We start from the raw sequence: 288358 nt of genomic DNA, 5'->3' as shown, positions 1-288358 counted from the left end.
GTATCTGTGACCATTACATGGAGAAAAATATGAGAACAGAACTGTCCCAGAATTTCTAGGATGTTTTTATAGGCTATCAGACGACATTACAGGGAGTAAGAATAAGGAAAGCACTACGACTCCTAGTATTTGACAACTTAGAGCAGGGGTGCACAACCATTTTTGGTCTGGGGGCCGCATTGTAACATCGCTCTATTTTAAGGGGCCGCAAATAAAAAAATGTTGATTGGCGCTCATCTGCCTATTACACAAGCCAGTGCAAAGTGACTGGGGAGGAGTGATCGCTGCCACAGTCGTGCTGCAGATAATCGAACATCTTTCATCCTGATAAAATATGCAAATCAGCCAACAAATGAGCAATTCCTTGTTCCCAGTAATTGTCCCAAATATCGTGCTGCAGCATAACCCCTGAAACCGAAGAGTTATACTTACTTGCTCCCCGCCTCTCTGGTTCTCCGCTGTTTGCAACTGGCAGTGCATGGACATGGTCATACACCACTCCAGACAATGACTGGCTTAGGCGGTGATGTGGACACAAGCAGCGTGTCACTGCTGAAGCCAGTCATTGACTGGAGCCGTGCAAGTGACCATGGCCATGCACTGACAGGTGTAAACAGAGCAGGAACCGGAAGATGGAGGCAGCGGGGGCAGTGCAGAGGACCAGAGCGGAGTGGAGCAGGTAATTATGAATTTTCGATTTCAGAGGCCATGCTGCTGGAACTTGTTAAAAATCATTTTTTACCAGAAAAGTGGCGACATTTCCTTCCATCCTGCCTCCGATTTATGAATCAGCATTTTCCTTCACTGCAGAGGACGGAGCTTACTGGTTACTACCATCTCCTGCCAATCCAGTTATAGGCGTCCTGCAGTAACCAGTAAGCACATTACCTTGCTAGTGGGGAAGGTGCCTATTGGTTAACGCTTGAATGACCAGGCCTGAAAAGGCCTTAATGACCAGACACTTTTTTGTGATTTAGCGCACGTGGTGGTTCATATGGTTGTAACTATCTTACTTGTTGGACTACCAAAATAATTTTTGCAACAATTTTTATTTGGGTGAAACTGTACAAAACGTTTTTAAATATTTTTTTTTTTAAATATAGCTCCTTATTCTTTAAATATGCAAACTGACACCAAAATAAATTATTATAATTAGTTCTCTATTTTGTGAAGGCCGTTTTGCTATATAATATGAAAAGTTTCACGTGAATGGGGGGGGTAATGGTGACGGTTTTGATTGGTGTGGGTGTTTTTTCTTTTATGTATCTTTTTTTTCTGTTACATAATATGTCCCACAAGAGGTCATAAAAAGACTTTGGGGCACACTGTCCCTTTTTTAAATTTTCCACTTTTTCAAAAAAAGACTGTGGTGGGACAGTGAACACTCTTTTATTAAGCACTTTTTCCTTTTTATTAAATTTTTTAATTTATTTAGTTTTCACATTTTTTTAATCATTTTTAACTTTTTTTAAATATATTTTTACCACATAATTTGTCCCCAAGAGGTCAATGAAAGACCTTTGGGAGACAATAAGTGAATTTTTTTTTGTACTATTACCACTATAACTGGAGCATCCAAAGGAGCCCCAGTTACAGGGAAACCAGCCTGCTGCAGAGGCTTTGTACCAGGGCAGCGCTGCTCTGTTCCCGAGACACCCAGCGATCACATGATCGCTGGGTCCACACTGCAGAGTGCTCAAGGAGGAGAAGGCAGAAGCGCTAATAAAGCGCTTCTGTCTTCTCCTCGGCTTCCCCGCTCTCACTTATAGCCGGGGACCCTTTCTGCTCCTGCTACAGTGCAGGAGCAAAACCTGTGATCCATCTGTGCGGCACTCTGTGCAGAAGCACAGCTGATTGCAGGATCAGCTTTGTTTCTGCCCAGCAGGCCGGGGGCCGCAAACCATGGCTCTGGGGGCCGCATGCGGCCCCCGGGCCGCAGGTTGTGCACCCCTGACTTAGAGGGAAACACTGACCTCTCACAGACACACAGCAGAGGAGCACTACCCACGTTGTGATGTCATACAGGTCCTTGACTGCTTCTCTGCACTGCTGAGCTCTTTCTCATTGGGTAAATGGGTGAAATGAAATTGGCTGGAGTGGTATAAGTAAGTTGAAAAGGCAGAAGTTTTTAAAGTGTGGGAGATAGAGTGTCTGTGGGGTACAAGGTCAGGGACCCCTAGGCAGGCAGGTCGATCTGTGGGCATTTCAATGTGGCTGGTTAAGCCTTGCCCCCCCCCCCCCCCCCCCTCATGAACTTCCTGTTCAGTGTGTGTGTGTCACGTCGGGGACGTTAATCTAGTCGTTCTGTAGTCGGGGGGAGGACTAGGGGAAAGATAAAGGGGGAGATTTATCAAACTGGTGTAAAGTAGAACTGGCTTAGTTGCCCATAGCAACCAATCTGATTCCACCTTTCAGTTTTCACAGCCAATTCTACTTTACACCAGTAAAAAAATTACTTTTATATATAACATATAAATATATATTTTATATATTTTTTTTTTTAGGGTTTAGTTACCCCTTAATGACTTACCCTAGAGATCAAAATTATATTGGTTTGACTCTTGGTATCTCCACCAATAAGCTGGCTGAATGAGGCCAACTACCTGCATGCTATCTTCTCAGTAACAGTGATGCCGGATGTTGTAGTTAATCCAGTTCAAGGAACATTAAATGTTTTACGGCCTCTTCAATGTCCCAAGCACAGTCCTCTGTACAGTATAGCGGCTGTGCTTGGTGCACTTCTAATTCACATGAATGAGACAACGGTTGTGACATTGCAGGCCAAAGAGGAGACTGCAGGGCTTGTATGAGCGCTACGACCTCTCAAACAGCTAATCAGCGGTTGCCAGGAGTCAGAAATGGACCTATCCTGAGACCCCCGGAAAATCCCTTTAAATCAGGCATGTCCAAACTGCGGCCCTCCAGCTGTTGCAAAACTACATCTCCCAGCATGCCATAATAGCTGTAAGCTATCCACGCATGCTGTGAGTTGTAGTTTTGCAACAGCTGGAGGGCCGCAGTTTGGACATGGCTGCTTTAAATAAATAACCCTTTGAATTCAGTAGATAATGTTAGCAAAACCTTTGACTCTGGCTTGTATCCTTTACCAGATACTAATATTAGATAGCCCAGATATGTTGACCCTTTAATGAAGCTTTCTTTGGTAGTCATGCTGCATCATCATAGAATATTGTGGAATATCACTGGAATATTGTGGAAACTGCTAAAGCCGGCTTTTATAATGACATTCGTTATGTTATCTTGGAATATGTACCTAATCATTCTATGATATTCTCATATTGTTTCTTTTCCATAGGTGGGTTTGTCGCCAGATGCCCAAGATCAAATGAGGAAAATGCTGTGTCAGAAGGAGTCTAACTACATCCGACTTAAAAGGGCCAAAATGGATAAATCCATGTTTGTAAAAATCAAAACTTTGGGAATTGGTGCCTTTGGAGAAGTCTGCTTAGCCAGAAAGACAGATACCAATGCTTTGTATGCAATGAAAACTTTACGTAAGAAGGATGTGTTATTACGCAACCAAGTAGCCCATGTCAAGGCTGAGCGAGACATCTTGGCAGAGGCAGATAATGAGTGGGTCGTGCGACTCTACTATTCCTTCCAGGACAGAGACAACCTGTACTTTGTCATGGATTACATTCCAGGTGGGGATATGATGAGCCTCCTTATCCGCAAAGAGGTTTTCCCTGAAGATTTGGCTCGGTTTTACATAGCAGAGCTCACCTGCGCAGTAGAAAGTGTTCATAAAATGGGCTTCATTCACCGTGACATCAAACCTGACAATATCCTTATCGATCGCGATGGGCACATTAAACTCACCGATTTCGGCCTGTGTACGGGATTTCGATGGACGCATGACTCAAAGTACTATCAGAGTGGTAAGGATTAAGCATGGCCTGTTAAAATATACATTGATTTGGACATATGCACATATTTTATAGTGGTACAGGGATCCTCTCCAAAGAGTGTCTTACTGTTGGGGTCCATGCACATTTGGTTATTACATAAACACCATAAATTTCAATGGACACAATGTAATGCTTCATGTCCCCCACAGGAAAGATGATTTAAAAGGCGGTGGTAATGGCTGATATGAGAAGGTGACCGCGAAAGGGACAACCACTTAAAAATATTCAGTAAAAATCGAAAAGGTGCAAAATTCATGGATATATGGCATAGAATGTGTACAGAGGGTGCACTATAGTGTAAAGATGTAATACGTTATCCTTTCATACCTATAAAGGAATTAGACCAGGTTTTGGAAATTTATGGCATATCTTGGCAACGTCTTGTGATTTTTATATGTTGACAGTCCTGATTATTGGTGGTTGGTTGTGTAATCTCTAATTCTACTTTTTATTCTTTGTTCTGGTATAGGTGAACACCTGCGACAAGACAGCATGGATTTTAGCAGTGAATGGGGTGACCCAGCAAATTGTAGATGCAGTGATAGGCCTAAGCCTCTTGAGTGGCGAGCAGCAAAACAACATCAGCGCTGCTTAGCGCACTCTCTGGTGGGCACCCCTAACTACATTGCACCAGAGGTCCTGTTGCGCACAGGTAAAGAGAGAGAGTCTCTCAAAGCCTAAAATGTAAAGCCTTTTCAAATGCACATTCATCCTTGTTAACACTTTGTCTGCCACCTTCTGGTACAGATAGTTGTGCAGATCCTTCCTATAAAATGTGGAGTTCTCACTTTTGAAAGTGAATTAATGCAGTAAAGTTTCACAGCCTCACGCATTCTTTTCTGTAGCCTTAGAGGCTATAGGCACTTATTTTTTTTATTTTTATAATTGTGTTCTAGTCATTTTGAGCAAACATTTTTTTTCATTGGTCTTTAGTAAAACTTTTCAACAATTCTATTCTATAGCTTTCTGTTTCAGTGCATTTGCAGACCAGCAGAATCTCTGCTTCACACTAAATTGGAGAACTGCTCTGTTGGCTGCATCTCAGGTTTACTTATCACCTGAGCGCTTGCGCGGTCTCCCATCTATGTGCTGCCATCTGCCTCATGGCAAGAACTGCACATGCGCCAGCTTTAAAAACTTAACTGGCACATGTGCAGTTCTTTCCATGAGGCTGATGCCAGTGAGTGCTCAGGCGGAGAAGCTAGGAGGGGACTTGAGAACGCAAATATAGACCAATTGAAAAAACATGTTTTAACCCAAAATGAGTAGAATGTAATAATAATTCCCAAAGGTGTCCGTGGTCTGTAAGATAAAGTTAATGGAGTTGTACAAAGTTATAACCTTTATACCCTATCACTAGGATACAGGATAAGTATCTGATCAGTAGGGGTCTAACTGCCTGGACCCCTCTTTGCGAGAATGGGGTCCTGTATTTCCATATGAATGGAGTGTCATTTCGAGCATGCATGCTGCCACTCCACTCATTCTCTTTGGGTCTGGTGGAATCCCATAGAGGATGACCCCTACCGATCAGATACTTATCACCTATCCTGTGTATGGATAGTATTGTGGGACAACCCCTTTTGAAGGGTTGTCACCTTTTAGATATTGATGACTTATTCTCTGGAACCCCCACCAATCAGATGAATGAGTGGTGAGATTCAGTAAGCCAGGACTGCTACACATTGGATGAAGCCTTCTGTTTTGGGTTCTGTCCACAGTTATTTTTCCGGTGCTGGAAGCTGCCGCCGATTTGGTGGGCATGATGGGTGTTGGACCCCACATATCTGATATTCAGGATCTTTCCGTACTGTAGTTCATCAATATCTAAAAGATGGAAAACCTCTTAAAGCTATCCATTTGGTAGAGTGGAACAAAATAATTGATCTGCTTCATGTACATTTAACCTCTGTCTGTCACATATAGTTGGTAGAGGTTCCAGAAGATCTTATAATGTCTAAGTCATAAATATTTATGGTGGGAAACACCTCTTTAACTTCTCAGTACAGCTGCATGTGGATCAGTGCTACAATGTTCTGAACATTACCAAAAGCGTTTCTTTTATACATTGTGCAAAATTATGGAGCCAAGTGGAATAATGTTTTTGGTTTTTTTTTTTCCCCAAAATGGTAGGATATACACAGCTTTGTGATTGGTGGAGTGTTGGAGTCATACTTTATGAAATGCTTGTTGGGAAAGCTCCTTTCCATGCAGGGTCACCACTGGAAACACAAATGAAGGTAAGATGAAAAAGAGTTATCATTGTAGATCTGAGTTGTAAGATGCTTCTATTACTTTAAAGGGGTATTTTGGTTATATCAAGTTCTTGATAGGGGATAACAGATTGGAGGTCTGACCTAAGGTTGGGCAATTGCGCTGCTCCATTAAGTTCTGCTGCTGGAAATGATAGTTCTATGCGGTTGGACCTCCCACCAATTCAGTAGTAGTGGATAGGGGAATTGCACTTGTGTGAATCAGGCCCTAGTAACATTCTGGAAAGCTGTACTTAAAGGGAACCTGTCACCTGGATTTTATGTATAGAGCTGAGGACATGGGTTGCTAGATGGCCGCTAGCACATCCGCAATACCCAGTCCCCATAGCTCTGTGTGCTTTTATTGTGTAAAAAACAAAACAATTTTATACATATGCAAATTAACCTGAGAAGAGTCCAGCGTGAAGGAGCCCAGCACCTCCCCACATACTCAGAATCTCCTCCTTGCTCCCCGGCATCAGAAAGCTAGAGCACCGTAATCTTGCAATACGCGAGCTAGAGCATACGCAGTGTCGTCATAGCGTTCCTTCCCTGTGCTGACATCGGCCTCGGGGAACGAACTGCGCATGCGCTAGCTCGCGCATCACAAGATTACGGCTCTCTAGCTTTCTGATGTCGGGGAGCAAGGAGGAGATTCGGAGGATGCGAGGCGGTGCTGGGCTCCTTCACGCTGGACTCCTCTCCGGTTAATTTGCATATGTATCAAATTTTTATTTCTATTTTTTACACAATAAAAGCACACAGAACTATGGGGACTGGGTATTGCGGATGTGCTAGCGGCCATCTAGAAATCCATGTCATCTGCCCTCTGCACAAAATCCTGGTGACAGGTTCCCTTTAAGATGTTTTTTTGCCCCCTGGAGCCCCCCAGCTGCGCACATTGATCTGTGAGAGGATGCAATCGATCTCTACTTAAACCAGATAAGTGATTAGATAGATTCTGGTCAAATATTCAATGTGGTCTTTATTTATAAGTTCAGTGTAGCCATCTCTATACTGTGGTGTCATAATAAGTGCCTTACCTGGTCACAGATTGTTGCAGGTCTGGGGCGCTCCAGTTATCTTTTTCGGTTATTGGCCATTTATCTTTTACTTTCTATTACCATACTAATACTGGTGGTCCCCTGATGAACCTTGTTTATTTAATAGGGGAAACGCGTTGGGACAATGTATGGTGTGTCAGATAAGTGATAGGGTGTTATAAGGACAGGCTAGCTGAGGCACGTGGACAGAGTGCATCTACCATCAAGGTGTATCTCTGGGCTGAGGATAGGGACAGGAAGTCTTGATTTTCACCTGTTTAATCCTTGTTTTCTGACAGCTGCTTTTTTTTTTTTTTTTTATTAAGCTAGATTGAAAGTCAAGTTTTAGGAAGTTGCCCTCAGTGACCATTATTTTTGATTTAGCAACTGCCTTGTTGTATACCTTTATTATTCAGTGACTAGAAAAGCTGCACTTAAGACATAGAAATGAATAAAGTGAACGATATTCAGCCCAAAATAAAGTGTGCCACAACAATGGTATACTGATGGGATGTCGGAATTGCCCAATTAGGTGCCAGATCAGATTTAATCCTGTAATATTGGCACATGTGTGCACCAAACTGTCCCCTTTGTTACTGTCAGTTCAGGTCATTAGATCCACAGTTATGCTGGGACTTGCGGCCATGAAATGCCCAAGTAAAACTGACCTTACTTGAAACTGTTTCTTTTGTTTTTAATAAATTGTGAGTGTTTTTCTGTAACAGAATAATCACAATTATTTTCGTTCATTTGTTTGCATAGATGTACTTTTTACACCCTGACCCAAAGACAGATATTGTTGTTAAAAATGTATTTACGCTCTTATTTATTCCTTTAAGGTAATAAAATGGCAAACAACGCTCCATATCCCTCCTCAAGCCAATCTCTCACCAGAAGCTTCAGATTTAATTGTGAAGCTCTGCCGAGGCCCTGAAGATCGCTTGGGCAAGAATGGCGTTGATGAGATTAAAGCGCACCCTTTCTTTAAGAGCATAGACTTCTCTAGTGACTTGCGTCAACAACCAGCCCTGTATATTCCCACAATTACTCATTCCACAGACACTTCCAACTTTGACCCTGTAGATCCAGACAAACTCTGGAACGATGAAGACAAAGATGGAAATAAAAATGACACCCTGAATGGGTGGTATAAAAATGGCAAACATCCTGAGCATGCATTTTATGAGTTCACTTTCCGGAGATTCTTTGACGATAATGGACACCCATACAACTATCCTAAGCCTTTTGAATATGACTGTGATGATACAGAGGGGGATGGCTACCAACAATCTGATGCAGAAGGCCGCGGTGGGAAGAGACCTCCAAACAGGCACTTGGTATATGTATAAATAAGCCACAAAGGGATTCGAGGAATCGCTCATATTATCTGTGGTTTGTTTCTAATGGTTTGAAGCGAAGCTTGGTTCCGCTACGTTGGAAACCTTAAAAACCTTGGAGGAGTGCGCTTATTGTGTGGCCTCTAGTGCTATAGCACTACTGGTCAAATTCTAATCTTAACCAGAGATTTATTTAAGCAGTTATTGCTGCTGCTCAATATTTTAGAGTGATGCTGGAATTCATCCCCGCTGAATTTTAAATATAAAAAGGACTTCTTTTTTTTTTCTTATCACAGCACCTTGTTTTTACACTTTTATGTGTTTTTCAGATTACCCTTTCTATGTTTTATTGGGCACACGCTATAGTTCTTCAGAATGGACTGGGAGGTTTAATTTAATTTTAAGCTGTAAAAGTACAAGTTTTGCAAGACAATGAGGGACATTTATATAAAAAAAAAGTTCATTAAAAGTCTCATAATGGTTATATATCAATTTATGTATTTATGTAATTTCAAGTATTTATAAAACCTCATAAAAAAGAATATTCAAATTGACGCGTGAGACCTCTGGATCCCGTGGAGAGCATTGGCGAGAAAGTATGGGTTAGATACATCATTTATGTTCAGAAATCTACCAAAAGCAGCCACTTGGGAATAGAAAGTATTAAAGGTTATGGAATATTTATTAACGATGGCTTGGTTCTGCCTTTGTCGCAAAATTTTGGTTGTACCTTGGGCTGTTTATTCTGAAATGCTTTCTTGACTTCATCTTGATGATTTGTTCTGCTCAAAACTTTTCCAGTAGTCAGAGATTATTCAATTTAAGAACGTTAAAATAAGGGCTCATGCACACTAACATATTTTCTTTCCGCTTCCGTTCAGTTTATTTTTTATTTTTTGGTGGACTGTATGCGGAACTATTGCCTTCACTGGGTCTGCATAAACAACGGAAGGTACTCTGTGTGCATTCCGTTTCCATTCCGCAAAAAAGTAGTGTATGTACTATTGTCCGCAAATCACGGTCCGAGGCCCCATTGATGTCAAAGGGTCCGCAAAAAATACAGAGCGGCACGCGGAACACGGAACACATCCATATGTCATCTGTATTTTGCGGATCCATACCGTAGAAATGTTTTGCCCAGCCTATATTGCTCATGTGTTTTGTGATTAATAAGTTACTTATTCCTTTTCCGATCCACAAAAAAAAGGATTAAATACGGAAACCATACGGATATGTTTTGTGCAATAATGGAACGGAATAGGACTTAAATGAAAAAATAAAATAAAAATAAAATATGGAACAACGGATCTGTGAAAAACGGACCGCAAAACAACAACGGTCGCGTACATAAGCTCTAAATGCAATGAAATGACAGGTGGACTTGAAGGGGTTCTCCACAGTAAATATATTAATGACCTATAATCTAGATGGGGCACATTCCTGTTTATTTTTTTTAAGCTCCCAGATGCCATAGTAACATTTGACCATGGCATCTGAGGGGTGAAATCTCTGTGATCTGTGTTAATGTCGACCACAGACATTAGCCCCGGTTGTCTGGCGTGAGCGAGCACCATCTTTAAAGACCCACCATGCACAGTAAATGCATGGCACTGGGCGGAAAAGGGTTAATCACTATGGGGATCATTTATTAAGACTGACGTTTTAGATGTCAGTCTTAATATACCCCTGTGCTGACTTGATCCTCCGGAGTTGTGAAGAGGAGCCGGCTTCCGCAAAACTTTGGCGGATCCACTTCTAAATGTAAGACCGCTTCCTTGCTGGCTTACATTTAGACCTTTTTCTATGCCCGCTCATGCCACGCCCTGAACGGAGAAAAGAAGCAGATTGCGACGCAACTAACAATTTTGCTGCGATCTACGCCTAAAATATGCCTAATATAAGCGTATTTAAGCTTCATAAATGACCCCTATATAAATTTAAAAAGTATACAACTTTCTACTTTGTACTTAAAATCCTTGTCATTTTCCAGATATTTGCTGTCAGTGAATGAGAACATATTCAGTAAGATATACTGAATTAAATTCTCCAGAATCGTAGTTTATTTTGCGAAAATAAAATGCTGTACATGCTTTACACCACATGTAGTGTTCAACACTTTTCGTGTCTTGCTAGAAAAGGGGCATTGTTGACAGAGTGGTTTAAAACATGCATCAGAATTGTGGTGCAAAAGTAAGCAAACCAGTAGGGGGTTTGAAGTTAGACAAAAGAAGGAATTTATCATGAATATTTGAAGTCTGTGTTGATGTACTTTGTGCCAGGTTTATCAATCATTGTATATTTATCAAAACTTTCCATTACGCCCCATGACAGCTTTTGTGAGAAATCCTCCCCCCTTCCGGACAAGAAACAGGAACTTCCCAGATGTTTAAAAGGATCCTCTTCTCTTCACTCCTCAGTTTTCTGGCCATAGGACAGGTGTATGGATCTTTCCCGGATCGATTATGCAGGCTGTAGGAAGGTTGAATTATATTCCTAGTGGAGGGTACCTGACGGCGTAAGACTCCACTAGGAGCCGCTTTCAAGCCCCGGTTGTCTCCTTTCAGTGCCGTGGGGGGATTCCTGTTTGCTTCATGTCCCTTCTGCCTGCTGCTGGGCGAGGTTCCAGGAGGGAGGGGAACCTCGCCCAGCAGCAGGCAGAAGGGACAAAGTCTCATATTCCACTAACTTGCGACAAAAAATAAAAAATTCTAGGAACTCGCCATGCCCCTCACAGAATACCTTGGGGTGTCTTCTTTCCAAAATGGGGTCACTTGTGGCGTAGTTATACTGCCCTGGCAATTTAGGGGCCCATATGTGTGAGAAGTACTTTGCAATCAAAATCTGTAAAAAATGACCGGTGAAATCCGAAAGGTGCACTTTGGAATATGTGCCCCTTTGCCCACCTTGGCATCAAAAAAGTGTCACACATCTGGTATCACCGTACTCAGGAGAAGTTGGGGAATGTGTTTTGGGGTGTCATTTTACATACACCCATGCTGGGTGAGAGAAATATCTTGGCAAAAGACAACTTTCCCATTTTTTTTATACAAAGTTGGCATTTGACCAAGATATTTATCTCACCCAGCATGGGTATATGTAAAATGACACCCCAAAACACATTCCCCAGCTTCTCCTGAGTACGGCGATACCACATGTGTGATACTTTTTTGCAGCCTAGATGCGCAAAGGTGCCCAAATTCCTTTTAGGAGGGCATTTTTAGACATTTGGATCCCAGACTTCTTCTCACGCTTTAGGGCCCCTAAAAAGCCAGGGCAGTATAAATACCCCACATGTGACCCCACTTTGGAAAGAAGACACCCCAAGGTATTCAATGAGGGGCATGGCGGAAATAGATTTTTTAAAATTTTTGTTTTTTCTCACTTTCCGCTAACTTAGGACAAAAATTTACATCTTTCATGGACTCAATATGCCCCTCAGCAAATACCTTGGGGTGTCTTCTTTCCAAAATGGGGTCAGTTGTGGGGTATTTGTACTGCCCTGGGATTTGAGGGTCTCCGCAATCATTACATGTATGGCCAGCATTAGGAGTTTCTGCTATTCTCCTTATATTGAGCATACAGGTAATGAGATATTTTTTTTTTCCGTTCAGCCTCTGGGCTGAAAGAAAAAAATTAACGGCACATATTTCTTCATTCGGATTGATCAATGTGGATGGAAAAATCTCTGCCAAAAAAAAAAAAGAGGGGAAAGGCGTCTGCCAGGACATAGGAGCTCCGCCCAACATCCATACCCACATAGCGCGTATGCCCTGGCAAACCAGATTTCTCCATTCACATCAATCGATGTGGATGAATAAATAATTGCCGGGATTTATAAAAAAACTTTTTATATACAAAGTGTTTGCCAAAGCATAGGAACGCCGCCTCCTCCTCAGCTCGTATGCCTTGGCAAACGTATCTTTTACTGCAGTGTAGAAATCTCGTCTTGCAGCGCCGCATACACCGACTTGCGTGTAATCTGACAGCAGCGCAATGCTTCTGTCAGAATGCACATCAGTGCTGCAGCTAGTCGATCGGTTGGTCCACCTGGAAGGTAAAAAAGAACAAACCTCTCCTTCCCCATGGGTCAATGTGCAAATCGCCCAAAGATGTGGCGAAGTGCGTTATGCACTTTGTCCCAGGTGAAAGGAGAGGTTTGCAGCAGCTGTATGTGAATGGGCCCTAATAGCCCTGTGTGCCTGTCCTGGTGAGATGATCCCTATGCTAGGTGTACCTGTGTGTGGTACTTCCGGAAACACTCTCCAAACCATAGGCCAGGATGGTCAGGACAGAAATAGCGGGTGTCACGCCTTATTCCACTCCTGCTACAGACACAACATTTTTTTCGGGGTGGTGGTTGGTTTGAGGTACCAGGAATGACATTAGGGAAATGTCGCTCCTGTAGACGGCTAACTACACTGGTGGATGGGGCCACGGAACCTCCTGGGTACAGGAGGTTCACGATGATCTCTTCCTGAAATTTGAGGAAGGATCCAGTTCTCCCAGCCTTACTGTAGAGAACAAAACTATTATACAGAGCCAATTGAATTAAATATACAGACACCTTCTTATACCAGCGTCTGGTTCTGTGGGACACTAAATACGGAGCCAACATCTGGTCATTGAAGTCCACCCCTCCCATGTGAAGGTTATAGTCGTGGACTGAGAGGGGCTTTTCAATGACACGGGTTGCTCACTCAATTTGGATTGTCGTGACTGGAGGAGAGCATGTAAACGTCACGCTTGTCTCTCCATTTCACCGCTAGCAGTTCTTCGTTACACAATGCGGCCCTCTGCCCCCTTGCAAGACGGGTGGTATCGAGCCGTTGGGGGAAGCCCGCGCAACTAGTTTGCGTGGTGCCACAGGTGCCAATCTGTTCTAGAAACAAATGCCTAAAGAGGGCTACACTTGTGTAAAAATTGTCCACATAAAGATGGTACCCCTTGCCGAATAATGGTGACACCAAGTCCTAGACTCTCTTCCCACTGCTCCCCAGGTAGTCAGGGCAACCGACCGGCTCCAGGGTCTGATCTTTTCCCTCATAGATCCGAAATTTGTGGGTATAGCCTGTGGCCCTTTCACAGAGCTTATACAATTTGACCCCATACCGGGCACCCGGTAAAATGTATAAGGGACTCGTCTACGCACATGTTTTGCTCAGGGGTATACAAATCTGCAAATTTCAGGTTGAAATGGTCTATGAGGGGCCGAATTTTGTGGAGCCGGTCAAAAGCTGGGTGGCCTCTGGGACGGGAGGTGGTGTTGTCGCTAAAGTGCAGGAAACGCAGGATGGTCTCAAATCGTGTCCTGGACATAGCAGCAGAAAACATGGGCATTGATGAATTGGGTTCGTGGACCAATATGACCGCAATTCATGCTTTTTAGTTAGACCCATGTTGAGGAGAAGGCCCAGAAAAGTTTTAATTTCAGAAACTTGGACTGGTTTCCACCGGAAAGACTGGGTATAAGAGCTTCCCGGGTTGGCGGATATAAATTGTGTGGCATACCGATTTGTTTCGGCCACGAGCTGTTCTTAACTGCGGTCAAGAACAGCTCAAAAAATCCCAGGGCCGAACCGATCTGAGCTGTCTCAACCCGAACTCCAGACTGGGCGGTGAAAGGGAAAACTACAGGTGCGGCAGAAGTTGGGGACTGCCAATCAGGGTTTGCCAGCACCTCAGGGAATCTAGGGGCTCTACGGGCATGTCTTTGCGGTGGCTGCGACGGGGTCACTACTGCACGTGCCACCGTACCAGCTTCAACTGCCCTTCTGGTGCTCGCCACTTCACCAGGTTGTACGGCAGTGCTGGTACTAGGTCCAGGAAGGGCTGCGCTGCTGGTGTATGCCTCACCACGTAATCCGACAGCACCAGCCCCACTCTGCTGCTCTTGAAACGGATCCTGCGCAACCTGTGGTCTAGCGACACGGGGCCGGGTACGCCTGGTGCTATCAGGGACCTCAGCCTCCTCGTCCGAACTTTGGGTCAGAGAGCCACTGCTTTCTACAGGTTCGTATTCTGACCCGCTAGATTCATCAGATGAGGGTTCCCATTCCTCATCCGACTGGGTCAGAAGCCTGTAGGCCTCTTCAGAAGAATACCCCCTGTTTGACATTTGGGCAACTAAATTTAAGGGTATTCCCTGAGACTACCCAAGAAAAAAAGCAAGCCTGTCTTACAAAGGGGAGGCTAGCGAAGTACCGGAGGCCGCAGCGGTTGATAAAAAATATCAAAACTGATTTTTTTTTTATTGCCGCAGCGTGTGTAAAGTGAATGTGCAGTGATCAAAAAAATATATTTTTTTTGTCACTGCGATGGGGCGGGCGTGGGTGAACGCACGTGTGGGCGACCGATCAGGCCTGATCGGGCAAACACTGCGTTTTGGGTGGAGGACGAACTAAAGTGACACTAATACTATTATAGATCTGACCGTGATCAGTTTTGATCACTTCCAGATACTATAAAAGTACAAATGCTGATTAGCGATACGCTAATCAGCGAATAAGGGACTGCGGTGGGGTGGGCTGGGCGCTAACCGATCGCTAAGACCTCTTCTCAGCTCACTTCTGAGCCCAGTATATAAAAGAATGGCCCAGAATCCAGACTAAAACCTGGTTTCCTGCAAAGAATAAACACACATTAGCTGGATAATAATAAATCTGGTCTCACATAAAGCCTGACTGTATGCAAAATCTGGTCTCACATGAAGCCTGACTGTATGTGAAATCTGGTCTCGCATAAAGCCTGACTGTATGCGAATCCCAACACCCGATCCTGCAAATAACCGATTTGTCAAGACCACACCTGTCTGCTTCGGTAGTCGCGCCAATTCTAAATTAATGAGACGAAATCTTAAAAGAACGAAGCCCCAGCACACTCAAATATTTCTTTAAAACTGACCCAAGCTGAAATCTAGTTAACGGTGAACAATCCGTATGTGATAAAAAAGGGCCTAACTTAGACGGACAAACTGCTAACCAGGACTTAGCCACAGACACTGAACACAGCACAGAACCCGACCATTGATTCAACATAATAACCCTCCCTCTCCCAAATTGGTCCGTCTTAGAATACCTCAAAAATATGTCCACCGATGACTACCTCACTGTCGCGTCCAAATACGCTAGCCCAGAACAAACCGACTTGCTTGCAGCTGCTAATTCCCCAATCCGCAATGCAGCAAAAAAGATGAAGGCCGTCCTAAATAAAAGCACCTCAAAATCATCAAAACAAACCTCCGATAAGACTCTGGTCAAATCCAACAGCAACTGAATCGAAATCGGTCTTCTAAAATCAATATTATAGAACCTTTTCTTATAACCCCTCAACATCTGCTTAATCTGAAAACAGGAAGAAAGAGGGAGACTGCGCTGCTTCTCCCAGTCCCTTCCCGCTCGCTTATACATCGCGGCCTGCGATCTAAAAATGTATGTGTGTGTGATATATATGTATATGGCACTCTCAGAAATCAAGGACCATGCAAAGATACAGGAAATATGTTTATTTATGCTAAAAATATGATCAGCAATCAATAATAAAATAGCAGCATAATAGATGTGTTCAAATACACCACTCCTATTATGCAGGTTGATTATTTTGCAGGTCGATTTACTTGTAGTTTGAAATTTTGAAACAGAAGAAAAGGAGCTCATAATACCAAAAGAGGAATACATAGCGGAGGACAGAAAAAGAAAAACGCCACACTGGGGAGGAAGCACACGGATCAAATAAATATAGTACAATGTATATATAAAACATGGGAATAAATGCTGGATAGATAGTCTAACCCATGTACAAATGGAAAAACAATTGAATACCAGGTGAGACACCCATCAGCACATATCACTCCTATGGGTGGTAAATGGTATACAAATAATGGGTAAGGATAGAAATATACTGCAGACCAATCAATTGGAGACCAAGTACAAATAAATGACAAGGTCAGGTAAGCTAAGGAGGGCCGCAGGAGGCAGGGGCTCACCTAGAATGAACCGTGTGCAAAGAGATCCAGGGTGGCTCCTTTTCTTCTGTTTAACTCTGGAGCTTTTACCGAGTCATACTTTTGGTGTGTCCTTCGGGGTTGTATTGGGCGGACACCGTCCTTTCGCCCTCCCCTGGGACACTTTTTTGTTTTTCTAGTTTGAACTTTTGCAGCTTACCCTATTTCTATATTATCGAGTTATTACTATTGACATTGTCCATATTCAATGATATTACTGCTACTTACCCATTCGATTGTATTTTGCTGCTATTTTTACTGCTTGTGTTCACAGTTTTATTCTGCTGGTATTTATTCACTGCCAACCAAGCAGGTGTTTTAGGAGTGGTGTAATTGAACACATCTATTATGCTGCTAATATTTTATTATTGATTGTTGATCATATTTTTAGCATAAATAAACATATTTCCTGTATCTTTGCATGGTCCTTGATTTCTGAGAGTGCCTTATCTATATATATATATATATATATATATATATATATATATATCTATACATAAGAATAGGAGTACCTCATTTTGGAGTTCCTGTTTCTTAGTGCGACATCCTATCCTGCAATACTGTGATGTAAAAATGTCAGCATTCGCCCCATAAGACGCAGGGGCATCCCCCCCCCCCCCCATTTTTTTGGGGGGGAAGTGCATCTTATGGGGCAAAAAATACGGTAATGTAAAATCCTACCAAAACAGCTCTGAGAATGCAAAACCCGATGAATAAAACAAGAAAACGCTTCAAAATAAAAACAAGACAACGCAAAACCCATCGGGATGCATTTATCAAAATAATAAAACCCATCAAATTGGAAACCTAGCGAGCTGAAACCAGACTGCTTTACGGAAGAAGACGGAAGGCTGATTTAATGTCGGCTTTGGCTAATAATGACCCTTTCCCATAGTACCTGAGAAACACTAAAGCATCATCAAATGAATAATTAACTGAAACAACTGATTTATCCACCATATGATTCAAGGAATTCTTCTCTGGGAATGACAGGTGATGTATCAGCCTAAATTCCCCGAGCTCTTTTTTTGGTACAATTCCTAACGGAGATAATTTAAAATTTACAAAAGGCGTATCTCTAAATGGGCCTGCTATCCTACCCAACTCCAACTCTTTCTGTAATTTCAACCTAACAACATCCCTATGGACAGAAACCGATTAAATTAAATTATTAACCCAACAACAGCCAGTGCCAAGGAACTCAGGAATCTCAAACCCTTCATTGAAACCATCAAAAATCAACTTAGCTTTCTGCCGCTCTGGGTAGAGTTCTAACCATGGGAGCATTGCGGACAATTTCACTGGACTCAATGCTCTTAAGTAACTGTTCCTTGGTACCAGGCTGCTGCTGACTTGACTGAGAGTTTCTTTTGAAGCAACGCACCATGGGGTGTGCGCCCCCACAAAAGGAGCACTTGTGCTTGTAACGACAATTATTTAACCATTTGCATGAGCTTTCATAAAATGCAAAAAAAAAACGCTCCTTTCTTATAGCAGGCTGAGCCGCATTCGCAGTTCTGACTGGGGCAGATTTCTGTGGTAGCATTATATTCACCCACAGACCAATGTTCTTAACACCCCATTTAAGTGCAGGGTGAACCACCAACTTCTGTCGAAAGGTTTTATCATAATAAAACCAGGCTCCATCTTGCTGGCAGAGTCAGTACAGAATTCCGGGTGCTTCTCACCCAAGATAGCTAAAAAAAATACAAAACGCCTGAATCCAATTGTTAAGTGATCTAGGCATAGTGCGCCTCCGTTCTTCATCAACTTTGTCATGCTTTTTATCCAGCCTAGCTACTTGCTCTTTAACAGACGGCAGTAATGACATAATGTCGATATATTCAGACCACCAAATCCTCTCCTTAATTCTGATACTTAAATGAAATCCAAACTTCACATGCCAGCGCCTCTTTAACACACGTTTCCCTGACTCCACTGCCTTTATCCAAAAGCGGAACATAAACATCAGCATTAAGAGGTTTGGAGCCTGAGCTCCATACATCCGCAGCAGCATTACCCGTTAACCTGCTCACTGCATTGACCCTCTGACTACCAGCCCCATCCATAACTAACTTAATAAAACCATTTAAAGCATCAGGGACATCAATCTTACCACAGTGCTGTACCTCCTGGAAGCTACCAGAGGTTGAGGCTACTACGTGGCTTGAAGCTCCGTGGGGGCCCAGAGCAGGCTCAACCCAAGGATTTTTGCCGCCCCCTCATGTCACTCACTCACAGACAGACAGACAGGCACTCAGACACTCACTGAATGACGTACACAAAAACTCACTGACAGACAGACATACACTCACTCACTGACAGACACACACCTACCCACTGAAACACACACACACAGTAATTCAATCACAGACACTCACTCACTGGCAGACAAACACACACATATACTCACTGACAAACATACACATACTCACTGACAAACACACAGACACTTACTGACCGACAGACATCCACACACATACACTCAATGACAGACACACATACATTTACTGACAGAAAGACAGACATACATACACTCACTCACTGACATAAATACACAGACACTCACTCAGTCAAACACTTAAACACTCACCTCTCTGGGGTCCAGTGTGGGTCAGCTTCTCAGTCCTCCAGCGCGCCGTTTAGTATGCCGGGGCCGGAATGACGTCATATTCCGGCATCACAGAGGGCGCGCGAGGGAGGAGTGGGGAGCTGCTAGAACAGCCTCCCTTGCCGCCCGCCTCCTCTCCTCCGGTAATTTACTGGCAGAGCAGGCACTTGCCATCAGGGTAAGCAGATGCCTGCTCTGCCATATTTAAGAAGGACCTCTACCTCCTGGCCCTCCTGTAACGGCGCTGGGGGTGGCTCAAGAGCCGCTCGCCCACGGCTGCAGCCCCAGTCAGGGGGAGCCCACCAGGGCGGCGCCCTAGGCGAACGCCTAGTTCGCCTATATGGTTGCACCGGCCCTGGCTCAACCACATACTGTGAGAGCCCCTCAACAGGCAACCCGAGCACCTCTTGTCTTATGAAAGCCTCCTGCGCATGATCGATGGTGCCTACAGCCTCCTGGCTCCGTTGTAAAAGGATCTCTCCCACGCTGCTGCCGGCTTCTCTCTTGTTCCGGCCCCTCTGTACCGCTCTCTCTATGGTGCTGGAGGACCACTGACTCTGCCAGCAAGATGGGGCCGAAATCTCGTGAGAACAGCCCCTCCTGCGGCCAACATCAGAGGTAGGGGTATAGGCAGCCCTGGCTTTACGAGCTCTCTTGACTGGGTGTGCCATTGACCCCCCCCCCCCTCCTTGCTCATACCCGACACAGGAACCACTGGAAGGACTGTACCCACACAGTAAGCTACACAACGTTCTCTCTCCCTCGATCCCGAAACTCCAGGCTGGGACAGCGGCGTTGAAGGAAGCAGAGGCGAAGGCATCTGACCAGGAGGAAGAAGCGAAGCAGGCAGCAGTGAGGAGAGCATCGATGGATCAGCCAGTGACGAATGAAGGGGTGAGTGAAGCACAGCAGGCGTCGGCACTTGACACGGTGGCATCTCCAGGCAGGCTCTCAACCATTCTTCCCCTCCGGCACCCTCCGCCTTCTCTATCAGGCGACGAAGTAAGGCCTCCTTCCTGCAGATCCAGCGATGCGACGATCTGGTCTTGAAAACTGGCCCAGAAGCGCCGCCGCACCTGCAATATAAAGGCCGGAAACTTTCCGCCACAGCGACAGCCACCAACCAGGGTCCCTGAATCCCCTCAGCAACAGCAGCGGCCAACCAGCCGAGGCCCCAGCTGTCACCACAGCTTACAGGTAATTCAAAACAAACCCAAGCCTGAGGTAACCTGTAAGGAAAAGCGGGAAAAAGAAGAAAGAGAAACCAGGAGGGGGGGGGGGGAAAGAAAGGGAAGCCATCCTAACAGTATATTATACATTTATAAGGTGCCATTGCCCCCATGTGTCCCCCAAGCACATTTGTGGTTAGGTCACTTAAGGTTTGGTTGGGGGAGTTAGAATTGCATATAGCTAGTAAAACCCTGAGAGAACAACTGCTGGAAGCAATCCCTACTATGCTGAAGGAAGTTGATTTTATTTCAGACACATTGGCTAATGTATTAAGACTGTCAGCCAGAGCAGCAGCTTGTCCAATTCTGCCAGAAGATCCCTATGGTTAAAGGGGTGGAAAGGGGGACATTGCATCAAAATCCAAATTATGCATCCTTCCTTGTCAGGGTAATTTTACCGCACTGGATGATATATTGGTCAAAGCCTCTGACAAGGAAAAGGGGATTCCAGTACCATCTTTTTCCAATCAAAGATAGCCGTTTCAATTTAGAGAGAAAAAGGAGGAGGCTAGGGACCAAAGGAAAAGCTCAGATTGTTGTTTAAAGGGATTCTCTCACCAGGATTTCACTTACTGAGCTGTTAACATGACCACATCAAATTGCTTTTATTAATATGCAAATTACCTAACTAAGGAGCCCAAGGGGCTGTCCCTCTGTCTGTTGGAGCCCAGCTGCACCCCTTCTCCTTGAGCCCAGCACCGCCCCACTCCTAATTTATTCACTGCTCGTTGCCGATCTCATATGCCTGGTGCGCCGTAATCTCACGCATGCGCCGTGAAAAGACCAGTCAGCGCATGCGCAATGTGTTCTGTGAAGCTGATGCCAGGACACCACGCGGGCGCTGACAGGTCTATCCACAGCGCATGCACAGATTACGGCGCACCAGGCGCCATATGAGGTCGGCCATAAGGAGTGAATAAATTAGCAGTGGGGCGGTGCTGGGCTCCAACAGACAGAGGGACAGCCCCCTGGGCTCCTTAGTTAGGTAATTTGCATATTAATAAAAGCAATTTTATAGACAAATTACAAGACACAGGGCAGTAATACTAGTATATTGTAATATAAATCGTAAAGACTGATGTGGTCATGTTAACAGCTCAGTAAGTGAAATCCTAGTGACAGAATCCCTTTAAGTCCAAACCTCAGTCTTGAAACGCATCTCTGCAATGACACCAGGCCTCAGGTGGGGGGGTCGCCTCTCCCAAGCTTAGCGGAAAAATTGCAGCAAATAAGTCCTCACCAAGTAGAGTAAAAATTACAGCTTTATGACAGCGTTCCCCGAAACAGGCAGCTTTATTAAGGCAAATAAAAGATCTAAGGGGCAAATCAGTCTTAATATTTGTGCCGGCAGAAGAAAGAGGGGAAGGATTTTATTCAACACTTTCTTGGGTCCCCAAACCAAACAGGTCCTATCGGACAATAACAAATCTGAAAGACCCGAGCTCGTGTCTGTCCTATCATAAATTCTGGATGGAATCGGTATCATTAACAATCCTTCATCTTGTAAATTTAAGTTTTATTAATTTTTTGAAGTGTAAAAGAGAAAATTGTTTTACAACATAGTAAATCAGGATAACAAAGGATAAGCAGGTCATCAAGTACAAAAAGTTATATAAAGATTCTCGATCAGTTAGGCTAGCACCCCCAAAAGAGGGAAAATTTTGTGTGAGAGATAAACATATAGGACTCTCAAAAATTAGTCTGATGATCAGACATAAATGTCGCCTAAGCCCTGTGTCTTAAGGTAGAAAGCTGGAGTACAGAGATAAATCAAAAGAGGCCTTAAAACCTAATCATAACACCAGTGGTGTTTCAAACAATTTGAGGAGCATTATAAAGTTTCAATAGGGGTTTCCCAATAGTAAGGGAACATCTGATTACTAGTCCAATAAGCGTCCTAGTTTAAATGGTTTCAGATGATCTCCCACTATGTGGGGTTGGTGAGATTAAACGGTGTGAAAGACGTCATAACCTTAAGGTGTAATGTAAGATCAAGGTCAGATGAAAGTAAAATGTAGCTGATGGACCTAATACTAGATACCTATTGTCTAATCCCCTTATTCTTCCATTTGTATATGGAATGACCAATAATACCTGCTAATCCAAGTCTATGGGGGAAGGGAAGGAGGGGGTGAAGGAGGGTTAGTTGTGGGTAAGGAAAGAGGAAAGGGAGTAAAGGGGAATGAACTAAAGCAAAAAACATATAACAGAACACATGTCACATGAATGATAGCCTTTCATTGCAAGAAATCCATACTGACGGGAACTCCGTCAGTCTAAATATGTGCTAATTTTCTCTGAAGAGATGAAGCTGTTCCATTTAGACCATATTTCCAGGTATTTTTTATAGTTACCGATGGAGGACCACTTAATTTTTTCAAAACTATTTGTCGGGTTGATTTCTGATAACCACTCCTTTATCGTCGGGGTATCAGTACTCATCCAATACCTCGGGATTAGTGACTTAAAAGTGGTGATGAGAAATGGGAACAATCTATCTTTCAAAAGGCGATTATCCTGTTTTGCCAGACCTAGCAGGATCAACTCTCTATCTAGTTTGATAGGATAACCATAAATCTCAGATATAATTAGGTTAAATTTTTCCCATAATGGTGTAATTTTGTCACAATATACCCAAATATGAGAGAGGGAACCCTCCCGACCATCACATCTCGGGTATATTACTGTTAATCCTGTTTAAAAGAACCGGTGTTCTATACCACCTAGATAGTAGTTTGTAGTGAGTCTCTTGCAATCTAACTGATGTGACCTTAGGAATTGATGAGGTTAAGATCATTTCCTTTTCCCTCTCATTAAAAGATTTACCTAACTCTTTAGCCTAGCTGTCAAGGTATGATGGTGGGGTTCCCCCTTCATTGAGAATCGAGTATATGGTGGATATACAGTGAGGGGAGGGGCACTTCTCCAGGATCATTCTGGTAATACCTTTGAAGTGTGACATCTGATTAACTTTAGTATTTAGAGAGGCTACATGTTTGTATAGTAATGAGTGTTCCTTTTCCGATAAATAGGGAATTAGAGTGGATCTCTTACATGCGTCCCAATCTATAAGATTCTCTCCACTTAAGACATCTTTCAGGGTGGTATCCCGCCCCAGTTTCCAATTCATGAATTTACTTCTAATGGACCTAAATTTTTGGGGTATTAAAGTGAGAAGTGATAGGTACCCAGGGTCAGGAGTAGCTATCTTGGCTTTTCTTTGTTTTTCTTGCCAGATTTTAATTTTTTGAATTGTGTATGGGGATTTTTTGATTTCTTTATATAGATCACTATTATATAAAGTCTTCCATGTGACCTGGTTGAGCGGGCAACATGCACAACTCTCCTCCAGGTCTACCCATGGTTTCCTTATTGGTTTGGTATTCCATTCTATGACTCTGGATATGGTCGCTGCGTCTCGGTATTTTACAAAGTCTGGCAGGCCAAGGCCTCCAGCGTTTTTGGGTTTTGTTAAGATGCTATAGGCAGATCTATGTTGGCCCTTTTTCCAAATAAACGCCAGGATAGCTCTCTTTAGAGTTAGGAAAAAACTTTTGGGGATGTTTATAGGGACACCTTGTAGCAAATATAAAACTTTAGGGAGAGAAACCATCTTGACTATGTTGACCCTGCCAATCCAGGAGATGTAATAGTCGTTCCAGTCTGATAAATCTTTTTTTATGCTGGCTAAGAGGGGTGGGAAGTTTAGATCAAAGATCTCATTCTGGGACGCAGCAATATTGACCCCCAAGTATTTAAAATGGGAAGTGGACGGGTTCAGTCGGCTAATGGTCTTTATTTTATCCCATGTGTGTTTATCAATGTTGGCATTAAATACTGTGGATTTATTTAAATTAATTTTAAAGTATGAGAGTTTCCCATAGATATCCAGTTCTGATAATATGTTAGGTATCGAAGTTAAGGGGTTAGTGACATAGAAAAGAATATCGTCTGCAAAGGCAGCTATTTTGTGGTGCATGCTAGGGGTTTTTAAGCCGGTGATATTCTCATTTTGTCTAATTTTGGCTAATTGGGGTTCTAATGAGAGAATAAAAAGGAGTGGTGAGAGGGGGCATCCCTCTCTAGTTCCATTTTGTATTGTAAATGATCTGGACCGTGTGCCAATGACGCTCACTGAAGCCGAAGGTTTAGAGTAAATGGCTCTGATCTTACTTATAAAAATCTCCGGGAGACCAAACCTAGTCAGAGAGGCCAAGAGAAATTTCCAGTTAAGGCGATTGAACGCTTTTTCCGCGTCAGTTGAGATCAATGCCAATGGGATAGAATTATTTTTGCTATATTCCATAGCCAGCAATGTTTTTAGAATGTTATCCTTGGCTTCTCTTCCTGGTGTGAAACCCACCTGATCATAATTAATGATGTCAGGAATGACTTTTTTGAGTCTATTTGCGAGGGCTTTCGTGAAAATCTTCAGATCGTTATTAAGGAGGGAGATAGGCCTATAATTTTGGCAGAGAGATGTATCTTTCTCTTCCTTCGGGATTACGGTTATATTTGCAGTGAGCGATTCAGGCCTAAAGCCCAGATCCTGTCCAATACAGTTGAAATATTTAGTTAGGTGCAGTGATAGGATTGATTTAAACTGTTTGTAATAAGCAATACTAAATCCATCTGGACCTGGACTTTTACCATTAGGAGTGGAGCTGATAATTTCCTCGATCTCCTCTTGATTCAGGGGTTCTGAGAGTATTGCTTTTTGAGCTTCATCTAGCTTGGGAAGTTTTATTTTGTCGAGATAGTCCTTAATTTCATGGGAAGATGGGATTGTGGAGTTAGGCTCTGTGTCTATATTATATAGTTTTTTGTAGTAAGCGTAAAATGTCTCAGCAATATTTTTGGGGATATACTCCAGATCACCTTTATCATTCCTAATTTTGTGAACGGAAGTTTTGTTTCTCTGTTTCTGGACTACTCTAGCTAGGTCTCTACCGCATTTATTGGCACTTAAAAAGTGTCTGTATTTGCTATAGAAGAGGTACCTTTCCGAGGCTTGGTTAATCGTATCTCTCAGTTCATTCCTCAGCATAATCAGTTCCTTTTCCTTCTCCCTGGAGCAAGAAACCTTATGTTCTTTCTCTAAAATTCTTATTTTGGCCATAATCTCTTCCACTTTAATGTTCCTTTCCCTTTTTTTCCTGGCCCCTAGTTGCATAAGATGTCCCCTAACAACCGCCTTATGTGCTTCCCATACTGTAGCCCGGCTAACTTCTGTAGGTGTGTTTTCCTCAAAAAATAAATTAATTTGTGAGGCTATAAAGTTCTGGTCCGTTTCTAATTTTAAAAGGGATTCGTTAAGCATCCAGGATGGTCCTATGTTGGATGTTGAGTTTATGTTAATTGTAGCAAGAAGAGGAGAATGGAAAATGTATCATACAGAGTTTTCCTAATTTTATCCAAATTGTTCTGACTGATATAAAGGTGATCTATTCTAGAGTACTGATTAAGAGTTGAAGAAAAATGCGAGTAATCTTTTTCACCTGGGTGTTCAAATCTCCAAATGTCTATAAGCTGTCTCTCGTGGAGAATATTTTTGACCGCTCTGAGTCTTTTAAAGGGCAGGTATGTCCTTCCTCTTGATGTATCAATAGAGGGGTCTAAAGAAATATTAAAATCTCCTCCAACTATTAGTATTCCCTCTTGAAATCTGTCCACAATGTCAAATACGTGCTTAAGGAACCCCACTTGATTTCTATTAGGTGCATATAGGTTCATAATTGTGTGGAGTATTCCATTGATATGACCTTTAAGCAAGATATATCTCCCATCCTCATCTATAATTTTGTCTATTTCAGTAAAATTAATGTTTTTGTGTATCAGGGTTGCTACGCCCTTTCTCTTCCTAAGAGGGGTGTTCGAATTATACCATCTTGTATATACTCCTTTTTTGGTGAGCGGGGTATAGGATTTTTTAAAATGACTCTCCTGTAAGAGAGCAATTCCTACCTTTTCCTTTTTAAGGTAACCTAGGATTTGGTTTCTTTTTCTTGGAACATTTAGCCCGTTGACATTATATGTCGCTATTATTAGGTCTTGCATACTAAAAGTGTGACATAAAGAAATCGTTTAGGCATGTGACATTCAAACAATGAGATAACTAAAAAAAGTAAACATTTAAAACCAGAGTAACACAATGGTAAGTGGGTGCTGTACATCTCGTATGGAACGAGCTTGAAGTACAGCCCTAGAACCGTACAAAGTAAGTCGCCAGCAACTCTTGAGCCAGCCCTTAAGGCTCAGTGGGTGCTGGGTTAACACTTGACTAATGGAGAGGGAACTTCCTGGGGGGGAAGGACCGTTCCCTCTATCGTTGGTCGGCCTTCGCCTCCGCCACGACACAAGGACGTTGACAGGAAGGCCAAGGACCACCAACTAAATTTAAGTAAGGGAGAGAGGACCGGTAAGTCCCCGGCGTCTAAGTTGGTGACTATGCCACAATTAATAAGAGAATAAGACGATGTGGCAAATTCCAATAAACATAAAGGGGTTAACCTTAAATCTTGGTTCTTTTCAAGAACCCAACAATCAGGTATAGACAGTGTCCCCAAAGAGAATAACATATAGAGAAAAGAAAAAAGAAAATATGCATTTATGAAGAAGTGAATGTTCAACCATCACCCTCGATCGGTCTCTGGCTTTTTGCAGGAGTCTTGGGATATCCTTTTTCTAGTGATCTGTGTCTTTTATGGCTGGGTGGGAGTCACGGAGTTCCATGGTTCCACCTTTGGCAGGGTGGGGAATGAGAGCTCCTCTTCATTTAGTATTGTCCAGTCGTTAATTTGTAAGTCCGCTAATTCCAGTTTTTGAAGCACCGGATTTAAGTCTTCGGGTGTCCTGACTGTGTAGGATCTACCTTGTATCGTGGTGAGTAAACCCACAGGGAATAACCATCTATACTCGATGTTCCTATCCCTCAATTCTCTTGTCAAAGGAAGGAGTCTACTTCTGAACTGGAGAGTGAATCTTGAGATGTCTTGATATAATGTTATTTCACTATCTTCCCATTCAATTCTTTTAGCGGCCCTGGCCTTTTGGATAATGTTCTCTTTTGTCCTGAAGCTCTGCAAGTAGCATAATACGTCCCTTGGAAAGTCTGTCTTGACGTGTTTTGGCCTATAAACTCTGTGTGCTCTCTCTATGAACAGTTCCGTTTTTTCGTCCTGTTGTAAGAGCTCATTAAAGAGTTGTGTAAGGACCTGATGAATGTCTTTATCTTGGACTGTTTCCGGTAGGCCTTTAATTCTGATATTATTCCTGCGTGACCTGTTTTCCAGGTCATCCAGGTGGATACGCATGTTGTATAATTCTCTCTTTTGATTGAGTATTGACCTTTCAGATGTATCCGCATGGTTAATCAGCGTGGAGGTCGTTTCTTCTATGGCCGTTGTTCTAGTGTAGATCTGGCGAATGTCGGCCTTAATCTCAGTAAGTTCTTCTTTGATAGAGGAAGAGAAGTCCTTTAGGAGCTCTTTGAAAAAGTCCTTGGAGGGAAGGGCTTTGATGTAGTTTTTCACCTCCGTAAGTCAGCTAGGAGTACTGTCATCTTCACTCTCTGAACCACTTGAGTTAGTTTCTGTAATCTTGCTGTTTAACTGTTTGGAGACCTCTGAGGATTTTTTGAAGTGTTTTGAGGCCTTAGGGGTAGCTTCAGCTGAACTTTTATTTTTGCCCATCTTGTGTGTTGTAAGACGCCGGGAACATGCAGGTGCAAATTTATTTAGCTCATAGCAAAATTCCTCACTCTAGTTTGAGGAGGAGATTCTACAAGTATTCAGTTTGTCTTGTCTTTGACTACCTTAACTGGCAGTCATAGTCTCCGGAGTTGGCAGTAATAGAGACAGCTAAAATCGTGTATATTCATTCCAAGTATTGGAACAGGTAACAGTCCCCAGAAGGGGCGGAGACCTATCACGTCTCCTCATGAACAGGGAAGCCATGTGGATCCACCGCCTGCAAACACTGGAACCCAAGGGGCTTAACCGAGATTATGAAATAGGAAGTTTCATATAGCTCCGGCATTAACGAAAATCCCTCTCTTCTTCCCTTTCGTCAATGTTCACAAAATATTAGGTTATTTACCATAATCATATGAACACCACCGGCAGACGTTATGTTTAATATAATGCAAATTTTGTAAATTTTGCTATCAATTACTTTTAAATCATAAACGACGGTGACACCGGTGCCAACAGTCTTCAACTTAAATTCAACATGCAACATGTACATTTGATATACATATGACTGTATTAATGCAAATTAACCACATGAATGTACTAATGCAAACTAACCACATGCATTATCAACCACATGTATTATCTGCATAGAGCACTGTAAACCAGACCATTCCCCCTTATTGTATTTCTGTATATTTTGTATATATTGACCTTTGCAAATTTGGACCTTTGCTTTCAATGGATCTAGTACTAATGACACCTCTATTCCGATTTTAGAGCAGATACTGAACTTCATCCAAGTTCACTAACAAGAGATGACTAGATCATATCCTTTTAAGATTCATCCATCTGGTGGCCATCTATAGGTAACTATATCACAAAGTGCACCATGAACCCTCCCAACTCTCAGCCGCAGCGCCTCCCCCGCACAGACAGCTACTGACACTACATAGGGGCCCAGCGCATGCGCAGCTATAGAAGCAGCGGGCCGATCCAACACCCGGCGCATGCACAATGGTAGAAAAAGCAGGCCGCTCCACGTCCGCCCAGACACGGCAAGCACATGCGCAATCCCTCACTGAGAGCTCCGGACGTCATCTTGGCTTACCCGGAAGCACGCCAGCTAGCGTCCACCCCCTACCACTCAGCGTAGCCGAACCTCCTCATAAAGGGGAACGGAGACACAGCCAACACTATGGCTACCCGGTGTACAGGCCTCAGCCTCCCGGACCACGTGCCTAAGGGACATAGAGCCCAACCAAGAGCAGCGTATCCTGCCACCTACTGAGGGAATTCAACCCCACTCAGCTTTGCACACCTTGCGGCCACAATCCGGGTATGAACAGATGATTATTGCCACATCAACATTGCATGTACAAAATTGCCTCTCCACCTGTGTACCTGTTGCTATTCTGATATCCTGCATGACTATGTCTGTCAACAACTCATACGGAACTGAACTCTGCACTTGGCTGGAGTAGCTAGATGCAACAACATAAATTTTGACCCTAGAGCATACAGATTATATGCCCTTATCTGTATACGCTATGTCAGATTATGCATTGACATGTCTTGCTATGTCTCTGCTACACTCACTAATTGGTTGCTGCATGGGGCTAGACCAGCCAGATGCAGGAACAGAGCTTCAGTTCCGCAGTACACGTATTACAGGGATCCGCTTTTTTGCGCCATATCAGAACTTGCTTTTTGATTCCTTTATTCCACCAACTACTGCCTATTACCCCACTTTAAATTGGGTTGAACACGGAACGATTCACCACAGAACAAACCCACGACCAAAGCCACCTACCCACCACGGATTACCCCGATGGAGATGATCCCACAGGATCCCCAGATGACAGACGACGTTCTCTTGACATGCCATATCGATATGTTTTCCTCTTTTGTACACATTTTTATCGATATGTTATGTGCTGTCTGTCTATTCCGCACCTATTTGTAACACTATATACAGTGTACAAATTTTTTCTTAAACAAATCAAATATTGTATGCTTGTATACACATGTATTGTGATTACTGTACACGTATTTATTGTGATACTTTATATGCCTTTCCAGTTACACTGAAGAAGGCTATTCAGCCGAAAACGTTTTTTGACTGGAACCGCACTAAATAAAGCTTTATACTGAAACTCAAAGTGGAGTACAGGAGTCCTTCTATATTAAATATTTGCTGTTAACATCTCTGAAGGGAATTCACCATCTTTTTTGGCTCTGTTAAATGTTTCTGTTAAATGGAGAGTTAGTATGTCTGTGAATAGTTTGTAGTACTCCGCTGAAAACCCATCCGGACCTGGTGATTTTCCCGGCTGTAATGATTTTATGGTGAGTTCAATTTCTTTTTCTGAAAATGATGCTTCTAAGGCTGTATGTAAGTCTGGGTTAGTTTTAGGTAGATGGCTCTCAGCTAAGTATTGAGAATATTGTTCCTGGGTAGGTTGGGTGATGTGTCTTCTTTTAAGTTGTATAATTTTCTATAATAATCAGCTATTTTGTTTGCTATATCAGTGGGGTGAATTCTTTTTTCTTTTGTTATATTGTCTATCAGGTGGGTTATCATGTGTTTTACTCTTATCCCTTTGGCTTTGTTTGTGATCAGTTTAGTGGGTTTGTTAAATTCGCTATAATATTTTGCTTCTATTTTTTTGGACAATTTTAGTTGTTTTTTTTTAGCATCAGTTCATGTAATTTCAGTCTACTGTTTGTAAGGCTTTGTAATACATTGTGAGAGTTGTCTAGTTTGTGTTGTTTTTCCAGTGTCTAATTTTCCCAGTGTTTCCTCAATGTCTTTTTTATGTGATCTATTAAATCTAACTGTTTGTTGTATAATTATGCCTCTGGAGAAAGCTTTATGTGATCTCCACACTGTGTTGGGGTTGTCTACTGATGAGGCATTGATTTTGAAAACTTCTTCCAGGTTGTTTTATTATTTTGTGTGTTTCAGGATTAGTTAGAATAAAGGTGTTATGCCTGTTCTAACGTCTGGATAAGCTGTGTTTTTGAGTTCAAGAAGCACTGGTGCATGGTCTGACCATGATGTTTTTTTTATTTTGCAGGAAATTATTTCACTCATGGAGTAGGATTTCATTAAGGACATGTCAATTCTAGCATAGGAATTATGCCTTTGGGAAAAATGGGTATAATCTTTTTCTGATGAATTGCAACAACGCCACACATCATACAAGGTATTATCTTGTAGCCATTTATTTAGTACAATTCTGCCTTTGTTTTGTCTGCCAATAGTGTCTAAAGAAGGATTGTGGATGGAGTTTAGGTCACCTCTAGAGTTGAGCGAACACCTGGATGTTCGGGTTCGAGAAGTTCGGCCGAACTTCCCGGAAATGTTCGGGTTCGGGATCCGAACCCGATCCGAACTTCGTCCCGAACCCGAACCCCATTGAAGTCAATGGGGACCCGAACTTTTCGGCACTAAAACGGCTGTAAAACAGCCCAGGAAAGGGCTAGAGGGCTGCAAAAGGCAGCAACATGTAGGTAAATCCCCTGCAAACAAATGTGGGTAGGGAAATGAATTAAAATAAAAATTAAATAAATAAAAATTAACCAAAATCAATTGGAGAGAGGTCCCATAGCAGAGAATCTGGCTTCCCGTCACCCACCACTGGAACAGTCCATTCTCAGATATTTAGGCCCTGGCACCCAGGCAGAGGAGTGAGGTCCCGTAACAGAGAATCTGGCTTCATGTCAGCAGAGAATCAGTCTTCATATCATAGCAGAGAATCAGGCTTCACGTCACCCACCTCTGCAACAGTCCATTTTCATAAATTTAGGCCCAGCACCCAGGCAGAGGAGAGAGGTCCCGTAACAGAGGATCTGGCTTCATGTCAGCAGAGAATCAGTCTGCATGTCATAGCAGAGAATCAGGCTTCACGTCAGCCACCACTGCAACAGTCCATTGTCATAAATTTAGGCCCAGCACCCAGGCAGAGGAGAGAGGTCCCGTAACAGACAATCTGGCTTCATGTCAGCAGAGAATTAGTCTGCATGTCATAGCAGAGAATGAGGCTTCACGTCAGCCACCACTGCAACAGTCCATTGGCATATATTTAGGCCCAGCACCCAGGCAGAGGAGAGAGGTCCCGTAACAGACAATCTGGCTTCATGTCAGCAGAGAATCAGTCTTCATGTCATAGCAGAGAATCAGGCTTCACGTCACCCACCACTGTAAGAGTCCATTTTCATAAATTTAGGCCCAGCACCCAGGCAGAGGAGAGAGGTCCCGTAACAGACAATCTGGCTTCATGTCAGCAGAGAATTAGTCTGCATGTCATAGCAGAGAATGAGGCTTCACGTCAGCCACCACTGCAACAGTCCATTGACATATATTTAGGCCCAGCACCCAGGCAGAGGAGAGAGGTACCGTAACAGACAATCTGGCTTCATGTCAGCAGAGAATCAGTCTTCATGTCATAGCAGAGAATCAGGCTTCACGTCACCCACCACTGTAAGAGTCCATTTTCATAAATTTAGGCCCAGCACCCAGGCAGAGGAGAGAGGTCCCGTAACAGAGGATCTGGCTTCATGTCAGCAGAGAATCAGTCTGCATGTCATAGCAGAGAATCAGGCTTCACGTCACCCACCACTGCAACAGTCCATTGTCATAAATTTAGGCCCAGCACCCAGGCAGAGGAGAGAGGTCCCGTAACAGAGAATCTGGCTTCATGTCAGCAGAGAATTAGTCTGCATGTCATAGCAGAGAATGAGGCTTCACGTCAGCCACCACTGCAACAGTCCATTGGCATATATTTAGGCCCAGCACCCAGGCAGAGGAGAGAGGTCCCGTAACAGACAATCTGGCTTCATGTCAGCAGAGAATCAGTCTGCATGTCATAGCAGAGAATCAGGCTTCACGTCACCCACCACTGTAAGAGTCAATTTTCATAAATTTAGGCCCAGCACCCAGGCAGAGGAGAGAGGTCCCGTAACAGACAATCTGGCTTCATGTTAGCAGAGAATTAGTCTGCATGTCATAGCAGAGAATGAGGCTTCACGTCAGCCACCACTGCAACAGTCCATTGTCAGATATTTAGGCCCAGCACCCAGGCAGAGGAGAGAGGTCCCGTAACAGACAATCTGGCTTCATGTCAGCAGAGAATCAGTCTGCATGTCATAGCAGAGAATCAGGCTTCACGTCACCCACCACTGTAAGAGTCCATTTTCATAAATTTAGGCCCAGCACCCAGGCAGAGGAGAGAGGTCCCGTAACAGACAATCTGGCTTCATGTCAGCAGAGAATTAGTCTGCATGTCATAGCAGAGAATGAGGCTTCACGTCAGCCACCACTGCAACAGTCCATTGTCAGATATTTAGGCCCAGCACCCAGGCAGAGGAGAGAGGTCCCGTAACAGACAATCTGGCTTCATGTCAGCAGAGAATTAGTCTGCATGTCATAGCAGAGAATCAGGCTTCACGTCACCCAACATTGGAACAGTCCATTGGCATATATTTAGGCCCCGGCACCCAGACAGAGGAGAGGTTCATTCAACTTAGCCTCGCAATATAATGGTAAAATGAAAATAAAAATAGGATTGAATGAGGAAGTGCCCTGGAGTCCAATAATATATGGTTAAGGGGAGGTAGTTAATGTCTAATCTGGACAAGGGACGGACAGATCCTGTGGGATCCATGCCTGGTTCATTTTAATGAACGTCAGCTTGTCCACATTGGCTGTAGACAGGCGGCTGCGTTTGTCTGTAATGACGCCCCCTGCCGTGCTGAATACACGTTCAGACAAAACGCTGGCCGCCGGGCAGGCCAGCACCTCCAAGGCATAAAAGGCTAGCTCTGGCCACGTGGACAATTTAGAGACCCAGAAGTTGAATGGGGCCGAACCATCAGTCAGTACGTGGAGGGGTGTGCACACGTACTGTTCCACCATGTTAGTGAAATGTTGCCTCCTGCTAACACGTTGCGTATCAGGTGGTGGTGCAGTTAGCTGTGGCGTGTTGACAAAAGTTTTCCACATCTCTGCCATGCTAACCCTGCCCTCAGAGGAGCTGGCCGTGACACAGCTGCCTTGGCGACCTCTTGCTCCTCCTCTGCCTTGGCCTTGGGCTTCCACTTGTTCCCCTGTGACATTTGGGAATGCTCTCAGTAGCGCGTCTACCAACGTGCGCTTGTACTCGCGCATCTTCCTATCACGCTCCAGTGCAGGAAGTAAGGTGGGCACATTGTCTTTGTAGCGTGGATCCAGCAGGGTGGCAACCCAGTAGTCCGCACAGGTTAAAATGTGGGCAACTCTGCTGTCGTTGCGCAGGCACTGCAGCATGTAGTCGCTCATGTGTGCCAGGCTGCCCAGGGGTAAGGACAAGCTGTCCTCTGTGGGAGGCGTATCGTCATTGTCCTGCCTTTCCCCCCAGCCACGCACCAGTGATGGACCCGAGCTGCGTTGGGTGCCACCCCGCTGTGACCATGCTTCATCCTCATCCTCCTCCACCTCCTCCTCATCCTCGTCCTCCTCGTCCTCCAGTAGTGGGCCCTGTCTGGCCACATTTGTACCTGGCCTCTGCTGTTGCCAAAAACCTCCCTCTGAGTCACTTCGAAGAGACTGGCCTGAAAGTGCTAAAAATGACCCCTCTTCCTCCTCCTCCTCCTCCTCCTCCTGGGCCACCTCCTCTTCCATCATCGCCCTAAGTGTTTTCTCAAGGAGACATAGAAGTGGTATTGTAACGCTGATAACGGCGTCATCGCCACTGGCCATGTTGGTGGAGTACTCGAAACAGCGCAACAGGGCACACAGGTCTCGCATGGAGGCCCAGTCATTGGTGGTGAAGTGGTGCTGTTCTGTAGTGCGACTGACCCGTGCGTGCTGCAGCTGAAACTCCACTATGGCCTGCTGCTGCTCGCACAGTCTGTCCAGCATGTGCAAGGTGGAGTTCCACCTGGTGGGCACGTCGCATATGAGGCGGTGAGCGGGAAGGCCGAAGTTACGCTGTAGCGCAGACAGGCGAGCAGCAGCAGGATGTGAACGCCGGAAGCGCGAACAGACGGCCCGCACTTTATGCAGCAGCTCTGACATGTCGGGGTAGTTGTGAATGAACTTCTGCACCACCAAATTCAGCACATGCGCCAAGCAAGGGATGTGCGTCAAATTGGCTAGTCCCAGAGCTGCAACGAGATTTCGCCCATTATCACACACCACCAGGCCGGGCTTGAGGCTCACCGGCAGCAACCACTCGTCGGTCTGTTGTTCTATACCACGCCACAACTCCTGTGCGGTGTGGGGCCTGTCCCCCAAACATATGAGTTTCAGAATGGCCTGCTGACGTTTACCCCGGGCTGTGCTGAAGTTGGTGGTGAAGGTGTGTGGCTGACTGGATGAGCAGGTGGAAGAAGAGGAGGAGGAAGCCGAGAAGGAGGAGGTGGCAACAGGAGGCAAAGAATGTTGCCCTGCGATCCTTGGCGGCGGAAGGACGTGCGCTAAACAGCTCTCCGCCTGGGGCCCAGCTGCCACTACATTTACCCAGTGTGCAGTTAGGGAGATATAGCGTCCCTGGCCAAGCTTACTGGTCCACGTATCTGTGGTTAGGTGGACCTTGCTACAGATGGCGTTGCGCAGTGCACACTTGATTTTATCGGATACTTGGTTGTGCAGGGAAGGCACGGCTCTCTTGGAGAAGTAGTGGCGGCTGGGAACAACATACTGTGGGACAGCAAGCGACATGAGCTGTTTGAAGCTGTCTGTGTCCACCAGCCTAAATGACAGCATTTCATAGGCCAGTAGTTTAGAAATGCTGGCATTCAGGGCCAGGGATCGAGGGTGGCTAGGTGGGAATTTACGCTTTCTCTCAAATGTTTGTGAGATGGAGAGCTGAACGCTGCCGTGTGACATGGTTGAGACGCTTGGTGACGGAGGTGGTGGTGGTGGTGTTGGTGGTACATCCCCTGTTTGCTGGGCGGCAGGTGCCAACGTTCCTCCAGAGGCAGAGGAAGAGGCCGAGGCGGCAGCAGCAGAAGAGGTAGCAGGGGGAGCCTGAGTGACTTCCTTGGTTTTAAGGTGTTTACTCCACTGCAGTTCATGCTTTGCATGCAGGTGCCTGGTCATGCAGGTTGTGCTCAGGTTCAGAACCTTAATGCCTCGCTTCAGGCTCTGATGGCACAGCGTGCAAACCACTCGGGTCTTGTCGTCAGCACATTGTTTGAAGAAGTGCCATGCCAGGGAACTCCTTGAAGCTGCCTTTGGGGTGCTCGGTCCCAGATGGCGGCGGTCAGTAGCAGGCGGAGTCTCTTGGCGGCGGGTGTTCTGCTTTTGCCCACTGCTCCCTCTTTTGCTACGCAGTTGGCTCGGTCTCACCACTGCCTCCGAACTGTGAAAGTCAGTGGCACGACCTTCATTCCATGTGGGGTCTAGGACCTCATCGTCCCCTGCATCGTCTTCCACCTAGTCTTGATCCCTGACCTCCTGTTCAGTCTGCACACTGCAGAAAGACGCAGCAGTTGGCACCTGTGTTTCGTCATCATCAGAGACATGCTGAGGTGGTATTCCCATGTCCTCGTCATCAGGAAACATAAGTGGTTGTGCGTCAGTGCATTCTATGTCTTTCACCGCTGGGGAAGGGCTAGGTGGATGCCCTTGGGAAACCCTGCCAGCGGAGTCTTCAAACAGCATAAGAGACTGCTGCATAACTTGAGGCTGAGACAGTTTCCCTGGTATGCATGGGGGTGATGTGACAGACTGATGGGGTTGGTTTTCAGGCGCCATCTGTGCGCTTTCTGCAGAAGACTGGGTGGGAGATAATGTGAACGTGCTGGATCCACTGTCGGCCACCCAATTGACTAATGCCTGTACCTGCTCAGGCCTTACCATCCTTAGAACGGCATTGGGCCCCACCATATATCGCTGTAAATTCTGGCGGCTACTGGGACCTGAGGTAGTTGGTACACTAGGACGTGTGGATGTGGCAAAACGGCCACGTCCTCTCCCAGCACCAGAGGGTCCACTAACACCACCACGACCATGTCCACGTCCGCGTCCCTTACTAGATGTTTTCCTCATTGTTATGGTTCACCACAACAACAAAAATATTATTTGGCCCAATGTATTGTATTCAAATTCAGCTGAATATAAATTTGAGGCCTAGTATTTAGGCGCTGGGTGACCGGTATGGATTTACTAACAGAATTAGACTTGGAAATGCACAGTAGCGTGTGTGTGAAGTTATTCTGAATGACCCTATGTGCACCTTGAATATTATATACCCTTTTAGGGATAGATTTCAAATAGCTCTGATATAGCAGAAACCACAAAATTATGAAATTGCTAAATTGGGAATTGTATTTCAACCCAGAACAAAAAATGTGCTTTGACGGACACTAAATAACTTGCCCATCCACAACAGTACAGCGGTAACGACAGATTTATCGGGATATAAATTTGAGGCCTAGTATTTAGGCGCTGGGTGACCGGTATGGATTTAGTGACAGAATTAGACTTGGAAATGCACAGTAGCGTGTGTGTGAAGTTATTCTGAATGACCCTATGTGCACCTTGAATATTATATACCCTTTTAGGGATAGATTTCAAATAGCTCTGATATAGCAGAAACCACTAAATTATGAAATTGCTAAATTGGGAATTGTATTTCAACCCAGAACAAAAAATGTGCTTTGACGGACACTAAATAACTTGCCCATCCACAACAGTACAGCGGTAACGACAGATTTAGCGGGATATAAATTTGAGGCCTAGTATTTAGGCGCTGGGTGACCGGTATGGATTTAGTGACAGAATTAGACTTGGAAATGCACAGTAGCGTGTGTGTGAAGTTATTCTGAATGACCCTATGTGCACCTTGAATATTATATACCCTTTTAGGGATAGATTTCAAATAGCTCTGATATAGCAGAAACCACTAAATTATGAAATTGCTAAATTGGGAATTGTATTTCAACCCAGAACAAAAAATGTGCTTTGACGGACACTAAATAACTTGCCCATCCACAACAGGACAGCGGTAACGACAGATTTAGCGGGATATAAATTTGAGGCCTAGTATTTAGGCGCTGGGTGACCGGTATGGATTTAGTGACAGAATTAGACTTGGAAATGCACAGTAGCGTGTGTGTGAAGTTATTCTGAATGACCCTATGTGCACCTTGAATATTATATACCCTTTTAGGGATAGATTTCAAATAGCTCTGATATAGCAGAAACCACTAAATTATGAAATTGCTAAATTGGGAATTGTATTTCAACCCAGAACAAAAAATGTGCTTTGACGGACACTAAATAACTTGCCCATCCACAACAGGACAGCGGTAACGACAGATTTAGCGGGATATAAATTTGAGGCCTAGTATTTAGGCGCTGGGTGACCGGTATGGATTTAGTGACAGAATTAGACTTGGAAATGCACAGTAGCGTGTGTGTGAAGTTATTCTGAATGACCCTATGTGCACCTTGAATATTATATACCCTTTTAGGGATAGATTTCAAATAGCTCTGATATAGCAGAAACCACTAAATTATGAAATTGCTAAACTGGGAATTGTATTTCAACCCAGAACAAAAAATGTGCTTTGGCGGACACTAAATAACTTGCCCATCCACAACAGGACAGCGGTAACGACAGATTTAGTGGGATATAAATTTGAGGCCTAGTATTTAGGCGCTGGGTGACCGGTATGGATTTAGTGACAGAATTAGACTTGGAAATGCACAGTAGCGTGTGTGTGAAGTTATTCTGAATGACCCTATGTGCACCTTGAATATTATATACCCTTTTAGGGATAGATTTCAAATAGCTCTGATATAGCAGAAATCACTAAATTATGAAATTGCTAAATTGGGAATTGTATTTCAACCCAGAACAAAAAATGTGCTTTGACGGACACTAAATAACTTGCCCATCCACAACAGGACAGCGGTAACGACAGATTTAGCGGGATATAAATTTGAGGCCTAGTATTTAGGCGCTGGGTGACCGGTATGGATTTAGTGACAGAATTAGACTTGGAAATGCACAGTAGCGTGTGTGTGAAGTTATTCTGAATGACCCTATGTGCACCTTGAATATTATATACCCTTTTAGGGATAGATTTCAAATAGCTCTGATATAGCAGAAACCACTAAATTATGAAATTGCTAAATTGGGAATTGTATTTCAACCCAGAACAAAAAATGTGCTTTGGCGGACACTAAATAACTTGCCCATCCACAACAGGACAGCGGTAACGACAGATTTAGTGGGATATAAATTTGAGGCCTAGTATTTAGGCGCTGGGTGACCGGTATGGATTTAGTGACAGAATTAGACTTGGAAATGCACAGTAGCGTGTGTGTGAAGTTATTCTGAATGACCCTATGTGCACCTTGAATATTATATACCCTTTTAGGGATAGATTTCAAATAGCTCTGATATAGCAGAAATCACTAAATTATGAAATTGCTAAATTGGGAATTGTATTTCAACCCAGAACAAAAAATGTGCTTTGACGGACACTAAATAACTTGCCCATCCACAACAGGACAGCGGTAACGACAGATTTAGCGGGATATAAATTTGAGGCCTAGTATTTAGGCGCTGGGTGACCGGTATGGATTTAGTGACAGAATTAGACTTGGAAATGCACAGTAGCGTGTGTGTGAAGTTATTCTGAATGACCCTATGTGCACCTTGAATATTATATACCCTTTTAGGGATAGATTTCAAATAGCTCTGATATAGCAGAAACCACTAAATTATGAAATTGCTAAATTGGGAATTGTATTTCAACCCAGAACAAAAAATGTGCTTTGGCGGACACTAAATAACTTGCCCATCCACAACAGGACAGCGGTAACGACAGATTTAGCGGGATATAAATTTGAGGCCTAGTATTTAGGCGCTGGGTGACCGGTATGGATTTAGTGACAGAATTAGACTTGGAAATGCACAGTAGCGTGTGTGTGAAGTTATTCTGAATGACCCTATGTGCACCTTGAATATTATATACCCTTTTAGGGATAGATTTCAAATAGCTCTGATATAGCAGAAATCACTAAATTATGAAATTGCTAAATTGGGAATTGTATTTCAACCCAGAACAAAAAATGTGCTTTGACGGACACTAAATAACTTGCCCATCCACAACAGGACAGCGGTAACGACAGATTTAGCGGGATATAAATTTGAGGCCTAGTATTTAGGCGCTGGGTGACCGGTATGGATTTAGTGACAGAATTAGACTTGGAAATGCACAGTAGCGTGTGTGTGAAGTTATTCTGAATGACCCTATGTGCACCTTGAATATTATATACCCTTTTAGGGATAGATTTCAAATAGCTCTGATATAGCAGAAACCACTAAATTATGAAATTGCTAAATTGGGAATTGTATTTCAACCCAGAACAAAAAATGTGCTTTGGCGGACACTAAATAACTTGCCCATCCACAACAGGACAGCGGTAACGACAGATTTAGCGGGATATAAATTTGAGGCCTAGTATTTAGGCGCTGGGTGACCGGTATGGATTTAGTGACAGAATTAGACTTGGAAATGCACAGTAGCGTGTGTGTGAAGTTATTCTGAATGACCCTATGTGCACCTTGAATATTATATACCCTTTTAGGGATAGATTTCAAATAGCTCTGATATAGCAGAAACCACTAAATTATGAAATTGCTAAATTGGGAATTGTATTTCAACCCAGAACAAAAAATGTGCTTTGACGGACACTAAATAACTTGCCCATCCACAACAGGACAGCGGTAACGACAGATTTAGCGGGATATAAATTTGAGGCCTACTATTTAGGCTCTGGGTGACCGGTATGGATTTAGTGACAGAATTAGACTTGGAAATGCACAGTAGCGTGTGTGTGAAGTTATTCTGAATGACCCTATGTGCACCTTGAATATTATATACCCTTTTAGGGATAGATTTCAAATAGCTCTGATATAGCAGAAACCACTAAATTATGAAATTGCTAAATTGGGAATTGTATTTCAACCCAGAACAAAAAATGTGCCTTGACGGACACTAAATAACTTGCCCATCCACAACAGTACAGCGGTAACGACAGATTTAGTGGGATATAAATTTGAGGCCTAGTATTTAGGCGCTGGGTGACCGGTATGGATTTGGTGACAGAATTAGACTTGGAAATGCACAGTAGCGTGTGTGTGAAGTTATTCTGAATGACCCTATGTGCACCTTGAATATTATATACCCTTTTAGGGATAGATTTCAAATAGCTCTGATATAGCAGAAACCACTAAATTATGAAATTGCTAAATTGGGAATTGTATTTCAACCCTGAACAAAAAATGTGCTTTGACGGACACTAAATAACTTGCCCAGCCACAACAGTACAGCGGTAACGACAGATTTAGTGGGATATAAATTTGAGGCCTAGTATTTAGGCGCTGGGTGACCGGTATGGATTTAGTGACAGAATTAGACTGGGATATGGCCAAAAAATAACCACACTATTGCTGGTTAAATGCACTTTGTGTGACAGCATAACCAACCACACTACTGAGGGTTAAATGCACTTGGTGACGGGCGCAGCTTGCCCCTGATGTAGTATATATATGGCCAAAAAATGAACAGACTATTGCTGGTTAAATGCACTTGGTGTGACAGCTTCACCCTGATGTAGGCTTTAGCCAAAAAACAACCACACCATTGAGGGTTAAATGCACTTGGTGACAGGCGCAGCTTTCCCCTGATGTAGTATATGGCCAAAAAATGAACAGACTATTGCTGGTTAAATGCACTTGGTGTGACAGCTTGACCAACCACACTACTGAGGGTTAAATGCACTTGGTGACGGGCGCAGCTTGCCCCTGATGTAGTATATGGCCAAAAAATGAACAGACTATTGCTGGTTAAATGCACTTGGTGACGGGCGCAGCTTGCCCCTGATTTAGTATATGGCCAAAAAATGAACAGACTATTGCTGGTTAAATGCACTTGGTGTGATAGCTTGACCAACCACACTACTGAGGGTTAAATGCACTTGGTGACGGGCGCAGCTTGCCCCTGATGTAGTATATGGCCAAAAAATAAACAGACTATTGCTGGTTAAATGCACTTGGTGTGACAGCTTCACCCTGATGTAGGCTTTAGCCAAAAAACAACCACACCATTGAGGGTTAAATGCACTTGGTCGCAGCTTGGATGCACTTGGTCGCAGCACCGCACAAGACACAAAATGGCCGCCGATCACCCCAGAAAAAAGTGACTGACAAACGGTCTGGGCAGCCTAAAAACAGTGAGCAATTGAATTTCAGCAGCTCAATGATGCACAGCTGCAGATCGATCGATTAATCAAGTCCTTTGGAGGAGTTAATCTGCCTAATCTCGCCCTACTGTCGCAGCCGCAACCTCTCCCTACGCTAATCAGAGCAGAGTGACGGGCGGCGCTATGTGACTCCAGCTTAAATAGAGGCTGGGTCACATGGTGCTCTGGCCAATCACAGCCATGCCAATAGTAGGCATGGCTGTGACAGCCTCTTGGGGCAAGTAGTATGACGCTTGTTGATTGGCTGCTTTGCAGCCTTTCAAAAAGCGCCAAGAAAGCGTCACAAAAGCGCCAAGAAAGCGACGAACACCGAACCCGAACCCGGACTTTTACGAAAATGTCCGGGTTCAGGTCCGTGTCACGGACACCCCAAAATTCGGTACGAACCCGAACTATACAGTTCGAGTTCGCTCATCCCTAGTCACCTCCTATTTTTAAAGTCCCTTTTTGTACTGAGTTGATTTTTTTTGATCAACTTGTTTAAAAATCTAATTTGGCCAGAGTTAAGTGTATATGTGTTCCCTAGTGTATATAAGGTGTTATTTATATTACAAATGAGTATCAGGAATCTGCCCGATGGACTTTGGTGTTGCTCCAGTAACTGGATGTTCAAAGTGTCTTTTATGATTATCGCTACACCCGCTTCTTTGGCTTCAGGGTTGGCATAGTAGGATTTTGAAAATCCTTTGAGTAGAAGTTGGGGATGTTTGGTCCCCTTGAAATGTGTTTCCTGAATGAAAGAAATATCTGGATTAAGTCTTAAAATGTCTTGTCTAAGAAATGAACGTTTGTGTGGGCTGTTCAGGCCCCTTACATTGTAACTCAACAATGATAAAGTCATTCCAGTTGTTCTGGCGCGTCAATAGAGGAGACAGAACAGGTGCAATTTTTGTGTGTGTGTGTAATAATCTCTTACCCTTTCAACAGTTCCCAAAGCGTATTCAATATTGAGGTCTAGATGGAGGTCTTTGCAATATCTGCGCGAGTAAATATTCTACAACCAATCGTACAAATAGAAGTGTTATTTTATGTCAATGACATGGACTGGTCAGTTCTTGCTATGGAGAGGTGAGAACAGACAAAAGTAAATAAAACTTTATAAATTTCTAGTAAATTAAGAAACTAGATATAGTCAAGTAAAATGTTAATAAAAGAAAATAGAAGAACTCGGGTAGCTACCGCTACACAATTTGGGGATTATAAGACAGAAGAAAAGGAAAAGGACAAAGGTGCTTGGAAAGCTGGTGCCCTTTGGCTGAAACTGCACAAATGAGATTTACAGTACACATTAACGCTGGGTTCACACCTAGGCATACCTTACATCCGGAAGTCTATGTGCGGGAACGCGTGACATTACGCCCCAAAGAAGCTTCTGTACTTCTTGGGGCGTGGGGCGTTTTACAGCGCGTTCGTACGCGCTGTAAAACGCTCAGGTGAGAACCATGCCCATAGGGAATCATTGGTTCGTGCCTGTTGAGCGTTTTACAGCGCGTAGGAACGCGCTGTGAAACACTCAGGTGTGAACCCAGCCTAACATTTTAGTAGGTGAGAGAGTTCAATCATGGTAGGTTGTTATGGCGTATCCTTTCTCTCTTTTGAGCTCCTCCTGTGGAGTAGATGGGTTCCTTTACTGTAATGTCCCATTTATAAAATAGGTCCATTCCTTGCTCAATCGTAGAGACAACTCTTGTAGTTCCACCGTCTGGTATTAGTAGTTCAACAGGAAATCCCCATCTGTATAGGATATTGTGGCTTCTGAGAGTATTGGTGATGATCTGTAGTTTCTTTCTGTTTTGAACAGTGAATTGAGAGAGATCTGTGAATATTTGAATGTCTGAATTCTTCTGGTAAGGTTTTAACTTTTCTAAATTCTTGTAGAAAGCATTCCTTTACTCTAAAAAAAAATGTATCCTCACTTTTGTGTCACGAGGTATAGTTGGGTCAAGGTTTCTGGATCTCTGCAAGTGATGAGCCCGGTCAATTTCCAGGTCTTGAGGTGGGCTTTCCGGGAGTACCGTTGCAATTCATTTTTGTAGAAATTTAGTGAGTTCAGATGGGGTAATACTTTCTGGTATTCCTCTGAATTTTTTATTGTTCCTTCTATTGCGGTCTTCCAGGTCTGAAAGCTTCAGCTGTAATTTCTCTACTTCGTCAGATGGAGAAAGTAGCATCTGCAATTTCGTTGTGTGATTTGCATAGTTTCTCCATTATATTCTCAATATGTAAAACCCTTGCGTTCATTTTTTCTATTTTAATATTTGTAGTAGTGAGGGCATTGTTAATCTCTTTGGAGAAAGATTTGTGCGAAAGAAGCATAGTTTCTTTAATGAATGTTTCGGATGCTGTTTTGTCTGTAGCTGGAATGGCATTTAATTCTGCTTCAAATTCCTGTTCTGGTGGGTTTTTGTCTGGTTGTGGTAATAATGAGTATTCGTCTTTAGTAGAGCGTTCGGAGCTGTTGTCTCTTCTTGCCCTTTGTTTAACAGGGCTTGATGTTTCAGAAGAGTTATCCGAATGTATCTCATCTTCAATTTTGTCTTCTATTTCTAGTGTAGAAAACCTGTTGGGTGTGTTTTTAGACCCTTCATTTTTTGCCTATTTGGTCTTATTTTTCTGGGAGTAGTACACAGTTAAGGTAGGGGGGGGGGGGTCTGTGGATGCCACTGTTATGGGCTGGGGGGCTGTGGATGGCACAGTTATGGGGTGGGGGGTCTGTGGATGGCACATATATAACAGTGCCAGCCACAGATCCCCCCTGTAACAGTGCCATCCACAGATCCCCCCTGTAACAGTGTCCGTCATCCACAGATCCCCCCGTAACAGTGTCCGTCATCCACAGATCCCCCCGTAACAGTGGTAACAGTGTCCGTCATCCACAGATCCCCCCCGTAACAGTGTCCGTCATCCACAGATCCCCCCATAACAGTGTCCGTCATCCACAGATCCCCCCATAACAGTGTCCGTCATCCACAGATCCCCCCATAACAGTCTCCGTCATCCACAGATCCCCCCATAACAGTGTCCGTCATCCACAGATCCCCCATAACAGTGTCCGTCATCCACAGATCCCCCATAACAGTGTCCTTCACAGATCCCCAGTAGTGGTGCCACCCACAGACCACCATTAGTTCTAAACCCACCAAAAGCACACCTTTTGGTTAAAAATATTTTTTTTCTCATTTTCCTCCCCAAAAACCTAGGTGCGTCTTATAGGGTGAAAAATACGGTATGTTTATCTGCAGTTTAATGGTATTTTGCGAACAATTCCTTCAAATCATTCGCTAACAAATTTGCATCAGTGCGATAGTTGGTTATCTGCAGTCCAATGATATTGTGCGAGTAATTCAGTCAAGTATTTTGCTAAACGGTTCGCATCAATGCGATAGTTTATGTATAGTTCTTACCTCAGATTTTTATAGACAGGACTTTTGGATAGATCCTCTGCTTTGCGATTTGATAGAGCTTTGCTAGTAGTTGATCGCTGCTTGCTATTAGGTGAGTAGTTTAATCCACAGGTTGGAGGTCTTTTATGTAGCTCTGTGATATTCGAAAATTTTCTTTACTGCTCGCTTTCATGTAAAGTCCCTGTAAAGAGCTCCGGGGTGTTGTAGTTCAAGGCTGGAAGCGTTAGGCGCTTTATGATGTTAACTGTAGTAATGGCGTCTTCTTCTTGTGTGGAGCTTGCCGCCGCTGTGATTTTCGCGTCTTTTTGGGTGTTTAAGGTTCTCAAATTTCCTTTAATTTTTTTTCACTTCTTCTCTTTCTGTACAAAGTTTGGAGTCGATCAGAACAGTTCAAGTAGCTTAACTTTGTAGCTTTTGCAGCATGACAGCCGGAGCCTCTGTTAGCTGCTTCTTCTCAGCATGACCGCCAGTCACGGTAGATGTATTATTTTTCCTGTCTCGTCCATTTTCATATATATACTTGTCAGTTAGTTTTGAGTATTTATATACATCTGAGTTAAATAAAACATCCAAAGGACAATCTCTCATTAAGGCCTAGTTGGCTCACTGTTTTTAACCTATGAGTCCACTCTGCCTCTTTTTGCAATATTTTTCTATTAAGGTCACCGCCTCTGGGGGATGGACCTATCACTTCAATTACACAGAACTTCAATGACCTGGAATTTCCATCATGGAAGTTCTGTATATGTCTCGCGATAGGGGTGTCTCGCCTGTGTCTGACATCACCCAGATGGTCCCCAATCCTTCTCCTGAGCTCTCTTTTTGTCTTGCCCACATATTGAAGATTACAAGTACACGTACATAAGTATACCACCCCTGTGGTTTTACAGTTTGCGAAATCTCTAATGGTGTATGTTTTCTTAGTAGTGTTACTAGTGAAAGTTTTTGTTTGAGTAATATGTGGGCAAGCTATACAGGAGCCGCACTTGAAGGTGCCTAGGGGTTTTCTGTCCAGCCACGTTCCAGGTTTTTGGATAGGTGTGTAGTGGCTGTGTACAAATCTATCCCCCAGGGACTTTCCTCTGCGGTATGTGATTGCCGGATAGGGGGGAAGGATATCCTGAATGTCAGGGTCCATAAGCAACATGTCCCAGTATTTCTGAAGGATGTCCCTGACTTCTCTACTGCAATTGTCGAATGTGCCTATAATACGGAAAATAGAGTCTGTTTTGAATTTTGTTTTGATTGTTTGTATATATAACGGTGTGCAGCCATTTTTTTTTTTGTAATTTGTTGCCTGACTTCAAAAGGGAGTTTGTGGTACAGACCAATGCCTCTGAAGTAGGCCTCGGAGCTGTACTCTCTCAGGACATCAATGAGGAGGAAAACCCTGTTGTTTTCCTGAGCCGAAAGCTTACCCCAGTTCAGACTAGGTACAGTATAGTGGAGAGAGAGTGCCTGGCCATCAAATGGGCACTCGAGTCTCTCCGCTATTACCTGTTGGGGAGAAAGTTCCTTCTGGTGACCGACCACTCCCCTCTCAAGTGGATGAGCCCAGCCAAAGAGGAGAATGCTCGGGTCACCAGGTGTTTTTTGTCATTGCAAAACTAAAAAATTTCCGTAGAACATAGGGTAGGGAGGTAAAACGCAGATGCCCTGTCCCGGGTACATCATTGATGGAAGGTATGTGTCACCGAGATTCCTAGCCTCGGTGAGGTACGAGCCGGTAGTTTTAAGTGTCAGCGGCAGCTAGTGCTGACTGACACTGTTTGTTGTTAGTATGGTTGTAAAGCCGAGCCGGCTCTTACTGGGAGTAGCCAAAGTGCTGGGTGGGTGGCTTCTCCCCACGCTCCAGGCCGGGTCTTTTTTGGCCTATATAAAACTCAGCCAGCAATCTTAGCTGGGTGTGGTTTATCCTCCATGTGACAGAGAAGCTGGAGAAATGGGGAACAAAATGTGGGTGCATTTTGTCCTTTTGCCCTTTAGAAAAGTGAAAATTGTGGATGTAAATTAACTTTTTTGTGAAAAACATGCAATTTTTCATTTTCACTGCCAAGTGTTTCCTAATTCTAGGAAACACCTTTATGGTCAAAGTGCTCACTACACACCTTGAAATATTCCTTGAGTGGTGTAGTTTCCAAAATGGGGTCACTTTTTGGAGGTTTCCCCTGTAGGGCCACCTCAGGGGGTCTTCATATGCAAAATAGCTCCCAATTACCATTCCAGCTAAATCGGCCCTCCAAAAGCAATATGGTGCTCCTTCCACTCTGAAGCCTGCTGTGCGCTCATACATCATTTTTTGAGCCCATATGAGGTGTTGCCGTATTCTGGGGGAAATGGGGAACAAAATGTGGGTGCATTTTGTCCTGTATCCCTTTGGGAAAGTAAAAAAATGTATAGCAATAATGCATTACATTTTAAAAGCAATCAAAATACTGTATATTATAGTCCCCTTGTGGTACTATTAAGTAGTAAAAAAAATACACATTTATTAAATAAAAAAAATTCCATAAAATTAAAAAATATGCTTTTTTTTCCATTGAAAATACGCTTTTAAATGTATAAATTGCGAAAAAGAAAATATCCCCCATATGTTTGGTATTGCCGCGTCCGTAAGGACCCGGACTGCATAAATATTACATAAATTATCTACTATGGTGAACGCCGTAAAAATAAAAAAGACAGAATTTCTCATTTATTCTTAGTTTCCACCGAAAAAAACGTAATAACAAGCGATCAAAAAGGGGCATTTACTCCAAAATGATACCAATGAAAAATACAAGTCGTCCCTCAAAAATCAAGCCCTCACACAACTCCATACTGGTATGGGTCTTGTGAAGTGGCAATGCAAAATAATTTTTTGGGTTAATAAAAGGGGTTTTATTGCAAAAAAAGTTGTAAAACGTAAAAAAAATTATAAGTATTTAGTATCACTGTAATCGAACTAACCCAGAGAATAAAGATATTCAGTTATTTGTACCGAAAAATGAACGCCGTAAAATTTATAATGTAAAAACGCAGTTGCAGTATTGCTATTTTTCCCCATCTCCCTCCCAGAAAGAGTTAATAAAAGTTAATCAGAAAGTTATGTATACCCCAAAATGGCGCCATTAAAAACTACAACTTTTCCCGTAAAAAGCAAGCCCTCATAAAGCTATATAGACGAAAAAATAAAAAAGTTATAGCTCTTGGAACGAGACCATGAAAAAAGGAAGAAAAACGCTTGGTCATAAAGGCCCAAACAGGCTTGGTCACTAAGGGGTTAATAAATACAAATGGCAATCTAATGATTGCTTGTTATAGTCACCTAGGGTGACTTAAAAAAGTTTTTAAAAAAATTGAATAAAAATCAAAAAATGTAAACGTTCAAATCACACCCCCGTTCCTCAATTTTTTTTATTAAAAACATCAGTCCGAAAACACCTGTACTATTAAAATATAAAAATATTTATCCCTAATGGGGAAAAATTTATCCCTAACGGGGAAAAATTTAAAATGCCCAATTTGCCATTTTTTGTCACTTTAACTCCCCAATTGAATAGAAAGTCATCAAAAGTCATACACACCCCAAAATGATATCACTGAAAAATACATATTGCCCCACCAAAAATTAGCCCTCACATAGCTCCATAGACATAAATGTATTATTTGGAATTTTTTTTCCAGCTTCCCACTACAACATATGCATATTAAATGGTGCTATTAGAAAGTACAACTTGTCCTGCAAAATAAAAGCTATGTAAACGCCAAATATAAAAGTTATGGCTCGGGACGGCAGGGAGTAAAAAACGAAAATACAAAAATGAAAAATCCCAGGGTTTTGAAATAGTTAATGAAAGAGACAAGATTCATGGCCATGGTCAGGGGTGTAGCTAGGGATTTAGGGGTTACTTTTTATACTGCCATATTCTAGTGATATACCATCAATGTCCCAGGAAAACCCCTTTAAGAAATGTGGTGTGAAGCAGGTGCACCATATATTTGTGTGGAAACTGCCTCAGAATTCGGGCACATTTTGATTAGTAAATCTCAACGGGCTTACGGAGCTTAACTGCTCAGCAAGACGGATGCAAGTGTGTGAGATCCTCTCTATCCTGTAGACCAGTCTATTTCGCAACTTCCCTGACCACACCATGGTCAAAATTGGCAAAGACAAAGTCAAAGATAAAGCGGACCAGATGAAGCATGATCGAGGTCCCTCAGACATGGAAAAATACCTCCACAAGATAGCCGCGACACTCCCGGCCGGGACCAGCAAGATGGTGCCGCATGAACATGCTGAGGCACTTACAGACTTTGACACTGACAACTCCCTGGAGGCCAGCCTGGCTACACTCTCCAATAACCCAGCTCCAGTCTCCCGCCAATTACTACAGCAAGCCTTAACTCAAGCACTTGCCCCAGTAATGCAGGAGCTGGCAGAAATCAAGAGGGACATAAAGCATATTGGGCACAGGGTAGAGGCCATTGAGAATAATCAGGCCGCCATCCTCTCTTACAATCGAGCACTACTGCAACTGCAAGGCTCAGATGGACTCTCTTAATGTGGCCTTCGCCCTGACCGATGATCAAGAGAATCGTAGCAGGCGTAAAAATATTTGGATTCACGGCGTCCCAGAGGCCATATCCCACGAGAGCTTTGCTGACCTCCTAGGAGAGGAGCGGGCCTTGGAGATTACAATGAGATTACAGTCGAGCGTACTTATAGGTCCCTCTGGCCGAAACCCAAGGAGGGTGAGCTTCCAAGAGATGTGGTTTGTGTACTTTTAAGGGTACTTTCACACTTGCGTTTTTGTTTTCTGGCACAGAGTTCCGTCAAAAGTGCTCTATGCCGGAAAACGACTGATCAGGCATTTCCCCATGCATTCTGAATGGACAGTAATCCGTTCAGAATGCATCAGGATGTCTTCAGTTCAGTCATTTTGACTGATCAGGCAAAAGAGAAAACCGCAGCATGCTACGGTTTTCTCTCCGGCGAAAAATACTGAAGACTTGCCGGAATGACGGATCCGGCGTTTTACTCCATAGGAATGCATTAGAGCCGGATCCGTCGCAAAGGTTTCAGTTGTTTGCCTGATCGACGGATCCGGTTCTTCTTTCTGCGCCTGCGCAAACGAATAGGAGGAGCTGTGGGCGCCGTCAACTTCCTGTCACTCTTCGATCCTGCCTGCGAGGGAGAAGGGAGGACGCCATTGTAGGTGAGTAGAAACTTTTTTTTTTTTTCTTTCGTCTCCGATTTTTTTGGTTTAAAATCAATATAAGCAGCTCCTATGTAATTATACATGGGAGCTGTAGTAAATAGATCATGCTAGGGGTAGTAGTCCTGTTGACTACCACCCCTAGCATACAATATGTACTTCCACCTCATGCAGGGCCTATGTAGTTTTGCATAGGCAATGCATGTGGTGCAAGTACATAGTGGATGCTAGGGGTGGTAGTCCTGTTGATTACCACCCCTAGCATCCACTATGTACTTGCACCTCATGCAGGGCCTATGTAGTTTTGCATAGGCAATGCATGTGGTGCAAGTACATAGTGGATGCTAGGGGTGGTAGTCCTGTTGACTACCACCCCTAACATCCACTATGTACTTCCACCTCATGCAGGGCCTATGTAGTTTTGCATAGGCAATGCATGTGGTGCAAGTACATAGTGGATGCTAGGGGTGGTAGTCCTGTTGACTACCACCCCTAGCATCCACTATGTACTTCCACCTCATGCAGGGCCTATGTAGTTTTGCAGAGGCAATGCATGTGGTGCAAGTACATAGTGGATGCTAGGGGTAGTAGTCCTGTTGACTACCACCCCTAGCATCCACTATGTACTTCCACCACATGCAGGGCCTATGTAGTTTTGCATAGGCAATGCATGTGGTGCAAGTACATAGTGGATGCTAGGGGTGGTAGTCCTGTTGACTACCACCCCTAGCATCCACTATATGTACTTCCACCTCATGCAGGGCCTATGTAGTTTTGCAGAGGCAATGCATGTGGTGCAAGTACATAGTGGATGCTAGGGGTGGTAGTCCTGTTGACTACCACCCCTAGCATCCACTATATGTACTTACACCTCATGCAGGGCCTATGTAGTTTTGCATAGGCAATGCATGTGGTGCAAGTACATAGTGGATGCTAGGGGTGGTAGTCCTGTTGACTACCACCCCTAGCATCCACTATGTACTTCCACCTCATGCAGGGCCTATGTAGTTTTGCAGAGGCAATGCATGTGGTGCAAGTACATAGTGGATGCTAGGGGTAGTAGTCCTGTTGACTACCACCCCTAGCATCCACTATGTACTTCCACCTCATGCAGGGCCTATGTAGTTTTGCATAGGCAATGCATGTGGTGCAAGTACATAGTGGATGCTAGGGGTGGTAGTCCTGTTGACTACCACCCCTAGCATCCACTATATGTACTTCCACCTCATGCAGGGCCTATGTAGTTTTGCAGAGGCAATGCATGTGGTGCAAGTACATAGTGGATGCTAGGGGTGGTAGTCCTGTTGACTACCACCCCTAGCATCCACTATATGTACTTCCACCTCATGCAGGGCCTATGTAGTTTTGCATAGGCAATGCATGTGGTGCAAGTACATAGTGGATGCTAGGGGTGGTAGTCCTGTTGATTACCACCCCTAGCATCCACTATGTACTTCCACCTCATGCAGGGCCTATGTAGTTTTGCATAGGCAATGCATGTGGTGCAAGTACATAGTGGATGCTAGGGGTGGTAGTCCTGTTGACTACCACCCCTAGCATCCACTATATGTACTTCCACCTCATGCAGGGCCTATGTAGTTTTGCATAGGCAATGCATGTGGTGCAAGTACATAGTGGATGCTAGGGGTGGTAGTCCGAAAAAATGTTAAATTATTTTATTTTTTTCCCATGTAGTCCAAAATCGATTTTTTTGGGAAAAGAAATAAGAAATTTGAATAGAACTTTAAAGAATGTCAAGTAAGTATTATTAGTCTTGGTTTGTTGTTAATATTTAATAATAATAATAATAATCACAGTAATATTTTTTTTTCTACAGGCTCAACATCTTCAACTGATGCCGGGACCTCTCCTCCAAGACGTAGGCGGAGACATGATACGGTAACAATTTTTTTAAAGCATTCTGCATTTACATTATGAACGCATTTCTTAATTTTTTTATTGTTTATAATTCACAGTCATCATCTGCGGAGGAGAGGCCTCGCGGCCCAGAGACCGCTGGAGAGGAGGAAGCTGGTGGTGGAGGACATGAAGCGGTAAATATTTTTTTTTTATCTTTTTATTTTTTTAAACACAATATTATGATTTGTATATTAAATTTTTTTTTTGTTATTGGTATTTCTATTACAGGTCGCTCCTCCCGTTGGATCCAACAGAGGTCGTCAATCGAAAGCCAGAGGAAGTCGGGGAGCCCGCGGCGGTCGTGTTCGTGTGAGTATTTCCTAGAGGAATATTTTTAATTTTAAAACTGTTAAAAGGATTTCTGTCAACAGGTTTGGGCCTATAGAGATACGGACCTGCACGGCTAGATTGCCGCTAGCATGTTCGCAACATATGTGTCCTATAGGGCTGTGTGGTTTTAACTTATTTAAATTTTTTTTTTTATAGATATAAATGAGTGTTCAAGGGCTGCACTAACCTTCCTTGTGAGCAGTGCCTTTATATTGTTCCTTCCCTGTCCTGACATCAGCTTCATGCCGAGAACAGCGCATGAGCGACACATTCAACACTCATTTACATATCTATAAAATCCTTTCTCTTTATTTAATTAAAACCACACAGCCTTTTATTGGACACATATATTGAAAACATGCTAGCGGCGATCTAGCCGTGCAGGTCCTATCTCTATAGACCCAAACCTGCTTTAAACATGAGATTATAATTTTTTTTTTTTTTTTTTTAGGGTTCACGACGCTCCACCAGAACGGATGAGGAGGAATTTGGTAGTTGTATAATTGACAATGAACTCCTCATCCAGATGGTGGAGGATAGACCACCGCTCTGGGACCACACGGACCGCCGCCATGCTGACCATCATGGTACCCGGCTCCTCTGGCTTGAGATATGCGAAGTCTTGGTGCCTAATTGGGACGACCTCAATGAGAGTCAACGGGAGGAGTGCCGTAAGTATACTCTAGTATAATGCACATGTGTACTTTTCATTATAAATTGGTTTTGTGTCTGGTTGAAGTTGGTCACTCAATGCTACCTATAGTGAACATCAATAATTTTTTTATTGTTGTTGTAGCAGGTTCAAACAAATACTAAACCATTTCTGATGTCTGAAATAAATTATTATAATATTTATTTTATTTATTTTTTCTTGCGGACAGGGACTACAATCCTGGTGCGGTGGCGGTCAATGAGGGACCGCTATAAGAAGGACTACAACGAGGAGGTCAAGCGCCCGAGTGGTTCAGGAGGAAGCCAAAAGCGGCCGTACCGTTATGCGGCCGCATTAGGTTTTCTTAGGAGAACCCTACAGCTGCGAAGGTAAGCTGTAATGTTTATAATAATTATGAATACTAATCTCCAATCTATGTGTGTGGCCTAGACAGACTGTCATTTGACACTCTGTCTTGGACATTCACACATAGTTCCCTATTTGTCCATTAATATTTTTTTTTTCCTTTTACAGCACATCTAGCAGTACTCGGGCGCAACAAGCTCCTCGTGAAGTCCTTCCAGAGTCCGGAGCTCAAGAGGCGGTCCCCGAAGAGCCGCCCACCGCGGGTCCCTCACGTCCTACTCCAACAGCTGGTCGGGACCTCAATGTTCCCCTACCTGTGCCCTCTGGCGACGCAACAATGGCCACAATGGCACCACTTTTTGAGGCATTGATGCGTCGCCAGAGGACCGGTAGGAGCCGTCAGGCGGACTACGAGGATCTCACAAGGCTCGTTTACGAGTCCTTGATGGGATATACCAATAGGATTGCCGCTTTGGAGGAACAAGTGCGACGTCTGCAGGAGGGGGCGGTGCATACGTCGCAATTGGGTCCTGTGCATCACTATTGGTATTCGTTGCTCCCCGTGATGGAACGATTTACGCCCGACCAGTTGTTTGAGGCCCGAAGACAGGTGGACAGTGTCTTGTGGCAAGTTCAGCACCGCCCCACATCCTATCCCCCATCCATGCCCTATCCCCCATCCATGCCCTATCCCCCATCCATGCCCTATCCCCCATCCATGCCCTATCCCCCATCACAACCTCAACAACCCCCTACCCAAACTACCTACCCACCTTTCCTACCTCCTCATCCCCCATCCCAGCCTCCACATTCCACCGAGCACTTTTCTCACCACTTTTCTCCTTCTCCTCCTCAATATTTTCCAACTAGCAGTTTCAACACTCCTTCTACTCTGGCTCGGTCAACTCCTTCTCCCGCTCCCCCATCCAGATTGAATACTCCCTCTGTTGTGCTTGCCACAACACACACTTTTATGTCCACAGGGGCACAGGAACGAGGGGGACCAACCAGTGTTGAAACCTCCACCACCCAACCTTCTACTCCCACCACTCCCACCGGTCCTACTTACAGGCATTTGTAGCCTTTTTTTTATTTTTTTATTATTCTAAAAAGTTATTTATATTATTTAAAAAAATATATTTTTAAAATAAAATAGATATTGTTTATAAATTTTATTTGTTTTGTATTTATTTAATTTTTTGGTAAATAAAAGCGAACATCTCACATCGCTTTTGAAGTGAACTATACTTGGTTTGCTCCGACAGCGATGGGAGATTACTTTAGTGTATGTAGGAAAGGTCTTTAAGATTGTACGATCGCCAGCGAAGCGACACAAGTATGTGTCGCTCCGCTGGCGTTGCTCAGATTACTACACCATAACAGGCCTGATAAAATCTACCTTCGCCAGTGGAGCGACACAAGTATGTGTTGCTCCGCTGGCGTTGGTCAGATTACTACACCATAACAGGCCTGATAAAATGTACCTTCGCCAGTGGAGCGACACAAGTATGTGTCGCTCCGCTGGCGTTGGTCAGATTACTACACCATAACAGGCCTGATAAAATATACCTTCGCCAGTGGAGCAACACAAGTATGTGTCGCTCCTCTGGTGTCGGTCAGATACTACACCATAAAAGGACTGATGAAATCTACCTTCTCCAGTGGAGCAACACAAGTATGTGTCGCTCCGCTGGCGTTGGTCAGATTACTACAACATAACAGGCCTGATAAAATCTACCTTCGCCAGTGGAGCGACACAAGTATGTGTCGCTCCGCTGGCGTTGGTCAGATTACTACACCATAACAGGCCTGATAAAATCTACCTTCGCCAGTGGAGCGACACAAGTATGTGTCGCTCCTCTGGCGTCGGTCAGATACTACACCATAACAGGGCTGATGAAATCTACCTTCGCCAGTGGAGCAACACAAGTATGTGTTGCTCCGCTGGCGTTGGTCAGATTACTACACCATAACAGGCCTGATAAAATGTACCTTCGCCAGTGGAGCAACACAAGTATGTGTCGCTCCGCTGGCGTTGGTCAGATTACTACACCATAACAGGCCTGATAAAATATACCTTCACCAGTGGAGCAACACAAGTATGTGTCGCTCCTCTGGTGTCGGTCAGATTACTACAACATAACAGGCCTGATAAAATCTACCTTCGCCAGTGGAGCGACACAAGTATGTGTCGCTCCGCTGGCGTTGGTCAGATTACTACACCATAACAGGCCTGATAAAATCTACCTTCGCCAGTGTTGCTCCTCTGGCGTCGGTCAGATTACTACACCATAACTGGCCTGATAAAATCTACCTGCGCCAGCGAAGCTACACAAAGATGTGTCGCTCCTCTAGCGATATAGAAGATTGAAATTGAGTATCAACACAATAATATATCTGCAGTGTAGCAAATCACGAATGTATTTCTCTTATATCGTGCTAAAAATATATAATTAAAATTTCAAATACTTTGAAAAACTATATTTATTGAAACACAAATCCAATTGAAAACTAATACAAAAAACTGTAAACCACTAAAATAAACAGAAATTAACTGTAAATCTCAAAAAAAATGAAAATGTTTAAACAAATCGGTCCTGCCAGTCCACCCTTCCTGCCTCCGAGCAAAAATAATCTGCAAAACAGTCTCTCATCCGTGATACTGCAACACTTGACCGTGGTCCAAAACTTTCAATGCTTGGCATCTCGCTGTCCTCCTGTATCTGTTCCAAATTCAGTGGTTCCTTTTTAAGGAGGTAGTTGTGTAACACAACTGCACACTTTACAACCTCATCCACCGATTCCACCTTCATATGAATTGGTTTGGTAAAAATCCGCCATTTTGCAACCAAAATTCCAAATGTACATTCAACCATTCTTCGAGCCCTGGTCAAGCGGTAGTTGTATGTCCGTTTTGTTAAATTTAATCCGCGGCTTGAATAAGGTTTCAGAAGATTTCCACACATTTGGAAGGCCTCATCACCAACCAATACAAACGGCATGGGTGGGGCATCAGTACCTGGCAGTGGTTGAGGCTGCGGGAAATCAAATTCTCTATTATATAGACTCCTGCCCATATAAGAATTTTTAAAAACCATGGAATCGTTGGTGCGTCCATAGGCCCCCACGTCGACGGCAACAAATCGGTATTCTGCATCAGCGATAGCCATTAGAATTATTGAAAAATATTTCTTATAGTTGTAAAACTCAGATCCGGATCCTTGGGGCTTGATTATTCTTATATGTTTCCCGTCTACTGCACCTATGCAGTTGGGAAACTGACAAATGTCCCAATATTTTTCAGCAATTTCGGTCCAATGCTGTCTAGTTGGATGTGGAATAAATTCTTCATGAAGTTGATCCCACAAAACACGGCATGTCTCCTTCACAATCATGGAAACAGTCGATATGCCAAGGCGAAATTGGAAATGGAGTGAGCTAAAACTTTCTCCACTTGCAAGAAACCTATGGAAAAAAAAAGATTTTTATTTTAGAAAAAATTATAATATATATCATTCGAGATACAATTCTATGGGACGTTTTTTTATCAAGATTTTTTATGTAGACAATAATAATGTAAAAAAAAGGAGAAAGGTTTCTTCTCCATGGTGACCGATATTTATCACAGTTCATTTGACATTGTTTGACCATTATTTGGATTTAAGCATAATTAAAAATAATAATGCTGATCATCACTTGTGGCCTATACACTTTCTACAATGATCACAGGAAATAAAAATTTAAATTAATTTACTTTTACACTACCAATGAGCAGCTTTAAAAAATTAGAATTCGTACTATATATAATATTTATCTACTTTACCTTATGGTCAACAACAGGCGTTCTGCTGGGGAAACACAGCGGCGGAAAGTGGTGTCTTGCCTTTGAATGTGTGGTGACACCCGTTGTAAGAGATCGTCAAAACTTTCTACTGTCATCCGTAAGTAATTAACAAATTTGTCTGGATAATTCCTCAATTCGGGAAACAAAGTTTCAAAAACTCCCCTTCTTATTCTTGCAGATGTTATTGGATGCACCCAATAGCGACGCTTTCTACGCTGTCTGTCTCGAAGACGTCTTCTCCAGCGCGAAACCAGAATTAGAGCCTGGAATCCAAAACTAATATGGTCTGGCATCATCTTTACACTCTGCAGAAGGAACTTCTGAGTGGTAAGTGACCTTCGGTTTTCTTTTATAGCCACTTGTAGTATTTGCTTAACAGATTGCATCTTTTTATCTCTGAAATTTGAATAACGGATCCGTCCTTCCGTTTACAAACGGAAGGAAACGGAACAGACGGATCCGCTATTACGACGGATCCGGCAGACGGATCCGTCGAAAAGTGTATGTCGGATGCAACGGAATGACGGATCCGGCATAAAATACTATTGCCGGAACGACGGATCCGTTGCATGAAAAATATCCGTTAATGTTGATTTTGACGGATCCGGCAGGTAATTCCGGCGACGGAACTGCTTGCCGGATCACTCTGCCGCAAGTGTGAAAGTAGCCTAAATTATCTAGACACTGCAGCGCTCCTTAAAGCTGTCAGGGAGAAGACGGAGGTACGCTTTGAAGGTAAAAAAAATCCCCCTATTCCAGGACTTGGCGCCACCAAACTAAACAAAAAGCAGGAGCTGCGCCCCTTAACGAACCATCTAAAATCCAGCCAGATTGCTTTCAAATGGCTGTTTTCCTTTGGACTCACCTTTGTAACTAATGGCAAACGATGCACGGTCCGTACTCCTGGCGACCTCCCTGGAGCATGGTCGATATTGCGGATCCCTCCTATGGAAATTCTCTCTTGGATGCAGATGTCGACACTCAACACACCATTACCAGAGCTTCCAGATCCAGGCCGTTGGGTAAAATTCGGCCAGAAGAAAAAACCAAGCTCCAAGACTCTGCACAGTTTATTCCACATGGAGGGAATTACACGGGTGGGCTAAATGCTTATACACGCATATGAAGGCAGGGAGAGTCCCCACCAGAGGACTTTGATGGGCTCTGCCTCCATTCTGATGAGTGCCATCTGTGGACACTTTCAAAATGGGACACTAAGTTTGGAACTTACATTTGGCCTCAGCTGCCTGTTTTACTTCTTCAAAGGCTTTTTCTTTGCTAAAGTTTTGCTGTTCCTATGTTTGTACACCAAAAAGAATAAATGTCCCCCCACTAGTAAAGAATAATCAAATACCAAAAATCTATATCTTAAATTATGCAAATCGTGAACATATAAAAACAGTCACAACAGCAGCATACACGTGCAAGCAAAGAGGATACATTGGTACTGCAGTAAATGGTTATATATATTCAATGAGCTACATCCATCTCAATATAGTGTCCCACTCTATAGCACATCGAATTACATCACATACTAACAAGCCAGAATATAACTCGTAATAATCAAAAGCATACAGACCAAAGTGCCTCCAATCCCAATGTACGTTTCACTATACAGCTTTCTCAAGCTTCTAATTCTGCAAATGTACATCATAATATCTGCATACTCAAATAAGGAGTCTTGTACAATTTTGTTTCTAGTTTTGACCTATTTATATTGTTTATGTCAATATGATTTGACCTATTTATATGTTTATGTATATGTCCCCCTCCATCCCTCATTCTCTCCCCAGGTGGCACACATTACTCTAGCTTTGGACAAAGTGGAGTACCCACTTTATTATGATGGCTTCTATTAAGTATATTACATTTAATGTTCGTGGCTTAAAAGCCCCACAGAAAAGGTCTCAAATAGTTCACTCCTGAAGAAGGCAAGAGCTCTCCTCCAGGAGATACACTTCTAAGTAGGACGTGTGCCACGCTCTCACTTTCAGTCATGGTATCACAGTCCTTATGTAAAGGCATCTCGTGGGGTGGGGATTGCAGTCGCCAAGCATATACCTTTTACAAATATGCTCACCCAGGCAGATCCCGAAGGTCATTATATTTTCGTGAAGGGGAAAATAGGAGTAGACAAAGTAACCCTAGCCAGTCTGTATGGTCCCAATAGAGGACAACAACAATGGCTTAAGAGCACCTTAAAATGCCTTGATCAATTTGAGGTTGGTAGGAGGAGACCTTAATGTGGCACTGTCCCCTACCTTGGATACATCTGGAGGCACCTCAGTACACTCACAAGCCTCCCTGGGGCGCATTAATAAAACACTTTCTGGGGGGGGCGTGGCTAACTAGGCATGTGAGCGGTCGCACGCAGTGAGAGCTCCCGCATCTGCCCGGCTATTTATCCTGCAAATACCCTGAAAACGACCGAAATCTGCAAACCTTATTAGCTTAAACAGTTGGGAAGAAGTGTGGTGGAAGAATCGGAGGTGCTGGGGAATAGAAACAACCAGTATGTCCCGGAAAAGAGAAGGCAAAGGCGCGGACAGGGAATCCCAAGATGGCGCCGGGATCAGCACGCCGAGGAGGCGGGAAAGAGCCGCGGAGATGCAGAAAGAAGCGGCAGCGAAGCTGAGCCAATATATAAGGCCATCGCAAACAAAAAACAGCAAACAGAGAAGAGAGATCCAGGACACCGGTTCAATTGACCAGGAGGATGAATCGGAGCCTGAAGAACCGGAGAAGGCCATAAGTACGCTTCAGAGCACCAACAGGTATGAAGCCCTGAGGGGGAATAGTGCAGAACTGGAGCAGGAGACAGGCGAATCGGACCCTGGGGAACCCACTCTAAAGGATGTATTATATGCTATTACTAAATGTGGCAAGTCCTTGAGTGCACTCACAGTCCAGGTAGGCGCTATCAAAGAGGACATTTCTATTATTAGACATGACTTTAGAAAATTGGCGGAGCGCACTACTGCACTGGAAGATAGAGTGGGGGAGATGGAGGACGAAATACAGCCTTTAAAAAGAAATAATGCAGAACATGATAGAATGTTAAATGTTTTGGCGGCAAAACAAGACGACATGGAAAATCGCCTGCGCCGCAATAACGTACGCATTGTTGGTGTACCTGAAAGAGTGGAGGGGAGGAATCCCACAGAATATTTTGAAGCATGGCTGAAAGAACATGTGGGGCAAGATACTCTGACCCCACTATTTGCTGTGGAACGCGCCCATAGGGTGCCGACAAGGCCCTTACCTCCTGGAGCACCCCCGAGAATGGTCCTGGCTAAACTGCTACATTATAGAGACCGGGACATTCTTCTACGCAAGGCAAGAGAGCTGCAGGAACTAGCTATTGATGGGCATAAGATCTCGCTATTCCCGGACTATTCTATGGAGGTCCAGAAAAGGAGGGCTCGCTTTCTGGACATTAAGAAGAGGTTGAGAAGCCTGGATGTTCAATACTCTATGTTATATCCAGCTAGGCTACGTGTTGTGGCTTTAAATACCACCAGCTTCTTTGAGGATCCTAGAGAGGCGACAAGATGGCTGGACAGAAACGAGCGACAGATAAGAATGGATCATCAACCACCTCCTGCTTGAAGGGACTTTGCTTTTTTCATACAGAAGGCGGCACAAATGTTTTATATGCATATTGCCTTATATTGCAAGACATATATATGTTTATGAGGGAATGTTAAGGGGGTAGCGGAGGTGGAGAGTAACTGTGCTAAGATATAGGTTTGTTATAACGTATTGCATATACATGAATGTTGGTCCATCTAAGAAGCTGGGAAAAGATATTTTCAACTGTTTACAAAAAAGATATAGAACAGAATAATATGGGTGTTGCAGTGTAGTATCCTGTATCTCACTCAGGGTGGTACGAATATGCTTTAAAATATGATACACACTCTCGGGTGAGATGTGGGAAGCTAAACGGAGACTTTATATTTCTGATAGCGAGTTTGAAAGTCTCTAAGTTATTACTGAAAAGACAAGTAGTAAGTGAAGGGTACGTCCCCCCTGCTAAGATTATATATTAGCAGGGGAATTCTGCTGGACTTACCGATTGGTACGGTATAATCCCACGGGCCTAGTGTTGGGGCGTGGTGTGGGGCCAATTGGCTAGCCCAGTAAACTGTAGGTGGATATAGTGAGTTTTTTGCCGTTTAATGGCATGTTTAAAGTTTAGGGAAGTTTTGGAAATGGGTATGAGACAATGCAAAATGTGGTATGTGCGGAAGTGTGACAGAAAGAGTATGGAATGGATGTGGAAGTACCGTCCTCCAGAGCAAAAGAGTACAAGACTTAACGTAAAGATCGAGATCCTTAATGTGGGTAAAAGATTATACTATAGTACTAATGGCTAACTGTGTTAAAATCTTTAGCTGGAACGTGCGTGGGATTAAAGAAACTACTAAAAGGAAGGCGATTATGGACAGCGTCCGTCCGCTACATCCTCTCATATGCTGCCTACAGGAGACACACCTGTTGCCGGAACAGGTACACTTACTTGGATTGGCATGGGTGGGGGTGGGATATCACTCCACATATTCTACATACGCTAGAGGGGTCAGTATATTGATACATAAGGATATTCCGTTTTGTTGTCTGTCCAGCAAGGTAGACCCTGACGGATGTTATGTGTGTCTGTATGGTACGCTATATAATCAGCCTTGTGTGATGTGTGGAGTCTATATCCCGCCCCCATATTCCCCGCTTGTGATTAGGAAAGTTCTATCGTTTATGTCAGACTTTCCAGGGGTACCATCAATTATACTGGGGGACTTTAACAATGTGGTCTGCCCTGAAGTTGATAGAATAGGAACACAGACGAGAATATCGGGAGATTGCACTGCATTTGGGAGACTTTTACGGGAAGTATTCTTAGTGGATATTTGGAGGGAAAGGAATCCGCAGGTAAGACAGTACTCATGCTGCTCCAGTACATTTAATTCGCTGTCTAGAATTGATCTAGCATTAGTGAATACAGAAATGGGAAAAGTAATTCAGGAAATTAAGTACCTGCCTAGAAGGCTGACGGATCACTCCCCCCTTTTAGTCTCTGCTGCCATTAGGCCAGCAAGAATGGGTAAAGGTATGACATGGTCATTTAACCCTTTTTGGCTGCCTATTCTGCCAGAAATTGGTAACATCAAGGGACAGTTGGAGGAGTTTTTTAGGATCAATTTGCCTACGACCACAAGATTAATAGTATGGGACACTATGAAAGCTTTCTTACGAGGGCTACTTATAGCACAAGTTAATAAAAAGAAAAGTGAAACTAGAGCTAAAGTGCAGTCTTTAACGCAAGCACTAGAGATGGCGGAAGCTACTTACATAAAAGAACCAATAGATAGACACAGGGAATTATGGAAGGGGGCACAGAAAGAGCTGGACGATAGGTTATTAACTAATGCCAGGAACAAACAGTTCTTTCAAAAACAAAGGTATTATGAGGAAGGAGAGAAGACAGGGAGGATGCTAGCCCTGATTTCAAGAGCTCAACGTCCATCTAATTATATTGCAGCTCTCAGAGATTCTGCTGGTGATATATGCAATAGACAGGAACAAATCCTAGAGATTATGAAGAGATTTTACTCTGGGCTGTATGTATCTCGCTTATCCGCCCCTAATGAAGAAATAGACTCCTTCCTAGAGAGATTGCACATGCCTACGCTCACATCAGATCAGTGTGCCAAATTGGATTCCCCTATAACTATCACTGAGATGGAAATAGCTCTGGCGAGTATGTCCAACAATAAAGCCCCGGGAGGAGATGGCCTGCCGGTGGAGATTTACAGGCGTTTTGCTTCAGTTATGCTACCACAGTTGTTGGAGGTTTTTAAGGAAGCGATGACACAGAAAAAATTACCTGTTAGTATGACTGAGGCAACGATTGTGGTTTTACCGAAGCCGGGAAAAGATATTTTGGAGGCAGAAGCATATAGACCAATATCACTACTTCAGGTAGACATTAAAATACTAGCAAAGGTTCTAGCGAATCGCTTGAATTTGATTATCACTAATCTTATTCACTCTGATCAGGCTGGGTTCATGCCCAACATGTCTACGGCGGTCAACATCAGGCGCCTATATCTAAATATTCAAAGCCAGAGACAAGCTTCGGAGGCGGCGGTCGCATCCCTTGATGCGGCCAAAGCCTTCGATAGTGTAGAATGGAGATATCTGTGGAAGGTATTACAGAAGTTAGGGTTTGGACAGACCTTTATAGAGTGGATCCAACTTTTATATAACAAACCGTCAGCTAGGATCCGGGTTAATGGAGATGTATCTGACAGTTTCACACTTCATAGAGGAACACGACAGGGATGTCCTCTGTCACCTCTATTATTTGCAATAGCAATTGAGCCACTAGCGGAAGCAATTAGGGCTTCGGTAGAGATAAAGGGTTTTATATATGGTTCACTAGAGGAGAAAGTAGCGTTGTACGCCGATGATATGTTGCTATTTCTGGATAATTGGAGGGAATCTCTCCCGGTGGCAATGGAAGTAATTAATGGGTTTGGGAAGATGTCAGGCTTGTGCATTAACTGGGCTAAATCTGTACTGATGCCACTAAAGGGAAATGCCAATAACATCAACTCCTGTGTAGAAGGTTTGCAAGTTGTCCAATCTTTCAAATATTTAGGTATACAGGTATCAAACAATGAGCTAGACTTTGAGAGATTGAACATTACCCCACTGCTTCAAAAGTTTAGGCAGAAAGTTAACGCTTGGACAAAATTAACACTATCGATCATAGGCAGAACGAATCTGATAAAAATGATACTAATGCCACAACTACTCTATGTGCTACATAATTCTCCTGTATGGCTCCCTCTTAGGATCTTTTATGTAATCAATGCAATATTCAGGGAACTTATTTGGAAGAAAGGTGCGCCTCGTATTAAGTTGGAAACTTTATGCAGACCAAAAAATGGGGGAGGTTTGGGGGTCCCTGACCCAAGGGCGTATTATTTGGCGGCACAGTTGCAGCATATGAGGGGATGGGAGTCGACGGATGGCTTGGATACGGCCAGCAAAATAATTCAGACACTGGCGGGATGTCAAAACCTAAGATCTGCTCTGGAGGAGGGTACTTTTCAAGAGAAGGGTAAGATATATCGGACACTTAATGCTATTCATAATGTATGGTGGAAGGCCAGAGAAATAATAGGTATTCAAGGATACTCGGACATCACTCCTATTTGGCCGAATTTTATGTATACTGAAGTAAATAAGATTAGTGGGGTAAAAGTATGGAAAGCTTCGGGATTGAAATACATGGGCCAATTATTTGATAATAATACACTTAAGGAATTCTCAAGTCTACAGAGAGATTTTGGGTTGCAAAAGTCTCAATTTTATTTATATCTGCAACTTAGACACGCGATACGCGCTCAGGACCAGATAGTAGCAGTACACCCTGCAAAGAAGAATTCAGTAGTAGATCTAGTAAAATCTAGTGGAGGTACAAAAGGAGTGATATCCCTAAATTACACATGTATTATGGAAGCACAATTTAGGAAGCAACAATTCCAATTATATGATAAGTGGAAGAGAGATGCCCCTGACTTAACGGAGGAACAATGGGACACTGTCCTGGAGGACTTCACTCAGGTTGCAGTGAGTGAGGCTCAAAGAGTATCTCAGCTCTTGTTACTACATAGAGTATATAAAACTCCTGTTATGATGAAAAAAATGGGATATAGAAGTGATGATTGTTGCCCGAGGTGTGACGTTGCGAATGCAGACCTCATTCACTTGATGTGGAATTGCCCTAGATTAAGAAGATACTGGGAGGGGGTGAGTGAATTAGTAAAAACTGTTTTTGATGTTGAGCTCAGTATGACTGTATCGGTGTGCTTGTTAGGAGGAGTAGGTATGTCAAACTCAATGGCCGAAAAAAGATTAGCTATCATCAGGGTTCTATATCAGGCCAGGAAGGTAATAGCTTTCCATTGGATAGATAGGCAAGCGCCATCAGTGGAAGAATTGGAAAAAAAAATACACGGGCTGATTAGTCTTGAAAAATATGTTTATCAAAAAAGGAACTGCTTAAAAAAGTTTGAGACAATATGGTCGTTATGGATTCAACATTATAGTCTGCAATTGTAATAGACTGAGAGAGTGTGCAAGAGAATGTGTGTAGTATGGGAAGAAATAGAAGGGGGGGTGGAGAACATAAATAAGATAGATAGCTTTAAGGGTTTCGGAAATAAGGTGATAACAGGTACATCTATACATTTCTGGGTATTTAAGTAAAGCATGTCACATGGCACATAACTGCATGGGTCTGAATTAAGGTACTGAGACAACGTAAAACTAAGATAATGATATGTCAGATAAATTGATGCAATGTTTTCTACTCATAATTGTCTCATGGGGTATGTTGGGAGGAGGGAGGGAGGGGGAAAAGTGGGAGACAGGGCTCTGTCTTTTGTTAAAATGAAAAATCTTCAATAAAAACAATCTGATCTAAAAAAAAATAAAACACTTTCTGACTCCTGCTTAGTGGATGCTTGGCGGCTGCTTAAGCCGACCTCGCGGAACTATACTTTCTTTTCCATACCACGCAACTCTTTTCAGATATTAGATTATGTTTTTATATCTGACAAGCACATAGAAATGCTTCAGCATCTAACTATTGAACCTATCACAATGTCTGATCATGCTCCTGTCTCGACCTCAGTAAACTTTGCTAATCTACCATCCAGACAATAGATGTGGCGACTAAATGAAACAATGTTGGATAGAGAAGCCGATTTAAAGTCTCTCCAAAAGAGACTGCGGCTGTTCTTCCAGGAAAATGCCCCTGTAGACACATCAGTGGCAACTGTGTGGGAAGCCCATAAGGCAGTGATGAGGGACGAGCTCATTGTTCTCGGAAGTAGGATCATCTGCCCCCCACAGTATTAACTGTCCCCCACACTGCCCCCACAGTATTAATTGTCCCCCACACTGCCCCCATGTAGTAGTTTGCTCCCCATGTAGTAATTTGCCCCCAAATGTCCCTTCAGTCATTTCCTCCTGTGCCCCCCAGTAAGGTCCCCCAAAGTTGCCACACAAAAAAATATAAAAGCTAATACTTACCTATGTACCAAACTCATGGCGCTCACTCGTAGATGGCAGGCAGGCACGCATGTCACTGTGCTGCCCCCCGACACAGGTGCGCGGTGACGCCATCAACTCCGCCTGCGCTGGGATTTTACTACCGCGTAGGCTTCAGGCCTAGTAGACCTGAAGCCTATAGCGGTGATCGGCGGGGCAGGGAAGTTAACTATGCGCTCCCGTGCCCCGCCACAGTTTGTGGGTGTTTGGGTCAGCATTGGGCCCCCAGCGATGCCGGGCCTGGGGCTGCAGACCCAAATGCCCCAGCCCCAATTATAATCCACCACTGATTAGTACAGACATGGGGAATCAGCGGGGGGGGGCACGCGGGAGGCAAGGAATAACTTAAAGGGGCAATTGTCCCCACTTGCCCACCTGTAGCGACGCCGATGCACCTGATTCAGGCAGCAAAACCATTGAAATGGTTGAGTAAGGATCCACCCACCATAGAACAGTTTTGAGACAAAGTAGACCAGATGTACCGCCTAAAAGAGCTGGCGAGTTGGGAAGAGAGAAAACACGAGAAATTCCTAAAGATATGGAATCCCTGGAAGATCTTTAGGCTTTGCAAACCCCCTGATTTTAATACCTAGGAATTCATGAGTTCACAAAATGCAGGCAACACTCTGACAACCCAAACATTGACAACACCATGCGACTGCTGGTCACTTCCAGTATACTCACAGAAGGCTTATCTTCAAAATATGCGCTTTTTATGCGCACAGGCCCATGTGTATTTGAATACTTGGAGGACGATAGTGTGCCTACCTGGGGAGGGGATGAGGGATGAATTGTCCCTTTCCCCCTACTCTCCCCCCGCCCCTTTTTTTTTTATCCCAACTGCACCTGATACCTAATTGGTAATTTGCTGTTACGATCCATAATATGTTTGATAAATGGCTATGTCAACTCTGTATCTCAAGCCTTTGTACTATTTGTATGAGCCATGTATGTTTTACTTCTTCATTATTCAATAAAAAGAAATTTGAAAGTAAATCTCCCCATTGTATTGTTCTTACACTGCCTAACCAGATGAATACTAAAAGCTCACAATACTTCTATGCTTCAGTTGCCCTACATACTTTCATGTCTCCATTGCTTTGCTTTAAAAGTTCTGAGATGTGAAGAAAACAATTGATAAGCACTTTTTTGCTGCATTTCCTAACCTTGTCTAAATGTGCCAGTGGGCTCAGTTCCAAAATCAAATGTCCTTAATATCTCGGCTTCTATAAATAGATGGTGGAGACATGTGCCAAGCGAAAGTGAACAAAAGCCATCTTGTTCTACCGAAATTCAAAACAATATAACATGTCTCTCGATTACACCAAGCAACATAAATTACCATCTGCAAATCCATATCACTTTGGTCTTCATATTTCCTTTTTGAACTACTGTGAGGGTCATGTCAGATATTTGTGGCAACATGACAATAGATTGGGATCAGCGTTAATAGACGATATTGGAGTTTTACACAATTTTTTATTACTATGAAAAACTTTTTACTATTTACTATAGTTTGTCAATCGAGAGATGAGGTGGATTGTCATGATGGCCACAGCTCCTTGTTACTTTTATACTGACTGAAGACTACTGCAATGTATAAATTGTCATGGAACCATGAACCAGACGTACAACAAGAGATAAGTGGAAATAAGAAGGCTTTATTGAAAATCAAGCTGTAAGGCAAAAGTCCAAACGGATGGCTAAACCGAAGCAGGGTCTTGCGAAAGCCAGAGATCAGGAACCAGAAGGGTAGTCAGACGAAGCCTGGATCAGGAACCAGCAGGGTAGTCAGACGAAGCCTGGATCAGGAACCAGCAGGGTAGTCAGACGAAGCCAGGATCAGGAACCAGAAGCAGCAGCAGTCTTAGAAGCATGTGAACACAGGAGGACCAAGCAAGGAACTGAAGCCACAGACCTCCTATATATATGAGCTAGGCATCCAGCTCCTCCCAGTGGGAAGGAGAAGCCGCAGGGTGGGAGGCTACAAGAAACCCAGAAACCAAGATGGCCGCCAGCACATGTCAAACGAAGGAGAACAGCAAGAAGGTAAGACCATGACAGTACCTCCCCCTCAAGGGCCCCTCCTCCGCGGAGTAAAGAACGGTTTCTGAGGGAAGCGTGCGTGGAAGGCTCGGAGCAAGGCAGGAGCATGGACATCTGCGGAGGGAACCCAGGAACGCTCCTCTGGACCATAACCACGCCAATGGACCAAAAACTGCACCCGACCGCGGACCAGGCGTGAGTCCAGGATATTGCTCACCTCATACTCCTCACGATTGCCCACTTGGACCGGACGAGGCCGAGGAACCGAGGAAGTGAAACGATTACACACCAGTGGCTTCAACAGGGAGACATGAAACACGTTGGAGATCCGCATGCCAGGAGGAAGCGCAAGGGCATAGGCTACCGGGTTTACCCTGCAAAGCACTCGGAAGGGACCAACAAAGCGAGGCGCCAGCTTGGGAGTGGGCACTCGAAGGTTGAGGTTGCGGGTGGACAACCATACGCGGTCTCCGACCTGGTAGGAAGGAGCGGGCGCTCGTCTGCGATCAGCCTGGAGTCTCTGGCGCTGCGCAGAGACCTCAAGGGACCTCTGGATCTGTACCCAAGAAGCACGTAGGACGGAAAGGTGATCCTCCACAGCCGGAGTATCCTGGGGAGAGAATACCTCCGGTAACACGGCAGGTTGGAACCCATAATTGGCCATGAAGGGAGACGTCCCAGAGGAAGAGTTCACCGCCGTGTTCCTGGCAAACTCAGCCCAAGGCAGGAGGTCAACCCAATTGTCTTGGTGATCGGAGACATAGCAACGAAGGAATTGCTCCAAGGCCTGATTGGATCGTTCTGCGGCCCCATTGGACTGAGGGTGGTAGGCCGAGGAGAAAGAGAGATGAATCCCCAACTGGGAGCAAAAGGCGCGCCAGAACCTGGACACAAACTGACTCCCCCGATCCGACACAATCTCCTTGGGCAAACCGTGCAACCGGAAGACCTCCCTGGCAAAAATCGAGGCCAACTCTTGTGCAGAGGGTAACTTCTTGAGAGGAACACAGTGGCACATTTTGGAAAACCGATCCACAATCATGAGAATGACCGTATGGCCTCGGGATGCAGGGAGGTCCACAATGAAATCCATCCCCAGGTGTGACCATGGACGCTCCCCGGTGGCTATGGGTTGCAAAAGGCCCAACGGAAGGTGCCGAGGGGACTTACTCTGGGCACAAACGGAGCATGCCGCTACATATGCGGCGATGTCGGAACGTAGAGAAGGCCACCAGAACAGACGTGAAACAGCCCAGGACAGCTGATTCTTTCCAGGATGCCCCGCGGCCTTGGAGTTATGGTAGGTTCGCAACAACCGAGTGCGCAACTCCTCAGGCACAAAACATCTGCCGTTGGGTCTCCCAGAGGGAGCACCAGATTGAGCCACCAAAATCTGCTCACCCAGGGGAGAGGTCAGGCTGGTGCGAATGGCGGCCAGGATCTGATTCGGAGGTATGACCGAAGTCGGAATCGACTCCTCCCCGGACAGCTCGGAGTACTGCCGTGATAAGGCATCCGCTCTGATGTTCTTGGAACCGGGTAGGTAGGAGACCACGTAATTAAAACGTGACAAGAACAGAGCCCATCTGGCCTGACGTGGTGTCAATCTCTTGGCCTCAGAGAGGTAGGTCAGATTCTTGTGGTCCGTCAGGATGAGAACCGGAACCACTGAGCCCTCGAGCAAGTGCCTCCATTCTTTAAGGGCCTGCACGATGGCCAATAACTCCCTGTCACCAATCTGATAGTTGCACTCCGCGGAAGACAGTTTCCGGGAGTAAAACCCACAAGGAAGCAGAGGACCCTCTGGTGTTCTACGCTGAGACAGAAGGGCGCCTACTCCCGTCTCAGACGCGTCCACCTCGAGGACAAAAGGCAACCCAGGGTTGGGATGCGACAGAATCGGAGCCGACACAAAGGCGGACTTTAGAGCCTCAAAAGCTCGGATGGCCTCGAGCGGCCAGACCTGGGGATTACTGCCCTTCCTGGTCAGATCAGTGAGAGGCTTGGCTAGCATGGAAAAGTCCCTGATGAACTTCCGATAATAATTGGCGAAGCCCAAAAAGCGCTGCAGGGCACGAAGACCACTGGGCTGGGGCCACTGTAAGACAGCCGAAACCTTCTCAGGATCCATGGAGAACCCCTCAGCGGAAATGATGTAACCTAAGAAGGTTACCTGGGATCGGTGAAATTCGCATTTCTCAAGCTTACCGAACAGCTTGTTCTCTCGTAACCGTTGCAACACTCGTCTGACATCCAGAATGTGGGCCTCCATGGATTCAGAATATACCAAGATGTCATCCAAATAGACCACCACACACTGCTGCAACAGGTCACGGAAAACATCGTTGATGAATTCCTGGAAGACTGCGGGCGCATTGCACAACCCAAAGGGCATAACCAAGGATTCATAATGACCGGTCCTGGTGTTAAACGCGGTCTTCCACTCATCGCCCGCCTTGATCCTTACCAGGTTATATGCCGCCCTCAGGTCGAGTTTGGTAAAGACCGTGGCCCCTTTGAGGCGATCGAACAGCTCGGAAATCAAGGGTATCGGGTAAGCGTTCTTGATCGTGATGCGATTGAGACCCCTGTAATCGATGCAAGGCCTCAACTCACCTCCCTTCTTTTTCACAAAGAAAAATCCAGCCCCTGCCGGGGACGAGGATTTGCGAATGTGTCCGCGTGAAAGCGCCTCCCTCACGTACTCCTCCATGGCCTCATTCTCCGCTACCGACAGTGGATAGACTTTGCCACGAGGAGGAACGGCACCAGATTGTAACTCTATGGCACAATCGTATGGGCGGTGCGGAGGTAGGGCAACCGCACGCACCTTATCGAATACATCCCGGTACTCCTCGTATTCAGGAGGCAACAGAGAGTCCGAGGAAGTACACAGCAACTTGACAGGCCCATGGATGCAACTAGCCCCACACTGCGGTGACCACGAGAGGATCTCGGCCGATCTCCAATCGAAAGTCGGATTATGCTTCTGGAGCCAGGGGTACCCCAAGACCACCGAGTAGTGTGGAGACGAAATAACCTGGAGACAGACCGACTCTCTGTGAACGGCACCAATGGCCATCCCCACTGGAAGGGTCTCCTGAGTCACGTGTGGCGGCAGAAGGGGTCTGCCGTCTATCGCCTCAAGAGCCAGTGGGGAACCTCGAGGCTGCAGAGGAATGGAATTGGCGGCAGCGAACACACTATCAATGAACAAACCACCAGCACCAGAGTCCACCAACGCCTGGGTCGTCACCGAGCCCCCGACCCAGGAGAGGACAACAGTAATCAGTGGTTTGTCAACACGGGAAACCGGGGACGAGGAGACTCCACCCAAGATCTGCCCCCGACAGGATCTCAGGTGCGAGCGTTTCCCGGACGGTTCGGGCATGCCAACCGAAAATGCCCACCGAGACCACAGTACATGCATCGGCCCTCGCGTCTCCGGAGTACCCTCTCCCCCTCGGACAGGCGAGCAAACCCCAGCTGCATGGGTTCACCCCCAGACAAGTCATCCCCAGGAGGCGTGGGAGGAGAGGGAGGCACGGGTGGGACAGCAAACGTAGGCGCCAATCTGTTAGAAGACCTCCGCAGGCTCTCCTTAAAGGAAGGTCTCTCCCTGAGTCTGGTGTCAATCAAAATCAGGAAAGAAATAAGAGACTCGAGCTCCACTGGTAGGTCCTTAGCTGCAACCTCATCCTTCAAGGCATCCGAGAGACCATGAGAGAAAGCAGCGACCAGAGCCTCATTATTCCAGCCCACCTCTGCTGCCAGGGTACGAAACTCAATGGCGTATTCAGCTACGGATCGTGAACCCTGTCTGATGGACATAAGGAGCTTCGCAGCAGAGGCAGCACGAGCCGGCACATCGAATACCTTCCGAAGAGAAGCAACAAAACCGGAAAACTCGGCAACCACCGGATTGTTGTTCTCCCATAAAGGGCTGGCCCAGGCCAAGGCCTTGTCCGAGAGCAGCGAGATCAAGAAGCCCACCTTTGATCTCTCAGTAGGAAAGGCATGTGGCAGCAACTCGAAATAAATGCCCACCTGGTTAAGGAAACCTCGGCACTGAGTTGGCTCTCCCCCAAAGCGCTGTGGAAGGGGGGCAGAACCGGTCATACCCCGAAACACCGCAGGCGCAGCAACAGGTGTCGGGGTAGACTCTGGCGCAACAACCGGAGCGGCAGTAGGAGCGGGCCCAGGAGCGACAACCGACCCATCGGCAACGGAAGCTAAATGAGCCGTGCGTTCAAGCAGGGTTTGCAACGCCACAGCGAACCGACCCAACAGGTGATCCTGCTGATCAAGTCTGGCAACCAGCGTAGGTATCGAGGATGGCCCTGTACCGTCAGAATTCATGGCTTGGTCCTAATGTCATGGAACCATGAACCAGACGTACAACAAGAGATAAGTGGAAATAAGAAGGCTTTATTGAAAATCAAGCTGTAAGGCAAAAGTCCAAACGGATGGCTAAACCGAAGCAGGGTCTTGCGAAGCCAGAGATCAGGAACCAGAAGGGTAGTCAGACGAAGCCTGGATCAGGAACCAGCAGGGTAGTCAGACGAAGCCTGGATCAGGAACCAGCAGGGTAGTCAGACGAAGCCAGGATCAGGAACCAGAAGCAGCAGCAGTCTTAGAAGCATGTGAACACAGGAGGACCAAGCAAGGAACTGAAGCCACAGACCTCCTATATATATGAGCTAGGCATCCAGCTCCTCCCAGTGGGAAGGAGAAGCCGCAGGGTAGGAGGCTACAAGAAACCCAGAAACCAAGATGGCCGCCAGCACATGTCAAACGAAGGAGAACAGCAAGAAGGTAAGACCATGACATAAATACAATCTTGAGTATAGGATTAGCAAATCTCTTGTGGAATGCACAATATATTAAATACAACAGAGGAGGTATCATTTATCTATAGTGCGGTATCTGAAAATTTGTGGACTATATGCTCATGTATGATATTAGGAGCGACTTGTGGCATGACATATTAGGTGACAACAATCTAAAATTATAAGGGCACTGTGGCTTGTCCCATCTTACTGTTTCCATGGCGAGATAGGACTGAAACGTAATATATAAACTCATCATCAAGGGCATGAACCAATTTTTAAAGCTTAACTTTTAATAAGAATATTTTATAAAAAAGTCCTCAATGGGCTACCCATATGTACCCATACGTAATGCTGCTAGATAGAAAAGTATAAGATGGGCTCGATGGGACAAAACTACCTTACGCTGTGCCCAGAGGAACACCCCAATTGTGGCTGGTCTCTGTCCTCGTACCTACCGTATTTTTCGCCCTATAAAACGCACCTGCCCATAAGACGCACCTGGGTTTTTGAGGAGGAAAATAAGAAAAGAAAAAATTGAATCAAAAGGTGTACTTTTGGTGGGTTTTGAACTACTGTAATGGTGGTCTGTGGAAGATACCATTATGGGGGATCTGTGGATGGCACTGTTATGGGGGCATCTGTGGATGACACTGTTATGGGGCATCTGTGGATGGTACTGTTATGGGGGCATATGTGGATGGCACTGTTGTGGGGGATCATTGTGGGGCAGATGCCCCACAATGATCCCCCACAACAGTGCCATCCACATATGCCCCCATAACAGTGACACTGTTATGGGGGCATCTGTGGATGACACATATATAGCATCTTATGTGTCATCCACAGATCCTCCATAACAGTGTCCCTGTGTAGTGAATGGGGTCCGGCATCTGTTTCTCTAATGGCAGCGGGGCCCGGTGAAGTTACTGTATTCTACTACAGTGGGTCCCGCTCTCTGTAGTATACAGTAATCATATCTAACTTGTGGGTATTGTTTAAAGTATTCCAATCATCTTAAATATAGCACTGTACTACTTACAACTAACTTCTTGGCAGTCAGGAGGCCGGGCGGGCGCTCGTAGCGTAGCTCACTATGCTCACTGCGCCTGCGCCGTCTGCTTCATTCATAAAGTGGGTGGCGCAAGTGCAATGAGCGTAGTGAGCTACACTACGAGCGCCCACCTGCCCAGCCTCCTGACTGCCAAGAAGTTAGTTCTAAGTAGTACAGCACTAGATTTAAGATGATTGGAATACTTTAAACAATACCCACAAGTTAGATATGATTACCGTATACTACAGAGAGCGGGGCCCGGTGTAGTAGAATACAGTGACTGCACCGGGCCCCGCTGCCATTACAGAAACAGATGCCGGCCCTCAGCCCCTCCACCCTCTCAGCATAGCCACCGGACGGTCGCAGCATAGGCCCCCTCAAGACGCATTGCTATTTTTCCCCCACTTTTGGAAGGGGGGAAAGTGCGTCTTAAATACGTAATCCTGATACAGTCATGTGAAAAAATTAGGACACCCTTTGAAAGCATGTGGTTTTTTGTAACATTTTTAATAAAAGGTTATTTCATCTCCGTTTCAACAATACAGAGAGATTAAAGTAATCCAACTAAACAAAGAAAACTGAAGAAAAGTCTTTTCAAGATCTTCTGTAAATGTCATTCTACAAAAATGCCTATTCTAACTGAGGAAAAAGATAGGACACCCTCACATGTATTCCCTCTTAAATTGGCTCAGATCTCACACAGGTATATCACACCAGGTGCACATAATTAGTAGATCGTTACTCTGCATGTTGAATGAGGCTTGCCCTATTTAAACCTCAGACATTTAGTTTGGTGTGCTCCTGACTGTTGAAGTGAGAGTGAGCACCATGGTGAGAGCAAAAGAGCTGTCAGAGGACTTCAGAAAAAAGATTGTAGCAGCCTATGAGTCTGGGAAGGGATTTAAAAAGATCTCAAAAGATTTTGAAATCAGCCATTCCACTGTCCGGAAGATAGTCTACAAGTGGAGGGCTTTCAAAACAACTGCCAACATGCCCAGGACTGGTCGCCCCAGCAAGTTCACCCCAAGAGCAGACCGCAAGATGCTAAAAGAGGTCTCCAAAAACCCTAAAGTGTCATCTCGAGAACTACAGCAGGCTCTGGCTACTGTTGATGTAGAAGTACATGCCTCTACAATCAGAAAGAGACTGTACAAGTTTAACTTGCATGGGAGGTGTGCAAGGAGGAAACCTTTGCTTTCCAAGAGAAACATCGAGGCCAGACTGACATTTGCCAGAGATAAAGTTGACAAAGACCAGGACTTCTGGAATAATGTTCTTTGGACAGATGAGTCCAAAATTGAATTATTTGGACACAACAGCAGAGGACATGTTTGGCGTAAACCAAACACAGCATTCCAAGAAAAGAACCTCATACCAACTGTGAAGCATGGAGGTGGAAGTGTCATGGTTTGGGGCTGCTTTGCTGCAGCAGGACCTGGTCAGCTCACCATCATAGAATCCACGATGAATTCTACTGTGTATCAGAAGGTGCTTGAAGAACATGTGAGACCATCAGTTAGAAAATTAAAGCTGAAGCGGAACTGGACCATGCAACATGACAATGACCCAAAACATACTAGTAAATCAACCAAAGATTGGCTGAAAAAGAAGAAATGGAGAGTCCTGGAATGGCCAAGTCAAAGTCCAGATTTGAATCCCATTGAGATGCTGTGGGGTGACTTGAAAAGGGCTGTACGTGCAAGAAACCCCTCAAACATCTCACAGCTGAAAAAGTTCTGCATTGAGGAGTGGGGTAAAATTTCCTCAGACCGATGTCGAAGACTGGTAGATGGCTACAAGAACCGTCTCACTGCAGTTATTTCAGCCAAAGGAGGTAACACTCGCTATTAGGGGCAAGGGTGTCCTATCTTTTTCCTCAGTTAGAATAGGCATTTTTGTAGAATGACATTTACAGAAGATCTTGAAAAGACTTTTCTTCAGTTTTCTTTGTTTAGTTGGATTACTTTAATCTCTCTGTATTGTTGAAACGGAGATGAAATAACCTTTTATTAAAAATGTTACAAAAAACCACATGCTTTCAAAGGGTGTCCTAATTTTTTCACATGACTGTATGTCCCTAGAAGCCCTATAAAAAAATAAAGAAAAAAACACATAATCAATACCCTAGGTCCCGAAGCGTTTCCCCCATTACTTCAAAGGTTCATCAGGGGATTTGGCTTAGGGCAGTAAAATTACACAAAGCAAATAATTATAATAAACAAAATTAATATATAAAGCTGAGTGTATGTGTGTGTATGTCCGCTAAAGGAATTCACACCATCGCATTTACAATCACGAAATTTGGGCACACAGGTACATCAGGTATCCAGGAAGGTTTTAGACCAGGTCTCAGCTCTCTAGGACGTACCGTTCCTGAGATATTCTCCAAAAAATGCATTAGCCAATATAAGCTTGGTCACATGACCCTTATCAGGCAATAGAAGCTTGCAGGTCCTCCATCCTCCACATACAGCGTTTTACTCCAGGTTTCCATAACAACCCAGCCATTTATCTTCACTACTGTAGGAGAGCTTTAAAGGAAATCTGTCACAAGGATAATTTCTATTGAAGTAAAGCCATGGCCTAATAGCACTTAGTACCTTATTTCCAGATGTTCCTTTGTTCCAGCAATAGATGTTTTTATCTTCTGAAAATCCAGTTTATTTGGTATGCAAATGAGCCAGTAAGGTGCCCAGGGGGGCATCACTCTTGCAGGAAGGCGCCCTGGCACGCCCCTTGCCACAATGTGTCCCTCAAAAGACTTAAAACCCCTCCCCAGGTCCCGCTAAACTGCGCCCCTGATCTGGTTAGGCCACACTCCCTCCAACTCCTGAGCCAATAGGGATTTAAAAAAAAATGAGGGTAATAAAATCAACTTCTATCAGCTGCAGGGGTGGGAGGGAGGGTCACTTTCTCCCTGCAGCTTACACTCAGACAGCACAGTGCTGCTGTCTTAGAGTGAGCTGTTCAAAAGGACATGCCCCTGATCCAGTGAGGACACGCCCCCTCCCACTCCTCAGCCGAATGAGATTGAAAAAATGATGTTAAAAATAAACTTCTAGGTCCCGCTAAGCCATGCCCAGATCTGGTTGGGCCACACCCCCTCCCACTCCTGAGCTGACAGGGATTGATAAAAATGAAGGTAAAAATCTACTTCTGTCAGCTGCAGTGGTGGGAGGGAGGGTGACTTTCTCCCTGCAGCTCACACTCAGACAATACAGTGCAGCTGTCTTAAAGTAAGTTGTTCAAAAAAACACGCCCCCGATCCAGTAAAGGCCACTGTTAAGAGGGCGGGCCCCTGTGGAGGTCACTGTCAAGGGGGTGGTATGCTGTGAAAGTCACTGTTAAAGGGGGAAGGCTGCTGTAAAGTTTAAAGTTAAGGAGGTAGGCTGCTGTGGAGGTCCAATTTTAAGCGACGGGGCACTGTGGGGCGGGTCACTGTTTTGGGAGCAGGGTGCTGTAGATGTCACTGTTATAGTGGATAGTGTTGATATCTTTTAACGACACACACAAACATTAAATGAAATAGAATAAATATACCAGAGCGAAGCCGGGTCCTTCAGCTAGTTAATTGATATTAGAGACTGCAGAAATTTTAATATTCAGATCACATGACCGGAAGGTCATGCGTTCCACCGTGCGCTCCACGTATCGGAACAGACCAAAGTGGCTGCCGGAAGATAGATGAATGTGGAGCGCACATGACCATGTGAAACTACGATCACATGATCAAAATTCATAACTGTAAAGCAATACAAATACCTACAATATTTTTATAGGTTTAAAAAAGATAGCCCCTACCAAAAAGGCATAGTATTCACATAAACGTAATAGACAAATAAAAATTACTACAAACCGGATTCCCAAAAAGTTGGGACACTATACAAATCGTGAATAAAAACTGAATGCAATGATGTGGAGATGGCAAATGTCAATATTTTATTTGTAATAGAACGTAGATGACAGATCAAACGTTTAATCCGAGTAAATGTATCATTTTAAAGGAAAAATACATTGATTCAAAATTTCACGGTGTCAACAAATCCCCAAAAAGTTGGGACATGTAGCAATAAGAGACTGGAAAAAGTAAATTTGAGCATAACGAAGAGCTGGAAGACCAATTAACACTAATTAGGTCAATTGGCAACATTATTGGGTATAAAAAGAGCTTCTCAGAGTGGCAGTGTCTCTCAGAAGCCAAGATGGGTAGAGGATCACCAATTCCCACAATATTGCGTAGAAAGATAGTGGAGCAATATCATAAAGGTGTTACCCAGCGAAAAATTGCAAAGACTTTGCATCTTTCATCATCAACTGTGCATAACATCATCCGAAGTGTCAAGGCCGTAAAACCATACTGGATGCCCTTAAACTACACTGCACCACAAACAAGAATGCTACTGTAAAGGAAATCACAGAATGGGCTCAGGAATACTTCCAGAAACCATTGTCCGTGAACACAATCCACCATGCCATCCGCCGTTGCCAGCTGAAACTCTACAGTGCAAAGAAGAAGCCATTTCTAAGCAAGATCCACAAGCTCAGGCGTTGTCACTGGGCCAGGGATCATTTAAAATGGAGTGTGGCAAATGGAAGACTGTTCTGTGGTCAGACGAGTCACGATTCGAAGTTCTTTTTGGAAATCTGGGACGCCATGTCATCCGGACCAAAGAGAACAAGGACAACCCAAGTTGTTATCAACGCTCAGTTCAGAAGCCTGCATCTCTGATGGTATGGGGTTGCATGAGTGCGTGTGGCATGGGCAGCTTGCATGTCTGGAAAGGCACCATCAATGCAAAAAATATATATTCAGGTTCTAGAACAACATATGCTCCCATCCAGACGTCATCTCTTTCAGGGAAGACCCTGCATTTTTCAACAAGATAATGCCAGACCACATTTCTGCATCAATCACAACATCATGGCTGCGTAGGAGAAGGATACAGGTACTGAAATGGCCAGTCTGCAGTCCAGATCTTTAACCTATAGAAAACATTTGGCGCATCATAAAGAGGAAGGTGCAACAAAGAAGGCCCAAGACGATTGAACAGTTAGATGCCTGTATTAGACAAGAATGGGAGAGCATTCCTATTTCTAAACTTGAGAAACTGGTCTCCTCGGTCCCCAGACGTCTGTTGAGTGTTGTAAGAAGAAGGGGAGATGCCACACAGTGGTGAAAATGGCCTTGTCCCAACTTTTTGGGGATTTGTTGACACCATGAAATTCTGATTCAACATATTTTCCCCTTAAAATGGTTAATTTTCTCAGTTTAAACTTTTGTTCCGTGATTTATGTTCTATTCTGAATAAAATATTAGAAGTTGGCACCTCCACATCATTGCATTCAGTTTTTATTCACGATTTGTATAGTGTCCCAACTTTTTGGGAATCCGGTTTGTAGATACACAGATGATAGCCATCACTTATGGTGAAGATAATACACCAAGACTCAAATAATAATACATGATGCTTCACGTATCAATAAAATGCTGGTTTATTATCGGAGCTGAAGCAGACAAGAGAAAAACAAACCTGTCAGTTAAATACTGTAGCAAGAAAAGGTAAGTCTTTCATTAAGTCCCCCTGGAGACTGGGACCGAAAACGGTAAGTTTTTGTAGAGTGATTCCTTTTGTAGAATCTGACAGTCCCAGTCTTCCTTTCTCTGGGGCAAAGTGACCAATTCCAGTGCAGAAAGAGTAAGTGTCACTGCCAGCTCTGTGAAAAAGGTCTGCCAGACGTTCTTCTATACCTCTTGTATGATGTTCTTTGTTTTGGTTTTACTTTCTTATCTCCTCTCCTTCTGCCAGGTGTCACTTATTTCGACTAATCATCTTCCTTTATAATTCCTCCCATACTGCCTCACTTTGCGGTTTATACTACTTCCTGGATGAAGTGTTCACTGCTGGAGGTTGCTTCTGCTGTTTGATCAGATAAGTCTTTTACTTTATTGTGTTTCCTTGCTGGCTTGATTCTAGGTGACCCTGACTCCGTCCGTATTAAGTGCAGGGAGCCGGTGGTCGTGTCCCCTCACTATTATAGGGTTTTCAGGTGTCACACAGTATTAGGTACGCAGGCATGCAATCGTCTACCATACAGACCCTTGCATGTGCATAGCAGTCAGGGAGAGCTCTTAGGGTTTTATAGGGCTCACCTATAAGCTCCTTAGTTTGGGATCAAGCCAATCGCTCGTTTATTTATATGTTCCAGCTATCTGCTAACTTCATCCGTGACAGTAAGGACCTGGGGATTACTTCCATGAAATTCCACCACATGGTCGGCCACAGGGGTATGATTCTTCTTCCTAACATCATTAATATGTTCACATACCTGGCGTCTCCATTCTCTGTAGGTTTTCTCAATATTGTCCTTGGGACACGTGCATTGACATAAATAGATGACGCCTTTGCTTCTACAGTTAATCAAGTCTCGAACCGTGTACCTAAGACAAGTGACCGAGCATATGTTAACTTTTGTATTCCGCACAAAACTACATTAATGACAAAAGCCACATTTAAAGGTACCCACAGGTCTACGATCAAGCCATGTGCCAGGATGTTTCAGGCACATATAGTGGCTATGTACCAAATGGTCACCCAGTCTTCGTCCCCTTCTGTATGTATTACTGGGCCTGGGCAAAAGTGCTTCAGGTAAGTCAGGATCCAACATAACAATTGGCCAATATCTATTAAGGATCTCTCTAACATTTTTATTGGCAACATAATAAGTTGAAATTAGAACTAGATGTCTTCGGGACTATTAAGGTATTTCTGTTCTGTATTTCGGCATGCTGATATGCCTTTCTCAAAACTTGTGTTGGGTTTCTTCTTGTTTGAAATCTTCGATATAGGCCTCTGGACTCACTATAAAAGTTCTCTGGATAAGAGCAATATCTCCATATCCGGAGATACTGGCCCTTAGGGATTCCTCTTTTTAATGCAGTCGGATGATGACTTTCCCAAAGTAATAAATTATTTGTAGCGGTGCATTTTCTGTAGATCGTAGTGACAAAACTATCAGATTGTTTCACAATTTTGACGTCTAGAAATGTTAATGTATTCGGGTGGAATTCGAAAGTGAATGATAGTCCAATATCTTCATCATTCAGAGCACAAATAAAAGCCTCAAACTCAGACACATTCTATTCCACACCAGAAACACGTCATCAATGTATCGTGTCCAAAACACGATCCTCTCACCCCACCATTTGTCATCATCTGAAAAGACAAAATTGTCCTCCCACCAGCCCGGCAGGAGATTCGCATATGTGGGGGCACACGGGCTCCCGATGTCGGTCCACCTGAGCTGGTGAGAGAACCTAGAGTCAAATAAAAAATAATTTTGCGTGAGTGTAAACTTAAGTAGAGTTAACATGAAGTCATTATGTGCCTTAAAGTGTAACCCACGTGTTCTCAGAAAGTATGCAAACACAAATAGGCCTTAATATGTGGAATCGAACTATATAACGATTCAACATCAATACTAGCCAAGGAACATGATGGATCAACTGTAATGGATTCAATCTTACATAAAAAATCCACGGTATCACGCGTGTATGAGGGGAGTGCAGATACAAACTGCCTCAAGATTTTATCTATATATATTCCACAGTTCTGTGTCACCGAGTCCAACCCAGGCACAATAGGGCGTCCCTTAAGGGGGGAAAGTCCCTCATGGATCTTAGGGAGCCCATAGAATGGGTGCTATCTGGGGTGAACTCGGCAAGATAAACTGGTACTCTGCCTCACCTAATACCCTTTAGTTAGGATGTCATCCAAGATACATTTTAAGTCAGACACAAACAGGGGCGGATTACGTGCATAATGAGCTCGGGGCTGTCTACCCAACTTGGGCCCCTCCCTCAATTTTAGTTTAGTTTTCATTTCTATATGAAGAGGCTGTGGTGCTTCGTGAGCGCCACAGTCTCTTCCTAGGCCATATGACATCACATTCATCGTTCACGTGGCCTAGGTGCAGCTCAGCCCCATCTGAGTGATTGGGTCTGAGCTGCAATACTAAGCACAGTGCTATCAAATTGACAGAGCTATGCTACTGCTTTGTAATAAGCAAAGAGGCTGCAGGGTTCACTGGAACATCGCGGTCTCCTCAAACAGCTGATTGGCGAGGGTGCCAGGAGTCGGACCTCCACCAATCTCATATTTGTTTTTTTTTTAAATATAATCTTTATTAACTTTTATCAATTTTCATTACAAAAGCATGTCACAGAGTCATGAAAAATTGACAAGGTTTGACATAAAGATACAATATATCTGTCACATACTGCACAAATTTTTACATGAATAAAGCTAAACCCTAGCTGTCATTCTATTCACATTATTTATCTGCTGCTCGATCAAAGTTCTGATCCTTGAAGCTAGTCAACAGACCCCATACCAAGGGTAGCCCCTCATCCCTCCCCTCCCTCTCTACCCCCCCCCCCCCGAACTTTTTCCTCCAGCGTACCGGATCTTGATATAATTTGTACATTAATCAGACAGTAGTCTCCCTAATGTCCCAGCAATTTTTCGTTTCAGATACCATTCCGAGGATAGAAATGGTTCCATCAAGCTCTTCAACTCCAGATCTGAATATACTATTATCATAAAATCCTCCCATCGTTTGAATTTTTTTTCGATACCTTTACCCCTAATGGAATTCGCTTCTATTCTCTCCATATCAAAGCATTTTTTGACATGTTCTAGAACCTCATTCATTGAGGGTACCTGAGGTCTAAGCCAGTTATTTAATAAACACCGTTTAGCCGCCAGAATAATGATATGGACTAATGGTTGTATGTGCTTATGTTCTGGAGGAGCATGAAACAGAATGCACTCGGGAGTATCGGGGATGGCGACATTCAGATGTCTTTTAATTTGTTGTCTCACCAGGTGCCAGAATTTAGTCGAATTTGGGCATGACCAAATCCCGTGAAGCATATTTGATCCTTGTAGGTGACATTTTGGGCAGCATGTCAATCTATCACCAATCTCATATTAATGACCTATCCTGAGGATAGGCCATCGATATAAAAATCCCAGTGAACCCTATTACCTTATGTTATCTGTAGTGTTACATTGGACCGGAAAAATATCCCGGAGCCATTGGCTCCTAAACTGATATTTTGGTGCTCAAATTGCTGCTGCCACACGCGGAAGGCCATTTCATGGACTGCCATACGCAGGACCTGTACTGAAGTTCTACGGCTGACCTATACTTTGGAACTTATTGGTCAGCTAAGTAGTCTTGTTAAGTGATTAATCACCACTTTATATTGATCATAATATCACTGATTTCAACCTTGTAACATCATTTGGTATATTGGTCCCCTGATGATTTGGCGCAAGCCAAGGAAACGTGTTGGGACATCTTTGTTACAGCTGTTTATATTTTCCTCCTTTCCCTTTCCTGATATACCTTGATGAAGCTGGGCAATCACTGTCCTGTCTGGAGCAGAGAAAGATAGGGACATTAAGTGAGAGGGCTTTGAGGCTATTTATGTAGGGAGAGATAGGGTCATAGACCCAGTACCTTGTCTCTCAAATACCTCTTTTCTATTCTAATATACCCCGGTGGTCTCTAGTTGCATTCTTGCGACATATCCTATATTGTGATATTTTTGTCACAGTCGGCATCTCCCAAGTGTGCCTGGTTGACAGTAGGTTACATTTTGTGTGGGAAGGCTGAATCTTTTGTACTTTATTGACACTTTTAATCTTGGGCTCATACTTTTAGCAATTTATACATTAAATGTTTAGTTTTAATGTTGGTTAGCTACCCTATGTGAAGTGTCCTATCTTTTTTAAACCTATAAAGATATTTTAAGTATTTGTTTTGCTTTGTAGTTATGCATTTTGATCACGTGATCATACTTTCACATGGTCATGTGCTTCTTGTGCGCTCCACATTTATCTGTCTATTCTCCGGCAGCCACTTTGGTCTGTTCCGGTACGTGGATCGCTCGGTGGAACGCATGATCGGAATATTTCTGGATCGCGAGACCGTGTTGTTTTCTGCTCTCCCCAAACAGGTACTTAAGTTCACACGTATGCAGCCTCTTTGGTCTGTTCCGGTACGAGGACTGCACGATCGGAATATTTCTGGATTGTGAGACCGTTTTGTTTTCTGCCCCTCCCCAAACAGGTATTTAAGTTCACACGTGTGCTCTGTATGTTGGCTGCTATCTTGCTTTATGGAGACACTTACATCTATGGCATGAGGTGCACGTGAGTGGTCCTATTGGACCTGATCATGTTATATCTGTTTATCAGTTCAGGATACATGATTGCTGCCTATTTAGGTATTGTGGCACCTGTGTTATCTATATATATATTAGCCTTTCAGGGATTTATATATGTATCTGAAGGGTATTTATTGACATTTCTGCAGTCTCTAATATCAATTGATTATCAATGTTTATTGTAATTTTTTTGTGAAAAGGTGTTAATTGATGACTTTATTGCTGTTTGTAAGCTATGCACCCAATAGTGTGTGTAAGCCATGCCTATAACTATAGCGACTACCCATCTATACACAGGCAAACCTGCCTAGTCCCTTTTGTGCCCCCACACAGTAACTATTCCCCATTACTGCCCCTTCACAGTAGTTATGCCCCCTTAGTGCCTCCACACAGTAGAATGCCTCCTTACTGCCCCTTCACAGTAGTTATACCCCCTTAGTGCCTTCACACAGTAGAATGCCTCCTTACTGCCCCATTCACAGTAGTAATTTCCACTTAGTGACCCCACACAGTAGTTACGCCCCCTTTGTGTCTCCACACAGTAATTATGTCCCCTTAATGCCCCCACACAGTAGTTACTAGCCTCAGTAGTGCACTGAAGAGGTCAGTGATGTTGATGTGACATCACTGCGGCAGCGGGGAAAACAGAGCCCTGCGTGGAGAACCAGGGGCAGCGCGGGATCTGCCAGGCGACTAGTCATCTATTCGTTGTTACTGGTCGATCTCTTAAGTTTCCTCTTAAAATTGGACAATTCCTTTAAGCTGTGTTCATCCAGCAGTTCCTATTCCACCATAGTGCCCCAAACAGTAGAATGCCCCTTTGTGCCCCCAAGCGGTAAATTTCCCCATAGTGCCCCTGTATAGTACAATTATTTATTTCCATCTACAGGCAGCATTCTGGTGCACATGTGAGGACTGGGCTATATCAGCCAGTCTTAGGTGGGACTCAGAGCTCTCTCCCTCCTCCCATTGTAAGCATGGCTGCATGCTGGAGGTAACTGGGAGTTTGCTGTGAGTCGGACCTTGCGCGCCTGTAATTTGCCCACTGGCTCCTGGTATTGCCCATACGGCCCAGGTAGGTTTAATGTTAGGTCCCGAGCTACTTGAGAAACCTTGGCGTTGTGCTTGGGCTCAGACATGTCCTCCATAGTAGGATATGTTGGCTAATTTGTCAATTTTACATCAGTATGAGGGTTTAGCAAGACTGCAGAGTGCACCTGCCTTTGTCAAAGTTATTATTTTGTTTGATTGCTTATCAGATCCACACATTTGCTATCCTGTGTAGAATGTCTATTGTGGTACTTGTGGTCCGCTGTGGGCATCCTCTATTTTGCTGGGGATTGCCATTAGCAGCGGACCACAAGTGCAGGATCTGTCCCCCGGTATAGATGTGCCACTGCATATGGGGTTGAGCACTTCCTGATTTTCATTACCACGCCAATGTGTAGTTTATATACAGTAATTATGTCCCCTTAGTGCCCCCACACAGTAGTTACTAGCCTCAGTAGTGCACTGAAAAGGCCCTGCGTGGAGAACCAGGGGCAGCGCGGGATCTGCCAGGCGACTAGTCATCTATTCATTGTTACTAGTCGATCTCCTAAGTTGTCTGGTTTCCTCTTAAAATTGGACAATTCCTTTAAGCTGTGTTCATGCAGCAGTTTCTATTCCACCGTAGTGCCCCAAACAGTAGAATGCCCCCTTTGTGCCCCCACATAGTAAATTGCCCCATAGTGCCCCTGTATAGTAAAATGCTGAACACAAATGATCCCTTAGTGCCCCCCTTAGAAGAATGTGTTAATAAACTTAAAAGTTATATTCACCTAGCCCTGATCCCTTGATGAACAGAGCTCATCATTCTTTCCCCAACAATGTGGTGGCATTGCACTCAGAGGTGTAGCTAGGCTTTCTAGCTCCCAGGGCAAGGATTCAGCACTGCCCCGTAGAGATGGCCTTGCGAACCCCAGCGGTCGTTTCGTGGTAAACTTTGCTTGTTCGCGGGTTGCCGAACGGGCGAACATATGTTCGCCGGCGCCATATTCTTTTACATTGTGAAGAACTTTGACCCATTACACATGCATCAGGTGGTACAGGACAGCCAAGTGAGACGTTTCAGCACATGGACATACCCCCTACCTTATAAATAAACTCGATCTGGTCGCCATTTTATATTCAGTCTTTTGCCAGTGTAGGGAGAGGTTGCTGTGTGGAGCAGAGACAGACTGTTAGGGACACCAAACACTAGCTAATAGGGCCACAAAAGTCCTTTTAAGAACTGGTATAGGTGTGCTAGCGATAGGGGTGACTTACTGGGGGCTGTGATATACTTATAATATACTTTCTAACATAGAAAGCTTATTATAGTGCATTTGTATTGTGCAGCAGTTGTGTGTGTTTCTGCTGCGATACTGCAGCTATACAGAGGGGCAAACACTTGCAACAAATAATTTCAACTGGTGTGATATATCTGTTTCCCCCCAAAAAAATTGATTGAGGCAGGGGTGTTATATACCAATAATATACTTTCTATATAGTGCATTTGGGTAGTGCAGCATTTGTTTGCAGTTCTGCTGCGTTACCGCAGCTACACAGAGTGACAAACGCTATTAGAACAAATAATTTCTACTAATGTGATATACCAGTTGCCCCCCCAAAAAACTGAATAAAGCAGGGGTGTGATATACCAATAATATACTTTCTATATAGTGCATTTGGGTAGTGCAGCATTTGTTTGCGGTTTTGCTGCGTTACCGCAGCTACACAGAGTGACAAACACTATTGGAACAAATAATTTCAACTGGTGTGATATATGGGTTGCCCCCCCCAAAAAAAACTGATTAAAGCAGGGGTGTTATATACCAATAATATACTTTCTATATAGTGCATTTGGGTAGTGCAGCATTTGTTTGTGGTTTTGCTGCGTTACTGCAGCTACACAGAGTGACAAACACTATTGGAACAAATAATTTCTACTAGTGTGATATACCAGTTGCCCCCCCAAAAAAACTGATTAAAGCAGGGGTGTGATATACCAATAATATACTTTCTATATAGTGCATTTGGGTAGTGCAGCATTTGTTTGCGGTTTTGCTGCGTTACCACAGGTACACAGAGTGACAAACGCTATTGGAACAAATAATTTCTACTGGTGTGATATACCAGTTGCCCCCCCAAAAAACTGATTGAGGCAGTGGTGTGATATACCTTCTTCCACAAATACTGCTCTTCTATAGGGACTTTTGTCACAGGGTCATCTTGAAAATGACAGGCAGAGGAAGAGGCAAGTCATTCCGCAGGGGATGTAGGGGTCGGGCAGGTGCACCAGGCCGGAGCCTAAGTGGGAAGTTACAGAAGGTGAGTGCGATTACGTCAAAGGACGCAACAGAGTTGGTTGAGTGGCTCATTCAGCCTTCCGCTTCTACACCCCCCTCATCCTCTCTAGCTGCACCCTCTTCACTCTCTACTGTGTGCACCCCCAAAGACACCACCACCATATCCCCTCCGCTCGAGTCAGAGGAATTATTTTCCCATCCATTCCAAGACCTTACCGATGTGCAGCCATTCTTGGCATCGGATCAGGAAGAGGAGGTATCAACGGTCACCACCCAGCAGTCTGACGACAGTACCCAGATCAGCCCAAGGAGGGTGGTCCCCGCTGTTGCTGTCTACTCTGAAATCTCTAATGTCAGTGGTGGTGAAGGTGACAATGCTGACGTGTCGATGGAGGTCACGTGGGTGCCCACAAGAGAGGAAGAGGAGGGGGGTTCAGAGGGAGAGACTGAGCAGCAGGTAGGGAGGAGAAGGAGGAGAAGCAGACAGAACTTACAGTGCACAGGAGGCAAAAAGCAGACTACTAATGTATCTGGATTGAGCCATCCACCATGCACAGTCACATGTGGCGCTCCCAGGATGCAGGCACATGGCTCCGCAGTGTGGACTTTTTTTAACGTGTCCGCTGCTGACAATAGTGTTGCCATCTGCATCCTGTGCTGTCAACGCATAAGTCGCGGTAATCCCAACACTCACCTAGGGACGACCGCCTTAAGAAGGCACCTGGCCTCCCATCACCGAGCCCAGTGAGAGCAACACCGTCAGAACCCACAAAGCCACACTCCCGGTGCTCCATGTCCTGCCTCTTCTCCTTCTCCTCTCTCCTCCCATTTGTCCTCCACTTCACCTTCCACTGTGTCATCGCGTTCATCAGGAAAAAGACAGGCTTCTGTGGCCCAAATGTTCGAGCGTAAAAAGATGATGATGCTGGATAATGCTCTTGCCCAACACCTGACCGCTGGCTTGTCTGAACTGCTAGTCCACCAACTACTACCATATAAATTGGTGAGTCGAAAGCCTTTAGAAAATTTGTGGCCATTGGCACCCCGCAATGGAAGGTCCCCGGAAGGAAATATTTCTCCCAGAAGGGCATCCCGGAGCTATATGGACACGTTCAGCGGCAAGTGAATGTATCTCTGGCACACAGTGTCGGTGCCAAGATACATCTGACCATAGACACGTGGACAGGGAAGGTACATAACGTGGACAGGGAAGGTACATAACTTTTACTGCCCACTGGGTGAACCTTCTCCTCCTTGGCTGACTCCTCCTTTTCCACTGCTACCGCCTCTTCCGCTGCGCCCCCCAAGCTCCCCAGAACCTATTAGACATGCCAGGTGAGACTTTGCCATGCTGTGCTGCAGCTGTTGTGCCTGGAAGTCAAGAGCCATACCAGTCCTGCACTCCTTTCAGCTTTGTGGACACAGGCCGATCAGTGGCTAACCCCGCTCAATTTGTGAGTTGTTAAAGTGGTGTGCGACAACGGTGCCAAACTGCTGAGTGCGCTGAAACAGGGCAAAATGACACACGTGCGATTCGTTGCCAAATACCCCGGGGTCCAGGACATCTTGCAGCAGGCCGTTTTAGAAGATCTTACCCGGCCATGGCTCGCCTTGCTGACGTTCAGCGTTGACACCACCTGCCTGTCAGACGTCTGATTTGTGACTGCCCGATGCGCTGGAACTCCACCTTGTACATGCTTGATAGGATGGTCTAGCAGAAACGAGCAGCTACCGACTACCTGTAAAAACTCTGCGGCAGGACAGATTCTGGGGAGCTTGTTTTTTTTTCACCGCACCAGTGGCTGCTCATGCGTGACGCATGCAGACTTCTGCGGCCATTTGATAAGATCACCAAACTGGTCAGTCGCAGCCAGGGCGCCATCAGTGACATCGTACCTTACGCCTGAAAGGATTTGGACCTTTCTGGACCTCTACAACAACCTTGGTTTGAGACACTGACGTCAGGAGAGATGTTTCTCAATGCCTTCTTTCTGGAGCGTGCATTGCATCATTGATCAAGCCGTCGAGGAGCAGGAAGATGACAAAGTCGCAATGCTGGATGAATTCCCAGGGGGGCGGCTATTGCATCTGAGACAAGTCAACAGGAGTCTGAAGAGGAGTCACAGGATGATAGTGTCGGGGTGGAGGAGGAGCAAGAAGAGCATGCTTTAAACTTTTCTGGGATCTCTGGTGTTGTCCGTGGCTGGGGGGAGGAGACCGACAACAACATTATCTTAGACAATGAGCAGGGGCCAGGCCACTCCACCGCTTCCAGTTTGGAGCATGAAGGCCCCAATTTGCACCTGTGTTTGAAGAGGGACCCCCGTATAAAAAGCATAAAGGGCAATGTACTTAGAATCCCGGTACAAACACAAAATGGCGGACATGTTACCAGCATCACAGAGGGCTGTCAGATTGTAGCACTTGCTTCGAGAAATGCTGCATTCTGCTTTTGCGGGCGATGGCAGAGGAATTTCCAGTCACCGGATATGCAGCCAATCCATCGACAGCCGCCCTCCGGATCCAGCCTCAGGGAACGTCTAGACCGACAGGTGTCGGACTACATCGGGTTAATGGCCGATGTGGACACTCTGAGAAGCGAGGAACCCCTGGATTACTGGGTGTGCAGGCTTGACCTGTGGTCAGAGCTGGCACAATTTGCCATGGAACTCTTGGCTTGCCCCTCATCTAGTGTCCTGTCCGAAAGGACGTTTAGCGCAGCAGGGGGGATTGTGACCGATAAGCGCACTCGCCTAGCTCACGACAGTGTGGACTACCTCACCTTTCTAGAAATGAATGAGGTATGGATCTCTTCTACTAAGTATTTGGTGGCTGCAAATATGAGCTGAAGGTTTTTCAGGTTCGCTTGCCATTAAAGTGAATAGGGTTTCTGTGAATGGACCGCGCTGCTCCAGGACAAAGCTGAAAATCCTCCCTTCCAGATCTCACAGAGATTTCATGGACATGGGTAAGCGATCAGTTCACTCAGATTCACCTTTCTTTTGGGAACCTCATGAAAAATCCAGGTGCCACAGATAGTAAAGTACAATCACAAATGTTACAACTGCAAGGTTTTATTGTACTTACAAGATGGATATGGTAACAGGCAGTATGTACAAAACATTCGCCCGACCCGGGTTTCGCTTCAGAAAGCTTCGTCAGGGGTATCTCCTCCGACTTACAAGATGGATATGGTAACAGGCAGTATGTACAAAACATTCGCCCGACCCGGGTTTCGCTTCAGAAAGCTTCGTCAGGGGTATCTCCTCCGACTTACAAGATGGATATGGTAACAGGCAGTATATACAAAACATTCGCCCGACCCGGGTTTCGCTTCAGAAAGCTGAGTCAGGGGTATCTCCTCCGCCTACTTAGAGGCGGTCTTTATATACCTGCCGGCGGTAAGTTACCACACCTCCTTAAAAGCATCATAGCCCTTTCGGCTCATTATAAAAATAAAACTCAATAAGGTACATAAAATACATTCATAAAATATATATCACAAACATACTGGTTTACTGGTTATCACAAACAATTCTAGACTAGACCGGACTAATCGCATCCGATCGAATATCATGCGATCACATCCGGAATAATCGCGTCGGATTCGCATAACATTAGCGCTAATATTCTTCTCATTAATACACTGACATATCTGGACTAATCGCTTCCGATCACATAGCATAGCATAATCGCATAACTTTCTCATAATTAACACTAACATTCTCATGATAAATGTGCACACATATCTGGAGTGATCGCATCCGATCGCATGCTCTTCTCATTATCTCCACTCATTAAAGTGAATGGGGCCCACCGTGAAATTGCATTTTGGAACATTTGATCGCGTTCGCGTGATCGCGAACTGTCCCGGCCGTTGTTCGTCCATGACTACTGCCCCGTCCCCCAACTTTATTAGCAAATTTTGTTTTACTAAGCAGCACCTCTAACTCCTCTCAGTGCATAACTATGCTCACCCAATCCCACCCAGCTCTCTTAGGGTTATGGGGGAATAGCTTAAACATAACTTTTAATAATATCCTTACAAATATTTTTATGCCTGTTTTAGGGTACTTTCACACTAGCGTTTTTCTTTTCCGTCACTGAGTTCCGTCATAAGGGCTCAATACCGGAAAAGAACTGATCAGTTTTATCCCCATGGATTCTGAATGGAGAGAAATCCGTTCAGTATGCATCAGAATGTCTTCAGTTCAGCCACTGAACGTCCATAATTCCGGATCAGTTGCTGGAATGCCGGATCCGGCATTAATTTACATTGAAATGTATTAGTGCCAGATCCGACATTAAAAATACCGCAATGCCGGATCCGTCCTTCCAGTCTGCGCATGTGCAGACTGGTAAAAATGTGAAAAAAATATATAACGGATCCGTTTCTCCAGAAGACATCCGGAGAGACCGATCCGTTCTTGCAATGCATTTGTAAGACGGATCTGCATCTGGATCCGTCTACAAATGCTGTCTGTTTGCATGCAGATCTCTGGATCCGGCAGGCAGTTCTGGCGACAGAACTGCTTGCCGGATCACTATGCCGCAAGTGTGAAAGTAGCCTTAGGAGTAAAAATAGTCGCAAGCCCCTTTTTTGCAACTATTCAGGAGTGGCGAGGGTGTGAGAGGCCCCTGGGCTCGGCCCCCGACACATTTACTGTGGGATCTCTCTGCACAGAACAGCATGGTTGACTACGCAATTCAGTATAGCTGAAAAGTAAAGGCATGCTGGCTGATACCTCCCAAACTTAGGGCTCATGCACACGACCGTATTTTTTTTCCCGTTCTGTTTTTTTACAGGTCTGCATGAGGAACCATTGATTTCAATGGGTCCACAAAAAACTCTGTGTGCTTTATGTTTCTGTGTGTATGCATTTCCATTCCGCAAAAAAATAGAACATGTCCTATTCTTGTCTGTTTTGTGGACAAGGACAGGCAATGTTACAATGGAACCACAAAAAAACGGATCTCACACGGATGTCATCTATTTTGCAGACCGCAAAATACATACGGTTGTGTGCATAAGCCCTTAGGGAGAGATATCGGTGCACTATTGGATGTGTTCAGTGTATGGAAATTAGACGTGAAAGTCAGCTCACCGGAGGACACACGGACATGCATGCAGAAAAGCACATAGAGATTCCACGTATGTATTATATGCTATGACTAAGACTACGTTGCTAGCCGAAACGCGCCAACTATTTATGTTTCCTGTGATTTTCAAATAAAGACTTCAGGATTTGGATGCTGCTATGCACCAGAAACTCAGTGTAAAATGGGCAAAGTTCCCACAAACACACACTGACATTTTGGAGAAAGACTTCCCAAAGGAGTGGGAGCTGTATACACTGCAACAAGGAAAGTGAACTCCACATTAATGCCTATGAATCCAGAATATGATATAAAAAAAATCCTGTGGCTGGACAATGAAGATATCCTGTGAGCTCAGCCAGTGTTCTTCATAGTAAGCATTGGTGGTTCAGTGGTAGAATTCTCGCCTGCCACGCGGGAGGCCCGGGTTCGATTCCCGGCCAATGCAGCTGAGTTTTTATTTTTTTCCTTTTATCAAGTTGCTTGGTTTGCAATAATATTTTGCCTACATTTTATAATTAGTAAGTGTGAAGAGACATGTGTGTGCCCTGACAACACTATAGCTGCGCTGGGAGAGTTCAGCTCCGGGGGGAACATGAGGACTGAGGTCATGAAGGAGGAGGACAGGGAGGCCGGAAGTGACGCAGCCGCTCGGTTTGAATGTGTGAGGAGGAGGCGGTGTTATGGAGGTGAGGAGACAGCAGGGAACAGTGTAGTCCCGGCTACTTTCAGCACTACTTCCCGGTCACGTCAGTCAGGACGCCTGCCAGGTGATGTATTCATATTAGGCGTCTATTGTGCTCAGCCGCTTTCCCTGTGCCCCTTTTATCCCCATACATTCACATGTGCATCGCCTGGTGTCCGGTACGTGGAGCCCGGGCATGGGATTTCTCCAGGCTAGCCTTGTCTATCAGGAACATGGCTCTGATTGTCTAGGGCTGGACAGGGTCAGTAGGCTGTGCTGCTAGTAATCTGCTGTCAGGTTCATGCTCCCTTTCCATTGTTGTCTATGGCATTGGCATTGCTGCCCACTATGAGTATGCCCCCTGTGTCACCAGGAGAACTAGCTGACCGTTATGTATAATGTCATTGTGAGGGAGAATACTTTCAGATGTTCATGGGTATGAATTATTTTTAATCTTTGAGCCCTAAATGCTGGTAATGTATGATCCTATCCCCCATCTGTATGTGTAAGCTTGTAAGCAGTCCCCCCCCCCCCCCCCTTTCCCCAAATATCCGAAATGTGATACCTTCAGAGATCATGGAAATATATGTGCATCTTAAAGGAATCGTCAAGAGGAAACCAGTCCTGTAACAGAATAGATCAGGCATACTCAATCTGCGGCCCTCCAGCTGTTGCAAAACTACAACTCCCACCATTCCCGGACAGCCTACAGCAGGGCATGGTGGGAGTTGTAGTTTTACAGCAGCTGGAGGGCCGCAGGTTAAGCATCCCTGGAGTAGATGATTACTTCCCTGGCAGATCCTCTTCTCCCGGCCGGGCCTCTGTTTTCCTGCCTGCAGTGGAGATGTCATGTTGACAACATGTGAACGCTGCAGCCAGTTACTGGCGTCAGCAAGTGCACTGAAGAGGTCAGTGATTGGCTGCAATGGTCATGTGATTTTAATGTGACGTCACTGCGGCAGATCTGCTGGGTCATCTATTCGTTGTTACAAGTCGGTCTCCTAAGTTGTCCGGTTTCCTCTTGAAATTGGACAACGCTGTATACCTAAAATAGTCTCCAGATATCTGACAGATGCCACAAGTGTGCGCTTTCTGCGTAAATTTGGGGGGTGTCTGCCAACATGCCTTTTGATTTAGCTGTACTGGATGGCGTAGTCAATGGTGCTTTTCAGCGCAGAGAAACATGAGACAATACATGATTCTTTTGTATGGGACCCTATGGGTGACACATGGCATATTGTGCCACATGATGGAAAATTTCCCTGGCGTGTGCGCCATGAGGAAAGCCCAAATATGTGATTAGAGCCTTTACAAGCCTTTTCAGGAGAACCTGAGCAACAGTGAAATGTCTTGGGCTACTTTCACACTGGCGTTTTGGCTTTCCGTTTGTGAGATCCGTTAAAGGCTCTCACAAGCGGTCCAAAACGGATCAGTTTTGCCCTAATGCATTCTGAAGGGAAAAGGCTCCGCTCAGAATGCATCAGTTTGCCTCCGTTCCATCTCCATTCTGCTCTGGAGGTGGACACCAAAACGCTGCTTGCAGCATTTTGTTGTCTGTCTGACGAAACTGAGCCAAACTGATCCGTCCTGACACACAATGTAAGTCAATCGGGATGGGTCAGTTTTCACTGATACACTATGGCACAATAGAAAACGGATCCGTCTCCCTTTCAATGGAGTTCATGACAGATCCGTCTTGGCTATGTTACAGATAATTCAACCGGATCCGTTCATGACGGATACATGCGGTTGTATTATTGTAACAGATCAGTTTTTGCAGATCCATGACGGATCCGCCCAAAACGCGAGTGTGAAAGTTGCCTAAAGTTTTATGAGCACTAAAGGCCCTATCATACCAGGCAATTGTCGGCTAGATCATCATTAGCCATGATCTGGCGGTGTAATACCACTGCCGATAGCCTGATCACTCGTTCATCAGGCATTCGCAATCTTTCAGCAGTTTTAAAAATGTCTAATCATGATCTGCTGCCGACAAACAACCAGTCAGTATGGGGACGAGCGATGGCATAAGCGATCACTTGTCCCCATGCTTTGGAGGAGATCGCTGCATCCAATAGCAGCAGCCTCCTCCACTGGGAAGGAGCGCTTCCCTCCCAGCAATCGTCCGCCTGGTGTAATACAGCCCATAGCTCCTAATCCAAGTTCACTAACATCGCTGTAATCATATGTCTGTAACCCTAGGTTCAGACCTGAGCGCTCTGTATGCGCGATTGTACGGGCGTTTACAATCGTGCATACAGAGACAAGCGAACACACATTGTCGCGCGTTCCCGAATATCTATGTACGGGAACGTGCGACAAAACGCCCCAAAAAAGCTCAAGAACTTGTTTGAGCGTCGGGCGTTTTACAGCACGATCGTACACGCTGTAAAATGCCCAGGTGAGAACCATTCCCATAGGGAAGCATTGGTTTCTCCTTGTTGAGCGTTTTACAGCGCGTAGGAACGCGTTGTAAAACGCTCAGGTCTGAACTTAGGGTTATAGTGGAGTGCGGGCGCTCGGCTATCTCTGGCCGAATGGAGCCACAGCGCATTTGTGCACGCCACGCCTTTCAAACAGGGTAACGCAAGCCCCCATTCTCATGATCGGCAGGGGCCCCAGGCCTCCCATCAGTGGATTGGGGATAAGGTGTAATAGGCCAAGCCCTTTACATTCACTACAAATGAATGCTTTGGTTGAAATCGAGTTGAGGATCTTGGACAAAGGACCCGCACTTCTCCCATTAATCTCAGAAGTAGGGAATATGGGTTTTCCAAGCACATTTTATGTGATGCGTTCTCCAGGTTCTGTTTTTGGAGTAACCTTTAATTAGATAAGTAGCCTAGAATGATAAGTTTGGTTTTGGAGAGGGAACAAAGGACACCAGCTATGAACGCAGTGCTTTTCATCCGCCCATTTATTTATTTGCTTAGTGGGAAGCTTTATGAGAAAGGTGCTGCCCTGGCTGTGATAGAGGCGGCTCAGCCTCCCGGATCCTGTTCATGCATGTTTACTGGGAGGGACATGTTCTCAGCATGACATAGCCTCGTCTGCAAAGGGACATAGAAAGTTGTTTGCAGACTCAAACTGGTGACATATGCAGCATTTTTGTGTGTCTTATCTGTGAAAACCCTCTTAAGACTTAAAGGGGTTGTCTCAATTCAGCAAATGGCATGTATCATGTAGAGAAAGTTAATACAAGGCACTTACTAATGTATTGTTATTATCCATATTGCTTCCTTTGCTGGCTGGATTCATTTTTCCACCACATTATACACTGCTCGTTTCCATGGTTACGACCACCCTGTAATTCATCAGTGGTGACACTGCTTGCACACTTTAGGAGAAAGAGAGTGCACATAGGCTGATGCTTTTTCCTACAGTGTGCAAGCACGGCCATTACTGATGGATTGCAAGGTGGTCGTAACCATGGAAACAAGCAGTGTATAATGTGATTGACAAATTAATGAAGGAAGCAAAGGATTATAACAATACATTAGTAAGTGCTTTGTATTAAAAGCTGAACTTGGACATATCCCGGTTTTCACCCCGGCAGCCCCCCTGATAAGAGCATCAGAGTATTTCATTGATCCAGCGCAGGGCAAAGGCGGTACGTCACCAGATCTCCAGAAAAAGCCCTTCTACTGCGCATTTCAGCGCAGGACAAGGGAGAGCATCATGTCAGAGGAAGGAGGGGATGTGTCTGGGTTCAGCTCTTTCTCTACATAATAATTGCTATTTGCTAAAGTGACACAAGCCTTTAAGCCTTAGAATGGATTGCTACTGGGCCTGTAGAGAATGTGGCTGAGGCAGCGTTCCCATCTACGGCAGAAAGCATCCTGCCAGATTTTGCCAGTTCCAGCATTGTCTGATTCTGTAGTTCACCATCGGATCCCCATTGACTGTAATGCGGTCCGACAGTGATCCAGCTGCTCTCCAGCATAAATTTCGGGTTTCGGACAGACAAATACCACTGTATGCAATGGTTTATGCCCTGCCGACTGCCGGCATTTGAGTCGGATCAGCTTGCCGCAGATGTGAACACGGCCTAAGGCTTCCTCCATACATCAGTTAATCCTATCCATTAACTTTAATGTGTATATTCACACATCAGTGGTTTGCCTTATGTCAGTGATTATGGATCCCTCACGCACATTATAGTCTCTGAATCCACGGACACAATGCAGATGCCATCCGTGCCTGGGTGTTCCTATCAAAGACAGTTATAGTACATCCTTCGTATACATGGTAATTGTCTCTAGAACTGGGATCTGCAGTATCCAGCGCCGAGAGCTCTGTGCTGTACTGTTTCCGAAGCAGAGTCAGAACTGCGGACGACGCCGTAACTTGTGACCTGCCTGTGCTGTAACCTTCCTTCAGCAAGTTCAACTGTAAACCCAGCCACCCCTTGCAGCCTGGATGTGGTGAAGCAGGAGAGGGCCAGGAGACCTCTTATCGAGACCACATATGGGTTAAATGCTATGGATTTTCCAGACTGGAATTACAGTAGCAGCAAAGTGGATCCGGTTTAAATAGGCATTTACATTCCGCAGCATGGTGGATTTCCACCACGGATATTGCTTTTTGCAATGATCAGGAGGAAATCTGCTACAAAATCGCAAGAAAATCCACCTTGTGTGACCATAACCTTAAAATTTCTGGGAATATAAAATAAAAATCCAAAATGTCAGAATATCATAACCTGATAAACTCCCAGCCTGTGTGAAATCTCATTCATCTGTATGTAAAATATGGGCAGTGAACAGAAAACACAGCTTAAAAAAACGCATCAAAGAACAGCGATCGTCTATGTGAAGTGGCCTTGGTCCATCGCTCTGCACACTGTACATATGGTAGCAGGGTATTGCCTTATTCACAAGCCAGGGTCGGACCCCCACAATCTGATATTGATGGCCTAACCTGAGGATTATGCTGGAAACCACAGGGGCTCATAACCTAACTTGACCCAGGTCTGAGGTGAATTTAAAATGTCACTTTTATTGGTGAGCATTAAAACGGCTGTGAGCCTTCCACAGGTTTAAAAACCCTGTTCTTCACTCCGGTGTATGATGGAAGTGACTGCTAAGGCTCCATTCACACGTCCGCATCCGTTCCACAATTTTGTGGAACGGGTGCGGACCCGTTCATTTTCTATGGGGACGGAATGGATGCGGACAGCACACAGTGTGCTGTCCGTATTTGTGGATCTTCGGGTCCACAGCTCCGCAAAAGATAGAACATGTCCTATTCTTGTCCTCAGCTGTAGACAAGAATAGGCATTTCTATAGGGGTGCAGGGCGGGTGTGTTGCAGGTCCGCAGCACACCAGGGACGTGCTGACTGACTAATCCTAAACTTCAGCTGACTGTCTGACTTATACAACGGCGACCTGTTTTGCCAGTATCCTGGCTTCTTCAGGGGTACAGTCAGAGTTGAGGGCACTAGCCACATTCGGGATATAAATAACCCCTAATCCTTGATCGAAGGAGAAATGTGCCACTCGCGTAATTCAGGGGAGGTCAGACTGAAGAAAGAAAGCTGTCAGGCTGGGTTCACACCTGAGCGTTTTTACAGCGTGTTCCTACGCGCTGAGAAACCAATGATTCCCTATGGGAATGGTTCTCACCTGGGCGTTTTACAGCGTGTACGATCGCGCTGTAAAACGCCCGACGCCCCAAGAAGTACATGAGCTTCTTTGGGGCGTCTCGTCACGCGTTCCCGTACATAGACTTTCGGGAACGAGCGACAACGTGTGTTCGCTTGTCTCTGTACGCGCGATTGCAAACGCCAGTAAGATCAGATGTGCACAGACTTGTACGTAACTGTACTATTGCACACTATCAGCTAACTGCGCATGACTTGCGCAGATTTGATACATATGAAAATTAACCTGAGATGAGTCCAGCGTGAAGGAGCCCAGCACCTCCCCGCATCCTCCAAATCTCCTCCTTGCTCCCCAAAGTCAGAAAGCTAGAGCACCGCAATCTCGCGATTCGCGAGCTAGCGCATGCACAGTTAGTTCCCTGAGGCTGATGAGAGCACAGGGAAGGAACACTATAACGACCCTGTGCATTGACTTCAGAGCAATCAGTTATTGACATAATGTCAGATAGTATTAGCTGCAACTCAGATGTATATGTGTGTTAGTGAATAAACTGACTCCTAACACAATACTGTATCGATCACTGCCGTGTGAGAGGAGAGGGTGCACATCTCCACCACCCTTAGCAGTCACTCCCATCATACACTGGAGTGGAGAACAGGGTTGTGTGAGGCCACATGCGCACAAACGTATTTAGCCCCATAAAAAAAAAAAAGCATGTCCTATTCTTGTTAGTTTTAGGCATTGTTACAATGGATCCGCAAAAAAAATAAAAATAAATGGCCTACGGTTGTGTGCATGTAGTTAGGCTACAGCCTAAAAAGGCTCACAGCCGTTTTAATGCTTACCAATTTTTATTTTTTATTTTTTTGTGGATAGGATGCAGACCCATTAATTTCAATGGGTCCACAAAAAATGCGGATAGCACACCGTTTGCTGTCCGTATCAATATGTCTGTTCTGTAGCCCCGCAAAAAAATAGAACATGTTCTATTCTTCTCCTTTTTAGGCATTGTTACAATGGATCTGCAAAATAAAAAAAACTGGCTTACGGATTGTTTTGTGGAGCTGCAATTTGCCGTCGTGTGCATGTAACCTAAAAGTGAAATTTTAAATTCACCTAATTTTAAATTATGAGCCCGTGGCTTCAAGCATAATGTTGTAAATGTACCTTTACCCAGGTTAGGTCATTTTTGTTTAAGACTATCCTGAGGATAGGACATAGATATTTAGATCTGGAAAACCTTCTAACATTCTCTGTACATTGGGTTTCTGCGCTGAACCATTTACAAGCTTCATAGCATTATTAGGGATCAATGTTCGACCTTATAAGTAATAGACTGGCTCTCTTCATTAAAGGGTACCCGAACCTGGACTTTTTCACTGAAGTTCAGGTGATTTTATTATTTTCCGTTATAACACGGTTATAGCAGAAAATAATAGCATTCTTAAGACAGAATGCAAAAGAGCCATTTTGGGGTAAAAAAAAACAACAAAAAAACAACAACTCGCTTCATCCACTTGATCACGCTGCCTTGTATCTTCTTTCAGCAGGACCTGCGATGACGTCACAGCGCTCACCACGTCATCGAAAGTCCTTCTATCTTTGTTCAGCAGGACCTGTGATGGCGTCATAGCAGGTCTTGCTAAAAGAAGATAGAAGACACTGTGGCAGCGTGATCAAGTGGATGAAGTGATTTTTAAAATATATATTTTTTAAAAATTTAATCCCCTAAATGGCCATATTCTTTTGCATGCTATATTAAGAATGCTATTATTTTCTGCTCTAACCATGTTATAGGGGAAAATAATAAAGTTCGGGTCCCCATTGACTTCAATGGGGTCGGGGTCTAGTTCGGCTGAACACAGGCGAACCCGAACTTCCACGGGACACCTTCCCTCTCTAACTCAGCCCAGTCCTCCCTCCGCCCTGTCGGAGCCCGCGGAACCCGCCTTGGCCTCTCCCATTTCTAGGGCGGCCGCTGACTTAGCCCAAGTCTCTCGGGCCGCCATGACCTTCATGGAGCGCTTCCCAGTTGTTCCCACAGAGGACGCTCAACCACTAAGAGGCAGCGTACACAGCAGCATCCTTCCTCGGATGATTCTGCTTACCCTCCTCGCCAAGAGGCCCGTTCAGACACTTCCCCTCCTCGCAGGGAACATAGATTGGAAGGGGAAAGATCCAGTTCTGACGAGGACACAGAGCTGGAGCCCTCGCCCAAACTGTCCACTATGGTGGCAGACTTGGTGGCGGCGGTCCGGGATACGTTTGATATCCAGGGAGAATCTCCCTCCGCTGGTAGTCAGAAATTCCCTATTTTCCACTAGAGGAAACCTCAAATGGTTGTATTCCCCATACATGGCGAGTTCGACAAGGTCCTCTCTAAGGTCTGGGACCGCCCGAATCACTGGTTTTCTTCCACGAAACGTATGGATACTCTTTATCCATTTCCTGCAGAAAATGTGCAGCAGTGGTCTTCTCTTAAGGTTGACCCATCGGTGGCCAGATTGGCTACTAATACAGCCATTCCTGTCTTGGACGGGATGCAGTTGACAGGCGTTTGGATTCTCTGTCCAAAGCCATCTTCACTCTGGCAGGCACTGGCCTGCGGCCCGCTTTCGCCTTGGCCTGGGTATCCAGAGCGCTTTCCGTATGGTTGTAGCGCCACCATCAGGACCTGGCGGAGCAGGATGCCTCTGCGGACACCTTAAATTTTGTCCTCCAGATGTCTCAGGCGACAAAGTTTCTCTGCGAAGCTTACCTTGATGTTTGCATTCTTTTTGCGCGTATCTCGGCCCTTTCGGTCACACAGTGTAGAGAAGTCTGGTTGAAGGTTTGGGACGCTGACGCTTCTTCTAAGCGTTCCCCCCCCCCCCCCAAGACTTTTTGGTGCTAAGCTGGACGAGATAATCTCGGGCGCGACGGGGGGCAAGAGTACTAACCTGCCCCAAGCTAGATCCAAGCGCACCTTTTGGAGGTCGGTACTCCGATTCTAGGAACCAGTCCTTTCTTCGCTTCTCCTCTTCCAGATCTGCGGCGGCCCCCTTCCAGGGTGGCTCTCAAGACTCCCGTAAGAAACCTGCCTTTAAGCCCCAGCCTTCCTGGCGCCCGCGGCCACAATCAGCCCGTCCTGTTGCTCCCAAGCAGTCTTCCGCCTGAAGGGGCGCCCCCACCTCTTACGGTGGGGGGCCGATTGCTCTTCTTTCAACGGGTCTAGAGAGATCATATCCAGGACGCCTGGGCCCTGGAAATTGTAACATCTGGTTACAAAATAGAATTCGCTTCCAGGCCTCCGTAGTGTTTCTTCTCAGGATCCGGTCTGGGCCTCGGCTTTTTTGCAGGCGGTCTCTTCCCTTTTGAGGGGCTTCTCGGACTCTGTGGTGAAGACCATGATCAAGGCCAGAAAACCAGTTTCATCCCGTATATACGATCGTACCTGGAAGGCCTTTTTTGTCTTTTGTGAGAAACTGGGCGTTTTTCCCCTTCGTTTCTCGGTTTTGGTGGTCCTGTCCTTTTTCCAGTCGGGTCTTGAGATGGGGATGTCGTTGAGCTCTCTGAAGGGTCAGGTCTCTGCTCTGGCTATTTTTCTTTCAGCGATCCCTGGCTCTGCTCGGTCCAGTGAGGACCTTCCTACAAGGGGTGGCACATTTGTATATTCCTCCCCTGCCCCCCCTGGGACTTGAACTTGGTTCTGTCTTCCCTCCAAGCGGCTCCCTCTGAACCTTTTGAGGGAGGTTTCTTTGATTCTTCTCACCTGGAAGGTGGTCTTTTTGGTGGCGATCACCTCGATCAGGAGGGTATCGGAGCTGGCCGCGCTTTCCTGTAGGGAGCCCATTTTTGTCTTCCAGCAGGATAAGCCCGGTCCCTTCATTTTTGCCCAAGGTGGTCTCCACCTTCCACCTTAATGAAGATATAGTCCTGCCCTCTTTTTTTCCATCTCCGGCGAACCGCAAGGTGCGCGCTCTCCATTCCCTGGATGTTGTCCGGGCTCTGCGTGTGTACCTGTCGGTTACTGCTTCTTTCCGCTGTACGGATTCCCTTTTCGTGATTCCGGAAGGGCCTCGTAAAGGTCTGGCGGCTTCCAAGGTCTCGGTAGCTCGATGGATTCGGTCGGCTATTGCCACAGCTTATTGTGCCCGGTGCAGGGTTCCCCCAGCTGGGGTTATCGCGCACTCCACCAGGGCGGTGGGGGCCTCCTGGGCTAGGCGTAATCGCGCCTCGGCATCCCAAGTTTGTAAGGCGGCCACCTGGTCTTCCTTGCATACCTTTTTACAAAGTTTTACCAGTTGCACTCTTTGGCATCGGCTGATGCTGTCCTTGGGCGCAAGGTATTGCAGGCTGTGGTTCCTGTTTGACCACTGGGTGTTTTTCTCCTGAAGGTGCTGTTTTTTTCCCACCCCATGGACTGCTCTAGGACGTCCCATGGTCTGTGTCCCCCAATGGAATGTGCGAGAAAAGGAGATTTTTTGTGACACTCGCCTGTAAAATCTTTTTCTCGTCATTTCCATTGGGGGGACACAGCTCCCTCCCATTCTTACCTGTTGTAGGAAGGGTTGGTTTAGTTCTTCGGGTCCTGAAGGTTTTCGGTCCGACGGCGGTATTCCGTTCTGGTCTCTATGGCTTTGGTCTCCTTCTCCTACTGCTTTTGCACGCACTGGGGTCCTCCCAGTGAAACATGGGGGTATAGCCCAGGGAGGAGGAGCTTTCTTCTTTTTTTATTTGCATAGTGTCTCCTCCTAGTAATGACCTAGGCTATACCCATGGTCTGTGTCCCCCAATGGAAAAGACAAGAAATAGATTTTACAGATGAGTTTCACAAAAAATCGCAATTTTAAAGCCATTATGCACATTTCTTTTGGCCACTGCGGAGGCAGAATTTGTTTGCACAATATGAATAGTTCCATAGTCAGAAGCCATACACAGCTGCAGGTTTTACCCGGGGTGCAGTTTGGCAAGGACACTGCGTGCTCCCAGGAGCATGTGGCGCTTCAGCAGTGTACCTTTGCCAGCACGCATACATTGCACGAGCACTTGTGTGGCTTCCCTGTGAGTCATTCTTCTTCACCATATTTTATTTTATTGCTTGTCGTCTACAGGTGGTTGCTCAGCAGGACAATGATAAGTAATGGTTGTCACATTAGTGCAATTACCTGAGCTATTCATTAAACATGCACTGTGTGAAGAAGGCTGTATGTGAATGTGCCCTATATGTGAGCTCTGCGAGTTGTCTCGTAGTCCTACCTATCCCTCCCACGCTGTATCTGTACACTGAAGCTTGTCAATCATTTGTGGGCGGGATAATCAGGACTCCCAATGTCTTGCCTAGGAGTCCTGTCCAATCCGGCTCACATATAGGGCACGTTCACATACAGCCTTCTTCACACCGTGCATGTTTAATGAATAGCTCAGGTAATTACAGGTGCTTACATACTGTTCTCTACTGACAGCTCGGCCAAAACGAGATTTTGGTGTGATATTTTAAGGGATACAAGATCGCATTTCGTTGCCTACATCAGGGGTCAGCAACCCCCTACTGTTGTAAAGCTGCCAGTCCCAGCATACCCCATTCACATCTATGGTAGTATGCGTGCAGAGAGGTGTAGTTTTAGAACAGGAGGCATTCCGTTGGTTGCTGACACCTGTCGTACAGACAAGGACGCCATTGAAAATTATATTTGGCTAATATTACCTCTATTTTTATTTTATTTTTTTCAGTGAAGATGAGTTTGCTTATGATAAGTGAAAATGTGAAACTGGCGCGAGAGTATGCTCTTCTGGGTAACTACGATTCCGCCATGGTTTACTATCAAGGTGTGTTGGATCAGATGAACAAGTACTTATATGTCAAAGACACCTTCTTACAGCAGAAATGGCAGCAGGTAAGGATCTACAGTATATGATTCCCTTTGACATTACCTAGGTCATAGAGCAGAGAAATGAGTAAATCTAGTCAGAGGCTTCACCTCTTTTCTGGCCTCAATACATCGATTTCTAGGATTGTGTGGGGACAGTACTGGAAAGTGCCAAGCAAATATTACCAACCGGTTGCTGGACAAATATACTTAGAAGCAGTGAAGAAAAAAAGCCCTGGTAATGGAGAAAATGTTTGCCTTTTGGAAAGATTTCTATATATTTATTGAGAGCAACTACAATGTTTTTTTCTCTCCTCCAACATAGCATCATAGGAGATGAGAGAAGTAGGTAAGAGCGTACGACATTGTCCAGATATTGTCTACATGCATGCTTTCTCATAACTAGTTTGTCTTTGGAGTTCTTGCAGCATTTATTAGCATGGATTTTGTGTTTTTGTTTTGTGGTTTTTGTCTTGTTTTTTTCTCTCCAAAGCAGCCCTGTTGAATGTTAATGGTGAATCCTATGAATGTACAGATCAAAGGATAGGAAATAGATTTCCAGTGAAATCTTTTAGATGACTGCTCAAATTTACATTGAAAAGTGGTCTTCTAGACTAGAAGGAAAATAGCCAGTATGTTTACTATTTTATTATACCGGTAAATTCAGTTCTTATGGTCCCGGCTTAATAGGAACATTGCAATTTTACCATGGACCGCACTGTTAAACTATCGCAGTCGCATGTTTAAGTCCCCTAGGAGAATAAAAATTATCTTAAAGAAATTATAATAAAATTTTTAAAAAAACAATATAAAGATTTTAAATTTAAAATATCCCCCTTTACTAAATGTACAAATAAATTTAAAAAAATCATCATTGCTATTACTGCATCTGAAAATGGCCTGAACTGTCAAAATATACAAGTATTCATTCCGTACAGAGAAAGCTGTAACCGGATAAAAATCTAAATGCCTGAATTGCTGTTTTTGGTCGCTTCACCTTCTCAATTTTTTTTTATAAAAAGCGATCAAAGAGTCATGCATATCCCAAAGTAGTATCGATAAAAAAATACTTATTACTCGATGAACAAGAGCCCTTACAGTTCTTTAGACAGAAGACAAAACAAAAAAATATAAATTGTTTACAGCACAAAGGGGTTGTTCAGGATTTTGATATTGATGGCTTAGGATGGGCCATCAACAGCAGATGGGCACCCTCACATGCCGCACCCCAGCCCATCTCTCTGTCCATTGTGAGGTGGATGGAGCTGGTAATTGCAGCACTACTGCCATAGAATTGAATGGGACCAACTCTATCCCCTACACATTGGGCAGAGCTGCATAGTTGTGGCACTAATTGGCAGGGTTTCAGACCCCCGCTGATCTAATATTGCTGGGGGGTTCCTCGGGATAGGCTATCTAGTGTCCAGTTTCCCTGCAGTAGCAACACAGATGAAATTAAGCGTGAGGGCTCCTTCACACAGACAATTTTCATAGGTTGTTTTCTTGTTTTAATTTTATTAGATTTGTACCATGCATATTTATTTATTTTTTTAATTTTTTTTTGTAGCTTGTCAATTCCTTGACAAAAAAATAACTTTAACAATTTAGATTCCCTAAGACTCGAGCATATTTAGTTTACTTTCACACTCGCATTTGGTACTGATCCGTCATGGATCTGCACAGACGGATCCGTTCAGATAATACAAACGTCTGCAACCGTTCAGAATGGATCCGTTTGTATTATCTTTAACATAGCCAAGACGGCTACGTCTTGAAAACCATTGAAAGTCAATGGAGGATGGATACGTTTTCTATTGTGTCATAGAAAACCAACCCTGTTGACTTACATTGTGTGTCAGTACGGATCAGTTTGGCTCAGTTTCGTCAGACGGACACCAAAACGCTGCAAGCAGTGTTTTGGTGTCCGCCTCCAGAGCGGAATGTAGACTGATCAGAGGCAAACTGATGCATTCTGAGCGGATCCTTTTCCATTCAGAATGCATCAGGGCAAAACTGATCCGTTTGGACCGCTTGTGAGCGCCCTGAACGGATCTCGCAAACGGAAAGCCAAAACGCCGGTGTGAAAGTAGCCTTAAACTTTTTTTTTTTTGCCTCAAACCAGGCAACCCCTGCTGGTCGGTTGTCTAACTTTTTGAACTTTAAAGGGGTTGTCTCATCATGGACAATGGGGGCATATCGCTAGGATATGCCCCCATTGTCTTATAGGTGCGGGTCTCTCCGCTGGGACCCACACCTATATTGAGAATGGAGCCCCGCAAGTAAAGGAGGGCCCACTGCACAGGTGCAGCCGCCCTCCATTAATTTTCTATGGGGCCGGCGAAAATAGGCGAGCGCTGGCTCGGCTATTTCCGTTGGCCCTGCTCCATAGAAATGAATGGGAGCGGGGCCGCGCATGCCCGTTACTGTCCCATTCACTTTATGGGGCGCCGGCTTGGTGGCCGGACCGGAGTCCTCCAGCCACCACCTTGCAGGGCTCCATTCTCGATATAGGTGCCGGTCCCAGTGGTGGGACCTGCACCTATAAGACAATGGGGGCATATCCTAGCGATATGCCACCATTGTCCATGATGAGACAACCCCTTTAAGTATTGTTTTAATGCTCGCTCCCTTCAGCACCCTTATGCTCCGCATCCTGTAAACTTCTGGACAGACAGGCTTATGCGCTATGCTGCAGAAAATGATTGGCCACAGCAGCGACGTGTCTCCCATTGGCACGTGACCCTGCAGTGGCATGATGCTTGAAGACCCATCACCGCTGAGGCCAGTCATGGACTGCAGCACCGCATGTGGCCCCCTGTGTCCAGAGGTTTACAGGACACAGACAGGCAGACGCTGAAGAGAGCCAGGGACCCAAGGAGCAGGCGAGTATGCCTTTTCCTCCAGGTACAGCACGCTGCTGCCACCAGTTAACAAACGCCTTTATTGATGCTCAGAATACCCTCTGGACTCTAAACATTTTAAGACCATTTGGGACTATTCTATGGGGGGTTTGAAGTAAAGTGAGAATCCAAATTTAAGAAACTAGCCTCTTTTCTGATGTTATAATGTCAGTAGAATAAGAGACAAATTTAGCCTTTAAATACACTTCATAATTGTGTTGTAGGTTTTTTCATATCCGATAGCATATTTGCCCATCTCTACAATAACCATGACATTGATTTTATGCTTGGATCCTTTATTCATTAGACTGGCATGTTAATGTGTTTGTTTTTTATGTCTGTCATTTGGCTGTTCTCTTTGCACCCACATGCGTTCATTACTGAACCTGATGGGGCACATCCAGCGTGGTTCACTGCATGGGAATGTTTCTGCTGTGCGCACGTGATTACATGTCCCGACCAGTAAGTCTTATCATTGCCACATGGTTATGTCATCCTGGGCATCGGTTGTGTTGGATTTTATAGGTGTTCAACTTTACTGCAGAAAAGAGCATTCTCCCAAATCTGTCTTCAACCTGAATTATCAAGACATTAGGGTATGCTTCCATGTAGCATAAAGGCTGTGGATTTGCAGCAAGTAGCAGTAAAGTGTGTAAAATTTAGAAGGCTTTTGAAGATTTAGAATCTGCACATATGACTTAGTGCCAGGGCCGGGACTAGGTATTTTGGTTGTCTATGCAGAGCAGGCAAATTGCAAATTTCACACTGACACAGGTATAACCAATGTAAATCCAGTGACTTACAGGTGACGTCTCCACGGATTTCAGTTGTTCACTTTCCTTTTCCTTTTTTTATTTTTGTTTGGTCCAGACAGATTTTACATTAGGGCCGAGGAGATTCAGGTTACACCTCTGCCTTCACCTTTTTGCTTCTGCTGTCCATCTCCACTCTTCATAGCAGAAATCCTGCAGCCCCTTTAATACTGACATTCTGTAGTTTCAACCAATACTCTGCCCGCTGCTTCCCTGTGTGCCCACATTACTGTACTGACAGTGCTGCCAATGGCTCCAAATTAGAGTTGCGCCGGGTATTGAAGTATCGATACCCAATCAATACTTTTGTACCTGGATCGATCCGATACCAGGATTTACTACTTTACAATGCCAAGCTGCGCTACTGCGCAACCTAGTATCAGTTAGAGAACATGGCACGCGCCACTCACAGCGGGCCATGTTCTCCTCAGCAGCACAGTGGAGAAGGAGGCAGTCCCTCCCTCCCCACTGTGCCACTGCTGCCACCAATGAGAACATAGTACTGAGGAGGAGGGGAGGGGCTGTGGCCACTGTGCCACCAATGATTATAATTCACCCATTAATTGAAATATAGATGGCGTCGGGTGCTGTCAGCAGTATCACATACCCAGCCTCTATGACAGGGCATGTGATCCCGCGAATTAACCCCTCAGATGCCGCACCTGAGGGGCCCTGCCATAGAGGGCAGGTGCCGGGTATGTGATTCTGCCGCTGGCACCCGCTGCCTATATTTGAATTAATGGGTTAATTGTATTCATTGGTAGCGCAGTGCGCCCCCAACCACCCACCCACCCTAGTATTAGTCATTGGTGGTGCAGTGGCCACAGGGTCCCCTCCTCATTGGTGGCAGTGGCAGCTTCCGATTGGAGCACCAGCAGTGAAATCAAGGGGGTCCAATTGGTTACCATGGCAGCCAAGACTCTACTGAAGCCCTGGCTGCCATGGTAAGCTCTCTGCTGCTGTGATCACAAAGCACAGGGCAGCAGGGACAGTGTGAAGTCCTATTCACCCTAATAGAGCTCTATTAGGGTTGATGGGACAAGGGATTAAAAGATCCCAAGTTCTAGCCCCTAAGGGAGCTAATAGTTATTCAATAAAAAGTAAAAAAACGAAATAAAAAATATTAAAAGTTTAAATCACCCCCTTTCCCAATTTTACATATAAAACATATAAACAATAAAAAATAAACATATTAGGTATCGCTACGTCTGAAAAAGTCCAAACTATAAAATGTTAAAAAAAATATCTTCTATGCGGTGAACACAGTAACCCCAAAAAAATTAAAAACCACGCTATTCACCATTTTTTTTGTCGCCTTGTGTCCTGAAAAAACTGGATAGAACTGTTCTATTATGGGCCAGATGTTTGATAAAATGTGGAAAGCACGTGGGTTTTTTAGTGTTTTATTTTTTTACGCGTGATATCGAATGGTTTCGAGTATCGCAATACTTTTTTTTTTTTTTTGTGGTAAATGATGGGCCCAAGGCAAACTTTAGGCATCAGACCTCGGACCCCAAATTCATATGGTACCCTATAAGCTCCTTCCTTCTATAAGCTCCTTCTCTTAAATGCAGACCTCAGATCAGACCCCAAACTAATGTGGCTCCTTATAACCACTACCCTTTAAATCAGATCTCAGATCAGACTCCAAATTTGTGTGGCACCATAAATCATCAGATCCCTGCAGACCTCAGATCCAACCCCAATATCTGTGTCCCCCCCCCCCCCACTCAGATCCCTGCAGACCTCAGATCAGACTCCAAAATTCACGTGCCACCCTCCTCCCAGATTCCTGCAGACCTTAGAATCGGACAACCCCCCCCCCCACCACCCAAAAAAAATAACTTGCCTCGACAGCTCTGCCACTCTGCATTTCGAGTCTTCTTGCTGATCTTCACTGTTATGACATCATCTGCACAGCGTTAGGTAGGAGGGCACGTCTGCCTACACTATGACCTGACTGTACTAAGACTGGACTCTGTGCGGGAGGCAGCTAGGAGAAGTCCAGGGAGAAGTGATGCACTCGCCACTCCCTGGCTTGAAGCTCCTATGTACTAATGAGCATTTCCACAATGGAAGCGCTTGTTTGTAGCCATTACAAAGTTGTTGTTTTTTCACTAGTTGCGCCCCTCTCTGAGGGTAGTGAGGTGGCACCCTAGGCGGGCGCCTACCTTCCCCCTACCCGTCGTCCTGGCCCTGTGTGGTGTAGATTTTAAATTCACAGCATATTTATTTATGCTGTGGATATCTGCCGCAGATTTCACCCTTTGCAGTGGAGAGTGAAACATGCATGGGGATTTCAGTGTTTCTGCCCTGAAATCCACTGCAAAAGCTGCACAATTTTATGTTGATTTTGCTGAAATCCATAGCAGACTCGCCATATAGGAACTTACGATCATACTTCTGAACACTAGTACTGAAGCTGTCGAAACTCTCATTTGCACTGGTAAGTTGTAACCTCTGTTCCTCTCCTCATTGATATAGATAGTTTTATACAAAGGGCTCATGAACACGAAACGTATTTTTTTTTTATCATGTCCATTCAATTTTTTTTTTTTTGCAGCCTGTATGCGGAACCATGTACTTCAATGGGGCCACAAAAAAAAAGACATTCCGTGCCATTATGCAAAAAAATAGAACATGTCCTAATATTGTCGGCATTACAGTCAAGGATAGGCCTTTTCTATTAGGGGTCAGCCTGAATGAACACGGCCGGTATCCGTGTTTTGCTGAACACCGTGTGCATGAGCCCTAAAGGTGCATTCACAGGACCGTATGTATTTTGCAGATGACGTCCGTGTGACATCTGTGTTACATATGTGACACAGTGAGGGGTTTTGTCTGGGAACGCAGGTATTTTCCTCCCAACATGTGCGGCTGGGCTATTTTCCAGCCAGGTGAGGTCAAATACCGGACCGGAGTTTAAGTGCTGGTCTGAGTTTTGGCAGCACCTGGCTGTCCTTTTAAAAAATCCTTTTATAATATGCTAATTAGCCTCTATGAGCAGAGGGGGCGTTGTTCCTGCTCCTAAAGGCTCCGTTCTCCACCATTGTCGCCTCCCTCCAAGTCCTGATTGACAGGACCAGGGAGCGCTTGCATCTGTCTGCTAGCCCTGTGCTCTAATGAAATCTCGCGGCATTCAGTATTTGGCGCAGTGAGGAAGCTGGCAGCCTGCGAGCGTCTTTCCCTCACCGCGCCTGCACCGAATGCTGAACGGGGCGAGATTTCATTAGAGCACAGCAATGATTGTCTGTCTGTTTTTTGCTGATCCATAGACTTCAATAGGGCCATGTCTTGATTTTCACTGACAAGTAAAGGACAGTTATTTTTTTTGTTTTGCTGAGCCATGCAATGGAAAATACCGTATTTTTTTGCCGTATAAGACGCACCGGCCTATATGACGCACCTAGGTTTTTGGGGAGGAAAATAAGAAAAAAATTTTTTTTTACCAAAAGGTGTGCTGTGTGTTTGGTGGGTTTGGAACTAATGGTGGTCTGTGGATGGCACTATTACTGGGGATCTGTGGATGACAGACACTGTTATGGGGGGGATCTGTGGATGACGGACACTGTTATGGGGGGGATCTGTGGATGACGGACACTGTTATGGGGGGGATCTGTGGATGACGGACACTGTTATGGGGGGGGATCTGTGGATGACGGACACTGTTATGGGGGGGGGATCTGTGGATGACGGACACTGTTATGGGGGGGGATCTGTGGATGACGGACACTGTTATGGGGGGGGATCTGTGGATGACGGACACTGTTATGGGGGGGGATCTGTGGATGACGGACACTGTTATGGGGGGGGATCTGTGGATGACGGACACTGTTATGGGGGGGGGGGGATCTGTGGATGACGGACACTGTTATGGGGGGATCTGTGGATGACGGACACTGTTATGGGGGGATCTGTGGATGACGGACACTGTTATGGGGGGGGATCTGTGGATGACGGACACTGTTATGGGGGGGGATCTGTGGATGACGGACACTGTTATGGGGGGGATCTGTGGATGACGGACACTGTTATGGGGGGGGGGGATCTGTGGATGACGGACACTGTTATGGGGGGGGGGGATCTGTGGATGACGGACACTGTTATGGGGGGGGGGATCTGTGGATGACGGACACTGTTATGGGGGGGGGGATCTGTGGATGACGGACACTGTTATGGGGGGGGGGATCTGTGGATGACGGACACTGTTATGGGGGGGATCTGTGGATGACGGACACTGTTATGGGGGGGGATCTGTGGATGACGGACACTGTTATGGGGGGGATCTGTGGATGACGACACTGTTATGGGGGGGGATCTGTGGATGACGGACACTGTTATGGGGGGGGATCTGTGGATGACTGACACTGTTATGGGGGGGGGGATCTGTGGATGACGGACACTGTTATGGGGGGGGGGATCTGTGGATGACGGACACTGTTATGGGGGGGGGGGATTCTGTGGATGACGGACACTGTTATGGGGGGGGGGGGATCTGTGGATGACGGACACTGTTATGGGGGGGGGATCTGTGGATGACGGACACTGTTATGGGGGGGGGGATCTGTGGATGACGGACACTGTTATGGGGGGGGGGGATCTGTGGATGATGGACACTGTTATGGGGGGGGGGGGGGGGGGTTCTGTGGATGACGGACACTGTTATGGGGGGGGGGGGATCTGTGGATGATGGACACTGTTCCCTCCCAGCCCATAACTGTGCCATCCACAGATCCCCCGACGCTCCAGTATACTAATATAATAGGTCTTATTCAATTAATAGTTATTAAATATGCCCCTTTATTCCTAATAGTACCTTAAATCCTAACCGCTTGAGTACAATGCCGGCAGGCAGGCCGGGCGGCCGGCGCGTCACTCACTGACGTCACTTGCCTGTGCCGCCTGTTTCATTCATAAAGTAGGCGGCGCAGGCACGTGACATCAGGGAGTTACGCTGCCGCCCGCCCGGCCTACATTGTACTGAAGCGCTTAAGATTTAAGGTACTATTAGGCATAAAGGGGCATATTTAATAACTATTAACTGAATAAGACATATTATATTAGTATACCGGAGCGGCGGGGCTATAGTACAGTGACTGCACTGCCCCGCCGCTATTGCCAGCCCCCAGCTCCTCCTCCAAGTCCCTCCCCGAGTCCCCGCTTGCTCTTGCGATGTAAAACTGACAGCATTCGCCGTATAAGACGCAGGGGCATTTTTCCCCCATTTTGGGGGGAGAAAAAGTGAGTCTTATACGGTGAAAAATACGGTAAGTACCCCATAGAAGTGAATGGGACAGCATCTAATCTGCAAAAAATCAGATCTGCATTTTTGCGGACAGCATACAGCCAACTGAAAGAGCCCTGAATCAGTTTTTTTCGACTCCATTGTCCTTGTCCACAAAATGGACAATATAATTTTTTTTTTTTTGCGGGGCTACAGGACGGACAAACGATGTGGACAGCACACGTTGTGCTGTCTGCATTTTTTACGGACCCGTTGAAGTGAACGGGTCTGCACCCTATCTGCAAAAAATGCAGATCGGATGCGGACTAAAAATACGGTCATGTGAATGCACCCTAAGGCTACATTCACACGACCATATGTGTTTATTGCGTTCCGCAAATTGTGGATCCGCAATACATGAATACCGGCCAGCTCTATGATAGAAATGTCTATTCTTGTCTGCAGACAAGAATAGGACATGCTCTATCTTTGTGGGGCTGCAGAATGGAACTACAGATGCACATAGTGCCGCGGAACAGATGCAGACCCAGAATTAGTCATGTGAATGTACCCTAAGGGCTCATGCACACGGCCGTTTACCAGCTGTGGCTGTATTGCGGCCCACTTGAATGGGTCTGCAATTCCGGAGATGCGGTGCAGTGTGGAAAGGAAGCACTATGGAGTGCTTCTGTGGTGTTTCTGTTCATACCTCAACATGTTGTGTTTTTTTTTTTTTTTTTTTTTTTTTTTTTTTTTTTTTTTGTAGACCCATTAACTTGAATGAAGCCACGGAACAGGATTTGCGGGGAATAATAGGACATGTTCTATCTTAGAACGAAAATACGGAAACGGAATGCACACAGAGACACTTCATTTTATTTTATTTTTTTGCTGACCCATTGAAATGAACGGTTCAGTATAAGTAACGCATACTGAACTAAAAAAACAGCCTGTATACTGAACACAAAAAAAAATGTTGTGTGCATGAGCCCTAACTGTGAGGAGAAAATATGGAAATAGCATATTAACCTGTTCTGGACACATAACAGGATCTCACAGGCAGGAAGCTGTATGAGTAATACACACAGTATTACTCATGCAGCCAATGCATTCCAATACAGAAGTATTGGAATGCATTGTAAAGGATTAGACCCCCAAAAGTTGAAGTCCCAAAGTGGGACAAAAAATAAAGTGAAAAAATAGTCGTCGTCCCCCACCCAAAAAAATAATAATTTAAGTTTCAAGTAAAAATAAACAAAAACGTAATTTTCCCCAAATAAAGTAAAAAAAAAAAATTGGTAAAAAAATAGGGGGCGGGAAGTAGACATATTAGGTATCGCCGCGTCCGTATCGACCGGCTCTATAAACATATCACATGACCTAACCCCTCAGATGAACACTGTAAAAAATAAGATGTGCTAAATAAAATTAAAAAAATTGTCACCTTACATCACAAAAAGTACAACAGCAAGCGATCAAAAAGGCGCATGCCCACCAAAATAGTACCAATCTAACAGTCACCTCATCCCGCAAAAAATGAGCCCCTACCTGAGACAATCGCCTAAAAAATAAAAAAAGCTATGGCTCAGAATATGGAGACACTAAAACATCTTTTTTTTTTTTGTTTTGTTTTAAAAAAGCTGTTATTGTGTAAAACTTACATAAATTAAAAAAAAGTATACATATTAGTCAGTATCGACCAGCTCTATAAAAATATCACATGACCTAACCCCTCAGATGAACACCGTAAAAAATAAAAACTGTGCCTAAATAAACCATTTTTTTTGTCACCTTACACCAAAAAAAGTGTAATAGCAAGCGATCAAAATGTCATACGCAACCCAAAATAATGCCAATCAAAAAGTCATCTCCTCCCGCAAAAATCATGCCCTACCCAAGATAATCGCCCAAAAACTGAAAAAACGATGGCTCTCAGACTATAGAAACACTATAAAACATAATTTTTTTGTTTCAAAAATGAAATCGTTGTGTAAAACTTACATAAATAAAGTATACATATTAGGTATCAAAAATGCTTTATTATGTAAAACTGACCAAAAAAATTAAGTTGTCATCTTTGGTATTGCCGCGTCCGTGACAACCTGGTCTATAAAAATACCACATGATCTAACCTGTCAGATGAATGTTGTAAATAAAAAATAAAACCGGTGCCAAAACAGCTATTTCTTGTCACCAAAAATCATATGTACCCTAAAGTACCAACAAAACTGCCACCCTATCCGGTAGTTTCTAAAATGGGGTCACTTTTTTGGAGTTTCTACTTTAAGGGTGCATCAGGGGGGCTTCAAATGGGACAACACGTACAGTGGTTTACGACCACATGGGGTGTTTCTGTAAACTACATAATCGGAGCCATAAATATTGAGTTTTGTTTGGCTATTAACCCTTGCTTTGTAACTGGAAAAAAAAATTATTAAAATGGAAAATCTGCCAAAAAAGTGAAATTTTGAAATTGTATCTCTATTTTCCATGAATTCTTGTGGAACACCTAAAGGGTTAAAGTTTGTAAAATCAGTTTTGAATACCTTGAGGGTGTAGTTTCTATAATGAGGTCATTTTGGGTGGTTTCTATTATGTAAGCCTCACAAAGTGACTTCAGATCTGAACTGGTCCTTGAAAAGTGGGTTTTTGAAAATTTCTGAACAATTTCAAGATTTGCTTCTAAACTTCTAAGCCTTGTAACGTTGCCAAAAAATAAAGCATTCTGAAAATGATCCAAACATGAAGAAGACATATGGGGAATGTAAAGTAATAACTATTTTTGTAGGTATTACTGTGTATTATAGAAGTAGAGAAATTGAAACTTGGAAAATTTGGGCAAATTTTTTTTATTTTATTTTTATAAATAAAAATGATTTTTTTAACTATATTTTACCAGTGTCATGAAGTACAATATGTGACGAAAAAACAATCTCAGAATGGCTTGGATAAGTCAAAGCGTTTTAAAGTTATCACCACAAAAAATGGCCTGGCCTGGTCCTTAAGGTGAAATATGGCTGTACCCTTAAGGAGTTAACCAGAATTATTACAGAGTGCCCTAAATGCCTAAAAAAAATACTTTTTATTACATCAGTTAAAAAATAACATTTTGCAAATTGGAGTATATGTATCATTGAACATGGAGGGGGGGGGGGGGGGGTGTACACGCTCACCGTCTGAGCTGCCAGCCTGAAATAAATCTAGCAGAACAATTGGCACAATGAATGGGGAGCTCTCTGGATCCATGTGAGTTATGAGGCTGTTTTTAGCTTTGTTAGAAAGAGTGTGTTATGTACTGTATGATGTCTGATTTTCATTATTTTAAAATTGCCTAATGCCTTTGAGATTTAATTTAAACATCTCATTTCCTTGGTCACATCTACATAGAGATGAAGTATTTTTGACAAAATGTATACTCTTCTTTTGCACAATCCCAAAGTGTCCACCTCTGCTGGTTTTGTTCTGGTCATCAGTTTGTACAATTGAATTGTCTAAAAACAAGGAAACTTTGCATATTCGGTGATCCAAGGTTGATCTAATTGGCAGGTTTGGCATGAGATCAGCGTGGAAGCTAAACATGTGAAGGACATTATGTCTACACTGGAAAGTTTTAAGTTGGACAACTCTCCTGTGAAAGCAGCACAACATGATTTTCCAGCTCAGGACGGAGAGGTCTGGTCATTGCCAGTGCCAGTTGAACGTAGGTGAGCTGAAAGTTAATTTATTGCACTGCATACAATAAAAGATTCAGGTATGTGCTTGTTTTCATGTGAATGTTGACTATACACCATGCAAGAAAAATGAAGTAAATCATTTGAAAATTACCTTTCTGCTATAATTCCAATTTAACTATACTAATTACACAAAATAGTTGTACCGTTCATATCCTTTTGTTTGGGACATTAAGTAATGTATGTTTAGATATAACGCTCTAGGGCATGTACCTTTTTCATAGAGCCCTCAAGAGTTCTAAACCTACTCCTCACTGTGAACGTGTCTTGTCAATTAGCATGGAGTCCAGTTCAAAAAATTTGACCACCCTTGGATTCCTAGCAAATTTTTGTAGTGGAACCAGAGACAGTCAAAAGAAATCAGATTTTCAACAAGATAATATTTTAAGATGGACTACACCTCAAATGTCTGAAATTTACATCTAATGAAGTGGACAATTATCTTACAACACATGGGTTAATTTCTCATAGTTATTCACTTTATTTATTGAAGGGGTTATCCAATACTATAAAAATGTCCCCCATATGCCAGGCCCCTCACAGTGTACTTACCCCGCTCCTGGTTGGTCCCCGCACCGCTGCTGCAGCATCTCCCTGTGCGCGGATAAAAGCATCCTCTGTCGGGGGGGTATAAGCCAATGGCAGGAAGGGGACGAGCAACCCTAGCATCACTTAATCGCTGAGACATATGTCAACCAAGGGTTGGGAAGAGGAGTGAAAAACCAGAAATCTACACATTTATGTAAGAATTAATGTTTTTATGTCCTAAGAAATCATCTAGGGATGAGTGAACCCGAACGTCACCGGGTTTGTGTTCGGGTGCTTTGGGAAAACGAAATAAAACGGAATTGGTAGATAGAATGCTAAACGGAAACTTTTAAGAGGCATTCTGTTTTGATCCATCATAATAGAAGTCTGTGGCAAAGCACAACGGATCCGTCTGGTTTCCGTTATGTAAGGACATTGTTTTCAGTCCAGCATAACGGAAACAAAATGGTTCCGTTACACTCTGCCATAGACTTCTATTATGACAGATCAAAACGGAATGCCTCTTAAAGGGTTCTGTTTTCATTCCGTTATATTCCGTTTTCCCAACCCACCCGAACACTGAACCTGGTGAAGTTCGGGTTTTTTCATCCCAAATCTAAGCTTTTTGAAGCAGTCAACAGTTTTCTGTGTGACTCAGGAAGGAGACTGTTCTACAGAAACACTTATGGAGAAGAAGCCTTGTCACCTTTTTGAAAGCTGAACTTTTTATTTTATTTTTTCTCCAGACAGAGGCTGTACGCTTTGTTTTTGAGGGAATTTATCCTGGAATTGTTTTCACCATATTTGTTTGTATTGGCCATCTACATATTAACACAAATTAATAATTTTCCATTCTTAGACTAGTGTTCAGCAGACTTGCATTTTCAAGTTCAGCATACAAGATTCGGGTTATCTAAGAATCCTGTTATGGATTCCGCTACCACAGACCATAACGGAATTCTATGGCGGCATGCACCACGGAAGCCTATGAGAAGTATTCCATATTGCATTCTGTCATAATAGAAGTCTATAGGATGTTGCAGGCAAGGTTTACAGGCAGTGTGCTATAGCAGGCCTTGTAGCCTTCACAAGGCCTAGGGCTGTCATAGCAACTGATTAGAGCCCATTGCTTTTGTCCCCTTCCTCTGTCTAACCAGTCAGATTCTGAAGACACTGTTTATTGCAGCATCCAATGGAGTTAAATGTTCAGGATTGGAGATATCTGTGCTGCCCAGCGTCAGCTATATTACACAGATGGCACCCGCTGTGTATAGAGCGGGATCTGCTTGTGAGTCTGCTGCATACATTTAGAGTGCATCATCTAATTACAGTTATATTAATTGCGGTGTGCATGCATGTGTATGGATACATTAAAGGGGTTGTTCCATCTGCACACTTATGACATATTAATAGGATATGCCATCAATTTCTGATTGGTGTGAGTCCTTTGGAATCGACTTCTATTACAAGTATGGGGCCCTCTGAGAATGGATGCATGCGCAGCTAACCGTCCATTCACCATTTTCGTAAGTCCAATAACCATATATGGAGAAATTGCGCATGCGTGACTTGTTGTCCATTCATAGCGGGGTCCCACTTTTGAGATAGGTGTGGATCCACCTCTGGAACTGCTATTGATATGCCATAAATATCCAGATGAGACAACTTTTTCCGTGATATGAGCCTAATATGCTACAGATATGGCGCATCTTTGAATCTTCTTCTCCTTTTTGGAATATATGGTTTGCGTGCAGAAAATAGGCAAAAATCTCCATGTGAAAACTTTGTTTTTGTCAGTCAAAATACTTTTGAAAAGGTGAGCACCTTGTATAACTGCAGCCTGTGACCTAAACATGGTCACATCTATGAGAAAACCATGTCACTGCGAAATACAGTATTATTACTACAGTAGATCTGTACCTCACAAAGGTTGCCTATCCCTGACTTACGGCATACCGTCATATTCTGAACTAGAGACACCGTAGTCTACACTCCCTCTAGTGGCTGCTGCAGCTGGCAAGAAGGTGGAACCTGTTGTGTTCTGTCAGTACCTCAGTCAGCCAGGGAGTCCTGCACAGTCTAGTGTAAATACTTTCTTCAGTTTACAAAAAATAAAATTTCCTGCCTTTTTAGACTTTATTGATTTGATCAAATTTTTTTAACCCGCAACAAAAAAATGCAAAAATTAATGAATAAACAAATATATATATCTCCAAAATACAAAGTACTTTCACAAAAAAAAATCGGGAATCTTTATTCTAAGGGTTCATTCACATGACCGTATGTATTTTGTGGATCCATTGTAACAATGCCACTTCTACAGGAGGTGTTTTTTTTTTTTTTTTTTTTTTTTTTTTTGGGCACTACGTGTTTAGTATACCTAGATTTTATGACTATTTTTCAATATAGGATTCCATTGTTTTTATCCGGAGGCTGGAATTAACTTTTTTTTTCTTCAATGCAAAACGGACAAGAATAGGACATGCTCTATCTTTTTCCGTGGATACGAATGCTGCATTTTTGCGCATCCATTGAAATGAATGGGTCTGCATCCAGTCTGCAAAAAATGCGGATCTGATGCGGACCAAAAATATGGTCGTGTGAATGGGGTCTTAGCATGATTTTGTGTTTTTACTTTTGCAATCTGTATGACATTTAATGCATTCTTTTTTAGATACTATATCTATTAGTGTATGTATGTATGTATGTATATGTAAAATGTAGGTAAGTAACAAAGAAGCACTCTGGGCTTGAAGAAGGAAAAAAAGGGATCCTTTTATTACACCAAATGCAATGTTTCAGCTCATCTCAATAGAGCCTTTGTCAACCTGCTTGACAAAGACTCCTTTGAGATGAGCTTAAGCGTTGCATTTGGTGTAATAAAAGGATCCACTTCTTTTCTCATGTCCGAACTGCTTCCTTGTTACTTACCTTTAATATTGTTTGATGATTTTTTTCAACTGAAATCGCTATTACTTTTCATCTTGGCGATATATATATATATAAAAATAAATTTAATATTATTATTATTAAAATATATATATATATAGATTTTAATAATAATGTTTTTTTTTGTTTGTTTTTTAAGACCTTCACCAGGACCCAGGAAACGACAGTCTGCCCAGTTCAGTGACAATCGAGTACATAACAACCGCATAAGTATACCCGGAAAGGGTCCAAATCCCCCATCTTCAAGAAATGTTAATAACCAGAAAGTAAAGCCTGCCAGAGCACGTGAGAAGAAAGATCCCCTGCAGAAAGTGAAAGAAAAGGTAGCTTCCAAACATTTAATATGGTTGTTCACACTCTATAAGCCTAATTTTAAGGGTACAATTCTGGTGGTATATTGTTTAAGCTCACAGAAGGCTAATTGTGCCCAAGATTGGTTTGCGTCACCTATGAATTTTTATATTTTTACTTGAAACTGGGAAGCTGAAAACAAAAACCAAAAAATCTTTATTGATTAGGTATAAATTAAAAATAAGGAGGGAATATACTGCTTGGTTCAACAAAAATTAATCAATGGTGCAGAACTGGAATACAGTTAAGGGGTCCTTATCTATATTCCAGTTCTGCACCATTGATATTTGTTGAACCAATCCAAAAGCTCCTGAGCCCACTCCATACACTCCCTGTACATGCATAAGATACATAAATGTCACGTGTTACTAATGGATTAAAGAGGAACCATCAGCTTTATTTTTAGTAAATACTTGCTTTTGGCAATGCACGTTTAGTTAGAACTCTGTATTGTGCTGTTCCTCTATTCCTACTCCTGAAGATGTATGATGAAAATTTAAAGGGCATCTGTCCACAGATTTGTACATACAAAACTAGCTGACCAGTTGCATGTGCACTTGGCAGCAGAAGGCAGCTGTGTGTTCCATCTTCATATGTGTTGCTGAGAAAAATTAATACACAGGGATGTATTCCAAGCATTTATCTCTTTTAATGTTGATGATTATGGCTTACGGCTAATGATAAAAACCCAAAAGTCAGTATCTCAGAAAATCACAATACTTTTTCACAATATTTTAGACACCTGCAAAGGTTTCCTAAGTCTTTAAAGGGTCCCTCAGTCTTGTTCTCTAGGATACACAATCATGAGGAAGACTGCTGACTTGACAGTTGTCCAGAAGACAGTCATTGACACCCTCCACAAGAAGCTGGCTGTTCAGAGTGCTGTATCCAAGCACATCAACAGAAAGTTGAGTGAAAGGAAATACATTTTTGAATAGAGTGCGGTTCCTCACTTTACTACAGATCTCCAGGTGTTGGTCCACTGTCTTATATCAAGTCCAAATTTCGTGCAGCCGTCCACCAGGAAATTGTAGAGCATTTCATGCTTCCCTCTGCTGACAAGCTTTATGGATATGCTGATTTCATTTTCCAGCAGGACTTGGCACCTGCTCACACTTCCAAAAGTACCTATACCTGGTTTAATAGCCACACTATGACTAGTTAATTGGCTAGCAAACCGGTCTGACCTAAACCTAACGGAGAAACTATGGTGTATTGTCAAGAGGAAGATGAAAAACACCAGACCCAACAATGCAGACAAGCTGAAGGCCGCTATCAAAGTAATCTGGGCTTCCATAACACCTCAGCAGTGCTACAGACAGATCACTTCCATGCCACGCCGCATTGATGCTGTAATTCATGCGAAAGGTGCCCCAACCAAGTTTTGAGTGCATATACTGTACATACTTTGTCTTATCCAATATTGTCATGTTCTGAGATACTGACATTTGAGCTTGTAAGACATAATCATTAACATTAAAATAAATTATTGCTAGTAATAGATTACTCTCTGTGTGATGAATTTATATAATATGATTTTCAGTTTTTGAATTACTGAAATAAATTATTTTATGATCATATTCTAATTTATGGAGCTGCACCTGTACATTGTTATTCTTCAGTTTTTCTTCACGCATGTGAAAAACGCATGCAATCCGGAAAGAAAAATGCACACACTGAATGCAGTCGCAGACATAACTGATTGAACTTGCATGCAAAACCATCAGTGTTTTTCCTGAACAGATCCTTAAACAATCCATATTGCTCATATGAAAGATGCCTTATGCTTCTGGCTTTGCAGAAACAGAAGGGATGGAGTATCACACTAATGGCAGTAAGTTATAGATGAATTACATAGAACTGCTGTACCCTCACACTGAGTACAATGTATTCTTATGAGATACAGCTTCAGCCTGACAGGAGGCAGGGAGGAGTACTGTGACGTGATCACATAAAATACAATTGCGATTCTGCACACAAAGATCGGCAGTGTAAAACCGAAACTGTAGCTAATAATTGTATGGACTCTCCTGCCAAGTCACTGCATCCCTGATCTTTTTGATGAGGCAGAAATAATATCTTCAACAGTGCTTTATGCATACAGGGACTCCAACAGGTTGCAGATTGGAAGGGGGGTGCCTGAGAGCTGCAAAGAGGGATGCTGTAATTCTGTAGTTCACTGGAAGTCAGCCACTCAGAAGAGACTATCGATGATATTTTTTATGTTTTAATTAAATAAACCTAACGTTTTTAGGGTACTGTTTGACAAAAGGCAGCTTTCACATTGTTCATAGAAAGGAAACCTTGTAGCAGAGAATGAGAGCTGAAAGTTTCCTTCCAGGAAGTAAACGCAGCATAAAACACAATGCATTAATAAAAGGAAATTACGAAAGAAATTGTGATGGTGTCCCAGACAGGGTTGTCTTGCATATGCCGTTCCAGCTGATCTAATGGGACAGGTTAAAGGTGGGTTCACATCGCGTTTTTCCCATCTGCTTAACGTATACAAAAAACATATACGTTAAACAGATGCCATATAGTGGAATCCGTTTCCCATAAAGTTCAATTGTAATTTTTAAAAAGTATGTTTCTCATCCGTCTCTCTTTGGGGAACAGAGGCATTGACCATGGGTATAGCTGTTGCCGCTAGGAGGCGGACACTAAGCACACAAAGTATAAGCTCCTCCCTCTTCAGCTATATCCCTTCCTGCCGGGACCAAGCTAATCCGTTTTAGCTTAGTGGCTGTAGGAGGCAGACCTTCCTGCGTTGCAGGTCTGCTGATTTGCTAATAATTTATTTATTTATTTTTTTGCGGAAAGCTTCAGGCAGTCCAGGTAAAAACTGCCTGCACCCAGAGACAGGAGATGAGGGGGTCACCCAAACCCCCTACTCGTTCCCGCTCTCTAGAAGGGAGGACCAGAGGTCCCTGTAAAAACCTCTGTCTCCTGCCAACAAGCGCATCACCACAGCCGCCCCAGTGAAAGTCTCCTCTGTTTCCGGTGTAGCCTCCCTCACCAAGGGGCCGCACACTGCAGGTGGTGATCCGAATGGAGCCGGGGGTGTAGAAGACTTCGGACAGGTGAGTAGGAGACTGGCCACAGTGCCCCACCCTCTTCTCCCGCCATGTGGTTGTCCTAGGTACTATGGGCGTTAATGGGAGCCCGGTAAATGTTTAAATGGTACCTGGGCAGGGCTCAGGGGGCTGCTCCTGCTGTGTGGTCGCGATGCTTCGTTGGTCCGGTGACGACGTCCTCATCTCCGCTTCCACAGGGCCATTGGTAGTTGAGGCCTGGCTACTACTAGGGGCATCCATTTCCACGGCGGCGTCCTCCTGAACATGCCGAGGAGAGGGGGCGGAGTTTCCTTCTGAGCACCACTTCCTGGTCGGCGTGTCTGTTGGGGCAGCCAGGGTCATTATTAAAAGGGGTTCTGTGTCTCCCATGTCCTCGGCCTCTTCTCCTCCTGCTAGAGGGTCTCACTCTGACATGTCCTCAGTTGAAGAGGCATGTTCCGAGGACAGAGACAGGGGAAGAAAAAAAGAGGGTTAGACACTGGGCCTTCAGGAGTGATGGTCCAGGGGTAACTTCGCAGGGCGCCAAAGGTAGGGCAGACTAGGTATAGTACGATTGTGTATTATATATTTAAAAAATATATCTTAGGAATATATATATTGATCAAAAGATTATGGTACAGAGATAATGGTAAAACAGAAAGGGGCAGGCTGCCGGTGGTCTCAACCCACCCTGATCTCTCAAGGTGGGTGATTGGAAAGGAAACAGTGGGGTTGCGTGAAAGCGCAATAAAAAGGACCACAGGGGGGCGCCAGTACCCTAAAATCTATGGTTATGAATGTGTAAAGCACAACGATAGAGGCTTATCCTTTTGTGTACACTCACCGGATAATGTAGTTGATTGGTATACAATGGGTAAAAAATAGGTTGTTAGTAGTTAGGAAATAAGATAACAGTATTGATAAAATATATAAAATCAACTTATAAGATCCCAATAATGGGTTGTAAAATCAAATCAAAATTTTGTCAAAATTTTAGTGACTCACTTCACCCAGGAGGGTAATGTGGGATAAAGCTCAAGACACCCACATCACACCTCCTGCGCCTGGATCGCCAGTAGAATCTCAGAAACGAACAGTGATCACTCTGGAGTCCTATGTTCTTTCTTTCAATCTTTTATTTCAAAGCCAGGGTGGGGGAGTGAGGAGCTCGACGCGTTTCGGGGCCTCTTAATGGGTCCCCTTCATCAGGAGCAAAGATGAAGGGGACCCATTAAGAGGCCCCGAAACGCGTCGAGCTCCTCACTCCCCCACCCTGGCTTTGAAATAAAAGATTGAAAGAAAGAACATAGGACTCCAGAGTGATCACTGTTCGTTTCTGAGATTCTACTGGCGATCCAGGCGCAGGAGGTGTGATGTGGGTGTCTTGAGCTTTATCCCACATTACCCTCCTGGGTGAAGTGAGTCACTAAAATTTTGACAAAATTTTGATTTGATTTTACAACCCATTATTGGGATCTTATAAGTTGATTTTATATATTTTATCAATACTGTTATCTTATTTCCTAACTACTAACAACCTATTTTTTACCCATTGTATACCAATCAACTACATTATCCGGTGAGTGTACACAAAACATTTCATGTTGCCAAAACGCTTGAAAGTCCTTTATCTTTTCCCGGAGGATTTGACTAAGAAATGGTCGGCTCGCCTGTTTCCCGTTTGGCTAAACATACTACCTTGCCAATGAAGAATGGGGCTTTTTTTTTTTCTGACATCAAGGATAAGAAGCAGGAAGCGTTTGCAAAATCTACCTTTGAAGCAGTGGGCACAGTTTTGCAGCCGGTGTTTGCCTCTACATGGGTGAGCAAGGCTATAGAGGAAGGGGCAAATAACCTGCATCAGGGTCTTGAGTCGCGAGTCCCCTCGGAGGAACTTGCAGATGTGGCCCTGCAGCTCTCGCATGCCAGTGCGTATATTTGTGAAGCATCTTTGGACGCGGCCAGGTTTATGGCTCGCTCGTCAGCCCTGTTGGTGGCTATTCACCGTACCCGATGGCTTTCATGCTGGGCGGCAGATAATGCTTCAAAGCGGACCCTGACGGCCCTTCCATTTACCGGCAGCAGACTTTTTGGTAAGCGCCTGGATGAGATCATTTCGGATGCTACAGGTGGTAAGAGCACCCATTTACCTCAGAACAGGGGGCGGTCTAATAAGGCCCCCCAAGGGAGTGTCAGATAAGTCAGCCGCAGTCCAGAAGCGCAAGCCTTTTCTTCAAGCTGCGGCTTTCCTGGCATTCCCGTCAACAGGGCTCCAAGTCGTTTAGCCCTACGAGCTCTGCTGCATGACGGGCGGTTCCCGGCACCCTCCATTCGGGTGGGCGGCCAGCTTCATGTGTTTCGACATGTTTGGCTCAGATGCGTGGGTGATGGAGGTCATTGCAGAGGGCTACTAACTGGATTTCAAATCCTCCCCTCCATCCCATTTTTTTAGGTAGTCTTCTCTGGCCTCTCCCACAGCTTCTTTTTTTCTGGCAATTTGCACGCTTCTGCAGCAAGGTGTGATTGTTCCGGTTCCTGCGCAAGACCGGTTTCAGGGGTTTTACTTCAATCTCTTTGTGGTTCCCAAAAAAGAGGGGACGGTCCGTCCCGTTCTAGACTTCAAGGCACTCAACAGTTTACTTCGCGTCCGCAGATTCCAGATGGAGTATCTGAGGTCGGTCATTGCGTCCATGGAACCGGGGGAGTACCTGTCCTCGGTTTCTCTGGTTTGCAGTGTGTCCATTTCACTACCAATTTGTAGCCCTTCCGTTTGGCCTGGCCACAGCTCCCAGGGCCTTTACAAAGGTTCTGGTGGCAGTCATGGCCCTGCTCCATGCCAGTGGGATCGTGGCCTGGACACCCTGGAGCGCTTCAGATGGATCGTGAACAGACAGAAGTCTTGTCTTTATCCAACACAGCAATTGACTGATCTGGGCATGGTACTGGATATTTGTCAGGCCAAGGTGTTCTTGCCTCCGTAAAAACTATCAGCTCTCCATCTTCAGATTCGCTCAGTTTTGCAGCCTCCTCTGGTTCCCGTTCGTCGCTGCATGCGGGCTCTGGGGCACGTGGTTTCTGCCTTAGAAGCAGTTCCCTATGCTCAGTTCCATACCAGAACGCTTCAGCGAGCCAGTCTGTCCAGCTGGGATCGCTCCCCAGCCGCCTTGAATTGGCCAATGTGTCTCCTTGCCCCAGTGCGCCGGGCCCTCAGATGGTGGATGGTCTCTCCGATGTTGACGTCGGGTCACTCGTTCCTACCTTTCCGTTGGAAGGTGTTAACAGACTCAAGCCTCAAGGGTATGGTCTCCCAAGGAGCGCTCCCTTCTAATCAATGTTCTGGAGTTGAGGGCGATTTCAGCTCTCTGCAACATCAGGCTGACCATCTCAGGGGTTGTCCGGTGCGGGTGCAGTCCGACAACTCCACAGCGGTGGCGTACATGAATCAACAGGACGGCACCCAGGGGCCAACAGTCATGGAGGAGACGGCACTGATTCTCAACTGGGTGGAGAAACATGTTCCAGGACTGTCAGCAGTTCACATACCCGGCGTCGACAACTGGATCGTGGACTTCCTCAGCTGGGAGCGTGTCGATCCCGGCGAGTGGGCTCCACACCCGCAGGTCTTTCGCACCATCTGCGAAAGGTGGGGTTGACCCCACACTTCAACAACAAGGTTGAGGACTTCGTTGCACAGTCCAGGGACTCCAGGGCCCTTACATGCGATGCACTGGTGATCCTGTGGAGTCGGTTCACGTTTCCTTACGCCTCTTCCGCTCATTCCGCGGCTTCTTAGGAAGGTTGGTTCAGAGGGACTGCCCGTCATTCTTGTGGCCCCAGATTGGCCGCGCAGGGTGGGGCACGCATCCCTGGTCGCACTTCTCGCCAACTAACCTTGGCGTCTTCCTCTTCGGGAGGACTTGCTGTCGCAAGGGCCGATCTTCCACCCGAATTTAGGGTCGCTGCATTTAACGGCATGGCTGTTTAAGGCACCGTACTGAAGGCTCTGGGTTTTTCGGATACAGTGGTCCAGACTATGGTTTGTGCCAGGAAGCCGTCGTCTTCCAGAATCTACCACCTACTTTAGATGGTGCGAGCGGGGACAGCTGTCTCCCGTTTGTTTTGTTTTTTTGCTGTGATATTTGGCTTTTCTGAGGTCGAGCATGGACTTGCTCCCCCCAATAAGATGGATGGGAACTAGATTTGTGTACTCGCAGTAAAATCTGTTTCTCTTCCGTTCATTAGGGGACACAGCTCCCACCCAGTTTTTTGTTTATGGGCCTTTTCGGGCCTGTGTGGTTCTGGGTTTGCACATAATGTGATTTTCTTATTTCTGTCTTCTCCTTCTGCTTTTGCACTAAACTGATTAGCTTGTTCCCTGCAGGAAGGGATATACCTGAAGGTTAAGATTAAATGGGAACTACTCGCAATATATTTTCTGCAGTTAGTAGTTATGTGCCTAATTCCAAGACCCCCTTTATTTCACATGATGGTGGAAAACATATATTTCAATATACCTGTTGTTTTTTTACCATGAAAAAGACTCTTTCCAGTGCCGAGATTTGCTTTGCTATGTTAGATCGACAGCACCATGACTGATTGATTGTTTTGGTGATCTGACACCTCAATGGTTGTGATGCCACGTTTGAGAGGACCAGAGGCATAGTGAGCTTACAGTTTGTGTGCTTAGTGTCCACCTCCTAGCGGCAACAGCTATACCCGTGGTCAATGCCTCCCCCCCCCCCCCACCCCCCAATGAACGGAAGAGAAACAGATTTTAACAGATTTTACGGTGAGTAAGTTTTTTTTTTTGTTTTTTTTACCAGACTCTGCAGGATACAAAAAACATAGTGCTCTGCGTTTTTGTACCTATAACACCTATATTACAATTCAGTTACTTAGTGCCATATGTAGTGGGGTATCTCTCTTTTTCCCTATCAATGGGAATGCAGTTTCCCTTCTCTGCAAAGCATCGACTGCTGGAGACAGCTTCATAAGTGTTCTTGCTTCATTTTTTTTTTATGCATATCCAGTCCCATGGTATTTACATTACACTGTTTTAATATTGACTGTGCAATTTTTCTTTAGCCATTGTATTTCTGTTTGTAGAATAAGTCATCTGCTGATGAATCAGAGAATGAACTCAAAAGATTTGATGGTACTGGATATGATAAGGATCTGGTAGAAGCGTTGGAAAGAGATATCATTTCACAGAACCCCAATGTTCGATGGTGAGTTTCAGTCCCATATATGTAAATATAAAGGTTATATGATTAAAAATGTTGCTTGGTATATGAACCAGGAGAAGTTCTACCATTATGTTTAATACTAATAAACCTGACATTTTCTACATAGGGATGACATTGCAGACTTGGAAGACGCTAAGAAATTGTTGAAGGAAGCTGTGGTTTTGCCAATGTGGATGCCAGAATTCTTTAAAGGAATTAGGCGACCTTGGAAGGTTAATATACCTGTTGTCTTTTTACATTGAAAAAGACTCTCTTTCCAGTGCCGAGATTTGCTTTGCTATGTTAGATCGCCAGCACCATGACTGACTGATTGTTTTGGTGATCTGACACCTCAATGGTTGTGATGCCACTTTTGAGAGGACCAGAGGCATAGTGAGCAATGTTCCTCTAAGCCTTGGCAGCTGCTGAGCATGGTTGGCAATGCTCCATCAAAGGAGGGCAATATGAAAACCTAACACGATAATAGTCACATATGTCAAAGGGCAAATCTAGTAAATAAGACGAGATAAAACACTTACTCTGCTTACTATTCAAAGTAACCCATTTAATTATTTACTTACACCACAGGGGTGTGGAATTCCTATCGCCCGACGCCCGGGACATGCAGTTCCGGGCGCCGGGCAGGTAGTTTGTGCAGGCAGCTTAGCCCTGCGGGCAAGTAGCAGGGCTGACTGATCCGATCTGTTTGAAACGGCTCAGCTCAGTCACACAGACCATGCAGAGACGCTGGCAGCAGGGAGGAGCCTGAGGGAGGGACGGGGAGGAGCGTAATATGATCTTAGAGTAGAAGCTGGCTTCTGCCAGCCCCACCCCTCCCCGCCCACCAACCAATCACCGACCAGAGCTGAGGGGGCAGGGCAAGCACAGTAGCAGCTCTGAGTCGTCTGAGTCACACAAGTGCAGGGAGTCTAAGAATAGAAATGAATCGAATGAGTCACAAGTTAAAAGAATCTAAAGATCCGACTTAGTTTGTGACTCATTCGATTCATTGAGTTAAAAGAGCAGTGAGTCAGAGTGTAGAACAGTGAGTCAGAGTGTAGAGCAGTTTACACTGAGGCTGTCTGCTTTTGTTGCAGCAGTGATAAGAGAAGTGACAGATGACAGAGTTTAGATTACAAGTTGAATTAAATTAACCCTTTAGGATCAAATTGGCTTGTCAGAACATATATATGTTAAAGGCATCTCATTCAGTTAAGTAGCTATATAACTAAGGGTGGGTTCACATCACTTCTCTTGGTTCATTGTACTGCTGTCAGTGTCAGACTGCTGTCACTGTGGGTAACAATGCACATTGCACACCAGTGACAGCTTCTGACTCCTGTCCGGCGTCAGCCTCAGCTTCCCTTCACTATCACTATAATAAATCACTCTTCCTGATCCTGACTCACTCATTACTAATTAGAGAGCTGAAGAGCCGACTGCACTGAGTCAGCAGCAGCAAGTGATTGTGACTGTATAGCATCTGCGCATGCGCCCCGGCACCTAGAGTCTGCGGTTCACTTGCGAGTCAGCTCAGCAGTCAGTGACTCACAAGTGAACCGAAGATCCGATTCATGAATCGGTTCATTTGAATGAGCTGACTCAAATGAACCGATTCACCTAAAAGATCCGAACTTCCCATCACTAGTTATCAGCGCTCCTGTGCAGGCCGGAAGTCGGGCGCCACGGGCCGGAAGTCGGCTCCCAGCGGAGGCACACGTTAGTCAGCGGCTGTAGTAGGAGCTCCTGTCATGGTGGCAGCCCGTGCCGTGATAGATAGCCCAGCAGGTAGTGTGTGTGGTGACTGCTCTGGGTCAGCTATGCTCTGCTGTCAGGCTGCCGCTCTGCTTCTCCTCCCTGGCATTGAAGTGTCAATAGGAGTGCTGCCAGGTTCCAACTTCCAGCCACTCACCCTCCATGAATAGGGGGGGGGACGGGGACTTCCCCATACTGGCATGTACATTAAAGGGATTCACTGCCCCAGTATGGCATGTACATTAAAGGGATTCACTTAAATATGTTTTTGATTTAAAATTACTTTTTGTATCAGGACAAGTAGATTGTCATGAGGGACAAGTAGATTGAGACCCCGCTTTAGTCCTTCGACAAGTATTTTTTTTTTTATTTCCACACCCCTGCACCAAGACGAACAACCAGACCGGGGGGGGGGGGGGGGGGGGGAACGAACGACTATATATGCAGCTTAATGGGATCACTGACAGTGAGCTGTCGCTCTTTAAGTTATATTGAAAATGTTATGTTTTTCTTTTGTGTGTGAAATGTTAGCATTGTATTTTCCCTCTTTTAAGGGTGTTCTCATGGTTGGGCCACCAGGAACAGGGAAAACTCTCTTAGCCAAAGCGGTAGCAACAGAATGCAAGACTACATTTTTCAACATTTCATCTTCAACACTAACATCCAAATACAGAGGAGAATCTGAGAAGCTTGTCCGCCTTTTGTTCGAAATGGTAAGCTTACGAGGGGCTTAAGAAATCAGCACAAAGGGAATTTACTTTAAAACTGTTACATATTACTAGGCACAAAAGATTATTTCATTTTGTTACAAATTTGCTGCTTTTTTGTTTAACGCTCATTAAACGTTTCACTTTAGGCACGTTTCTATGCACCAACAACCATATTTATTGATGAAATTGACTCGATATGCAGCCGACGAGGTACCTCAGAAGAGCACGAAGCCAGCAGAAGAGTAAAAGCAGAGCTTCTAGTTCAGATGGACGGTAATTATTGCTTTATGCTGAATTTAGAATATTTATCCCCTTAACAAGTGAGTTTGTTTGGACGTTTCTTTCATCATTGCATTCCCAGAGATTTAACTTTTTATATTTTTCCATTGATGTAGCTGTATGAGGGTATTTTTAATGGCCTTATTTTGTGTTACATATAATGCAACAAAAGAAGTCTTTATTTTTTTTTTTTTTGGTGGAACGGCAATTTTTGGTTCATCGCATAGTATAAATTATTTTTTTAAATATATTTAACTACACAATAAAAAGATTTTTAGGAGGGTTGCACGCATAGATTTACAGTTTCTTTTTTTAGTTGGGGGATTTATTTATTTTTTGGCACAAGAAACGCTGCGTCCAGATGTTCAAAAATATGTTGGAAAATAGAAAATTATAAGATGCCCTCTAAACACTTAAACACTGCATTTTTTAATTTTTATTTTTTTTGCTGGTCTTTTATGGTGTTTTTGGTCACTTGGCATTTTTTTTCAAATTGCTGCATGCCCTGGGTTTGATGTTTTTTTTCAGGTGTTTTCTCATAGGAAAAAACTAAGGCTGAAAAAGTAAGAATTAGTCTTACCGGTAATGATGTTTCCAGGAGTCCGACATGACAGCACTACATGGAGGTTGTCTCCCCCGCCCACTATTGGGACAGGAAACAGAGAGAGGTTAAAAGCTCCCCCCCCCCCACCTTCACCAGTGTTTTATAGATTATCACACAATAATGGGTATCGTAATACAAAAGAAAAATACTCTATACATTAGGGAGGGAACTACCAGTGCTGTCATGTCGGACTCCTGGAAACATCATTACCGGTAAGACTAATTCTTACTTTCCAGGACGTCCTCCATGACAGCACTACATGGAGTAGGAATATCAAATGAATCCAATAACTAGGGAGGGACCGCAGCCTCAAGAACTTTACGTCCAAATGACTGGTCATTATTCCGTGACACATTTAATCTGTAATGCTTACAAAAAGTTTGGGAACTTGCCCAGGTGGCTGCCTTACATATCTGGTCAATAGAAGCATTTGCATGTTCGGCCCATGAAGCCGAGACTGCTTTCGTTGAATGAGCCCTAATGTCTTGAGGACAGGGAACCCCCTGGCCCTGATAGGCCTCTTTAATGACTATTTTAATCCATCTTGCTAATGTCGCTTTAGAAGCTTTCTTGCCTTTATTGCGGCCTGAAAATTGAATAAACCGATTTGAGTCCAATCTGAAAGTACTGGTAACGTCTAGGTAGGAAAGGAGGGAGCGTCTAACGTCTAGAAGATGGAACTCCTTCTCCCTTTCGGTCTTCGGATCTGTGTAGAAGGTTGGTAGTATTATTTCCTGGTTGCGATGAAAGGAAGAAACCACCTTAGGTATAAAGGATGCGTCTAGCCTTAGTATGACTCTATCCTCACAAATTGTAAGGTATGGCTCACGGATGGTAAGGGCTTGGATTTCTCCTAATCTACGAGCTGATGTGATAGCTACTAGAAACATCATTTTCAAGGTTAAGTTTCTTAAGCTGCTTTCATGTAAGGGTTCAAAGGGTGGTTTTGTTAAGGCATTGAGAACTAGCGACAGATCCCCAGGTGGAACCGGGGACCTTAGTGTTGGTCTAATCCGCGTGGTTGCCTTTAAAAACCTGTTTACCCATCGATTTTTTCTGAAAGGGAGTAATTTAGAAACCAGCTTAAGGCTGCAGTCTGAACCTTAAGGGTATTGGGTTTAAGACCCATGTTGAACCCTTCCTGGAGGAAATCAAGAATATATCCTAGACTCGGGAGTAGAGGATTCTTCTCTCTGTGCCATCCAGAATTTTTTCCAGATTTTATTATAAATTGCAGATGTCACCTGTTTATGGCCTCTCTGAATGGTGGATATTACTTTGTCTGAGAATCCCTGTAATTTTAACAAGTCCCTTTCAGAAGCCACGCTGTTAATTTCAGCTTGGATACTTCCGGATTCCAGATTGGACCCTGATGCAACAGGTCTGGCCTGAGAGGGAGAGGGATCAGTTTTTCTTGACTTAGTCAGGACAGAACCGGGAACCAGGCTTGTTTTGGCCAAAAAGGAGCTATGAAGATCACTCTGGATGATTCCCTGCTGATCTTCCTCAGGGCTATTAAAATCGGGGGGGGGGGGGGGGGGGGGAGAAGGAGGAAACGCATAGGCTAGCTTCATGTTCCAGGGCTTGGATAAAGCGTCTACTGCTGTGGGATGATCGGCTGGATTTCGGGAGAAGAAGGAGGCTGTTTGTGCATTCTCCCTCTGGGTATCCCCATGTTGATGTCAGTTCTAGAAACACCTGTCTGTTCGGAGTCCATTTGTTTGGATCTATAAAGTGTCTGCTGAGGAAATCTGCCGACTGGTTTCTTGAACCCTGTAGGTGTACCGCTGAGATTGACAGCACATTCTCCTCTGCCCAGGAAAAAATTTTGTTTGTCAGATTCTGGAGGAGAGGATATTTTGTTCCCCCTTGATGTTTGAGGAAGGAGACCACTGTCATATTGTCTGATAGGATTCTTATGTTCTGTCCGCTCAGAAGATCTTGACTCTGTTTGAGTGTCTCCCAAATGGCCTGAAGCTCTCTGAAATTTGAAGATCTGTTTTTTATGGTCTGGTTCCAGGTTCCCTGGAAGTAGTAGATTCCAACCTTTGCACCCCATCCTTGTTGGCTGGCATCTATTGTCACTATGACATATGGACTTAGATTCCAGGAGACTCCTTTTGATAGGTTGTCTGATATCTGCCACCAATCCAGAGATTTCCGAGCATTTTCTTTTATAGGGATTTTCCAGTCTATGGATCGATGGTCTCCATCCCAGACTGTTAGGATCATTTTCTGTAGGACTCTTGTGTGATGTTGACCCCACGGTACCGTGAATATACAAGATGTCATTAGGCCCAGAATGCTCATGGCCTCTCTGATGGTGCACACTGATTTTTATTTTATTTTTTCTGAAACACTTTCAATCTTTTGTCAAGGATTTGTTGCTTTTGAACTGGAAGGAAAGACCTTTGTAGGTTCGAATCTAGCATCGTTCCAAGGAAATTTTTTCTGATTCCCCCCCCCCCAATTTATGATCCAGCCGAGATCCTGTAAGAGGGATATTTGTCATCTATGTTTACTCCGTTAGTACTATCGTGGAATCTGCGGTTAGGAGAAGATCGTCTAGATAAGGTACAATCTTTATTCCCTTCAGTCTGAGGAAGGCCACTATCTCTATTACCAGCTTTGTAAACACCCGAGGGGCTGTTGATATCCCAAAGGGCAGGCACTGAAACTGATAATGACTTACTTTCCCCGCTTCCCTTACTGCGAATCTTAGGAATTTTTGGTGGTCCGGATGTATTGGTACATGGTAGTAAGCATCCTTTAAGTCCAAGGTGCACATTACCGCTCCCTGAGAGATGAGGGGTGTAGTTGATCTTATTGATTCCATCTTGAAGCGGCGATACTTTATGAACCATCTGATTATAGTTCTGAATGAACCATCTGGCTTTTTGACCAGGAATAACCTTGAATAGTAGCCCCTGCCTTCCTGATCTGCAGGGATGCGAATCACTGCGCCTAGATTCCTTAATTTTGCGACGTCTTTTAAGAGATTTTTACTGTGATGTACCTTCTCCATACCCTGTCAGCACAAATTTTTGTTGCGGAGCTGATATAAATTCTATCTTGTATCCTTCTTGAATAATTTGGAGCACCCAAGGGTTTTGAGTTATTTTGGCTCTATGCTGGGAGAAAGGATCTTAATCTTCCCCAGACTGGCCTGGCGTCATTGTTTGTCTTGGGAAGTGTTGGGGTTAAGCACAAATCCTCTGCCCTTACCCCCTTTAGGATAGGACCATCTCCCCGACTTTCCCTTAGCTTATCTTTCCCTTATACGTTTGTTTTTTTTGGCTGGAATTCTTTACGAAAAAAATGTGTCTTCCTAATTTTTGTTTCTGGAAACCCTATTTTTTTTATCTGAGGATTCTCAAGAATTTTATCCTTTGAGGTAAGATCACCAGACCAGTTCTTTAACCACAGAGCTCTCCTTGCGGTGTTCAGAAGGGACCCACTTTTAGCTGCGAACCTGATTGACTCAGCTGAGGCGTCCGCTGTAAAGGCAGTCGCCATCTTTAGGAGCGGGATAGTCTCCAAAATGTCCTTCCCATTGACAAATGATTCTCCAGCTGAGATAACCACATTAGTAAGGATCTAGCCACTGATGTAGCTGCAACGTTAGTTGAAATTAAGACCGCAGAAGCCTCCCAAGATTTTCTCAGGAGACCATCAGCCTTGCTGTCCATGTTGTCCTTCAGCTGGGAGGAGTCCTCAAATGGGATCGCTATTTTTTTAGCTACCCTGGTGACTGGGGCATCTATTTTGGGGATTTCTTTCCATAGTTTAGTATCCTCTTTGTCAAAGGATAAGCGACTTTTGAATTCCCTAGGAATAAAAAGCCTTTTCCCTACATCTTCCCACTCATCCAGGATCATTTGTTTTAAGCTAGAATTCAAGGGAAAAACTTTCCTCTTTGTAATTAGGCCAGCAAACATTTCCTCCTGAATGGATCTCTGTCAGTTCGTCCAAGATATCCATAGTCTGCCTAACTGCGGTCAGGAGGGAATCCATATCCTCAGTTGAGAAACAGTATTTGCGTTTCTCCTCGTGGGATGAGGAAGGCAAAGACTCCTCTTCTTCCTCCTCTTCCGAATATTCCACCTCTATAACCTCTGGGTCTGATTCTAAGGTTTCTCTAGGTCTTTTTACCCCGGTGGTTTGCTCAGCCACCTTAGGCGTTATCAAGGAGGAAACAGACGCTTTAACTTCTTCTTTAATGATGGCTTCTTTGTATATGAATCCTGAAGCCTTTTGCTGCAGATAGCGCATCTTTTAGGCTTCTTTTTACTCTCCACCTTGAGGGTAGGATCTTTTTCTCCCTAAGAGACATGATGATAGAAAAAGCAGGCTATAATGCTTTTCTAAACCTATCATTATTCCCTCCCATGTCCCTGGGCAGGAGGGTCTGGGGACTGCTCTCTCATACCGGATGAATCCATGACTGAGGCACTCACACTTAGCCCAACCAGAATTTAAATGCCACTGGCACTTACCCCTCCTGACGTGGATGCTCCTCCCATTCCTTCCGGTCACTCTCAGGGATTCTGGATGGGACGCCAGGCCAGAACGCTAGGCCTCCAGCGTCCCTTGCCGTGGGGATTGATCGCAGGGCGCCGCCATACTGGACCCGGTGTCGGAGGTTACGCGCATGCGCACTGCTTCCCCGGCGCCTCTACATCACTTCCGGCTCAGCGCAGAAGCCGGAAGTTAGAGAAGACGCTCCGGCTCCCGCACGGTCTCCCCTGGAGGAAGCATCCTGCAGCCCAGACCCCCAGCGGGGTTGCGGCTACCGTTCCCCAGCCCCTAAGATCTTTGTTTCCAGCAGTGAGCCGCATAAACCGCAGGTACTGGAGGGTCTGGAAGGCTAAGGGACCCCGGCTTAAGGGTTTTAGCCCGGCGAAACAGAAAAGAACAAAAAAAATAAAGGTCCAAAAGAAAGACCCTCTCTCTGCCCCGTCCATTATTGGGAGAGGAAAAAACATTGGTGAAGGTGGGGAAAGGGGGGAGCTTTTAACCTCTGTTTCCTGTCCCAATAGTGGGCGGGGGAGACAACCTCCATGGAGGACGTCCTGGGAAAAAAACCTGCAAGTAAACCCTTGTATGTCTAAAGTAAACAGAGCCACACAAAAATGCTTGTAAAAAACAAAAAAAACATGATTTCATGATATCATTTACAAAACAAAAAACACAACTAAATGTGGAAACCAGTAAATGGGTAGTCCAGCTTTAAAAACCTTTTTTGTTGTTTTCCCCACCACAACCACAGTTTCCCTGGTCTTATGGAGGGAAACTTACTTACTGGTACCGTGTTGCTCTGTTCCGGCTTCTTCTGTTCACCACTGCTTTCGATGTGCACCTCTTCCGGCTTGTAAACTTCCTTGGGGCACGTGCTGCTGCAGCCAATAACTGGCCCCAGATTTGACATATTCCTCTAGCAGCGGCACACGTCTATTCCAGAAGTTTTCATAACCCTTCTCAGATTGCTGGAATACAACAATTGCTCACATCAATGTTTATTTTTCTGTTCTGATCCTTCAGAATAATTGAAAATAAAGAATAAACAGATCCTGTATTTTATTTTAAGCATCCGTTATGCTCATTTATGGACATTTGGCATCCATTATGGTCATTTCCGTCTGACATCCGCCTGCAAGCAGGATGCTTTTTTCTGTCTAAAATAACAAATCTCGGATGGAAATGGCTAAATTGGATGCCAAATGTGCTTAAATGAGAATAGCAGATGCTTGAAATAAAGGATCCGTTCTTTCTTTCTTTTTCTGTTCTTCTGACAGAGCGAAAAAAATAAACAGTGATGTGAACCAGGCCTAAGATCATTGCTGATTTCTTTCCTCCTTGCCATTGTGTGGACGCTTAAATGCTCCAGACCAGCAAACTGCTAAAACTTCTGCTTTTTATAGAGGTGGTCACACTTGCTGATTATCAATTAAGGACACTTGATTATAGCATCTAGCTGCTGCTGAAAAATTGCTTGTGTTAAATTAGTCTAATTGCTTCCACAGGAAATAAGTCTGGATGCATTTCTTTTTGCAAATAGACAGCATCCAGACTGAACCCTGGCCCATTCATGTTAATGGGTATATGCACATGAGCATTGTTTTTCACTGATCATCTGTCCTTTCAGGACAATATAGTGCAACATAGTCTTTATATCTTAAAGTGTAACTGTCATTCTTTTTTTTTTTTTCTTTGTGTAATGTATAGGGGCAGTGTAATATACTTTTAATTTACTGAAATTGTACATTTGTATTAGAAAAATAGCTCTAAAGTGGACCATTTTGAGCCTTAGCAATGCTCCTATGTCTTCTATTACATAACACAGTCAGTGTTTAGCAGGTCTCCACTGCTATGTAAACAGAAGACAGAGGAGCGTTGCTAAGGCTCAAAATTGGCCACTTTAGAGCTATTAGAGCTATATTTTTTTTATAGAAATATACAATTTCAGTAATTAACGTATATTACAAAAATAGTCAGTATCACTGCCCCTGCACATTACACAAAAAAAAGACAATTTAAGCGTTTAGTGCATTCACATCAGTGGGTTTGGGTTAGCATGGCATCTGGATGTAAACCATTTTTCACTGATTAATACTAGGAGATGGTGTGTGTTATTTAATTTTTCTTCACGCATGTCAAAAACTGGTGGAAAAACTGAAACGCTGAATGAGATGGCAGGAAAAATAGTTTTTTTTAACTGAACAGACCCGAGCACATTCCGTATCGCTTATGTGAAAGAGGCCTAAAGGTGTACTTGATTTCTCACAGACCGCTTCTGCATTTTGGCCTAGTTTTTGCTAAATAAAGATGTGGTGTAGTTTGTCATGTGCTGTTGTTCATTTGAGGGTGTATTTACCCAATTTTAAGACCTTCTAAAGAGCATATGTTTATTATGTTCTCTCTGTAAAACCATGGACTTCACAGAGGGTGTACTTTGTTTTTCTCATCAAGTAATAGCCACATATATCCTGAGCCAAACCACATCCGTAATGAGGTTACCTGAAATTCCACTTTAATTATAGGGGGAGCTTTTCAACAGCCAATTAGCTGTTTGTGTGTTTCCCATAAACTGCAATTGTGAGATGTATGCACATGGACAAAAATCTCTGTCAGGATACAGCCATGTCACCAGGTAGAAGGGGTGGCAGGTTCCTAGAGGTGGGACCACCTGTTAGATATTTAGGCTAGTGCTACACGATGATGTGTCACGCGACAAAATGGGTACAATTACATTATTGACATGTGTCACGTAACATTTTTTATAATGATAGTCAATGTTGCCGCACTGCGACATACTACGACACGACAGTCGAAAAATCCATTCAAGTCGGATGGATTTTTGCGACTGTCATGTCGCAGTCGGAACATGTCACAGTGCAACACCATTGACTATCATTATAAAAAATGTTGCACAACTTTTCTGCTAAACATGTTGCCATTGTAGCCCTAGCCTTATGGTGTTTCCTGTGGATATGACATGAATGTCTGAGGTGGGGAAAACCCGTTTTGATCATGTAGATTTACATACTGTTTTTCATGCCCCATTCTGAATAAATAGTATTCAGATGGAAATATAAAAAAATAAAATAAAAGATATTGGTTTAGTTGTCCGAGATGGTTGTGATGAGAGTTTACGGAGAAAAAGAAACGCATTAAAACAAGGAAGTGACCCATCCTTCATTTGTAGGTGTCGGGGGTGCCTCTGAAAATGAAGATCCATCTAAAATGGTAATGGTTCTTGCTGCCACAAATTTTCCGTGGGATATTGATGAAGCTCTAAGACGACGTTTGGAAAAGCGGATCTATATTCCTTTGCCATCTGGTATATGTATAATTCTTACTTTCTATATTTGTATTTTTTTCTGATGACTTGTTAACCTGTAGACAACCAGCGCCTGTACAGGGTTGCAGAACGTGACTTTACACCCAGTAATGTACCCCGTACATGTAAAAGTTCCCCCAAAAAGTTTCACATGATCCATCCGGTCAGATGAACACCGTAAAAAAATAAACAACTAAAAACAGGCCAAAACAACCATTTTTGGTCAGCTTGAATCACAAAAAGTGTAATACCAAGTAATCAAAAAGTCGTATGTACCCCAAAATGGTACCAATAATACCAACATCTCATCCCTTAAAAAATGAGTACCTACTTAAGACAATCGCCTAAAAAATAAAATGGCTTCGGAAATTGCAACACAAAAAGATTTTTTTATATTCAATAACGCTTTTACTGTGTAAACCTTAACAAAAATTAAAAAAAACAGACACATTGCGTATCACCACGTCCGTAACAACCGGCTCTATAAAAATATCACATGATCTACCAGGTCAGGTGAATGCTGTAAAAAATAAATACATAAAAACAGTGCCAGAGCATTCTTTTCTTCGCCTTACCTTACAAAATTTGTAATATCAAATGATCAAAAATTCATATGCACCCCAAAATGGTACTAATGAAAAAATCACCATCACACAAAAAATTAGCCCCCAATAAGACAATTGCGCAAAAAAAATATGGCCTTCAGAAAATGGCAATGCAAAAATATTGTTTTGTCCTCCTTATGTGTGTGTGTACATAGCTTGACAGACACCTAAACCTTTCCCGCCAATGAATTGACAAAGGAGCAACATCCAACTTTGACTTTATTGCAAGGATATATGAGGTAAAACTGAGGAACAGAAAAAAAATGCACTTACTAATGCAGTCTGACATATGACCATGCATATAATACATTACTGTACAAGGCAATGCACTTACAAACATGTGCAAGTCATGTAAGTTACATAAAACATAGATATATAAGATGTAGATAAACATCCATTAAGGTATACAGATATACCAGGAGCACCCTATCCTATTTGAATGACAAGTATGGTCCCTAGCTGCTAACCATAAACTGTGATAAAAGAGCAGAAAAAACATGCAAAAACACAATATGCATACAGATGCAAACCATATTGTTATATAGCTGTGTGAACATACCAGCGATGCTACCTTAAGCTTAGATGAAGAGGATGGATCAGGATCCTACTAAGCCGAGTGGTTACCTCTGGAATGATGGCTGTGATGAGGAAATAGCTGCTATGGGCATTGCAGACGATGTAATCAGAGTTCATAGGCTACAAGTTATGGGAGCTGAAATGGGTCAAACTTCTAATGTGAAGAGCTGCAGTGTATGCAAACGGCCCAGCCACCAGCTGGTGCAGTTACACCATGAGCAGAGAATTGTACATTATAAATATAAAGCATACTAACCATGCCTTAATTAACAAATAAACTCCTGAAGGCATGATAAACATACTTTTTCTTTTTTTTAAATGCTTTGTGTAAAAGTGCTTAAACGTAAGAAAAACGACCATATGTAAAATTGGTAGCTCCGCAATCGTATCAACCAGTAGACTAAAGATAAAGTGTCATTTTTCCTGCACAGTGTACGCTCCAATAAAAACCAAAAAGCAATGGTAGAGTCCCAAAAGCAAAATAAAAAGTGATCCAATACTTGTATGTGTCCCAAAATAGCATGATAAGGGCAACTCATCCTGCAGAAAATGAAATCCTCACATGGCGAAAAACATATAGTTGTTAGAAGATAGCTGTACTGGTACCTCAGGAAGACTGTTCAATACCAATATGGTGACCATAAAACCAATCCATTAAAATCTGTGCTGCAAAAGCCATATGGCTCTCCTTCCCTTCTGAGTCCTGGTGTGTGCCGCTACAGCAGTTTGGAACCAAATATGGGGTTTTACCGTATACAGGAGAAAATGAGTAACAAATAATGGGGTGCTTTTTCTCATGTTACCCCTTTTGAAAATGAACAATTTGGGGATAAAGCAAGAAGTCATTGGAAGAAATGACATTTTTACAGCCAAGTGTTTCTAAATTCTATAAAACGCCTGTGGGGTCAAAGTGCTCAGTACACCCCTTAATACATTTCTCGAGGGGTGTTATTTCCAAAATGGGGTCACTTTTTGGGGATTCCACAGTAGGGGTGCATCATGGTCTCCTTAAAATCAACATGGCGCCCAAAAAACATTTCAATCAATCAAATCGTAACATATGGGGTGTTGCTGTAAAATGTAGAATCAGGGTAATTCATATTAATATTTATTTTTCTGTTAACCCTTGCTGTGTTGCAAGAAAAAATTGATTAACAAAAAAACTTTAAAATTTTCACCTCCAATTTCCTTTTAATTCTTGTGGAACACCTCAAGGGTTAACAAAGTTTGTACCATCAGTTTTGAATAATTTGAGGGGTGTAGTTTCTAAAATGGGGTCATTTATGGGTGGTTTCCATTACTTAAACCCCTCAAAATCACTTTATAACTGAATTGATGCCTAAAAAAATGGCTTGGGAAATTTTCTTGAAAATGTGAAAAATTGCTTCTAAAATTCTAAGCCTTCTAACGTCCTAAAAAATTCAAATTTACATTTCCAAAATGATGCTGACATAAAGTAGACATGGGAATATTGATTGATAACGGTCTTAAAAATGTAATTTCTCTAATTAAATATTAACCCAAATTTACCATAAACCTGAAGTACAATGTGTTACAAGAAAACACTATCAGAATCAGTTGGATAAGTAAAACCATTCCAAAGTTATTACCACATAAAGTGACACATCAGATTTTCAAAAATAGAACTGGACAAAAAGGTGAAAACTGGCCTGGGGTACAAGGGGTTAAATAATAATGTGTTTATTGCCTGTTGGCATGTTTTGTAGGTTGTTATTAACCCCTTAAAGGGGTACCTACGTCCCTCCGGATCCCTGCACGATCACCACTGCATATCCCTGTTGTACAGACCAAAACATCCAGCGACGGGGAGGGCAGCCAATGGCAGGCTGTGACCAGCTGGGTGATGCTAGGGAGGCTGGTCACCTTTGCGACCTGCTATTGGCTGCTTCCCCGTCGGCGGATGTTTTGATCCATGTGACAGAGAGATGCAGTGGTGGTTGTGCACGGGTGCTGGCGAGCAGTTAAGTATGATCTATAGGAGAGTCAGTGTCTCTTTGTCTGTCTCTCTCTCTCTCTCTCTCTCTCTCTCTTTGTCTGTCTGTCTGTGTCTGTCTCTCTGTCCTGGATATAATATATTTTTTTAAGTTACTTGATCCTGTCTATAGTCTGTAGTGTCCTCTGTCTAGATTTTGCTAGCGTAGCAGACAGTGACAGTCTTGCTATACTCAGACCATTATTAAGGCTAGCACCGGACCTCCCCTACTCTATCGTAGAAGTGTGGCTGCTCAGTGCTTCTCACATTATGCTCCTCAATGCACTGCTCTTTGTTTCTCTTGAGTTCCCCCCCAACTGTAAATATAGAGCAGTAACTACAGAGTAACGCTATGTTAACACTTGAGCATATTTGATACTCGTGTTTTACGTGCGTTTTTGTCAGACGTTTTCACAGCGCGTTTTTGTAAATAGGAAACGCACGTCGTACGCGATTGACCACAGAGGCGTACAATGAAAAACAGAGGTGTTATGTGTTCGTACGCGCTGTAAAACGCGCAGGTAAGAACCATGCCCATAGGGAAACATGGGTTTCCGGCTGTTGAGGTTTTACAGCGCGTAGGAATGCACGCTGTAAAACGCTTAAGTGTGAACCTAGCCTAAAGATCGCTTTTTATATGGGATAATTATCAAATACAATCATTCCTGAGCCACTTTTTACCTTAACCGCCTCCCGACCACCTAACGCAGGGATGCGTCCTGCGGGTGGTCGGTTTGTTCCTCCTTGACGCATCTTCGCGTCATCTCGTGAGATGAGAGATTTCCTGTGAATGAGCGCTCACAGGATCGCAAGGCAAACTAGTTGATCATTCGCTGGCAGGCTGTAGATGCGATTTTTATTTTATTGTTTTAATCCCAAAAGGGTATATTAGACGCTGTTTTTTTAACAGCGTCTAATATACCTGCTACCTGGTCCTCTGGTGGTCCCTTTTTGCTTGGCTCGACCACCAGAGGACACAGGCAGCTCTGTAAGAAGCACCAATCACCACATTACACTACACCCTCTCAGGCTATGAGCTGAGCACTGTGATTGGCCAGCGCTGCAGCATGGGAGAAGGAGGCACCGGCAGGTTCCCCTGGGTGGAGCCTAACTGTAAAGATACTGGAGGCAATTACGGGAGAACGGAGCAGCGCCCAGGTATAACAGTAAGTGCAGGGGGGTCCCTCGGCGCCGCTCTACATGCCTGTATAGTTACTTTAGAAGTTTAATTCTGGTGAAAGGTCCTCTTTAAAGAATATATTAAGGGGGGGGGGGGGGTACTGAACATTTTGACCCCCTAAGCGTTTTACTGAATTTGGAAGCACTTGGCTGTGAAAATGAAAAGTTTAATTTCTTCTAAGAAAATGTTGCTTTAGCCCCAAATTTTTCATTTTCATAAGGGGTAATAGGAGAAAAGGCACCCCATAGTTTGTTACCCATTTTCTCCTGAATACGGCAACATCCCATATGTGGTGGTAAACTGCTGTGGGGGCTCATGGCAGGACTCAGAATAGAAGGAGCGCCATATGGCTTTTGCAGCGCAGATTTTCATTGATTCGTTTACGGGAGCCACTGTTTTATTTATTTTTTAAATGATTGTCTTATGTGGGGGCAAATTTTTTGTGGGATGAGGTAATGTTTCCATTGGTACCATTTTGGGGTACATAATACTTTTTGATCGCTTGGTATTACACTTTTTGTGTGGCATATAATGTGATTATTTTTATATATAGAGCAGGTTGTTACGGACGCGGCGATGCCTAATATGTCTATCATTTTTGTTGTTAAGTTTTACAAGGTAAAAGCCTTTTTGAACAGAATAAAATATTGTTTTTGTGTTGCCATTTTCTGAGAGCCCTATTTTTCTTTTCTTTTTTTTTTTTGTGCGATTGTCTTAGAGGCTCATTTTTTGCAGGATCAGATGACTGGTTCCATTTTGGGCTAAATATACTTTTTGATCGCTTGATATTACACTTTTTGTGAAGCAAGGTGACCAGAGAATGGCTTTTTTGACACCATTTTTATTTTATGTTTTATGTTGTTCACCTGACTGGGTGGATCATGTGATATTTTATTTTTTTATATATATTTTTTTAAGAATAGCAAGCAAGATATGCAATAGATCATTCAGAAAAGTATTCAGTAAATTATACATCTCATAATACAGATTAGAATTCTACAACATCATGACAAGTAAGAGCAAAGATACATCAATAACACATTATGCCAATAAAACATCCATGTTAGGCCTCTTTCACACTTGCGTTGTCCGGATCCGGCGTGTACTCCACTTGCTGGAATTACACGCCGGATCCGGAAAAACGCAAGTGTACTGAAAGCATTTGAAGACTGATCCGTCTTCAAAATGCTTTCAGTGTTACTATGGCAGCCAGGATGCTATTAAAGTCCTGGTTGCCATAGTAGGAGCGGGTAGTGGCGGAGCGGTATACTTACAGTCCTCGCGGCTCCCGGGGCGCTCCAGAGTAACGTCAGAGCGCCCCATGCGCATGGATGACGTGCCATGTGATCCATGCGCTTGGGGCGCCCTGACATCACTCTGGAGTGCCCCGGGAGCCGCACGGACGGTAAGTATGCTGCTCCCCCGCTCCCCGTTACACTTTACCATGGCTGCCAGGACTTTAGCTTTTTCTGAATGGTTACCATGGCTGCCGGGACGCTAAACGTCGGATCCGGCAATGCGCCGAAACAACGTTTAGCTTAAGGCCGTATCCGGATCAATGCCTTTCAATGGGCATTAATTCCGGATCCGGCCTTGCGGCAAGTCTTCGGGATTTTTGGCCGGAGCAAAAAGCGCAGCATGCTGCGGTAGTTTCTCCAGCCAAAAAACGTTCCGTTCCGGAACTGAAGACCTCCTGATGCATCCTGAACGGATTTCACTCCATTCAGAATGCATTAGGATAAAACTGATCAGGATTCTTCCGGCATAGACTCCCGACGACGGAACTCTATGCTGGAAGAAAAGAACGCAGGTGTGAAAGAGCCCTTAACGGTCCCACATTGTGTTGTGACTCCTTTTAAATGAACATCTTCCTATATTCCTGAATACTGAGTGGTAAGCTATACTGGGTTGCTAAACCATAGTGCAGGCATCCTCAAACTGCAGCCCTCCAGATGTTGCAAAACTACAACTCCCAGCATGCCTGAACAGCCTACAGGTAGCAGCCTACAGCAGGGTATTGTGGGAGTTGTAGTTTTACAACAGCTGGAGGGACGCAGTTTGAGGATGCCTGCCATAGTGTGCAAGTGGGCCGTCGTGACAGTCAGTGGAGAAGCACACCACGGTCCCCATATCTTTTGGAATTTGAGGGCATCCCCTGCGAGAATAGATAATCCTCTCAAAGGTAATGATGTTATTGACTAGAACCTTCCATTGGCCAACTGTGGGGGGCCTGTCCGCCATCCATCTGAGAGCAATAGCCTTTCTGGCTAAGAAAAGGGCCTCCCTGATGAGTGTAATAGCGTGAGCGCAAATCATCCTTCTAGGAATTCAGTATGGGCGAATGTGACTACAGTCCCACATGAGGTGCCAAAAATCCGTGCCTAACGGCGCACACCTGAGGCATCCTGTATGGGGCCTCCTACCCATTTAAAAAAGTCTAGTCGGGGTAAGGTAACATCTATGTAATATAAAAAGTTGTATCACTCTATTAGTGAGGGATGGTGATACAACTATTGGAGCCTCTAAAGCCTCGCTCCATTCTTCATCCGACAAAGTAGGTATGTTTCCTCTCCATTTGCACTCCGCAAGGGAGAAGCAGAGATTTTGAGATTGAGCAGATGTGTATAAAGGGCAGATATCGGTCCCCTTGGCCCCTGAGTTCTAAAAACCCCAATGCGTGGATATGCCGAGACCGGCCCTTTTAAGAGCCCGCATCTGGGCCTGGGCATGTCTCAACTGCAAATATCTAAAGAAATGTGATCTCAAAATTCCAACTTTGTTCTGTAACTGAGAAAGAAAGAAGAAAAATAAAATACCATTTTCATATAAATCTTTCAAATAATGTATCCCATATCCTTTCCACATAATTTCACCTTCACTATGTAACAGATGAGAAAGTAGTGGATTGTTCCACAGCAGAATATCATCCGGTAGATCATTGTATTGCTGCATCTTTGCAGCCCTCCATACCTGGTGCGCGAGTTTATGGATCTGTAAAAGCGAACCTGATACCGATGCAAGGCCTTTAAGAACGGGCCATAGAGTGGAGAGCCGCAAGTACCCCTACAAATAATATTCCGAATTAGGAAGCACATGCCGGGTCACCGATGGCACCAAATATCGCAGTTGACCAGCAAGGAAATACAAAAATAGGTCTGACAAGGCTGCCCCACCCTTATCCCAGCTCCCACTTAATGGCTAGTTTCCACCTGTTCCTGCCCCATATGAATGTCGCCATGATCGAGTGCAATCTATCAAAAAATGTGTGTGGGATAGGTACACAGGCATGTTCCAACAGATATAGAGCTTTGGGTTGGAGAATCATTTTGATTTAGGTTTATCCGACCCATGGTGGACGGCGGTAAGGTGTTCCAGGATTTAAATTTATCCATGAAATATGACGCCAAGGGGGTCGTGTTTAGTTCATGTGAGATAGCTGGGTCTTTCGTGATAATAACACCTAAATACTTAAATCTATCTACTACCATCAAATTATAATACACTGACAGCCAGTCCGAGGCCCATAAAGGCATGATGGCCGATTTTGCCCAATTTTTACATGGTTCATAGGGGAAACAGAGGGCAGCCCTGCCTGGTTCCTCTGTATAGTTTAAATGTTGATGACAGGGATACATTAATCATAATATTCACTGATGGGGAACTATAAAGGATATTGGCCCAGCTGATGAACGTGGGACCGAAGCCAAAATGCCTGAGGACCTGTACCAAGTAAGGCCATTCTACTGAGTCAAACATCTTGGCAGTGTCTAGCGCCGCCAAAGCCCATAATTTCCAGTCCGCACATCCAAGCTGAGCAATAACCTGTGCCCTTTGTATGTTACTGGAAGTGGAATGGCCAGGGATAAAGCCAGACTGGTTTTCGTGTATGATAGATGATATTACTCTATTCAGTCTGTTTACAAATAATTTGGTGAGAATTTTGGAGTCTAAGTTTAACAGAGAAATAGGACGATAGGACCTGCACTCTAAGGGGTCCTTATCGGGCTTTAGCAGGACTACAATGGAAGCCTCATACAGTGATTCCGGAAGCGCACCACCATCTAGGGACGCTTTGTACATGCGCAGGAGCTGCAGTCCCAGGATATCCACATATCTGGAATACACCTCCAACGGGATCCCATCCGGTCCCGGGGCCTTGCCCAAATTTAATCCTGTGATTGCCTCGTTTACCTCCTCCAATGTGATCTCCCCATCCAACAGCTCTCTATCCGGTGCAGATAACTGCGGATAGGAAACCTCCTGGAGGTATTCCTCCAATGCATGAGTAGAGTACTGAGCACGAGAACTATATAGATCCTGATAAAATTCCCTAAACCGGTCTAATATACCCTCAGATTCAGATATCACTACCCCACTATTGTCTGCAATACGTAGTATCGGTGGAGTCATATTATTCCTACGTACTACCTGTGCCAACACTTTACCCACTCTACTACCCTGTTCAAAGGTTTGCTGCTGCAAGAATAGCATCTTGCGATCACTTATTTTCCTGAAGTGGTTCATATAATGTCTGCCCTTCAGCATCCAGTCCATCCTGTTCTCTGTAGGATTAGTGACAAACGCAAGTTCTGCATTCCTGCACTGCATGCCCAGATCCTCTTCCCTATGATGGGAGAATTACTTAATATAAGAAATGGAAGATTTAAGGCACCCTCGCAGGAAGGCCTTCAAAGTCTCCCACAGCAAGGCCGGGTCGATGTCAGCTAAGTTAATTGCAAGAAAGGTATGAAGCTGGTCAGGTACCCGATCATTTAGGGACATTAGAGATGGCCAAAACGGATGTATGCGTTGCTTGGGCCTGCGAGCAATAGTGTAGGGGTTAGTGATCAAGGCCATTATAGGTGCATGGTCAGACGAACCCTGGGGCCCATAATGTATATCCCGCATTGCCATAAAGGTGCCAGGGGTGCCCAGGAGGTAGTCAATCCTAGATAGAGCTCCCCTATAGGGAGTGAAGCAAGAGAATTCGATTCGATCTGGATACCTCTCCCTCCATATGTCAATCCATCCCAGCTCAGACAGTAGGGGCGCCAGAGCTGTTTTAGATGACCGACGGATAGAACTATTGGATGGGTTGCGGAATCTGTCCCTTGATTCTTCCAGGGGCAGGTTAAGATCTCCCATGCCGAGAATCCCTGGTGATGGGAATTGTATCGCAAACCCTGCCACTGTCTGGAGCAGCGAGAGATTAGCCGGAGGATGATTATACATATTTAGTATCACATATGGTTTTCCATTAATATGAGCATATACAAAAACATATTTTCCCTCTGGGTCAATACTCGTATGATGTGGTTCCCACCGAACTGCCTGCTGTATCAATAATGACACCCCTTTAGAGTATGAATTAAGATAGGCACTTTCCACCCACTGAGCCCAGGGCTTCCTGACTCTCCCTCCCGTTTCCGTGGTAAGGTGTTTTTCCTGCAGCCCTAGGACATGTGGAGCATACCTATGGATATGTGTAAACACAGCCATTCGCTTCCTGGGCCCTCCCAAACCTCTCACATTCCAGGACATCACTTTAAGATCCGCCATAGTGAAATCCAGACAAAGTAATAAGGATAGACACCCAGCCACTGGGGTTCACTATGGCAAGGAAGGTACATGTTATCTTGAACACTCATTACTTGATTACTAGACATTTCAATAATAGTGTGTAACATAAGATATACTCTCAACCACCCAAACATTGGGTTAACTGTTAGAACATAAGCACAGCTAGAATAACAAATGGCCATGTGCATGGGGGACCTGCACGGTGTATACAGGTGGAATCCCAGTGCAGGTGGAGTAGCTGGATCCCCCCACTCACAGTGATACTTGCCGGTTTTATGGGTACCTTCAAAGTTGAACGGCAAATAATTAACCCTCAGCGTCCCTGAGTCCATATAGAGATATAATGCAATACATTACCGAACCATGAACCAGGGTAACTGTAAAAAAGTGGTCATAGTGCAGTCCTTGCAGGAACCTTTTCATCTCCCTTATGCATATCAATGGAGGCCTCATCTTCAAGCTCGATCACTTGGGAGGGGAACGGCGGGATCTACCAGATAGCCAGTCCTCCGCCTCAGCAGGGTTGGAGAAGAAAAGTGACTTGCCGCCGTCCATGACACGTAAGCGTGCCGGATACGCCATCGAATACTTGAAATTCAGCTCCCTGAGGCGTTGTTTAATGGAGACAAAGGTAGCTTGTTTCTTCTGCAGGTCAGCGGAAAAATGTGGATACAGAGAGATATTCGCCTATCCCAGCGAAATGGTTTGTGTGACTCTAGCTTGCGCCAGAATAAGATCCCTGTCGCGCCAGTTTAGCATGCGGGCTAGAAGGGGCCTTGGAGGAGCACCAGGAGGAAGTGGTCTGGCTGGAACACGGTGCACCCTTTTAACTGTGTATCCGGATGAGAAAACAGCATTGGGGAACACCTCTTTAAACTATCCTTCCAGGAAAGCTGCTGGATCTGGGCCCTCTGCCCGCTCTGGCATGCCGATGATGCGCACATTGTTGCGCTGTTTTCAAGATCGTCGCATTTTTGGCGGTACAGTTCCACAGACCCCTCCACTGCGGCAAGCCTTGCCGTAAGGGGCTGGTCAGACCCTCCAGGTCCGATACTCGCGTCTCGGTGAGCCCAACCCTTTCACGTAGTTGCACGTCCTAGCGCAAGAGGCCCAAGTCCACCCTAACCTCTTCTATCTTCCCTGTCAGGGAGACCTGGCACCCAGGTCTGGCCGCCATTAGTTGTTGGTGTGAGGTTTGCAGGGTAAATTCCGGAATGTGGCTGCTGTGCCGCCTGGGTCCTGGTGCTGGTCGCACGTGTTGGTGAGGGAGCTGCAGCGCCATGTTGGGCGTCTTGTCTGGCAAATTCTTTAAGATGCTCCGCCGCCATCTGCGCTTTGCTGGGGCTCATGATTCTGTTCTGGCACTTCTGTGGACCCAGGGATACCTTTCAGGTCAAGATTCGGAAAGTTGGGAGCCGGAGCTGCTCTTAGATGCGTCCAGCCATAACGGCAGTTGGCCACACCCCCTCATGTGATATTTTTAGAGCCAGTCGATACGGACTTGGTGATGCCCAATATGCAGTGCTCCAGACAAAAAAAAATGCCTAGGAGCCATTGGCTACTGAGCTGAAATATTTAGTCGCCCCAAAAAAAATGTGAGCTGAAATATTTAGTCGCCAAAAAAAAAATGCGCCCTTCCCGCGGTAGCGCCCCTCGCGGCGCCCTTCCCGCGGTAGCGCCCTCGCGGTGCCCTTCCCGCGGAGGCACCCCTCTTGATTTATGATCATGTGTAACCCTTACAGTTCTGGAATGTATTGGATAACAATGACAGCATTATGTCAGTGTTATACAATATATTCCAGGCCTCTAAGGTTTGCATAGCATCATAAATCAATATCGGTGCTGGAAGTACAGGACGGGGGGCTGCACTACGAGTCTGCAGTGTGACACTCGCTCGTCTGAAAGCAGCCTAATATTGCCGCTGATTACCTGATCGAGCAAATGCACATTCATCGGGTAATTGGAATCTTTCAGCATGTTTAAAATTCATTGTATGCCAGCAGCTGATTATGCTGTTTGATCACGGTCTGCTGCCGGCAAACAACTAGTCAGTATGGAGACAAGCGATGGCATTATCGATCGCTCCTCTCCATACTGTTGAGGAGATCGCTGGATGTGATAGCAGTGGTCTCCTCTGCTAACGAGCATGCAATTGCCAGGAAAGGAACGCTTCCCTTCTGACAATTGTCTCAATTAATCTGCAGTTCTAATACATCCTTTATTCCCAATAATTGGCCCGTGCAAAACTCACCCTTCTGATGAGCAGACAATTATCAAGAAGGAACAGTTCCTTTGCAATGATTGCTTGCCAAGTTGGTGCATTTATTAACTTGGAGATCATCTCTTCCCTGTATAGCAATGTCATGAACTGAGAACTAGCCTGTCCCTTATTTTTTGCTGATCTCTGCTAGAGAAGAACAATATATTTTTAAAGGCTTAGTACTGCCAAAGTGAAAAATAGAAACCGCTGTCAAATAAAAAATAAAAAATTTTAAACTCAATATTCATTAAAAAAAACAATACCCCTTTCTAATGGAAAACATAATTTAGTCTTATCGGTAAATACCTTTTCAGAAGTCCGACATGACAGCACACATGGAGGATGTCCTTTATACCGCTAAAGGAACAGGAAACACAGAGGTTAAAAGCCCCCTCCCTGCAAAGTAGAGGAAAAGTTTCCTTCTTGAGATACCACTCCCCTGGTTGTGTGGTGTGTCTGCTTAAAAAGTCTGCGGTAACCTTTTGTTCCCCGTTCAGGTGGACTGCTGATATTGACAGAACATTTTTCTGTTACATTGTTGCCCGAGAGAATTCGAACATGGTGACCTTGTAGTAGATCTTCTGAGTTTAGAGAGGTCTCCAAGACTACTTTTAACTCCTGGAAATTTTATGATTTCTGGGAGATTTTGTGATCCCAGTGGCCCTGGAAGTAAGCGTCTTGTATCTGGGCGCCTCAGTCTGACTTGCTGGCATCTGTTGTCACTATAATTTGAGGTTCTGAAGTCCAAGGAATTCCTAACGAAAGATTCTCTGGAACTTTCCACCATGAAAGACTCCGGATTAGAGAGTCCGGGATGAGGAGCTTTTTATCTAAAGTCTTCAGATCCCGTTTCCAGCAAGTCAGTATTGTCTTCTGCAGGGGTCTTGAGTGGGACTGATTCCAGGAGACCATGGAAATGCAAGATGTCATTAATCCCAGGATTTTCATGGCGGACCAGACCTTTTTCTTCTGGAATAAGGAGATTTCCTGGCACATTTTTACTTGTTTTTCTGTTGAAAAGAATGACCGTTGTTTCTCTGAATCCAAAAGTGTACCTAAGAAAAACTTCCTAGTTTCTGGAACTAGGTTTGAACTTTTTAGGTTGATGATCCACCCTAAGCGAGAGAGGCTGGACAGCTTGTTTTTAGACGGAATATCTTAAGCCAAAATGCTCGTCTGGATGTGTTAGATAGAGAGCTGCCTCTGGACGCCATCTTCAATAGTGGAATGGACTCTAAAATTTTTTCCTTTTGGGGTTTTCATTTTTAAATGGTTCTCAAGCTGGGAGAGCCACAAAAAAAGTGAACGAGACACTGAGGTAGCATCAATATTTGTGTTGATTAATGCATAAAATGCTTCCCAGGATTTTTTAAGAAGACCATACATTTTTCCATCCATAGCATATTTTAACCACGAGGAATCTTCAAAGGGCAAGGAGTTACTTTTGCAATAGGTATGTCTGTTTTTGGGGACTCTACCCATAGTTTTGTATCTTCAGCATTAAAGGCTAAATGGTTTTTAAATTCACGAGATATATACAGCTTTTTTTCCCGCTTCCTCCCATTCCTCCAAAATGAGGGACTTTAAATCTTCATTAACAGAAAGGAGAGACTTCCTTCTTGCTTTAAGTCCCCCCAAACATTTCATCCTGAATAGAACGAGGCTGAGCCACCTTTTCAATATTCATTGTTTGACGGACTGCGGAAATAAGAGTCTAAATCTTCAGGGAAGATTTTCCTCCCCTATTCCGCCGGACCAGAAGCAATATCATCATCGATCTCTCCTTCCGATCTATTATAAACAGATTCTTCCTCTGAATCTGAGTCTATATCCACTCTAGGTCTTTTAGCCTGAGATAGTGGTTCAGATTTTGGTATTAATTTAATGATTTTTGTAATTTCAGATAGCAAAGATGGTTGTTTCTCTTGTATTAATAAACTTGTAAGGATCAGCAAAGTTGCTTAGCGTAGGAATCCACCAGCTTCTTATTACACGTAGTAAATCTTTTAACTCTTTGTTCAGATGGTGTTTTATGAATCTCTTTATCATCCTGATATTACATAAGAAAATACTGCTTTCTATGTGGACAGAAGTTGTTCATCAGACAGGGTCATATATAGATATAATTTATATGCCCCTGGGTACCTTCCATGGAGAGAGATACACAACACTGATCTCCTATCCGATTTTATAGTCCTGCCTCCTGCCGCCATTAATCTGCGCCTTCCTAGCGTGTGACTGGCAATCCTAGAATGGATCAGCCTTCAGAATGGGATCCATTGCTTGCTTACCCAGGCCTGTCCGTCCTCTCGCCGAATCTCACGAGAGGACTTTTACAGGCGCGCTCCTACACTGGAATGCAAGCCGGGGCCCGCCTCCAACATGGCAACGCACAAACATGTGGAGCCACCGGAGGAAGCGCCGCGCGAAGCCGAGAGACTCCAACGTAGGAGGAAGCGGGACATCGCAACCAGACCCGGCGGCCTTCATGGGTACTGGTAAGACCAGGAAACCCCACCTTGAGGGGTGCTAGCCCGGCCCAAGAATAGAAAGGAAGGAGAGGCAGGACCCCCCCGATCCAATCTGGGCCTTTAAAATAGACAGAGAACCTCCCTGTTACTCCCAACCTAAGGGGACAGGAAGAACACTGGCATTGGAGGAGAGGGAGGGGCTTTTAACCTCTCTGTGCTTCTTGTCCCGTTAGAGGTATAAAGGACATCCTCCATGTATGCTGTCATGGAGGACGTCCTGGAAATGTCCCTTTTAACGAAAATTTCCATAAAACCATTATGAAGAAAAAAAATACTTTGTGTATAAGGAACACCTATAAGTACATTATCTAAAAGAAAAACTGTTTGTTAACCATATCAATGATCAAAAATCTGCCTCTTGAAGGGGTTGGACTTTAGCTATCAACATCAAATTATTGTACCTGTTGATGAAAAAAATTATAAAAAAAAAAAAATCATACTCCCTTACTCCATACCACTCCAAAAAGCTGGACAACCCCTTTAATGGGTAATTGTGTTATTTCCTTCCCAGCTAAAGGCAGAGGAGAGCTATTAAGAATAAACATTAAGGAGTTGGAGTTAGCTGATGATGTTGACATTGAAACCATAGCGGAAAATATGGATGGTTATTCTGGAGCAGATATTACCAATGTATGCAGGTATGTCTTCCAAAGAAGTGGGGGGGGGGGGGGATGTACTAAGCTAAATTTGCCAAAAACTGGCTTGCATCCTTTGCAACACATTTATTATTTGTTTGACACAATGTGTTTAAATTGTGCACAGTTATAGTGCATAAAGTAAGTCTTAGGGCTCTTTCACACTTTCGTTGTCCGGATCCGTCGTGTACTCCATTTGCCGGAATTACACGCCGGATCCGGAAAAACGCAAGTGAACTGAGAGCATTTGAAGACTGATCCGTCTTCAAAATGCGTTCAGTGTTACTATGGCAGCCAGGACGCTATTAAAGTCCTGGTTGCCATAATAGTAGTGGGGAGCGGGGGAGCAGTATACTTACCGTCCGGGGGGCTCCCAGGGCACTCCAGAATTACGTCAGCGCCCCATGCGCATGGATGACATGCCATGCGATCACGTCATCCATGCGCGTGGGGTGCCCTGACGTCACTCTGAAGCGCCCCGGGAGCCGCACGGACGGTAAGTATACTGCTCCCCCGCTCCCCACTACACTTTACCATGGCTGCCAGGACTTTAGCGTCCCGGCAGCCATGGTAACCATTCAGAAAAAGCTAAACGTCGGATCCGGCAATGCGCCGAAACGACGTTTAGGTTAAGGCTGGATCCGGGTGAATGCCTTTCAATGGGCATTAATTCCGGATCCGGCCTTGCGGCAAGTATTCAGGATTTTTGGCCGGAGCAAAAAGCGCAGCATGCTGCGGTATTTTCTCCGGCCAAAAACGTTCCGGTCCTGAACTGAAGACATCCTGATGCATCCTGAACGGATTTCTCTCCATTCAGAATGCATGGGGATAATCCTGATCAGGATTCTTCCGGCATAGAGCCCCGACGACGGAACTCTATGCCGGAACAAAAGAATGCAAGTGTGAAAGAGCCCTAAAATAGCTGCTGTCAAGACACCCAACATGACCTTTCACCACTCCTGACATGCCTGTTTTAAAAGCTTCTTGCATTCCCCATGTAAAAACCATTCTGTAACATCTAGTCTTATGGCTCGGTTGTGCCATTCCTTTATTATTTCTACTAGAAGTTATGAATGAATTGCTATTAGCCTTCAGTAAGGGTACAGAGGGGAGGTAACCAGTTGGGGGGGGGGGGGGGGGTACCTGCATAGACTGAAAATGGCATCACTGATTGGAGTCAGTCTGTGCAGGTACACCACCCCCACTGGTTACCTCTCTGTACCCTTACTGAAGGCTAATAGAAATTAATTCATAACTTCTAGTGCAAATAAAAAAGGAATGGCACAACATAGAGCCATAAGAATAGATGCTCTATAATTGGTATTACATGTGGAATGCATGGAGCTATTAAAACAGGCATGTCAGAAGAGGTGTCAGGTCCTCTTTAACACTGAAATTAGATTTAAAGAGGACCTGTCGCCACTCCTGACGTGTTTTTATGAATGAATTACTAACAGTCTTTAAAAATGGCCCAACTGCGTGTAACCAATTGGTGGCATGTCCCTGCACAGTCTGACACTATCCAGTCAGTGCTGCCAGGGGAAGACTGGGCAGACACACGCCCCCAGTTGGACCTTTTATGAATAATAGAGGAATGACACAACATAAAGTCATATGAATACATGCTCCCGTGTTATTACATGGGAACGCATGTAGCTACAATAAGACATGTCAGGAGAGGTGACAGGTCTTTAGTGGTAAAGAAATATTTAGAATGTCAACTGACAAAACGATATAATATGTATACATTTGTGTAAAGCCTTTTATTGAGTGGAGAACTCCACTACAAACTTGCCCACTGGCTTACTGGGACCCTATAGGAATAAAAGTATTCATGTATCAGTCATATACTTGAAATAAGAACTTCTTTACATGTAGTTTACCATATGAATGCATGTATCTCCACAGAGATGCTTCTTTGATGGCGATGAGAAGGCGCATTGAGGGTTTAACACCAGAAGAGATCCGCAATCTTTCAAGAGATGACATGCACATGCCAACTACAATGGAAGACTTTGAAATGGCTTTGAAAAAAGTATCCAAATCGGTGTGTGCCTCAGACATTGAAAAATATGAAAAGTGGATAGAGGAGTTTGGGTCCTGTTAACTTGACTCTTTAAAACTTGATAAAAAAAAAAATCAATCTGCCTCAAGTCTTGACTTGGTTGTCTTTTTAATTTGTATCTCTGTAGAGTTTAGCACTGGTTGCTGCATATTTTTAATGTTTTTGTAAACTGCCATGATTCTTAAAGTAATAAAAAAAAGCACTATTTGATTCTACTACTTAGCCCATTAATGTTAATCTGTACAGGGAGCCATCCATTCTTCGTAATTTCCTTGTCTTTTTTTGATTATGTAATAACTGAGAACATTGGGGGAGGTTTACCAACACTGGTGTAAAGGAAAACTGGCTTATTTGCCCATAGCAACCAATCAGATTCCACCTTTTCATTTTTCAAAGCTCATTTGGAAAATTAAAAGTGGAATCTGATTGTTTTCATGGGCAACTAAGCCAGTTTTCCTTTATACCAGTTTTGATACATTCCCCTAGTTTTGATAAATTTCCCCCATTAAGAGGTCCTTTTGTTGCTCTTTTATTTTTTTTCTAAAGTGTGTCTTTCTGGCATAGTTTCAAAAAAACCACCTAATTTTAAGAAACACTCGCCAGCACCAAAAAAAGCACGTGTGGTCTGCATTTCACATTTTCCATAGACCTTCAAATAACATCTGGAGCTGGTGTTTTTACCATAAAAAGACACAATAAAAAAGAGCTGGGGCAAAGGATGCCAGGACAAAAAAAAGTGCAGAAAAACATCACTGAAAATGATGATTACACTAACCGGTAATCTGATTTCCAGACTCACCACAGAGAGGGAGGATCTGCCCCCAGGGACAGGAAACCTGCAGAATAAAAAGGTGGACCCTCTCCCACCTCAGTGGTTTACAGAGCGTGAGAGTGACTCCACCCTAGGTTAGTTAATCTAACACCACTTGCAGAACCTTCTTACCAAACAGAAGATCAGAGGCAGAATTCAGTTGGAGCCGATAGCGACGGTAGGAGAAGACCACGTGGCAGCCTTACAAATTTGCTCAATAGAAACATTAGCTCTTTCAGCCCATGAGGTAGAGACTGTGCGAGTAGAGTGTACTTTCATAGAAAGAGGAGGAGAACTTCCACAAGATGTGTAAGCCAGGGGAAATAACTGTCCTAATCCATTTGGCTAGTGAACTCTTTATTGCTACTTTGCCCTTATTTATGCCAGAAAAGAGAACAAATAGCGCAGAGGACGCTATTTGTTCTCTTTTTGCTATCTCCTAACATCCAGGGAGTGGAAAACTCTTTCCTCCTAGTTTTTGGGTTTATAAAAAAAAAAGTTGGAAGGACTATCTCCTGGAGTCTATTGCATTTGGAAGGAACCTTAGGGTAGTTCTTAGACCAGATCCTTCCTTTTTACCGATCATCCAGGATGTACGTAAAGGGAAGATTGATAGAGAGATCCTGAATCTCGCAGCCCCTTCTCGCAAAGGTTAAAGCTACCAATAGGACTAACTTACAGGTATGGAGCTTTACTGAACAAGAGGGTCAATGGTTAAAAGGGAGGCCTAGTCAAAGCATTTAATACTAGATTTAGATTCCACCGGAGAATCCTGGGCGCCTTAACCAGAATAATTCTGTCCACTGCTTTAAAGAACCTTACCACCCAGGGATCAATAGCAACATTTAGACCAAAGAGGGCTGACGGGGCTGAAACCTGAACTTTGAGTGTTCTTTGCTAACCCCAGAGGAGAAACTCCAGGATCTGAATGACCGAAGTACCAGAGGGCAAAGAACCTGCCTTGATCCCCGAAAATTCTATGAATTTTTTTTCCAAACCCTAGCATAGATGGAAACTGTTACAGCTTTCCTACTTTTTAGTAAGTTGGATACTAGAGCTTCAGAAACCCTTGTCTAATTAATAAGGACCTTTCAAATTCCAGGCCGTAAGGTGTAGGCCCCTGATATTTGGTTGACAAACTGGGCCCTGTATCAGAAGTTCCGGGAGCTCTGGAAGAATCCAGGGGACTGTTATTGACATGGTCCTCAGGAAAGAGAACCATGCCCTTCTCGGCCAGAAGGGGCTATCATAATCACTCTTACGTGTCTGAACTAGTGGAATAAGCTGAAACGGAGGAAAAGCATAGCTTAAGGGGGAAAACCCATTTCTGAAGAAGAGCATCCACCCCATCTGGGAATTCTCTTGGGTTGAGAGAGCAAAACCGCTCCACCTTTCTGTTTATTCTGGTGGCAAAAAGATAGTCAGGCTGTGGGGGTCCCCATCCGTCGATCTCCTAAAAAAAAACGGAAGGGTTCAGAGACCACTCCCCCTGTCTCAGCTGATGAAGGCTCAGGAAGTCTGCCTGGAAGTTCTCCTTGTCTCTTATGTAGAGAGCAGAAATATGACTGACATTCCGCTCCAGATTTTGGAACAACAAATCTGCTTCTTTCATGAGGAAAACTGATTTTGTTTCCTCCTGATGATTTATGTAAGCGGGATTCACAGACTGAACAAAAACCCTGTTCAAGGGACTATAATAGAATTAGGTCAAATTACAATCGGGTGTCACAGAATAACCGTTAATTCTAAAGCTTCACTTTTAATATTTGTATTTAAAATTTACGACCCATATAATATAACAAATGCATAAACAAACAAAAAAAGGGTAAAGTAAATAGAAATCTATCTCACTTGTCTTCTTGGTTGTAGGAGATCAAGTGAATAGTATATAGGGGCAATATCCCTAATGTTTTCCCCTATAAATTGTGGCCCTGCCTGAAAACGGAATGGCCGCCCCGATAGGGGCGATCCCGTATCTCGTACCTCCTGTAATACCCTGGAGGGCCCTGATATAGGTGACAGATGATAATGATCCTATCGGGAGGCCAGTACTAGTCTACAGGTGTGCCAAAAAAAATAAAAAATACTTTATTTATACATATAACACCCCATCCCCCATATGGTGGGGGTAAACAATGACAAAGACAGTGTGTGATTATGACATGTTTGTATAGAAAGTCCCAACGCGTTTCGCCCTGTTGATGTTGGGCTCCTCAGGGGACAAAAAAACCAAAATAGCACACGGGGTGTGTAACACCAAAACACAAAAGCAGCAAAATAACAAAGAAAAAAGTACTAATTAAGTGACTACAATATAGTTAAGTGTAGCTTGATGCATCGGTCACTTAGTTATAGATAGTTATTTGTTTGGAAATATAATATGCGAGACTCCAGTTATGGGGAGAGGCAGGAGGTATGCCAAACAGTACAGCTGGAGGAGGTGATGATATATAGCTAATCACACAATTAGCGGAAGAACAATCACTATAGTGTCACAAATCCTCTCCTCCATTCAATAGATTTGTCGGAATATTAATAAACAGCAATGCTGGTGTAGCAAATGATAGCAATCTCTTCTAGATATAGATAGAGCTAGAAAGTTAAGTACAGAAGTACCTGAGAGTCTACCCGCATTTAACAACGGTCTCTTCTTGGCGCAGTATAGGGATAAGGTGGTTAGGTACATTAATATATATAGCAGTTCCCCTATCCCATCTAGTTGCATAGATAATAAAGTCCCAATTTTTGTACTGGCAATATATCAACAAGTTGTATTGGTCATTATAAGATGCTCTTCTTAATCGGTACTAGTATAACGGTTTTATAACCCTGTTGTGGACCGAGTAGCAATGTAATGACAAAGTACAAAAATGAGAACTTGCGTGTCCAAGAGGAGATGAATATGCCTCCATTGGTAAATGGCCTGCTCTGGTAGATGGAGAGGTCCGATTCATGGAGGGCTGAAGATGCTGCTGCGCAGGAGTCCCGGCGTGACCGCTATCCAGATGAAGACGCGGCCGCGTCTGGGAAGTGGCGTCTGTGCTTAATAAGCACGACTTCCGGGTATGACGCACCGGCACGTGACCGCAACGCAGCGGTCACGTGACTCCCAGTGACGTCTCGGAGGCCGGACCCACAGCATGTACAGGCCGCTGAAGAGAGGCGGCTATTGCAGTGCGATCATCGGATCGCTGAACTGGTGTGACCTCCTACCACTAACAGAAGTTAATGTACGGAGGCCCCTGTGTGAGAACATGGTCCCGCAGGGACACAGAAGGGCCACCACATTGATTTATGCATCAATCATATCATTACTACGCATATATACTTTAGATCAAGTTGAGATCTAATAGGTGATCTATTTTATATATTATAGATATAGGAGAGGTAATGAAATAAAGAGATTATAGTATCATATATATTAATCATCACCTAGGTCCTAGTAATATTATATAATCGGCTAGTGCTCCATCATATATTTATTTAGAGACTGTCGTTCAGAATAAGGGTCCTAAATAATAAATTTACAGTATATTGATGAATATAGAGAATGTTGTTCTCTGTATAATTAGCTGGTATAATACCACTGGTCTAGGGTTACCAGTATTGAAAAAAATATATATTTTATTGACCTCTTCATAGGAAACACGCAAAATCAATTTGTTCATTTAGTCCGGCCGGTGTAACAGTATTAAGCCTAAAAATCCATTTAGACTCTTTTTGTTTAAGGAGTTTGTCTATATCTCCTTTTCTAGTTGTAGGTTTAAGTGCCTCGATCACTGAGAATAGAACACCCTCAATATTCCCGGCGTGGTGTGTCCATACATGGCGGGAGATTGGTTTATCACGTCTTTTGCGGATGTCTCCAATGTGTTCCAGGACCCTTATTTTGAACGATCTTTTTGTCTTTCCTATGTATTTCAAACCACAAATGCATGTGGCCATATAAATCACACCCATGGTATTGCAATTGGCGAAGCTACGGACGTGAAATGTTTTATCGTTAGAGCTGTTCTGAAATGTATTGCCTGGGGATAGGAAGCTACACGCTTTACATTTGCCACACCTGAAGGTGCCTACTTGTCTATTTGTAAGCCATGTGTTAGATAGCGGAGGGTCCAGATGGCTATGAACCAAAGTATCCCCTATACTACGTCCTCGTCGAAATGTGATAGAAGGATTTTCTGGTAGGACATGCGTGAGGTCTGGATCTGTTTTAATTAGGGACCAATAGCGACTCAAGATGTCCTAGCACTAGCCGATTATATAATATTACTAGGACCTAGGTGATGATTAATATATATGATACTATAATCTCTTTATTTCATTACCTCTCCTATATCTATAATATATAAAATAGATCACCTATTAGATCTCAACTTGATCTAAAGTGTATATGCGTAGTAATGATATGATTGATGCATAAATCAATGTGGTGGCCCTTCTGTGTCCCTGCGGGACCATGTTCTCACACAGGGGCCTCCGTACATTAACTTCTGTTAGTGGTAGGAGGTCACACCAGTTCAGCGATCCGATGATCGCACTGCAATAGCCGCCTCTCTTCAGCGGCCTGTACATGCTGTGGGTCCGGCCTCCGAGACGTCACTGGGAGTCACGTGACCGCTGCGTTGCGGTCACGTGCCGGTGCGTCATACCCGGAAGTCGTGCTTATTAAGCACAGACGCCGCTTCCCAGACGCGGCCGCGTCTTCATCTGGATAGCGGTCACGCCGGGACTCCTGCGCAGCAGCATCTTCAGCCCTCCATGAATCGGACCTCTCCATCTACCAGAGCGGGCCATTTACCAATGGAGGCATATTCATCTCCTCTTGGACACGCAAGTTCTCATTTTTGTACTTTGTCATTACATTGCTACTCGGTCCACAACAGGGTTATAAAACCGTTATACTAGTACCGATTAAGAAGAGCATCTTAGGCTACTTTCACACTAGCGTTCGGGCGGATCCGTTCTGAACGGATCCGCTCATAATAATGCAGACGGAGGCTCCGTTCAGAACGGATCCGTCTGCATTATTTTTAGCATAGAACAGCTAAGTGTGAAAATAGCCTAGTACGGATCCGTCCAGACTTTCAATGTAAAGTCAATGGGGGACGGATCCGCTTGAAGATTGAGCCACATTGTGGCATCTTCAAACGGATCCGTCCCCATTGACTTACATTGAAAGTCTGGACGGATCCGCACGGCCAGGCGGACACCCGAACGCTGCAAGCAGCGTTCAGCTGTCCGCCTGTCCGTGCGGAGGCGAGCGGAGCGGAGGCTGAACGCCGCCAGACTGATGCAGTCTGAGCGGATCCGCCTCCATTCAGACTGCATCAGGGCTGGACGGCTGCGTTCGGGTCCGCTCGTGAGCTCCTTCAAACGGAACTCACGAGCGGACCAGCGAACGCTAGTGTGAAAGCAGCCTTATAATGACCAATACAACTTGTTGATATATTGCCAGTACAAAAATTGGGACTTTATTATCTATGCAACTAGATGGGATAGGGGAACTGCTATATATATTAATGTACCTAACCACCTTATCCCTATACTGCGCCAAGAAGAGACCGTTGTTAAATGCGGGTAGACTCTCAGGTACTTCTGTACTTAACTTTCTAGCTCTATCTATATCTAGAAGAGATTGCTATCATTTGCTACACCAGCATTGCTGTTTATTAATATTCCGACAAATCTATTGAATGGAGGAGAGGATTTGTGACACTATAGTGATTGTTCTTCCGCTAATTGTGTGATTAGCTATATATCATCACCTCCTCCAGCTGTACTGTTTGGCATACCTCCTGCCTCTCCCCATAACTGGAGTCTCGCATATTATATTTCCAAACAAATAACTATCTATAACTAAGTGACCGATGCATCAAGCTACACTTAACTATATTGTAGTCACTTAATTAGTACTTTTTTCTTTGTTATTTTGCTGCTTTTGTGTTTTGGTGTTACACACCCAGTGTGCTATTTTGGTTTTTTTGTCCCCTGAGGAGCCCAACATCAACAGGGCGAAACGCGTTGGGACTTTCTATACAAACATGTCATAATCACACACTGTCTTTGTCATTGTTTACCCCCACCATATGGGGGATGGGGTGTTATATGTATAAATAAAGTATTTTTTATTTTTTTTGGCACACCTGTAGACTAGTACTGGCCTCCCGATAGGATCATTATCATCTGTCACCTATATCAGGGCCCTCCAGGGTATTACAGGAGGTACGAGATACGGGATCGCCCCTATCGGGGCGGCCATTCCGTTTTCAGGCAGGGCCACAATTTATAGGGGAAAACATTAGGGATATTGCCCCTATATACTATTCACTTGATCTCCTACAACCAAGAAGACAAGTGAGATAGATTTCTATTTACTTTACCCTTTTTTTGTTTGTTTATGCATTTGTTATATTATATGGGTCGATTTATGTAAGCTACAGCTGACTGACATTAACCTCACATGTTTTAAATGAATAAAGGGTATTGCTGCCCTTTCTGTTTGTTCTCTGTACAGGTGACCACTGTCCTTGAATAATCTGGTCCAAAAAATGTGCCGCCGCCACCCCCAGGGGCTGAAATCTGTCATCAAAACCACTGGATCAGAACGACTAAGGAATCCCCTGACTTAGAAGATCTGTTCTTGTAGGAAGACAGCACAAATCTGTTTTTCTTGAAATTACCATCCTTGAGTCCAAAGATCCCCCCACTCTTCTTTAGCGCTAGAAGAATCTCTGCCTGTAGCCAAGCATGAAACTGGGTCAATTCTACCGCTGGAACACAGAAGGTCAGTGACCCCCAGGACTGACATGGCTTTCCGAATAGTCAGGCTCTGAGATTTTCAGCATCTTCAACTTTGTATGGACACGGGATATCTTTTCTTTGATCAGAAAAACTATCTGGACTACTGAATCCAAGAGAAGACCCCAAAAAACTGACAAGTTTCTGAAACAATTCAGGATTTTTTTAGATTTATCATTCAGCCTAAATCTTCCAAAATTCCCATCACCTTTTGCACCGCCATCATACATTCCCGCTGAGAGCCTTCTATAATTATAAAGTCGTCCAAATAAGGCAGGAATAAAATGTTCTTTCCTTATAAATGAGGCAACTTCTACTATCGCCTTCACAAATATTCTGGGGGCCATAGAGAGGCCAAACGGAAGTGCCTGAAGCTAAAGGTGACTAATACTTTCTTCGACAGTCACTGCCACTCTGAGGAACTGCTGATGCAGATCTAAGACTGCCATAAAACATTTGGGATACAGTAGATGAATCTTTAATTCTCTTAGTGTCACTACCAGAGCTTTGAGACGTTCTCACAGCTCTGTGTCTCCACCCCTGTGATGATGTCACTTAGAGTTTGGAGGTGTTCTCACTGTTCTGTTTCTCCGCCCCTGTGATGAGGTCTTTACTCCCAGCTGTCTCTCCTGCGTTTGATTTCCCTGCCTTTAAATCACCCCTCCTCCTATTGCAGGGCGTGGATTATATTTCTCTTTTCAGTTGTAGCTCTGTTGCAATCGGGACAGAGTGGCAGTCCGGCGGCATGGCTAAATAGCGGCAGAACGTATCCGAGAGGGTGAACAGCCTGTCGGATCCGTCCTGCCACAAGTGTGAAAGTACCCTTTAAAAGAAGGTATTTGTTTAGTTGTTTTAGATTCATAATCGTGCGGAAAGCGTTGCCTGGATTCTTTACCAGAATTTGAGGAGAGTAGAACCCCTTTTTCTGTTCTGCCACTGGAACTGTAATTAGAACCGGCTTCTCTAACGGCTCTAAGACTTCTAGTGATAAACCTTGAGCCTTTGTGACCATAAATCTTTGAAGGGGGTTTTGAACGAAAATCTAACCTTAAACCTTCTGCTATGAGCCCCTGGACCCATTTACCTGCTACTTTTTCCCATGCGGGAAGAAAGAACCTTAGTCTTCCTCCCACAGCACCCATGGTGTCATTGGTGAGGTGGTTTCTTAGGGCTGGGAAGAGGAACCTCCAAACAGGAACCCTTTACCCCCAAAACCTTTAGATCTAAAACTTTGGATTCTGTCGCTATTTTGTCCTCTTCCCCGAAATCTAGATGAGGAACGAAAGGGAGGTCTGGATCTGGAAAAGGTTGAAGAATAACTTGGAGAAAGAAATTACCTTTTCCATTTCACTACCATGACGGCACACATGAGAGATTGACCCCCTGACCTCTGTAATGGCAGGAAAAGAGAGAGGTTAAATTGACCCCTCCCACCACCATACACCAGTGTGTTCCTGCCCCTACTGAAGAAAGTCCTCTCTGCCAGTCAGGGAGGTGAAAAACATTGTGTACCCCATATTTTTTATTTTACAAGGATACCTGGGAGCTACATCGGGAGCTTGCGGACACCGTATTCCGGGTACGTCCCCTGATCTCCGGAGGCGCATGCCGAATCTGACTGGGAGACGGGCAGGGTCATGCTACCTGTTGATCAGGAGCCTGCCCTGCGGCTGCCACGGGCCTCCTATCTCCTAGTGAGATCAGCTGGCTGGAACGTCCCACGTGTGCGGGTGTCTGACGTCACATCCGGGTTAAGACGCACACCCGAAAGTGACTTAATCTCGGGCGGGGATTAAAAAAGGATCAGCTTGGGAGACTCTTTGCGAATACCCGACTCCATTCCTTGCCGACACAGCCTCACAATGTTGGACCAGGAGCTAAAGCAGCCCAAAGAGCAGGACGCTCCAATGCAAACCGTGAGTGTTCAGTCCTGCCCCACCTGGGGTCTATGGTGGAATTATAGGGGAGAGGGGGGTTATTTAACTATAGTATGCCTTCCCCTGGGGCTGGCTCCCCACTTTTTCAGTGTATACAACACCTTCTATTGATGTACTAAACATTGAATCCTGCATTAATACATCTGCTCTCTCATAGGTTTCTAAGCAAACCTTGAAGAAACCCAGGAAGACTATGAGATGCATCCAATGCTGTACTAAACTTCCTGATAATTATACTAAAAAGCTCTGTAAGGAGTGTATTACAAAAAAATGAACAGCCGTCTATCATACAGGAATTCAAGTCTATGATCCAGGAGGAAGTTAGATCTTCATTGGCATCCTTTCGTGAAGAAGCTCTGGCAGCGCCTCCACCAAAATGCCAAACATTTATAGATATATCTTCCTCGGATGAAAAGATGAAGACTAGCATCCCTTATTGGAAGGGGTAATAACGGATGAATCAAAAAAAATCTTCTTTTCCCTAGCAGAGATGAATGTCCTTCTAAAAGCGGTCAGAGACACTATGGGCATAGAGGATGCCCAAAAACCTCACTCAGTCCAGGAGGAGATGTTTGGGGGTTTAAAATCTAAACGGTTTAGGGTATTTCCCATAGATGAAAATATAAAGGAAATGGATTATGGACGAGTGGGCATCCCCTGAGAAAAAAAATTAGGCATTTCTAGGGATTTTAAAAACAGGTTACTATTCGATCCCAATGAATCTAAGGTGTTTGACGAAATGCCTAGAATCGACATCCAGGTTGCAAAGGTTAATAAAAAAAACAACTCTACCTTTCGAAGATTCTTTCCAATTAAAAGATACCATGGAAAGAAAAGCGGATAGCCTCCTGAGGAAATCTTGGGAAGCGGCAATGTATTCCCTCAAAAGAAATATCACTGCAACCTATGTGGCTAGGTCGATGTATCTCTGGTTAAACGAACTAGAGAGACATCTAATTAATAAAACATCACAAGACCAGATACTTTATTCAATACCATTACTGAAGTCAGCTACAGGCTTCCTAGCTGACACCTCAGAAGAAACTATCTGTTTTTCAGCTAAGGATGCGGCTCTATCCAATGCCGCAAAAAGAGCTCTTTGGATGAAATCCTGGGGGGGAGGGGGGGAGCTATAGCATCCAAAATGAAGCTATGTTCGATACCTTTTTCTAGGGAGTACGTATTTGGCTCTGTCCTGGACACGATCCTAGAAAAGGCTACGGACAAGAAAAAAGGTTTTCCTGAAGAGAAGCCGACAAAAAGAAAATTGCCCTTTCGTCCAAAGTTTAATCAGGGAAAGTCCTATCTTCTTAACCCCCAAACCAAATCCAGCGACAAACAATGACGCCAGGATAGGGGGAAGACTAAAATCCTTCTACCCGCAGTGGAAATCCATAACCTCAAATCCCTGGGCTTTAAACATAATAAAGGAATGATACAGGATAGAGTCCCCCCCCTTCGCCCAGCAAAGATTCAAAATCTCTCATCATCTGGCTCAGTTACCATTGATTTGGGAAAAAATGCGGGATCTCCAAAAATTGTGTGTGGTAATTCCAGTCCCTTTATCTCAACAGGGACAGGGCTATTACTCAAACCTTTTCCTAGTAAAAAAAACAAAAACACAGGGGCACATATCTTTTAATAATAAACTTAAAAGACCTAAACAAGCATGTTACTTACAGGAAGTTCAAGATTTAATCCTTGAACACCACCATCCTTTTAATAAAAAGAAATGCCCTGATGTGTATAGTCAACTTGAAAGACACGTACTACCATGTCCCGATCCGTACCAAGTCTCGAAAGTACCTATGGTTCGCCATAAAAGATCAGATAGGGAACCTAGCCCATTTCCAATTAGTTGTTTCCCTTTCAGAATATCATGTGCCCCCAGAATATTCACCAAGCTAATTGTAGAAATGGTCGCCCCATTGAGAACTCAGGGTCTTACAATCATTCCCTACTTAGACGACTTCCTGATCATATCGGACTCAGAACAACAGGTAAAAATAGATCGAGACAGGGTTTGCGACCTCTTAAAAGACCTAGGATGGATAATAAACTTAGACAAATCCTGCCTATATCACCAAAAACAAAGGTAACATTTCTGGGAGTTCTTTTGGACTCCACAAAACAGACTTCCTTCCTTCCAGAAGAAAGGATAATGAATATACAAAAAACAGTCAGAGGGTTTTTATTCCATCAGGGAGACAATGAGTCTCTTAGGGCAGATGACAGCTTGTATCGTTGCAGTTCCATGGTGTCAGGCCCATTACAGAACCCTCCAAGCTTGGCTCCTAAAAAAGTGGGACAAGCACCAGTCATCACTAGACCTAGGGATTTGGATCCCAGGGTACTTAAAAAGTTCCACACTCTGGTGGTTGGATTAAAAAAAAAAAAAAAAAACTAAGGAAGGGCGTAGAATGGCAGAAAACTCCAGCAATAAATATCCAGACCGACGCAAGCAGCACGGGATGGGGAGCAAAGGTCAACACAGACCCCTATCAGGGAACCTGGTCTATGGAGATAGCAATGCGATCCTCGAACTATTGGGAGCTCAGAGTAGTTTGGGAGACCTTAAAAGCGGCCTCAACAAAAATAGAAAACAACCACATAAAGATCTTCTCAGACAATGTGACAACAGTATCCTACCTGAAACATCAAGGGGGTACAAGATCAGTAAAACTTCAGAATCTATCCTCAAAAATATTCTCCTGGGAAGAGGGAAAAGTAAAATCATTCTCTGCCATTCGCCTAAAAGGAGAACAAAACTTAATAGCAGATTTTCTGAGCAGGACCACCATAGATCAGGGAGAATGGTCCTTAACCTCTTCAGGACACAAGACGTACCGGTACATCATGTATAGTTGCGATCACCGGCGGGCGATAATCAGAACCCGGTGCCTGCTCACATCATTGAGCAGGCACCTTGGCTAAATGTGCGGGTGGTCAATTTAGACCTATGGTTGCGGCAGCGATCGGCGGTGCCATCTGGTCCCCATGCGGCTGTAGGGGGGACCTAATGGCATGGAAGGCAGCGCGATAAGTAATACACACAAAAGTTGAAGTCCCAAAGCGGGACAAAAAATAAAGTGAAAAAAAGTTTAAAAAATTAAGTTTTCCCCCCAAAAATTCATTCAAGTAAAAAATAAACAAAAACGTCATTTTCCCCAAATAAAGTAAAAAAATAAATAAAAAAAAAAATAAAAAAAAATGGGGGGGGGGGGAAAAAAAGTATACATATTAGGTATCGCTGCGTCCCTGAGTTTCTACTCTAGGGGTGCATCAGGGGGGCTTCAAATGGGACATGGTGTCCAAAAAACCAGTCCAGCAAAATCTGCCTCCCAAAAGCCATATGGCACAGGTGCCAGAGGCGGCACTCTGAGCCCTCTCTGTGGGCACCCACACCCTTGAAAAAGTATTTGGTGTACTAATATGCCTTCACAGTATATGCTGCGAAGATACGAGATGTGCAGCACCTGGAAGCCTGTGCTAGCATTTCTCCTGCAGTGTTGCCATCAGTGTGTGAAGAGTGGGAGAAGAGGGTTGCATTGACAATCCAATACAATGGGCAGCACATTGAACGCATTTTATAAGTGGTCAGAAACTTGTAAAAACCTCATGAAAGAATAAAGTTACATTAAAACCAAGCACACCATTGTTTTTCTTGTGAAATTCCCAATAAGTTTGATGTCACATGACCCTCTTCCTATTGAAAAAACAAAAGTTGGATTCAAAATGGCCGCCATGGTCACCACCTATCTTGAAAAGTTTCCCCCCTCACATATACTAATGTGCCACAAACAGGAAGTTAATATCACCAACCATTCCAATTTTATTAAGGTGTATCCATATAAATGGCCCACCCTGTATATACTTCTCCTGTCCTCTTCCCCCAGAAGGCCAGTGCGTCTGGAACGCAAATCCGGCCACATGTTCAAACCAGAAATGCGTAATGTGGAATGCAGGCTCTGCCGGAAGTGACGTCCACTGGAACTTTCCCGTGCTTTCTTCCCCGTTTGGACCGCACGCTGAGGGGAGGCTCTGGAAGAAATATTCCCCCATGGATCCGGGCCACATGCGGTGGAACGCAACTTCCCCTCCTGGGGCTGCTTCATTTGATCCTTCAACTCCCCTGGAGAGAACACACGCACCTGCCGCAAGAACCAAGTGGAAGCCCCGGACAACCACCAGCTCCTAGGGTCTGGCCAGCCCATCCTCTGGGCGATAGACCCCAGCAGCTATACTACCACCTAGTCCTCCGGAACATATCTGGGACTTCCAGACTAGCTGTTCTGACCTGAAAAATAAAACTGCAGGTCTCCCACTCCAGGGATAGGAAACCACTGAGGTGGGAGAGAGGCTCCACCTTTTTATGCTGCAGGTTTCCTGTCCCTGGGGACGGATCCTCTCCCTCTGTGGTGCTGTCGTAGGGGAAGGGAAAAACCTATGTATAAGAGAACCCGAAAAGGGTTTGCCAAATTTCAAACTTATCCCCTCTCTACAGGGAAACAGATAGGGTAGCATAAATGTTATGACAGATCCTAAGAGCTGTATTACACCAACAGATTATCTGACCAATCATTGGTCAGATGGCCAAATACACACACACCAGCTATTAGTTTGTCTGACCAATATCTGTCCAATCCATCTGTGGTAATACATTACAAAGCCTTATTCACAGTGAGTAATTTGATCACTGATTTCCATTGGCGATTGTAAGCCAAACCCTGGAGTGGAGGCTACACACAAGTTATAAAGTAAAGATTTGTGCCTGTTCTTGGTTTAGACCCACTCCTGGTTTTGGTTCACAATCACTCACCGAACACAGAACATGTGAATAAAGCCTAAAAGCTCATTTAGTAAAGTAGATAATCGTTACAATTTGAACGGTAGCAATTCATGGATGATAATCACGAGCGTATGTAGCCATTGAACGATTTTACTAAAAGGCTCATTCAACGCTTATAAAATCATTGATGGGAACAAGTAAATTATTGTTTGTCGTTAATGAATTAAGGTTATGTAAGTGTGCATCGGGTGACCTTTCACCGATAGGCACAATAACCTGTCTGAGTACTGCATTATCATTGGTGTTGTGTCGGTAGGTAACTCATGTTATCACTCACCTGAATGATTTACTCGTCTAAATGAGCCATAACTCAGAATGCTCTAATTAGGGTACTGAAGAAAATGAAAACACATATATATACAAAATACTTTATTATACTTACTGCATGATTTTTCTTAACATAGAATAATTAAGTGCATTGTAAGAGCAGAAAAAGGAAAAAAAAAAAAGTTTAGCTTTTAAATGATTTTATATAAACCAAAATGGTTTTACCATATTACACTTATGAATAACTTATTTTGAACTATGTCCCATCATTACATGTGCCTGAGGAATGGGGACACCCATATAGAGAAACTGTTTGTATTAGAGTGCACTTTGAATTACATCTTATATTACAGGGTTAATATCGAATTGTCCTGAAACCAGAGAATATGCAGATACACTAAAAAAATGCCACACAATGAAACCAGATTCAGAAAATTGCAAATTATGAAGTCAATACACGATTTCAAAATAATAAAGTTATTGTCTGTGTGAATGCAAGCCTGCATCATAATAAACTGCAAATTAAATTAAAGCAAAAACACCAATAGTATTTACAGTTTAAAAAAATTCAAGGCATAAAAACAATTTATATTGCCTAAAATTCCTCAGACATTTGTACACAATGAAATCATTTTTTTTATTCAAAAGTATAAATAAAACATTTCCTACACGATTTGCTTTATTATGAATATAAATCAAACATTTATTGAAGAATATAGTGAAGAATTATATTTTTGTATAGATAAGACTGAAGCAGGTTTAGGTAACAAAAAATTGTTGTGAAGCTATTAACCTTTTGAGAAAAACAGTTCCCCCTAAAATGAAAGTTTGTTTGACACACGGAAGGACGTGCACTGCAGCGAATTTGAAAAGCAGTAAGTGATGACCTTGTAGTAGTGTTCAGAGGCCCCAATGAATCATGGCCACTTTAAGAAAAGTCAGATTTTGTGTGTTTTTGTGCAGGTTGTCAGTCTCCTTTGAGGAGCTCCTACAATCACTCAAGACAAGCCAGTTGGATGTAGGAAATCCTATCATAAACATTGGAACTGTAACAAAAACGACAGAATCCACATTTATAATATATTTACGGTTTCTTGGGGTGACTCCTTTATGTCACTGCTGCCTAATATTGAAGGAACAAACACAGGGAAATCCTTGAAATCGCTGGATTGCAGAGTCCACCTAAAATAAAAATTAAAAAACTTTATGAATACAAAAATTACATCATGGCCATATTTACTTAAAGTGGTAGTCTGGGTTACAGATACTCAGGATAGGTCAGCAATATCAAGATTGTCAGGGTATCGTGAGGTGGACACCTGCCAATCATCTGTTTGAAGGAGCTGTGGTGCACATGACAGCGCAGTGTCCTCTTCAATGTTTACCTGCACACTGTCTCCCTTGTAGTGGCAAAGCAGTAGAATTGCAACTGTACTTCCCATTCAAGTGAAAGGAAGCTGTTATAACACTGCAATCCAACAATAAAGACTGTGTGCAGGTAACTAATGAAGAGCCCCACAGCCCCTTCAAACAGCTGACAAGGGTACCTGGCATTGGACCCTGTGCCAATATATATTGATGACCTATCATTAAAGACATGGCCCACTTTGAAACTTTTTGTTTTTAATTTTAACCATTTAGGCCTGTTTCACATGAGAGAGTCCATTGTGGAATTCACGCTCTGTGTGCGAGCGTAATCCTCCTCTCTGGACTGCAGGAGCCTAGGGCATTACCTTACTCCTACAGAATCATAATGATATAAAGCTGTCAGTATGATTCTTCAGAAGTAAGGTCAAGCAGAGGCACATAGCATTACAAATCATGATAAATGACGCGCTCTCCTGCAAGTCCAGAACGGAGGATAACGCTCACCCAAGAAGCGCAATTCCCGCTATGGAGTCGCTCGTGTGAAACAGCCATTTGGGTTACATATAACGCATGGATTAACCTTTAGTTACATTTTTTTTACATCTCATTGTACATTCTATTATATTGTGATGAATTATGCCTGTTAGCCTAAGGCTGGGTTCACACCTGAGCGTTTTACAGCGCGTTCCTACGCGCTGTAAAACGCTCAACAAGGAGAAACCAATGCTTCCCTATCGGCATGGTTCTCACCTGGGCGTTTTACAGCGCGTACGATCGCGCTGTAAAACGTCCGACGCCCCAAGAAGTACATGAGCTTCTTTGGGGAGTCTTGTCGCGCATTCCCATACATAGACTTTCAGGAACGCGCGGCAATGGGCGTTCGCTTGTCTCTGTATGCGCGATTGCAAACGCCGGTACAATCGCGCATACAGAGCGCCCAGGTCTGAACCCAGCATAAGGATCTGTTCACATCAGGTTAGAGAGGTTGTCAAGTTTCAGGAGGAAACCTGACAACACTTGGGATGTGCCTACAATTTAGAATAGATGATCACTTATCTAGCAGATCCTGTGCTGCTGCGCCATTTCTCCTGACTGGGTCCCGTTTACCCAGCTGCAGCCAATCACTGACCCTAGCAGTGCATCACTGAAGCCAGTGATTAAGTGCAGAGGTGGTGCGAGAGCTGCTAGGTAGGTGATCATCTATTCTTTAGTGCAAGTGTTATATAAATTGCTCCTGACACTTGACACCCCTTTTAAGGCCCCTTTCACACGAGCGTGACAGATTGGCTCTGGATGCGTTCAGTGAAACTCGCACCATTTTGCAAGCAAGTTCAGTCAGATTTGCCTGTGATTGCGTTCTGCTGTTCAGTTTTTCCCACACGGGTGCAATGCATTTTTCATGCGCTTGATTAAAAAAAAAAATGGAAGGTTTACAAACTAGCAACCATTAGTGAAAAACGCATTGCATCCGCACCTGCTTGCGGATGCAATGCGTTTTTCATGCAGCCCCAATTCACTTCTATGGGGCTAGGGATGCGTGAAAAACAACGCTCATGTACACAGACCAGTTGAAGAGAGACTTCTTTCAGAGGTATATGTATTAGAGTTGTTGCGATACCAATTTTTTGATTCGGTTTCGATACCATGAAAAAGTATTGCGATACTCGATACCATTCGATACCACGCGAAAAAAATAAACAAAAAAAGCCACGTGCATTCCTCATTTTTAAAAATGGCGAATCGCGCAGTTTTTATTTTATTTTTTCTGTTCCGGCATTCACCACCTAGATTTTTTTTAATATATTTTAATAGTTTGGACTTTTCTGACGTGGCGATGTAATATGTTTATTATTTAAATATTTTATATGTGAAATTGGGAAAAGGGGGTGATTTATACTTCATATTTTAGTGTTTTTTGTTTGTTTTTTTTACACTTTTTATTTAATGACTATTTCCCCCTTAGGGGCTAGAACCTGGGATCTTTCATCCCTTTTCCTATTCAGCCTGATAGATCTCTATCAGGGTGAATAGGACTCCACACTGTCCCTGCTGCTCTGTGCACACAGCATCAGGGATGTTACCATGGCAACCAGGGCTTCTGTAGCGTCCTGGCTGCCATGGTAACCGATCGGAGCCCCAGGCTTACACAGCTGGGGCTCCGATCAGAAGCTGCCACTGCACCACCAATGAGGGGGGGGGGGGGGGGAGAGAGAGGTCCCTGTGGCCACTGCCACCAATGATTTTAATACTGGGGGGTTGAGAGGGGCCGGCACACTGTGCCACCAATGATTTTAATGGGATGGGTGGGTTGAGGGGGGGGGGGGCAATGATAACTACCTCTTTATACAGGAGGCGGGTACTGGCAGATCAGCGGCAGTTAACTGCCGCTGATCGCAGCTCCCTGTCAGGGGCAGGGTGCCGGCAATGCGATTCTGCTGCCGGCACCCGCCTCCTGTATGTGTTAAAGACTGACTACTGTATATGAGTCCAGACTTTCACTATCAGGCCACACAGAGCGGCGCCCAGCAATGTCCCAGCACTCACCATTAGTCCTGGGCGCCGCTCCGTTCGCCCGCAGGGCTCCATTACTGTCTCCTGTCCTGCTCCACATGCTGCTGATTACTATCGGAGCGATGGGAGGAGACATCAGATTCACTAGTGGGCGTTCCTTCTCCCTGGCTGTAGCGCTGTCCAATCGCAGCGCAGGGAGAAGGAACGCCTACTAGTGAAGCTGATGTCTCCTCCCATCGCTCCGATAGTAATCAGCAGCATGTGGAGCAGGAGAGGAGACAGTAATGGGGCACTGCAGGCGAACGGAGCGGCGCCCAGGACTAATGGTGAGTGCTGGGGCATCGCTGGGCGCAGCTCTGTGTTGAAATAATCCTATCATTGGTGGCGCAGTGCGCCCGCCCCTCCTCCGCCCCTCTCTTCTCATTGCCGGCGCCGCCCCTCCTCCGCCCCTCGCTTCTCATTGCCGGCGCCGCCCCTCCTCCACCCCTCGCTTCTCATTGCCGGCGCCGCCCCTCCTCCGCCCCTCGCTTCTCATTGCCGGCGCTGCCCCTCCTCCGCCCCTCTCTTCTCATTGCCGGCGCCGCCCCTCCTCCGCCCCTCGCTTCTCATTGCCGGCGCTGCCCCTCCTCCACCCCTCGCTTCTCATTGCCGGCGCCGCCCCTCCTCCGCCCCTCGCTTCTCATTGCCGCACCTCCTCCGCCCCTCGCTTCTCATTGCCGCCCCTCGCTTCTCATTGCCGCCCCTCCTCCGCCCCTCGCTTCTCATTGGTGGCAGCGGCAGCAGCACAGGGGGAGGGAGGACAGCTTCCTTCTCCCCGTGCTGCTGAGAGAGAACATGAGCGCGCCGATAGCAGCGCGCTCATGTTCAGAGATACTAGACTGCGCAGAAGCGCAGCCCAGTATCGAAAAAACGGAAATCCCGGTATCGTATCGATACCGGGACAAAAGTATCGATTGGGTATCGAAATTTCGATACCCGCAACAACCCTAATATGTATCTCTCCTTTTGGAAGGCTGCAACAGAACCAGTTGTATAGGCATAAAGAAGGATATGTCACTCATTCAGGACATCAACATAGCCCACACAGTGGAGCAATTGGTGGTAGCGATACCCCTGAAAATGTCAGAAAGATACAGGCAGTGAAGCTATGGGCTTTGGCCCAATTGCTCCCCCTTAACCTTTGACATGTCTCCTGGTGTTCAGAGTTTCTGTAACCACAGCCCAGGAAGCTCCAGTCTCAGTTATATCACTGCAAATAAAATAGCCGCTGGAGTCCTGGGTGGGTAGGCAGATTTGTACTCCTCACCCTTTCCTGTCTTTCTTTCTGAGGGGCCTCCTCCATTGTCCCATACACTACATACAACTATGCTTCTTGGATTCCCCTAGGCTGTAGCTCAGTGATGCAACTGTCCACTCGTGCTTTACCAGGTACCTATACACCTGACAGAGGCCTGGGATGTAAGCCACATGGTCGCATTAGTCAACCACAGGCTGCAAATCTAATACTTTTAGGCCCCCCGACTGTAAACATGGCAAACGTTTCAATTGATCCCTTCAGCCATGCACCAACTTCTAAGCAGATTTAGGCCCAAATTACAGTTCAGCTTTGATTTAGGCATAAACTAGCTGAGAGGTTAGAGAGGAGCTGGACAGACTTATCACAGAACAAGCCATATGTAAACACCTATTACAAGTAGCCCAAAATACATGTAAAATCATAATAAAAATGGCTCCAAAAAGGTATCCATAGCCTTTAAAGAAATGATAGTATTAACAAACAAGCAAGACTACACATTTCATGACAGATGAGTGACATTAGTATTTGGCCATCCCCTTGATGTAAGCATTGGTTCACCTTGACTACAGGAATATTCGGCCTCTAGTATCTGCACTGTTCCATACACAGTAATAACTACAGTATATTTAACAAAGCTGGTTGAATAGAGAGAAATTGGAGCATATTTTCAATTGGTAAGAATGAGGGTTTCAGTGCACAGGGGGTGGGGCCTAGCACCTAAACTTTCCAGTGCTGGCCACACCACTCAGTCCATTGAAGCCATCATTGTCACAAAGAATAAGGGTGACTGCACACAATGCAGAGTACGTGGATGGTGTGGCTTTTGAAATTTGCAACATTGTCAATTTTTGTTGCGTTTTGCTGGTGTGTATTTCACCCTTCTCAATGGAAGGTTGAAATGTACAGCAAAAGCACATCAAATGGGCACAATAAATCTAAACAACGTGCATCTATCTGAAAAGTCTTACATCTAAGGATCACCACAATCTTATTTAACAGGTATAATCTTAATCAACAGGATCAACCCTACCAGGTAGTAAGCCTGGTTTAATAGGGCTGATCCGGCTTGACAGGTGTTCTTTAACTTAACATAGATTTGCTTACTTTGGTTCTTTTAATGGGTACAATATCTTGAGAAGTTCAATCACAACAGCAGCTCCTATCACCCCCAGAATAAAAACCTGTGCAATGCCAACCAAGACAGGATACAGCCAGGACCAGATAAGGCACAGCTTGTCTCTCAGTTCATCTGCAAACTCGCACATTACCTGAAATAAACAAACACCTTAAAAGAGAATTGTTTCAGCTCAAATGGAAAAACCTTCTATTCTAACAACCAATAAACCATTTAAAAAAAAAAAAACAGACAAAAAAAGGACTTAAAGTGGTATTTCAAGGCAGAGTTAGAAATACCCCTTTAAAAGGTTTTTCCAAAATATTTTACATTGATAGTCTATCCTCATGATAATTCATTAGTATCAAATCAGCAGGAGTCTGAGACTCTGCACCCCCGCTGAGTAGCTCAGTTCAAGATTGTGCAGTGAATGGAGCCACTTAACTATACACAGTTTCAAGAAAAAGTATGTGAACCCTTTGGAATGATATGGATTTCTGCACAAATTGGTTATAAAATGTGATCTGATCTTCATCTAAGTCACAACAATAGACAATCACAGTCTGCTTAAACTAATAACACACAAAGAATTAAATGTTACCATGTTATTATTGAACACACCATGTAAACATTCACAGTCCAGGTGGAAAAAGTATGTGAACTCCTAGACTAATTACATCTCCAAGAGTTAATTGGGGTGAGGTGTCAGCCAACTGGAGTCCAATCAATGGCATGAGATTGGAGGTGTTGGTTACAGCTGCCATGCCCTATATAAAAAAAAAAAAAAAAAAAAAAAAAAAAAAACCACACACCACACACACCAGTTCTGGGTTTGCTTTTCACAAGAAGCATTGCCTGATGTGAATGATGCATCGCACAAAAGAGCTCTCAGAAGACCTACGATTAAGAATTGTTGACTTGCATAAAGCTGGAAAGGGTTATAAAAGTATCTCCAAAAGCCTTGCTGTTCATCAGTCCACCGTAAGACAAATTGTCTATAAATGGAGAAAGTTCTGCACTGCTGCTACTCTCCCTAGGAGTGGCCGTCCTGTAAAGATGACTGCAAGTGCACAGCACAGACTGCTCAATGAGGTGAAGAAGAATCCTAGAGTGTCAGCTAAAGACTTACAAAAGTCTCTGGCATATGCTAACATCCCTGTTAGCAAATCTACGATACGTAAAACACTAAACAAGAATGGATTTCATGAGAGGATACCACAGAGGAAGCCACTGCTGTCCAAAAAAAACATTGCTGCACGTTTACAGTTTGCACAAGAGCACCTGGATGTTCCACAGCAGTACTGGCAAAGCCAGATTTATCATGACTCTGACAGCTCACTCCACTTTAACATATGGCTAAAGTCAGTTTTAGCCAAGTCAGATTTATGATCGGCCCTTTAAGACTGTAATAAATGTGGTTTGACGGTAGCAGTTTTTCCGTCAGTAAGCAGCTTTACAAAAGTCGCACATTTTTATGAAAAAGTCGAAGTCTCATAAGATAAGCATGGTCCTCACTGGAGTGAAATTGCGACTTTAATAGTCCCAATAGTAAATCTGTCTAGAGATTCATTTACATAAGAAAACACATCCCACTTTCAGAAAACTGGCGAGCATAATGCAGAGCAGAAAAAATTTGGGCGCAGTTTTAGCGTTTGGGACTTTTTTGGGGACTTTTTCACTCCATTATTCTGACCTGAGCTAATGATAAATCTGGCCCTATGTGTGGAGAAAAAGAGGCACAGCACACCAACATCAAAACCTCATCCCAACTGTGAAGTATGGTGGTGGGGTCATCATGGTTTGGGGCTGCTTTGCTGCATCAGGGCCTGGACGGATTGCTATCATCAAAGGAAAAATTAATTCCCAAGTTTATGAAGACATTTTGCAGGAGAACTTAAGGCCATCTGTCCACCCGAAGCTCAACAGAAGATGGGTGTTGCAATAGGACAACGACCCAAAAGCATAGAAGTAAATGAACAGAATGGCTTAAACAGAAGAAAATACGCCTTCTGGAGTGGCCCAGTCACAGTCCTGACCTCAACCCGATTGAGATGCTGTGGCATGACCTCAAGAAAGTCATTCACACCAGACATCCCAAGAATATTGCTAAACTGAAGCAGTTCTGTAAAGAGGAATGGTCAAGAATTAATCCTGACCGTTGTGCACATCTGATCTGCAACTACAGGAAACGTTTGGTTGAAGTTATTGCTGCCAAAAGGAGCTTCAACCAGTTATTAAATCCAAGGGTTCACATACTTTTTCCACCTGCACTTTGAATGTTTACATGGTGTGTTCAATAAAAACATGGTAACATTTAATTCTGTGTGTGTTATTAGGTTAAGCAGACTGTGGTTGTCTATTGTTGTGACTTAGATGAAGATCAGATCACATTTTATGACCAATTTGTGCAGAAATCCATATAATTCCAAAGGGTTCACATACTTTTTCTTGCAACTGTATATATAGAGTGCCTGTAGCCTATCAGAGGCTGGTGCAGGCGGCGCAATGCCGTCATGTACTGGCATGCATTATTGGGGGTCTCTATGGAGAAGTGGGGGGGAGCACTATGGGGGCATCTCCTGGGGGATTTATGACGCGGCTCCACCTTGCTCCTAACTTTTTTAGCTGGCTCCTAGATTCCAAGGAAATTTGTCTGGCCCATTACTCCACAGACGTGAAACTTCCTTGTGCCTCTGCCATCTCAGTTTCTACCTGAAATTAAACTGTACTCTACACATTGGGTAAGCTTATTCCCATTGGTCTTTGCCCCCAAAAATGTTTCTTTTTTTTTTCTTCTATTTTTGTTTTTTTCTAGTGCTGCCATCTTTTGCATTTCGAAATTAAAATTAGTTAGAATAATTGTAAACATCTGATATTTGCACAGTTACATAAGATATCAAGCTTTCATATGGTACCAAATACATTTTTAAGTTTCAAATGGGGGGGGGGGGGGGGGGGGGTTGGGAGCCAGGAACTTCTCAGTATCCGCTTGTAATAAGACACATACACCAGTACAGATCCGTACATTAATACTGGGACAGACTGACAGTTGGAGGTGTGGAATTGTGGGTCCTGTCAGGGTTGAAAGCCATGTCGCTGGCAGGCAGGAGGATGCTCCTCACACGTCACAGTGACATGGCCAGTTCAGGCACAGAGCTCCTGCCATCCAGGTCTCATTTCTGCAGCAGGCTGGGCCTGACATCTCACACACTCCACTCACTAACAACTAACCACGGCCACTGAGCAGAGGAAAATGTAACGGGTAGAGGAGTATCTGGCATGGCCATAATCACCACCCGCACTTCAAGTCTGGGAGCCACTGCACAACATTCCAGGCTGTATCCTTCTCCCACTCTGAATCCACATTCTGGGAATAGAGCTCCTTCCACCCATTGACAGGATCTTAGTGATGCGCCCAACACCATGATCCACTGCACAGAATCAGCACAGCCTGTGCAGGATCTGTTCCATCCTTGCCACCCACGCTAATTTTAATGTACTATAGGCTGTACTGAAGAAAATAAGTCATTGTGACAACAACAACAAAAAAAAAAAAACAACAACAACTGTTAGACACTTAAATTCACCAGCCCTCGGTGGGGTGTAACTCAGGGGTCTAACTCCCAGCACCCCTGCTAATCAGCTGTCTGAAGGGGCTGGACCCTGTGTTCTCTTCAGTGATTACCTGCACACTGTGTACATCAAGTCTCAATGGGATGACCGGACCGCATCCCCTCTGCAAAATAGACTGTGTGCAAGTAAACAATGAAGAGCACACATAGCTCTCATGCTGCAGCCCCTTCAAACAGCTGATTTGCAGGGGTACAAGGAGGCAGAGCCCTACGATCTGTACTGATGACCGATCCTGAAGATAGTTCATCCATATCTGTAGCCCAGACACCCCCTTAAAGTGAATGGTGGCAGCACTGCAGTAGTCAGCGCCTTCCACTACACAGTGGGCAGAGTTGTGTAGTTTTGGTGTCAGAAGTACTCCCAAACAGCTGATTGGCAGAGGTGTGGCATGTCAGACCCCCGCTGATCTAATACTGATGAAATATCCTGTGGGTCATCTGAAATTAGTTAGAGGGCAAAAGAACCCTCGACTGAATGGGGAAAAGGGACACATGAGTTACGTGCCAAGAGCTTTCCAGATGCATATGCCAAACGGACACAGAGCAGTGTGAACATAAGTCATATTATGTATCATATCACCTTATAAGAGGAGGCTGGAAGCACAGCTCGGATTGGAGTTTCCAGGAGTTTGCCAGGAAATGGCTCCTCGTCCACCGTTGTGTTCTGCCCAATGCTGTATTCTCTGGTAGTTTCTTGTGGAACACTATCCCCTGCTGTGAGAGTGATTTTGAGTCAATGCCAGCGTGATGGACAGGTATACTTTACTCTTTATTCTCTTCATTAAAACCACTTGCCTAATATTGTGTAGGTCCCTCTGTACCGCCAAAATAGCAGCTCCTGCTGCACTTTGATTGACAGGACCAAGTTTGATGATATTTTCACTGCCTGGCCTTGTAAATGAAAGTGCAGAGGGCACAGCAGTTGCAGAGAGAGCAATACCTCATGGTGTAACAGCAACGCCCCTGTTGCTCCTAGGGGTTCATTTGCATGTAGTAAAATATCATTTTTAATCAGCAATGTGGGCACATATGAACATGGGACCAACAGCTGCCACGTTACATAGGTACAAATCTGCTGACAGATGCCCTTTAAGTCTTGGTCATGTCCAAACCACTCCTAAACAATGTTTTCAGTGTGGTCGGGTGCATTACCGGGCTGACCACTGCTATTACAGAACACGTGCCATGAAGGAGTGTACTTGCAACAATGTTAGTTTGTATGTGCTGAAGTAACAGAGGATGTAAGAAAGAACATGATCCAGCAGACCAGGCCACCCGCTTCCATGCATATGGTAATGTGACCATTATAAGGACTTTTAGTGGTGGATATGGGTCAGCATGTGGAACTAGATGCAGCAAATTGCAATGTGTTGTGGGTGGAGTTTATGATGCTCTCTTCTCCCAAAAATTGGCATAAAATTTTTTTGTGCAAGCATAATTTGTGAACATTTTTTAGCTACTTGGGGTTTTATACTGCATTTTAAGGGGGTGGGATATACCAGAAATCCATAGAAACCGGCATAAATTACAGCAAAGATACATGCCAGATCATAGACCTGTGTCATCTCTCACTTTAGCGCACTTTGGACTTAGACTGGCATATAAAATTCTGGTCTTAGGAGAAAAAAAAAGAAAAGAAGAAAAAAAAAAAAGTGAATTTACTGACACATTCCTATTATAGCCGGCAGTGACTTTTTCAGCAATTTGTGCTTCACTAGTTTTATGTGGGACTGAACCAGACAGAGTAGCTTTCACTTCTTACACACATGGGCACATATGACACTGGCCCAAGTTTGCACTATCACCCATGTCCCTGTCGTCAGCACTTATACCATTTTCTGTCGGTACTGAACACTGTATACTGGGAACACCCTACAAGTCCAGTGACTGTAGATGTTCTGACCCAGCCAAAGTCGTTCAGATCCTTACACTTGACCACTTTTCCTGCCAAAAATCTCATGGCTATGCGAGCAGCAGCTATCGTCTATCTACTCCTTAGAAACCAATTGTAAAATTGCTTGCCTATTGTTAATTGCCTTGTGATTATGTAGATTCCCCCGTAAAATAGTGTGACCAATGACTCTGTGTAAGCAATACACTTTTGTAATGAATAGCAGAAAACTGCTGCGGCTCACGTGGGGATGAGGAAATGGATTGTAACGAACACACCTGCCTGTTCATTGACAGGGCCGGAATCTAGCCAGGCCCTGAAATGCTGCTCTGAAGCTCCAATGCGGCTTTGGGACAAACCACTATATGTTAGAAGTGAATTACTGTACTTTAAATGGTTAAAGGGAATCTCCTTGATTTTGACAGTCTATCCTCAGAATAGGTCATCAATATCAGATTGGCGGGGTCTTACTCCCAGCACACCGCTGATCAGCTGTTTGAAGAGGCCATGGTTGAGTGCTATGGCTCTTCCTAGACCACTGAGGATAGTTCATCAATACGTGAGAAATAAGATATGACCACTATCAAGCTACAGTACACTCATATACTGGTTCAGCTAGGTACACCATATTATTCATCTACAAATGGAGAGAGGAATCTAAATCTTACCTGATTCTGAGATGTTTGGAAAGGTAAATAAGACATCATTGTCCCAAGTAATGGAGGACAGATGTGAATCTTCAAGGTTCATTACTGAACTTGAACAGTGAATTATTTCCATACGTATATTAAGTACCAATTTCACTTCCGCTACATCACTTTGATTAACCTGTTAATGACAAGATTTTCATGATGGACATCATCCCTTATTATTGTACAGACATTGATCGCATTCAACTGTATATTTACAAAGCATCCAAAGCCGTCAAGTGTGTATTGGCAGTAAGATTCATTCCAGCACAAGGCCAGTCACTGTCTGTCCATACCCCAGCTGGAAGAAAGCAAGCAGGGAACTAGAGGATCACCAGACAGAACCAAGCTTCTTTCCTTAGGTTCCACAAGCTAGGGACCCAAAAAAGGGACCCAATCCCACAATGCCTTTCAGTCTATTCGCAGACCGTCAATCTCTGTTTAGTCAGATGACAGCTCATGTATTACTTTTATCTCTGACCTCAAACACTCATTATAGCTAAATTGTTATCAAACTGATAAGAGTAGGGCTTAGGCTACTTTCACACTGGCGTTCGGTGCGGATTCGTCTTGTATCTGCACAGACGGATCCGCACCGATAATGCAAACACTTGTATCCTTTTATAAACAGATCCGTTTGCATTATTCATAAAAAAATAAAAATAAAGTCATTACATTGAAAGTCAATGGGGGACGGATCCGTTTTCATTTGCACCATATTGTGTCAGTGAAAACGGATCCGTCCCCATTGACTTACACTGTAAGTCAGGACGGATCCGTTGGGCTCCACATAGTCAGGCGGACACCAAAACGACGCAAGCTGCGTTTTAGTGACTGCCTCAAAAACGCAACGGAGGCCATACACAGCCAAATTGATGCATTCTGAACAGATCCTTATCCATTCAGAATGCATTGGGGCTGAACTGATCCGTTTTGGGCCGCTTGTGAGAGCCCTGAAACAGATCACAGAAGCGGACCCAGAAACGCCAGGGTGAAAGTAGCCTTAAAAGGGGAAACATTTAGTAACATAGTACATAAGGCCGAAAAAAGACATTTTTCCATCCAGTTCGGCCTGTTATCCTGCAAGTTGATCCAGAGGAAGGCAAAAAAAAAAAAAAAAAGGTGAGGTAGAAGCCAATTTTCCTCACTTTAGGGGAATAAAAATTCCTTCCCGGCTCCATGCAATAATAAAATAAAAAACAGAAGTGTTCATAGCCTTTCCAGTCACTGTTTGTGGAGACATCTCCATCACTGAGATGACAGGAAGGTGCCAGTAGCAAAGCCAACATCCAGTGTTGTGGACCATGTTAAATGTATGATCTTTACAATTACTGCAGAAACACAAACCAGTGAAATGATTACAATAGTACTACACATCTCACTTTCCAGAAGATTAACACTGCTAGCACTGGAGCATCCCTGCTCAAACATGGGCAGTGGCAAAATAGACTATGACTACAGTTTTTGCCCTTTTGTCAACAACTGAAAGCAGTAACTAAAAAAGCATAAAATCCTGTAAATACTCATATGACCACATTAACACATCATTAGACACATTATTTTAGGACATACACTTATTTTTTTTTAGTACACGTGGGGTTAGAATTTTTCACAATTTTCTATTTTTTAACCCCTTAGTGACCAAGCAATTTTTTTTCATTGTCACATTCCAAGAGTTACAACTTTTTTTTACTTTTCCGTCAATGTGACAAGTAGTAGTTTTTAATGGCACCATTTTGGGGTACGCATAACTTACTGATTCACTTTTATTAACTCTTTCTTGGGGGTTATACATTTTGCAGTGTCCATTTTCAGTATAAATAACATTAGAACGTTATTCTCTGGGTTAGTATGATTACATCTATACCAAATTCATATACCATATTTTCCATTCTATAAGACGCACCAAATATCAGAGAGTGTCTTAAGGGGCGAAAACTAACGAGTGCATCAGTTATGGAAGCATTCATTAGTAGAGGAGGACCAGGGGCATGAATGCAGCCCTCCCTGTGAGGACTCTGTACTTGCCGCTTCCTGGTCTTCGGCTGCCGCACGCTGTGCTATGACCTGCTCACAGCGCAAGGATGTCGGAGCACTCTGTGACCTCGTGCTGTGCGACGTCAGGTCTCAGGACAGCTCTGCAAGAAGCTAGATCTCAGGACGGGGGGGGGGGGGGGGGGGGGTTTCCAGAGCAGGAGAGGCAAGTTGATTTTTTTCCCTCTCTCTGATCGGAGATCTATTTAACATGAGATCTGATTGGCGGTCTGATTAACACTGGAGGTCTGATTGGGGCTCTGAGCTGAGGTCTGATAAAAAAAAAAATTCCTGCAACAAAACCTGCATCTTATGGGCAGATGCATCTTACAGTTGTGAAAAAAAATAAAAAAATTGTGTGGAGGCTTGATTTTTGCAAGATATTTGGCAGTTTTAATTGGTATAATTTTGGGGTACATAGGACTTTCTGATTGCTTTGTATTCGTTTTTTTGTGGTGAAAAAGAAAAAAACACGGCAATTCTGGCATTTTTTCACAGGGGTTTTTATTTTATTAAGTTTTTCAATGAAAATTTATTTTTATTTAGTAAAACTTTAAAGGCTATGTACACCTTTGGGGGCAATTTTTTTAATAATTGCATTTTTACTCATTTTGGGCATTTTTTCAATTGGTCTTCAATAAAATATTCAGCCTTTTAACTGTTTTTCTAGCTGTGTAAATTGTACTTGGCTTTCAAGCTGTGCTCACCTTATTACCACCAATTGCAATCACCTCCTGCTGAACAATTATACTTGTTCTGTGGTAATTCAGAAAATTGTGTAGAACCAGTAGCCGCACACTGACCAACACATTATGTGCTATACTCTGCTCTTCCTTGGATGTGTTGTAATCTCCTGCAAGAAATAGCAAGATGGATTCTTAGTAAATACTGAACACAGCAAGTCTCAGGTCACAGAGTGTAGAAAATAAGCTTTAAAAAAAAGGACCTGTCACATTAAACATGCCGTCTGATCTACCAGCTGTCTTCTGATTAAACAATAAAAAAAAATATCATAATTATAATAAACATCCTTTGTTTTGCCAAGAAAAGCTTTATTTCGTGGCACCCCGGATCCTGATTTTTACTGTTTAATTAAAATATATTTTATATAGGATTGTGATTGAGTGCCCAGGGAGCAGCATCCATTTACCATCAAACTCAAACTTTAATCAGTATTGTGCCTACTGCACCACCATCTGGATTCTGCATTCTTGAGGTCTTTTTACGCTATGGAATGCCTTGTGTTTTTGTGTCATTTTATTGCTATGCAAGCAATAGTTTTATAGAAAAGAATTTAGTATAACTTGGGCCCCAGATGTTTTGCTCAGGGCCCTTGAACATAGTGGCCACCACACACAACTGGATGGCTGCCCTCAGGGCAGTAATAAATACTGCACCAGAGCACTGAAGCCAACAGCTGCCCGATGGTCATCATCACAGATGAGTTGGCCTGAAGCCTGCAAGAAGACATCATCACTAGGAATGAGAGAACTTGTGTTTTACAAGTTCGAGTTTGGGTTTTATAACAATTCTGATATGGATTCCTTTACCATGGACCATAACGGAATTCTATGATAGAATGTACCACAGAAGCCTTTAAAGAGACATTCCATCAAAATAGAAGTCCATGGGCCACATAAAGGATCTATCCGGTTTCTGTTATGCATTCCATCATGGCCCAAGGTAACGGAATCCATATCGGAATTGTAAGAAAACCCGAACTCCGAACTTGTAAAACACAAGTTTGTTCATCCCTAATCATCACAACTACCTGTGCTGGGATGCAGAAGAGACCTGTTGCCTGCATCGCGGATAGCGGCATGGGAACCAGTAGTCATATCTTATTTTTTTGCTGCGTCATTTTGAAGGGGGGATGACGACATACTACTGGGGGCACTACAGTGGGGCTCATTAATTTGAGGGTCATTACTATTATGGGTGCATTATTAATACTATGGGCAGCAATTATTGCACACAATATGGAGTGCGCCCCTACTTACGGGAGCCCTCTCAGATCGTACTATCACTATTAAGTAGGGCTGAAACGATTCAGCGATTAAATCGAGGTGAAAAAAATCCTTGAAAAATTGTTTAATTCACATGACCACAGAGCAGGAGTGAAATGAAGCTCCTCACTCACCACTCCGTGGCCTCCCGAGTCCTGACTCGGCACCGCGCTGCAGGGCCTTGCGTACACACATCATCAGCGCGCTGGCTGTGTGTGACGTCAGATCCCAGTGCATGCTGGGATGAAGATGCGTCTCCTGCGGACTCCACGCCGCTCTGCTATTAAAGGTAAGGCTACTTTCACACTCGCATTTTGTGCGGATCAGTCATGGACGGATCTGTTCAGATAATGCAAGCAGCGGAATGGAGACTGAACTGATGCATTCTGAGCGGATCCTTTTCCATTCAGAATGCAAACTGATCCGTTTTGGACTGCTTGTGAGAGCCCTGAACAGATCTCACAAACGGAAAGCCAAAACGGCAGTGTGAAAGTAGCCTAAGTGGTAATAAATGCATATAAAAGAAAGCTCAACTGTTCAATTGAATGGTAGAGGTGCTGATCTGCTGGTTTGACTCACCCATTTGAAAGTAGACTAAGTGAGCAGCACCTGCAGCGGGCCAGGGGAGAAACGGGGGCACCTGTGAATTGGCATGTATGAAGAGATATGGGAGGGAGGTGTGGGGGATGGAAAGGGGTTAATGGGGGCACCTGTGATTTGGCAATGGCATGTAGAAGGTTATTGGAGGGGGGGAGAGGTTAATCGGGGCACCTGTGATTTGTCATGTATAAAGAGATATGAGCAGTTGGGGATGGAGAGAGGTTAATTGGGGGCACCTGCGATTGGGCATGGAGGGGCTGATGTGGGGGACATGGTGGATGGCATGGAGGTACAGGGGAAGGGGGACATCATGGCAATCTGGATGGCATGGAGGGGCTGATGGCAGTGCCATCATGGGGGCACTGGGGGACATGGCATGGAGGGACTGCTGATGTGATGGCACTGGGGGAGTGGGAGACATGGCAATGGATGGCATGAGGGTCTGGCTCCGAGATTGTACTGCAGCAAGGGAGGGTGTGATCATGGTGGCATGGGGGACTGATTGCGGGCTTGCAGCATGAGGGGAAAGATTTGAGAACAAGGCTGACTGGGGAGGGGGCCTTATCTGTGCCTGAGATCTGTGATAGTCTGATTGGGGGGGGGGTATAGTTTGATCTGTGTTCTGATGAAAATTATTTTGTTTCTGAAATTCTTATTTTACCTCCCTGTAAGGTGTGACTCAAATTTTACTAACTGTTGCACAAAGCAAGAGGCAAGACCTAAAGAAGTATTACTTTACTTCAACTGTGAAATGGAGGAAGAGAGAAAATTGAGGCCGGGGGGTGATCAGAAGAGACAGGACAGAGAAAATGGCACAGTGTCCAAAGTTTGGGATCATTTCAAGCTGAGAAAGAAATTAAAGTCTGTACAGTGTGTCTATTGTAAAACCGAACTAGCCTATCATAATAGCACGACATCAATGCTTCAACATCTGAACAGAAAACACCCAGTTTACGCATGTAGTTCATCGAGCGGAACGGACCCAAGGTAAGTAAAGCAAACATTTTATATGATCTACACACAACACACAGGTTTCGTATTGCAATAATAATTGTTTATTTAAAGAATAACTGTCATATTTTTATTTTTTTTGCTAAAGTGTAGGGCAAGTGTTAGGTAACAATTTTGCAATAAACTTTATTTAGCCAAAACGTTAAATTTTTAATAGAAAACTGGGGCTGAAATGGCCCTTAGCAGCACTCTTCAAAGGAGCGTTGCTAAGGGCCATCCATCTCCTATTAGAAAAGGGTACACGGGCTGTGCAGACGCTGTACTTCTGTCTCCCAGGGAAGCACGGGAGGCAGAAGGCTGGGCACAGGAGTCTTAGGAGTTAAAAATTACATTTATATTCCCCCTTTCTATGCAATCTAATGCTCCGCAACATTCACTGACCTGCGATCCCTGTGATAATTTATGAAGCGGCAGCCGGCTCACTGCGCACAGTGCTTCTACTTCCGTCAGCTGCTTCATGAATTATTATCACAAGCATCGCAGGTCAGTGAATGTAATGGAGCATTCGATTGCATAGAAAGGGGGAATATAAATGTAATTGAGTTGAGTTGGCCTGCACCAAGCTAAAGGAGAAGCAACAGCAGATGGGCACACCACAACATATGCTGGTGCATGACGTAAGTACGCGCTGGAATAGCGCTTATCACATATCAAGACTGCTGGAACAAAGATGGCAAGTAACTGCTGCTCTCTCAGACCCAGAAGTGACTCAGAGAGGGAAAACACCACTACCTTGATCTGAAGCCTGAGCAGTGGAGCCTGACTGAGGAGCTAAGCCAGTTCCTTGAACCATTTGAAGGAGCTACGGTATTTGAGTGGCCAGAAGTATGTTACCCTCTCTGCACTTCCACAGCTACTGCAGAACCTAAAGAAGTCCATACAGGGTTTAGCTTTTGAGACTGCACCATTAAGGTCATACCAGGCTCATAACAGATCACAGGAACTGTCTACGTTTCAACCTGACTCTTCAAACACTGCCCTAATTGCCGCTGCTCTGGATCCCAGATTTAAGAAACTTAAATTCTTGTCTGCAGCTGAATCATTCAAGGTCCAAAGCACGGTACAGACCATGGCACTTGTTGCCAAAAAGGAAATGACACGGCCCAGTGAACATGATGGAGCTTCTTCTAGAGGACAAGAAGATAACCCTGCTGCAGCAAAGCATGCCAAGGATCATGCCACAGCCACATCATTCCTCCGGAATATACTTAGATCATCAGAGTCCAGCTCCAGTGATGAAGAGGATAAGGAGCAGCAGTTAAGTCAATCTGTGTAGAAGGAGGTCTTTATGTACTTTGGAGAACATCCCGTATCCAAGAAAGAGAATCCGCTGTCATGGTGGAAAACAAATGAAACACGCTATCCAGTACTAGCAAAGCTGGCAAAGTCCTTTCTGTGTATTCCAGCAACATCCACGCCATCAGAGCGACCGTTTTCTGCAGCAGGAAACATAGCATCAAAGCAGGACCAGCCTCAGTTCTGAGCATGTGGATATGCTCACTTTTCTTCATAGGAAACGCCAAATGATCTTTTAGGCCACGAATCAGCAACCTGTGTCACTCCAGCTGCTGTGAAACTACCACTCCCTGTATGCAACATGCTCTGTTCTTCTAACTCCTATAGAAGTGATTGAAGCATTCTGGGAGTTGTAGTTCCTGATCACTGCTTTAGGGTAAGCTGGTTCATGCAAGCTTACATGCACTTTACCATATGTACCTTATTCAGGCGATAGCTTTATCCAAACTGGTGTATAGGTCAACTGGTTTAGCAACCAATCAGATTTCACCTTTCATGATTCAGAACTCTATTGGAAAATGAAAGGTGGAATCTGATTGGTTGCTATTGGGGAACTAAGCCAGTTTTCCTTTACACCACTTTTGATGTCTATTCACCCCCATAGTTTTTGCTTTTGCCTTCTAAAAATGCCAGAAAGCCTTAGAAGAAAACAGTATGTGTAAGACAGTTAGAACTAAGGCTACTTTCACACTAGCGTTCTGCTGTCCGCTCGTGAGCTCCGTTTGAAGGAGCTCACGAGCGGAGCAGAACGCTTCCGTCCAGCCCTGATGCAGTCTGAATGGATGCGGATCCGCTCAGACTGCATCAGTCTGGCGGCGTTCAGCCTCCGCACGGCCAGGCGGACAGCTGAACGCTGCTTGCAGCGTTCAGCTGTCCGCCTGGCCGTGCGGATCCGTCCAGACTTACAATGCAAGTCAATGGGAACGGATCCGCTTGAAGATGACACCATATGGCTCAATCTTCAAGCGAATCCGTCCCCCATTGACTTTACATTGAAAGTCTGAACGGATCCGCTCAGGCTACTTTCGCACTTAGAAATTTTTCTAAGTTATTAATGCAGACGGATCCGTACTGAACGGAGCCTCCGTCTGCATTAATATGATCGGATCTGTTCAGAACGGATCCGATCAAACGCAAGTGTGAAAGTAGCCTAAAGTTGCCTGAGGCCCCCTGCACACGATCAGGATTGCGTGCGGATTTTACGCGCGGATTTGCGTGCGGAAAATCCGCACCGTAGGTCATGTACATTGTATTCTATGAGAATTTGAAATTCTCAATGCACACGATGCAGATTTTTTCCACGCGGATTTTGACCTGCGGTGCGGATTTTAAAATCCGCGACATGTCAATTAATTTTTTTTTTCCTGACCGGATTTTCTTAAGTCACTTAGTGAAATCCGCATGCGGAAAATCCGCATGCGGAAAATCCGCACCAAATCCGCACCAATTAATGCGGATTGACCGCACGGATTTGCCTGTGAACACCTGCGGATTTCAGTGCGGATTCTCCGCACATGAATCCTGAACGTGTGCATGTAGCCTGAAAGTCTTCAGAGTTGAACAGATAAAGGGTAAGGCAATGTTTAGGTCTTACTACTATGATTACTTCTATTTATTTATTTTTTTTAGCAATTTTTATTAGAATTTTGCTTTTAAAAGTTAATCGTAACAAATAATCAATAGAATAGTCGATTACAAAAATATTTGTTTACTGCAGCCCTACTATTAAGGCACTGTTACTAATGAAGGCACTCTGGGAGAAGTTTAGTACTATTGGTGGAACGTTTAGGGGGCATTATTACTATGGGGGGGGGGGGGGGGGGGCAATCTGTATGGCACTGGTTATTTCTGCAGTATAGTATTTGAGGAGCACAGAGGGCACAGTACTGGCGGTAGCATTCACTTCAACGGGGCTGGGCGTGATAACAAGCACAACCACTGTACAATGTGCTTGGTAAGCTGCAAGAAGGCCGTGGCGCTGATCGGGTCCCGGGTGTCAGACCCCACTGATCAGATATTGATGACCTATCCTGGAGATGGTAATTTTTAAAGACAAAGGGGGTCATTTACTAAGCTGAACTGCGCATCTACATAATTGGGGGCAGATCCTTCACCAGCTATGGGCCTTTATTAAGACCGGCATCTAAAACCCTGGTCTTAATAAAACGTGCCCCAAAAGACCTTTATTATGCACTAGAGTAATGTGTCGAGTAGGGCTGCAACGATTAATTGATGTAATCGATTATAATCGATAACTGGATTCGTTGTCGACGAATCCAGTTATCGAATAATCGCCGATTCGTTGCTATGCGGGCGGGCGGTCACTGCATCTTTATTTTACCTTTTACAATGACGCTCCTGTAACAGCCAGGCAGAGCGGACGGCGGCGTAACGTCACTTACTCATGTGACACGCCTGCTCCGCCTCCTTCATTCATTAAGTGGGCGGAGCAGGTGCGTCACGTGAGTGAGTGACGTTACGCCGCCGTCCGCTCTGCCTGAACTGGAGCGTCATTGTAAAAGGTAAAATAAAGATGCAGTGATTAGTCCGACTAAGCATCGGGACCGGGGCTGTTATGGGGAGGGGGAGGATCTGTCTATGGCACTGCTATGGGGAGGGGGGTCTGTGTATAGCACTGCTATGGGGAGGGGGGGTCTGTGTATAGCACTGCTATGGGGAGGGGGGGGTCTGTGTATAGCACTGCTATGGGGAGGGGGGGGTCTGTGTATAGCACTGCTATGGGGAGGGGGGGGTCTGTGTATAGCACTGCTATGGGGAGGGGGGGGTCTGTGTATAGCACTGCTATGGGGAGGGGGGGGGTCTGTGTATAGCACTGCTATGGGGAGGGGGGGGTCTGTGTATAGCACTGCTATGGGGAGGGGGGGGTCTGTGTATAGCACTGCTATGGGGAGGGGGGGGTCTGTGTATAGCACTGCTATGGGGAGGGGGGGGTCTGTGTATAGCACTGCTATGGGGAGGGGGGGGTCTGTGTATAGCACTGCTATGGGGAGGGGGGGGTCTGTGTATAGCACTGCTATGGGGAGGGGGGGTCTGTGTATAGCACTGCTATGGGGAGGGGGGGTCTGTGTATAGCACTGCTATGGGGAGGGGGGGTCTGTGTATAGCACTGCTATGGGGAGGGGGGGTCTGTGTATAGCACTGCTATGGGGAGGGGGGGTCTGTGTATAGCACTGCTATGGGGAGGGGGGGGTCTGTGTATAGCACTGCTATGGGGAGGGGGGTCTGTGTATAGCACTGCTATGGGGAGGGGGGGTCTGTGTATGGCACTGCTATGGGGAGGGGGGAGGGGGGTCTGTGTATGGCACTGCTATGGGGAGGGGGGGGGGTCTGTGTATGGCACTGCTATGGGGAGGGGGGGGGGGTCTGTGTATAGCACTGCTATGGGGAGGGGGGTCTGTGTATAGCACTGCTATGGGGAGGGGGGGTCTGTGTATAGCACTGCTATGGGGAGGGGGGTCTGTGTATGGCACTGCTATGGGGAGGGGGGGGGGGGGTCTGTGTATGGCACTGCTATGGGAGGGGGGGGGGGGGGGTCTGTGTATGGCACTGCTATGGGGAGGGGGGGGGGGGGTCTGTGTATAGCACTGCTATGGGGAGGGGGGTCTGTGTATAGCACTGCTATGGGGAGGGGGGGTCTGTGTATAGCACTGCTATGGGGAGGGGGGTCTGTGTATGGCACTGCTATGGGGAGGGGGGGGGGGGGTCTGTGTATGGCACTGCTATGGGGAGGGGGGGGGTCTGTGTATGGCACTGCTATGGGGAGGGGGGGGGGTCTGTGTATGGCACTGCTATGGGGAGGGGGATCTGTGCACTGTTATGAGGAAAGGGATCTGTGCACTGTTATGCCCATAACAGTGCACAGATCCCCCTCTCCATAACTGCGCCGTCCACAGATCCCCCATAATAGTGTCGTCCACAGATCCCCCATAATAGTGTCGTCCACAATTTGTTTTAATATGGCCTTTGAACATAATTTTTCAAGTAAGATCATATAAACCTCTCTGTTTTGTAATTTTGTCGTTTTTCCCGATTAATCGTAGAAATTAATCGGCAACTAATTGATTATTCAAATAATCGTTAGCTGCAGCCCTAGTGTCGAGAGAGGCTCTGATTGCATTTTATGTTACTAATGTTGGAAGGGTGCGTGTTCAACCTCAATCTCATAGGTTGTATCTTCAGCACAAACATTGAGTGCTGTCACATTTAAAATTACCTGGGAGAACATTAAAAGGGGTCTTCTACTTTTTACTACTGACCTATCCTCAGGATAAGTCATCCATATCAGATCAGCAGGGGTGTCGGGAGTTGGATCAGCTATTTGAGGAGAAGGCAGCTCTCTGCTCTGTTCACCTGCTCGCCGCAGAAAATGCAATGGTGAGCAGGTGTAATTACGGTGCAATTCACTACTATGGGACGGCTTGGTAGTATTCACCTGAACAGACAGAGCAATCCTATAGAAGTGAATGAGGACTCCGTACTTGTAATTACGTCTGCTCACCACTGCAATTGATGTGACAAGCAGGTAAACAAAGCAGAGAAGGCAGCGCTCATACAAGCATCTCAAAGAGCTGATTGGCGGGGTGCCAGGTGTCAGACCCCCGCTGATCTGATATTGATGACCTATCCTGAGGATAGTGCAGTAATAAATGGTTTAGAGCAGCACAAATGCACCTTGTACGACTCCCTCGGAATGCAACAGCTTGTCCAGACCACCGATCCTCAATGGTCAACAGATCAGCGAAGAAATAGAAGAGGACAGCAGCATATCCAAATGAGGGTCCTTTATTCACCGAACATCCATGAAATAATGTACAAAAAAGTGCAACGTTTCGGCTACATAGTAGCCTTTACCAAGCCCACTAATGTACTATTATCCAATGGGATATATCCCCTAACAATAATATACCTACCAAAATTAGCGACATCTGCGTTACCTTGTGTTGATAGGTGGTTACAGGGATATTCACTCGATGCACCTGATTTCATGTCGGCGTTCATTCTTCCTCTATGAGCATGTCAACGCGTCCTTACTCCTCACCCAATCATGGGTAACGGACATTACAATATCATGTGACCCGTTGATCGATGTCACATGACTTAGTCAGGCCCGCCTACACAGGAAAGCGCCTCCATATCCATGGAGTCCCTCTCTGCCATGTAATATACTACAATGTACCAAAATATCTTAAACATTTTAGACATCAGAGGCGCATCTTGCTGATCGGTCAATGTATTATATTAGTCCATATACTGTCACCGTCTATGACAATTATATTTGGGCCATAACTCAATTGCGCAGTAGTTAATAGCCGACTTTCCACCCACATGCATGGTGTGAATCCCGCATCCACCTTCCGCCACCTATAAAAAAAAAATACAAACAAGTGAGATAAAAAATATTTAAAACCAATGAACAATACTGAAGAAGCATACATATAGGTCTATATGTATGCTTCTTCAGTATTGTTCATTGGTTTTAAATATTTTTAATCTCACTTATTTGCATTTTTTTTTTTATAGGTGGCGGAAGGTGGATGCGGGATGCATTTCACTTTTATTTATGAAAAAATAAATAAATAAAAATGGACAATTTTTTTTATTTCTCTGCTTTTAAAACAGAAAGTGATACCTCATAAGATACTTCTTACTTAATATTCCTCATATGTCTACTTTATGTTGGCATAATTTTGTAAATGTCATTTAATTTTTTTGGGGAACGTTACAAGGCTTAGAATTTTAGAAGCAATTCTTAAAATTTCCAAAACCCACTTTCTAAAGGACCAGTTCAGGTCTGAAGTCACTTTGTGGGGCTTACATAGTGGAAACTAGGGGTGGACGATATAGGAGATATGCACGATATGAATTTGTGCAACGATACAGATTTTGTCTATATCGCCGGACCGCAATATGACCACAGAGCGGTAGCGAATTGAAGAAGCTTCTCACTCACCGCTCCGTGGCCTGACACTGCCTGGCTGACGATGTGTGTGACGTCAGGTCCTGCCTAATGCATGCTGGGAAGAAGACGCAACACCTGCGGGCTCCATCAGCCAGCTGCTGCCGAGCACCCTGCAGGAAAGGCAAGTATAATAACAGCGATTCTTCTGGGGGGGATCTATTTGCAAAGGATGGCCATGGGGCTGATCTGATGCCACTGGCTCTAAGGGAGATGCAGGATGATGATGGCAAATGCCATGGGGGCTGACGGCACTGGCTCTGAGGGACATGTATGCTGATGATGATGGCAAATGCCATTGGGGCTGACGGCACTGGCTCTGAGGGACATGTATGCTGATGATGATGGCAAATGCCATTGGGGCTGACGGCACTGGCTCTGAGGGACATGTATGATGATGATGATGGCAAATGCCATTGGGGCTGACGGCACTGGCTCTGAGGGACATGTATGATGATGATGATGGCAAATGCCATTGGGGCTGACGGCACTGGCTCTGAGGGACATGTATGATGATGATGGTGGCAAATGCCATTGGGGCTGACGGCACTGGCTCTGAGGGACATGTATGATGAGGATGATGGCAAATGCCATTGGGGCTGACGGCACTGGCTCTGAGGGACATGTATGATGATGATGATGGCAAATGCCATTGGGGCTGACGGCACTGGCTCTGAGGGACATGTATGATGATGATGATGGCAAATGCCATTGGGGCTGACGGCACTGGCTCTGAGGGACATGTATGATGATGATGATGGCAAATGCCATTGGGGCTGATGGCACTGGCTCTGAGGGACATGTATGATGATGAGGATTATGGCAAATGCCATTGGGGCTGATGGCACTGGCTCTGAGGGACATGTATGAAATTTGTGTTTTACTAACACTTAGGGTCCCCATTCACATGTCCGTGTGTGTTTTGTGGATCCACGGAACGCACATCGCCGGCACTTAAAAGAAAATGCCTAATCTTGTCCGCAATTGCGGACAACAATAGGACATGTTCTATTTTTTTCGGGAATGTAACTGCAGACCCAGAAGTGCGGATCCGGAATTCCGTTCCACAAAATGCAGAACAGAATTGCGGATGTTTGAATGGACCCTTAGTCTTCATCTTTACATTGTTTGGAAAAAGATCTGTTACACAATACACATATTAAAAATTTCTTGAAAAGTTTTGTAATTTGTATTTTTGCATACATACAGAAGAATTTTTTTTTTATATATATTTATATATTCAAATATAGATTTTAGGCCATATCGCCCACCCCTAGTGGAAACCCACCATAAATGACCCCATTGTAGAAACACACCCCTCAAATTACTCAAAACTGATTGTACAAACTTTGTTAACCCTTTAGGTGTTCCACAAGAATTAAAGGAAAATGGAGATGAAATTTCTAAATTTCACTTTTTTGGCAGATTCACACATCAAGGGTTAACAAAACTCAATATTTATTACCCCGATTCTGCAGTTTACAGAAACACCCCACATGTGGTCATAAACTGATGTAAGGGCACGCGGCAGGGCGCAGAAGGAAATAAGTGCCATATGGTTTTTAGAAGGCAGATTTTGCTAGACTGGTTTTAAGATGCCATGTCCCATTTGAAGCCCCCGTGATGCACCCTTAGGCCCCTTTCACACGGGTGAGTTTTCCACGCGGGTGCAATGCGTGAGGTGAACGCATTACACCCGCACTGAATCCTGACCCATTAATTTCAATGAGGCTGTGTACATGAGCGATGTTTTTCATGCATCACTTGTGCGTTGCATGAAAATCGCAACATGTCCTATATTCAGCGTTTTTCACGGAACGCAGGCCCCATAGAAATGAATGGAGCTGTGTGAAAAATCGCATCTGCAAGCAAGTGCGGATGCGATTTTCACACATGGTTGCTAAGGAGACGAGGGATGAGCGACCCGGGTCCCCATTTACTTTATTATTTTTCATTGTAACATGGTTATAATAGAAAATAATAGCATTGTTTCATACAGAATGCAAAGTGAAATGTCACTTGAGGGTTAAAAAAAACAACAACAAAAAAAACATTACTCACCTCATCTACTTGATCGCGCAGCCGGAATCCTCTTCTTTGTTCTTCTTGAAGGACCTGCAAAAGGACCTTGGCTGACGTCATCGCTCTCACCATGTCTACTTTCTTTGTTTGTTTCAGTTTTACATAAAGCATTTTTTGAGAAAATATATGTTTTTGTGTCTGCATTTTCTGAACGCCATTTTTTTTTCTGCCAAGCGTCTTGTGCAGGGGCTTGTTTTTTGCAGGAAGAGTTGAAATTTTTATTGGTACCATTTTTGGGTACATTTTGGGGATCATTCATTGATACATTATGGGGCAAGGTGACAAAAAAAATGTTGTTTTGGCACGGTTTTTATTTATTTATTTTTACAGCATTCACCTTAGGGGTTAACTCATGTGACATTATAGAGCAGATCATTTATTTAAGTTTTACACAATAATAGCATTTTTGAAACAAACAAAAAAAAAAATCATGTTTTAGTGTCTCCATAGCCACGGATGTATACTTTTTTTTTTATTTTATTTATTTCACTTTAACACAATAATAGCATTTTTTCAAACAAAAAAAAAAATTGGTTTTAACGTCTCCGTGTTCTGAGAGCTATAGTTTGGGTTTTTTTTGAGCGGTTTTCTTATGTAGGGGCTCATTTTTTTGTGGAATGAGGTGACTGTTTTATTGGTACCATTTTGTGGGACATACGCCTTTTTGATCACTTGGTGCGGCACTTTTTTTTTTATGGTGCACCCCGTGATCATGTCATATATTTATAGAGCCAGTCGTTACGGAAGCGGCGATACCCAATATGTGTTTTTTCCTTTTTTTCTTCTTCTATTTTTTATTATAAAATCAGGGGAAATGGGCTTTTTTTTTTTTTTTTTTAACTTTATTTCGTCTCACTCTGGGGCTTCAACATTTGAGGGTCCCCTCTGCAATGCATTACATTTGTAGTGTAATGCATTTCCTGTTAGTGGATTACACCCTTGCTCGGACACAGGCCTCCTACCCAGTTAAGCCAGTGCTCTCTGCTCTGCACTGATTAGGGGCAATCACCCCGAAACAGCTGTCTGCAGATGAGGTGCTGGCTTATTTAATATCCAAGTCATGTCTCAAGGCTTATTTTAAAGAGCTGAATATTGACCTATAGGATAGCTGCCTTACATCTGGTGGCAATAGAGGCAAAGCTTGTTAAGAGCTAATTTGCATTTCTTCCCTACTAGAAGTTATGAATGAATTGCTAGCAGTCTGCAGTAAGGGTACAGGGGGAGGTAACAAGTTGGGGTATGTACCTGTCCAGTCTGACAATGGCAGCACTAATTGGATAGAGTGAGTCTGTGCAGGTACACCCCCCCCCCCCCCCCCCAACTGGTTACCTCCCCTCTGTCCCCTTACTGCAGACTGCTAGCAATAATTCATAAATTAGTTCTAGTAGAAATAATGCAGAGACGGCACAACACACAGACATAAGAATAGATGCTCCAGAATTGTTAATACATGGAGTGGTGACAGGTCCTCTTTAATGACACTTATACAGTATATTGCATTAAAATATTCCATACTGGGGTTAAAATAAATGGCTTATTTAACTTTTTCTCCTTTTTGAGTTTTTTTAAAATATGTAAATGTAAACCACATTCACCTAAATTTATCAGGACAGCACAATAGTACGTGGATATGAAAAATCATTTCAAAGTTATCCACATATAATGTGACACATACCAGATTTCTAAAATCTGGAGTTGTCCTGAAGCTATAAAATGGCTTAGTCTACTTTCACACTGGTGTTTTGGATTTCCGTTTCTGAGATCCGTTTTGGACCGCTTGTGAGAGCCCTGAACGGATCAGTTTTGCCCTTAATGCATTCTGAATGGAAAAGGATCCGCTCAGAATACTGCTTGCAGCGTTTTGGTGTCTGTCTGACGAAACTGAGCCAAACGGATCCGTTCTGACACACAATGTAAGTCAATAGGGACGGATCCGTTTTCTATGACACAATCGGGCACAATACAAAATGGATCCGTCCTGGCTATGTAAGGCTACTTTCACATTAGCGTTCGGGGCTCCGCTTGTGAGTTCTGTTTGAAGGCTCTCACAAGCGGCCCCAAACGCATCCGTCCAGCCCTAATGCATTCTGAGTGGATGCGGATCCGCTCAGAATGCATTAGTCTGGCACCGTTTGTCCTCCGCTCAGCAGGCGGACACCTGAACGCTGCTTGCAGCGTTCAGGTGTCTGCCTGGCCGTGCGGAGGCAAACGGATCCGTCCAGACTTACAATGTAAGTCAATAGGGGACGGATCCGTTTGAATTTGACACAATATGGCTCAATTTTCAAACGGATCCGTCCCCCATTAACTTTCAATGTAAAGTCTGGACGGATCCGTCTGAAGCTACTTTCACACTTAGGCCCCTTTCACACGGGCGAGTTTTCCGGGCGGGTGCGATGCGTGCACCCGCACTGAATCCTGACCCATTCATTTCTATGGGGCTGTGCACATGAGCGGTGATTTTCCCGCATCACTTGTGCGTTGAGTGAAAATCGCAGCATGCTCTAAATTGTGCGATTTTCACGCGACGCAGGCCCCATAGAAGTGAATGGGGTGGGTAAAAATCGCATAGCATCCGCAAGCAAGTACGGATGCGGTGCGATTTTCACGCATGGTTGCTAGGTGACAGTCTATTCACTGTATTATTTTCCCTTATAACATGGTTATAAGGGAAAATAATAGCATTCTGAATACAGAATGCATAGTAAAATAGTGCTGGAGGGGTTAATTTTTTTATTTTATTTTTTTAAGTTAACTCACCTTCTCCTCTTGATCGCGTAGTTCCCGGTCTCTTTACTTCTTGAATGATGAGCTGTGGGCTAAAGGACCTGTGGTGACGTCAGATCACATGCTCCATCATCACGGTGATGGACCATGTGATCTGACGTCACCAAAGGTCATTTAGCCCACAGCTCATCATTCAAGAAGTAAAGAGACCGGGAACTACGCGATCAAGAGGAGACGGTGAGTTAACTTTAAAAAAATAAAATAAAATGTACCCCTCCAGCACTATTTTACTATGCATTCTGTATTCAGAATGCTATTATTTTCCCTTATAAACATGTTAGAAGGGAAAATAATACAATCTTCAGAACATCAATCCCAAGCCCAAACTTCTGTGAAGAAGTTCGGGTTTGGGTACCAAACATGGGCGATTTTTCTCACACGAGTGCAAAACGCATTACAATGTTTTGCACTCGCGTGGAAAAATCGTGCATTTTCCCCACAACACACCCGCCTCTTATCCGGGCCAAAAATAAGACGCCCGTGTGAAAGAGGCCTTCGAATTTTTTTTTACAATATAATGCAGACGGATCCGTTCTGAACGGATCCATCGTCTGTATTATATGAGCGGATCCGTCTGGGCAGACCCCAGACGGATCCGCTCTGAACGAAAGTGTGAAAGTAGCCTGAAAGTAGTTCTGAAAGGATGCAGACGGTTGTATTATCTGAACGGATCTGTACCGAACGCGAGTGTGAAAGTAGCCTTAGTCCTAAAAGGGTAAATTAATAAAATTTAAGTTATGTGGAATCTTTTCTCACACAGCTATATATGAGCCCAGAACCAAACTACTGTGTTGTGCATCAATGGGGGCACCTGGTTGGACCACTGCTGACATTGTACATTAGTCACACTGATGAGAGGCCACTTACTTATGTCCATCCCGCAGGTTATTCGAGAAACGCCTCTGTTCACGGGAAATCCATTTAGGTGTATTCGCCCCCTTGCATAGCTGATGATGGAACTGACCTACATAGAACAAAGGAATCACAGTTTTTCTCAGCCATATCTATGTAGAATGCACAGGTTACAGCTTCCCGAGTCTGGCACCGAAGCAGCAGAGAACCTCCAAAGCTGAGGTCAGTGACCACAGACTGGACATTCATCCCCACAGAGTGGGGACAGGAGCCTCGGATAGCATGGAGACGGGTCCATGCCGCGGGTGCTTCTCTCTGCTTGTCCTAGCACTCTGATCCCCACTGATGAAACTATAGACAATTTCTCCGATATATCAAGTGTTGTTGTTTTTTTACTCAGTGACCTTTAAGCTTCTCAAATTCTCAATGTGCCATCATGTCATTGATCAGTTACCCGGCATTGAGTAATGACTTACCTGTGTTGTCACCCGCTCTGACCCATGTAAGGATGTCACATTCACTCTTACAGTCTCCTAAAGATAAAAAAGTATTCCGTTTTAGGATGCATGACAGCGGGGAGATCTGGAGGTGCCGCACAAGATTTCTCAGGGGTGAATATAGCCTACAATCATTTGAAAGGAAGTCTTCACAGATAAAGTCAATCTTACCAATCCTTTCAGGGTAGATTTACTAAGATTGGCGCTTAATCGGCCAGCCTTACGCAAAGACTAGTAGTAGGCAGTAAGATAGATGCACTGAATTTATTAAAGGGGGTCTGACATCTCAAAACACCCCCCAACCTAGAACTGTAAGTGTAAGCTGACAAGTGGGGGGCACTGCAGTCTTGGCCACCTCTCCATTCACCGCTCAGACTGCTGGAAATACCCAAGTGGACTATCTTTATTATATTTAGGGTTCCAGGAAGTCAGACAACCCTTTAAGCTAGCCTAATGTGTACAGGGTCCTGTGACAGGACTGAAACCCTGCAGTCTGTACATTTTATGGTGGGAGGAGGCTGGGGTTCATAAGTAAGGGCACAGAGTACATTGGGTCGTTCTAAAAGTATCCTGGGAAACAAATAAGGAAACCCCACTCTTTACCAGCGGACAGGAAGTTAACCGGGACTTTCCCAATAAACACAGGCACCTCGGTGCTAGGAGCGGTCACGTGATGCCCCGTTACCTGCACACGGGTCCTGATACCATCGTCCTGAGCGCTGGCGAGGAGGGCTGCCAGCAGCAGAGAAGCCACAGGCAGGTAACGGCAGCACGGCCCAGAACTCTGCCCGAACCGCACCATCTTCTACACAGGCGCTGAGGACGGGAAGCGCCAGTCCTCATAACCCCGCCCCCTCCAGCGTCACGTGCCTCCTTGGTCCTTCCCGTTTATGGGATTCAGCCTTTACCGTAATAGAAGCAGGAGATTTCGAAACGGCGCGGTCAGTGACGTCACCGAGGAAGGTAGTTTCCCTGGGCCGAAACATGGTGTCTTTGGAATAGAAAGAGTGACTAAACCGGGGCTTAGGCCATGGCCGTGCTGCTGGAGACCACGCTGGGGGACATCGTCATCGATCTGTACACGGAGGAGAGGCCGCGAGGTAAGTGAAGAGATCCACACAGATACAGCTCTTATCAGTGACTGCCATTCAATCCCATTGCCACAGGTGTATAAAATCCAGCACCCAGCCACTCAGTCTGCCCTTACAAACATGTGTAAAGGAATGGGTCATTCTAAAGAGCCCCCAGAATTCCAGCATAATACTGTTTATAGGATGCCACAGTAAGGTCTCCTGCACAGGACCGTGTCCATATTTCAGTCCGCAAACCATGGATCTGCAAAAAACGGATACCTTCCGTGTGCGTTACGCGTTTGTCTCGCTGCCGTCCATAGAAATGACTTCACATCTGCAGAATAGGGAAAGTTCTATAGTTTGGGGAATGACCCCACAAATCGGCAATACGAATACAGATCTGGGGCAGTGTGATAGCACATGGATGACAGTAGTGTGCCTGAGGCCTAATGGCGCATCTACACATGTCAACTGAGCATGCGGTTATTGGGGATGAAGCCTTTGTTCCTGATAGTTGAGAGCTGCATTTACATGTTTCAGGATGAAGGATCGCCACCGTCATTACTTCAGGGCAGCAGATCCCTGTTTACACAGCACCATCTTCTGCCTGGAGATGATGGTTTACTTTGCTGCATAAACAATGGCCTCACAGGATGAAGGAGTCTGCTGACTCCATAAGAGGTTGTCTCTCTGCAGCAAATAGTATTTATCATGTAGAGAAAGGTAATACAAGGCACTTACTAATGTATTGTGATTGTCCATATTGCTTCCTTTGCTGGCTGGATTCATATTCCCATCACATTATACACTGCTCATTTCCATGGTTATGACCATCCTGTAATCCAGTAGCAATGACCGGTGCTTGCACACTATAGGAAAAAGCATCAGCCTATGTGCGCTCCCACAGTCCCGGCCACTAGAGCACCAGAGAGGACAGCGCCTTTTTCTATAGTGTGCAAGCACAGCCACTGCTACTGGATTACAGGGTGGTCGTAACCATGGAAATGAGCAGTTTATAATAAAAAAGAATCCAGCCAGCAAATGAAGCAATATGGACAATCGCAATACATTAGTAAGTGCCTTGTATTAACTTTCTCTACATAATAAATGCCATTTGCTGAAGTGACACAACCCCTTTAACGGCAGCACAAAAACTGTTCCGGAGCGTGATGGAATGGATTCCCATGGGTGAGCATGCAAGCCATATAATGCCAAGCACTATGCCAGGCTTCACACGGGGTGTTGTAAAGCATGCCACCACTGGACTCTGGAGCAGTGGAAACCCGTTCCGTATCTTGCAGTCTAATGGACGAGTGGGTTTGGTAAATGCCACAAGAGCATTACCTGCCTGACTGCATTGTGCCAACTGTAAAGTTTGGCAGAGGAAGGATAAGGCTACACGCACATGACTGTATGTATTTGTAACAATGCTTCTCCTTGTCCACAGGATGGACAAGAATAGGACATGCTCTATATTTTTTGCGCGGCTACGGAACGGACATACGGATACGGACAGCACACATTGAAATGAATTGGTCCACAGCCTATCTGCAAAAAAAAACGGAAGGGACATGGAAACAAAATACGTTCGTGTGCATGAGGCCTAATGCTATGAGGTTGCTTTTTCAGGTTTGGCCCAGGCCTCTTAGTTCAAGTCAAGGGACGTCTTAATACTCCGTGTGCTGTCCTCATCCGTTGTTCCGTGGCTCCGCAAAATAAAATAACATGTCCTATTCTTGTCTGAGCTTTGCGGACAAGAATAGGCATTTATATTAAAGGCTGTCCGTGCCGTTGCACGATTTGCAGACCGCAAAACACACCACGGTCGTGTGCATGAGGCCTAACTGTGTGGGAACAGTTTGGGGAAGGCCCTTTTCCATTCTTGCACAACTATGCCCAGTGGACAAAACGTTCCACAGTCGCTCTCCAAAATCCTGTAGAAATCCTTCCTAGAAGAGTGGAAGCTGCTTTAGCTGCAAAAGGGGGGGGGACATCTCCATATTAATGCCTGTGGAGTCAGAATGGGATGTCATAAAAGCTCTAGTAGGTCTAGCGTGTGGGGTGTCCAATACTTTTGTCCATGTTGTGTGTGTGTGTGTGTGTGTGTGTGTGTATATATATCTATATCTCTGTATGCTGTTTCCTTGTGTTCATCTGTGGAAGCTGCTCGTGTCCATCTGTCTCTGCAGATGTAGCAGTGCACATTGAAGTCAATGGGAGGCCATGGAATAGTCCAGCAGAACTAGAGCCACTCTTTACATCTGTACATTGGTTAAAACGTGGCGTTTCTCAAGTGTGAGACCACTTCTTTCATGAACATAGTTACTAATTACAGGGCCAAAAATGACCTGATCATCATGGCGACTAGAAAAGTGGCTTCATACATTTGGCAGCTGGATCCATCATTTTCAGCACTGAGGACTCAGGAATCCGTTGCACCCAATTTCATTTAGAAGCCAAACTTTTTCCAAAACTGATGACATTTTTCTATTTGTCTGAAAAAGTGACAGACAGCCTAAGAGTGACCCTCATGGGTCCAGAGAGATGCAGGCCAGGTGCCAGATCGTGCATGGACCCATCTGTTCTGCTCGATGTGCAGTTGTATCCTCAGACCGTCTGCTGATTGCAGTTGTCCGATGTCACATCCTCGTCTGTTACTCTTATAAATGGCCGGTGATTGCTAGCTGGAAAGCTTTCAGACCTTTATTGTATTTGTTCTGTTGTCTTTTTGTAATGCATATTCTTTTTCCTTTTAGCTTGCTTAAATTTCCTGAAGCTCTGCAAGATAAAATACTACAATTACTGCCTCATTCACAATGTGCAGGTCAGTATTCCTATGAATGAGATGCACATTTACTAACACTGGCATGCGGTAGAGCAGTGCCCCGGTAGTAATTACTGTGTAGTACGTATGTACCATGGTTTACCAACCTGCAGCCCTCCAGCTGTTGCAAAACCTCAGCTCCCAGCATTCCCGGACAGCCTACAGCAGAGCATGATGGGAGTTGTTGTTGGAGGGCCGCAGGTTAAGCATCCCTGGTCTCAGATGGCGCAGCTACAGATCTACACCCTGTAGTCACTGCAGTTCACAGCCACTTTGGATTTCCGACACCCCCGCTGATCAGCTGTTTGAAGAGAAGGCTGCTGTCCGTGCGAGCGCAGCAGTGAGCAGATGTAATTACAAGCCGTCCCATTCACTTCAATGGGACGACTTGTTCCTATTAAAGTGTATAGGAAGGAGCCGTCCCATAGAAGTGAATGGGATGGCTTCTTGCAATTAAACCCGCCTACCGCTGCAATGTCCACGGCGAGCAGGTAAACAACGAAGGGAATGCTGCGCTTGCATACAGCGCCACCTTCTCTTCAAACAGCTGATCGGCGTGGGTGTCGGATGGGTCGCTCAGCAAATGAGGATCAGCACAGTACCAGCGCTTCCTCAACTCTGCACCTCATTCACCCATCGGTGATTTCATCAGGTCTGTTTAGAACCCACTCCTGGTGGTGGCTACTAAATACGGACTACATCTACAATGTTTATGTGGAAAGACCGTTTCTGTTTGATGAATTGGTTGCCCGCTAGTCATTAATTTGGGTCAAATTTTTCTATTACCATTTTTATTCTCTTGTAAAGAAAACAAAAATGTGGCATCTGAATGCACAGATATAGCCAGTATCCCGAAAGAGATGTTGGTTGTGTCTCATGTGAAGCCAATTGCCCTGTGTCTTTTCCAAATCTGTGGTATTCACCGTTGTCTTTTCCTCCAAAAAGAGAGATTTTATCATACAGACTGGTGACCCTTCAGGAACAGGCAGAGGAGGCGAGTCCATCTTTAGGTATGCCGTTCACTTTTGTTGCTAAATGTGCATGTGCTTTTCTCCGATTAACCTATGGAATCGCATGTTTTAGGCTACTTTCACGGATCCGTTATGCAGACGCATCCGTTCAGATATTACAACCGCATGCATCAGATCAGAACGGATCAGTTTGTATTATCTTTAACATAGTCAAGACGGATCCGTCTTGAAGACCATTGAAAGTCAATGGAGGACGGATCCGTTTTCTATTGTGTCAGTGAAAACAGATCCGTCCCCATTGACTTACATTGTGTGTCAGAACGGATCCGTTTGGCTCAGTTTCGTCAGATGGACACCAAAACGCTGCAAGCAGAGTTTTGATGTCCACCTCCAAAGCGGAATGGAGACTGATCGGAGGCAAACTGATACATTCTGAGCGGATCCTTTTCACTTCAGAATGCATTGCGGCTGAACTGATCCGTTTTGGACCGCTTGTGAGAGCCCTGAACGGATCTCACAAACGGAAACCAAAACGCCAATGTGAAAGTAGCCTTAGATGTTTAATTTAGATTTGTACAGAAAGTTTTCTGCTAAGCTCTCAGAACTATTTGATCCATATCTCCTAGAAGCATTCTTGTCTTTTCTTCATATAAACTCTGGTTATCTTTTACTACTTGGGAGAGATGCTTGCTTGCTGGTATCTTTTGGTATTGTATTGGTGTAGGAATCTTTCTCCTAGCTTCCTTATTATCTCATATGTCACCTATTATTTCAGTAAGCTGTATGGAGACCAGGCATCTTATTTTGAACCTGAGAAAGTGCCAAGGATAAAACACAAGAAGTTTGGAACAGTGTCAATGGTGAACAATGGCAGTGATCAGCATGGATCACAGGTGAGAGAGGAGACCCTGTGCAACATATCTTCATTATATCCTATGGCGTAATCATGAATATACATGTGGCGACATTAAGAAATTGTTTGCTGTTATTTTTTTATTTAGAGGAAATTCTGTTTTGTAATAAATAAATAAAAAGAAGGGATAAAGATATGATCGACTAAAAGTGGAACCCATCTTTAGAGATATCCCCAAGTCTGTAGCTCCAAGGATTCTGGCATGTTCCTCTTTTTCCATAAGAAAACTGAGGAGAAAGGCTGCATTCACTTATTATTCGTTTATACTTTATGGTGTATGTAGACCCCATAATGGGATCTGCTGTTGTGTTTTTTTTTTTGTTTTTTTTTTAAATATCTACAAACTCTACACAGACCAAAAATAATATGGTGTGAGCACAGTCTCATTCTCCTTAGTGGAAGAAAATGAAACTTTTTATACTTTTGTGGCTTATTAAAATAAAAAAGGCATGTATGGATGTAGAAGAGTTAACAGCCACACTTGTTGAGTTATCACATCTAGTTATCACTGTGACTGTTAACAGCTGCATCTGTATTACAAATTAGATGCCTTTTTAAGTGTTCTTGCATGGCAAGACCACTTACTGTTATCTTACACATATATTCTTATTATTATAGCCAAATTTGCTACCCTAACTCCTCCCACTGTTTTTACACTACATAGACAGTATGTTCCCTATTGGTGTGCTATTACTTTGTGGAACGTTACGCCAAATAGCTCACGTCTTTGTGGCGAAATCGGTCCCATAGTTATGAATGGCGGAATGTTCAAAACTAGAGTGTGAGCTGACAAAAGCTAGAGTGTGAGCTGACAAAAGCTAGAGTGTGAGCTGAAAAATCAGGACATGATTTCTAAACTGCCACTAATCCCTTATTTTCAAACCCACCTACACAAATCGGCTGCTAATGTTTTATAAATGTAAGTTTTAATGTAACTGTGAAGCACTTTGGGCAACAACATTGCAATTAAATGTGCTATATAAATAAAATAAAAGTTGAAATGCATTTCTCACTCTATCAAGCTTGCCATGTGCACTTTATAAATTTGACCAATTAATTGGTTATACACTACATGTTTACTCTTTACTTTACTTTTACTTTAATCTTTACTCACTCCAAACACTCCACCCAGTTACTCTGCCCAGTCCAGTTGTAGATTACTGGTGGAGGCAAGAACACTTCACACAATTTCCCCAGAAATTGTAGCTTTTCTAGTTTTAATATATTGCCAAGTTAACAATATAATACAGTTTGTGTATTGCTGAGATTCATCTATTTGGGAGCAGCGCAGGATACATGTCAAATCTTTGCTTTAGCGGACCAGTTGGTTCTTAGAGGAGTAACTACCTAAACAAGCCTTGACGAGAGTTGTGCCTGACTGCATGAGTCTTCCAGGTGAATGCTTACAGCACAGACCCACACATTTTGTATTTGTTAGTTCTCTTTAAAGTGGTTCTCTGGGCTACAGATATGGATGGGCCTTTAATCTCAGCGTGGCACTTCCACCGATCAGCTGCTTTGGGCTGCTGTAGCACTGAAAGCTAATGGTGTATGGACTGAAAGAAGAAGGCTTATGACACTGTAGTTTCTGCCGCTGGGGTACTGAAGTCAAGCTTCCATTCACGTAAATGGTAGGTGAGTTGCGGTACCCCTGGCAAGGCTACTGGCTACTATACAGCGGTCTGCCTACAGCTCTGTACACTGTATAGAGGCAGACACCACAACAGCCCAAAACAGCTAATCGGTGGGGGTTCTGGGTGTCGGACCCCCACTGATCTGATGAGCTATCTGGAGGATAGGGTATCAATATCTGTAGCAAGACAACCTAGTTAATCTGTGAGATTGGTCGTGGTTTGTATATGTGCACTTCTGATATACACACTAGGGATCGACCGATATTGATTTTTTAGGGCCGATACCGATACCGATAATTTGTGAACTTTCAGGCCGATAGCCGATAATTTATACCGATATTCTGGGAATTTTCATTTTTGAAAAAAAAAATAAAATTCCCACAGATCTGCTGAAAATTAATGTTTATTGTTAATGTGTATTTTTTTTTTTAATCTTTCTTTTTCATTTATATTTTGGTGTTTTTATTTTTTTTTTTAACTTTTTTTTTTTTAACTAACTTTTAGCCCCCTTAGGGACTAGAACCCTTGTCCTATTCACCCTGATAGAGATCTATCAGGGTGAATAGGAGCTCACACTGTCCCTGCTGCTCTGTGCTCTGTGCACACAGCAGCATGGAGCTTATCATGGCAGCCAGGGCTTCAATAGCGTCCTGGCTGCCATGGTAACCGATCGGAGCCCCAGCATTACACTGCTGGGGCTCCGATCGGAGGAGCAAGGGAGAGGGGATCCTGTGGAGGGGCGCACTGCGACTGGGGTGGGGGGCCCTATGCGCCACCACTGCTTAATACTGGGGGGGGGGGGGGGCGCACTGCGCCACCAATGTCTGATACTGGGGGGCTTGGGGGGGCGCACTGCGCCACCAATGAAGCTTAATTTCATATACAGGAGGCGGGAGCTGGCTGCAGGATCACATAGCCGGCTCCCGACCTCTATGAGCAGTAGCTGCGATCCGCGGCACCTGAGGAGTTAACTACCGCAGATCGCAGCTACAGCTCATAGAGGCCGGGAGCCGGCTATGTGATTCTGCAGCTCCCGCCTCCTGTATATGAATGAATGATAGATTAATCTTCATTGGTGGAGCAGTGGCCATAGCTCCTCCCCTCCTCCTGTCCCCTGTCCTCTCATTGGCGGCAGCGGCAGCAGCAGCACAGGGGGAGGAGACACTGCTCCTTCTCCCCTGTGCTGCAGAGGGAACACGGAGAGCGCTGTCAGCAGCGCGATCTGTGTTCCCCATACACTATCGGAATATCGGCAAAATAGATGCCGATACCGATAGTGTTCAAAATCCTGAATATCGGCCGATAATATCGGTAAATCCGATAATCGGTCGATCCCTAATACACACGTCCTTCCTTAAGTCTCCTCTGGGCTGCAGGTATGGGCGCCACAAGCTTTAAAAAAAAACTTTCACATAGGTTTTCACAATCTCTGTTGGGTGCTGTCAGATTAAAATTTTTTATTTATTTTTTATTCCAAAGCTGGTCAGCTCATGCAACTTGCTTTCCAAAGCGGAAATATGGGACAGACCTGTAGTAAGTTTAGATTGTGAGTTTGAGATTCGTAAACATAACTAACAAACCAGCTATACTGTCTTTGCTTACAGTTCCTTATTACTACAGGAGTGGATCTGGATTATCTTGATGGGGTTCATACAGTGTTTGGGGAAGTAACAGAAGGAACTGATGTGTTAAAAAGGATTAATGAGACATTTGTGGATAAAGACTTTGTTCCTTTCCAAGACATCCGGTAGGTCGAGCAAATTACATTTTCAGTATATTCCATGCCACTTTAAAGGGGTTGTCCAGGTTCAGAGCTGAACCTGGACATATCCCTATCTTCACCCCTCAGCCCCCCCTGACATGAGCAACTGAGCATTTTATGCTCTGATGCTCTCCCTTACCCTGCGCTGTATCGCGCAGGGCAAGGACTTTTTTGTTTACAATAGCACACTGTTAGTTGGAGGCTTCCGCCTAGTAGTGATGGCCGGCTCTGATAGGCGGGCTTTATCGCTGCACTACCCTATGGAGAAGCACTCAGTGATGTTGATGCGGATCGGCAGTGCCACCTGTAATTCAATTCTATTGCGTGGACTACCCTATGGAGCGCTGGGTACTTCCTCTATTGCTCATCGGACAGATGTTGAAAGTGCAGCTCTGTTCCCATCGACTCTGGAGCAGCGCTGCAGTAACCAGCCTCATCCACTACAAAATACAGAGCTGTGTAGATCCTGCTCAGACTTGCAGAGATGCAGGGTGTTGTGGCCATGTAGACCATCAATAGTAAAGGAGTGGAAACCGCTCTAAACTAAAATGGTATTTTTCAAGGGTTGACCAAACAATCAAGATATGGATAACTGTAAGTGTGTGGCATGACGTTACATTACATGAGGATGTAGAGACAGATATACACACGCACCCTTTTATGACTACTGATATGATTCTTATGGTGCTCATTAAAATGAGGTATTTAACAAATAAAGTGTATTCACCTTGTAATGAAAACCTAAACATAATGTACAAATTTTCCACTGTATCAATCCCTCATTTTAGTGCCTGTTTACTGTCATTCAGAGGGAACCATCACTTTTTTGCATTCTGACTTTCTATTTTTCAGATTTTATAGTGGGTTACGCAAAAAAAATAACAAGTAGAAAAAAAGTGCAGAAACCTCAAATTCTTGCCAGAGGATAGAAATCTGCCCTGGTCATGTGATACACATAGAGGTGCCACACTAGTTACAAATGGTAAAAAACGTTTACCATTTCACGAATGTAGACATTTTTCACTAATAAAAATATTGTCTGAGTTTTCCCAAAAACTTTTGATATCTCATAGAGACAGATTAAAAGTTTTGATCAGTGGGGTCTGAGTGCTGAGACCCTTGCCGATTTCATAGAACAAGGAGCGAGATGAACTTGCACAGCATGCTGTATCTCCTCACTGCAGGAGACGGGTTCATTAGAGAGTCTACGAGCCTGGCTCAAGTTCATCCTCTGCAGCGAGGAGGGAAAGCGTGCTTTTCGAGCGCTTCTCTCTCGTCGCTGGGGGTCTCAGGACTCAGACCTCCACCAATCAAAACATTTGATATATCTCTATGACCTATCAGAAGTTTATTACAAACTCATTGACCCCCTTTAAAACACTTTTTGCAAACAAATGTTCTCAGTGGACATGATCTTTTAACCACTTTATGTTGCAGACATGTGAAAGGTAATTGCAAAGCATAACTTATTTCACCCTGCCAATTAGTAAATCTTTAAATTACGACAAGTTTTGATGTCACGATTAGAGGACTTTTAATTGTGTTTTGATAGGATAAACCATACTGTGATTCTGGATGACCCTTATGATGACCCCCCAGGCCTTCCCATTCCTGATCGTTCCCCAGAACCTACAAAAGAGCAGTTGGATGTAAGTATTGCTGCCGGGCAGTTATGCACATGTGGGTGGTTCACCCTTGTATGCTTGGTAGTTTGCCTCTTTTATGTTGTAACCATTACCTTATTATAATCTCAGAGTGGTCGCATAGGTGCTGATGAAGAAATCGATGACAACAAAGGAAAATCGCATGAGGAAATTGAAGAACAATTTGCTGAGAAAGAAGCGAAGACCAGAGCTGTTCTTTTGGAAATGGTAAAGATACGCTATTGGAAAATGATAAATGTTCTGGAGTTATTTCATGAATGGATTTTATTCCCTAAGCACCCCATCTCTTCTCTTTTTGATCACGTTTTAATTTTTTTTTTTTTTCGGTGACCAAAATTTGGCGAATCGTGCATTTTTATATATATTTTTTCCATTACAGCATCCACTGCACCGGAAAAATGTTTTTACATTTTAATAGTTTGGACATTTTCAGACTTGGCGATTATCTATAATATTTATTTTTACATAATTTGGAAAGCACATTGATTTAGAATTGTTAATTTTTACTGTCATTTTTTAGGCCCCTTAGAGGACTTGAACTTGTGATCTTCTGATCACTTGTATCATAGACTGCAAACAGCGGGCCCTTAAGATACAGTGGCCTCGGGATACAATATTTTCAACATACAGTGGGATTTACTAGGCCATGGTAAGGCTACTTTCACACTTGCGGCAGAGTGATCTGGCAAGCAGTTCCATCGCCGGAACTGCCTGCCGGATCACGCAATTGGCATGCAAACGGACAGCATTTGTAGACTGATCCAGATGCAGATCCATCTCACAAATGCATTGCAAGAACGGACAAACGGATCCGTTTCTATTTTTATTTTATTTATTTTTTTCAAATTTTACTGGTCTGTGCATGCGCAGACCGGAAGGACGGATCCTGCATTGCGGTATTTTTAATGCCGGATCTGGCACTAATACATTTCAATGTAAATTAATGCCAGATCCGGCATTCTGGGAAACGGATCTGGAATTTTGGACGGAAATAAAACCTGCAGCATGCTGTGGTATTTCTTCTGTCCAAAACACTGTTCAGTGGCTGAACTGAAGATATCCTGATGCATACTGAACGGATTTCTCTCTATTCAGAATGCATAGGGATAAAACTGATCAGTTTTTTTCCGATATTGAGCCCCTATCACAGAACTCAGTGCCGGAAAAGAAAAACTCAAGGGTGAAAGTACCCTTAGTTGAAGCTTGACTCAACATACAATGGCTCAGACTGTGATCCAACCCATCTACATGGGTTTCTCTGGTAAAACATCTGTACTGGTTGTCTAGTAGTCCCTCTTTATAGTACAGTGCGGTACTACATTTCCTGTACTGCCCTCTGTCTGTGCCAGGATGAGTTTCTCTGTCAGACACTAGGTGAGGGTGGCTCCATTTTATTTTTCTGGTACTCTGTGATATACATGACCCTGAAGAAGTTTCTGTCATGGAAAGTGATTTACAGCTTCCTGCATCCATTCCTGACTGTTATATGTAAAGATTTGCTCTATCTGCCTTTGTTTTTTTTTTTTCTTAAAGCTTCCATTTCTCTTATCTTGGGTTGACATTTTGGGGATTTGGAACCAATAGATTTCCATAGAGTTATCAGCTCAACATACTATGGTTGTTCTGGAACCAATTAACATTGTAAGATGAGGCACCACTGTACTATTGCAGTCTGAGATTTCTGTAGACTGCCTGTCAAGCCCTGCCACCAGCATTACTTAACTGACGGCTTACTATCACAGGCCTAGGAGTCTTCACAAAGCCCCAGGCTAACATAGCAATGGACCAGAACACCAAAATTTTGCTCCAGGGGCTCTAATTGAATCTGTCTGTCTTACTGCTCAAATGTGCGGTCACTATTAGCCGCAGCATATAAGGGGTTAAATGACCGCGGTCAGAGTTTTATCCAATCGAGGTAATTGTAGCTGGGTGTCTGATGTTTTATACAACTGGCACCTGCCTTGTATGAAGTAAACATACACAAACAAAAGAGAAACTGAGACTAAAACGGGTATAGTAGTAAAATATAAATATACTTTATTGGGTGATACATAAAAATGATTAATTAGACATAATGTAATACATCAGATACAAAAGTGGACTACACCTGAGGGGACATAACGTAGTCACATAAAAATAGGGGAGGCAACCAAAAAATTATAGACACATATAGAACACCCTTACACATAAGGATATCACGTCTATTTGTCATGAATGTCAGAAGAGACAATATAGATATAGATCTCCAAGCATACATATGTATATAAAAGACCTATCCAATGCGTCTAAAAAAATGTTGCAAATATCAAGACCATATTAGTATGTACCTCTATGTCTCCACATGGATAAAGAACTGCCTGTGCACTATAACAAAATCCCACATGAAGACATACATGCGCATAGCAATCAATCACTTTGGTGGTCCCACATATGAGTAGCAATCAATCACTTAAATGGTCCCATACACATACACATAGTTTCATCCGTCTCCTAGGTAGAGAGCCAGACTCTATATGCACGTGTGAGCATGCACATAAATATCATAAGGCAAATACGGCTGTTGCCAATGCTTTCAATAGAGCCATATATAGAAAAGGTAGCAGGGATTGCTCACCCAGACGCCCGCATCCACAGAGTGAAAACAGGGATCTCGGAGATCAACCCCCGCAGCATGCACAAAGTAGCTAATTATGCCACAAGAAAAGTGATGATTGCAACAAAAGGTAGCCTCACACATAAAGTAACATACCCATAAGGATAGCAATCTGTCCAACTCAGGAGAGCCACGTACCGCATAATACCGTGCACGCTAATGTGAACACCATTTTTCTGAAGGTGTATGTCATCAGTTAGCCCACACACAATCATATTTGTTTCCTTTGGAGTACTGTGCAGAAGAATGGCAGCACGGTTGCATCCTAGTGAATACAACAGTCCATCAGCACTGTGACCCCTTCCTTTTTTCTATGCTCGGGTGCCTGGCTGTACAAGGAAAAGTGGTGAAGGGACCACAGGGCAGATTCACTTTCATTCTCAAGATTGATGTGGGTTCCAGAGATCAGACTAACAACAATTCTAAAGTGATGTTGTATCCTGAAGCATGGTCCTAGTGTGAACATGGGTTTGTCCAGCAACCTGATGAGTCTTTTATGTGGCCCAATTGGTCATGTCAGATAGGATATTTGCACATCACTTGACCCACAGGTGTCAGGTTGTGACCTGGCAGCATTTATGTTTGGTATGTTTTTGGTTATCCATATAATTGAGATATCAACGAAGATAAATATGTTTTCTTTTTTAAGGTTGGCGATATACCCGATGCAGATATAAAACCTCCTGAAAATGTGCTCTTTGTATGCAAATTAAATCCTGTTACGACTGATGAAGACTTAGAGATCATCTTTTCAAGATTTGGATCCATTAAGAGGTATTCTCTTCACCTTCACCTAATTGTGTGCCTTTAGTCAAAAGAAATAGGTTAGTTTTATGGGTGCACAGTAATTAAAGCGGTTTTTGAGACCTTTTTACTGATGACTTATAATCTGGAATTCATCAGTATCCGATCAGTTGGGGTCCAATACCCGGGGCCTCCGCCGAACCACTGTTTGAGAAGGCACCAAATACACAACACATTCAGCACAAACCGTACATGGATGTGTATTGGAAAGTCGGGAGAGAGAGCTGGTGGGCGAATGATCTTTCGTCCAACAGCTATTGAATGTGTATGGCCATATTTAGTTATAAGAACAGTAACATTTATATTATTTTAATGACCAAAATCATATGACTTGTCGCCAAATCAAAAATGTAGCAGGTGGTTGGAAAATATAGATTTGTGTTCTACATGCCAACATTAGGACATAGAGGTAACTCGGTTTTGGTCTGGAGTACATTTTAGGGCTATGTTCTGTCAATATATTAAGCAGAATTAGGACAAGACATCGTGATTATATAGGTATAAAACAATAGCTGCTTTAAAGTGTACCTAAACTTATAAATATATACTACTTTATTTTTTCTAATATACTTTATTTTTTTGTTTTCCATGCAATATAGTACCCGATGTTGAGGTGTCTATCTCACTTTGCAAACTGTGTACGAGAGAGCAGATTCCCTTGTGGCCGCACTGGTACAGGCAGAAGCTCCACAGCACATTGGTGCTCCTGCCTGTACCAGCACAGCTCCGCTAAAGCCTGGCATAGATGTCCTATGGCTGTACAGTGCTTAATATGGCCACAGGGTAATCTCTACTGCCATGCACAGCAATGTACAAGGGTTTGCATTCTAATGTGCAATAGGCACCTGAATTTTAGGTGCCTATATCGAGTGTAAAACAAAAAAAATAAAGTATATTAGAAAATAAATAAAACTTTTAGGGCATTTACAGTATGTTTTAATAAACTTTATTTCTAAGTTTAGGTACACTTAAAAAGGGGTTGTCTGGACTTTTAATATTGATGACCTATCCTCAGGATTGGTCATCAATATCACATTGGTGGGTGTCCGATACCCGTCAACCCCGATCAGCTATGTGAGGAGAGCGCGTGCAGTCTCTCTTCCTGCTCACTGCTGCTATCTATGGCAAAGTAGCAGCGCACAGGAAGAGAGACAGAACGTGCACATGCACTGCTCCTAATACAGCTGATCGAGGGGGTGCCGGGTGTCGGACCACTGCCGATCTAATATTGATCACCTATGCTGAGGATAGGTCATCAATATTAAACACTGCAGTGTTCTGGTCATGATTTTGCATCAGTATTTGTTTGCTAAAAGCAAGAGTAGAATCTAAACAGAGGGAAGGTATAATGGAAGGGTTTGCACCTTTTCCATGTCCTGGATACAGACCTGATTTTGGGTTACAAAACTGATGACCAAAATACTGCTGTGTAAAAGTGGTCTTATAGATAGGATTCATGTATTCATATTGTAACATTTCTGGGTTTTTCCTCCATGAAATAGTTGTGAAATAATACGAGACTGGAAAACTGGGGAATCACTGTGTTACGCGTTTATTGAGTTTGAAAAGGTAATACATTATATATTACAAACAGTCTGGTAGTGAAGAAATAAAACCATCCATTATGTAATCTCTGAATATTTTTCAGGAGGAAGACTGCGAGAAAGCCTATTTCAAGATGGATAATGTACTTATTGATGACAGACGCATTCACGTGGATTTCAGTCAGTCTGTTGCTAAAGTAAAATGGAAAGGAAAAGGTACTGTCCCCTGATTTGCAATGCAAAGATCACGATCTCTTTATTATTTAATGTAATGTATAAGTACAATGACTAAATGTGCGAGTGTATTTTGTTTGTGGAACTAGCTTTAATATAACATTGTTCACATGATCTAGTGATGGTTTTAACTCCTTACAGGCATTGCCTACTTAGGTTTCCCAATTTCATATACATTTTTGGGTAACTGAGTTAAAGGAGTTGTCTCCCCTTGAACACTGGTGGCATATTGCTAGGATATGCCATCAATGTCAGATAGGCGTGGGTCCCACCTCTAGGACCCACACCCATCTCTAGAATGGAGTGCATGCACAGCCTCTCCATTCATTTTTTTTGGGTGCACTCAGCTATTTTCTGCACTCCCATAGAAATGAATGGAGGGCAGCTGCACCAGATGTGGGGACAAGCACCCATCTGGCCTTGGTGGCATATCTTATCAATAGGCCACCAATGTTTGAAGTGAGGCAACCCCTTTGATAGAGGGGAATTTTCATTTCAGAATCCTTATTTTTTGCCCGATTGCGAACAGCATCTCTCTGGAGGACCTGTCCTGCATTACACAAGTAATCCATTGTTTTAAATAGATACTGTGTAATGCAAAATTTTCCCTGTGGTGGTGCTGCTGCAGAGAAACTGAACACTTACTGACAGGTTTCCCCACAATAATGCCTTAGGACTCCTGCACACGACCATGTGCTGGCCAGGCCTGTTTTGCACGGGCACCAACCGTAGGGCCGCTGCATGCGGATCACAGACCCATTCACTTGAATAGGGTTCATGGTCCACACCGCAGAAAAGTAATGCATGCACTACTTTTTTGTGATGCGGAGGTACAGACAGAAAATGAAGTTCTTCCATGGGCTTCCGATCCATACCTCCGTTCCGCACCACACCGCATCTCCCAGATTGCGGTTCCATTCAAGTGAATGGATCCGCATCAGTGATGCAGGGTGCACACGGCCGCCGTGTGCATGAGCCCTTATCACGTCAATTTGCATAAAACTTTGTACCAATACTGTAGGAGGGCCGTACAGTATTAGAATGTATTGGCTCCGATGAGACAAAGTTATTGCTTCGCGAAGTCTCGCGAGACTTTGCGTAATAACGTCATAAATTAATTTGTACTGTAAAAAAACATTTCCTGAATGGAACCGAACCCGAGTTCGGGATGTGTTTGTTTTTTTTTTTGTTTTTTGTTTTTTTTTTACAGAACAAATTAAGAGAAGCGATAACTTCGGCTCATCGGAGCCAATACATTCTAATACTGTACTGAGCTCCTGCTCCGTACAGTATTAGAACAAAGTTTAATGCAAATTGACTTTGGATGAAACACAATTCGCTAATCCCTATTCACACGTCAGTGTTTTGGTCAGTGATTTCCATTGGTCATTGTGAGCCAAAACCAGGAGTGTAAGCTACATAGGTATAAGGGAAAGATCTGTACCTGTTCTGTATTCAGCGCCACACCTGGTTTTGGCTCACAATGTCTGATGGAAGTCACTGACCAAACACTGACTGTGTGACTAAGGCCTAACACTGGATGTTCCAGCATTCAAGCTTGCCTTTTATGGATTCAACAATGGATCTGGAAATATCTTTTCTACCACAATGAAGATTGTTTGCATAGTAAAATTTATAGAGATATAGTGACATTGGGGCACATTTATTAAGACCAGCGTTTTAGACGTCGGTCTTAATAAAGCCCCATAGCTGGCGGTGGTTCTGCTGAAGAGGCTCAAGTAATTTAGACGTATTTCAGAATAGTAATAGAAGACTGAAACAAGACGTATGTCCATCTAGTTTAGCATGTTATCCTGCAAACCCTGATCCAGAGGAAGGCTACCCCTCCACCCATGAGGTAGGTAGAAGCCAATTTTCCTCATTTTAGGTGAATGAAATTCCTTCCTGGAGAATAACTCTCTGGATCAATGGCCTTTCCAGAATTCTAATAACTAAACCTGTGATACTATTACACTCCAGAAATAAATCCAGCCCCCTCTTGTACTCTTCCAATGACTTCACCACCTCCTCTGGCAGAGCATTCTGTAGTCTCACTGCTCTAACAGTAAAGAACTCCCTTCTGTTGATGTAAAAACCTTCTGTCCTTTAGACCAGGGATGCTCAACCTGCGGCCCTCTAGCTGTTGTAAAACTACGACTCCCACCATGCCCTTCTGTAGGCTGTCCTGGAATAATGGGAGTTGTAGTTTTACAACAGCTGGAGGGTCACAGTATAATTCCTCTAAATATATATTTTTTTGTCATTAGGCAATAATTGTTGAAAATTGCATGAATTGCCTCTGGGAGATGATTACAGTAGCAATTAGTAGGTATAGCCAGGATTAGTACTGGTGGAGTCTCTCCCTGTAAGTGGGACCGATATGGAGTGATTTGTAAACAGAAAAAAATTATGGCTTGATGTACCTGTAGACTATAATTAGGCAAACCATAGATAATGCCTTCAAATCTTCATTTAAAAAAGATTTCACAGTACAAAACGTATTGAAACATATGCTCAGATGCCCCTGTCAATAGCGACCGTGGCATCTCTGGGGTTAGAGAGACAGAGGAGGCCCCCTCTGTTCTCCAATCAGTCAATCAGTGCCCCTGCTATGAAAGCGCCAGGCTCTCAGTTACCATGACAGCTAGGCCTTTGGCTGCCATGCTCCGATTGGCTTCACATCAGAGCCTGGTGCCTTCACAGCAGGAGCACCAAGGCACGGCTTCACCGGCAGCCTGTCAGAATCCCCTTTCTTAATTTATGTAAAAAATAAGCATAATGAGTACTGCTCTGATATTCAAGTATCAAAATATTTTTCCTGCGTGGTTAACGCCATAACTAGAAAAAAATGAATAATTCACTTTTTATTGGTGTCCTTGTCCCCCCCCCCCCCCCCCCCCCCCCCAAAAAAAAATGTATAAAAGTGATGAAGTCATACATATCCATAATGGTACCAAATACTATAGTTTGCCCTATAAACTAACATAATATAAACTACCGTATTTATCGGCGTATAACACGCACAGGCGTATAACACGCACCTTCATTTTAAGAGAGAAATTTCAGGATTTTTTTTTTTTATTTCAAATAAAGAACTTTGAAGCAAAATAAGGGTAGCTCAGAACTTTTTTTTATTAATATTATTACCACTTATAAGGTAAATAATGTAAAAGGACAGTAAAACCAACTGTTTTAACAAAGAAACTTGGATATTCTGTTTTTACAAAAGTTTACTCGAAATCGCTATCTGGGAAACCAAGAAACTCTTCATCTTCACTGCTATCTTCAAAATCGCAATGAACACTGCTGCTTTCACTGCTACCATCTTCATAAATCAGCTCATCTTCTTCACCATCCAAAGCATTACTTATGCCACATTTCTTAAAAGATTTGATAACAATATCTTCTTTAACTGCGTCCCACGAAGTCTTTATCCACTGACAAACTTTTGAAATGCCAGGTCTTTTCATTCGCCCAGAATTCGTAACTTCATGTTGGTTTTCATCACACATGTATTTATTCCATTCTTCACGCATTAAGGCTTTGAAGGGCTTGTTAATGCAAACATCCAATGGCTGCAATTGTGATGTAAGTCCTCCTGGAATGACTGCTATTTCTGTTTTGCACATTTGAAATTCTGTCTTTGTTGGTTCTGTAAGATGAGATCTAAATGAGTCCAGTACTAACAAGGATGGCTTCTTTAACAAAGCACCTGGGCGCTTCTCCCACACATTTCTAATCCAAAGCTTCATGCCTTCTTCATCCATCCAACCTTTGGGATGAACATGCACCTGTATGCCACTTGGAATTTTCTCCTTAGGCATAGTTTTCCTTTTAAAAATGACCAATGGTGGCAGCTTGTTTCCATCTGCAGTGACAGCAAGGACCACAGTATAATGATTTTTTTCATGACCTGAAGTCTTAATTGTTACTGTCTTGGCACCTTTTGCTTCCACGGTTTTGTTTGAAGGAACATCGAAGGTGAGTGGTACTTCATCCATGTTGCCTATTTGACCAATTTCAAAATTTTGTCTTTTCCTTTGTTTGATAATAAAGTTATGAAAATTTATTATCTTCTCTTCATAATCATCTGGCATACGCTGGGCAATCCTGGTTCTTGTTCTCATCCGAAGCTCATGCCTCTTCATAAATCTTTGGCACCATGATGCTGTTCCTTTGAAATCATGTATTTGCAACTCTTTGCTGATTTTCACTGCTTGAATAATGATCATTTTTGTTGATAAAGCAATACCAGCTTTTCTATGATTAAGTACAAATTCCTTCACCTGTTCTTCTAATTTTGGCCATTTAGCAATACCGCTACGAAAATTGCATTTTGTTTTTGATAATGTCTTCAGTTTTTCTTCCATTTTTCGCCACTCTCGTATTGTGCATTCTGTTGGTGGCTCTCCAAAATGCCTTGCTGCAGCCCTATTTCCATGTTGCTTGGCATATTCCACAACCTTCAACTTGAAAGCAGCTGTATATGCTGCACGCTTTTGTTTTAATGCCATTAGGGATACCAGTAGTAGGGAAATACGGTACGGTTATGAATGCAGTTTTTTTCAGCGTCAGAGTGTCAGGAGAGTCACACTGCAGTGGTATACTTTTTACCTAAGTTTAAAAAGAGTAAGGTAGTATCAGGGGTGTGTAAATTTACATTCTGCACAACGCCAATCATAAGTAGTGAGGCATTTCCCAAACGTCAGCTTCACATACACACGCTACCTATGATTGATGATGTGCAGCGCTGGATCCTGTGTGATCCTTTGCAGGGATGTCTCTTAGATCCCATCCCCCTGTCAAACAGTACCGTATTTCTTTGCCCGCCCCCTCCGCGAGCAGATTTATTTTGGCAATCTGGTCCCCTTAGGCTACTTTCACACTAGCGTTCGATCGGATCCGTTCTGAACGGATCCGATCGTAATAATGCAGACGGAGGCTCCAGAACGGATCCGTCTGCATTATATTAGCTAAAAAAAGCTACGGTAAGTGAAAATAGCCTCGTACGGATCCGTCCAGACTTTCAATGTAAAGTCAATGGGGGACGGATCCGCCTGAAGATTGAGCCATATTGTGGCATCTTCAAACGGATCCGTCCCCATTGACTTACATTGTAAGTCTGGACGGATCCGCACGCTTCCGCACGGCCAGGCGGACACCCGAACGCTGCAAGCAGCGTTCAGCTGTCCGCCTGTCCGTGCGGATGCGAGCGGAGCGGAGGCTGAACGCCGCCAGACTGATGCAGTCTGAGCGGATCCGTTCCATTCAGACTGCATCAGGGCTGGACGGCTGCGTTCGGGTCCGCTCGTGAGCTCCTTCAAACGGAGCTCACGAGCGGACCAGCGAACTGCTGCACAGCATCTATGGTATGTGATGCACTAGCACTAGCACTTTTATATATTTTATAGAAATAACCCTCCAGTTTCCACTTCAACACTTATAGTTGTACCTGACGGGTACAAGTTCTCCTCAGACAGCAAACTCTCGCGAGTCTGCAAACTCTCGCAGTGCAGAGCGTTACCGTAGTTACGCTCCGACGGCCGCGAGAATTAGTCATGAGGAAGGCGCGGGTTTCCTGGGCTGAGCCGCTGCTACTGATCGCTGCTGTGCGGTATGTACGGTACATCGGCGGTGTATATGGTGTCCCGACGGCCGCGAGAATTAGACAGGAGGAAGGCGCGGGTTTCCTGGGCTGAGCCGCTGCTACTGATCGCTGCTGTGCGGTATGTAGACAGGAGGAAGGCGCGGGTTGCCTGCTACTGATCCACTCGCTGCTGTGTACATTATATCGGCGGTGTATACTGTAAAAACATGGCTTTTTAACTTTATATCGGCGTATAACACGCATACATCATTTGCCCCCTATTTTCAGGGAAAAAAAGTGCGTGTTATACGCCGATAAATACGGTATTTAAATTTGGTATTATACTCCTATGAACCCACAGAATGAGGATGTCGTGTAATTTTTTTTTAACACATAGTATATGTAATATTCTCTCCAACCTCCCCCCCCCCCCAAAAAAAAAATTTAGTTTTTTTTTTCTTTTTAATTTCACACCACAAATAATTCCCCCCCCCCCCCCCATTTCCAATACAAGATATGGCATGCTAAATGGTGGCACTGAAAAACACAAAAATAAGCCCTCATACGAAATGAAAACATAAACAAAAATTGGCCCGGTCCTTAAGTGGACAAGCACTTGTCACCTTTTACACCAGGGAATGGTGTGGAATCCTTTGCTCTGCAATCGTACCCCACATAGGATTTATTGCAGCACAAATTGTACTTTTCCCTTCTCTGCATATATTTGTATGTATAGATGGATTAGATTGGGATATGTGTCTGATCAGCAAGGGACAAAAAGTAATTCTGTTTTGATTTTCAGGTGGAAAGTACACCAAGGATGATTTCAAGGAATATGAGAAGGATGCAGAAAAATCTTCCAAACTTGCTCTGAAAGAAAAGGCTAAACCTCAACAAGAGTATCTTTTTACCCAAATGTGACCATGTAGGTTATAATTGTGCTGTTTAAAATTCCACAGGAAAAATCACTTTTCTAGCAGTTAGTTAATGGGGGAATTCCTACTACAGAGTAACTCTGGCATATAGACTGAGTGGTATCAATAAAAATAGCAAGTTTGCTGTCCAAAAAATGTCAGTTCTTCTTCTGTCTAATGCTGCATTTACGCTGCCCAGTGGTTCCTACAAATGTTCATTCCCGATTATCTGCACATGTAAAGGTGCCACAGATCAAAACGCTCGTTCTTCGGGTGAAATGATCTGGGGTGTAAATCATACTGTCTAAACAGCACTCTGCTGCCCAGAAACAATGAATTTGTATGAGGATAAGTGATGGCAGTAGCCCACCCCTATACAATGGAGGTGACTGTGCAGCGCTTCACCTCCACTGACGAGCAGGCAGTTATAGGGAAGAAACACTTCCTTCCCAACAATTGTGTGCTCAATGGCGCAGTGTAAATATCCCTTTTAGTTTATATGACAGTGTAAATGAGCCAATAGTTTCCATGTTGGGGCAATTCTTAACTATCTCAGCAGCAAATATGAGCTGGTATTGGATGACGAAGTAGAAGACACAAGCCATGATAGACGACGTACTACTAAGCACAAAAAAGAAAAGAAACGCCACTACTCTGATGATGATGAAGGTGATAGAAGAATGAAGAAATCAAAGGTACCAGGTCCTGTTGAGCACTGCAATTCCTTCACTGATTTTACACACACACACACACACACACACACACACATATCAGTGTCCCCATTCACCCACTGTGCAGGAAAGTACAGACCCAAACCCGGACTTCATCACTGAAGTTCAGGTTTGGGTTAGGTGTTGTGTAGATTTTATTATTTTCCCTTATAACATGGTTATAAGGGAAAATAATGGCATTCTTCATACAGAATGCAAAGTAAATTAGGGATGGAGGGGTTAAAAAATAAATAAAATAAAAAATTAATTTGCCTGCTCCATAGCTGCCGGTCTCTGTTCTATCTTTAGGACCTGGTAAAAGACCTGTGATGACGTCACTATGGTCCAATCACATGGTTCATCACCATGGTGAGGGACCATGTAATTGGATCATGTGATGTGACGTCACCACAGGTCCTTAGCCGGCAGCTCAACATTACAGAAGAAGACAGAAATCCGCAACTACGCGATCAAGTGGACTCGGTGAGTTAATTTTATTTTACATTTTTTACCCCTCCATCACTATTTTACTTTGCATTCTGTACTCAGAATGCTATTATTTTCCCTTTTATAACCATGTTATAAGTGAAAAGAATACAGATCGCGTCCCCAGCCCGATCGTCACATAGCAGCCATGCGTGGAAATCGCACCGCAACCGTACTTGCTTGCGGATGCTTGGGATTTTCACACTGCCCCATTCACTTCTATGGGGCCTGCGTTGCGTGAAAAACGCAGAATATAGAGCATGCTGCGATTTTCACGCAACACACAAGTGATGCGTGAAAATCACAGCTCGTGAGCAGAGCCCCATAGAAATGAATGGGTCCGGATTCAGTGCGGGTGCAATGCGTTCAACTCGCGCATTGCACCCACGCGGAATACTCGCCCGTGTGAAAGGGGCCTTATACTTTCTATGGATCTCTACCACACGCATTCGAAAAGCTGAGCAGAGCGAATACAAAATATGCCATTGTGTTGAACTCAACTTTTAACCCCTTAGTGACCACCCACATTTAAAAAAAAATTCCATTCCAAGAGCTATAACTTTGTTTTTTCATCAATGTACTTGTATGAGGTCTTATTTTTTGCAGGACAAGTTATAGTTTTTAATGCACCATTTTAAGTACATGTAATGATTGATTAAAACCAGCTGTTTAGCTAAAACTCCCTTTGTTTATGTCAGGAAAAAGGCGTATTAGTGGACACTAAGGGGTTAAGCATATATTTTGGGGCTCATTACAATTGTGAGCGTACCAAATATGTACTTTTTTTTTTTTTTTTTTTTCCTATAAATTATTTCTTAAATAAAATATTTAAAGGAAGCGTGTCGACAAAAAAGGACCATTTTTATGTTAAACATTTTTAAAAACTGTAATTTTTTTGTTTCTTTTTAATTTTCTATGTCACTATATTTAAAAAGATACCTAAAATCACACAGTTTTCGCACTGACCACAAAGCTTATAAATGAGTCGAGACTTGTTCAGGAAACATTTTAAGTAGCCATTGTATTATCATCACAGGCAGAATTACAATGACAGATATCACCTATATATAGATAATACAGAATACAACATTCACAATAGATGATATCACAGCTTATCTACTCCCTTACTGACCTTTGCACAAGTTACAGAGTATGCATAGAAAAATCTGCCATAGAAGTCGGCTAGATGAGGACATGGAACATGTAAAAAAATAACAAAAAATTAGAAAAATATATTTTTTATATAAAAACTTCACCTGCTTCCCACCAGGCCATTCTAGATCTCTGTCCTCTAAACCTCCAGACAGATGGAGTCACGTTCAGTGCTGCAGCCAGTGACTGGCCTCGGTAGTGACGTGTCCCCAAGTAGCATGCACTGCTTGGAGACTCATCTCCCCTGAGGACAGTCATTGGTTACATTGCTGCATGTGACCCATTCCATCCGGAATTTTATAGGGTGGGGACATGAAGACCTTTGAAGGAGCCTTCTCCCGCCAGTGGCGGGAGAAGAGGAGTATGATTTATTATTTTTTCATTAGGTATGATGGGCTGCTACTGACAGACAAAAAGACTGTCGCTTTTGAGAAGCAACTCTCCCACTCCTTTACGAGAAAAGCTTGTTTGCAGTATGGGTGTAATGTTGATGCTTGGTTCTCCCAATACACAGTGATGGAGACCTGCAAAACCAGAGGTGGAGCAGCTGGAGAAAACAGTATTTTGATTGATTAACGCAGGCTATACATAGATTTTTTTTTTATTGGCATTCACTGAGTAGATTAACTTTCTCTAATTCTGATAATCTGTTCTAATAATTTTTAAAAGGAGGCCCACCACAGTAGAAATGAAGATGACTACTGTAGAGAGAAGAGGAAGAGTGAGAAGAAGGATCACAGAAGAAGCCGTAGTCGTTCTTGGGAGCGCAATAGCTACCACAGCTCCAAAGATAAGTCGAGAGAAGAAACAAAGGAAAGAGACCGGGATAGAAGAAGAGATAGAAGTCCAAAGCAGTATAAGGACCGATCTAAATATCGAGACAGAGACTAGAAAGCAAGGAAGATATGTCATTGTGTATTAAAGCTTACATTTTTCACAATAAATATCTTCAGCATTTTTAACTTTTTTATTTATTTAAAAAATGACTTTATGTGCAATCTTTTTGATAATGTTTGTATTAACTATATGAAAATTAGAAGATCTTTGGGCGTATTTTTGATCAAGAGTATGTTAGGGTTATCTACCAGGTGGCATCTATCAGACAGGACCTACACTAAGGCTTTTTGCCCACAAACAGAAGGGCTCCGTGCCTGTGCTGTGGACCTATACAGCGGTCTTGCAACACACGGGTCACCAGCTGTGTGCATTCTGCATCATGGATGTCGACCCATTCACTTGAATGGGTCTGCAAATCCAGACGAATGGAACCCCACGGAAGCACTGCGGAGTGCTTCTGTGGTGTTCCATTCCTTTCTTCCATTCCGCAAAAAGATAGAACAAGTTCTATCTTTTTGGGGAACGGATGGATCGTGGACCCCATTCAAGTGATGCATGCAGCTTCCCCACAGTCGGTGCCATGCATTACAGATTGCAATTTGCGGTCCACAGCACTGGCACGGAGCCCTTACATTCATGGGCAAGAGGCCTCAGTCTTGCCTCTCCTGGGCTTTTGGCCTACAAGTTTCAGGGCAAAGTAGGATCCAGCTATGGGATACTCTCATTAAAAGTACCAGGTAGATGGGCGGGAGTGTATGATCTAAACAGGGGAAACAAATCCCCCAAATGCAAGAGAGACCAGCACCTCCAAACTATATATAAGGAAGTATAAGTGCATACTGCCATGGCTACAATGCTAAAACAAATGAGGACTGCAAGTAGCAGAAGACTGCTTTATGCACAAAGAAACATGGATAAATGTTAACTGCATTCCTGAGGATAGGTCATCAATATATACTGCCTGCACAAACCCTTTATTATGTTTATATGGTTTAAAAAAAAAAAGCTGCTTTTTACCCGGCATAATATGCGTTAAAAACAACATCAACAGCTTCACCTTGATGTCATTGGGAAAAAACACTACTTGGTGCATGCAGCTAAACTACACTTCAGAAGTGGCCTATTACTACTTTCAGCGGCTTTTGAAGCCAGTTTCCCCATTGTAGTCAGTGGGAAAGGGGTAAATATATTGATGATTTAAAGATGCACTGAATGATCAGCTTTTTGGCCGTCTAAACTTAGCCTGATAGTAAGTAGCATGTTTTGGCACTAAAATTAAGACACTAGTTTAAATGTATAGCCTTTTGTTATGCAATTTTCCTTCTATTGGTGGTGGTGGCATTCTGCATGGACAGGCCTGGAGAAACTGAACTATTAAAGAACAGTTAGGCCTCATGCACACGGCCGTTGTGCGGCCACTCCGGCATTGGGGACTGCAATTTGCGATCCCCAGTGCACTGGCAACGTCCGTGCGGCGGCCGGGACGGATCAAGACCCATTCAACTTGAATGGGTCCGTGATCCATCAGCACCGCAAAAAAAATAGAACATGTTCTATTTTTTTTGCTGTGTGGAGGCACCGATGGGAACACTAGTGCTTCCGTGCCTCCGTTCTGCACCGCAGCTCCGGATTGCGGACCCATTCAAGTGAATTACATTGCGCTTCTGCTGCTGCAAAGGATACGCCATGCAAGTAATTTTTAGGAGGAAGCAGTGCTCCCATTAGCATTAGCTGATCAGCTGGATTCCAAGAATCAGACCACCGCTGATCTAATATTGATGACCTATCCTGATACAGTGCACAGAACAGGATGTAGTGCATTCAAGTCTTCATACTCTTTCACATTTTATGTTGCGACCTTGTTCCAAAATTTTAAAAAAAAGTTTTCCCCATTAGGGTATGTTCACATCAGCGTTCAGCCTTCCGTTCGGCTCTCCGTTCTGTTTTTTGTCTGTTCGTGAAATGAAACTGATTCATTCATAACGTAACATAACGTACACCTTTTAGGTACGTTTAAAAACTGATACCAGTAACTGATACGTTAAAAAATGTCAGTTCAATCCATTATGTAAGTCTCCTTTTTTATATTTTGTCCCTCCTACATCTACATGCTTTAAATTCAATGGTGCTATATTGTGACATCACTTTGCTGGAAGAGGAACAATGCTGCCTGCTCATGTCCTTTTTTCCTGTGGACTATATGATTTGGAAACTCAGAAACATGCGAAGTTCATCCATAAGAAGACGGCGATATTGGGTGCATCCCATTACATCGGGCCGAATGATACGCAGCGTTTTTTTTTTTTTTCACCCTTTTTCATGAACTTCGAAAACACCCTGAAAAATGTACTCCGTGTAAGGCTAGGTCTACACAACGACATTTGTCGCGCGACAGATAGGGCGCAACAGTTGTCGCGCGACATTTTGTTGCACCAATGTCGCGCGACAATTTTTAAAATGGCAGTCTATGGTGTCGCACTGCAACATGCGACATGTTGCGACTGCGACGCGACAGTCGCAGAAAAATCCATCTTGAATGGATTTTCTGCGACTGTCGCGTCACAGTCGCAGCATGTCGCATGTTGCAGTGCGACACCATAGACTGCCATTATAAAAATTGTCGCGCGACATTGGTGCAACAAAATGTCGCGCGACAAATGTCGTCGTGTAGACCTAGCCTAAGTGTCTCAAGCTTTGATGACCTTGTCCAACGTTTGCGTAGACGATTGAGACGCAACAATACAAAATTTCGTTGAAGTGTAACTCCTGAAGAACGACTGATGGTCAGGTATGTACTGTACTAATCACCAACTTTTTATTTATTTCTCCGACTGTTTTTGTGCCTTTTGTCAACAAGTCACCAGTTGTAATACATATTTGAACCCAATTCTAACTTTCTAATATTGTTAGAGTATGGGATTGAAATAAGTTAGCTCAAGAGATAAATTGCTAGGCTGAACAGATATAGTCTATTGATATAGTTCCAAAAATTTTAAATTTCCTTTTAAAGACTTTTGGTTAAAGGGAGTCTTTCACGCCGATTGACCCTATTAACCTATTAACACACTTATGTCAACGGCATCCCCCCCTATTAAAACTGTTCTTACCGTTAGTTCCCTGCTAGCATCATTCGTCCAAAAAACACTTTTATTCCGTATGCCAGTGAGGCTGTGAAGGTGCCCAGGGGCGGCCTTACAACGGCCGGTGCCCAGGCCCCTGGGTCATTTTCATACCAATTCACTCCCCCTCCTTTGCGTCTGCCCGCCCATGGTCTCTTCTCTATCTTTCCTCCTACTGTCCATAATCCCGCGCATGCGCTGATGACCGCGATATCGGTGCATGCGCATTGAATGACCACAGTCTGGCCAGGGCATCACAGTTTACTGTGCGCATGCTCCGGCACCGGCCTAACTTACGTTCTTGCATGAAAACTGTCTGTATTGCTACATTATAGATAGTATGTCGTACTCATTTTTTTCTCTTTTTTCTTAGGTTTCTGGCCACTGGTGAAAGTTTTTCAAGTCTTAATTTTCAATTTGAACTTGGAAAATTAAGTTTCCTACATCGTTAAAGATACCTGCCAGGCAATATGGAATCTTCTGCGTGAAGAATATGTTCCCCCTCCTACTCGCCAGCAGTGGGTCAGCATAGCCAACGAGTTTTTCAGGGTCACCTAGTTTCCCAATTGTATTGGTGCAGTGGACGGAAAGCATGTGAGAGTTATGAAGCCTCCTCTTTTTTTTCAACTATAAAAAGTATTTCTCTGTCATATTAATGGCAATAGAGGATGCACAATATAAATTTGTGGCTGTCGACATCTGAGCTTTTGGACGAACAAATGATTCTCGTGTTTTTAAAAATTCTGATATGGGAAGAAGGCTGTACTCAGGAAACATTGAAATACCTGAGCCCAGGCCTTTACCTGGTACTACAAACCCCACTCTTCCATTTGTATTTGTTGGAGATGAAGCTTTCCAAATCGGTGGAAATTTACTGAAGCCATATGCTAGCTGTGGTTTAAACTATCATAAAAGAGTATTTATTTACCGACTGACTCGCACCAGAAGAATGGTAGAGTGTGCTTTTGGCTGCAAAATGGTGAATATTCACTCGGCCAATACAATTATAAATAGATACTGTGGATGACATAATAAAAGGATGTGTTGTGTTGCACAATTATGTACTGACCAAAGAGCCTTTGCTTTTAGACCCCCTGTCAGTAAATACACCAGGAGATCCAGTTCAAACTGGGCCAAGATCAACGATTGCTGTGAATCGAATGTGTGATCAATTTGCAGAATATTTCATCTCTTCAACTGTCAGCTTTTTTGATAGCTACAGTTCCACATAAAAGCAAGTTATTAGGTTGGTTTTAATACATACAGATCATATCATAATAATTTAACTACTTTCATTAATTTGTTTGATGTTTCTATATTGTAGCCCGTTTCAAAATTGACCGTAGAGTCGACCAGTATGCATCTGTCAACCTACATTTATTGTCTTTTTTTCTCTGAACAATTCATCATAAGGTTAGTAATGCGTCTCCGACCATCATGTTTTCTGTTATTGTCCCTTTTTTGTGTATTGATTGTATTAATATTTTCTTTCAGACATGCTGACCAAGATCAATAAATTATTAAACATAATGGATAAAGAAAAAGTTTCTTTGAGAAACAAAAAGTATTTATTAAGGAATCCTTTTTTGTCAATATATTATAATACTTTTACATTGTTGTGCAAAAAATGTAAGTTTACAAGTTTTAAAACCTATAAATGCACACAGCCTACCAGGATGGGTCTAGATAACACATTTGGTAAGCTAGATAATAAAACAAAACAGAAATACAACTTTTGTTATCAACAGTATCTATAGTATGTGGCTATATCCCCTACCTGGTGGAACTGTTAGGGCTGTTTCGCACGAGCAGATGCCGTGCGTGACATCCGCTCCGTGAATGACAGCCAAGACCCGATGCGGACAGCAGAAGCACGGAGCAGTAACATGATTGACAACGCTCCGTGCCTCTCTGTGATCTCTTTACTACGAAATTACAATGACAACTTTATCTCGCTGTGATTTCGTAGTAAAGAGATCAGAGAGGCACGGAGCATTGTCAATCATGTTAATGCTCCGTGCTTCTGCTGTCCGCATCGGGTCTTGGCTGTCATTCACGCAGCAGATGTCATGCACAGCATCCGCTCATGTGAAACAGCCCTTAGGGTTCTTTCACACAAGACAGTCCATTATGACTATCTGGCTCTGTCTGTGATTGTGATCCTCTCATGGTGTGAGTGCACACCATTATCATGATTTCTACTGCTATGTGCTAGCTTCATCATACCGAGTTCAGAATTAGCACTCGACCGTATGCACTGCAAGACATGTGGTCCTTGAGCGGGCCATACAGGTCCTTCTAAAAAAAATTGCATATTGTGATAAAGTTCATTATTTTCTGTAATGTACTGATAAACATTAGACTTTCATATATTTTAGATTCATTACACACCAACTGAAGTAGTTCAAGCCTTTTATTGTTTTAATATTGATGATTTTGGCATACAGCTCATGAAAACCCAAATTTCCTATCTCAAAAAATTTGCATATTTCATCCGACCAATAAAAGAAAAGTGTTTTTAATAGAAAAAAAGTCAACCTTCAAATAATGATGTTCAGTTATGCACTCAATACTTGGTCGGGAATCCTTTTGCAGAAATCACTGCTCCAATGCGGCGTGGCATGGAGGCAATCAGCCTGTGGCACTGCTGAGGTGTTATGGAGGCCCAGGATGCTTCGCTAGCGGCCTTAAGCTCATCCAGAGTGTTGGGTCTTGCGTCTCTCAACTTTCTCTTCCCAATATCCCACAGATTCTCTATGGGGTTCAGGTCAGGAGAGTTGGCAGGCCAATTGAGCACAGTAATACCATGGTCAGTAAACCATTTACCAGTGGTTTTGGCACTGTGAGCAGGTGCCAGGTCGTGCTGAAAAAGGAAATCTTCATCTCCATAAAGCTTTTCAGCAGATGGAAGCATGAAGTGCTCCAAAATCTCCTGATAGCTAGCTGCATTGACCCTGCCCTTGATAAAACACAGTGGACCAACACCAGCAGCTGACATGGCACCCCAGACCATCACTGACTGTGGGTACTTGACACTGGACTTCAGGCATTTTGGCATTTCCCTCTCCCCAGTCTTCCTCCAGACTCCAAATTTGCTTTCATCCAAAAAAGTACTTTGGACCACTGAGCAACAGTCCAGTGCTGCTTCTCTGTAGCCCAGGTCAGGCGCGTCTGCCGCTGTTTCTGGTTCAAAAGTGGCTTGAACTGGGGAATGCGGCACCTGTAGCCCATTTCCTGCACACGCCTGTACACGGTGGATCTGGATGTTTCTACTCCAGACTCAGTCCACTGCTTCCGCAGGTCCCCCAAGGTCTGGAATCGGTCCTTCTCCACAATCTTCCTCAGGGTCCGGTCACCTCTTCTTGTTGTGCAGCGTTTTCTGCCACACTTTTTCCTTCCCACAGACTTCCCACTGAGGTGCCTTGATACAGCACTCTGGGAACAGCCTATTCGTTCAGAAATTTCTTTTTGTGTCCTACCCTCTTGCTTGAGGGTGTCAATGATGGCCTTCTGGACAGCAGTCAGGTCGGCAGTCTTACCCATGATTGCGGTTTTGAGTAATGAACCAGGCTGGGAGTTTTTAAAAGCCTCAGGAATCTTTTGCAGGTGTTTAGAGTTAATTAGTTGATTCAGATGATTAGGTTAATAGCTCGTTTAGAGAACCTTTTCATTATATGCTAATTTTTTGAGATAGGAAATTTGGGTTTTCATGAGCTGTATGCCAAAATCATCAATATTAAAACAATAAAAGGCTTGAACTACTTCAGTTGGTGTGTAATGAATCTAAAATATATGAAAGTCTAATGTTTATCAGTACATTACAGAAAATAATGAACTTTATCACAATATGCTAATTTTTTTAGAAGGACCTGTATGTCCCGTGGCGGCATAGATCGTGCAAACAGCAGTGCACAGCATCATAGATTACAATGATGCTATGCACGTCTAGCCACCCACAGGGCTATTGTCAAGCACTCATATGATCATATAAGTGCTTGACAATAGCCGTGCGGGTGGCACAACATGCACAGAATCATTGTAATCTCTGATGCTGTTTTCTCCCGTGCGCAGGAAAATTTTCGCAACAGGACATATTGTTCGCTGACAAACCGCATGTCTCGGAGGGCGTGTGTATGAGCCATTATTATGTAAAAGGTCTAGTACTGACATATATCATTCGTAGTCTTGTTAATGCTACGTTCTCCAGCAATTGTACAATGGAGGATCATGCTACAGAGAGAGATTATTGCAATGGACCAACAAGTGGAGAACAAGTCATCAGCTTTGTGTAGACCTCACTCCGTGCTGCATAAATTACTGACAACAATGTGGATTTCTGCAGTGTCACTCATGAACTAAAAGTGGTTGCCAAGAACCAGCATCCTAACCATTGCAGCCCAGGCCTTGAAAAGAGTCAAATCTACCTAAGAAGAGTCATGGTTATTGATAATCTCCTGCTCTCTCACCCACCTGCTGATGATTGGCAGTTCTCTCCTAGAGAGAAAGGGAGAAAACTAGGTAGAAGACTGTTACCCTAAGTTCACACCTGAGCGTTTTACAGCGCGTTCCTACGCGCTATAAAACGCTCAACAAGGAGAAACCAATGCTTCCCTATGGGCATGGTTCTCACCTGGGCGTTTTACAGCGCGTACGATCGCGCTGTAAAACGCCTGACGCTCAAACAAGTTCTTGAGCTTTTTTAGGACGTTTTGTCGCGCGTTCCCGTACATAGATATTCGGGAACGTGTGACAATGGGCGTTTGCTTGTCTCTGTATGCGCGATTGTAAACGCCGGTACAATCGCGCATACAGAGTGCTCCTTTCAGAACGCTCAGGTGTGAACCCAGGGTTAGTCATCAGCAGGAATTCATGAATAACCATGACTCTACTCAGGTGGCAGTGACTCTTTACAAGGCCAAATCTGCAATGATTTTGGTGATCTCGACAACCACTTTTAATGACAGACCACTGAAATCAAATCACCTGTCTCTACTTTATTCTGCCATTTAGTATGGGCTTCATAAAGTTGATGACAGGTTCACTTTAAAAGTGAGGTAAGTATGCACAACCCACATATCCAAAAGGTTCCCTAAAAGAAAACGAAAACTTTAAAAGTAGAATTATAACAAATTTTTCAAGTTTAAGATCATTAAAGATCAATAAAAATGCATAAATAGACGCAGTCATCAAAAGGACATGATGAGGTATTCTGTTATAACTGATATCAAAATTATAAATGATGTTCCCTATGGTGGTTGTTGAGTCAATTAACACTTTTTTCTGGAGCATCAGTTATGGACCCAACATCTTCAGCAGTTTGGTCAAGGAGGGATTGCATAAATGACTCTTGAGGTCTGAGATATTCACCCTGCTGATGGTGTTGTGGAGTATGAAAGAGATAGGATTCTGAACCAGATTGGTATGAAAGAGATTGGTTTGAGGAAGGGTTAGTAAAAGCAGTGGGAGTTGGAAAAATAGAGGGAGAGACAGCATCAGTGAGTAGTATCCCTCTCATCTAACAACAAATATTCAAAATGTTATATGGCTGAATTGCATATGAAGTCCCAGTAATAAGCCCCCCCATCATGTGCCAGTAATAAGAGCCCCCCCATGTGTCAGTAATAAGCCCCCATCGTGTGCCAGTAATAAGACCCCCCCATCATGTGCCAGTAACAAAAGCCCCCTCATCATGTGCCATTAACAAGAGCCCCCTCATCATGTGCCAGCAATAACAGCGCCCCATCATGTGCCAGTAACAAGAGCCCCCCATGTGCCAGTAATAGGCCCCCCATCATGTACCAGCCCAGTAACAAGAGCTTAGAGCCCCCCCAATGTGCCAGTAACAAGCCCCCCCCCCCCCATGTGGCTCTAAAACGATTGTACATATAAAAAAACCAAAAACCACTTATACTTACCTCCATGTCAGCAATGCGATCCAGGCCTCTTCTGGCCTGTCTCCCACTCTGTACGTCATTGCGCAGGCCTCTGATAGGCTGTAGGCACTAGGCCGGCAGCCTATTAGAGGAAGTGGAAGGGACACGCCTTGCCTTCTCCCTCCCCGCCGCAGCACAGGCATCTGTATCGCTGTCCTGAGGACAATGGAAGCGCTCATCTCCCTGTGCCCTGCGGCCACTGCCCCCCCCCCCCCCCCCCCGAGCTGCTCAGTTGGGGGGGGGGGAATCACAGCGTGATGTAGGGCCGTGGCCACTGGACTATGACCCTATTTGGTTTAAAACATATGTTATCAATGCTTTAAAAATGTATACAGAATATGTTGAATGTGCCAGCACTGGCCACAGCATATAAATGTTATAGAAAAAAAAAATTATGAGAGCATTTTTTCATTTCCTTCCTATTATTTTGTGTGTTTGTCTTTCTGTGTGTGTGTGTGTGTGTGTGTATATAAATATATAGAAAGGGGGAAAGGGTCGTTGCATGTCTAAAATTTTATGGGTGGGCCCTGTCATTCAGTTCTATGTATGTCCAGTAGTGGATGGTTGCTGCCATTTTGAAGCGTCACTTAAATTTCAGCTTGGGCCAATGCCCAATAGGGCCACATGAGCACTCCTCATGGCCAGACAGTATTTTTTTCTTTGGGGGATGTCTTTTTGGCTGATGGCCACAGTATCTAATTGGCGATCTGCAATACTTTATGATGGGGCAGTGTGGCCAGCTCACATCACAGCCCATGTGCCTACTCACATGGCCTCCACGTCCTTGATGACCGGCACGCCAACGCTGTCCATGACCACCGCACCTTGAAATTCTTGTTCGAACAGTTGATGGAGTGTCAATTTGCCTGTTTGTTTCCTAATAAAAAATATTATTAATAGTTTTCTACAAAAGAGAACCTTATAAGAAGCTAATAATAATTTATACTCCTAGCCTCGATTTGTTGATGACTACTTTGGAATTTCAATGAAATGTGTACCCTCCTGTGTCTGAAAAACAAAGACAGTTAGGACTCGTTTAGATCGCCATGTGCCTGCCATGCTACAACATAAGGGCATCACCCATATACACTCTTATGTAAAGTCATTTGATACCGAGTGGTTACAATACAATGTCGTCTCTATTGTTTAGGAGTCTGCATCCATTCAGCAAATTACACATGGGCAGAACCCTGGAAACCCTAATAAAAATTCCTATAAAAATGTAAATGAAATATTTTGCACTTACTGCCTCCATTGGCTCAGGAGAAAAACACAATTCCTCAGCATCAGAGGATTCTATGGGGGACTCTCCCTGAAATATGTAAAAAAAAATATTGTAGGTCATATATATACACTCACCTAAAGAATTATTAGGAACACCATACTAATACTTGGACCCCCTTTTGCCTTCAGAACTGCCTTAATTCTACCTGGCATTGATTCAACAAGGTGCTGATAGCATTCTTTAGAAATGTTGGCCCATATTGATAGGATAGCATCTTGCAGTTGATGGAGATTTGAGGGATGCACATCCAGGGCACAAAGCTCCCGTTCCACCACATCCCAAAGATGCTCTATTGGGTTGAGATCTGGTGACTGTGGAGGACATTTTAGTACAGTGAACTCATTGTCATGTTCAAGAAACCAATTTGAAATGATTTGAGCTTTGTGACATGGTGCATTATCCTGCTGGAAGTAGCAATCAGAGGATGGGTAGGTACATGGTGGTCATGAAGGGATGGACATGGTCAGAAACAATGCTCAGGTAGCCCATGGCATTTAAACGATGGCCAATTTGCACTAAGGGGCTTAAAGTGTGCCCAGAAAACATCCCCCACACCATAACACCACCACCACCACCAGCCTGCACAGTGGTAACAAGGCATGATGGATACATGTTCTCATTCTGTTTACACCAAATTCGGATGAAGGTACGCTGAAACGCGCATTGGGGTTGGCGCCATTCTGGAGGAGACACAGTATGGGTAATTGTCCTGTTTTCAATGAATTTCTATACAGGTCCTTCTCAAAAAATTAGCATATTGTGATAAAGTTCATTATTTTCTGTAATGTACTGATAAACATTAGACTTTCATATATTTTAGATTCATTACACACCAACTGAAGTAGTTCAAGCCTTTTATTGTTTTAATATTGATGATTTTGGCATACAGCTCATAAAAACCCAAATTTCCTATCTCAAAAAATTAGCATATTTCATCCGACCAATAAAAGAAAAGTGTTTTTAATACAAAAAAAGTCAACCTTCAAATAATTATGTTCAGTTATGCACTCAATACTTGGTTGGGAATCCTTTTGCAGAAATGACTGCTTCAATGTGGCGTGGCATGGAGGCAATCAGCCTGTGGCACTGCTGAGGTGTTATGGAGGCCCAGGAAGCTTCGATAGCGGCCTTAAGCTCATCCAGAGTGTTGGGTCTTGCGTCTCTCTATGGGGTTCAGGTCAGGAGAGTTGGCAGGCCAATTGAGCACAGTAATACCATGGTCAGTAAACCATTTACCAGTGGTTTTGGCGCTGTGAGCAGGTGCCAGGTCGTGCTGAAAAATGAAATCTTCATCTCCATAAAGCTTTTCAGCAGATGGAAGCATGAAGTGCTCCAAAATCTCCTGATAGCTAGCTGCATTGACCCTGCCCTTGATAAAACACAGTGGACCAACACCAGCAGCTGACATGGCACCCCAGACCATCACTGACTGTGGGTACTTGACACTGGACTTCAGGCATTTTGGCATTTCCCTCTCCCCAGTCTTCCTCCATCTGGCACCTTGATTTCCGAATGACATGCAAAATTTGCTTTCATCCGAAAAAAGTACTTTGGACCACTGAGCAACAGTCCAGTGCTGCTTCTCTGTAGCCCAGGTCAGGCGCTTCTGACGCTGTTTCTGGTTCAAAAGTGGCTTGACCTGGGGAATGCGGCACCTGTAGCCCATTTCCTGCACACGCCTGTACACGGTGGCTCTGGATGTTTCTACTCCAGACTCAGTCCACTGCTTCCGCAGGTCCCCCAAGGTCTGGAATCGGTCCTTCTCCACAATCTTCCTCAGGGTCCGGTCACCTCTTCTCGTTGTGCAATGTTTTCTGCCACACTTTTTCCTTCCCACAGACTTCCCACTGAGGTGCCTTGATACAGCACTCTGGGAACAGCCTATTCGTTCAGAAATTTCTTTCTATGTCTTACCCTCTTGCTTGAGGGTGTCAATGATGGCCTTCTGGACAGCAGTCAGGTCGGCAGTCTTACCCATGATTGCGGTTTTGAGTAATGAACCAGGCTGGGAGTTTTTAAAAGCCTCAGGAATCTTTTGCAGGTGTTTAGAGTTAATTAGTTGATTCAGATGATTAGGTTAATAGCTCGTTTAGAGAACCTTTTCATGATATGCTAATTTTTTGAGATAGGAATTTTGGGTTTTCATGAGCTGTATGCCAAAATCATCAATATTAAAACAATAAAAGGCTTGAACTACTTCAGTTGGTGTGTAATGAATCTAAAATATATGAAAGTCTAATGTTTATCAGTACATTACAGAAAATAATGAACTTTATCACAATATGCTAATTTTTTGAAAAGGACCTGTATATGCATCTTTAGTGAACAATCATGGTTAATGAATAGGGACCTGTGTCCACTGTATGTTTCCTCCAGTGATGTCGCTTTTTATCTCCTGCACCAATTCTTTTAATCATGTATGTATTTAAATGGTATATTCTTTCGTAATAAAGAGTTTAATTAGTACCAGCGGTCTGGCATTTTCTATGTAGGTTATGTATTTATTGTTACTGCTAAAGGCTTGGTCATTACTTGAATAAGTAATCATCCCATGGTTGGGGTATATTTTCGGATGGTGCAATGAAATACATGGCGGATCTTCTGTCTGCAGTTCTGCAGCCAAAAATCCACAGTTTTCAGTGTGCATGAACATAATCTAAAAATATAGAAATGTATACAATTTCAAATGGTTGTATATTTTTACTTGTATTTTTGCATTTGTTATTTATTTTTTTACTTGATGCATGCAAGCAAAATTTTGCTGTCAACTAAAAAAAACAACAGGTCAACTCTATTGCTAATGTCACATTACAATGAAAGATAAATGTCAAGTAAATAATAAGGGGATTATTCCCAGATGGTTTAACAGTTGTGAGACATGTGTATATACTGTATTTCTAACACAGGAGAAGAGTGAGGAGAAAGAAACATTTATGCTATTGCTTCATCATTAGTACATATTAATATACACTCACCTAAAGAATTATTAGGAACACCATACTAATACGGTGTTGGACCCCCTTTTGCCTTCAGAACTGCCTTAATTCTACGTGGCATTTATTCAACAAGGTGCTGATAGCATTCTTTAGAAATGTTGGCCCATATTGATAGGATAGCATCATGCAGTTGATGGAGATTTGAGGGATGCACATCCAGGGCACGAAGCTCCTGTTCCACCACATCCCAAAGATGCTCTATTGGGTTGAGATCTGGTGACTGTGGTGGACATTTTAGTACAGTGAACTCATTGTCATGTTCAAGAAACCAATTTGAAATGATTTGAGCTTTGTGACATGGTGCATTATCCTGCTGGAAGTAGCCATCAGAGGATGGGTACATGGTGGTCATGAAGGGATGGACATGGTCAGAAACAATGCTCAGGTAGCCCGTGGCATTTAAACGATGGCCAATTGGCACTAAGGGGCCTAAAGTGTGCCCAGAAAACATCCCCCACACCATTACACCACCACCACCAGCCAGCACAGTGGTAACAAGGCATGATGTATACATGTTATCATTCTGTTTGCGCCAAATTCGGACTCTACCATTTTAATGTCTCAACAGAAATCGAGACTCATCAGACCAGGCAACATTTTTCCAGTCTTCAACAGTCCAATTTTGGTGAGCTCGTGCAAATTATAGCCTCTTTTTCCTATTTGTAGTGGAGATAAGTGGTACCCGGTGGGGTCTTCTGCTGTTGTAGCCCATCCGCCTCAAGGTTGTGCGTGTTGTGGCTTCACAAATGCTTTGCTGCATACCTCGGTTGTAACGAGTGGTTATTTCAGTCAACGTTGCTCTTCTATCAGCTTGAATCAGTCGGCCCATTCTCCTCTGACCTCTAGCACCAACAAGGCATTTTCGCCCACAGGACTGCCGCATACTGGATGTTTTTCCCTTTTCACACCATTCTTTGTAAACCCTAGAAATGGTTGTGCGTGAAAATCCCAGTAACTGAGCAGATTGTGAAATACTCAGACCGGCCCGTCTGGCACCAACAACCATGCCACGCTCAAAATTGCTTAAATCACCTTTCTTTCCCATTCTGACATTCAGTTTGGAGTTCAGGAGATTGTCTTGACCAGGACCACAACCCTACATGCATTGAAGCAACTGCCATGTAATTGGTTGACTTCACTAGATAATCACAATAATGAGAAATAGAACAGGTGTTCCTAATCATTCTTTAGGTGAGTGTATATCTTTATGAACCTTATTAATTTTTTTAAATCTATTGATTTATTACTGGCATCTGAAAGGAGGGAGTACTTTGACTGCCAACCGAAGGAGAAGGCGAAGACATCTGAAATAAAGAATAAATAAAGAACAGTTTTGATACAAGCACTTCCATTGACATATTTCGATAGATGCATTGGCCCAAGATGCACCAAGGGTTTATACAAATTATACAATTTTTTTTATCATTACACTTCAGGTCAGAACAACAATTATAATCCCAATGTAATTAGACTTCAGCTGACAACAACAAGACCAGACCACACCGCAGATCAGTAGACAATGTGAATGACCATCAATCAGACCGCAGATAAGAGCCCATGCCTCTCATCAGCCCACAGTAGCCAACTACCAGTAGCCTAAGGCCTCTTTCACACAAGCGGGTTTTCCGCGCGGGTGCAGTGCGTGAGGTGAACGCATTGCACCCGCACTGAATCCGGACCCATTCATTTCTATGGGGCTGTGCACATGAGCGGTGATTTTCGCAGCAAGCTCTATATTTTTCACGCATCGCAGGCCCCATAGAAGTGAATAGGGCTGCGTGAAAATTGCAAGCATCTGCAAGCAAGTGCGGATGCGGTGCGATTTTCACGCATGATTGCTAGGAGGCGATCAGGATGGGGACCTGATCTTTATTATTTTCCCTTATAACATGGTTATAAGGGAAAATAATAGCATTCTGAATACAGAATGCTAAGTAAATTAGAGATGGTGATGGACCATGTGATCAGCGCAGTGACGTCACCAAAGGTCCTTTTCCTCCCAGGTCATCAAAGAATAAGAAAGGCGAACAAGTGGATGAGGAGAGTTTAATAAAAAAAAAATTTTAACCCCTCCATTTCTAACTTACGTACTGTATTAAGAATGCTATTATTTTACCTTATAACCATGTCCCTTCTTCTGTGAAGAAGTCCGGGTTCGGGTCTGGGTACCAAACCATGCCGATTTTTCTCACGCGCGTGCAAAAAGAATTAAGGCGCTTTGCACTCACGCAGAAAAATCTTGCATTTCCCCTCAACGTACCCGCATCCTATCCGGCCCTCACACGAGACGCCTGTGTGAAAGAGGCCTAATAGCAGCCCCCAGTAGCCTAATAGCAGCCCCAAGTAGCCTCATAGCAGCCAAAAGTAATGTTTTTAAGATTCAAACAGGTGTTCTGCGGTATATATTTAACAGTTCAAAATAAACTTTTCATTTGCATTAATTCATACCCTTTTCTTGTGGCTTTCTCAAACTTGACCATCTGCATCCCAAAAGGGCAAGGAGTAGCGCTCACGTGACTGTCACATGACACTCCTGCTTTTTTTTTTTTCCTCTTCCTGTCTTCGTTTGAAAGTTCCTGTTTATTCTGCGCATGTTCATAACAAACAAACATACAATATTAATGTTATCCATGAAAAGGCAATATTTTTAAATCCCTCTGTCATTGACCACAATGAACGTGAAGGGATGCTCAGTCATGAATCCGCATTTTTGAGCATAGAAAAAAAATCCTGTAGACAGGACTTTTTTTTACAGCCTAAAAAATGGATTCAGAACATATTACCAACTAACGGACACAAACGTATGCATACATACGACAATTAACCCCTTAAGGACATAGGACATACAGGTACGCCCTTGTGTCCCCCGCCCGCCTCCCATTGAATAATCGGTGGCGTCTAGTGGGTATACCAGGGTGTCAGCACATTGCTGACACCCTGGTATAAACGTCTGACATCGGTGATGCGATGTCAGCCGTTTAACCCTTTCCATACAGCGGTCCGTACAGACCGCTGTATGGAAAAGGTTAACAGCTCAGGGAGCTCCCTCCCTCTCCCATCAGGGGGCTGCTGTGCCTTTGCAGCCCCCCGATGGGAGAGGGAGAGAGCCCCCCGAGAGCCCCGTCCTTACCCTTCCCCGTCTGCGCAGTTCTGACCACTACTGAGCAGACGGGGAAGGTTCCCATGGCAACAGGACGCCTTCTCAGGCATCCTGCTGTCCATGGTGCTGAACAGATCTGTGCTAAAGGCATAGATCTGTTCAGACAAAGTGTACACCCTATATGGTGTACTGTACTGTATTATACAGACATCAGACCCACTGGATCTTCAAGAACCAAGTGGGTCTGGGTAAAAAAAAAAGTGAAAAAAGTTAAGATTAAAAAAAACACATTTATCACTGAATAAAATAAAAATAAAAAAATACACTACACATATTAGGTATCGCCGCGTCCGTAACGACCTGATCTATATAACGGTCATGTTACTTTCCCCGCACGGTGAACACCATAAAAATAAAAAAATAAAAACTATGAGAAAATTTTAATTTTGCCCACCTTACTTCCCAAAAAAGGTAATAAAAGCGATCAAAAAAGTTGCATGTACGCCAAAATTGTAACAGTCAAACCGTCATCTCATCCCGCAAAAATTATACCCTACCCAAGATGCCCAAAAACTGAAAAAACTATGGCTCTTAGACTATGGAAACACTAAAACATGATTTTTTTTGTTTCAAAAATGAAACCATTGTGTAAAACTTACATAAATAAAAGTATACATATTAGGTATCGCCGCGTCCGTATCGACTGGCTCTATAAAAATATCACATGACCTAACCCCTCAGGTGACCACCATAAAAAAATAAAAACAGTGTAAAGAAAGCCATTTTTTGCCATCTTATGTCGCAAAAAGTGTAATAGCAGGCAATCAAAAAGTCATATGCACCCCAAAATAGTGCCAATCAATCCATCATCTCATCCTGCAAAAAATGAGACCCTACTTAAGATAATCGCCCAAAAACTGAAAAAACTATGGCTCTTAGACTATGGAGACACTAAAACTTTTTTTGGTTTTAAAAATGAATTCATTGTGTAAAACTTACATAAATAAAAAAAATTGTATACATATTAGGTATCGCCACGTCCGTGACAACCTGCTTTATAAAATTACCACATGATCTAACCTGTCAGATGAATGTTGTAAATAAAAAATATAAAAACTGTGCCAAAAAAGCTATTTCTTGTTACCTTGCTGCACAAAAAGTGTAATATAGAGCAACCAAAAATCATATGTACCCTAAACTAGTACCAACAAAACTGCCACCCTACCCCGTAGTTTCTAAAATGGGGTAATTTTTTTGGAGTTTCTACTCTAGGGGTGCATCAGGGGGGCTTCAAATGGGACATGGTGTAAATAAACCAGACCAGCAAAATCTGCCTTCCAAAAACCGTATGGCATTTCTTTCCTTCTGCGCCCTGCCGCAGTGGCGTACATACCAGGGTCGCAGGGGTCGCAGTTGCGACCGGGCCCGGCACTCCAGGGGGCCCGGCCGCCTGTGGACCCCCCCAGGCCGCTGGCAGGGCTCCCGCTGTACTCACATGTAATGGAGCGCTCTGGTGGGGCCCGGCATGAAGTACAGTGGCAATTTCGGGCCCCATCAGAGCGCTCCATGCCACCATTACATGTATAATATGGGGGGTGGGGGGGCCGGAGGGTCAAGTAAGGGGAGGGGGGGGGGAGCACGCACTCACACACACACGGCCGTCAGTTCCGTTTCTATAGTGAAGCAGGGAAACCTCTCTGCTCCCTGCTTCACTGATCTTCAGAGCTCAGGAGCTCCCCCTGCTGGCCCCAGATCGCGCTGCTGCCTGTGGTAGGAGACCTAAAAACCCGGCAATCTGCCTACTCTCATCAGGGAAGAAGGTAAGTATGTAAGAATTTTTTTTCTAACGCTGCAGACTGGGGGCAGGGGGGCAGAGGGGGATGGTTGATGGGAACAACTAGAGTGAGGGGGCACAAAAGTTGGCATCTCTACTGAGGGGCACCTAATCTGCCATAACTAATTTGAGGGGGCACCTAATGTGGCATAACTACTGTGAGGGGGCACATATAAAGGCATAACTATGAGGGGGCACATATGAAGGCATAACTACTGTGACGGGGCATGTAATCTGGCATAACTAATGTGAGGGGCACATATGTGGGCATATCTAATGTGAGGGGCACATAATCTGGCATAACCACTCTGAGGGGACACATATCTGGGCAAATTTACTTTGAGGGGGCACATAACCGGGCATAAATACTGTGAAGGGGCACATAATCTGGCATTATTACTGTGAGAGGACACGTAATCTGGCATAACCACTCTGAGGGGGCACATATGTGGGCATATTTACTTTGAGGGGGCACATAACTGGGCATAAATACTGTGAGGGGCACATAATCTGGCATTACTACTGTAAGGGGCATATAATCTGGCGTTACTAGGTGAGGGGCACATAGTCTGGCATTACTACTGTGAGGGGGCACATAATCTGGCATTACTACTGTAAGGGGACACATATTTGGCATAACTACTATGAGGGGGCACATATCTGGGCATAATTACTGTGACGGGAACAAAGGTGGGCATAACTACTGTAAGGGGCCACAAGGTGGGCATTAGTACCGTGTGGTTGCACTTAGGGGAAATGTCCTAGATTACCCTGCTACACATTGGCATGGCTCAGTCTTACAGGCCAGCTGGTGATTTCACAAGGGCAGTCACCATCCCTTCCTTATGTGATTATTCTTTTTTTCTCACCACAGGGACCTTGTTCTGGATCCAGTGGACATCACGCCGACGCCAGCGACACCCTGGATGAGGTAGGACCAGATTTTATTAGGACTGGGTGAGTGTAGCCATGCATTGGGCTTAGGGCTCTTTAACACAAGCGGATCCCGTGCGAGGAATCCGCTGCGTAAATGAGAGCCAAGCCCCGTTCCGGACAGCAGAGACACAGAGCATTAACATGATTGATAAGGCTCCATGCCTCTCTGTGATCTCTTTACTACAAAATCACAGAGACATAAAGTTGTCACCGTGATTTTGTAGTAAAAAGATCACAGTCAATCATGTTACTGCTCCGTGTCTCTGCTGTCCAGAATGGGGCTTGGCACTCAGTCACGCAGCGGATTACCCGCACGGAAAGAGCCCTTAGTAAGAAAATCTGCTGGTTCTTTGCAAAAATGTTTGCACTGTGGCCCATAACACTATAGTTACACCACTGGTAGGGGAGGTAGTGGGGGGGGGCTAGGAGGCAGGTTGGGGGGGGGGGCGACGGGGAGGGGGCCCCATAGATCAGTTTTGCACCGGGGCCCCATGGATTGTGTGTACGCCACTGCCCTGACGTATGCCCGTACAGCAGTTTACGACCACATATGGGGTGTTTCTGTAAACTACAGAATCAGGGCCATAAATAATGAGTTTCTTTTGGCTATTAACCCTTGCTTTTTAACGGGAAAAAAATATTAAAATGGAAAATCTGCCAAAAAAGTGAAATTTTGAAATTGTATCTCTATTTTCCATTAAATATTGTGCAACACCTAAAGGGTTAACAAAGTTTGTAAAAATCAGTTTTGAATACCTTGAGGGGTGTAGTTTCTTAGATGGGGTCACTTTTAGGAAGTTTCTACTCTAGGGGTGCATCAGGGGGGCTTCAAATGGGACATGGTGTGAAAAACAAGGTCCAGCAAAGCCTGCCTTCCAAAAGCCAAACGGCGCACCTTTCACTCTACGCCCCGCTGTGTGGCCGGACAGTAGTTTACGGCCACATATGGGGTGTTTCTGTAAACGGCAGAGTCAGGGCAATAAAGATACTTTCTTGTTTGGCTGTTAACCCTTGCTTTGATACTGGAAAAATGGGTTAAAATGGAAAATTAGGCAAAAAAATGAAATTCTCAAATTTCATCCCCATTTGCCAATAACTCTTGTGCAACACCTAAAGGGTTAACGAAGTTTGTAAAATCAGTTTTGAATACCTTGAGGGGTGTAGTTTATAGAATGGGGTCATTTTTGGGTGGTTTCTATTATGTAAGCCTCGCAAAGTGACTTCAGAGCTGTAGTGGTCCCTAAAAATTTGGGTTTTATAAATTTCTGAAAAATTTCAAGATTTGGTTCTAAACTTTTAAGCCTTGTAACAGCCCCAAAAAATTAAATATCATTCCCAAAATAATTTAAACATGAAGTAGACATATGGGGAATGTAAAGTCATCACAATTTTAGGGGTATTACTATGTATTACAGAAGTAGAGAAACTGAAACTTAGAAATTTGCTAATTCTTCCCAATTTTTGGTAAATTAGGTTTTTTTTTATGAAAAAAAAATATTTTTTTTACTTCATTTTGCCAGTGTCATGAAGTACAATCTGTGACAAAAAAAAAAATCTCAGAATGGCCTGGATAAGTCAAAGCGTTTTAAAGTTATCACCACTTAAAGTGACACTGGTCAGATTTGCAAAAAATGGCCTGGTCCTAAGGTGAAATAAGGCTGTGTCCTTAAGGGGTTAAGGTCTATGGGGGGTTGAACGGATACGTTTTTTTTTTGTTTTTTTACTTCCGGACGGAGAAGAGGAGCGGAGAGCTCGAACGTGGATGTGAACATAGCCTTATTCGGCACTCAATAACCCATAATGAAAAAGTGAAAATAGGATGTTTGAAATCTTTGCTAATTTACTGAAAAGGAAAAACTAAAATGTTGCATTGACCTAAGTATTCAGACCTTACTTGCTTACTCAGTTGAAGCCCCTTTGACAGTAGAGCCTCCAGTCTTCTGTATAATGACACAAAGTTTGTAAATCTCGATTTGAGGATTTTATGCCATTCTTCTCTGCAGATCCTCTCAAGCTCTGTCAGGTTGGATGGGAATTTTTAGGTCTTTCCACAGATATTGTATTGGGTTCAAGTCAGGGCTCTGGCTATGCCACTCAAGGACATTCCCAGTGTTGTCCCTAAGCCAATCCTGTTTTGTCTTGGATGTGTGCTTAGGGTCACAATCTTGCTGAGGGTGACCCTTCGGCTCAGTATGAGGTCTACAGCATCTGGATCAGGTTTTCATTAAAGGGGTTATCTAGGAAATAATATTGATGACCTAACCTCAGGATAGGTCATCAATATCAGATTCGTAGGGGTCTGACTCCCAGGATCAGCTGTTAGAAGAACCCAGGCACTATCTGAGCATCTCTTCCTAGGCCATGTCACAGTTGCAGATCAGCCTCATTGAAGTGATCAGTATTGGGCTTTATTCTCTTCAATATATTTATTAATGATCTTGTAGAAGGTTTGCACAGTAAAATATAAATTTTTTGAGATGACACTAAACTGTGTAAAGTAATTAACACTGAAGAGGATAGTATACTGCTACAGATGGATCTGGATAGATTGGAGGCTTGGGCAGAGAAGTGGCAGATGAGGTTTAACACTGATAAATGTAAGGTTATGCACATGGGTAGGAATAATGCAAGTCATCAGTATATACTAAATAGTAAAACACTGGGTAAGGGCCCATTCACACGACCATACTGCTTTGTGGATCCGCAAAAAAGTGGAACAATTTTTCCGCAAAAAAACATAACTGTGTTGTTAAATATGCTTCGTTTTTTTGCGGATCCGCAAAAAAACCGAAGATGTCTTAATATTTTATATAAAGATTTCTGTGGAGAATAAAAAAAGGTGACGTATATAAAATAATCTTGTCAGATTGCATTGGCGCCATTTTGTCTGGCTTTGACTACACAGAGAGCTTAGTGTGAAACTTGTGCTTGGTCAGCCTCTGTTTCAGACTTTATTTCTTAGTGTACTATAGCTTAGTGTATGGCTAGTTTCTCAGAGATTTGGATGGCAGCCAGCTATGCTGTCTGAAGAACCGAAATGAAGGAGGCGGTGGGTTTATCCCATTGTTTTCCAGCGCCTACAAAAGGGCCACTTTCATACCTTGTACTTTAACTTGTGTCAGCACCCTGATAAATTTCAGGGTTACTGCCGTATGTCAGTTGGTACATTCAATATGTTGCTTGTGTCTCTCTGTTCTGGGCTTACTTTCCAGGGCACCAACATGTGGCGCAGCATTTCACCAGAAGAAAGACTTCTGGTCACGTTGAGGTCAGTTTATTAGTCTATCCTTAATGCTAACTTAAAGGGAACCTGTCACCGGGATTTTGTGTATAGAGCTGAGGACATGGGTTGCTAGATGGCCGCTAGCACATCCGGAATATCCAGTCCCCATAGCTCTGTGTGCTTTTATTGTGTAAAAAAAACGATTTGACACATATGCAAATTAACCTGAGATGAGTCCTGTACGTGAGATGAGTCAGGGACAGGACTCATCTCAGGGTAATTTGCATATGTATCAAATCGTTTTTCTTACACAATAAAAGCACACAGAGCTATGGGGACTGGATATTGCGGATGTGCTAGCTGCCATCTAGCAACCCATGTCCTCAGCTCTATACCCAAAATCCCGGTGACAGGTTCCCTTTAAGATGTTATTTTTTTAACTATCAGGAACTTAGAATTTTATTTTTTTCTCTTCACAGGTTCCTTGCCACTGGGAACTCTTTTGCTTCCTTGCATTATGAGTATCTGCTGGGAATCTCAATGATATCTGGCCTCGTCTTTCACACATGTGAACTTATCTGGCAGTGACTCAGAGATTTGGTGATGCCCCAACCCAATGCTTTAGATTGGCTTAGAACTGCTGATGGGTTTTATCAATCTGCACAGTTTCCTAACTGCATAGGGGCGTTGGATGGTAAGCACATTCTTGTTAAGAAACCGCCTCACTCAGGGTCTCAATATTTTAATTTCAAACAATATATTTATTTTGTGCTGTTGGCCTTAGTTGACAGTAATTATAGATTTATTATTGTTGCTATTGGGGCCTATAGAAGCACAGCAGACGCCCACATCTTCTGTTCGTCTAGAATGGGTGATCGGCTTTGCGCAAACCAACTTGCCTTGCCAGAGCCTAGACAACTACCCGGTTCTTCTGCTTCAGCCGTTCCATTTGTAATCGTGGCAGATAAAAGGGTTTGCATTATCTCCACATGTAATGCAAACTTTTCCTAGAAGCGCATATTCAATTATCGTCTGTCTCGGGCACGTCGATATGTTGAATGTGCTTTTGGAATACTGTCCAATAAATGGACAGTGTTCATGTCATCTTTGCAAATGAGTCCGCAAAATGCCACCCTGGTGATACAGGCATGTTTGACTTTACACACCTTCACCAGGATTTATGATGCACCTTCCGAACCTGAAGTGGCCCCTTTTTCGACAATGACATCTGTTGGATTAGACCATAATCAGCATGGAAGACCTCGATCTGCTGGACTAGCAGTTTGAGAACTCTTTGCTGATTACTTCATTAGTACAGAGGGTGCATTATCATGGCAGCTGAACAGCATTCGTGGTACTCATAGATACAGTTGTGTTCAAAATTATTCAACCCCCACTGAAATTGAGTGTTTTGGCCAGTTTGACATAGATTTTGATCATTTCAGTCATCTTATTTACAATTATATCAAAGAGGCACTTGTAAGTCAGACAAATATAACATAACATTTATAATGAAATAACCACAAATGTCTTTTCTGTGTTCACATCATTATCAGTTTTATTCAACCCCCAAGTGACATTCAATCTTACTACTTCCTTTTCCGGTTATAACAGCTTTTAAACATGAAGCATAGCTTGACACCAGTGTCTTGCAGCGATCTACGGGTATCTTCGCCCATTCTTCATGGGCAAAAGCCTCCAGTTCAGTCACATTCTTAGGCTTGCGCGCTGCAACTGCTTTCTTTAAGTCCCACCAGAGGTTCTCAATCGGATTTAAGTCTGGTGACTGCGATGGCCACTTCAAAATGTTCCAGCCTTTAATCTGCAACCATGCTCTAGTGGCCAAGCCTCAGGTTTGTGACGGACTGCATCATATTTTCAGCCAATATCTCCTGGTACTGAAGAGAATTCATGGTACCTTGCACACGCTGAAGCTTCCCTGTACCTGTAGAAGCAAAACAGCCCCAAAGCATGATTGACCCCCTGCCATGCTTCCCCTCCAAACATAGCGTTGATCCATTGGCCCTAACAGTTCTAATTTTGTTTCATCAGTCCACAGAACACTATCCCAAAACTTTTGTGGTTTGTCCACATGACTTTTGGCATACTGCAGTCGACTCTTCTTATTCTTTGGAGACAGCAAGGGGGTGCGCCTGGGAGTTCTGGCATGGAGGCCTTCATTACACAGTGTGCGCCTTATTGTCTGAGCTGAAACTTCAGTACCCACATCTGACAAATCTTTTTTCAGTTCCTCAGCAGTCACACGGGGACTTTTCTCCAGTTTGTGCTTCAGGTAGCGCACAGCAGTCGAAGTCAGCATCTTCTTTCTGCCATGACCAGGTAGCGTTTCAACAGTGCCCTTTGCCTTGAATTTGCGAATGATGCTTCCTATGGTGTCTCTTGGTATGTTTAACATCTTTGCAATCTTCTTATAGCCATTGCCCTTCCTGTGAAGAGAAATCACCTCTTCTCTTGTCTTCCTGCACCATTCTCTTGACTTCATGTTTGTAAACACACCAGTAAATGTCTAGAAGGAGCTGAGTATCACAGTCCTTTTAAATCTGCCTAATTGGTACTTATTATGCTTGATTGCTGCTCCTTGACATCCACAGGTGTTTTCAATACCTGATCGAAAACACTTGAATGAACCTCTGTTCTTAAGAGTGGTAGTCTTTAAGGGGTTGAATAATTGTGTCAATGAAGAAATCACAAAAAAAACATTTAATACTGTATTACACAAACAATGTAATTTTAGTTGCATTTGGTTCTTTAAAAAGTCCTTGTAAGATTTCATTCTGAACACAATTACAAATGTACACTAAATTCCCTAAAACCCTTTACAGCATTGAGGTTGAATAATTTTGAACACAACTGTAAATCTTGGGTTATGGTTATATAAATAAAAAACATTCAGAGAGTACCTCTCTGAACACAAAAATAGCACTGCAAGTCTGTCAAGGAACCATGAACCAGACGTACAACAGAGATAAGTGGAGAAGAAGAAGGTTTTATTGAAGAGCAAGCCGTAAGCAAAGTCCAAACGGATGGCTAGACCGAAGCAGGGTCTTGCGGAGACAGAGGTCAGGAACCAGAAGGGTAGTCAGACGAAGCCGGAATCAGGAACCAACGGGGTAGTCAGACGTAGCCAGGATCAGGAACCAACGGGGTAGTCAGACTGAAGCCGGAATCAGGAACCAACGGGGTAGTCAGACGAGGCCAGGATCAGGAACCAGAAGCAGCAGCAGTCTTGGAAGCATGTGAACACAGGAGGACCAAGCAAGGAACTGAAGCCACAGACCTCCTATATATATGAGCTGGGCATCCAGCTCCTCCCAGTGGGAAGGAGGAGCCGCAGGGTGGGAGGCTACAAGAAAACCCAGAAACCAAGATGGCCGCCAGCACATGTCAAACGAAGGGAACAGCAAGGAGGTAAGACCATGACAGTACCTCCCCCTCAAGGGCCCCTCCTCCGCGGAGTAAGGAACGGTTTCTGAGGGAAGCGTGCGTGGAAGGCTCGGAGCAAGACAGGAGCATGGACATCTGCGGAGGGAACCCAGGAACGCTCCTCTGGACCATAACCACGCCAATGGACCAAAAACTGCACCCGGCCGCGGACCAGGCGTGAGTCCAGGATATTGCTCACCTCATACTCCTCACGATTGCCCACTTGGACCGGACGAGGCCGAGGAATCGAGGAAGTGAAACGATTACACACCAGCGGCTTCAACAGGGAGACATGAAACACGTTGGAGATCCGCATGCCAGGAGGAAGCGCAAGGGCATAGGCTACCGGGTTTACCCTGCGAAGCACTCGGAAGGGACCAACAAAGCGAGGCGCCAGCTTGGGAGTGGGCACTCGAAGGTTGAGGTTGCGGGTGGACAACCATACGCGGTCTCCGACCTGGTAGGAAGGAGCGGGCGCTCGTCTGCGATCAGCCTGGAGTTTCTGGCGCTGCGCAGAGACCTCAAGGGACCTCTGGATCTGTACCCAAGAAGCACGTAGGACGGAAAGGTGATCCTCCACAGCCGGAATATCCTGGGGAGAGAATATCTCCGGTAACACGGCAGGTTGGAACCCATAATTGGCCATGAAGGGAGACGTCCCAGAGGAAGAGTTCACCGCCGTGTTCCTGGCAAACTCAGCCCAAGGCAGGAGGTCAACCCAATTGTCTTGGTGATCGGAGACATAGCAACGAAGGAATTGCTCCAAGGCCTGATTGGATCGTTCTGCGGCCCCATTGGACTGAGGGTGGTAGGCCGAGGAGAAAGAGAGATGAATCCCCAACTGGGAGCAAAAGGCGCGCCAGAACCTGGACACAAACTGACTCCCCCGATCCGACACAATCTCCTTGGGCAAACCGTGCAACCGGAAGACCTCCCTGGCAAAAATCAAGGCCAACTCTTGTGCAGAGGGTAACTTCTTGAGAGGAACACAGTGGCACATTTTGGAAAACCGATCCACTATCATGAGAATGACCGTATGGCCTCGGGATGCAGGGAGGTCCACAATGAAATCCATCCCCAGGTGTGACCATGGACGCTCCCCGGTGGCTATGGGTTGCAAAAGGCCCAACGGAAGGTGCCGAGGGGACTTACTCTGGGCACAAACGGAGCATGCCGCTACATATGCGGCGATGTCGGAACGTAGGGAAGGCCACCAGAACAGACGTGAAACAGCCCAGGACAGCTGATTCTTTCCAGGATGCCCCGCGGCCTTGGAGTTATGGTAGGTTCGCAACAACCGAGTGCGCAACTCCTCAGGCACAAAACACCTGCCGTTGGGTCTCCCAGAGGGAGCACCAGATTGAGCCGCCAGAATCTGCTCACCCAGGGGAGAGGTCAGGCTGGTGCGAATGGCGGCCAGGATCTGATTCGGAGGTATGACCGAAGTCGGAATCGACTCCTCCCCGGACAGCTCGGAGTACTGCCGTGATAAGGCATCCGCTCTGATGTTCTTGGAACCGGGTAGGTAGGAGACCACGTAATTAAAACGTGACAAGAACAGAGCCCATCTGGCCTGACGTGGTGTCAATCTCTTGGCCTCAGAGAGGTAGGTCAGATTCTTGTGGTCCGTCAGGATGAGAACCGGAACCACCGAGCCCTCGAGCAAGTGCCTCCATTCTTTAAGGGCCTGCACGATGGCCAATAACTCCCTGTCACCAATCTGATAGTTGCACTCCGCGGAAGACAGTTTCCGGGAGTAAAACCCACAAGGAAGCAGAGGACCCTCCGGTGTTCTACGCTGAGACAGGAGGGCGCCTACTCCCGTCTCAGACGCGTCCACCTCGAGGACAAACGGCAACCCAGGGTTGGGATGCGACAGAATCGGAGCCGACACAAATGCGGATTTTAGAGCCTCAAAAGCTCGGATGGCCTCGGGCGGCCAGACCTGGGGATTACTTCCCTTCCTGGTCAGATCCGTGAGAGGCTTGGCTAGCAAGGAAAAGTCCCTGATGAACTTCCGATAATAATTGGCGAAGCCCAAAAAGCGCTGCAGGGCACGAAGACCACTGGGCTGGGGCCACTGTAAGACAGCCGAAACCTTCTCAGGATCCATGGAGAACCCCTCAGCGGAAATGATGTAACCTAAGAAGGTTACCTGGGATCGGTGAAATTCACATTTCTCAAGCTTACCGAACAGCTTGTTCTCTCGTAACCTTTGCAACACTCGTCTGACATCCATAATGTGGGCCTCCATGGATTCAGAATATACCAAGATGTCATCCAAATAGACCACCACACACTGCTGCAACAGGTCACGGAAAACATCGTTGATGAATTCCTGGAAGACTGCGGGCGCATTGCACAACCCAAAGGGCATAACCAAGGATTCATAATGACCGGTCCTGGTGTTAAACGCGGTCTTCCACTCATCGCCCGCCTTGATCCTTACCAGGTTATATGCCGCCCTCAGGTCGAGTTTGGTAAAGACCGTGGCCCCTTTGAGGCGATCGAACAGCTCGGAAATCAAGGGTATCGGGTAAGCGTTCTTGATCGTGATGCGATTGAGACCCCTGTAATCGATGCAAGGCCTCAACTCACCGCCCTTCTTTTTCACAAAGAAAAATCCAGCCCCTGCCGGGGACGAGGATTTGCGAATGTGTCCGCGTGAAAGCGCCTCCCTCACGTACTCCTCCATGGCCTCATTCTCCGCTACCGACAGTGGATAGACTTTGCCACGAGGAGGAACGGCACCAGATTGTAACTCTATGGCACAATCGTATGGGCGGTGCGGAGGTAGGGCAACCGCACGCACCTTATCGAATACATCCCGGTACTCCTCGTATTCAGGAGGCAACAGAGAGTCCGAGGAAGTACTCAGCAACTTGACAGGCCCATGGATGCAACTAGCCCCACACTGCGGTGACCACGAGAGGATCTCGGCCGTTTTCCAATCGAAAGTCGGATTATGCTTCTGGAGCCAGGGGTACCCCAAGACCACCGAGTAGTGTGGAGACGAAATAACCTGGAGACAGACCGACTCTCTGTGAACGGCACCAATGACCATCCCCACTGGAAGGGTCTCATGAGTCACGTGTGGCGGCAGAAGGGGTCTGCCGTCTATCGCCTCAAGAGCCAGTGGGGAACCTCGAGGCTGCAGAGGAATGGAATTGGCGGCGGCGAACACACCATCAATGAACAAACCACCAGCACCAGAGTCCACCAACGCCTGGGTCGTCACCGAGCCCCGACCCAGGAGAGGACAACAGTAATCAGTGGTTTGTCAACACGGGAAACCGGGGACGAGGAGACTCCACCCAAGATCTGCCCCCGACAGGACCTCAGGTGCGAGCGTTCTCCCGGACGGTTCGGACATGCCAACCGAAAATGCCCACCGAGACCACAGTACATGCATCGGCCCTCGCGTCTCCGGAGTGCCCTCTCCCCCTCGGAAAGGCGAGCAAACCCCCGCTGCATGGGTTCACCCCCAGACAAGTCATCCCCAGGAGGCGTGGGAGGAGAGGGAGGCACGGGTGGGACAGCAAACGTAGGCGCCAATCTGTTAGGAGACCTCCGCAGGCTCTCCTTAAAGGAAGGTCTCTCCCTGAGTCTGGTGTCAATCAAAATCAGGAAAGAAATAAGAGACTCGAGCTCCACTGGTAGGTCCTTAGCTGCAACCTCATCCTTCAAGGCATCCGAGAGACCATGAGAGAAAGCAGCGACCAGAGCCTCATTATTCCAGCCCACCTCTGCTGCCAGGGTACGAAACTCAATGGCGTATTCAGCTACGGATCGTGAACCCTGTCTGATGGACATAAGGAGCTTCGCAGCAGAGGCAGCACGAGCCGGCACATCGAATACCTTCCGAAGAGAAGCAACAAAACCGGAAAACTCGGCAACCACCGGATTGTTGTTCTCCCATAAAGGGCTGGCCCAGGCCAAGGCCTTGTCCGAGAGCAGCGAGATCAAGAAGCCCACCTTTGATCTCTCAGTAGGAAAGGCATGTGGCAGCAACTCGAAGTAAATGCCCACCTGGTTAAGGAAACCTCGGCACTGAGTTGGCTCTCCCCCAAAGCGCTGTGGAAGGGGGGCAGAACCGGTCATACCCCGAAACACCACAGGCGCAGCAACAGGTGTCGGGGTAGACTCTGGCGCAACAACCGGAGCGGCAGTAGGAGCGGGCCCAGGAGCGACAACCGACCCATCGGCAACGGAAGCTAAATGAGCCGTGCGTTCAAGCAGGGTTTGCAACGCCACAGCGAACCGACCCAACAGGTGATCCTGCTGATCAAGTCTGGCAACCAGCGTAGGTAGCGAGGGTGGCCCTGTACCGTCAGAATTCATGGCTTGGTCCTAATGTCAAGGAACCATGAACCAGACGTACAACAGAGATAAGTGGAGAAGAAGAAGGTTTTATTGAAGAGCAAGCCGTAAGCAAAGTCCAAACGGATGGCTAGACCGAAGCAGGGTCTTGCGGAGACAGAGGTCAGGAACCAGAAGGGTAGTCAGACGAAGCCGGAATCAGGAACCAACGGGGTAGTCAGACGTAGCCAGGATCAGGAACCAACGGGGTAGTCAGACGAAGCCGGAATCAGGAACCAACGGGGTAGTCAGATGAGGCCAGGATCAGGAACCAGAAGCAGCAGCAGTCTTGGAAGCATGTGAACACAGGAGGACCAAGCAAGGAACTGAAGCCACAGACCTCCTATATATATGAGCTGGGCATCCAGCTCCTCCCAGTGGGAAGGAGGAGCCGCAGGGTGGGAGGCTACAAGAAAACCCAGAAACCAAGATGGCCGCCAGCACATGTCAAACGAAGGGAACAGCAAGGAGGTAAGACCATGACAAAGTCCAATAGATAATTCCATAACATACATAAGGGCATTATGTATTCACTGATAAAGAGCAGTCAATATACACAATCAATATATAATGACATATTTAAGCAATCCTCCCACGCAGAACTAAGAAGTACTGGCAGATCTGATCAACAAACGACCTAGCGTCCCCTTCAATTGGCCCACTAGGTACCATTCCGTAAGTGGGAACGGCCTCATAATTAGCTGTATTTCTGCGTTCGACATACAATGCTCAATAAACGGTTTCCATTTCTGAAACAACCCTTTAGCCTGTCGTTCCTTAGCCGCAAGAGAGTTTAACCTTTCCATATGAAAAACGTGTTTTAGTTGTTCTATTATGAACTGTAACCCTGGAGTATCGTCTTGAAGCCATTTTTGCAGGAGACTACGCTTTACTATCATGCATACCGTATGGAACAAGTGGGGTAACCCACCTTGTCCTACCTCCCCCTCCTCATAATAAAATAAGTATAATTTGGCGGACAATGGAAACTCCCTTCCCCAGATCCCCCGGACCAAATTCCCCACTTCCTCCCACAGCCTTTTACTCTTAGGACACGTCCAAATCCCATGAAATAAATCAGAGAAACCTATTCCACACTTCGGGCAACTTGTAATCCTGTCTGGTTTAGCTGGATGAGGGGGGATATTAAAACCATAAATAGCTCTATACATAAGTCGAACCTGAGTGTCCCTCCAGGACTCATTAACTATAAGTCTCCTAACTACTTCCCACCCTTTCACTATCTTCTGTTCAATATCCCCGTCATCCAGTTGCTCCGCCCATTTTCCAAAACATTTGTTCCTATCCCTAGTCCCATCTTCTTTCCTGATTTCAGTGTAGATCGTAGAGATCGAGACCGTCCCACCTCCTAAGTCTAAAATCTTATCCAGAATATTTCTACGAACCTCCTTCTGCACCAACACCAGCTGATTTATCACCGCCACCTTCACTTGAGACCACTGAATTGTTTGAAAGGACGACAATTTATTCCTATTGCCCTGTGGGAATTCAGGATTATTCCATAGTGGAAGATGCTTGGAAATTCTGTACGACAACCAGTACTTTTTCCTAATCCTAAAAATCCTCCACGCTGCTATTGTGTCCTTAAACAATAAAGATTGCTTAATCCATATAGGAATCACCTGCAACCTCGAATGCAGCAACACCACCAGAGACCAGGGAGCACAGAATTCCCTTTCCAACATTAAAACTGAGTAAAAGCTAGAGCCATTTATCCAGTCACAAACATGCCTTGCCATGCAGGCCAAATTGTAATTCCTAATGTCAGGAAATGCTATCCCTCCCTGTTCAATTCCCTTCACCAGTGAACGCATTGGTATCCTAGGCCTCTTGTCATGCCACAGAAAGTGTTTGAACGCTTTTACAATTTTAGAGACATCTTTATGTTTTAACAGAATGGGGATGGTCTGCATAGGGTAGAGCAATTTAGAAACTGACATCATCTTAATAAGATGATTACGCCCCAACAACGACAGCGGCAGGTCATGCCATCTATGTAGTTCCTTAACTATTTTAGTTATTAACGGATCATAGTTAAGTCTATATATGGACCCAGGAGTGGTCCCAACTTTAATACCCAGGTAAGTTATGTAAGAACGGGCAATTGGTATACCCCCTAAATCACTTCCCGTCACCTTCTGCCCCCCGCCCTTCAAAAATAAAAACTCACTCTTTGATCTATTTATTTTCAACCCAGAAAGAAAACCGAACTCCTCTAACGCCTCAGTAATCCTCCCAATATCTCTTACAGGGTTAGACAAGAAAAGCAAGATATCATCGGCAAACAGAGCCGTACGCAGCTGCTTCTTACCCACCCGTAAACCCTCAAATAACTCTTCCGAGTCCAGCTACCTTGACAATGGCTCTATCGCCAAGTCAAACAGGAGAGGAGACAGGGGGCAACCCTGCCTAGTTCCCCTTTGTAACAGAAAATAATCGGATATATAACCTCCTGTGCAGACCCTTGCCCATGGACCCAAGTATAACCCATCTAAGAGCGTACGAAACATCCCCTTAATGCCCACCGAATCCAGGACAAGACCCAGCCATTTCCAGTTAATGCTATCGAAAGCCTTTTCCGCATCTAAAGTGAGAATGGCTGGATCCTGTCCCTGGTATTCCACCTTTCTGGCCACAGAAAGGGCTAATAGCACTTTCCTTAAATTGGTGACAGCCGCCCTACCTTTAACGAAACCCACCTGCGCAGGGGAAATCAAAGAGGGAAGAACAACGGCCAACCTATTAGCAAGCAATTTTGAAAGGATTTTAAGATCATGGTTTATTAGGGATTATTGGCCTATAAGATGTCAAATTTTCCGTATCTTTCCCGGCTTTATGAAGTAACGTTATGTGAGCTGTATTCATCCGCTCCGGCAACACAGTCCCCTCAACTATAGAAGAATAAAGGGACGTCAAATATGGCACCACCTGAGCATCCAACGCTTTATAAAAATCTGCCGTATACCCATCCGGGCCTGGAGCTTTACCAGAGGGAAAGGATTTTATAATTGCCTGCACCTCCGCTGCCGTCAATGGGGCGTTCAAGGTATCCAATTGCTCACCTGTCAGAGTTGGCAAGGAGATACGCTCTAAGAAAGCCCTCTCCTCCCCCACCCTATCCCCCGCATTTTGGTAAAATGCCGCCATATAGTGTTCAAACAACTTATTCATCTGTTGCGGTCTGTGCTCCCTGGTCCCATCCCCTCTTCTCACCACCTGGATATGATTCAAAGGACGCCTACCTTTAGCCAAGGAGGCCAGCAACTTCCCAGATTTGTTACCAAATTATGCAAACGAGCCTCTAGTTGAGATCTTTTCGAAATCTCCATTTTCTCCGCCCACTCATCAAAGTCTCTCTTAGCCGACATCCAGTGTTCTTTGGCAATCTGGGTCTGGGTCAAGAGAAAGTTACTATAAGCATCCCTTAAGCGTGCACTAGCTTTTTCGTACTGCCTCCTGGCTATCCTCTTAATAGAGGAGACATAGGCCATCAACCTACCTCTCAGAACAACTTTGGCCGTTTCCCAAAATAACGTCGGATCATTCACATGCTGCCTATTGTCATCAACAAATTCCATCCACCATCCCTTCAAGAGTTTTACAAACTCGTCATCCATTATCAAATAATTAGGGAACCTCCATATAAACTCACTACCCCCATTATACACCTCCCTGATATCCATTAGGTGAGGAGAATGATCCGATATTACCATGTCACCTATAGCAATGTCAGTCACTCTATGCAAAATCGCTACTGACACAAACAAAAAATCGATTCTGGACCAACTCTTGTGCACATGTGAATAGTGAGTAAATTCCCGCCCTTGAGGATTAGAGACCCTCCACGTATCCCTGAGAGACAACGACTCGGCAAAGTCCCCCAGAGAATGATGACGACTAAGATCACTAGCTGACCTCCTATCCTCAAACTGATTCATTACAGCATTAAAGTGGGGGGGGGCCCCCCCCCCCCCCCCCCCACCACCACCACCACTTTTGTGCCATGTGTCCTGCAACATTCTAGCACATAATGAATCAAAGAAGACTTTCTGGCCCTGATTTGGTGCATAAATGTTGTATGGACTAAAATCCCCAAAATATGCAAATGTGTCACCCTCCCTATGTCATCTGCTTTTTCAGAGTGAACTGTATGTGACAAGTGGCGAACTATTAAGATTAAGACTACTGCTTTTCTGTCCACAGCCGCAGAGCCATACACTTCCCCCACCCACAACTTCTTCATCCTATGGAAGTCCGCTGTCGACAGGTGGGTCTCCTGCAGCAAGGCAATATCCGCCTTCATTCTACGCAAGTGCCTCAGAACTTTCATGCGCTTGTTAGGAGATTTCAACCCCTTCACGTTCCACAAGATTATCCTCATAAATTGATTAGTAACGTAAGACCCACCTGTCGACAGAGAACCCCTCCCCACCTCTCCATCGTGGTTTGAAAATTATCCATTGAAGCACTGCCTCCCAGCCCGACAGCACTCCATGAATCATCATACAGTGATTGCTCACATAATGCCCCAAAACAAAGAAAAATAAGCCACATTAAAACCATGGCTAAAAAATTTGAATAAAACTAACAAAAGTAGACAACTTACAATAGACACCACAATCTGCTTAAGAACTCCCTTTTTTCTAGCATTAGACGCGTCACACCACCGCCTATTAGCCGTTATGATCCGGAATCCCCAGACACTAATAAATGTCCCTGTGAATATTCCTGGAACGACAAAAAGAGAAAACCCTCCTCCCCTCCCCCAAAATCAGCAAAATAAGTCCCAGTATCCGAGACATAACCTGACACCGATATCACTTGCGAATTTTGCTCCCGAAGATTTTGGAAACTTATTCATCCTCTGTGGAAGAGATGAAGAAATCTGATGCACCTGGTGCCATCCATTGCCTCCCGACCGCATGGTAGTGTCTCGATGATCCTCCTCCAAGTCGACAGTTCCCTGTCTGCGATCCACTTGATTTCGCATAAATTCCTCCGCCTCCATTGCATCCGTAAATTGCTTAGAATCTGGTTCCATTCTTATAAAGGCTAGTGCAAACAGGCCCAAAGGCCCTCCGTTTCAGCGCCACTTCCGCGGAATAATCAGCAAAGAGCAGGACTTTAGTTCCTTTCAGAATCAGAGGCTCCCTTCTTGCTCGGTAAGCCCGCAGAATGTCCTCCTTATCAGAGTAGTCCAAATACTTGCATATCGCCTGTCTTGGCCTCTGGTCCGCTTTATTGTTAGCAGACGCCATTTGATCTCTCCAGGGTCCCGCTCTGTGTGCCCTCTCCACCTTCCTTCTTCCACCCTGGAGTCCCAGAGCCGTCTTGGCCTCTGGTCCGCTTTATTGTTAGCAGACGCCATTTGATCTCTCCAGGGTCCCACTCTGTGTGCCCTCTCCACCTTCCTTCTTCCACCCTGGAGTCCCAGAGCCTCCGGTAATTCAATTTCGAAGACTTGGCGAAGTTCTGCCACCGGCACAGATTCAGGTACCCCAACCAAACACAGATTACTGCGCCTGGACCTATTTTCAAGATCCTCAACGCGGTCGTTCAACTTTTCTGCCAGCTGGTATAGATCCCGCATCTTCTGTGCGGTGTCTGTCGCCTCCTCCTCCATGCAAGCCACCTGCTGTTCCACCTCGGATACCCTATGATCCTGTAAGTCCACCTCCTCCTTTAATTTATTAAGCGCTGCATGCAGGGTAGTAGATAAAGAGGCTATTATATCGGGGGCTAATTGTTTCACCACTTCAATGGCTAGTGTCTTCACATCCACCACCTTACCGGAGGTTTCAAAAAGATCAAACTGTGTGTTAGTAATCTGGGCATCTTGTTCTTTGGCCGATGCAGACCTCGGTGAGGGGGGAGGAAACGGCGCCATCTTGGGACAGGTCCCGTCCGCGCTGTCAGTGCCGGCTACCGCTTGGGGAGTAGATTTCTGCACGCTTCTTAACAGGTAACGCTCCATACACTCGCCAGGGCTCCACTTCACTAGCGGCGGCCCTCCGGCAGCTCTCAAAGAAGCAGGTATATTCGGCGGTGGAGCGGAGCATCAGTCTCCAACGTCTTTACATGCTCGCGCCGGAACCGGAAGTGTTCATAAATAAATTTTAATTTATAGTTTTAATTAATTAGTTCCCATATTGTCAGATTAGATTAGGGACTCGCAAGAGAATGAGGACCCTTGACGTGGGCTTGCGAGCTACGTTTTTTTTTCAAAAAGTTTAATTTTTTTAAAATAAATTTTAAAAGAAAACTGAATAATACCTCATTGAAAAAAGTACTACAGCTGTGATGACTGACCTCTGGCACTCCAGCTGTGGTAAAAATAAAACACCCAAAATGGAAACTTGTTTGCTGTTTACAGAACACCATACAAATGAATGTAGCATGCTGGGAGTCGTAGTATCGCCACAGATGGAGTGCCAGAGCTTGCATACACCTACACTAGCTATTGTAACACATGTTAATATGCTTTTTTTTATTATTAAAAAACATAAAATAATAAAAAATTCATAACTCATACAGATCACATGAAAAGGAATATGCCTCTGTTGATGAGGTAGAGGCCTCAGGATAGACCCTTATTGCCCTTTAAAGGGAACCTGTCACAGGGATTTTGTGTATAGAGCTGAGGACATGGGTTGCTAGATGGCCGCTAGCACGTCTGCAATACCCAGTCCCCATAGCTCTGTGTGCTTTTATTGTGTAAAAAAATCGATTTGATACATATGCAAATTAACCTGAGAAGAGTCCTGTCCCTGACTCATCTCACATACAGGACTCATCTCAGGGTAATTTGCATATGTATCAAATCGATTTTTTGACACAATAAAAGCACACAGAGATACGGGGACTGGGTATTGCGGATGTGCTAGGGGTGATCTTGCAACCCATGTCCTCAGCTCTATACACAAAATCCTGGTGACAGGTTCCCTTTAAGCTTGAAGCATTCATGGCTGAAACGGCTGCTTCTGCATCTGAGTGGCAGGTGGTATATGTAGTTATTTCCTGGCGTCATTAAGATAATTATATACATGCATCTGCATTTGAAGCCCAGCAAAAATCTCTAATACGGCAGTTATAGAGGCAACACACATATGTTGCCAGGATTTTGGGATCCTCTGTAAAAAAGGCCGAACATTATAGAATCCTTCTGACACTCGGGCTTGTTTCGGAATAAATACTCAAGAACATTGCAGTCTATCATGTCTCGAGTATTTGATCCCGAAACAGGCTGAGAAGGAGTAGGAGTAGAACGTTTCCTTTTACTAGCACGTCTTTGACCATGCGGATGCTCCGGTGTTGTTGGCATCTCCGCCGGTGGTGTACTTGGCATAGGAGGTGTTGGTGCCGGTGAGGAGGGTTCCTGAGGGGACTTTAACAAGAGACTTTCCGCTGACCTACTTTCAGCTGCTTCTTCTTCAAGACTGTCACCGGTTCTTTATAAAGAATAAAAAAAAAGTTAAAAACATAAATTATATGATAAATGGAAAACTTTTATTTAACAAACCATTCAAAAACAGGTTTCAGAAATTGTAGTTGTTGGGTATATAGATATGTTTTTTTCCCCACCACTGCCCCCACTTCACCCTTTCTGGCCAATTTCTTCTTGATCACGGCAGGAATGCCATCTTCTCTTGAGATTTTTAACTGTGAAAAAAAAAATTTAAACCCATTTATACATTTTTGGTCCTGATGCATGGACACTAATTATATCACCTCAATGCTAAGGAAATCCTGAAAACATTACTGGTAGATGGGTCCCGAGGACCAGAGTTGAGAAACCCTGGCCTAGGAAGAGTCCCCATTACTACATGGAGCACTGGCCTCTTATAACATATGATCGGTGTCGGACCCCCGCTGATCTGATATTGATGACTTATCCTGGAGATAGGTCATCAATATTTATAACCAGATAACACCTAAAATATGTGTGGTAATTGCCTATGTAAGTTTTAGGGTGCCTTCACGCGAAAAATACACCAGAAAATACATTGTTGCAGATTTTTTAAAAGTATGGATTTTAGTGTAATTCTTGTGCCAATTTTGTTGGGAATTTCTGTGCAGATTACATTCCCCATTGAAATAAATGGAGAAATTCTGTTTTACAAAAGCTGCAATACTTTATTATTTACACACACACACACACACTGTGATTTTGCAGCGCAACACAGGGCAGGGATTGACACTTTAACCCCATAGGTAACATGGGGAAGACTGGCAGATTTTTCCACCATGTGTGAAGGCACCCTTAGAGACAAAACACTTTGGGGGTCATTTAATATAATCATATATGTCAAAAACTGTAATTAAAAAGTCACAAACCCCCAGCTTGTTTTGAGTGCCACTGTACCTAATTTTAGTGAGTGGTGGAGTGGAAGATATCAAAGACTGACACAAAATGCTGGCCTTTGATGAATGACCCCAATGATTTAACATTTCACCTGTCAAAAAAACACTACTGCTTTAAAAATGAATGCGTTTTTTGCAATGTATTTGAAAAAACAACCACAACAATAGCAACTTGGAAATCTGCCCTAAATGTGTTCCCTATCTGTAGCTTGAATAAAAATAAAAATCTTGCTATTAAAAAGTCTGTGGCAAAGATTTAATAAAATGCCTAATATTTGTAAAACATGCTGCAGTTTAGCGCAACTAGGTTTTTTAAAAAAAAATTCTGACTTGCTTGATAAAGGTTTAGGGCTTAGTGGATAGATGCTGGAAAGAGTGTGGTCTAATATTCACCAAAGGTGACCCACAATTATGGCGTAGGACATGTCCGTACCTTGCGGTGCGGAGGTACGGACAGAAAGGGGCCTCAGAATTCAAGTGAATGGATCTCCATCCATGATGCGGGGAGCACATGGCCGGTGCCCGAATATTGCGTGTGCATGAGGCCTCAAAGTAAGCCTATCAATACTTGGTATTGAGTTAGACAAAAGGGTCTAACACGGCGCTACATTTATCATCCAGCCTAAGCCCTTTGACAAATCTAGTGGCGGTCTAGACACACTGTCTAAGTTTAGCCAATCTATAGGTTTTGTAAATATGGGCCTGTATGTAGGCTCAGTCTTAGGGCTCATGCACACGACTGTATGTATTTTGCATGTCCTATTATTGCCCGTAAATCACGTTCCGTGGCTCCATTCAAGTCAATGGGTTCACAAAAAAAAGGAACACATATGGAAATGCATCCGTATGTCTTCCATATCAGTTCTGTTTTTGCGGAACCATCTATTAAAAATGTTATGCCCAGCCCATATTTTTCTATGTAATTACTGTATACTGTATATGCCATACAGAAAAACGTAATGGAAAAACGGAGCAGAAACAGAAACACAACGGAAACAAAAAACGGAAAAACGAATCCGTGAAAAACAGACCACAAAATTACTGAAAAAGCCATACGGTCATGTGAAAGAGGCTTTAGACTGATATGTGCATGAAAATGTTGGGCAAGTGAGCTGGAAGCAGATGTTGGGCAAGTGAGCTGGAAGCAGATGCATGTCTCCATGAAAATGCGACTTTAAAATCCAAATTTTGTGCAACACTCAAAACCGACGAAGAAAAGTACGCCAGCCCTGGATTGAAGTAGAAATTCGACTGTTTTTGCAACTAAATCAGGTGCAAAAACAGGCATAAATAAGTTGGAAAAAAAAGGTGCAAAAGTTAGAAAATGTTTGAATTAGTCTAAAAATCTAATCAAAATAGGTGAATGAGGCGCAAATGCCTCCAAAACATGACATTTAAAATAGTTGCAAGTCCCTCAGTAAATGTGAGCCATGTGGGGATTTTCAGCACTTTTGCGCTTTAGTGGTGTATTTTGCACCCGCGGTTTTTGGGACCGTTTCTACTCTGAAGACCCTCCTTCATTTTGTAACCTTTTTCACACTCAAGTTGAATTTGATGACTTCTCAAGCAAATAACAATATTTTACTAAGCAGATCCTTGTTGCATTGTAAATAATTTGTATTCAGTTGATGTTCCGAGAGTGAACCTTGAGACCCGTAACATTTTATTAAATTTTTGTTTCCAAGTTAAACCTGTAAGATGTGTGCCATTCCACGTATTTATATGAACACTGTAGGTGCACAGGTATATATAACATATTGCTAGTTCTAGTTTTCTAAACAAGTATTCTTCTTTCTACCAGCAGAGGGCACTAGTATACTGGATGACTTCAGCCAGGACACTAATCTGCAGTGTGAAAGGTGTACAGTTTTTGTGGAAGTAGTCACTGTTACCAGGGTTGTTTCAAGAGTCATGAAACTTGTGGGGCCACTAGCCACCAAAGCTTTAGTAGTATTCAGATGAGATTGCCTCACGTAACTAGACAGAAGTTCATTCCTTACCAGATAGAAGTGCCTGATGTTTTGCAAGCAATTCCCCTGCTGATTTTGCTGTGCTTCGCAAAATGTGCGGTACAAGGGGATTTTCACAAATCTTGCTCTGAATTTCTCTCTATGCATTGCAAAGGGTGAAATCCATAGCAGAAGGTAATGTTGCTGATCAATTTCAGTTTTTTTTTCTGCAACATGTAGATGAGCTTTTGTAAAATCTCACACGCTTTGCTGCCAATGAAATACATGCATAACCTACATAGAAAATGCCAGACCGCTGGTACTAATTAAACTCTTTATTACAAAAAAATATACAATTTAAATACATACATGATTAAAAGAATTGGTGCAGGAGATAAAAAGCGACATCACTGGAGGAAACATACAGTGGACACAGGTCCCTATTCATTCACCATGATTGTTCACTAAAGATGCATATATAGAAATTCATTGAAAACAGGAAACAGGACAATTACCCATACTGTGTCTCCTCCAGGATGGCACCAACCCCAACGCGCGTTTCGGCGTACCCCCGATGAAGGCTTGGTCATTACTTGAATAAGTAACCATCCCATGGTTGGGGTATATTTTCGGATGGTGCAATGAAATACATGGCGGATCTTCTGTCTGCAGTTCTGCAGTTTTCAGTGTGCATGAGCATAATCTAAAAATATAGAAATGTATTTTTTTTTTTTTTACTTGATGCATGCAAGCAAAAGTTTGCTGTCAACTAAAAAAAACAACAGGTCAACTCTATTGCTAATGTCACATTACAATGAAAGATAAATGTCAAGTAAATAATAAGGGGATTATTCCCAGATGGTTTAACAGTTGTGAGACATCTGTATGTACTGTATTTCTAACACAGAAGAGTGAGGAGAAAGAAACATTTATGCTATTGCTTCATCATTAGTACATATTAATATACACTCACCTAAAGAATTATTAGGAACACCATACTAATACAGTGTTGGACCCCCTTTTGCCTTCAGAACTGCCTTAATTCTACGTGGCATTGATTCAACAAGGTGCTGATAACATTCTTTAGAAATGTTGGCCCATATTGATAGGACAGCATCTTGCAGTTGATGGAGATTTGAGGGATGCACATCCAGGGCACGAAGCTCCCGTTCCACCACATCCCAAAGATGCTCTATTGGGTTGAGATCTGGTGACTGTGGGGGCCATTTTAGTACAGTGAACTCATTGGCATGTTCAAGAAACCAATTTGAAATGATTCGAGCTTTGTGACATGGTGCATTATCCTGCTGGAAGTGTGGCTGAAAAGCCGATCCGGGCCGGTTCTTATTGGGAGCAGCCAAAGAGCAGGGTGGGTGGCTGTTCCCCACGTCCAGGCCAGGCTCAGCTGAGTGTGGTATGTTCCTCCAAGTGAGAGTGGAGCTGTGAAGGCTCTGGGTTTCTAGGAGCTGCATGAGAGCCGCCAGCTGGAAGCCAGGCGCCCTAAAAGCCTGCTGTGGATATCCAGGTGACATGTTTGTTTGAGTTTGGTGGACTTTTTGCTGTGTGAAAAAACACGAAGGAATTCCTGCGGTGTGAATTAACACCAGGAGATTTTGGCAAGACTGGAGGTGAATGTGCTGGTCCGGGCCCAACGGGTGCATCAGTGGGGGTTCAACCCGGCGGAGCCCGTGAGACCCCAGTATTATGACTTGCTTAACCTGTTACAAAAGTGGCTACAACCTGACGTGTTGAGCCCCACTGCTATGTTGGACCGGTTATTAGCAAACAGGTTCTGGAGGGCTCTGCCACCCCCTCTCCAGCAATGGATTGGCCAGGTCCCCCCAGGGAATGTGCTGGAGATGGTCGACCTGGTGGAGCGCTATGAGGCTACCCGGAACTTACAGGGGGCTTCTGTTGGGAGGGGGGTAGTCAGATCCCGTAACTCTCCGCCCCGGACCCAACAACCGGTGCCCACCAAACCTGCCCGGGATATAACCCCTATGGACCCCTCTCCAATAATCTGCTGGCGGTGTCGGGAGCCAGGTCATGTTCGAGCGGACTGTCCACGTCATGGGGAACCCATGGACACGAACTGTGGCTTCCGTCAATCATTATATGCCAGGAAACTGTGTGCAGTGGGTGCTTCGGAGTCTCTGAACCACCTGTGCCAGGTTGAGGTGGGAGACACTCCAGCGGAGGCTCTGTTGGATTCAGGAAGTCTGGTAACCCTGGTACGCTCCGCTGAGTACACCGGCCGTAAGGTTGGAGTCATGTGTATCCATGGGGACTTAAAAGACTATCCTACTACTATGGTGTCTCTGTCTACGGTTTCCGGCAGGTGGATCCACGAGGTGGCTGTTGCAACCCACCTCCACTATGAACTTATAGTAGGGAGAGACTTCCCAGGTTTCACGGCACTGTGGCCGGTTCCGAGAGTGACTGATATGCATGATACAGGTGTAACACTAGCAGAATGGCCTGGCTCGGGGGAGACCAGAACCCTGGGAACCTGAGTCTAAAGGTCCCGCGGTAGGAGTGACCGCCACTTCGGTGGAGGAGGAGGAGACAACCCCGCTAAGTGTAATGGTGGGAGACATGGAGGACTTGCCGCCGGGGCCTGACCTCAATGTCTCCGGGGACCTCAATGTCTCTGGGGATAATTTTGGTATCGCGCAACACCGGGATCCAACCTTGTCCCGAGCCTGGGAAAATGTGCTAATAATAGATGGTAAACCACAACAACCAGGGGCAGAATCTGTGTTCCCCCGTTTTGTGGTCCATCAGGATATGTTGTATCTGGTAAATCAGCTGCGAGGTGAATCCATTGAACAGTTGGTGGTGCCTCAGGCTTATCGCAAACTCGTGTTAGAGTTAGCACACCAGCATGTTCTCTGGGGTCATCTGGGAATGCAGAAAACACAGGACTCTGTCAAGTGTTTGTGTTATTTTGTTCCTTGTTGTGTGAATAAACACTGACTTTTGCTTTACTACCGTGTTCTTGCCTCTGTACTGTGTCCGCTTACCCTGCCTACCAGAGCGAATCCCTACAATACATATGACGAACCAGTTAGAAAGTCAGTTTTTGAGTTAAGGGACGATATTATGTGACTAGACATTAAGCCCGTTACAATAACGGGCGCTAGAACAGTAGTGCATAAACATTAGTAGGAACAGTCTATATTAAATACCATGGGGATGGCTGGCACTGACTGGTGGTGCTGAGACTGCTGGCAGCGACTGGTGGCTGAGAATGCTGGCACTGTGTCTGAGACTGCTGGCACTGACTGATGGCTGAGATGACTGGCACTGACTCTTGACTGAGACAGCTGGCACTGACTGGTGGCTGAGACTGATGGCACTGTGACTGGTGGCTGTGGCTGGTGGCACTGACTGGTGGCTGAGACTGCTGGCAACGACTGGTGGCTAAGACTGCTGGTAGCAGCTGCTGTCTGTGGCTGAGCGTGCTGGGACTGTGTAGCTCTGTGATGCACAGACAGTAATGGCGGCACTCCGACTTGAGAGCACACCATAACCTGCGAGCGGCGGCAGCGATTGGGCGGTGAGCAGGTGTGAGCAGTGCTGGCGGCGTGTGGAGCACCATGTGATGATTGGTTGGCTCGCCGCGCATGTGCAGTTCAATTATTGGCACACATGCACAGACACGCAGCTCTGAGCATGCACACAGGTTTTTTATTATAAGAGATAGCTTGTACCATTGAGTCCCTCAAACACAATGTATAATAGTAAAATCCCTGTGTGTGTGCTCCATGTCCATGTGTGTGTGCTGATAATTAAACTGCGCATGCGCGGTGCGCCGACCAATCAGCACACGGCGTTCCACATGCCGCCCGCACCACTCATTACACAGCTATACCCCGCACCAGGTTTCCGTACGAAGGGCCGGGGCTCCCGTTGCCTGAAAGGCCACAGTGCATGCCTCCAATGCCGCTGTATAGCTCCAGCACCTGCAGCAGAGCCATCACCAGATCCCGTGGTCTCTGCGGCCCGCATGCTGCTCCCTCCTCTTAGGGAGCCCGTGCATGGGATCAGAGTGTGGTCTGTGCAGGAAAAGCAGTACGCGATGACGTGATCGTGTAGCGTCACGCTCTCCCTCCTCCCTCAATGCCGGCTTGCCTCCGTAGTATGTAGTGGGCGCCGCGCTGCGTCGTGCTCCCGGAGTATCTGCTGTATGTGCTGACTCCTTTGCTCTGTTTCCCGGTACGGTGATCGCATAGGGATCGGAGGGAGTGGAGGCTCCTTTGTCTGCTTGGGGGTGAAAGCGCAGCCATTCTGGGCGCTGCCCACCCCCCCCCCCCCCCTTGTGTATGGTGGCGTTCCCTCTGTGGGTCTTTGTGTGTCTGGCCAAAGTGGTTTACTACTCACTGGTCTCCCTGCCGTCTCCGTGATGCCTCCTGAACTCCTGCTTTTGCTCCCCTGCTGTGGCGTTTATCCTGTCTGGATTCCTGGTCTCCAGTCTTCAGTCTCCCTGATTGCTCTATTGGTGGATCGTTTTCCTTTTTCTTCGCTCCTTTTGATTTCACATCTACTCCCTTACTGCGATGGCTGTTCTGCAGGACTCTTCTGGATTCGTGTTGTGCTGAACCAGATTGGAAAACCTTGGATTGGTGAGATAGATCCCTGCTGTTCCCCTCTGGCTCGGACCTTATGTTTGCTTTTGTTCCTTGTGTGTTGTGCTCATCTCTCTGCCTCACCTAACCTTAGTTTTAATCCCTATTCCCTAGTTTTGGTAACTAACTACAGTCCTGATCAACTTGGAAAATGGCAAAAAATCATATTTAGCATGGCTGGATCTTAACAAGGTTCCAAGTAGAGCTTCAACATGCAACAAGAAGAAATGAGAGTGAGACAAAATATTTTTTGAGCATTCAATTAATTGAAAATACTGATTAAACTGAAACAGGCTGTTTATCAGCTGATCCAAATTTTAGGACCACATGCCTTTAAAAGGCCAAATCTGTGCAAAGATGTGAATTCATTGTCATTCTCTGTCAGGTAGTCACACGTTGTGATGGCAAAGGCAAAAAAACTCTCCCTTTTTGAACGTGTTCGGGTTGTTGAACTGCATAAGCAGGGTCTCTCGCAGCACGCCATCGCCGCTGAGGTGGGAGGCAGTAAGACAGTCATTTGGAATTTCTTAAATGATCCTCAGGGTTATGGAACACAAAAGTCAAGTGGAAGACCCAAAGAAATTGAAAAAAGAAAAGAAGAAAGAAAGAAAGAAAGAAGGAGGAAAAGAGAAAAAAATAATTGAGGTAAAGAGAATAGAAAAAAAAAGATCAGGGAGATGGCTCCTAAACAGAACAGACGTTCAACGGACTTGACCTTGTTAAAGTCAGGACATAAACCATCAGAGTCTTCTATAATTGACCAATTTTTTAGATCACCAAATCCAAGTACTAGGTCTGGACTAAAAGGGAGGCAGGATACCAATATAAGAAAAAAACACTTCTGAATCCAGATCGGAGGAGTCACCTGAGGGGGACCCATATATTGGAGACGGGGAGACGCCTTTGGAAAACTCCTCTCCATTAAAGATTCTATCAATTGTTAAAAACAATGGAAAAGCGATACAAGATATTGCTGTTCAATTGGGGTCAGTACAGTCAGATGTTCTTATCATAAAAGATGATCTGACAAAGATTTGCGATAGAATTAAAGAATTGGAAAATACAGTGAATAATTTGGACTAAGAAGTAAAATTATTAAAGGTGGAGAACACTACAGTAAAAAAAGATTCTAATTACCAGGTATCTAAGGAAAAAAAACTGTGGACTTAGAAGACAGGTCAAGAAGATGTAATGTACGAATTATTGGATTAATAGAAACTTCTGATGAAAAAAAAATCAAGCAGGACTGATACAATCTATAATTTTTGATAATTTGGGGAAGGAACATTTCTAATCATTGTTTCTAATCGAAAGGGCCCATCGAATTCCTGGTGGTAAATCCATTCCAGGGAGGTTACCAAGGACTATAATAATCAACATGCTAGCTGCTTGCGATAGAGATACGATCTTGAGGCGAGCACTGGATTCATCCCTGATTCTGTATAATGGGTGTAAACTTTCTTTTTTCCTCGATTTTTCAAAAGAAGTTCAAGACAAGAGGCGTACTTTTTTAGATGTCAAAAAACGCCTTCAGAGCAAGGACATTAAGTACTCTTTTTTATATCCAGCTAAGTTAAGGATTGTGTTTAATGAAATAGTGCTCTTTTTTGACTTTCAGATATGGCTACTGATTGGCTAGATAGGAATAATATTTAAAAATATATATTTTCTTAGTTTTATTTTTTTCTCGCCTAATGGAGGTTCGGTTGAGGGAGTGGGGAGGGATGGTCCTAGTAAAGAGGTCTGTTTCTTTTAGTTATGGATCAAGGGGGACATGGGGTTTGTGGGTGGGGGGAGGGACAGAGGGGAGGGTGGGATATGATGTGTCTTCCTTTGAGGTGGGGAACGGAGCGAGGCCTGAGGAGTTTAGTACCTAGGTACTTCAAGATTTATTAATGACTAAAAGAATACTCACATGGAATGTCCGGGGCCTTGGGAAGAAGATAAAAAGGCTGGCGGTATTAGACCTGATACGAAGACATCTACCAGCTATTGTTAGCTTGGTAGAAACTCATTTTACACAGGATACGATCCCTCGACTTGGGGGGAGCTGGGCTACACAGGTTTATAATTCCACATATACTAGCTATTCCAGAGGAGTTACAGTATTAATCCACAAACAAATAAAAAATTTTATGTTTGGCATCCTCGGTTGATAAACAGGGGAGATATGTGTTCCTCCATGGTAGGCTGAACGGGAAGTAATGTATACTGGCTTTTATCTATATTCCTCCTCCTTTCTCTATGCAAATATTGAATCGGTTGGTGGCCTTTGTGGATCAGAGGCCTGATTGTTTGGTCAATGGGGATTTCAACTGTGTGATTAATCCAGAGGTGGATAGGATCTCTATGGGAGGGAATAATTATTCCCCGACTCAGGGATCTTCCTTGGCTCGTTTTTGCCAAGAGGTGGGCCTCGTAGATGTTTGGGAATACTTATTCAAAGAGCTTATTCTTGTGTTAGTAAATCTGGAAGCTCTATGTCTAGAATTCATCTGGCCCTGATAAACAAAGGTTATGTAAATTGTATTAAACGGATGAAATATGAGGCCAGATCCGTTTCAGACCATGTTCCTTTTTTAATAGAGCTATGTATGTTCAGGAATGACTTTAGAGTAAAACTCCCATTTATATTGAATCCCCACTGGCTATTAATAATTGATAATGATAACCAGATTGAAAATGAGATTACTTCCTTTTGGGATAGGAATTATGCTTCGGCTAAATCTCAATATGTTTGGGATGCGTTTAAAGCGTTTGTGAGAGGGATTTTTATCAGTACAATTGCAAATTTGAGTAAACGTTATGCAATGAAGGAGAAAGAATTAGAGGAAGCAGCCGTTGCTGGAATGGCTAGATATGCCAAGTTAAAAACAGAGGAAGGTAGAGAGGCTATGCAGAAGACAAGTCAGGCTTTTTATGGCTTCCTTTTGGATAAAGCTCAACAGAGGCTATTGTTTAGAAGACAAAAATATTATTTTCAGGCAGGACGTCCTGGGAAGATGTTGGCTAGGGTAATAACTAGCCAGGATTTAAAGAAGGAGATTCGCAGTATTCGTGCGCCGGATGGTACTATTGTTCAAGATCAGGAGGGAATAATAGAAATATTTATAAATTATTTTTGTGAATTATATAAATCAGAGAGTGCCCTCTCAGAGGCCACGATTGACGCATATTTGGATTCTATTTCCCTTCCAGTTCTTACAGATAATCAAAAAGAATGTCTGGAGATAGATTTATCTCTTCAAGAGATAGAGGATGCAATTAAAGCCTGTTCAGGTAATTCCTCCCCTGGATTGGATGGACTCCCATATGAGTTTTATCGTAAATATAGGGAGGTTGTTCTTCCCCACCTGTGGAGAACACTCTCTGATTCAATAAAAGAGGGAGCCCTTCCAGAAACAATGACAGAGGCCGTTATTACAGTAATATTAAAGAAGGGTAAAGACCCTAATGATTTGGGATCGTATAGACCTATTTCTTCTTAATACAGATGTTAAACTCCTATCCAAAATTCTAGCTATGAGGTTATCCAATGTCCAATGTCATCAATTATTCATCCAGACCAAAATGGTTTTATTCCTAATAAAGGGACTCACTATAACTTACTTTTTGGTAATCCACAGACATCTGGAGTGATAGAGTTAAATGAGGGTTCCTATGGAGAGTGCTTCATAAGATGGGCTTTTGGCCTTAGGTTTATTAATATGATTAAACTTCTTTATAGATTGCCTATTGCTACACTTAATATAAACAGTCATCTTATAAGAAGTTTCTCTATGACTAGAGGCACTCGCCAGGGATGTCCACTCTCTCCTCTTTTATTTGATATCTATATTGAGCCCTTGGCTGCTAGAGTTAGGCAAGATCCTAGGATTCTAGGGTTTGTAGTATTGGGATTGGAAGACCGAATTTCTTTATATGCAGATGATATTCTATTTTATGTTCAACAGACACAATATACTTTGCTAAATATTATTCAAACGATAAATCATTTTGGAGAAGTTTCAGGTCTGGATGTAAATTGGGAAGACTACCCTCATGCCATTGGATAACACGACTACATCTTTAGATAAAACTGTACTCTCCAATGAGATCTCTCTGAACACTCAAAAAATGTCTGAGTCTTTTCAGTATTTAGGTATTACAATCTCTCCTCGGGTGGAAGATTTTATCCCGCTTAATTTTATTCCATTAATAAAAATAACAACTTGGCTTCGTCTACCTCTATCGAAGGCGGATAGAATATCTCTAGTTAAGATGGTGATTCTCCCCCAGTTACTTTATGTCTTTAGGAATTCTCCAGTCTAGATTGGGGATAGATTTTTTAAATTAATTGAAAGAATTATTAATGACTTACTTTGGGGGAGGAAATGTGTAAGACTTTAATTAGAGCATTGGTATAAGCCGTTGGAGAGGGGAGGAGTTAATCTCCCTTGCTTCAGGGGCTGGGCAAAATGAATGTTTAACGATTTACTTGGACGATCAAGAGAATGTAGCTCAGGATTTTGGTACAGTTTAATATTTTACATAGACTTTACGTCACACCTCTTTGGCTTAAGAGATGTAGTATTAGGAATGATTCCAATTGTCTTAGGTGTGATGTTCCTGATGCGGATTATTTGCATATGTTTTGGTCCTGTGAAGAGCTGGAACAATATTGGGGGACTATTCATAATTATATAGAGGGAAAATTGAATGTGCGGATTCCTCTTACTGCTGAATGTTGGGTACTGGGTGATCTCGCCAAGGTGAGCTGTCAGCAATATAAAAAAAAGTCTCTTGTTTAAGATAATGTTCTTGGCGAGACTCCTGATAGCACGTTCCTGGTTTTCTCAAGATGTTCCCAGTATGAATACATGGCTAGATTTGGTAAATACCAATAAGAGATATGAATATATTTTGTATAAGCAAAGAAATACTGAGATAAAATAGATTAGAATTTGGAGAGATTGGAATCCTTAGAGCTTCCTCCGTTCTTCCAACCTTTCCCACCTCTCCTCGGTCTGGTTACAGAGGGGTGGTGGGAAGGGAGGACACATCGTAGAGGGGAAGGGATTTGGGGGTGGTATTTGGGTGGATAAAAAAAAGAGTCCGGGCACTTCTGCATGAGGCTGCCTGACGGAGGACTCACTCCCCAGGGCTCAGTTCTCAGGGGAGTTCAGAGTGCAGGGGGCTGACCCTGCTCCAGATGCCCTTCCTCCCTCTGGTGCCTGTGCTCATGCCACCTCCGCCTCCTGTCGTGCCCCTGCTGAGGTGGTCTCTGCTCCAGGTGACTCCCTTGCGATTATGGGGATTCAAAAAAACCTTACCGCCTCCTTCACCAATCAGCGGAAAGTGCTTCTTTCTCTCCCGATTCTGTTCTCCGGCGCACTGATGTGAGCAGTGTGGCCGCGTGTGGTGGCTGCGATTCTATTGGCCTGTGTGCCGCGCATGCGCATTTAACATCGGCACACACGCACCGACATATCGCAGGCACAGAGGATTGTTGAAGCTTAATCTCCCAGTCTAGTTTATACTATTAATGTATGGTAAGGCCTTCTATTTAAAGAGGACCTGTCACCTCTTCTGACATGCCTGCTTTAATAGCTTCATGCATTTCCCATGTAATAACAATTCTGGAGCCTCTATTCTTATGGCTCTATGTTGTGCCATTCCTTTATTATTTCTACTAGAAGTTATGAATGAATTGCTAGCAGTCTGCAGTAAGGGTACAGAGGGTTGGATACTCGTCGTGTACTAATGAAAAGTAATTGCCTAGATAAGACAATGTATTAGACATGTGCTGAGTTTTGATGATTTTCAGTGAATAGAAAGACTCTAATTACTTAGGGATAAACAAGGTGTTTGACTAAATACAAAAAGTCATTGTCTATTCAAGATCTTCTCAAGGTTTTGTCTGAAACCTTAGTTAAAATGTATTGTTAGTGAATGACTAAGAGAAATAAGTGAGTGCTTCGACTTTTGTATGGAGTACTAGTGCCATCTAGTGTTAGGGTAACATAAAGATCTAGGGTGTATTTTCCCTAGAGGGAAAATACTAGAGGGAAGTTCTATTAATTATAAAGTGAGGTCACTAGTTAATGATAAAACTTGGCCAAGCCCTTTCTAAGATAGGATAAAAAGATGGTATGGGCTGACAGAAAGGATCTCTCTAGCTCTCTCTCTCTGACCATCTTCAGAAAGACCATTCTCAAGGGACGATCATCAAGGGAAAAGAGCAGATCCAGCCCTGACCACCTTTTCAGTCATTGGAGGCAGCCATCTTAGAACCATTGAAACTGATTTCTGCTAGCTGACATTTTGGTATAGTATAACCTTACCTATATTTTATAGGATAATTAATTAATATAATGCATATCTATATATATTCAATTAACCATACCTTGTGTATAGTATCTGTTTTGGAATAATCCAATACAGGGAGATTGACAATACACTGGTGAAAACACGGTATTATCTCCAAGGAATTGAATTCCGTTCTAGACCGATATGGTTGATTACATATATATATATATATAGATAAAAGATAAACCAGATTTGGGTTTAATCAGACATTTGTCGGCTGAGAGAAATCAAGTATAAAAATAGATTTTAAATATAATTGAGGGATATCATTATAAGAAGGCATAATTGTGTATATATATATTCTCAATTAGTTTTGACTTTCTCACTTTTTTGCATATCATTGATTGAATTTTATCACCAATTTTATTATATATTATTTTGCACTTTAAATTGTATTAATAAATTACATATATATTTTGTCTGTAACTGGGTTTTGTCTTCAATTCAACGCAGATCACGAGCTTGTTTTAGCCTGATATTTATGATAATAAATTAGAATCTCCTTCATTACAGATTTTAATTTATTCACATAAATAATATAGACTGTCAATCGGAGACAGCATAAATATTCCGACACATGATACCAAGGGTATTGATGAAAATCCGTCAGGATCGGGCCTCGGTAATAGCCATCATTCCGTTCTGGCCCAAGAGATCCTGGTTTACCCAGCTCATTCAGATGAGTCGGGGACAATACTGGAGACTCCCCCCGGAGCAGACCCTGGTGTCGTGGGACACACATCTCTGCCCAGATCTGCACAGATTCAACCTGACAGCCTGGAGGTTGATCAGTCCCTTCCCAGAGTAGAAGGACTCTCTGAGGCGGTCCTGAGAACGTTATCATATTCAAGAGCGGAGTCCACTAAGAAGGCCTACTCCAGAGTGATGAGAATCTTCACCTCTTGGTGTGATTCCAACCAGGCGGCGTCTGCAGATCCGCCCCTTTCTGCCATACTACAGTTCCTTCAGGATGGACTAGACAAGGGCCTTGCTCCGGCCACTTTGAAGGTTCAGGTTTTTGCCATCTCGGCCTGTCTAAACAAGCCATATTCTCGGGATCCGCTCATCAAACGCTTCCTTAAAGGAGCCGAGAGATTGATGCCTACAATACTGAGACCCATTCCTCAGTGGGACCTTTCAGTAGTGCTCAATGGGTTAGCATCTCCTCCCTTTGAGGAGGTCGGTTTCAAGTTTGTCACCTTTGCTAGCTGTGACCTCAGCTAAGAGGGTTTCGGAGTTACAAGCCTTCTCGGCTCTGCATCCATAAATCACCTTTTTGCAGGACCGAGTCCTCTTAAGATTCTTACCCTACTTCAGACCTAAGGTTTTATCTCTTCAGAATATTAACCAGGTAATTTCTTTACCAGTTTTATTTTCTTCCACCTCCTCCGATGTTCCTGTCAGACATTCTCTGGACATATCGAAATGCCTCCAGACCTATGTGGATAGGTCCAAGGAGTTCAGGATTGATGAGAATCTCTTCATCCTGTTTGCCGGTAAATCTAAAGGCCGCAAAGCGTCTAAAGTTTCCATTAGTTGCTGGATCAGAGAAGCCATTAGAAAGTCCTTTCTGTCTCAATCTTTGGACCCTCCGGAGTTTGTTATGGCCCATTCTACTAGGGCCATTTCAACCTCTGTGGCAGAAAGAAGTCATCTTCCCTTAGAGTTGATCTGTAAATCGGTTTCCTGGAGCTCTGAATCGACCTTTATCTCGCACTACAGAGTTGGTGCTAAGTTTGCAGAGTTTTCGGCCTTTGGGCAGACTATTCTTAATTCTGCCAGGCAGATCCTGGCAAAGGTTTTGGCAGGTAGGCTCTCTAAAGTGATTAAAGGTATAATTCAAGAAGATCAGACAGGTTTTATACCCGGAAGAACAATATACTCAAATATCAGAAGACTGTACCTTAATATTGAAGCTAATAAAACAGAAGTTGGTGAAAAAGCAATATTCTCATTGGATGCGCAAAAGGCGTTTGATTGTATCGAGTGGGAGTATCTATGGGCAGTTCTAAAAAGGGTTGGTATAGGGGAGGGATTTATAAGATGGATTCGACTTATATATTCCAAACCAACGTCCCGGGTAATGGTGGATGGGAGCTTGTCCCTGCTGTTTGCCCTTTATAGGGGCACTAGGCAGGGATGCCCTCTCTCCCCATTACTGTTTGCTATTGCAATAGAACCCTTGGCATGTATGATAAGAAACAGTGGGGACTGTAAGGGGTTCCAATATAGGGACGGAAATGAGAAATTAATAATGTATGCCGATGACATCTTATTGTTTTTGCACAATACTGGGGATGAGTTTAACAGAGTAATAGATATAATAGATACGTTTTTTTTTTTCGGGTTTAAAGATAAATTGGGGGAAATCCCATATGATGCTATTAGGGAAAGGGTATCACAGAATGCTTCAAGGGTGCATGTGCTTGTGCAACACAAGAGTTTTAATTATCTAGGCATACAGATTTCTAGAAATATACAAGACTATGAAAAATTAAATGTACTCCCTTTAATAAAAGAACTTAGAACCAAAATACATATCTGGAAAAAATTACCAATGTCAATTCAGGGCCGGGTGAATTTAATAAAAATGATTTTTCTCCCCAAAATACTGTATGTGGTACAAAATGCCCCAATGTGGTTGCCTAAGAAAACTTTTAGGTTCTTGGACAGTCTAATGGGGGAATTTGTTTGGAAAGGCGATACTCCAAGGCTAAGGAGATAAGTTCTTCAGCTCCCAGTAAAAGAAGGTGGATTAGCAGTGCCCAATTGGTTTTTCTATTACTTAATAACACAATATAGTCAGATAAAAGGAAGCTTAAAGGGAGTAGTGGGGAGGGAGGAATTATTAAAAATGGGGTGGACTGGGGACGCGAATCACTTAGAGGTGTTGGAATCAGGAACACTGGGGAAAAATAACACAGGAAATAGGATAATGAATTTAATGGAATATATATGGGTGGAACTTAAAATAATAATGGATATTAAAGGGTATTTGCAGTATTCACCTATTTGGAAAAATATTAACTTAAAGGAAATTCAAAGGATTAGGCCTTATATAGATTGGGAAAAAAAGGGCGTAAAATATCTAGCTCAAATATTTGAGGAAGATAAATTGAAGGACTTTGTTACCTTAGTAAGGGAGTTTGGGATCCACCAAAAGGATAGCTATAAATATCTACAACTTAAAAATGCCGTTAGATCATCAGTTAATCCAAATATATATAGAAAAGAACATTTAAATAGAATATACAAATTTACCAATGGAGTGGAAAAAAGTGGAACTATGGCAAAAAGATATAGAATTCTGATGGAGCTAAAGAAAGAACGGATTATAATACCAGCTAGAGGAAAGTGGGAAAAAGAGATTTTATCTTTCACGGAAGAAAAATGGATTGATGCCCTCAGAAGCTATATTAAGGTGTCAGAAAGGGCCTCACATAAAATCTCCCATTTTTTTATCGTCCACGGGTTACATCGATCTCCTTGGGCGCTAAAGAAAATGGGGGTCAGAGCCTCATATAAGTGTCCAAAATGTATGGGTGAGAAGGCTGACCTTATGAATTGTTTTTGGATATGTCCTAAATTATTAAGGTATTGGAAAGATATTGTAGACATAACATCAGCATTTTTGGGTATCCAAGTTCCGGAAGACCCCGTTGTTTGTATCTTGGGGGCTACGGTACATCTTAAACTAAAAAGAGAGTTACAATCAGTATTATGTAAAGTATTATTTCAGGCTAGATTGCCTATACTTCGAAAATGGGTAAATAAAAACCCTCCTACAGTGGGACAGTGGCAGGAAGCAGTGCTCAATCTGATTAAATTGGAACAGGCGGCTGAGAGATATAGGGATAGAGACGAAAAAATTAATAAAATATGGAGGAAATGGTTGAACCAGGGCCATGGTGTTTTTTTTTTTTTTCCCCCTTCTCTTTGCTCTTTCTCCTTAAGAGAGGGGGAGAGAAATTCTCCGCCTCTCTCTCTCTCTTCAATCGGGCGGGGGGGGGGGGGAGGGTAGTTGGGCTAAAATGTTGATATATGAATGACTATTGTAATGACCCTTTGGACGGTCTGATATTGTATATTTTATATGTGTTTTGTATAACAATAAAAAACAATTAAATAAATAAAAAAATTCTGCCAGGCAGGAAGGCCCTCCCTAGGGGTTTCTTCTTGTTATCTCCCCGTCTGTGCTGCTGGTAGGACGTAAGGGAATCGTTAATTTCTAACGATAATTTGTTTTCCCTTAGTCCTAACAGTAGCACACAAATTTCCCACCCTAAGTACGTATGCTTGCTGAAAACACGGTGGCTGGGGGATAGTTCCCTCCTTTTGAGGGAGTGGGAACTTTGTTATTGGTTCTTGGGCTCATTAAAAATTCAGCCGTTCCTACCAGTCCACAGGGGGCAGTTAACCCCGTCTGTGCTGCTGTTAGGACTAAGGGAAAACAAATTATCGTTAGAAATTAACGATTTCATTCACAAAATTTGCAAAAAGATTGCAAACACACAACACAAAATAAGATTATAAGTGAATGATATCAACCCCCCAGTCACCTGAATTATCCCTACCATATGCCAAAATGTCAATAATTTTATAAAAATCAGTGCTTGCAAGTCTTCCACATTCAACCAAATATTAATATAGCTCTTAAGCTATGTTTTCAATTCCATTATCCTTACTATTGAGAAACTAACAAGAAAAATATTTAGAAATCAACCTCCCTTACCACAGCAAGCTACTGCACAAATTTAATTATGACCTACTATTTTCCCCAAAATTCCAAATTGCTTCATCAGTATTATCACCTTTTTCATGGACAGGGTGAATAGTATTTATATTATAATACTGCTACATAACACCTGGAGTCAAAACTAGAAACAGAATTACAAGTTCCAGGGACAACTATCAGGATCAGACTCATAAAATAGAAATTGACAGAAAACATACTTGCAAAGAAACTGGGAGCCTTGAGGCTGGATCCAAAAACATTTCTATGGACCACACATTGACCAGCAGACAGTGACTTGCAGGCAGGGTTTAACTCCTTAAGGACCGGGCTCATTTTCACTTTAAAGGAAATCTGTCACCGGGATTTTGTGTATAGAACTGAGGACATGGGTTGCTAGATGGCCGCTAGCACATCCGCAATACCCAGTCCCCATAGCTCTGTGTGCTTTTATTGAGTCAAAAAAAAGATTTGATACATATGCAAATTAACCTGAGAAGAGTCCTGTCCCTGACTCATCTCACGTACAGGACTTATCTCAGGTTAATTTGCATATGTATCAAATCGGGATTTTTGACACAATAAAAGCACACAGAGCTATTGGGACTGGGTTTTGAGGATGTGCTAACGGCCATCTAGCAACCCATGTACTCAGCTCTATACACAAAATCCCGGTGACAGGTTCCCTTTAACCCCTTAACCACCTCCA

The 288358-nt window shown here is 44.1% G+C and overlaps 4 protein-coding genes and 1 non-coding gene across 9 annotated transcripts in view; 4 read left to right on the top strand and 1 right to left on the bottom strand.

The window, feature by feature from the left end:
• LATS1 (large tumor suppressor kinase 1) overlaps positions 1 to 9045 on the top strand; it is a 22330-nt gene extending 13285 nt beyond the window's left edge. For 2 of the 3 annotated variants that reach the window (XM_044290053.1, XM_044290054.1), the window contains exons 5-8: positions 3317 to 3899; positions 4399 to 4581; positions 6063 to 6169; positions 8064 to 9045. In XM_044290053.1, the coding sequence (XP_044145988.1) occupies positions 3317 to 3899; positions 4399 to 4581; positions 6063 to 6169; positions 8064 to 8573 (1383 nt within the window). In that variant the 3' untranslated portion in view covers positions 8574 to 9045. Of the gene's footprint in view, positions 1 to 3316; positions 3900 to 4398; positions 4582 to 6062; positions 6170 to 8063 lie in introns of those variants that run through there. The other variant, XM_044290055.1, reaches the window with a different exon arrangement.
• An 85115-nt stretch (positions 9046 to 94160) lies between these two features.
• Positions 94161 to 94231, top strand: TRNAG-GCC. Its single transcript has one exon. It is a non-coding gene; the product is annotated as a tRNA-Gly (tRNA).
• A 191-nt stretch (positions 94232 to 94422) lies between these two features.
• KATNA1 (katanin catalytic subunit A1) lies at positions 94423 to 159522 on the top strand. Of its 3 annotated transcripts, none has more exons than XM_044289579.1 (11): positions 94423 to 94553; positions 105785 to 105948; positions 118404 to 118561; positions 122205 to 122388; positions 130576 to 130697; positions 130822 to 130927; positions 133004 to 133162; positions 133306 to 133432; positions 141748 to 141882; positions 157119 to 157245; positions 159151 to 159522. In XM_044289579.1, the coding sequence occupies exons 2-11, from the start codon at positions 105790 to 105792 to the stop codon at positions 159347 to 159349; spliced, it is 1476 nt and encodes a 491-aa protein (XP_044145514.1). In that variant the 5' UTR covers positions 94423 to 94553; positions 105785 to 105789; the 3' UTR covers positions 159350 to 159522. The 3 variants fall into 3 exon arrangements, with proteins under 3 accessions (XP_044145514.1, XP_044145515.1, XP_044145516.1); XM_044289580.1 differs by having other exon boundaries at positions 94451 to 94472; XM_044289581.1 differs by lacking the exon at positions 94423 to 94553 and adding an exon at positions 106247 to 106270 and having other exon boundaries at positions 105851 to 105948.
• A 15100-nt stretch (positions 159523 to 174622) lies between these two features.
• On the bottom strand, positions 174623 to 206572 carry GINM1 (glycoprotein integral membrane 1). Its single transcript, XM_044288796.1, has 8 exons — positions 206305 to 206572; positions 205599 to 205655; positions 205138 to 205234; positions 189219 to 189364; positions 186457 to 186616; positions 184478 to 184611; positions 180256 to 180419; positions 174623 to 175157 (listed from the first exon to the last, which is right to left on the bottom strand). Exons 1-8 carry the CDS (start codon positions 206419 to 206421, stop codon positions 175049 to 175051), a joined length of 984 nt encoding a protein of 327 aa, XP_044144731.1. The 5' UTR covers positions 206422 to 206572; the 3' UTR covers positions 174623 to 175048.
• Positions 206573 to 206580: 8 nt separating this feature from the next.
• Positions 206581 to 231506, top strand: PPIL4 (peptidylprolyl isomerase like 4). Its single transcript, XM_044288795.1, has 13 exons — positions 206581 to 206719; positions 209449 to 209516; positions 210462 to 210526; positions 211263 to 211380; positions 214639 to 214781; positions 216349 to 216445; positions 216551 to 216667; positions 219763 to 219887; positions 221420 to 221486; positions 221566 to 221677; positions 228085 to 228181; positions 228753 to 228891; positions 231214 to 231506. The coding sequence occupies exons 1-13, from the start codon at positions 206650 to 206652 to the stop codon at positions 231433 to 231435; spliced, it is 1440 nt and encodes a 479-aa protein (XP_044144730.1). The 5' UTR covers positions 206581 to 206649; the 3' UTR covers positions 231436 to 231506.
• The last annotated feature ends 56852 nt before the right edge of the window (positions 231507 to 288358 follow it).

This window comes from Bufo gargarizans, chromosome 4, assembly GCF_014858855.1.
Source record: "Bufo gargarizans isolate SCDJY-AF-19 chromosome 4, ASM1485885v1, whole genome shotgun sequence".
NCBI lineage: Eukaryota > Metazoa > Chordata > Amphibia > Anura > Bufonidae > Bufo > Bufo gargarizans.
This window is presented reverse-complemented; position numbering and strand designations above follow the sequence as displayed.

Excerpts from the sequence above, each read along its gene's own strand:
- KATNA1 (XM_044289579.1), top strand. The coding sequence starts at position 105,790 with ATGAGTTTGCTTATGATAAGTGAAAATGTGAAACTGGCGCGAGAGTAT. Across the intron at positions 122,389-130,575 it reads TGCAGAAAGTGAAAGAAAAG|AATAAGTCATCTGCTGATGA; the intron begins GTAGCTTCCAAA and ends TTCTGTTTGTAG. Across the intron at positions 133,433-141,747 it reads GCTTCTAGTTCAGATGGACG|GTGTCGGGGGTGCCTCTGAA; the intron begins GTAATTATTGCT and ends CTTCATTTGTAG.
- GINM1 (XM_044288796.1), bottom strand. The coding sequence starts at position 206,421 with ATGGTGCGGTTCGGGCAGAGTTCTGGGCCGTGCTGCCGTTACCTGCCT. Across the intron at positions 205,235-205,598 it reads CAGAGCGGGTGACAACACAG|GTCAGTTCCATCATCAGCTA; the intron begins GTAAGTCATTAC and ends TGTTCTATGTAG. Across the intron at positions 180,420-184,477 it reads TTCCAGCCTCCTCTTATAAG|GTAATGTGCGAGTTTGCAGA; the intron begins GTGATATGATAC and ends TGTTTATTTCAG.
- PPIL4 (XM_044288795.1), top strand. The coding sequence starts at position 206,650 with ATGGCCGTGCTGCTGGAGACCACGCTGGGGGACATCGTCATCGATCTG. Across the intron at positions 211,381-214,638 it reads GTGATCAGCATGGATCACAG|TTCCTTATTACTACAGGAGT; the intron begins GTGAGAGAGGAG and ends CTTTGCTTACAG. Across the intron at positions 221,678-228,084 it reads AGTAAAATGGAAAGGAAAAG|GTGGAAAGTACACCAAGGAT; the intron begins GTACTGTCCCCT and ends TTTGATTTTCAG.